This window comes from Falco peregrinus, chromosome 1, assembly GCF_023634155.1.
Source record: "Falco peregrinus isolate bFalPer1 chromosome 1, bFalPer1.pri, whole genome shotgun sequence".
NCBI classification, from domain to species: Eukaryota; Metazoa; Chordata; class Aves; order Falconiformes; family Falconidae; genus Falco; species Falco peregrinus.
The window spans coordinates 127,096,513-127,378,953 of record NC_073721.1 but is presented as its reverse complement, the minus strand read 5'-3'; the positions used below and the strand labels follow the sequence as shown (position 1 = coordinate 127,378,953).

At 52.0% G+C, this 282,441-nt stretch overlaps 5 protein-coding genes across 11 annotated transcripts; 4 read left to right on the top strand and 1 right to left on the bottom strand.

Moving 5' to 3' along the window:
- The first annotated feature begins 56,674 nt into the window (after nucleotides 1-56,674).
- On the top strand, nucleotides 56,675-98,536 carry RASGRF1 (Ras protein specific guanine nucleotide releasing factor 1). 3 transcript variants are annotated; one of them, XM_005239415.3, is made up of 27 exons: nucleotides 56,675-57,290; nucleotides 69,978-70,084; nucleotides 71,067-71,214; nucleotides 74,377-74,469; nucleotides 75,363-75,616; nucleotides 76,859-76,938; nucleotides 77,428-77,621; nucleotides 77,738-77,847; nucleotides 78,980-79,098; nucleotides 79,613-79,773; nucleotides 80,625-80,688; nucleotides 81,727-81,863; nucleotides 83,161-83,243; nucleotides 83,921-84,169; nucleotides 84,589-84,959; nucleotides 86,087-86,212; nucleotides 86,878-87,048; nucleotides 87,361-87,467; nucleotides 88,172-88,284; nucleotides 88,931-88,991; nucleotides 91,553-91,656; nucleotides 92,049-92,133; nucleotides 92,431-92,628; nucleotides 93,389-93,468; nucleotides 94,577-94,694; nucleotides 95,031-95,099; nucleotides 97,486-98,536. In XM_005239415.3, exons 1-27 carry the CDS (start codon nucleotides 57,015-57,017, stop codon nucleotides 97,576-97,578), a joined length of 3,771 nt encoding a protein of 1,256 aa, XP_005239472.1. In that variant the 5' UTR covers nucleotides 56,675-57,014; the 3' UTR covers nucleotides 97,579-98,536. The 3 variants fall into 3 exon arrangements, with proteins under 3 accessions (XP_005239472.1, XP_027645360.1, XP_027645359.1); XM_027789559.2 differs by having other exon boundaries at nucleotides 56,676-57,290; nucleotides 83,960-84,169; nucleotides 87,355-87,467; XM_027789558.2 differs by having other exon boundaries at nucleotides 56,676-57,290; nucleotides 87,355-87,467.
- Nucleotides 98,537-98,633: 97 nt separating this feature from the next.
- CTSH (cathepsin H) lies at nucleotides 98,634-106,534 on the top strand. The gene is made up of 12 exons (XM_055817392.1): nucleotides 98,634-98,772; nucleotides 98,923-98,954; nucleotides 99,075-99,180; nucleotides 99,272-99,342; nucleotides 99,816-99,920; nucleotides 100,244-100,330; nucleotides 101,206-101,261; nucleotides 102,386-102,467; nucleotides 102,545-102,613; nucleotides 103,023-103,129; nucleotides 104,968-105,093; nucleotides 105,733-106,534. Exons 1-12 carry the CDS (start codon nucleotides 98,700-98,702, stop codon nucleotides 105,806-105,808), a joined length of 990 nt encoding a protein of 329 aa, XP_055673367.1. The 5' UTR covers nucleotides 98,634-98,699; the 3' UTR covers nucleotides 105,809-106,534.
- A 138-nt stretch (nucleotides 106,535-106,672) lies between these two features.
- BLM (BLM RecQ like helicase) lies at nucleotides 106,673-127,157 on the top strand. Of its 2 annotated transcripts, none has more exons than XM_055817385.1 (21): nucleotides 106,673-107,041; nucleotides 107,133-107,872; nucleotides 109,002-109,191; nucleotides 109,655-109,776; nucleotides 111,022-111,154; nucleotides 112,166-112,908; nucleotides 113,712-113,888; nucleotides 114,305-114,423; nucleotides 115,866-115,979; nucleotides 116,735-116,833; nucleotides 116,923-117,071; nucleotides 117,914-118,020; nucleotides 118,833-118,993; nucleotides 119,442-119,637; nucleotides 120,076-120,266; nucleotides 121,324-121,471; nucleotides 121,856-122,055; nucleotides 122,852-123,044; nucleotides 123,502-123,624; nucleotides 124,908-125,118; nucleotides 126,835-127,157. In XM_055817385.1, exons 1-21 carry the CDS (start codon nucleotides 106,836-106,838, stop codon nucleotides 127,007-127,009), a joined length of 4,497 nt encoding a protein of 1,498 aa, XP_055673360.1. In that variant the 5' UTR covers nucleotides 106,673-106,835; the 3' UTR covers nucleotides 127,010-127,157. The 2 variants fall into 2 exon arrangements, with proteins under 2 accessions (XP_055673360.1, XP_055673355.1); XM_055817380.1 differs by having other exon boundaries at nucleotides 124,905-125,118.
- Nucleotides 127,158-128,531: 1,374 nt separating this feature from the next.
- WDR76 (WD repeat domain 76) lies at nucleotides 128,532-141,219 on the top strand. Its single transcript, XM_055817370.1, has 13 exons — nucleotides 128,532-128,642; nucleotides 129,164-129,469; nucleotides 130,312-130,404; nucleotides 132,042-132,097; nucleotides 132,784-132,907; nucleotides 133,667-133,765; nucleotides 133,852-133,895; nucleotides 133,987-134,140; nucleotides 135,950-136,102; nucleotides 137,503-137,717; nucleotides 138,204-138,356; nucleotides 139,936-139,989; nucleotides 140,826-141,219. Exons 1-13 carry the CDS (start codon nucleotides 128,574-128,576, stop codon nucleotides 141,079-141,081), a joined length of 1,776 nt encoding a protein of 591 aa, XP_055673345.1. The 5' UTR covers nucleotides 128,532-128,573; the 3' UTR covers nucleotides 141,082-141,219.
- An 823-nt stretch (nucleotides 141,220-142,042) lies between these two features.
- On the bottom strand, nucleotides 142,043-253,921 carry FRMD5 (FERM domain containing 5). Of its 4 annotated transcripts, none has more exons than XM_055817353.1 (15): nucleotides 253,431-253,921; nucleotides 169,728-169,832; nucleotides 165,117-165,159; nucleotides 164,444-164,582; nucleotides 159,120-159,217; nucleotides 157,015-157,138; nucleotides 155,908-155,995; nucleotides 153,357-153,445; nucleotides 152,180-152,243; nucleotides 151,356-151,447; nucleotides 149,327-149,401; nucleotides 148,551-148,619; nucleotides 148,298-148,404; nucleotides 144,530-144,882; nucleotides 142,043-144,350 (listed from the first exon to the last, which is right to left on the bottom strand). In XM_055817353.1, exons 1-15 carry the CDS (start codon nucleotides 253,530-253,532, stop codon nucleotides 144,303-144,305), a joined length of 1,596 nt encoding a protein of 531 aa, XP_055673328.1. In that variant the 5' UTR covers nucleotides 253,533-253,921; the 3' UTR covers nucleotides 142,043-144,302. The 4 variants fall into 4 exon arrangements, with proteins under 4 accessions (XP_055673328.1, XP_055673332.1, XP_055673319.1 ...); XM_055817357.1 differs by having other exon boundaries at nucleotides 164,444-164,522; XM_055817344.1 differs by having other exon boundaries at nucleotides 142,043-144,882.
- Between the last annotated feature and the right edge of the window lie 28,520 nt (nucleotides 253,922-282,441).

Genomic DNA, 282,441 nt, shown 5'->3' with positions numbered 1-282,441 from the left:
TTTCGAACCCACTAACTCCAGAAGTTAATAGGCAGGCGTAGGAGGAGCTGAGTGGCAATTCAATTTGTAGCGATTATTTGCCAATTAAGATGAGCGCAGGCAGTGTCTGGCACGGGAGGATAAAAGCCACCTGGCCTGAGAGCAGGAGTTGAAAAGGCAGAGGTGAAGCTGGGAGCACAAATGTGAGCAGGGGAAGAGACGGGGCTGGTGATGCCTGTACCCCATGTCTGAGACGTGGCACGTCTGCAGCAATGTCCAGAGCTCAGACCCCATGCGCTGCCTCTTGCTGCCTGCCCTGCCTGCGTTAGGCAGGGGTACGAGCCCGCTGGTTGCATCCTGAGAGGGCTGCATGGTGATGGGTGCTCACACGGGGGTGCTGGGACTGCCAAAGCACTTGGGTGCCCAGGGTGTCAGGGCCTCTCTGGGAGGCGAGCTGTCACAATGAGCAATAAACTCCATGGTGTCTCACGGGTTTTTCTGAGGATTTTACCAGTTTCTGCACTGGTGAGTCCCTGCTCCAAGGTCCTGGAATCAAAGCTGAGGCTCTGACCCTTGCCAGGTACGTGCAGTCTATGAGGCTCAGGAGTGGCCAGCATGAAGGTGTTTTCTGGTGTGTGCTTGGCAGTTTGATGGGGACAGAGAGATGCAGGCAGTAGTTCTCACCCAGCGCTCTTTTAAATTGTATTTAATATTATTAAACTAAGTTTTATAAATATTAACGGCAATGAAATCAATGCAAAAATATTCCGTTCTCTCATTTTGCCGGTTTAATTTTAGAAACTTGTTCCCTCTTGAGAAGGCCTTACGACGCTCCTTGGGTTGCATTTCACTTCTAACCCTGTAAGGATCTCCAAACCAAACAGCGTACGGCACAACAGCGGGATGTCAGTGCCGTGTCCCTGGGCCTGGCAGAGGTGTGGGGCTTCAGGCTGAAAGGGGAAATACTGCGATGCCCAGGGAATGCTTTCTAACAAGAAACGAGAAGACCCCACTGCTGTGCTGGGGGACCATGCCTCCCCCCACCTCAGCTCTCACCGAGGAGCACTGGTGGGACCTGAGCCGGTGATGTGGCAAACTGGAGCTGCTGGGTGAATTTTAGCGGCGTGTGTATAAGGCATCGCACGGTCCTGCGAGCAGTGGGGCGGCTGCACCTGAGCCGTGCTGGGCAGAGGGTCTGGCGAGGGGCACTGGCATCGGCTGCTCCTGGTGCTCCTCTGCCTGGTGTCACTAGGGCTCTGTGCTCCTGGCTGAGAAACCTTATTTCACCAGAGCAAAGGGTTAAGAAGCCAAATCACCTTGTTTTAACTTACTTCTACAGCAGCCACAAAATACAGAAGGATTTTCCCCTCCAGACCAATTTCCTATTTCTCGGCACGGCAGCGGGCAGCGTGGCGGGGCTGCCCTGCCCCGCCCCAGGGGACCATGCGGAGCACCTGTGTCCGATTTGCCATGCTCATGCTTTCAGGTCTGCGGGAACCCAGGCATTTCATCAGTGTCCTCTGCTGAATTCCCATTCCAGACATTTTTTGTGCTCCAGGTGGGTTGGGTAAATACTGGCTCTGCCATTCTGGCACTCCTGCCTTATGTGTGTAGCGCTGGGACCCATCACGGCAAATAGGTTTGCATGGAAAAATCATCTTGATTCAAGCTCATTTATGTAGAAAGTAATTTTGTTTTGATCTTGTACCAGTTGTGCCTGGTCAAGCATTGATTGTCACGATTGCCTGGGAAAGGGCAGCTGAAGGCAGTCGGTGGGATGGGGGTTACTGCATTTCTTTATGGGCAGGGCAGTGGTGCAGGAGGGGGAGCAGCCAGCCGTCCCCTGCTCCTGCCCAGCTCTGTCACTTGTCAGCTCGGGGCCTCTCCATTACCCACTGCCACAAAAGAGCAGCTGCATCTGTGCCGGGGCTGGATGGGTCTCACAGAACAGAGTTAAGGATTTCAGAGGGTTTGGGGGTCCTGGTGTGCCCTACACCATACAGGCGTCATTAGTAAAGATTTCTTCTTCCTGTTCCTCTTTCCTCAAGCTCATGTCCTTGTCCCTTGAAAGCAGATAGCCCCAGTGCTGCTTGATGCTGATGTCTGCTGCTGAGGTGGGAACAGACAGCTCCGGGGGGCTCTGAACGTCGTGTGCGGTGGCAGCTCTGCAGCTGGTGGTGCAGCTGCACCCGAGACAGGGCGAGATGCTGGACACGCTGCGCCAGAGCATTGGCCCTCGATGACACAAGGCTTGTCCTGGCTGCCAGGTGCCAGGGGTGCCACGGCCGAAGGGACTGGGCTGACAGCGTGTCTCTCAACCACAGTGTCTGAACTCCACCCGAGTGGCTAGGTGGGCATCTGGCAGCCAGACAAGGTCAACCCACCACGTGTGGTGAGTCCGTCAGTGCAAAGGCGCGTTAGTTTTGGAGACAAAGCCCGGGATTTGGGCAGTTGGCTTTTGACTCTACCAAAGTTTAGGCCATCTGGGATGAAATTTTCTTATGTTGCCTCAAAAATGACTCTCCATGGGGGCAGAAGGCACATGCGGCATCACTCCTGGCCAGGTGGGTGGGGGCTTGGGAGAGCACCCAGCAAGGGGGACAGGACAGATGGACTTGACCTTGGCTTTCCAGGACTCTGACCTTTTCCCCTCATTGCTACGTGTGTGTAATTACAGTGACAATGACTTTGGTCTGTGCTGTGGTGGAACAGGGGCCGAGCCACAGTGGTTAAAGACAGCGCTTGGTTAACTTCCGTGTTTTTCTTAAAATTATGTAAATGACAGTATTGTTGGGGCAGCTGTAAGGAAATGCCTCATGTGCAGGGACACGAGCAGCACTTGAGTGTGGATGCCTGGGGAAGGGATGGCTCTGCTGCAGCACTTTACCTCCGCACTTCACAGGGTGAGCTTCAAATGGAAAGCAGCAGGGGTTCTGCAAGAAGGCAATAAACTAACAATTTAGTCACTTTGCTGGGGCGAGGCAGCAGGGAGAGCCTTGTAAAGTCTGCAAGCTAAATTACCTGCTGAAAATACGTGGTTGGGAGAGGCATGCCTGTCACCTGCCTGAGCATCCCCTGCAAGCTGATCCTGTGGACAAATGTACTCTGGGTCTGGAAAATGACTGTGTGGTTTGTCCACGTCCATGATGTGTCCAACACACATCGTATCCTCTGCCACTGCCGTGACACAATGCATGTTGCATCCTCTGCCACCACCACGGCGCGATGCACATTGTACCCTCTGCCACTGCTGTGACTTGCCACAGCTCCTGGCAGGTGAGGAGAGGTGCTTGGTGGAGGAGGGAGATGATTTGAGTTTGCATTACACAGAATGCTTGTCGGAAGAGAAGCGGTACATATTTAACAACAGAGCAGCGTAATAACCTGCAATTACCTCTGCGCGGTGCCTGTGGGGGCGGCTCTTTCCCTGGCAGAGCGAGGGGGGTGAGTGCTTCTGTGCTGTGCGTGCTGCCAGGACAGGTGCCTGCTCCCCGCACGTGTCCTCCCTCCTCGGCGCGGTGCTCTCGGGGCCTGACACGGCACAGCGCTCAGCCTGCACCAAGCACGGCCAAGCACCAGCACTGCTGGGTGCCAGGACTGGCTGTGAGAGCTGCTGGTTGGCAGGGCTGGGGTTGGTGGCACCGCTGGTGGGGCAGGACAGCTTTGGCACAGGCAGGGAGCGGGTTGCAGGGGAGCAGCCGTGACCCCAGGCAGTTGCAGTGTGACCTCTGTGCTCAGCCCTGTGGCACCTGTCCCTGGTCCCAGGGGTGGCATCCCTCTCCGGCCCTGGGTGGAGCCAGCTGCAGGACCCCAGTCTGTCATGTGCTGAGGGGGCTTGGCTGCTACTGCCCTTGCATTTCATGCCCACAGGGTCCCCCTGAGCCCCTCACCCATGTGTTCCGGCTGTGATGATGGGGCCAGTGCCGGAGTAGCTGTTGCTTGTCTTCCTTCTTTGAGGATGGCCCCAGCTCAGCCCTCCCCAAGCCAGCGGGGTTTTCCAAAGCTTCTTGGTGATCAAAGGGACATTTTGTGTCTTGTGGGTTGAGATGGGCAGAGTGCTGGGGCCCTGGGGTAAACCACTGCAAGGCTCTGCCTCCCCCAGAGCTCCCAGCTCCACATGCTCTGGGCCAGAGTAGAGTGTGGTGCAAACAGCCAAGTGCCCGCAGGCACCGGAGTGCAGCCTCAGCAGTGCCTGCTTTCCGGAGCCGTGGCTCCCCCCGTTCCCATGACTGCCTGTGGACGTGCCACATGAGCAATTACTCCAATTATCACCAAGCTTGTGGTTTGTGAGCATAGAGGGATGATGAGGGCATCAGTGCGTGCCCGGCACCAGCTCCGCTCCAGCCGCACAAGGGAAGACTGTGTTGCCTGTTGCAGCACCAGAGAGGTCCCATGGGGCCAAGAAGACGTGGGGCTCATGTGGGGTGTTGTGGGGTGGCCAGCAGCAGGGCTTTTCCCTCCTGGCTAGGAAGCACGCTGGGTTCTGCTGGCAGTGTGGGGCTCCCCTGCATGCACCCCCAGCTGCACATTCTGCAATACAGGCTGATGCTCACCACCCTGCCGCCCTGTGCCACAGTGGCATGCTGCACTTCTGCTCTCTTCCGGGTGTTGGGAAAAGCCTCTTGGCCACTTTGGTCCTGCCCTTGCAGCCTGTTACCTGTGTTATCAGGGCTCAGATGGGCAGCAATGGTGCAGCTCACACAGCTGATGAAGGCAGCGGCATGCGGGGGGACCCCACTGCCACAGCAGGCTCGGTGCAGGCGGCCCGGCATCACCAGGGCTGTGGCTGCAAAGAAGGGGGCCTCGCATCTGCAGCTGGGAATGCCATGGGTGGGAGACGATGCTTTCCCATGGGAGCTCTCCCAGAACCACTAGACCTGGGGTCACCTATTGCAGAGAAAATAGCAGCTGTGGCAGGGCCAGCGGGGACGACGGATGTGAGGGACAGCGAAATGTTGAGCTGCTGTGGCTGAGGAGCCGTGTGTGCCGGGCCAGGGCTGTGGCACACGCGTGTCCCCGCAGCCAGCCCTCACGCGGTGCTGGGCCCCAGGCACGCGGTGCAAGTGCTTTGCCACGGCTGGCTGAAGGGCTGCTGTAATTTTAATATCTCTGCTGAGTGAAATTTCCTGATTCGGCTTTCATGTCTGCTGGGACACTTATGAAATATCCGGATTTTGTTTTTTTCTGAAGAAGTGGAATTTCCTATTTATGGATTTAATATAAGGGCTACGTGCTCTGGGAGGGAAGTGGCTGCAGTGCCGGTGCTGGCTCAGCCATTGCTCTCCCTCTGCTCCAACACCCCCCAGCTGTGGCTCGACTCCCCATCGCTGGGGCTGGTGCAGGGAATTCGGCTGCCTCAGTAGTTTTCCAGCCCGCGCTAAGCCTGCTTTTCATGGCTAATCACACCACCTGCCATGGGTGAAATCCAAATGCACACTGACAATTTGCTGCCGGCTCTGTTTGGAGAGGGATCAGATGAGGTCCTGTCCCGCCACTGAACCCCTCATACAGAAGTGGCTGTGAAAATGCAGACACTCGTGGCCGGCTGGGTCCTGGCTCCTGGCAGCTCTCAGCTCTCCCCATGTTCCTGCTGTTGCTTCCCCAGGGAAAAGCCCCAGCACCACTGGCAACTGGGTCAAGGCCAAGTGATTCTGGGAGCACGCCAAGTTTGGTCCCCTGGACCAGCTCACGGGGGGATGCTAACAGGGAAGCTCCTCTCCCCCTGCTTGATTTTTGGGGCTCACTGTCACCTCCCCAGCTCCCTGGGTGGTGGGAGCAGCCTTGCCTGAGATACTGGAGGGGCTGTTTGTAGAGCAGCGCTCTGCCCCTCCTGCTCCCCAGCGGGTGGGTGGGTTGGGGGTGACATCCTGTGACCCCTGAGTGCTCCGTGCCTGTTGGTGCCAGCCTGCTTGGGATGTCTGCCTGCTGGAACCTCTGCAAACGTGTCCCCAGCTCTGCAGAGGCATGCTGTGCAAGGGCCCGATCCTGCCACACTTGGCTTGGGCTCTGAGTCAGTGCAGGGGTTGCGCTCCGAGGTTATTGTCTGGCAACTGTGGTTGGCGAGAGCCAAAGGCAAGGGGTGACAGAGCCTGTCCCAAGTGGTGACACTTCCCTCTCTGCTCTGAGAAGATGCTTGAGTTTTGCAGGAAGGGCTGGCTGCGGCAGGAGCACAAGCCAGCAGCGATGCCCCAATGCCTGGCTGCGGCAGGGGCTGCGGCTGTGCTGCCTGCCATGGGCGCAGAGCACCCAGGGTGCAGCCTGGCACTGCCCACACAGCTGCAGCCGGCTGTGCCCTGCACAAGGCAGCATGGCCACCGGCTGTGGGAGGACGAGCCCGGGGGGCCAAGACCCCCATGTTGGTGCTGCACCTCTGAGTCACCGTCCGGGGCTGGGCCTGTCTCAAGGGTCAGGATCAGGCCCAGGCTCTGCGAGCGGGAGCATCTGGGCAGGGTGGTGCCTGAAGGCAGTGCCTGGGTTTGGGGTCAGCCAGTGATTGCGGTGCCTGACAGAGCTGCCACGTCTGCCCCGATGCCTGTGCCTGGACATTGAGAGGACATGGGGCACCCACCTCCAGGCAGCTCCAGGACCCCCCTCCAGCCCCTGTTGGGGCGAGGGGCATGCAGGGAGCTGCGGGCAGGGGCTGCCTGTGCGGCATTGCCCTTGCCCTGGTGTCTTGGTCTCCGTGAGGATGGCAACACTGCTGGGAGCCCCATCAGGCCGCAGTGGTCTGTGTCTGGGGGGCATCGGGTGGGACCGGGGCAGCCCCGGGGCGAGGGCGGTGTGGCTGGTGGGTTGCAGCTGGGCCAGGCTGTATCCCCCATGCCAAGAAACCTCCCCCCGGTGCCAGCTCCTTCCTCCATGGCGGGCCCTGTGGCCGTGAGGCGAGCACCCGGGAGCACTGGCGTGCTGGCATGGGCTCTGCAACCCAGCACAGCCCTTCCTGGCACCCAGATTGTGCAAAATGCTTTAGTGGATTTCAGGAAGATCTGACTGACTGGAATAGCTGGAAAACTGGAAAAAAAAAAAGAGGCTAGAAATGTGAAGCAAATCCCAGGTGCTTTAGAGCAGCGGTGTGTGAGATGGGGGACCCCCAGCATCCCTGGGCTCGGCGGGGACACAGGCTGTGCCCCAGCAGCACACCAAGCCCTGTGCGAGCGCCGGGCTCTGCCTCTCTGCTGAGCAAATACCCCCTTACCTCACGCTTTGGTTTGCTTCCCTAAATCCCGGCTTTGTTCCTCTGACTCACAGGGGTATTTGACTTTCTGGCACTGCATTTCCTTTCATCAGCTGCCGTTGGAGCCATATTGCGAGCGCTCACCTTTAAAATCATGTAAACATTTGGAATAAGTAACTTTTAATGTAAGCGATTCCAGACAGATATAAAACATCGGAGCATTACACTTGCGCAACACTTATTTCTTACTTTTGTAATCACTCTTTATACCGACTCCAAAGAATTTCAGACTAACTCCACTGAAACACAAGCAAATGGTAACGTGCTAAAACAGCATTTCAGGACCCTTCGTACAAACAGTATTTGAAGACCTTTTTAAAAAACTTGCATTTTCCTGCAGGAGACCTGTTGTAGATGCTGAAAGAGAAAAAGGCTGGAATGACAGGACCTGCCAGCTCTCAGTGAAAAAAATATGTTTCTTTAACCCTTGAGTTTGCTTTGCAGTCAGTTTTATGTAGAGCCAATATCTGCAGCAGAGCACGCACGCACGCCTGCCACATCCCAGCCCGCAGCCAGGGACAGCCCGGGGACAGCCAGGGGCTGACATGCTGGGACAGTTGCTGGTGTCACTCGCATACCCTTATCAGTTCTCCGTCCAACAGTTACAGTGAAGAAGCTGGGCTGGAAAAGTGATAAGGAGATGAGAATGGCCTCAGGAGACGTTTCCCCCCTAAAACTTTAGAATATAAAATGCAAAAAGCAAGCTAGACCGGTAATGCATGAAATAAAGGTTAGGACATCACCGGTTGCCTCTTCTCTCCGGTCGGCGTCGTCTGTCGGACGTGGGAAGGCGACGGGGTTTTGTGCTGGCGAGGGCGGGAGGTGCGGTGCTGGGACCTCGGGGTGCAAGTCACTTCTGCCTGCGCCGCAGCCCCAGCCTGCCTGCAGAGTGCCCCGCGCCCCTGGGCTCCCTCTGCTCCAGCCCCCCAGACACTCCCCATTCACAAATTTCATAACCTCAGTCCCCTCCCTGCGGGGTGGGACCGTCCCCCTCGGCCCCGCGCCCGCCGGGGCTGAGCCCGGCACCCCGGCTCGGCCGGGCGCGGGTGGGGACCTGCCCGCCACCGGATTAAGCTGTATAAATCGTGGGGTTTCAGCTGGGCGGATTCGTCTGACGCTGCAGAAAGGCATCGACAGCCACCGCCTTCCCCAGCCTGCCACCACCGCGGTGCTGGGGGACCGAGGCTGGGGGTGCCCCACTTCCAAAAGGCAAGAGAACCCCATTGTGGGCGGTTGGGAAAGGTCCGTTACCCCTGTCCCTGCTTGTGGCACCTGCTGCCCACGGCAGCTGTTGGGGCCCCTGTGCCCGTGGTGCCACCCCATGCCATACCCCAGGGCAGCTCCACCTGTGTCACCGCGTCTCCATGCTGTCCTCCACTTCTTCTCCCATGAGAGATGCCCCCCTCGGCACACTGAAGGGTGATGGCTCGAGGTGAGCAGCCAAGCCTGGTCCATCCCGGTGGCATGGCTCAGCCATGGGCATGAGCCTGCTGGGATGGCTGGGGGGCCACCACCCTGGCCACCAATACCTTCACCCCAGAGCACCCCAACCCCTCCTGTTTTCAGCTCCAGTGCAGCCGAGGCTGGAGCCGAGGAATCCGGATCTCCACTCCCCAGCCTGGGCGTGTGTGAGCTTGTTGCAGCCGTCAAGCTGCTCTGTGCAGGCATCAGTGAGCACCGGGGAATGGTCCTGCACCAGGCGCATTAGGGGATGCTTGGGTTAAACCGGAGATTCTCCTGGCATGAGTCAGCGGCAAACAAAACCCCCGGGACTGCTCCAGAACTGGGTGATGCCAAGTGGGTGCTCCTGGCTTAATTGCCCCACAGACAGGGTCCTCCTGTCCTTTGGTCACAGCTCTGGACATCCCAAAGTGGGAGTGATGCCCCGCAAGGTGGGCGCACCTCTGCATGGCTGTGTCTGGCCCCAGTGATCACCAGTGATGGCAAGCTGGTGAATTCGGTGCAGCAGGTGGCAGCGGCCAGAACTCTCAGCCTCAGCTACCCAGCACTGTGCTGGGTCGTGGGGACTCCCCACCGGTACATTTTGGCTGCAATGAGGGCAGCACAACACACAACACCCAGCGGGTCCTTGCTGGCTCTGCTGGTCCCCACCACTGTCCCCCAGGTGCACAGCTGGAGGTGGGTGGCAGAGCCCTTGCTGGTGCTCTGGGGCTGGCACGTCTCCTGCTCCTGCGGCTGGCCTCGCTGCCTGCACAGCTAACGTAAACTGGGTTTGAAGGCAATGATGAGGAAGGTTTGCAGGGAAGGGTGGAGTCGATGGAACAGCCTTGGGGTCACTGTGCTGTGTCCCCCCACCCCGACCTCTCCCATTCCCCTCACCCACCACCCTCCTGGAAGCTTTGCACCCTTTCCCAGGCCACACACAAGCATGGAGTGAGCGCAGGGAGACCTTTCAGGTGGAAATCACCTTTTTTTCCAAAACTTAAACTTTTGTGTAGTTCCTCAGTTGGGGAACAGCATGCTGTGGGGACTTCAACACACGTGGCACCACAGACACGGCAGCCTATGCTCCCGTGTGACTGAGCACCAAGCAGCTGCATCTTCAATTCATTCTTTTATCTCTTCAGGTTTATTTGCTACCTTAACGACAAGAGACGGTGACAGTGCTGGCAAGGCTGGGAAGCAGCGCAGGGAGGCAGCTGCAGCCCCTCGGTCTCCTTGCGCTTTGCGGGGGGCTCAACCAAGGCTGTCACCTCAGGGTGACATGGACATGGGCAGCCTGGACATGGGCAGTGGTGGTCCCATGGGAAGGGTGCGGGAAGCTCAGTTTGCCCAGGAATGGAGTCTGCTGAAGTGCCCGGGGCTGCGTTCAGCCCTTTTGCATCTGCCGCTTGCCGCGGGCTCCGAGCATCCGGCGCGGGCACGCTCAGGAACCCACGCACGTCCCGCTGACTCAGGAGCCTGCCCCAGCATTCCAGCCTCCCTCCACATGGAAAACACAGCTGGGGAATGTTTTCACTGACTGGAGTTAAGAAAATCCTGCCAGGGACAGGTAAGGCACACAGGCAGACCTTTGCTCCCAGCTGGGAGCATGCAGCCCGCCGGGGCCCCTGCCCCGAGCCGTGCAGAGCTGGGGGTTCGGGGGTTTGGGCTGTTGGACGAGGCCACATTTAGTGTCAGCCTTCTCTGGAAGGTACAAACCGTCCCATTTAAAACATCTGCAAGGAGAGGAGGAGGAGGAGGGAGAGGAGGCCAGATGTTGCTCTGCGTTGTGCTGAGGCCGGCAGCACTGCACGCTGCTGGGGTCACAGCTCGGCACACATCAGGGTGGCTGTTTAGGTGCAGAGCAGAACCGGGGGTGCTTATTAGGCTGGATCAGGTTAAACTACACCAACAAAACCTCCATAGGTGTCCATGTACAGTTGTGAGGGTCTGTGCCTGCAAGCACAAGTGCCTGGGGTGACACCCATCCCCACTGTGTCCCTGGGGTATTTCCTGGACAAGCAGCTGTCCCGATGGCAGCCCTCCCCTGGAACCAGCCTCGGGCTGTGTGCTCCCTGTGCCTCTCCAGGGCTGGGACCCCATCCCTCACCCCTCACTCTGGCTCTGTCTTGGGTTGTGCCCCACTGCAGCCACCCGTGTTTCCCCAGTCAGGGAGAGATGTCGACAGTGACAATCATGTCCCCACTGCTTTGGAACTGGGGAGAGAACTGGGGAGAGAACTGGGGGGTACAACAAACCTGGAGCAACACCAAAGAGCCATAAGAGCATCCCACTAGCGCAAGGGGTCTGTGCCCAGTGAGCACCCCCTGCCCCAGCTGCAGCACAGCCCCCAGCTCTTTTCCTCCTGTCTGTAACAGGTCTCAGGGTGTTTTGGAAGAGCCTCATGTTTCAGGGTTAGCAGGAGGCTCGAGCCCCATGTGAGAGCAGCTTGAGTCCTGCAGCACCTGGCTGCACCGGGGGCTCTCACGGTGCTCCCACCTGCCCTGGTGCTGCTGTGCCTTGACTGGGTGCCACCGCCCCGGCGCGGTGGGAAAGCACGGCAGGCTCAGCCAGACAAAGCCCGCAGGACTGGCTGCGGCCGGCCGGAGCCAAGCCTTTTATCTTTGTGAGCGGCCAGTGGACAAGTACAAAAAGAAAGAGCAGCCCTGGGTCCCGTGTTGGTTTTGATGATTATGTAGCTGAGTAGCTCCAAGGGATGTGAACATTTGTTTCAGAGTAAACAAGGCTCGCTCCCAAAATGAGTTTCTTTGCAGGAGCTGCTCATTCATGATGCTGATGCTGACGTGATGGCCGTGGGGCTGGTGCTCCAAAAGCAGGGGCAGAAACAGGGCTGCGGTGCTGAGCAGCACCAGGAGGGAGGTGGCACCAAGGGGCCTGCTGTCCCCCAGCCACGCCGAGCAGGACGTGCCTGGGGTGAGCACGGCCCCGGGCAGGACAGCAAGGGGGGCCTCTGGCAGTGCTTGCTGAGATGTTGCATGAATTCAGACAGCCCAGTGCTGACACACCAGTTCCTGCAGCTGGTCTGCTTGTGGGGCTGGGGTGTCCCATTGGATCTCACCCTGCAGGGCTGGGGTATCCCATCGAATCCCACTCTGCAGGGCTGGGGTGTCCCATCAGATCCTGCTCTGCAGGGCTGGGGTGTCACGTCCAGGTTGCATTTGGTGCTGGCTGACACCTGCTGCCTGTGGGGCAAATCCCCTTTGGCAGTGGGGCAGGAGAGCTCAGGACATGCTCGCCAGGAGTGGTGCCTGGGCTGCCATGGGGCCAAGGTGTGGGAGCTGCAGGGATCTGGTACAGGGCTCCCAGCAAAGCCCTGGGTGCAAAGTGAGATCCCTTCGCTGGTGCTCCCGTCTTCCGATTTATTTGTGTTTACTGACCTCCCCCAACATATTTCTGTTATTAAAATAGCTCTTGGAGGGAGAATGAAAAGTGAGGTTTCTCCTGCTGCCCTCTGGAGAAGGGAGAGAAAATCCCCCTGGGGTGGGGAGGAAATTGCAAATAACTCCTGATGCCTCCCGTTTGCAGCAGTTCCCTTCTCCGGAGACGCCGGACCCTCTAGCTACCTGAGGTCAAGGAGACCCTGGCACGTCCAGCCTGCTCTGGAGACTGTGGGAGCCTCATGCCCAGCAGGTACCTCGGGGTGATGTGCCAGGCCTGGCAGCAGACTAAACTTCCCGAGGCTCCAGTTTGGGGCTGGCTTCCGATGGGTTTGCTTTGGTCCTGACCTGGCACGGGCACCCCACTTTTCCCTGGATCAGAGGCACTCACTGGTGCATGGGGGTCTAAGCCTCCTGTGCAAACACCAGGTCTGGAGGAGCAGAAGGAGGCATGGCTGGGCACCCAGGGTGTCCCTCTGGGGCTGGGCCCATGCGGGTCCCTTGTCCCTGTGCTCCCCCAGCAGCAGTGTCCCGGCCCTGCTGGGCACTGCCGGGTCCCACGAGCGGTGCCGGGCAGAGGAGGAAGGGCTCTCCCAGCAGCTCCCGCATCCCGGCAAAGCATGGCCCTGCTGGGAGGGGTGCATAGGTGCCAGCCTCTGCACAGCACCTCGGGGGGAGCTTGCCAGGGAGCAGCAGGGCACAGCTGGAGCTGAGCCGGGGCTTGGCATGCTTCACACCCTCTCCCACCCTGCCCTGCCATGCTTGGCACACATGGCGATGCTCAGAGCGTGGGAGCACCACGCCAGCAGCATGGGGCTGAGCATTCCCCGCAGGCGAGTCCTCCAGCTTGGTGACACCCAGGCCACCCTCTGAGCCGTGTAGGGCCCAGCACCGTGCAGGCTTGCTTGGGGCTGCTGAGCCCTGCGAGGCGCTGGGGCTGGCGGATGCATGCCCGGCTGCGGGTACTGGGGTGCCGGGTGCCCACGGTGCCGGTGGGGCTGCATTGCCTCCCCGCAGCCGCTGGATGTCACCTGCAATATGGACTGTGCGCACCAGCGCTGCATGGCTCCCCCCACAGCAACCGCACAGCCCCCCATGGCTCCCCCCACAGCAACCGCACAGGCCCCCACGGCTCCCCCCACAGCAACGGCACAGCCCCCCACGGCTCCCCACACAGCAACCGCACAGCACCCCCCACGGCTCCCCCCACAGCAACCGCACAGCCCCCCACGGCTCCCCACACAGCAACCGCACAGCACCCCCCACGGCTCCCCACACAGCAACCGCACAGCCCCCCACGGCTCCCCACACAGCAACCGCACAGCACCCCCCATGGCTCCCCACACAGCAACCGCACAGCACCCCCCACGGCTCCCCACACAGCAACCGCACAGCACCCCCCACGGCTCCCCACACAGCAACCGCACAGCCCCCCACGGCTCCCCACACAGCAACCGCACAGCCCCCCACGGCTCCCCACACAGCAACCGCACAGCACCCAATGGCTCCCTGCACAGAAAACTGCACCGTTCCCTGCACAACTCTGGGCGCAGCAAACTCCATTGCAAACCGTAGAGCCCCCCCCCCCCCCCCAGCAAACCACAGGGCACCCTACACAAGTCCCTGCACAGCAAAGTGCCCAGACCCTTGCCCTGCCCCCTGCATGGCTCCCACAGCTCCCTGCACGGCTCCTGTCCAGGCCTGGGCTGCAGGAGCAATGGAGGCTGCCAGTAGCAATGCCCCTGGCGTGGGGCACTGGCCCTGACACCACCCCGGGATGGAGAAGCCATGGATGTGCAAGCCAAGGAGCCAAAGCTGGCAAATCTGCCTGCGCTGCATCCACAGCTTCACCTCCAGGGCTGGGACACTCAGAGTCACCATCACCTGGTACCCTGGAGGGTGTCCTAGGGGTCTCGGTTTGACATCCCTGATGTGCCCTGGCACTGGGGCAGTGCTGGGGACAGACACGTGCAAACCTTTGAAAGGTGATTGCAGAGCTGGGATCCTGGAGCCCGTGCCCAGCTTGCTGCCAGCATGGTGTGTGCTGGTTATTCACCAGGAAAACCACTGCAGCATTCAAACATGCTGGCACGGGCCCTATCAACTGCTCATCTGCAGCATGTGGCACACGGTGCAGCTCCCCACGGGGCTGGCTGCGGGGAGGGCGAAGAGCACAGCTGCTTGGGCTGCTCCAGGCAAAGCTGGAGGAGCTGCAGGCTGGCAGGACACAGCTTTCCTTGTGCCACCAAGGTGGGGACAGTGAGCGGTGATAGATGGGACCTTCCTGCCCCATGTCCTGGCACTGGGAAGGTTGAGCCTGGACCAGAGTGGGAGCGTGGCTCCCATGGGATGTGCCAGGCTGGTTTTGCTGTGAGACATCTCTCCATTCAGCTCATTCCCTGGAGCGGCCCCAGTCCCATGGGCTGCCGGGGGTCCGGTGCTCAGCCTGGCTCACCCCAGGCAAGACATCCCTATTAAATATTAATGCATGACCAAAGCCTAATAAGGACGTTTGTGGCAGAAGCAGCTCTTGTTAGCATGATTTATCAATTCAAGTGACGTGTCATAAATGGAGCCTTTTTTCACCTGGCTGCCTGCGCGCTCCCTGTGGGCAGGGCACTTGGCTGTGGGCAGCGAGCCGGGTCCTGGGGCAGCTGCAAGGCACGCCGCAGAGCCGCCCCGGGGCTTTGGGGGCTCCCCAGGCCCATTGCTGCAGGGTCAGTTGCTTCGGCAATAGCTGGTTCACAGCAGCCAAGGCCACTCATGCTGCTGGCTGGGGTGTCCAGGGACCACCAGCATCCCTGTCCCCAGGCAGGGTCCCCTCCACCCACTCAGGTCTGTAGATGGCAGCCGTGTCCTGCTCCAGTCCTGCCCGACACCCCCATCCTAGCTCCTACTTCTGCCTGGCAGCTCCAGGGGTCTGGGGTCTCCCCTCGGGTGTCCCAGCAGGATGCCCGGGCCAGGCAGTGCTGGGCAGCAGCAGCAGGCAGGGACTCGCCACCTGCTCAGACAGGGCAGCACTGGGATGCTCTCCATGGCTGCTTTGCACATCAAGGCCCTGGCTGCAGCACATGGGCACTGGGTGCATGTCCAGCACCTGCACAGGCTGTCCTGAGCATGGCCCACGATGTTCAGGGCACCGCGCAGAGCTGCAGCTTTCCCACACTCCGAGGTCTCCTTCCCGGTTTCCTCGTGTGCACCAGGCAGTACCTCGCCACTCCCCAGCTCCAATGTGCACAAAGCAGCACAAAAGACACCCAGCGTCTTTGCTCACAGCCCCCCTTGGACACCTCAAAAGAGCTGTGGCTGCTTCCCCCGCTCTGGCCCCAGAGGTCTCCTGCTCTGGGTCTCAGTCTTACTGGCACCGGTGCAGCACGTGCAGACCCGTCTGCACCCATCCAAGCTGATGCCTCCCCTGCGATGGGCACAGGCTGGCCTGCGAAGCCAAACCCTTCTCTGGGAATAAGTGTCTTTTGGAAGAGCCGTGCCCTGGCCGTGCTGGTGAGCACATTTGCCCCAGCGCCTGAGGGGCATATGGCTGCACACCTGGAAACCCTGATACCAACCGTCACCCACCTCCGCACAGCCCAAACCCGTCCGGCTGAGCCACCACCCTGCAACCCCACAGTCGAGAGGTGTGGGTCTCTGCCAAGTGCCCAGCACCTCTCCCATGCCCCTGTGCCTGTCCACAGAGGCTGGGTGTGCAGGGGATGTGCCAGGATGGGTCTAGGACTTGTATGCAGCAGCAGGTGGGTGCTGGGGCTTCAAGGGTGGGTGCAAATATTCCAACATTTCTCCTTGAAAAAGAAGACCCCAAGGAGACAGCTCTGTGAGCTCCTGGCCCCACTCAGTCCCGTGTGGGGGTCAGCTCTGCAGGTGCTTATTGTAGAGTGCAAATACTCGCCTTGCTCACCTGCCTGCACAGGACCAGCCTGCAGGGCTTGCAAACAACCCCTGCCCACAGTGCTGCCGGAGCTGCCGACCACCCAGCAGAGACCTGCACCTACGCCCTGCCAGCGCCAGCCCAGCCCAGGGGTCCTGCTGAGCAGCTCTGGGGGCAGGAGCTGAGCCCTCCCCTCTGCCTGTGCTCCCCCAAACGTGCACTGAGTTGCAATAACCATTGTGCAGGCAGAAATAGAAAGACATGGAAAAACCCAGGCAAGCGAAAACTAAGAATTTGCCCAGCTTTTACCCACCCCCAAAGCCTGGCCCTGCCGTGCCATCCCCGGGCTGCTGTTTCCTCTCCGCTGCTGTTGACATCTCCACACTCGGCTTCCTGAGGTTTTGGCTCCCTTTCTGCTGCTCCCAGCTAGTTATTCCCTCTCTCCTCTTGACACGTTTACATTTGATTTACCATTTGGGATTCCCGACACCTCTTTGCCAGTCCCTGGAGCAGGGAGGCTGTGGTCCCGAGGGCTCTGCCCCGGCAATCTTGGGAAACCTTCCCAGGCACTCGTGGGGAGACTGCTCAAGAGTGCTGTTTTCATGAGGGGCTGGTAAGAACCACAGAATTACTACATCTGTAATGACATGACTGCAAGTACAATATACTTCCATTTGGCATTTTTTTCCCCTAGAGAGCAAATTATTCATTATTAAGTTTCATTTTCACATCCACATTGTTCTGCTGTTGTGGGATACATCCTTTTAATATTTGAGATTAGTAATTGAAAGAGCTGCATGCAAAAAACCTGTTTTCAGTGCAGCTTCTGCACTGAGGTGCTTTTGTAAAGCACCCAAAACCAGAGGCTGGGTGGCAGAGCACGCTTTATTGCACTGCTGGTTGTGAAGGGGCCTGATCCTCCAGGTGCTGAGTCTCCCCTCCCACCAGCAGCAGTGGAAGAGGAGGGTGAAAGTTGATCCTAATTTTTGCATTAGTACTTTCTAAGAAGCCATTTCCCCAAGCGCTGTTGACTTGTGGCAGCGGGCTAGCTGCAGCCCCAAAGCAGGGCGCCGCTCCTGCACCAGCGGTCTGAGGCGGTTGCACCCCAGCACCAGCGTGGTGCTGAGCAGAGTAGTGCCATGCTGGGATGGGCCAGCCTGAGTCTGGTCTCACGAGGGGAGAGCTGTAAGGGCTGCCCACCGCGTGGCTCGTCCTGCAGAGCCGGTGTGCCATGGAGGAGGCAGCTGCCTGACGTCGTGCCAGGAGCAGCTGCCTGATACCGAGTTGACACTTTTGGGGGAGGTGGCTGCTGCAGGCAGTGCTGCTACCACTGCCCACAGCCACCTGCCCCAGAGCTCTTCCTTCCTGCACCCCCAGCCAGTCAGCACTTCTTGGTGCTGGGTGCTGGGGTTGCCGGCAGCATGTACCCCACTATCTGGCACCCAGGAAAGCCAGCTCAGATGCATGGCACATCTGTCCCCACGCTGGGCTGCTGCCTGACCCAGGGAGGAGGTGGGCATGTCCTGTCTTACCACCTAGGAGAACTTCCCTCTTCTCCCTACAGTTACCACCAGCCACCTTGGCTGCCTGTCACTCCCTGCACCCCTCTGGGGTACCCGCCAGGTTCCTTGGGGGCTGCAGCCTTGTGAGCCCCATCTGCCAGGACCCGTTCCTGCCAGCATGAACCACAGTTGCTCCTTTCTTGCAAAGTCCTGCTGTCCCTGTGAGCTGCAGCTCCACTGCCAGCAGCGTGCACTGCTGGCTGATCTGTGCAAACCCCAGCACCACCTTGCTCCCGTGGGTTGGTGGCCACAGCTCGGTGTGGCAGCTGCCTGGCCCCGTCGTGGCAGGGCTGGCAGGGCTCTGCTCCCGGCTCTGCTGGCGGGCACAGAGCTAGCACCACTGCAAGGACTCAGCTCAGCTGTGACCAGCAACGCCCTGGCTGCTCCCAAGCAGGTCCGGGGGTGGGAGCAGCAGTGGGGTGAGGGCAGCAGGAGAGGGGGTCCCAAAACCACTGCGGCCCTGCGGGCACAGCCATGTGTGAGATCCTGCTGCACCTGCCCGTACCCGAGTGGCTGTCAGCCCGGGGGTCGCCCCAGCCAGGTACCAAACAGCCTCCCAGCGCAGAGCTACTGCACCCCTGACAGCAGATGCACACACCATTGCTTCCTCTTGCTTTTCATGAGCCACCGAGTTGCTCAGGCCAGTTCTATCTCCCAGCATTAACTCTCTTATTCGTCACCCCTACAGTAGACAGCAACCACATCTTTACCCAGAGTACACATCCAGCCTTTTCCCATAAAGCCCACACTCTGCTGGCACGCACCTGCGTAGGCATCTGTTTGGGAATTAGCCCCCTAAAAGCGATTCAACATAAATAAGCAGGAACAAAGCTGTGCTCCTGAAAGGTTTCCAACATGACCAAGGAAAATGCTGATTAAACACAGCTGGGGATTTTCTGTGGCGCAGCGTGAGCCTGTGGTTTCAGCTAGCTGGGTCCTGGGCCGCCCTGGGCCGGTGGTGCCACGGTGAGGGGGCAGCGGCGGTGGCACAGCCGGTAGCGTGGGGGGGTGCGGGGAGCCCCTCTCCAGGCTGTTTGCAGGGCAGATGCTGCATGATGAAAGGGAGCGATGCGTGAAGCCTGCACCACAGCCACTTTCCCACCTTGGGAACGTGCATGTGTGTGAGAGAAAATCGGTGCTGGGCTGGCCCCAGCTGCTGGGAAGCGCGCTGAGCTGCACGCCGAGACACAGGTGGAGCCAGAGCCAAGTGCTGCAGCGGAAAGTGCAGGGGATTTGGGAAAACATGTTTTTTCCATCACCTCCTACTCAGCTGTTTCAGGAGAAGAGCGCCAAGCTGCAGCTCGCTGCTTCCTCCCCCTGATGCCAGCAAGCAGGGAGCCCAGCCTGCCCTCTGCAGCAGAGGGAGGCAGCCAAGGGGAGATGCTCCGCTCCCTTACCAGCCCGAGCGTGGTGGCTGCAGAGGAGTTGCCTCCTGCAAAGTCCAGAAAAAAGGGAATAATTGGCCCTGTGCTCCTGAGCCCCCTCTCTGCTCATCCCCGTTGTTATTTCTTACAGGCAGGCAGCACTGTCCTCGTTTGCAGCCTCCTCCCTGACGGAGAGCATCAGGGCATCCTTTTTGTCTCTTAGCTTTCCAGAAGAATGAAAATTGAATGAAAGATCAAAGTTCAATGAACAAGAATATTTCTGGAAAGCCCGCAAGCAGCGATTGCTTACAGCCTGGCACACGTGGCAGGCGCTGGCGCTGGCTGGGTGCAGCTCGGCAGGCACGACGTGGGGCTGCCCCATGCAGCGGCAGGTGACCCAACCCGACTGGCAATGGCACCGACGGGAGCAGACCTGGATCACATAGGGATTGGCCCCTCCCTCGGGTGGTCTTTTAGAAAGCAGGATATAACAGGTCTGGGTTGTGGCTGTGCAGTGCAGGGGAATAGCAAGGACCCGGCCCCAAAAATCCTCGCCATGAGAGCCCACCCCGGCCGAGGTGCCCATAGGAGGGACCCTGGGCAGATGGGGACATGTCCTCAGCTCAGCAGCTGCTCCCGGGCTGTTGCAGCACCAGTGGTGGGGTTGCTACTGAAAAGGTGCTCAGGCCCCGTGCAGCTGCCCAAGTGGCTCTGCAGGGACAGCCCTCACCGCAGGGCAGCTTAAAATAGGCTGCTCTTAGATGATGGACTGCTGCTAGACGTCCCCCCGCTGAGCCACTTCCCCAGAGGCCTGACAATTATTACACACTGATTTAAAGCGAGGTCTAATATTTTATGGGGTGAAAGAACATCTTCGCAAGGGACCAAGATTACAAGAACCTGGCACAATCAGATGGTCCCTCTGGTGACTTAGCATTTCAGAGATACACTTTTTCCTTGGCTCACGTGTCATTTTGGCTTAATTTCCTAGTCATGGGGCAACCGTGGGGTCAGCCCCTCCCCGGGTGACCCCCACAACAACCCTCTGTCACCCCTCAGCCCCAGAGGCACCCAGGGGTACCGGCTGCAGGTGGGATCAGCCCACGGACGCTTCTCCTCGGCAGCTACGGTGGGGAACGGGCTCCTCCTCTTTCCTCATTCCCATTTATTTTTGGCTCTCAAGTTGTCATAAATGATTTGAGCTCAACAGTTTTTAAAATTTGAACTCCAAACAGCTATTTAAAGCCTTGACAGGATGCAAGAGTGTATTAAAAGCTTATTTTTAGACCCTTCCTTAGCGCGAGAGGCTCACTCGGCGGCACTTCAGTCCCCCCTATTTCCCGCTGACTGCCTGAGACCTGGGAATCCCACCGGAGCTGTTGGGCATGGGCGCTGCAGGGGTGCGGTGTCACGGGTGGGGGGTGCAGCGGGGTCCCCCCACTTTCTCGGTGCCAGGGGCTCCAGCCTGCAGACCAGGAGGAGCCAAGCGGGCGCAGGATGCACAATTACCAGCTTCCTTGGGGTCAGCTGTTGCAAAGCAAAATGGATTTGTTTCAGAGGGGCTTTGAATCTGCCAGTGTTCAAAGTTCTTGTGATTAACATAGCAATTAATTAGCATGTTGCAGATTTTAAAAATTCTGTTAATTAGAGGTTCATGTTGCTAAGTATCCCAATGCTTCAGGACGGAATAAGCTTTCTGAGCAACATGCTACTTCTCTCCACACTGTTCAATTAAGACCTTGTACGGGTCTATTTACCTCTCGGTGTGTGCGGGTGCTGTTGGCCTCACATCTTTTATTCTCTGTGATGGATGACTATAGTTCTGATCCGGGCTGGTTTTTGGCCTGCACTTAATTAGTCATATTTCAGAGGTTTTCATAAGTCACATACTGCACATGCTTAAGTGATAATGAGGTATTTCCATGCTGAATCACCAACTAATGATTTACAATGATGATTTTGTTATTAAATCTGCAACCCCTGGCTCCAGAGAGCAGCACTTGGGAGCAGCCTGTTTGCTAATACGTGGAGACAGTGGAATGCAAGCAGAAAATATTATGAACTCGTCATCCGAGCGCTGACATATTGATGTGGCACCTGCACCTGCCTGCAGGGTTTTCCAAAAAACGCTCGGGAACGAGCCTGACAGATTGGTTATTTTCAAATTCAGGCTGCTTGTTTAATGCACCACAGCCAAGCTCGTACACAGCCCGTTTAAGCAGCTAACACAAGGAAAACATGCCGGCTGTGAAAGCAGGGAGGGCGCAGCGGGTGCTTGCTGCCTGCCTGGCCTGACTCCCCCGGCCCTGACCCACGAGCCAAAGGGGTTTCGCAGGGGCTGGGCGTGGGGCCAGGGCCAGGCTGGGCTCTGCACACCCCTTGCTTGCTGCAGTAGGATTTCTAAGCACAGTGGTACCTGGGTGCATCCCAGCCAGGGATGGGGACCAGCCTCAGGGCAGCCACAGTGTGAACCACGCGTGCTGGGCTGCCCCGTCCTGGCCAAGGGGATGGGGCAAACCCCCCTGCCAGGTTTTTGTCTGCTCTGGAGTAGCCAGTGCATCATGGCTGTGACGGGATGAGGTGCAGGGGCTCAACTGGGATGGTGGTTCCCACCATCCTGGGGTCTGTGTGGCTGGGGCCGCTTGCCCAGCCCCTGGGCTGGCAAGGTGAGCCATATTTTCCGGTGTTCTATGGATGCCTCCATGTGGGAGCAGCGTCCCAGAAGCCAGGGTTTATTTCCCACTAGCAACAGCACAGAAAATGCCATTTCACTTGGCTTTTCATCTTTTGCCTGTTGTTGCTGCTCCTTTCACGGTGTAAAGGCAGAGATCTGTTCCCAGGACAGAAAGCTGGGAGACAGAACAGTTTTGTAGGCTTCAGCAAAGCTTTTGCCTTGGTGAAACGATCTGAGCTCTCCCTGCTGCCACTCTCCTTGAAAAGGTGAATGAGATGAGATTTTTAAAAAATTCAGCAGGTTATATTCACATGCAGCAGCCCAGCGGTTTCTGTTTGTGGAAACATCTCCACGGGGGATCAGGGAAGTGATGCATTTAGAGAGTTTCTAGCAAGAAATTGCAAAAACGCTTCCCCAGGGTCCAAAGTAAACTGTGCTTTTAGTGGTTGTGTTTATTCATGAGCAAAACTGGCCATGAAATGATTACTCTTTGCAAATGCTCTGGGAGCAGAGCAGCAGGTTGCACATCTATTTGTCTCCCTGCTTTGCCTGTACTGGCCTGCCCCTCTGCACGGGGAGAGCAGGTCCCTTCCCAAGGGGATGGGGAAGATGAAGAGGTTTCCTTGGAGTAAGGTTTAGGGATGTGAGGGCTGGAGCCAGCTGGATATTTTGGTTGTAGCAAGAACCCATGCGTGGCCAGGGAAGTCTGCAAATGGATAGACACAAAAGATATTAAAGACCCTTATTAGGAGACAGCTGTTCTAGGTGGTGCAAGGGTGTTGTTTTCATCAATCAGCAGTGTGCTCTGGTGTGGGCAAAAGAGGAAAGATGCCACAGATCCCTGCCATTGTCCTTGGCTTGCAGCTTCAAAATGTGCTCTGTGGGGAAATAAATGGCTGAGGAATGGCTGTCCAGTGACTTGCCATCCTGCTGCTCCTCCTGGGTGCTGGGTGTGATGCCTGGTGTGCAGGCACCAAGATGCTGCCTGAACCGGGTCTGCACGGGCTGATCACATAACCCAAACCCCAGCGTAGCCTGGGGTGCACTTGGTGAGGGCTGGGGTTCTGGGTGAGTCCCTGGACTCCAGGGAAGGTTTTTCAAGGAGAGTGGCAGCAGGGAGAGCTCAAATCGTTTCACCAAGGCAAAAGCTTTGCTGAAGCCTACAAAATTGTTCTGTCTCCCAGCTCTCTGTCCTGGGAACAGATCTCTGCCTTACACCGTGAAAGGAGCAGCAACAACAGGCAATAGGACCAGCTTCCATGGGCAGAAATATGCATTTAACCGTAGAATCATTTAGAATGGAAAAGACCTTTGAGATAATCAAGTCCAACTGTTAACCCGGCATGGCAAGTCCACCACTAAACCATGTCTCTAAGCACTGCACCTACATGTTTTTTAAACACTTCCAGGGATGGTAACCCCACCGCCTCCCTGGGCAGCCTGTGCCAGTGTTGAGGCGGTTGTACAGCTGCAGTTTCTCAAGCACCCAACAGTCATTGCCATTTCCGCGCACGGTGTGGTTCAGTCTCCCATGCCAAGGGGCCAGCAGCACCTGGGGCTGGCAGGAGGCGGCAGGGCCATTTCTCAACTGACACGTTTTAGTACAGCCTCATTCTGTCTGCTGTACCTCTTCATGAAGTTTGACGCATGTGTGGTATTTTGGGTTGATTCCTAAAGCAAGCGGGGCCACCTCAGTGCCTGTTTGGAGAGCGGGTGGCCAATGTGCCCCGTGCCCTGAGCTGCTCTACTCCTGCACCGTCACCTCCAGCTGCACATTCACCTCGTCCTGCCTCAGCAGAACTCCTTTTCTCCTTTCGCTGCTGCAGAGACCCAAGGGATTCTGACAGCTCCCACGCCTGGTGGCAGGTTCTTCAAGCCACGTGTTGGAACCATGGGTGGCTGTTCCCTCCTTGCCACCAGCACAGGGGCAGCCCGGGGACACCCACTCAGGGCAGCCGGTCCCTGCTGTGCAGTGGGTACCTGTGTGGGTTGGATCCTGTACAGTGGTGTGGTTTAGTCTCCTTTGTGACCCTGAAGGATGGAGAAGACCAGCCTGGGGGGCAGAAGGAGCTGTGGGCACCTCCTGGGATGCCAGTAGAGCATCTTCCTCCTGTAGGTCCTGATTAGACAGAGGCGCGGGAGAGTGGTGGCACTGGACTTTGGGGCTTGTGTTTGGAGAGAAAGGAGGCATAAACTGAGCAGTCTCATATTAAACAGCAGCTCAGGTGTGTTTTGCAAACTGTGCCACCAAAGGGTGGTGGCAGACAGTTTCTGGGAACAGTTTGGAGTTGGGAGCAGCCTCACACAGAGGTGAAAAGGGCAGCGCCCGAGCTTGGGGCAGGGTGCAGGGCTGTGGTAAGCGGAGCTGGCATAGGGTACAAGGAGCGTGGCCTGCGCAGGCTGGGGAGGAGAGGGCAAGTGAAAGCTGGGGGACTTCAGGGATCCATCACAAGCTGAGTTTCCAAATGCAACTCCACAAGCAGTGCTCACAATGAACAGGGCTGCTGTTTCCATCCACTCTTGCAGCGTCTGCTCAGGGCATAAACACCTGAGCAGAAACTCTTGTGCAATGCCTCCCCCATCCAAAAGCTTGTACAGAGATGTCCCTTGGGTGGATAAGCAGCACAGCAGCACTGAGGAATGCATCATGACCTGCTCCTAGTCAGCCTGTTAAAAATGCTGCGTTAGCGTTGGCCTAGCTGGCTTTCTCATTTTCACATCACCTGGTAATAAAGGCTGGTTCATACCTGCTGAGGTGTCTGTTCTGACTTGGAGGTAACGTGGCAACCAGCCAGTTAACACGCTGTACCTGTAACACAGGTAATACCCAAGTATCCAAGCTATATTTTTCCCCTTCTCCTTCCCACGACCAATTTTTTCCCAAAATAATGGTGCTGAGCAATGGGAACTTCAAAGCAGGAGATGTGGCTCCCAACTCCTCATCACTTCCCCATGTGCCTGTGGTGGCTGTCACCGTCTGTGTCTCCCCGTTGGGACAGAGGGATGTTGTACGGCTTCTCCTCTGCCAGCTGCCAGGGACTGGGGTACCAGCTCAAGCATCTCAGGGGGGAAAAGTCCCGGGCATGTTGCAAATGGTGGGGGTTATTGCAGCTGGCTGCAGGCTGAGGCAGTGCTTCAGTGCCACTTGGAGATGCTGCAAGTGACTGGGATGTCTGCAGGTCACTACTGCCTGGAGGTAGCCAGGGATGGGACCCTGAGAAAGCAGTGGTGGATTTCGAGGATGGTGCTCCCCCAGGTTGGGATGCATTAACTCTTTTGCAGTAGCCTTTGCGGCTGGGCTGTGCCGGCACTCTGTGTATGCTGCCAGATAGAGCTGCTGCGGCAGGGCGTGCGGAAAACATACCAGGAATGCGTAATGAGATTAGATTTGACAGCCCATCTTCCTGTGAACATCTATGTAATCTGCAATAAAATGAGATCAGCCAGCTGGAATTGCCACTCAGCTACCACTAAACCAAAGCACATTTCTCATGCTGGATGAGTCCTCCCCAGTTTGCCCCGCAAATGTGTTGTGGGCCGCTGCCTGCCAGCACCCTGTCCTTGAGCGGGATGCTATGCCTGCTTGCAACTGTGGGCAAAAGGCTGATAACCTCCCCTCGTCTGAGATCTCGGTGCAGAGTGTGTCTGTAGTGTGTCGGGCTGCAGGCTGGCTCCGTTCTCATTCCTTTTACCTGCAGAAGCAGGTTGGTTTGTGCTAAGACACGTAGGGTTGAGCCGAGGCTGCACCACCAGGTCTCCAGGGTCTGTGGCTTCCCCACCGCCACTCTGCAGAGACGGGAGCTCCAAGGGTTCCAGGAGAGCCCTGCCTGCTCCCTCACCACAGGGTTTTGTGGCTGGCAGGGCACCTGGCGATGGAGGGGTGCCGGATCAGGGCTCCCCATCTCCAGCCCTGGGCGCATCTCCAGCAGCTCCACCATTGGGTATTGGGGCTGCTGGGGGTATGGGCAGGCAGGGGGGCAGGCAGGGGGCCAAGCAGTGGGGTGGGCAGTGAGTCAGGCAGTGGAGCAAGCAGTGGGGCAGGCAGCAGGGCAGGCAGCAGGGCAGACAGTGGGACAGGCAGAGGGGCAGGCAGCAGGGCTGGTTCTGCCTGCTGGGCTGTGCTGGTGGGAAATGCTCCTGAGCAGCACTGGGCTCCTCCGTGTATGATCTCATCAGATCAGGGACAAACCTGGCCCTGGAGCCTGGGCACCATCCCAGCGGATCTGCTCACGGCTTGGCCGCAGGCACTTGCGATGTGTGGGGTTTTTGAGAGATGGGACCGTTTTGGCTGAGCTGAGTGCCAGAATACTGTGAGAATGTTTTTGTGAGGACAGGCAGTGGGGGATGACCTGGATGTGTTCTCAGTGCTGCTTGCTCGATATCCTGTTTCCCTGTAGAGCATTTTCCTATTTTTGTGTTCTGTGGGGTTTTTCGCCAGGTTTCCTAAGGAAAGGCGGCACACGTAATGGCAGTCCATCTGTCTGCCTCCCCACTGGGGGACCGAAGGCGCTGCGGGCTGGCAGGGTGTGTGGGAGGTGGGGGGGGGGGGATGGGATGCAGGGGGATGGGATGTGGGGGGACGGGGCAGGGTTGCAGGGGTAGAGCCAGCCCCGGCTCCTCCTGAGCCTCATGGAACGATTCCTCATTTTCTCTGGAGGTGCAGACCCTGCTGCCCTGGAGAAACCGCAGAGGTGCAGTCCATAAAGGGTTACTGGGTTTCTTTAAGGATATTCCATTTTCTAACTCTCTATCCCCTACTGTGTTCAATGAGAAATGCAATGCTTTGGCAAATTTGCATTGCTTTCTGTTTTGCTGTATCTTTTAAAAACTTTATCTGACGCCTAAAGGGTACAATTAAATTCCTGTCTGAGCTGCGGCTCCTGCACACGGAGGTACTAGATTTACTGTAGATGCTGTTTTATGTCCCACTTGTTAGTGCTAATTTTGTCAGCAGAAACAATGCCTCCTTGAACGCTCCGAGGCCGTGCATGAATCCGTTAATGAGCCAGGGAAAATACAGCACTGTAGGTACACCTGAAACAGGATGGTCCTGTGCTTCCAGTGCTTTGGAAACATAATAAAATACCCTGGAAAACAGTGAGTGCCTGGAAAAAAATATCTCATGTGCCCCTAAACATGAGTTTTCCAGTTTGTGGATTGTGTTGTGAGGGGTTTGTGTGACCCGTTTGGCTTTTCCACACCAAAACGTGGGTTTTGAAAGCAGAATGAGGGCCCCCGGCATGCAGGGTGCTGGTCTGGCCCTGTCCACCTGGGAGCAGGTGTCAAAGGAAGAGCAAGACCAGGGCAGGTTTAGAAGATGCTGTCCCAGCCCCATCCATCCCCCTTGGGGTGTCATCCTGGCACGGAGCTGTGCTGGGGTGTCTGTGGGGTTGCCGTGGTTTAACCCCAGCCAGCAGCTCAGCCCCACGCAGCCGCTCGCTCGCTCCCCCCCAGTGCAATGGGAGAGGCAACCAGAGGGGTAACTGTGAAACTTGTGGGTTGAGATAAAGGCAGTTTAATAGGTAATTATTAAATCTATTATATCCACGCGTGCAAAACAAGGAATTCATTCAACACTTCCCATCACTGGCATGCGTTTAGCCATCTCGGGGAGAGCAGGGCTCCAGCACGCATCACGGGGACTTCCGAAGACACACGCCATCGCTCCCAACATAGAATCATAGGATCATTTAGGTTGGAAAAGACCTTTAAGATCAAGTCCAACCATTAACTCAGGACATCCCTCCTTCCTTCTTCTTCCTCCAACTTTATACGCTGACTGTGATATTGTATGGCATAGGATATCCTGTGGGCCAGCTGTGGCCAGCTGTCCTGGCTGCGTCCCCTCCCAGCTCCTTGTCCCCACAGCCTGCTCACTGGTGGGGTGACTGAAAGGCAGAGAAGCCCTTGATGCTGTGTAAGCACTGCTCAGCAACAACTAGAACGCCCCTGTGTTGTCAACACTATTATCAGCACAAATCCAAAACACAGCCCCATACTAGCTACTATGGAAAAAATTAACTCTATCCCAGTCAAAACCAGTACAGGAGTCCAGCCGTGTGGTCAGAAGCCCTGGGGCCAGTGTCCCCGTGCCCAGACGGACCGTGCTGCAGCTGTCGGGGGGACAGGCTGTGGTCTGGGTGCTGCTGGTACCGGGGCCCGCTGCTGGCTCTTGGGAGAAAAGGATTCTCAGAGCAGCTGGGAGGCTAACATGAGTTGCCACAGCAACCGCGTATGGAAACATCATCAAAATGTGTCAAACAAGGGGAATTAAAAAAAAAAAAATACAGTACGGTGCCAGTAAACATTTTAGTTTAACATTGCTGCTCTTGACAACATTTCAGTTGCATCCTGGTGTTGCTCGCTGCGTGACTCCTGTGCCAGAGCTCCCTGTGGGGCCTGGGCACAGCCCCACCGGCGAGCAAGGGTGCTGTAAGAAGTCTTGGTTTGCAGAGTTGTCGGTGCTGGTGTGTCCGCCAGTGGGCCAGTCCTGCCCTGTGTCCTGGCTGCATACTCCATGCTGGCCCATGGATGGGGAAGCAGCTCCCAGGGCTCCCTCCCCACTGGTCCCTGTGCTGCTGCTGCTGCGGCCCCGGGATGCAGCTCTGGAGTCTGGTGATGTAGCAGGCCAGGGATGCTGCACTCCCAAATTACCCATCCTCAGCACAAGGCTGGAGCTGCCTGGCACAGCCAGGGGCTGACGTGGCGCCATGACCAGGTGCAAGCTGCGATGTTTGCTTGGGGTGTTTCGTGCCCCCCAGGAGCATCACTGAGCAAAGCCCTGGGCTGCATCTTTGTACCCTCCAGCTCACCTGGACAGTCACCAGCTCCTGCTGCTCCACCTGCACTTAAACGCATTTCTTGTATTTGTAGCTCCAGTAAAAAACAGCCACACACGAACACGTACATCATCTCGGCAGCCCAGGCTGTTGTAACCTTTGTGTGAGATCTTCCCTCTATGACTAATTAATTTTTAATAATATGCAGCATGCTTGTTTTCAAAAAAAAGTAAATTAATTTGTAAACCATTTGCGCTATTTTATCTGTCACTTAAGCTTCTGGGATTTGCAATTTTAATGCATTACATCAGTTAATCAAAATTCTCTTCCAGCAACAGTTTTAATTAAACCCACTTTCACTTTTTTTTTTTTTTGCTAATTCAACGCTGTAGCTGAAGGCTGCTAATTAGATCATGATTTTTTGTTGTTGTTGTTGTTTTACATTCGCCACTTATATTACAAAGCTGCAAAAAGGAGTGGAGATGGTGGCAGGAGTTGCGCTGGGGAGCCGGGGCTGCCCATGCTGGTACTGCAGCCGGGGGAGCAATGGCACTGGGGCGAGTGGCCTCGCCGGAGCGTTCCTCTGTGGTGCTGGGCTCTGCCCTGCCTGCGCTGTGCTGAGCTCTCGCCTCCACTGCCCGGGCTCTTCAGAGAAGGGGCTTGCAGGCTGTGGTGCTGAGGGGAGCTCTGACCTGAGGAAAGATTTTGCCAGGGGCTAAAGAAAACCTGGGAGAAGGGAGAGTTCAAAACATTATTTTTATATGTTTAAAATGTGTTTGGAAACCATTAACTCTGAAGAGAACTTGAATATATTCAGGGCAGGAGTGATGTGTGAAGACATGGATGCTTGTCCTGCACCCAGCTGCGAGGGGTCAGTGTGTGCCTGTGGTCTGCGGGGAGGGTTTGGTACATTGTTTCTGTCCTCTTCCTTGGCGCACATCCCTTGCAGGTAGTGATGTGGTTTTGTCTGTGGAATACATGAAAGGCCAAGCAGCAGCGGCAGGGAGGGAGATTTCTCCTGGTGTAGCCAGCTCGGCATCCTTGGCAGGGACTGGCGAGAAGACCCACCCCATGCACAGAACTTGAGTGCAGTTTCTGCACCAAGGCGGCTCAGCAATCTCATTTAATTTAATTTTCCAGCTTCTAAATGCCTGGGACACAAGTAACAGCCCTCTGCTTTGTTGCACACCTGCAGGCTCCTGTGACCTTGCATGTCAGGGGAGCACATGTAACCCAGCCTGTGCATCACCCTGTCTGCTGCCCCACTTCGCTGCTGCCCTCACTGTGGGGTGTGAACGGGGAAGGCTGTTCCCTGTCCGTCTGTAGCAGAAAGCACATTTTTGCTACATATTTTTCTGTTATAAACGTAACCTACGGAGGTTGCAGAGGGCCTCTATGACCATGTGGAGGGGAGGAAAGGAGAGTCCTGGCCCTGCGGCTGGAGGATGCTCTTCCTCGGGATGCCATGGAGGTGGGAAGAGGCCAGTGGCTTCCCACTAGCCTGGGCAAATGGACCATGCTGGGTTTGGGGTTTTCTCCAGTCTGGAGTCCTTATTCCAAGAAGCAGGAGCAGCCTGTGAGCTGGCTGTGCCAGTGGGGCCATGCCCGCAACACCGATAGCCTGGGCAGTGCTGAGCTGGCCAGCGGTCACAGCCCAGCTGGGGTCAGAGCCCACTGTGAGTGACTGGGATGGGCTCCCGGTCCAGCTGGACCAGGCTTGTGGTTTCTCTTCTATCAGCCCATCTTCACCTCCCTGTCCTCCTCCCCCGGTACAGGCAGCTGCCAGCTCCCTGCCGCCCACGTGCCAATCTCGGCGAGGCCCTGGGAAATGTTACCACACTGAATCATGTCGGGCTGACTTGGAGCCAAGTCCCACAACGGCTCTGCTGCTCCTCAGGAAGAGAGGAGTCGGGGCTGGATCCATCCCAGGGGCTGGATCTGTCCCAGGTGCTGTGTGGGGCTGAGGCGGCGGAGGGGGGGGATTCGGGATTGCAGGGAATGGGGGGGCTCCTGTCACCACGGGTCTTGCCTGCACCTCCACTTGCAGCAGGTGGCTGCAAATCCTTGGAGAGGAGCAGGGATGCTCCCAAGTGTTTGCTTGCCCCGGGACACACTAGTCCCCGTGGTTGTGCAGCCCTCACCTGTCCCAGTGCCTGTGCTGGGTGGTTCATGGAAGAAGCATTTCCCTGCATCAGTTCTGTAGTCCCCTGTCCCCCGCTGCAGACGAGGCGTTGCCCCTCTTGATGTGCCAGGCGCCCCTCTCCCACCGCTGTTGCGCACACTGCCATCACGCCTTGCCTCCATCACCCTCCTGCTGCCCCCTCTCCTTGCTGGGGAGGTTGCTGATGGCTTTTGCCCAGTTCTGGCTCTGCAATGGGACCTCCTGCTGCCACAACCCATCCTGGGAGCTCTGCGCCTGCGACTCACGAAGAAATACCCATCCAATGTGTCAGCACCAAAAGGAGGCGTGCTGCTGAGCTCACTCGGTTCGTGCAGGGGACAGAGACCCCCACGGTCTGTGCCAGCACCGCCATCCCCTGCCAGCGCCGGGGCAGCCCATGAGCCGCGTGGGATCAGCCTGCTCCCCCCCAGCTTTCCTGTTGTTTCTTAACTGAGCAACCAGAAGAGATGCAGGAGCAATCCGCTAGTTCGGCGTGACGTTTCCCTGCATGAAGGTATTCCACATAACTCCTAAAGCAGGAGTAGCTTTGTCAGATTATGTGCTGTAATTGCAAAACCTCACGGAGAGCCAACATCATACAATTCTTATTACAGACAAGGCTCCTTCTCTCTCAGCTGAATTTCTAAATCCATCCCCAAAACAAACAGCTCGGCGGCAATTGACACCTGATCTGTTATTCAGATTCACCAGCGATATCTGCTCTGACAACTTGCTAACAAGCTTCCACGCCAACAGTCAACAGTCAGAGATAAACGGCTCTGACAGGCCTTTGCTAAATTAGCAAATGTAAATGCAATCCAAACCGCCGTTCTGGATCTATGGCAGTCTTTTTGTGGCAGAGACAGAGCTAAATATATTATTGCCTTTGCGAGCGGTGCCATGTATTTGCACCATCTTCGGTGCTCTCTGATCCACCGTGTACCAGGTCCCCGTGGCTGCCGTGTCCCTGCGTGTTCCCGCTGTTCCCTCCCAGGATGGCTGTGACGCTGCTGGGTGTCCTGGACTGTGGCTCTCTGCTCAGAGGGGCCAGTGCCACCTGTCCTGGCGATGCCAGGTCAGTGCCAAGCCTAGGACTGTGACCAGCTCAGCCCCCCAGCCCCCCCCACTCCCAGCATAGAGCAGCTGAGTTGAACCCAGAGCAGATCCACCAGCAGATCAGACCCTGTCCTGGCTGAAGTGTGTGGCAAAGGCTCTGCAGGGCTATCCCGTCCCTCCACCACCCCACTGCAGATGTCAACAGGGGGTCTTGCCCTCTGAGAAGAGCATCCTGGCCCAGCTGCCCTTCCCTGAAGCTGCTGTGGGGTGGGCAGGCAAGGTCTGTCTCCCTAAGGGCAGCTCTGTTGCTCAGGCAGCTCCTCTGAGCCCCACACAGAGCCTGGTGTCTCTCCCACCGGGTTTAGGACCACCAAGGCACTCGCTCACCTGCAATGGCCAGGGATGCTGGGCAGCCCCTCTTTCTGTGCCCCCCCCCCCCACCCCCCCCCACCCCCCCCCCCCACCCCCGTTGCATCTGTGGAAGAGCAGCTGCAGCAGCAGCCCGGGGGGACAAACAGCTCCTGGAAGCATCCTCTTCCCACAGGAGCTGAGGTCTGCCCTATCTGGCATGTAAAAATTCAGGACATTTTAGGGGCCTTTCACCCCATGCTTGCTGGCAATGCAATTGGTGGACAGGTGGCCCTTGTCCTGAACCCCGTGTCCCAGTAGGTGTTTTCGTTGCTTAACTCTTGGCCAATAAGTTTGGAGTTTTTTATCCTTTTTTTGTTTTCTAGAATGCATTTTAATTAGCCAAGGTGCAGAAATGTAGAGGTCATATTTACAGCTCCCCCGGTTCTGCTCCAGTCCTGTTGTTCCTACTAATCATTTGTACACACAGAGATTGGTCCAACGGGTGGCATTTGGCATCCAGAAAAATTTTAACTTAGAAAATGGAAAAAAAAATAAAATTATGACAAGCTTATTTATTTGTGCAGTCAATGCTGCCAATTGCTGTATTTTAGAGGCATTTTTTGCCATTTACTGAAGTCAGTTGGAACAGGGAGACAAAATCCAACGTTTGTGACATCTCAGACAGCTTGGAAGGGCTCCTTCAAATGCAGCAAAACTCAGCAGGCTTGACATTTGAAACTCACTTATTTCACTGCCAGGCAAAACCTTATGCCTTTATACTGTATTTTTCCTGCTGTTCCTCAATGCAGGAATTCCTACTTTTTCTGGTTTCATACCATTATGAACAGACCAGCTTGGAAAAAAAAAAAATTCTCTGCTGCAATAATAAAATTGGCTTTGAAAAAGCAGAAATCTGGCTTGTCCGTGTGGTTCCAGGCTCAGGGGGAGCTCTTGGATACCCACACGCCTGCTCAGTTCCTCACCCATATCCACCAGTGATGGGGGTGTGTGCAGTCATTATATCACTGTTCTGAACACCTAAACCACATGAGATGTGAAATTTTGAAAGATTATTTGATGATTGGCTTTTTAGAATTAATTCACGTACTAAATAATAATCGCTGAAGTGCTGCCATATGCATGCATGGAAAACCTTTCGCCTGGTGTGTCAAAAAGCTGTACTTTAAACACTCATGGACTCGTGCGCTGCTGCTATCCAAAATTCTCTGCTTTAGGGAACTGAGCTTTATTTAACCTCCCCTCACACTTCAAACTGAGCAGCCTGGAGGCAATCACTCGTCCCAGGTCCATTCCTGCTTGTACACAACTTGCCCCTCGTGGGTTCAGCCTGGGGCGGTGGGAAGGATGCAGGAGCAGCGGGAGGGATGCAGGGGCATCGGGAGGGATGCAGGAGCAGCGGGAGGGATGCAGGGGCAGCAGGAGGGATGCAGGAGCAGCAGAAGGGATGCAGGAGCAGCGGGACGGATGCAGGGGCAGCGGGAGGGATGCAGCAGGCACCCTGCACCCCTGCCTCCAGCACGCTGCCCTGCCAGGGCTCCGCTCTTCAGCCACCGCCCAGCTTTCTTCTCCTGAGACTGACACAGACCCCACCAGAGCAGCCCAAGGGCCCGGCCTGATCCCCGCTGCCTGCCTCTGGATTCATTCCCACAGTGGAATGTGGTTCAAGAGCAAGACTGATGCTGGGAGCAGCCTGTAACCCAACCACCAGCCCCTCACACGCCTCCTCCATTCCCCCTCCGCTTCCTCTTTTCCCTTCCTTCACTTTCCACCCACAGCATCACCTTCCCCTGCTCGTCTCCCCTGCTCTTTGCTCTCTAGGTAATAAAGCAAAAGGTGAAATGAGCAGCAACCCATCCCAAAACGCTGCTGCCTGTAAACAGACAGACACCAAAACAGGGGGGCTCCCACAGACCCCCGACACTGCTCCCCTCCGTGCTCCGTATGGTGCCAGTGGGAATAACGCTGCCCTCGCCTTCCCCAGCCAGGGGATCCTCCCCAAGGGCTGGGAGCATCTGGAAAATCCCAGGACACCTCATAGGAGGTGCTGCCCTCACCGGGAATGGTTCCTGAGCTATTTCAGAAGCGGTGCCAGAGTCGCGCCATCTCCTTGCTCATGGTGTTATCCCCGTGCTGCCTGGGGGGATGTGCTGGCTGGTTTTTTTGCTGTCATCAGCATGGAGGTGGCCGAAAAGGACCCCCCCGGCTTCTGACAGCCACTTGTAAGCAGGGATGGGAGCTGAAGGAGCGCATGGCTGGCCAGATCCTGCACCCCCACAGAGCTGCCCGTGGGCTCCTGCCTGCTGGGAGGAACTAAAATGGGCTAACATGGGCCAGCGTGTGAGTGCCCGTTCTTGGCCACGGCTATTGAAAATAATTGCAAAACTGGATAGTTTTGCATGTCTTTAGGAGTTTTTTCAGGTTAATGAGCCTGTGCAGGTGATGAGCCTAGAGCCCAGCACCCAAGCAGCGGGACTAGGGCTGAGCCAGCTTTCTGCTGGAGCTCCAAGTCTTTAAGAAAGGCCCAAATCCCTAAGGATGAGCTTGCTCTGCAGTCACTCCAGCAGGGATGCAGCCGGTCCAGCTCCCTGCCCAGAACAGCCAGGGCCTAGCACACCGCTGGGAAAAGCCCCAGGTTGGTGGGTAGAACAGCTCCTTGGGAAGGCACAGGGTGGGAGCTGGAGGCTAATTAGCTCTCATTAGCAATCAACTACCAGGTCCATTGAGTGACACAAAAGGAAGGCACAGCAGTCTTGGTGTGGGTGTTTCTGGGTAATTTTCAGGAATAAAAGGGGAAAACGTTGCTTAGTTTGTTCTAGTAGGGTTTTTGTGGGTGCTGTATCCAGGATCATCTGGGCCAAGTTCTGCTCATTCCCATGGGACTTTCCCTCTACAGCTGTGTGTGCAAGATGAACAGGAAAAAATAGTGAATTTCTGTCTGAGGCAATTTCTGCTCCCTGTCTCCTGCTGCAGCCTCACCGGAGCTGGGCGACCGCAGCGCTGCGCGTGCCTGCAGAGGATGCTTGTGCTGGGTAAGGCTGATGCATTACGGTACATGAAAGTGTGCTACCTGCTAAAGCCGTGCCAGCCGGGAACAGATGCCCCAGAAGCAGCCTCTGCTGTTCAATCACTTCTATTTATTTTTTTTAATGAGCGATTTAGAAGGAAACAAGTCATTGCTGCTGAAGTTCCCAGGTTATGTAAATGCTGGTGGGTGACCTGGGTTGCACAATAGCCGGGCTTGTTTGAACTTATGTTTTGATTTGAAGGAGTACAGAGGCAGGCACCTGGAAACAAAGCTGCCTCCACAGTGGGCTGTGCCAGAAAGCAGCCCGTAGCAGGGACCCTGGGGCTGTGGGGAATGGCAAACTCGGTATCGCTGTGGGTGCTGCGGCTGATAAGGCTGATACAGCCCGGGGTGTGTGAGGGGCGGCAGTGCGGAAAAGGCTGGAAGGCTCTGACCTTTGGGCTGTTGTTGGAAAGCAGGTGTGATTTGGTGTGCCTCTGCCTTGGCAAGGATGCCTATGGGCAGGAAGGGGTTTGGGACAGATCCATGGAAATCTCCCGAAGTCAGAAGCCCCCCAGCCAGGGTTCAGCCTGGGCAATTTGGCAAAGGGCCAGCAGCAGGGCCATGTCCTTGTCTCTGCATCCTGCTCTGGGGACAGGGGTCGGGGCAGGAGCAGACTGCGGCTCCATGGAGAAGGCAGAAAGCATCTCACCCTGGGACTTGGACCGGGACCCTGGTCCTGGCTTAGGCAAGAAGAGCAGTGTGCCGGAGTGGATCTGGCAGCTCCAGCACAGGGATGCATGGGTGCTGCTGCCTCCCGTGTTCCCCGGCATGGTGGGGGCTGCAGGGGCTGGCTGTGGATCCTGGGGCAGGCAGGCAGGGAGGGAGGGATGCCTCTGGCTCTGTTGGATTTGAGACAGGTTTTGGTCTCCTAGAGCTGCATTTCTCTGCAGGTCTCAATAACTAGGTCATGCAGGATGAGCCGTACCTGTCCCTGCGACAGGGCTCAGCAAGCCATCGGCACGCTGCCAGTGCCAAGGGCAGGGGTGACTTGTGCGAGCTGGAGCATCCATGAGGACAGCAGCTTGGGAGGGTGGGGGGCAGCTGCCTGCACTAGGGGTGATGCTCTGTGTGAGCTGTTCACCTTGCCTATACAGCAAAGTTGGCAGGGAGATTTACCCACCTGGATGCAGCAGACCCCCAGGGACCCCTGGCAAAGGCTTTGGTCATGGGGGGCTGGGACAGTGACACACAGCCCTGAGCCCGTGGCTATATCTGAGATGCTGTGGCAATTAGCGTGGCAGCACTCCTGAGCAGAGGGTTCTGAGCTCTTCACGGGCTAGTGGTATGGTATCGTGACTTGTCAAATGGTAACTGGTGTGATCATGGGCAGGAGAATCACCCAGTGTGGGAGCCATCTCTGGTCCATCCCCTGTTTGAAGCAGGACAGCTCCAGGTTAGATCCAGCTCTGGGCTCAGGTCAGATTTTGTAGAGTCTCCTGCTATTGAGCTTTGGGCACCTCTAGAGTGGAATGGAGGTCCCCAGCATCCCAGCTCCTGACGATTCCACAGCAGCACTTCTCCCTGCTGCCTGGTCAGGATTGCTCTTGCACTGTCCACTGTCCCTCTGCCTCTACCGTGTGCCTCTGCGAAGAGTCTTCGTTGTGCCTGCCTGTGCCGTAGTTAAGCCAGCAAGCAGATCCCTTTCAGCCTTCTCTTCTTAGGGCTAAGCAATATTTTTGCTATAAAGAGGAATTCAAATATTTTAAATAGCAGCTTGCTGTATGATTCAGTGTCTGCTCCGGCAGACACGAGGTAATGAGTCTGTCGCTCTTCAGGCCTTATTCTAGGGAGAAAACTTCTCTCCATGTTGAGTCTGCTCTAGCCAGAGCAATGCAGCGAGCCCACGGGCCATGGGGCTGCCAAGGGGCAGGGAGGGCAGCTCCTCCTGAACTAGGGCCCACCCCAGATCTCTGAGGGACCCAGTGGCTCAGCATGCCGGGGAGGGAGGAGAAGGTGGCTTTGGACCCTGTTAGAACAAGAGTTGATGGACCAGAGACCTCAGCCCTGCAGCAGGAACCCCTCTCCAAACTCCCTTGACCAATGGCACATCTGTCTGCAAAGCCTCTGGTGTCCCTGCAGTTCTGAAAGCTTTCCGTACCTTTGGAGCTGGATCTTTCCTGCTGCATTATCCTCCTGTTGATGCTTGTCCCTGCCCCATGTCTCCTGTGCATGCTCCTCGGGGCCAGGAGGTGAAGGTGCCTGGGAGCCCATGGGTGCACCAGCCCTGGTCCCTGACACCCTCTCTCTGTGTCCTGGGGAAAAACCATTGCTCCAGCTGCTGCCAAAGCTCTTGCATGGATAATGCCACCGGGAGCAGTAGGATTTAGTAGAAAATTCCCTCTTTCAGAGGCAATTGATTTGGGTTCCCCCGCAGTCCTGGTTTCCAGGCACCAGCAGCTGCTGGAAATGCTCTCCTGGCGACAGAAAATCTATGGAAAAGCAGGCAGCCTGATGAAGTATTCATGGGGATTTTTATCATCAGTTTTCACCCACTGCAAAAAAAGTGATCTTTATTTTTAGTGAACTATGGATACAGCAGTAACACAGGAAAAATGCTCTATTTCTCTTGGAGCCTGCACATGTGACAATCCAGGGCTGCAGGGACATTGGAGAGGGCTGGTTTTGTAGGGTTGTGAGTGAAGTGTGTGCTGGCTCCTGTGCATCCTCACCCCACTGACAGCAGAGATGTGCCGCAGCATCCCTGTGGGACCTGGCTGTGCAGGGACAGAACCCCCAGGGACAGTGGAGTGGCACTGGGCTCTGTCAGGCAGCTTCTTACAGAATGCTGGGTTACAGAAGTGCATCGTGTAACTGAGACGTTCCAGTGACTTTGGCCCAAGGTAGTGGAAATTACATCACTAAAAGCACTTTTCAAGCATATAGATTTGAGTTAACTTTTTGGTGATGTTCAGAAGTTGATATGGAGGCACCAGGCACCATCCCCCAGGTGTTTTGGGGTACTCAGTGTGTGGTATGTCCTCCTGGGACTGGTGAGGATGGGGATCAGTGCCACAGGCTTATGGTGGAGAAGTAAAAGTGGCCACTGGGTTTAAAAGAGCTGGGTGAATTAAATGTGTGGATACTTTGAATAATTGATTGGAGAAGAATGTTAAAATAAATTAGACACCTTCTTTGTTAAAGGAAACAAGAATCATGCTAGTGCTGAGTAGTGCCAGGTTGGCATGGGACCCAGCTCAGCTGAAGACGGGGCTTCAGCAAGTGATGGACATCACATTAGCATTGGGCAGTGAGCTTGGAGATTATCAGTCTAGAAAATAAACTCACCTGTCCGAAACCCAAAATGGTCCCTCCTCTCCCAGGGGAGCAGGACGGCATGTGTGTCAGCATCAGTTCCACAACAAGGGGTAAATGCCTCATTAACCTTAAACCACAGAAGCTGGACAAGGCTACTCAGGCTGAGAAAAGTAACGATTGACATTACTTTCAAGTGGTTCATTAATCTGTTTGTCTTTATGGGTGAGGCGAGGTCCTTATTAGGGCTGGCAGGGGCTGGGCAGGTGCAGGGAGTGTACTGGAGCTGGAGGTACAGAGATGCTCGTGGAGGCTGTCACAGGGTGTGCAGAGCACTGGTGACAAATCCACTCTCTGTGACCTGCTCAGCTGTGCCCCGTGGAGGTCAGGGAAGAACAGCACATGACTCCTGGTCCCTGCACAAAAGGTGCTCCGAGTTTTTTAGGATGTAAAAATAGGCGATTTATTTTCTGCAAGGTGCCAATGTGATTTCACTGGTATTTCAACCAAGGAAGCGATGTGGTCCTGCTCGTTCGCTGTGTTGATGGCCGGCTCACGTCATTGCTTCCAACTCTAGCAGGACAGGCTGACCTGCTGAAAAGCAGGTTTTTGTCGGGTTTTGGTTTGCTTGGTGGTGGTGGTGTTGTGTTATCCCTCTGGCAGCCTGTCCCCTTGAGTCACTGCAGTGTGAGCGTAGGAGGGGAGTGGGGCTGGGAGAACTCCCTGCAGCCCCACAGAGAGTGGGGGACTGGTGCTTTGGGGAGCTGCACCCCCAGCTGCAGTGGGGCACGCTTGGCACCAGTGCAGGCAGCATCAAGTCTGGCCAGACTGCCCTCACTGCCATCAGCCCAGCCAGAGGCTCAGCAATGGCTTGTATTAGACCCCATTAATCAAGAGTTCAAAGAGGGTAATTAAGGTCAATGGAGTTGTTTTTTCTGGTAGGGCTGGTGGTGGTGAGGATGAGAGCCTGAGCTGGTATGGAGACAGCGCTGCTGCCTTAGGCACTGGTGTGGCTGTCAGTGGCTTGGGTACCTGGGATGCTGCAGCCACAGGTGTGCACATTAAAGTGCTTAAATTTGGCTGGTGGGTCAGCCCCACAATGTGACTGGAACAGAGGAATGGACTGGAATGGGGCAGTGGGATCTCTGGGGATGAGGCTTTGGATTTTCATTATTGAGCCTTATTTCATTATTGAGAGAAGCTCAAACCCTGTTATTACAAGTGTTTGTAGGTGACGTGGCACACAGGTTGGAGCAAACCATTTACACTGAGGTTGTGCAAGTGTCCGCTCCTGCATCTGCAGAGAAAGGAGCCACTTACCTGGGCTGGGGTCCCCGTCCTGGCATGCAGTGCCTCGGAGGGGAGCTGAGGCTCACAGGGGGTGGCAGCAGGGACAGCAGCCCGAGGTGTTGCCACGTCCCGCAGAGCTGAAGCAGCCTTTGTGAGTGTGACAGGATAACATGCCATCTCATGAAGACTGTGTCACTTGCATCCACTGCTGCAAGCGCTGTTAGAGCAGTGTCTCTTGCTGGGGTCTGCATGTGGAGAAGGACGTTGAAAACTTGGAGAGAGTTTAGAAACGAGGTTTGAGTCGGATTTAAAGAGCTGGAAGCTGTGGCTCGGGTTTATTTACTTTCACAGAGATGAATGCAGGTTGAGCTACTCAGAGAGAAAATATTGAGCTGGCGAGGGGAGGGCCAGTGCCTGGACATGGGAATTAAATGAACAGACTCCTAGATTTTTTTCCTTGTTAATTCTGGATTCATTAGGATAACTGAACAAGCCTGTAATTGATTCTTTGCTGCCAACAATGCTTGAATTGACCCTGAGTGCTGCAGCCCAGCCACTCCTGCCAGACCCAAGGCTCAGATTCACATGATCACCGTGTTCCCATCCAGTTCGCTAATCCCCCAATCTGCCTCTGTCCCACACAGAAAGCACAAGAATGAATCACATCTGATTATTTTGCCTTATCCAGAAGAATCTCCCTGAATTAGCAAATGTTTTGTTTTATTTGTTTCTATAACCAACACAAAAACATCCTACAGAGCCCGGCATCTGCATCCGTGGCAGTGCCAGCTCCTGGGGGCTTGCCATGAGTGCGCTGCAGTGAGCAGGGCTGGGGTGAACCCAGCAAAGTTGGAGCCCTGATGGGACACTCACATCTGACTTAAGATTATCTTAAAACATATTTATGAGCCAGTCAAGCTCGGCCGCTGCCTTCCCTGGTGATTTCCTGCTACACTTCCCCTGTGGGCACTACTCACTGGAAAGTCTGCCTGGACTGTGCAGAGATGTGCTCTGTCAGCAGCAGATGCTTAATCTGTTTAAAAATAAATCTGTCACTCTTCTGTGACTGATGGGAATCTGTTACAGCAAATCCCATTGTACTGTGGAACTGAGCAGTGTGTGCCAAACTTCAGCGCTTTCTCCCTGTTGAGCTCCAGGGAAGGTTTTGAGTCCACTTGCTGCAGGTCCCAGGGCTCACTGTTCTCTTCCTTTTTACTGACACAAAGAACACCCAGCGAGGACAAGGAGACCTGGGGTCTCCCCTCACCCTGTCATTGAATGCCTGTATGACCTTGGGCAAATTGCTTTGCCTTCTGTGCCCTTCTGTGCACTGGCATTGCAAGGTGAGGATAATGATATAAGTGTGCCTAAAGCACACTGGCAAACGGAGGACTAACGAGAAGGTCCCCCACATCCACAAGTGAGCCAGGTCTGTCCAGCAGCCAGAAAAACCCAACAAATTGCTGAGGCACTGTAACAACATGTAAAACTTTACCCCTGCAGGCAGTGCCCAGGAGCTGTGGCTTGGGCACGAGGAGGAGGGTGGTGCAGCCTGGAGCAGGGTGGTGGGGATGTAGGCAGTGATACAAATTCACTGCAGACATGGGTCATGCCTCAGTGGGACAGCCCCAGGGCAGGGATGCTGCTGTGGGCAGGCTCAGAGCCCTCCCCACCCGGGGGGGCTTTGCACAGCCCATGGTGTGTGTGTGGGGGGTGGGATTGCTGGTGTGGGGTGTAGGAGCTGGGAAATGATGAGGTTTTGCCAGGTGCTGTAAGGCTAAAGTCCTGCTAACAACAGGCAGCTAATGAGGCTGGAGGCCTGACGGTGCTTTCTTCCTGGGAAGGTAAACTAGGGTGCAGAGGGGATCTGCCCTCCATCTGGTGGGTACAAGCTACTTAAAACCCTGAATGATGAAGATGCATTTGGGGCTGTTTCCATTTCAGGAAGTGGGAGCAGTGGATGGGCTCTGTTCAGGGGGAAAGCACAGCAAAGCCTCCATCCCTGCTGCAGCACCTTTAGAGATGCAGCATTGGTGGTCCCCTCCTTCCCTCCGGGCTGGGCTGGGGTGAGGTGGGTTGGGCTGGTGTACTCCTGCACTGGGAATCCAGTGGGTTCCCAAAGCCAAACTCCGATTCTTCTTCCCGGCATGGTGGTGAGCCCCTGTGCCCCTGCTAGTGGGAACAGTTCTTGCCCCTGCTGGTGCAGCATCCCCGCAAACTGGCACTGCTGCAGGGGCAGTGAGACCTGCACTGCGGTGGGTGCCAGGGCTGGTGGCCACTCTGTCATCACTGGGCTCTTGAACCGTTCTTGCATGTGCTCCTGGGAGAGGAGGAACAGACACAGCGTGTCGCTGATGCATTGCAGACAGGTATGGCCGGCGGCAGCGCGCGCTCCCTTGGGGGAGTGCCAGCGTGGGTCAGCGGGGCTCATCTCACCCGGCCCCAGGCTGCTCCCTCGCCCGTGGAGACTGGAGGGGGCCATCCTGGCCGGGTGAGGGGAGCTGGCCGGTGGGCTGGGGTGTCTGGGGACGTGGGTGCCTTTCACTGTCCTATCTGCGGCTGCTGCACTGTGTGCTTGGAGAAGAGCAGGTGTTGCAGACCTGGGGTGTATGGGCAGTGCCCTGGGGGCTGCTTCCCCCAGCCCCTGGGACTGAGTGGTACCGGGCTTGGCCCCACCAGCCAAGGGGGATCCTGTCTGGGCAGGGGGAATGGCTCCATATGGGGAAGCCGAATTAGCCTGTCTCCGCAGCATGAGGCAGCAGGACCTCCCGCAGCCTGCTGGGCTCAGCATTTGCTGTGGGTGATGAGGGTGATACTGCCTGACCCTGGGATGCGTCCCTGGCTGCTGTCAACCTCCATCCCTGGAGCTGCAGCTCCCTGTCCCCCAGGATCTCCCTCTGCCACTGGCTGCTGTGTGGAGGGAGCTGCTGCTCTCCCCAGGCTGCACAAAAGCACCTGGCAGGACACCGTCCCCAGCTGCTGGGCCATCCCAGGGCTGTTTGTGCCCCTGCACCAGCATCCTGCTGTTGGGGACAGTCTGTCCTTCCAGCCTCCCTGGGTAGCCAGGGGCTCACCTGGCTCCCTTCCCTGAGGGTGGCTGGGATGCTGTGCTAATTGCACACTGGTGTAATTACCCTTGCCAGCTGCGTGTGCAGGGTGCTGGTGGAAGCAGGGCGCTGCCTGATGACCAGCAGACCCGCGCAGGCAGCCAACTTCATCAGGCTGTTTTTCCTGTCTGTGGGCCCTGGCTGCAGTGCAGCGGTGCAAGGGATGCAGGAGGAGTGCGTCGTGGCCGTGGGCATCCCCACCGTGTCCTCGGTGCGGATAATCCCACCCGCCCACATAAGCGGCTAATGTGGAGCTGATCGCTTGGTAATTGTGGTGTGTTTGCCATGTAGCAAACGGGGAACTAACTGGTTGAGTGAATGACACCCGTGTCCTGCCCACAGCCGCCCGCATCGTCTGGCATATTTATAGCGCTGGCTGCTATCAGGGCTCATTTCACCCTCTCAAACTGAGTTCTGTGGCCCCTGTGTCTCTTTAAACCATCACCTCTTAGCAAATACAGGAGTGCTTTGTCTTCCAAATCTGTTGGTAGAGAGACAGGGAGAAACGATTTCTCCTTGACAATAAGTAATTGCTTCCAGAGATTTAGTTATTAAATTCTTAATGAGCAATGGGCTAAAGTGTGCCTTAACACCAGCCAGAAGGTCCCCCCTGGCAGGGCTGCTCTCGGGAGCACCTGCAGCAGTGCTGGCCTTGCTTTCCTGGGCTAATCCCAGTGGCCCTGGGGATTACACACCCAGGTACGGTGTGTCTGGCTCTGGGACGGATTGTCCAAGGTGATCCAGCCACGCTGCCCAGCGCCTTCTGCACTGGCACGCACACACGCCAAGCTCGGAGTGACCCGGCTCAGAGGCTGCCGTCCTCAAAGTTTCTTGCTGGTACCTGGCTGCCAAAATCTCTTGTAGCATTAATGCAGCTTGTCTGTCCTGGGCTTGCAGGGGGCTGAAAAACTTTGGTCTTAATTTTTAGGCATTTGAATGAGAGCAGCTCCACTACACTGAGCGTGTAGGGCTGTCCTCCAAATCGGTTGCAGCAGAGGTTTTACAGCAGCCTCGAAACAGTGCTTGTCCCAGGTCAGGCTGCAAAAATGGGTTTAGGTGGGAGCCCAGAGCCGAGGTCCAGGCTGCTGCCCCCCATGTGCACCCACAGCTTCAGGCTCGGCTGGCTGTATGCAGGCTCCAAGCCCCGGCTCTCCCCTTGGGCATGTCCCAGGGAAGGATGCTCGGGCTCTGCTTCTGCACCTCATCCCTATCCCCCCTGCCCTGTGGGGAACAGGCAGCACCGTGGATAAGTCCAAGCCCTCTGGGTCAGGACTGCCTGGTGTGCCCACAGAGTGTGGGCAGAGCTCTGCTGTTTTCTGTCCTCCCAGCTTGGAGAGCAGAGCCTGGTTTTCTAAAGTGTCCAGAGGGGTGTCAAAAATAGATTTTTGCCAGATCTGCTTTTAGTGTTGCTGATTAAACGTCTGGTGTGCTCTTGAGAGATGGGTGGAACGACTGAAACCCTCTTCAGCCTTTTGTGAAAGCAGTGAATCGGGGATAAAAGCCCTTTTATATATATATATATATATATATAAATCTCGTTTGGGGGATGTTTGTGAGCCTGTTGGAATCGGAAGGATGCTCTTTCAGAGATGTGCCAGATATCTCCCCACCTGGGGCAGCTCCACCTCTTCTGCGTGCTGGTCAGATCAGCCCCTGGGCTCCCCACAGCCTTGGGGCACACTGGGCTCCGGGGCTACCCCACTGCAGACAGAGCCCAGCTCTTCAGTTCAGCTCCTTCCCGGTTCTTCTAAGTGTCACATTTAACACCTCATCAAGTCTTTAATTGTTTGTTTACTTATTCTTCACTAGTAAGATGCAATATTAGTTTAATTGGAGGAGAGAAAGTAGCGTACTCCTCCTTTGGAAACCCAGGTTCAGGGAAGGGTTTAAAGCTGGGGTTATTCCCTGTGCTCCTGTGGGAGATGCTCAGGACCAGGACCCCTGGGTGGGTGGGGGCCACCCAGCACTGGCCACAGGCAGCAGAGCTGTGTGAGTCAGGGGATGAGGGAGCGTGGCTCTGCTTTAATTTTAGCTTAGGGAAAGTAATTTTGCATCCCTGTGGCAGCAGGTCGGAGCAGCACCAGCCCTTCCCCTCTGCCCCAGTGTGATGTTGGCTCTGAAGCCCGCCGACAAAGGGACAATGTGCAGAGCTGTCCTGTCTGCAGATGTCACTGTGCCACATGCTCAGGGGGGTACAGGGGTGGCTTCAGCCTTCATCTGCGGGGTGGCAAGAGCTGCCATGTGTGCACCCACGAGGGGATGGGTAATCCCAAGCTGCCGAGAGCAGTGGCAGCCAGGTGGGCACAAAGGATGCACGCAGGTGGCTCGAAGGGAGACAAGCTCTGGGTTTTTGCTGGAGCCTGATATCACTTGAGCATTATCTGCTTGTTTGCTAAGAGCTATCTTTTCCTGCAGCAAATGTCCAAGCATCTAGAATACTCCATCATACTGATGACAAAATTAAGATACAGCAGCGTGATTTTAGTCCTCCTGCTCATGAAACGTACCCAGGAGTTATTAAAGCTTCACTGACTGTACTGGCAGTGCCCACGGGTTTCCTGACGATCCCACAGAACCAGAAATGGAGTTTTCTGCTTGTGACCAGCCTGTTGCTGCCAAGGAGCCCAGAGCTGGCAGTGGAAGCTGGGGAAGATGCTGCACCATTCTTTGTGCTGCCACACACATGCCCGGACTCTGTCCTGCCTGCAGAGGACAAGGTGAGGTGGTGAAGCTGCACAATCGGGTTTGCTCCTGAATGCTTATGGGCTTTGTTCTGACTTGAGAGATTCTATATGGCTCATGCTGAGGCAGCCAGTTCGTTACTGCCAGATCGAACATGGGGTTTGGCTTGTCAGCTCTGCTGCAGCAGTATCTCCCTGCCCTCAAGTTTAACAGATAAATATGATATTTCACCCAACTGCTGTCTGTGCTGCGGGGCTGTGTTGTCCTCTCTGTCCCTGCTTACCAGGGATGCTCTGGGAAGGAGCCGTGCCTGCGGAATCAGAATCAACCTTTTGCATCCCAGCTTTACAGTGGGGCCATCGGGCTGTCCCTGAGCCCACCCCAACACACTCAGCAGAACATGGAGGTGTTACGGGGGGGAACCAGGGGTCTGAGCCCATACTCAGGTACCTGAGTGTCTCTACACCCACGAGGCAGGGCAGGGGGCTGCTCTCAGAAACCTTGGCTCCAGCCCAAATATGAAGTCAGGGATATGGCAAATGGGCCAGTTATTAGGATGGAAAAAAATCCTGGCTTAGCAATATGACAGTGTTTTGCTACCAGTGCTGCAAGGAAAGCAGCCCACCAAGAGCCTGATTTTTGCCTGTGCACCCAGGGACCCCTCGCAGGGTCTGGGGCAGCCTGAGGTGCCACTGCTGTATTTGTGCCCACAGGGCTGCTGGGCAGAAACAGCCCTCACTGTCCCCAAATACTGATGGTATCTACATAAGTGAAGGGAAAAATGAACCCTAACCAGGAAATTTGTAGTAAGTATCATTAAGAAGTGGTTCCATTTATTCTGTCCACTCTCCACCCTGGGACAACGCCTGGTTCAGCTCGGGGCTGCCCGTTTTCCCTCCAGCTCCCATCTGCCTCTCCCACTGGTCCTTATGGGCTCTGATATGCAAAGGAGTCCACAGACTCCTGCAAACGATGCAACTCTAGTATCTAATCCCCTGCCTGTGGGAGGTTTAACAGAGGCTCAGCACTGCTGGCAGCACCTGCATGAGCCAGGAGGGAGAACACTGAGGAGGTTGCTGCAAGGTGTCCTTCTCCCTGGCTGTAACTGGGGGGTTGAGGTTTGCTTGCTTTGTGCCCCTCTATGTGCCACCCCCTGCCCCGGGAGGGCTGAGCTGCTGGCACCACAGCCCTCTCCACTGTGCTTCTGTGTACCAGGGCTCAGGGCAGCTTTAGCATGAGGTGGTGAAAGGCCCTTCACCCACCCCGGTATGAGCCAGCCGTGCTCACCCTGGGTAGGCAGCTGCCAGCACAAGCTGTGACCACCACCCACCCCTTGTTCCCTGGAGCAGAAGGACTCAGGTCCCTCCTTCCCAGCCCCAAAGCCACAGCCAGGGCTGCTCTCTGCCCAGCCACCCCGGGCTGGGACATGGGGTGCTCTGCTGGGATGTGGGATGTTCCCATGGGGATGCAGGATGCTTTCCTGGGGGTGCAGGGTGCTCCCCCAGGTATATAGGGTGCTTTCCAGGGGATGCCCAGGGCACTGGTGTGGGGCTGGGGGTGCTGTGCACAGGGCTGGACGCTCTGGCACAGCCCAGCTCCCACCCTGGCTGTTCAGCAGTGGCTGGCAGTGCTGTGAGCTGCTGCGTGGAAACTGCCAGTCAAATGTGGAGTAATAAAGTCAGACACAGTGTGAGTGGGAATGTTTGTACCTGAAAATACTTTGTACTTGTAGGGACAGGAAATGTCTTTAAAAGTCTGCAGCTGTGATTTTCAGGAGAGGTTTCAGTGTTGTTCTGTCTATCATATGGCAAATATTGTATGTAACAGCAGGGACCCCTGGCCTGTGAAGTACAGGATCACATAAAATATATAAAATACATTTTAGCTGTACTGCATTCAGAGAGGCTTGTAAAACACTCTGGTGTCTCAGAAATGCCTAAAAATAATGTTGAGTTACCGAATGACTGCTGTATGTGTACCGAGCGAGCCTTCCTGCGGCAGCTCAGCAAGGCCAGTGTGGAGCCGCTCTTGACACAAATTGCCAGCAGTGGCAGAGCTCCCGGCCCCAAAAAAGCTTTCCGGTGCACTAGGGTGCATTAGGCGATTGCAAATGGCCAAATACAGGGCCAGAACCGGGGAGCAGTAACAGGCGCTGCCCATCGCAGCCAGGGCTGCTGGGAGATGCGCTGCTGGCCTTGGAAGCACCAGGCAGGCAGGGATCATCCCAATGTCACAGTGGCTCCAGAGAGTGTGGTGGGCACTGTGTCAGCTGGGACCACATTGGGTACCTCGTGGTTACCCAAAAGAGACACTGTTGTTTCCTGGAAGCAATAAAATGATTTGCGGAGAAAGCAAATCCACAAGCTCTTGGGCTGGGAGTAGAGGCAATCAGCTGGACGAGCTGGTGACCGGTGCCCTTGCCAGCCCCCATCAGCGCTGAGGGGCTGCACGCCCCCTGGCACAGCCCAGCGGCAGAGTGGCACCCAGGAAGCCTGGGGAGACCCAAAGCCAGGCTTGAGCACCAGGAGATCTCCCCAGCCTCTGCTCTCCCGGTCTGCCCTGCCAGCCGCACACCCATGGCACTGCAATCCCTGCTGCCCAGCGTCATTCCTGGAGCTCCTGCCTGGGCTGTGCAAAAAGCTGGTGTGCCTTTCCCAGGCTGCGTGTGCAGTTATCCTCGCTGGCCGCTTCATCTGCTGCGGGGCTGGCGGCCTCGCAGCCACTCCCTGAGACAGCAGGTCTAATACCCCGAATTCTGCCATGCCTCACGCTGCTCCACATCCCTTCCAGAAGAGGAAGGACCTGAGCGAGCCATGACTTGATGAAACGTGTGAACGCAATTCTTTCCCCCCCATATCTCAGGTGAAGGAGCTGGCACCCAAGCACTGCACGACAAGGAGCCAGGAGCTGTGCCAGCAGCCCTCTCTGCGGGCTCAAGAGTGAGCGAGAGCTGCTGGCATAAATTACCACGTTGTCATCCCCCGGTGCTGAGATTCCCAGAGAATAGCTTAGCGGTTCAAAGGGCTGCTGAAATAATTTTGCACAGCATAATAACAGTCCTTAAGCTTTCCATTTTAAAAATGTCAACAAATACGTGATTTCCGCAGCGTGGCTGACTTGCTGGCACCCGGGAGTCAGGCACAGCCAGCCCCTTCCTGACACCCAGCACAGAGTTTAGTTCTAAGTGACAAATTAGCCTAATGAACTCGCAGCATCTTTTGCTGGTGAGGAGCCCTGATTTACACATCCCTCTTCCGCCCCCCCCCCCCTCCCCAGCACTTTACACAAATGTAGCTCCTCTGTCAGCTCAGCTCCAGCGCTGGTGGCCAGGTGCTGGCGGGGAAGCGGGACTCGAGAGATGAAAAGGGGCATCCATGCTGGTGGTGGGGCTGGTGGCACTCACCCTGCCTGGCACAGCTGTTACCTGGCGAGGATGCAGCCTGCTAACCTCAGCGAGTGCTCCTCACCCTGCCCAGGCTGCACTGACGATTTTTATGTTACTGACGAGATGGGAGAACACTTTGTGGTGGGAGCACAACTCCTCCAGCCTGGTGTGCCACAGCACCTCTTGGAGCATCTCAAATTCCCTCCTCTGACAAGTTATTTCAGACTCCTGGCTGCTGAGAGCCCTTCACCCTCAGAGCTATGTGCACGCAAAGCAGGTTCCAAGATGATGATGCCACCGGAGGCACTGGCTGCAGGCAGGTCCTTGGTGCCAGGAGCCATTGCTTGTGTGGGCAGGAGGAAAGTCTCTGGTTTGCTGTGTGGTGGGAGAAGCAGGTGTGTAGCCAGGGCAGGGCAGTGCCTGCACCGCAGCCTGTGCTTGCTGCCTGTCCCCTGCCCAGGAGGTGGCTGGAGAAGTGTCTAGGTGGGTGGTGGGGCTGGGGCAGAACTCCCACCAGTGCCGCTGGCTCCAGCTGGCATTCCTGCTTCTGGACAACTTCCAGCTCCCACCATTGCTCAGCCACAGAGTGAGTGGGACACCTTATCCCTTCTGGAGCCCAGCACCTTTCCAGGGTGACAGCCTGGTGTCCCCAGGGCACAGAAGCCACCCCGGTGCCAGGACACCATATGCCATGCTTTAATCTGATGCAAGAGGGCTCCAGGATGGCAATCCTTGGCCAGGGAGAGCTGCAGCTTCACTGGCTCAGCTCAGGGAAGGAGACACAAAAGCAGAACCTGGGACCAGGAGGAAGAGGTTACAACTGAAGGCTCTGGGACTGCAGATCTCCCAAGTCCATTTCCCTTATCTCCCCACTCTCCTGGGCAACTGGGACCAGTGGAGCTCAGTCTGGGAGAAAAGTCTCTGCTTCCTGGTGAGCCCCATGCACCACTGACACCAGCACTGTGCCCTTGCCAGGGCTGTCCCCAGGCTGCACGTTTGTGCCACCTCCCTGGCACCCCTCCTGCCCCTTCAACTGCCCCTGCCCCTGCCCCTGCCCCTGTCCTGCCTGGCACGCACAAAGCACTAATACATGCTCCACTGCTGTCCCTGAGCTCATGCTCCAGGAGGGCAACGATTTCCAAATCCCTCACGGGCTCCTTCAGCCAAGGAGTCAATGGGCAGCTCTTACCAGCGCTTAAGTTTTGCAAACCCTCTAAGTGCTCACGAGTAGCGAGGGAAATTACCATGGTTTGTCTGGATTGCCCTCCTGGCACGCTGTTCGTTAGCGTGGCGCAGCACAGCCCTGGCGTAAAGGGCCCTTTACGGCCGCTGAGCACACATTGTGCTGCAAACGCTTGTAAACCAAACTGCTTGTGCCTGTGATTCACACATCCAGGAGCAATGGGTTATTCCTTGCTGGAGCTCTGTTCTGGGCACTTACAGCTCTGCAGCTTCTCATGGACGTTATTTGCATTTTTACATAATATTATGAGTTGTCTTGCAAAAGAGGGAGGAGGTTGCTTAAACTCCATCATGTTTGTGGAGAGCCTGTCTCTGCTGGGCTTGTTTTCTGCTTTCACCAGCCATTGAATCAGTGAAAGTCAAAACAGACGAAGTGCCTGGTTGGTTTCCAGAACCATTTGCTTGTGAAACCAGTTGCTACTGAGGGATTTATAACACAGTTGGAGAAGATGCTTTTCCCACATAAACCGCTCAGCAAATCCATGTTCATCCTATTGTTTATTCCCCGGCATGGTGCATGTTACGGACTGAAGATCAGCGCGGGGCAGTGCTGGGAGTGCCCTGTCCTGGAGCCTGGTCAGCAGCCATGGCCTGCAGAAGCCAAATGTGGCAATGCCACGGGTTCCGCAGCAACGGCGGTGCCAAAGCAGGAGGAAAACACGTGTGCAAGGAGGAGGAGCAACCGCACAGAGCTGCAGCATGCCAAAGCTTCAGCCTGGTGTTTCCACAAGTATTCCCTACCAGCCCCTTTGCGGGGAGGCTGCCGGTCTCTGCAGATCAGTGCTGCTGGGAAGCCATGGCAGCCTGTCTTTATGTCTGAAACCTGCTGGAGCTGCACCAGAGAACCCCACACGGCAGCGTGCCGCCAGCCCAGCAGCACCCAGAGCCCAGAGGCATCTTGTGCCACAGGGACCTGGCTACTGCTCTTCCCTCCGTGGTGGCAGGCGGTGGTGGGAGCCAGCTCTGCAGCCAGCACCTCGCCGGTGATGCTGTGGTGCTGCTGCTCTTCTGCTTCCCAACCACAAAGCAGGTTCTTATGTGGATTTGCAGGAACATCGAGAGCAGAGGACCCACACCAGCCCCAAGCTTCTCAGCACCCACCTGCTCAGGCAGGGCAGGGCAGCCCCGCAGCACCAGAGCTTTGCACTGAACAGCTGGAGGAGAGGGAACTGAACCGACCCACAGCAGCACAGCTGGATCTCGTAGAGGGTGAGCAGCCCTGGGACATGCAATGCAGCTGCACTGGGCAGAAAGCAAAGGCTGGAGAGGCTGAAGTGCGTGGTGAGAGCAGCACTGCTCCAGCTCGCAGCAGAGGGGCTGCTGGCTGCAGATTTGCACTCACAGGTTGTCCCCAGGAGCCAGGTTTTATCTTTCTCCTGGAGACTCCTCAGTCAGGGAAGGTTAAATGTGTGATGGTAGTGATGGGAATCTGGTCTGCCAAAATGAAACACTGGATGGGGCCAATTAGCAGAGAACTGACTGTGCAATGAAGTGCTGAGTCCAACTCTCCTGATGCCAGTGTATCGGAGAGGGCATTGCTTAGCAGGCTGTAGCACTGACATTTTGTGTGAACATAACAGATACCTACTTGTACTTTGAAAATCTCTTCTCTGTCCTGCCATTGCTTTAGCAACAATTCTGAGAACACAAAGGAAAGAGCACTGGAGCACTGCTGGGGAATTGGATAAAGATCAAGGGCACACTTGAGAGCAGCTCTAAACGATGGTGCCTTTTGAATCAGGTTGCTTTGTCCTGTCCACAGATGATCTGGTACACCATCAACTCTGCCAGGGTGCCTTGGAAGGAAATATGAAGTTACTATTCCTGCTTCTTCAAAGTTTGCTGCCGAGCAAATGGAAAAACTTTGCTTTTGCACTACAGCCTGGCGGGTTTTGTCTCCCTGCTGCCAGAGAGCCGTGCCCTCGTGTCCACAGAGCCGCTCTGAGCCCCGCTCGTCCCTGCTCAGCCCCGTGGCTCAGTCATGGCATGCAGGATCAGCCGAGACCTCCCTGAGCGCACACTGGGCACCTGCTGCAGCTCCATCTTAAGCGACAGATTTAACTTGCTCAACCAAGGGTGGGACTTTCAAGCTTGCTCGTTTGATTTACAAGCCCGAGCCCATGGACTTGACTTGGACTACAGCTTGTGCTGATTCCTTTTGGAAAGCCCCGTTTGGGCAGTTTCCAAGGCACTCTGCATCCCTCATAGCAGCTGGAAGTGCAGGGCACGCATACTGCGCAGGGAAAGGAGCTCTTTGGGGGCAGAATGAGTATCCATGCTCAGTACTGAAAGTAAGCCTGTGCCCAGCTGCCAGCAGCCTGGAACAACACCGTGTCCTGGGAAAGCACGTTTTGATGACACAGGCATCAGCACCTGCCCTGTCAGTGCCTCAGCCCTGGGTTGATGTCTGTGAGCCTGACTGGATAGAAATGCCCATTGCACTCCCTGCTTCAAGTGAAGGAAGAGTTTGTCACCAGGAGGACAACCTCCCATTCGTGGTCTCTGTGTTGTCAGGCTGGAAGCTCCTCAAGCAGCGTCTCGGCTGTGCCTTACCAGCTGCCTGCTGGCTCTCCCCGCTGCCAGCAGCTTCCCGTGGGTGGCAGCCAAGCTCGGCCTTTACGGGAGAGGCTGAGTGGGAGCTGGGGGAGCCGCCGATAAATACCAGTGCCCACATAACCCAGCAGCATGTGGGGAGCTGGAAAGGCTGTGGGTTTGTGGGTTTTTTTTGTTGCGCACATGTTTAGTGTCAGCATCCTTAGCCTTCAGCTCAGCCAGCGAGATGTGCTTGGCAGCCCAAGGGGCCAGCGAGCGTCTGAAATCCTGCGGGAAAGGAGGCAGGAGTGCAACAGGCAGCAAGGCTGACCGTCATACGAGCCATAGAACACCCCGGGGGAGCAGGGCTGTGCTGCCAGCGCTGCTGTGTGGAGTCCCCTGCCCTGGACTGCTCCGCTGGGGCTCACGCCAGCAGGGTGAGGGGCAGCAATATGGTGGGTCTCAGCCCTTGAGGCTTGGTTGGGAAGATGCCCTTGGCTCATGGGTGGCTCGTGGTGGCAGTGGAGGAGAGGTCCCTGGCAAGTGGTGCCCTCCACGGCATTTCACCCCCACTGGCTAGGTAAGGTGGCCAAGAGCCAGCCCTGTGGCGAGCATTTGCTCTCAGAGATGGGGAAATGTTCATGCAAGGGTGTCAGCCGTGGAGAGTGAGCCATTGGGCACCTGGCCTGTGTGCTGTGCTGGAGCTGGGTGTACAGAGCTGCAAACTGTTCCTTCCATCCAAGCTGGAAAGAGGGAGGAGACTGGATGAGGACTGAACTGGTGAGGAGGCTGCTGGTGTATAAAAAAGCCTGCCGCCAGCTGAGTCAACATGAGCCCCGCTAATGCAAAGAGGTTGAAGCATGGATTGGGAGAAACAAGGGCCGTGTTTTCCACAGCTGATGATTTTGGCATGGAAATCACAGGATGCATTTCACGAGGAGGCAGTGCACAGCAACAGGCTTTGCACCTGCCCAGATAACAGCAGCGGGACGCAGGGACAAGCACATCTCAGTGCTGTGGTGCTGAACGAGCAGGCAGTCTGCCGGAGACCCATCCTGCACCGAGACCCGTCCTGTGCCAAGATTGGTCCTGTGCTGCTGCATGTGCAGGCACCCACCAAGCCCCTAACAAGCCACCGGTGTCATCACCCCCTGCCCTTCGTCTGCCTTACCGCTGGCTCAGGGGATGCTCTACCCTGGTTCCCCAGACCCTGCCACAGCATGGTCTCTACTGGTGACTGTCCCACTCCTGGAGCTCCCCTACAGCCAGTGTGCCTCCTGCAGCCCGCCACTGCCCTGCCTGCTGCTCCTGAGCAGCATTCCTGCCCCCCCAGCTCTCCCATGTGGGCCCTGCGCCTTTGGGTGTTGCTGCAGTAACTGCTCCTGCTGCATGCAATTCTGCTCGGGCTCAAGCCTCGGCTTTGAGCGGGATGCCCACAGGAACCACTTCAATGTTTATTAAACACTTAAATGAAGAGAGAAGAAACCACTGCAATTAAAATACTTGGAAACCCTGGGAAATCTTTCGTCTGGACAAACTCCCTCTCTCTCACAGCAGCCAGCAGCAGCCAGCAGCTCTTCTGCACAGCAGCGCTCGGGAGAAGTGACAAACGCTTCACCTCTGCTTTCCCAGAGCAGAAGGGTCACACTGCAAACGCCTTAAAATCGACCAAAGCAAGCGTCACATGCAAAAAATAAACCTTGCTTTGTTTTAGAAATCAAAGTTTCCGTATTTGATCAAGCCTTGCAAGCTGTCAGCTATTTTTTTTCCGTTACCATGCATATCATCTAAGGAGAGTCTGAGCTAATCCAACACTATCTGGGGAACAAAGTCCAGCTGCCTCATCTGGTACCAGCTCCAGCACTCCATCACAGCCAAACGCCGCTTGTCCCTGGTGCCGTCAGCACTGCTGTCCTCATGGCAGCCTGCTCGAGCTGGCGAGGCAGCAGGGACCCTCGCCTCCTGGGCAGCCCTGGCACACTGTGTCTCTGGGCACAGCCTCACGGCTGGCCAGAGGGCTCAGCAGCTCCAGGGGCATGAGATGACTTCAGCTTTCACCTAGTATAGGAATTACTGGCAATGCTAGCTTCCCAGTTATTATTTGATCCAAGATTTTGCAGGCTTCCGTGAAGGATTTCTCCTTGTGCGACTGGACCATTCCATATGCAGCAGGTCCTGCCTGCCTGTCCCTGCTGCAAAAGCCGGCGGCACTGCCCGGGGCTCACTCCCCGCCATGAGGAGCTGTGAGAAGGCTTGGCCCCACCACCACAGCCATCACTGCCCATCTCTGCCCAGCAGCCACCTGCTTGGCTCCAGGTAATGCACAGTGATGGAGGGGATGGAGAGTGTCTCACCTTCTCTAGGGGTTATTCTGGACCAGTCTCAGCTGGCAGGATGGGCCAGTCATGGGGAGCACCTTCTGCTGCATGCTTTGACCCATCTTTCACCCCAAGCAGAGGTTGTGGTGCTGTAACAGGACATGGGACCTCACTGATCAGGCTGGGAAAACGACAGAGGGGAGAGCCCTGGCCCAGGAGGAGAGTTAGCTGTGCGGGTGGGGAAAGTCCTAGAACTGAATACTGCTTGCAATGTGGCTAACAGCAGGTGTAGTCAACCGGGAGGACAGCAGCCCATCTGCCAGAGGAGCAGGTGGGCACAGGATGCCCAGGGCAGCACACGGCCCCGCTTCCCGCTCCTGGCTGGGGCTGCTCTGCCCTGATCCGGCACCGATCCAGCACCCGGCAGGCGCTCGCACCATGTCCCTCGGGGCAGCGATGGGCCCGTGTCCCAGCAAGTACCCAGGCCCAGCAGCTTCATCCTGGATATGCCAGCACCCTTCCCAATTCCAGCCTGTTCCCTCCTGTTGCCATGGCAACCTGTGACCTCACTGAATTCCTTGGAGATCTGCCAGCACTTTCAGTGGAAACACAACTAATTAACACGGTTTTCCTGATGCCCTCCCTGTCTGCAGGGGTTTGGTCACCCCTGGGATGGGGCTGGGGCCAGTTCCTCTGCCGATGTGGGCTGGCAGCTGCCCATGGGCAGCAGGGCTCATGCGCCGCCTCGCAGCCACCTCAGGTCTCACATGTGCCCATCACCCTGGCATCTGACCGACCCAGCACTCCTGGCTGCGGGGAGCCCCCTGGAACATGGGGAACACCAGGGCCCCCCCTGCCCTGCGCAGGCTCCAGCTGCACCATTGCCCAGTTTTCCCAGTTTTGCCCTGCTCGGCACAGCGCACAAGGCCAGGATGGAGGAGAGGGATCGAAGAGTGAGATGAACAATAATAAATGGAGAAACTGGGCCCTCTTCTCTCCCATGTGTGACATCCGCGAGCGGCAGCACAGTTACCAGGGTGCCCTAAGGAGAAGCGGAGGGTGGGAAGGGAGAGGATGGTGTCCAGGGGTGCTGATACCGCTGCACGCCGAGGGACCACCAAGGGGCCTGGGGCACTGGGGTTTGCAGCGTGCAGGGACTGGATCAGCCCCACGCTGCTGGGTGGGGAGGTGCAGGCTGTGCGTGGGGCCGGCCAAGGGGAAGGCCACGAGTGGGGACATCCCACGGTCAGCAACATGCACAGGGCTGGACATGGCGAGTGCTTCCCTGGGGCAGCGGGGGGAGCTGGCACCCGAGGCTGGAGTGGGTTCCTGCAGTGAGTGGAGTGGGTGCCCAGCCGAGCCCAACCTCACGCAGAGCCAGTGCAGGCTGGGGGTCCCACCTGGCCTGGGGGTCCTGCTCAGTCTGGGGCTCACGGCAAGCCAGGGCTTGTGCCAGACCTGGGTTGATCTTTGATAGGGGGCCCTAGAGGTCCCCACTTGGCCCGGGGGTCCTGCTTCACCCAGGAATCCCTGTCCATAGGGTCCTGCTCTGCCCTGGGTGCTGTTAGTCCCAAGGTCTTCCCTGACCTGAGAGTCCCTTTTGGCCTGGGACCCCACATCACCAGGCTCCCATCTGTCCCAGCGGTCCCTCTTGGCCCAGAGGTCTGCCTGTGCCCGGGGGTGTCCCGTGTGTCTGGGGGTGCCCCTTGGCCCGAGGCTCCAGCTGTGGGCAGGATTCTGTGCTGGCCCAGGGCTCTGTCTGTGCCCGGGGGTCCCGCGCGGTGCGGAGCGGCGGCCGGTGGGGCGGGAGCCGCCGGCATCCCGCGGCCCGGGGGGGCGGCCCCGGGGAGCGCGGCGCGGCCGCCCCCGCAGCCGGGCGGCAGGGCAGGGCCAGCCCCGCCGCGGAGCGGAGCGGCACGGCTCGGGCCGGCGCTGACGGGCTCCCGGTGCCGCCGGCGGCTCCGGCATCACATGACTCGCCCGTCTGCGGGAGACGCGGCTCCGGGACGCGGCGCTCCCCCGGCAGAGCCGCCGCCGCCGGCGCCGCGGGAGGCGAGCGCTGCGCGGGCAGGGCCCCGGGGCTCGGCCGCGGCATGAGCCGCCGCGGCGGCCGCCGGCTCTCCGGGGGCAGCGGGCGCCGCTGATGCGGGCGCGGGGGCTGCGGCTGCTCGCCAGGGACCCGCCCGCCGGCCGCCCGGCGGGGACCATGTGAGGAGCTGGCGGTGCCCACCAAGATGCAGAAGGGGATGCGGCTCAATGACGGGCACGTCACCTACCTGGGGCTGCTGGCGAAGAAGGACGGCGCCAGGAAGGGCTACCTGAGCAAGCGGAGCTCCGACAACACAAAATGGCACACCAAGTGGTTCGCGCTGCTGCAGAACATGCTCTTCTACTTCGAGACCGACTCCAGCTCCCGGCCCTCGGGGCTCTACCTGCTCGAGGGCTGCGTCTGCGACCGGGCGCCCTCCCCCAAGCCCTCCCTCTCGGCCAAGGACTCCCTGGAAAAGCAGGTGGGCGCGACGGGGGGGCCCGGGGCCGGCGCCCCCCGCCCTGCCCCGGCCGCCCTCGGAGGGGGAGGATGCCCCGGCCCCCGCTGCCGGGGGCTCCCGCCGCCGCGGAGCGGCCCTGCCCGGCGCCCGGGACCTGCCCCACGCGTGACCGGGGCGGGGGATGAGACTGGGCTGTGCCGGGGGAGGGGGGATGCTCCCCGGGGTTGCAGTGCCGGGCCCCCCGCCGCGCTGCCAGCGCACCCCGGGGCAGCGGGTGAGTTCATTATGGGGGTGCCGGGCTGTGCCCGGAGCCGGCCCCGGTCGTCCCCCCCCCGCGGCTAATTAGCCGCCGGTATTGGCGGCGGGGCTGCGGCGCAGGGCGCCCCCCGGCGGCCGCGGGCCGCGCTTTGCGCAGCAGAGCCCCGCGCCCCACGCGTGTCCGCGGTGCGGCCCCCCGTCCCCGCCGAGGCTTCGGGGCAGCGGCCCCGGCGAGGCGTGGAGGGGCCCGCGGCCCCCCGGGGCTCCCATGGGGTTGCTCTGTCCACGCTGTGGCTTGGCCGCTTAGCTTTGCTCTATCCCAAGCCGACGCAGCCCCCCCTCCGTGAGCACCCCGTGGGGTCTGCCAGGGGGTGGGGGGCACACACTCAGCCGCGGCGCTGGATGCTGGGTGCTCAGCGTGGCGGGGGGGCACAGGGTCTTGCTTGCGGGTGGATTTCACCCCGTTCCCACTCCCCACACGTGCAGTGCATGCTCCTGGCGTGGGTGGAAATGCCACGCACCCCCTACACCCTGGGCAGTGGGGAGAAGCGGAACCGGGGCCCCGCATGGCACATGCAGGGCTGGTAGTTGGGTGCAGTGCTCCTCGCCAGATGCTCATGGCTGCGGGTGGCACAGCACTGAAAGAGTAAATTGCGAGGCCCTGGGAGAATCTGGGTGCCCCCCAGGTCCCCAGCAGGGAGATGGGCCTGGGGGTGGGTGTCTCTCCCCCAGCTACGCCTTTCACAGGTGGGCAGCACGGCACCCAGCAGCGTGGCACCCAGCAGCGTGGCACGCAGCAGTGCAGCGTGCGGTGCTGGCAACCTCTGGGTTGTTTGTCTGGTGTTTGCTGGAGCTGGGGGTGCATCTGAGCAGCCAGGTGGGGAGAAGGGGTCGGTGCTGGGTAGGGGGGGAGGAAGGACTGGCTTCAGGCTGGGAGTGCACATCCCTGTCCATCACTGCCGTAGCTTCCAAATCTACCTCCGGTCTCACGGATGCGGACGGGAGCCTGTTGCGGTTGAATTCACCGCACACCTGGTTGGGTGCCCGTGTGGCAGGGGGCACTGGGAAGCCCCTCGCGAGGAGGAGCTGGGGTGGTTTTCCCGGTGCTGGCAGCTCAGGCTGGGTGCTCGCAGGAGGCACCGAGCATCTTGGGTCCAGCTCTGCAGGTCTTGCATAATTTCTGCCTAAGCAGCCTTCCAGAGAGGTGGTGGTGAGCGCTGCCAGCAGACTGCGGGACAGGCCCCGGTGGGCACCCGCCGGGGGCAAGGGGCAGCCTGGAAGGAAGGAAGGAAGCCCCTTAATTGCCTCTGGCTAATCATGGCATGCTTAGCGCTCCAGAAAGCCCTGCCACAAGAGCCAGGCAGTGCAGCACCACCGCTCTGTGGCACGTCTCCTCGCTCCCAGCAGGGATCACGGGAGTATTTCCCTGTTCAGATGAAAATCCCGTTTTTTTGCAACAGCTGTGCCTCCTCGCAATCCTGGGTCTTGCACAGGAGTAGCCTCCTGTGTATGGCACGGTCGGCTGTAGCAGCAAGGAAGGGTCTGTGGCTGCAAGGGGGTCACGCCGCTGTCCTGTTTTGTCAGCTGTGTCCTTTTAGGTAGCAGCGTAATAGATGTTGTTGCACGTTCCTGGTTCGGCTTCAGCCGAGCTTGCCAGCCAGGTTTAAAGCAAGCTGGCTTACCAGGTTCTGACTCCTGGTGTCTGTGCAGGAGGGATTTTCCACCAGGTAAACATCAAGGGGAGGATGGCACAGCCCCTTTCCAGTTCAAAATGCACCTGGAAGATCTGCCCTCACTGTAAGCGAGGGTCCGCTGCCACAGCACAGTGGGATCCTGCCACACCAGATATTTACGGGGCCACTGATTGGCACCGATTTACCAAGGTTTAGCGTCTGGCTTGTAATTTTGTATAATTCATTACGACAAATATAAATGAAAGTGCTCAAGCACTTGAATGCCCACTGCTTTGCAAACTAATTAATGGCATTACCAGATGAGATAAGCAGCAGAATATTTATGGTGCAGATCTGCAGCATGGGCTGTGCAGGAGGGCGAAAGCAAGCAAATGGCATGCAAAGCCAGCAGGTCTCTGGGTGGAAGGTGTCAGAGTTCTGCAAACCAGATAAAACGTTTTCTTCCAGCTCACCTGGTACCGAGCCATGTTCAGTGGCTTTGAAAGGAAGGTGCCGAGGAAATTTCTAGCATTGCCTGTGATCACCATTAATTGTTTTCTGAGGGCATTTATCTATCCGGGCAGTTACAACTGGAGCTATGAGGACAATATTCCCTGCAGCAGAGGAGTTTCTGGTTTAGATTCCGTCTTCACGGGAGTAAAGCCTGAAAGGTTTCAAATTCTCCACAAAGGAGAAATTTTAAAACGTGGGTCTTTCAAAAACCCCTCTTTTTTAAAGTTCACATATGTTTTTGTGGTGGGGGATTTTTTTGCTGGGAATGCAGTGTATTTTTAGCATAGAGTGCATGCGAGGATAAAGGAGCAAAGTTCTTTGAAAAACAAACACCGAAGAGGGGATTTGGATACCTCTGGAAACTTTCTTTTCTCTTTTTGTTATGTTTTTCCGCAAATGAAATTTTCTTCAAACCAGTTTGGTTTGGAAGATATTTTATTGTTGGGTAGGCTTCAGGCTGTGGCCCGGAGGAGGGGTCTGCTGCCTCACTCGGTGCGGGAGGTTGGCGTTTGGGCTGTGCGGGGCCGTGGTGCCAGTGGCGCGATGGACGAGTGCCCAGTGATGCTGGGGCGAGGCGTCGGTGGGGGGGTGAACCCTCTCTTTTATTCTGCTCTGGTGTCTGGGTCATGCCACCTCCTGGGACCTGCTGTTACCCCACGGGTGAGGATGCTGGGATGTGCTTTCAGGTGATCACATCTCCTGCCCCTTGGTGGAAGGGCCTATGAGAGACCCCCAAGTCCATGCTGTGTTGTAGGGGAGGGCGGGCAGGACATGGGGTGCCCCGGCTGGAACTGCACGGTGGGGGGCATAGACAAAGTGAGATCCCGGCTGAGGAGCTGAGCAGGTGTGGAGGTCTGGAGCTGATCCATCCCTGACCTCGAGGCTGTGTGCCCAGGGCTGGGAAGGGCCTGCGCTGAGTGAGGGCTCTCCATCACACGTCAGTCAGGCAGTGGGTTCACTCTGTGGATCCAGCCTTGAGTTGGATTTGCAGACCCGTACTCCGGTGCCGTTCTTAACCAGCAACCCTCTGGGTCTCGGATGAGAGCCAACGTGGTGCTGAGTCAAGTGGTAGCGCTGTGTGAAACCCTTGACTTGAAACTCAGAAGCTCTCTGGAGCTGTGAGTCTTTTTTTTTCCCCAAAGCCTAGGCTGCCTTTGTGAACACAGAGCCTATAGCTGGAGATTTTCTTCCCTAGCTCTGCAGCCTCTGCCAGCGATGGGTGTAACATTTATTGTCTGTGCTGTCAGGGGGCAGAGGAGGCTCAAGGAAGCATTTTGTACCCTGATGCAAGGCTGAGGACGAGCGGTCAGTGGGTGGGCATGTGTGGCTGTGGTTTCCCAGTGGGATGGGAGAAGGCTTGTGGAAACGGTCCCCACCAGCACTTCAGGGAAAGTTTTTCTTCCATCTCCCTGAAATGCGTCTGGCCCCGGTCCTGCTGGTTTCCCTGCACAGCGAAGGAGGGCATGGGAAGGCCACATGTCTTCTCAGCACCAGCAGCACAAAGAGTAGCAGGTGTCGAGCTGAAACAAAGCTCAGTCACTGAGAGCACCCTGTCCCTGGCACCCATCCCTGAGACACTGGAATAGCTGGAGGGTAGCGGAGCTGGAGGTACTTGGGTGCTTCGGGGATGCCTGCCCTCGCAGTGTGTTGGGTGCTGGCAGCTCTGGCTCTCTCGGGTGCCCCGCTGATGAAGCCATCCCTGGCAGCAGGAGAGGTTGGGCAGCTTCCTGGTGCAGCAGCATGGGCCACGGGATCCGTCTGTGCCTGTCCCGGCACAGGGAGCTCACCTGGGCAGAGCTCCCGGTACCCTCAGAAAGGGCTGCTATGGGTGAGCCAGGGACAGACAGCATCTCGCTCTGCCGGGGGGACTGGACAGGTGCCTGCTGCTGGTCCCTCTGCAGAAGAAGGTGGGATGGCCCTGCCAGAGCAGCCAGGCATTTGCCCAGATCTTCTCCTCTGGCATTAGATGCGAGTGCCTTTGCTGGGTGCTGCCATCCCAGCCCCTATGGTGAGCAATATGTGCCCCCTGGGACCCCCTGGCTCTTTCCAGCAAGGGCCAGGGGAGCCGCAGATGATGAGTTCTCCTCCTGGGCACGTCTGTTAGGTGCCCAGCTGGCCGGGGTTATCTGGCCCATGGGCTCTAGGTGAGTGGGAGCAGCAGCAGAGGACCCACAAGTGGCTTTGAACATGGTCCCAAACTGAGGCAGGCAGGGAAGGGCTCAGAGCAGCGTGTGGCTCCAGTCACGGTGGCAGGAGGGGATGGATCCTGCCTGCAGAGCAGCTTCCGGCCAGGGCAAGCAGGGTGTCCATGGACACCCTGAGCAGGGCTGCCCACAGCCTGGGCACCCTGTGCTCCACTCTGGGCATGCAGGGCATTGGGGCAAGGATGCTCCTGCACAGGGTGTGGGGCGGCCGCCCACCCGCTGGAGCCCAGCACAGAGGCAGCAAAGCAAAATCAGCAGGTTGGTATGACAGGGCTGCCTAGAGACAGCGAGTGATCCCCGTGCCGCACGGAAATCCTGCGTTAACCGTGCATCCAGCCGCAGCTGAGCCGGTGCAAAACATGCTTTGCACAGGCGGGTAACGCGCTTCTTGTCTTCTAGAAAAGTCTGTTTTTTCTTCGGGGTATCTGTCTGAGTGTGCTGCTGCCTGATCGCTGTCTTTCTGATTATTCACATGATGCGTATTCAAAGGACAGGATCATGTGGTGTGATCTGTGTGACTGATGGCAACGGAGCGATTACAGCTGAGGCTGAGCGCAGGACACCTTGCCTCTGTGGGAGCGGGCTTTGTCATAGGATGAAAAACTATTCCCCAGATTTGTCATATAAATCCAAACAAGGCAAGTTTGGGAAAACATAGCCTTCTTACAGATGTTCCGTGAACAAAGGAGCTAAAGTCATGTAATGAACTGTTCCCCCAGCATTACGCACGGTGTGAGCGGGCAGGGGTGCTGGGCAGGATGCAGCCGGGAGCCGTGGCTGAAGTTGTGCTCGTCGCTGTTGCCAAGGGCTGGTCCGTGCTGGGCAAACCCATGTTTGCAGGACTCGTGACCCAAGCAGGGTGCATACATTAAACATGCTCATCCACCGCTGGTGGTTGGGGCTGTGGGTTTTATAAACATCTACAAATGTTTTTCCAAAAGGCTGAGATCCCCCATAGCCAAGAGCTGCCTTTTGCACGTCATCACGAGTGCAAAGCACGTGGCCCTGCACAGCCCCGGAGGTTGTGAACAGTGGCAAGGAACATCGGGGTATCACGTGCTCAGCAGTAAATACCTGTCTGTCCCGAGCCCCAGCACAGTGTCAAACACCTTCCTGAGGTTTTCCATATTCGGAGTTCAGTTTAGCATCAATGTGTCAGGAATTTGAGCTCCAGCTTCCACAGTGCACAGCTAGGGGTGTGAGCAGCAGCCCCCTCTGAGGCAGCGGGAATTGTGCCAGAGGAGCTGTTGGTTGTTGGGCTGTTGAGAATAAGTGGGTCTGTGCATCCAAACCCTTGAGTTGTAGTAAAACAGGTATTGGAATATTTTGGTTGCTAAAGATCACGAGTCAGTACTGGTTAGTTTGTGATAAAGCAAAATAGCTGACAGCATTTTTACTTGTAAAACAAAAAATGTGAAAAAAGAAAATGGTATTGAAAAGTTTAAAAGGACATTTTTCAATATAGTTTTGTTTTTTTATGTATGGACCACCTCTGATTAAGAGATCTCTTGGCTTAAGATGTTTGGCTCTTCCCGTCAGCTTAATTAGCCTTGATTTGCTCAATTGGGTCTTTGCCATGACAGCTGGCCTGTTGGATTGTCCTGTTGGATTTTTAAAAACTTCAATATTTTTTCCCTGGACTTGTGTACTTTTAGCCAGGCTTTCCGCAATGAGCTGAACGTGGCAGTAACTCAGCCTTCATACCAGCAGTGCAGAATTTATGTGCAATCTGATTTTTTTGAACTTAAATCACAATTTGTAAACCTAAACCTGAAATACTCAGAAATTTGCAGATTATCCTACTGATTCTTGTCTTTTAAACGTGATGCGTCTGTCACCTTTCACACATTCTCACCCAACAGATTCATGAAGTCTGCTAAAGAAGCAGAAAGGACAGAGACCTTCCCCCAGCCCAGCCCTGCTGGCTCAGCAGCCTCAGATACACTTTCTCAGCTGCGCACACACTTTTTGCAGATTTATTGCAAATAAGAAGGCGCAGTCATTATGGCAATGGTCATACTCATATATAAAGTCTGGCCAAGGTATGAATGTCTGGTACACCCAGGGTTAGGACTTTGGTGTAATGCTTGTTTCTTTATTAATTACTGTATAGAGGGATGCCAAGGCTGTATTTCCAAGCTGTTTGGGGGCGAGGGGGCTGCTGATGGTGCCAGTACCACGCAGGCATTGCTGATACCACGTAGGCATCGCCTGTGCCACGCAGGCTTGCCTGCATGCCTGTCTGCCAGCATCGCTGGATGATGTGCCAGAGAGGGGAAAATTTGATTTGATTTTATGTTTTTTTTTACAAATGTTTCTGCTCAAGACTTAGGGTGGGATTCACATGGGGTGAAGCCCCCCTGCTGCAGGAGGTCCCCTGCCTGCTCATGGGCGTGGGGCTTCAAAGCCCATCCAACATGGCTGATGCTTAGCCCCAGTGCCTGTGCATGAGCAACCTTACAGTCCGTCCTGAAGCAGAGGAGAGAAATTGCAACCTCTGGGATTTTTTCTTATTTTCAGCAAGCAAATGAGCTGCCTGACCACCCATCTCCTCCTCTGCATCCCAGGTCCTGTCTTCCCAGAGCAGATGGTATGTAGGTCAGGGAAGTTAAAAGCTGCCATTGCTGGCTGTGGATTTTTAGACTCATCCATCCAGAGCAGGAAAATTCTCCTCCCTTGCCCTTTATGTCAGCTGCAATAACCATCAGCTTCATGAACAGGCGGCCGCATACCTATCTGCTATGGGTGGATGGAGGGCAGGCGGGTCCCCGGCACGGCGGGGAGCATCCCCATTACAGAGGGATGGCGAGGGGCATCTGCCGTGGGGTGGAAAGGCCCCTGTGACGGCACAACAAAACCACTTTGTACAGGAAAGGGCGACGGTCACCGCTTCTTCACAGGTGGCATTGCTGGGGGTGTTTCTGCCTTCATCCCCCTGCTCTTGCACAGGCCCCTTCAGCAGACCCAGGCACCAGCAGTGAGCACCGTGGCTCTGCAGGACAAGCACCTGGCCACATCGGTCGTGGCATCCAGAGCAGTCTGGCAAGTTGCTCAGGCTAAAAAACGCCCTGCCTCAAATTTTGAAAAATGCTGGAATACGTTGTTTTTTTGTTTTCGAAATAACACATTGTTTTAAAGCCTATTTGAATTTCTTTATCTGCTGACTTAAGAGAAAGTAAGAAGCAAAGTAAAACCTTTCAGGAGCTTAGCTGGACCAGCAGCAGCACATTGGCTTGTGGCAGGCCTGGCTCTGCTTCACCCTTCTCTGCCTTTACTCTGATAAACTGGAAAATTTGCTGTTTCTTCCCTGGAGCCGTGGTGTCGGTGCCACCCAAGGCTCCTGTGGCACCAGCCCTTTGCTCCCTCTGGCCCCTGAGCCAGCAGCTGGGCACTGGTGGGGTCTGCATGGGCAGAGGGGGATGGCACAGGCCATCCGGGCGTTGGGGAACCGAAGCCCTGGCGCATGGGGAGCGGGAGGTCTGGGCAGCGCTCCCCAGGGAGCAGTGGGGACACGGCGGGGATGCCGGTGCTGCTGCTGGCGTGCTGTGCCGGGAGCCCTGTGGGGAGCCCAGCTCCCTGTGGCTGCGGAGCCCCTGGGGAGCTCACCAGCTTCCCTTAAACATCGCTGCAGAAGCAGCACGTGGCATCTTGTTGTGGCTGTGGGACATGGGGATCTGTGTCCCAGCGAGACCCCAGTGTGGGAACCCCCCAAAGCACTACGGCAAACGCGCTCTCTGTAATCATCTTGTTGGCTTTTATTGAGGATGTGGAGGATGGAGGAGCGAGCATCGCAGCCGCGGTGGGTAGGAATGGGCATCAGAGGGACACAGGCAGGGAAGTGGGCAGAGTCCTGCATCTTGGGCTGTGCAGGGTCCTGCATCTTGGGATTGCCGGGGACCCACATCCTGCAGCGCACAGGGACCCATGTCCTGGGTGGCAGGAACCACGTCGGGGGGTGCGCACACAGGAGGTTTTGCTGCTGCGGCACTGGGAGTGGCAGGGGGCAGAGCTGTCACTGCGCTAACGGTGCCAGCCCAGGGACAGCAGACATGCGGGAGGACATTTCTGGGGAGATAGTCCCTGCACATTAATCACTCGGGTAGTCTCCTTCATTAATTCGAAGTCATTTGTTGAGGTTCTGGAAGCAGAAATAGCTCCTGAGCAGCATTCTGCTATTGTACTCTGAGCAAAAATAGCCAAGCTGGCGCTGGGGATCTTTAGCAGGAAAAGTGACAGAGGGAGCGGAGTTTGGGGAGTGGGCTTGGGGGGCTGTGGCTGTGGTGGGTGCTGGGCCAGGTCCCTCCCGGCTGGGCCACCCTTGAGCAGAGCCCTGGGGACACACTGGCTGGGGCACCCCAAGAGCAACCGCTGGCAATGGGCTTTGAGCTGCTGGCTGCTGTGGGGATCCTGGAGACCCCTGCCCATGCTGGCATTGCCTGGCCCTGTCCTGCCTGCACCTCTCAAGCTGCGAGTGCCTGATGCTGTGCACAACAGTACTGGGTGTCCAGGTATGGGACTTTGCTGAACTACCTGCTGGAGCTGAAGTTCTCCATGCCTTGGGCTGCCTCCCATTGAATTACTGTGAAATGTTGGGGTTACGTGCTTCTGAGGCTGAGGCTGAAGCAAAAGACATTGTTTGCCTCCACTGAGGAACATTTGCATAACCCTGCGAGCCTGGGCAGCTCGGGGTCTGCGGGATGAATTCAGCTCCTGGTGCTGCTGGGGGTGCACCACCTTCCCCCTGTGAAAAGCTGGAGCAAATAGATTGCATCTGCTGTTTGCCAGGAGGCAGAGTGAGAGGTGGTTTAAGAGGGGTCAGTGCCTCCGTGGCTGTGAGTTCATGTGGTCTTCAAATGAGCAAAAGATGGGTGTGAGAAGCAGCAAATGGAAGCTGCTGGGTACTTGGTGCCCTGCGCTGGGCAGGGGTGGCCCAGCAGCTGGAACTGCCCCAGAGAAGCTGGGCATGGGTGATGCTGGAGGCAGGGGCCAATCCTGCCGCCCCCTGCTCTGGTCCTGTCTGTGGGTCTGTCCCATGGCTCGGCCATGCCCCCAAGCCACAGCCCCCACCACAGTGAGCAGCGCTGGAAACGCTCCCGGGCTGTCAGGTTGGATGTGTCACTGTGATAACAGAGAAGGATCGTAATTTAGGCGGAGATAAAAGGTGGTGGGAGTTTTATTATTCAAATATAAAACAACTTCCTCCTTTTAAGCACACTGCACTTCCTGGGTATTGTATGGGGATAAATTGGATTGACACGGGGAGCTGCTGTGTGTGTGCTCACAGGAACCAGCTTTTACTTGCGTGTGGAGCAGCGGTTGGGACCAAACTGTCCCGGCCATGGCCCCGCAGCAGCTGCCAGAGCTGCCTCTGGCCACGGTGGGAACATTTCAGCCCCACATCATCCAGCTCCGCTGCTGACACCATTGAAACTGTCATTTGCAAAACCTTGCTGGGTTTAAGTTAGATGAGCCAGGAGCCATCTGGCAGAGCAATTTGGGTGCTGCTGTTGGAGGTGCCTCCGTGGGCAAAGCAGGAGAGGCGGCGTGGGCAGGATGGGTGCCTGTCCCGCGTCCCTGCCCTGCTCCCTGCCACCCTGATTTTAAAATGTGACAAGTCCTGAAGCTGTATGAGGTGCTGCTTTCCTGGAGGGCCCTGGTGAGGGTCAGGCATGATGCCTGTGGGTGCAGGGCTCTGAACAGGTCTGTTCGCCCATGGGAGCACACACGGGTGCTGCATCATCCCCAAGGCACCCGCAACGCCTGGGAAGGGTGGTCCAGGGCTCGCTGTCCCACCCCCAGGGACTGGTTTGGGGGAGCCACGGAGGCATCGCCCCATGTTCCAGGTCCATGGGGACTCAGCTGAGCACTGGCTGGTGGCAGCGGTGGACTGTGGCATGCTGAATGTACAGTTTGTCCCCGCAACACCGGGTGCTCACGGGGGCACTGGGACTGAGAAGGGGCTTTCCCACCCCTCAAGTCCCTGTGGCCAGGACACTGGGGCTGGCGGGGCGAGTGCTTGGCAGTGCCCTGGCACGGCTGGTGATATTCCTGAGTCGGTGTTTTAAGGGGGAGGATTTCCAGACTTGCCAATCTGATGAGCTCTTTTTAATGCTGTTTGCAGGGGAAGGGATGTAAGAGAGATGGGCATAAAGCAGAGGTGCGTAACTACCACAGTTTTAGAGACCAAAAATTTCTGGTGAATTTTCTATCGGAGATATCTTGCTGCCAGTAAAAGCCTTCGGAGGTGGGAGGGAGAAGGGGGGTGAGAAGCAAAGGACTGTGGAGCTGCTGCAGCTCCAGATGTGTTGCACAGACAGAGACAAGCAGCAGCCCAGCTGCCAGGAGCTCTCGCCAGCCTGGCTATGGTGGGTCAGGGAAGTGGGGGAGATGGATGATGGCATGTTTTACCATGGAGATGACTCCACAAGGAGAAAAGTTGTCTGTAGGATCAGCAATAAAAAGATATTCCGGGTAAAGGATCCTGGGCAGAGATAAAAGGGATGCAAGAGACGCATCTTGAACAGGGTCACAGCAACAAGCAGTTGCCCCCCAAAAGGCAATAGAGCTATTTCTAAAGGAGGGCTCTGGCGTGGCCCCAGGGCAGTGTAGGGTCCCCGCCACACCCCAACCCCCCACCCTCCTCCTCTGCAGGACCCCAGTGGGCTGGGTGAGCTCAGAGGGTGTTCCTCAGGCTGTCACCCGATGAGAGACGAGCCTTAGGTGGGCATGGTACTAGGTCAGGGAGCTGGGTCTCCATCCGTCTGTGCTGCCTGCATTGGCATCACCTGGGAACGGTGACTGGCTTCATCTCAGCTCCCTGCATCCCAGTTTCACTGAAAGCATCCTGCATCCATCTCCTTAACACCCCTGGGCTTGATTAGGGATGGGCAGGGGAAGAGATAAAGATGCCTGGGGAGGACGAGGACAGGGGAGAGCTGGGAGGGGTAGGGATGGGAGATGTAGCCCTATTTTGGGGCAGCATGGTGAGCAGTACCCCTGCTGTTCAACACAGAGGCAGTGATGGTGCTGGGCCACCCGGCTGTGCTGGATGAGTGCTAGCCTTGCCCCTGTGCAACACCCCACTGCCCATTCCTGCCTGCAGACCGGCATAGGGGCAGGTTCCCATGGGAGCTCCTGCCTGTGTTGTGGTGCCTGTCTGCATTTTCATGGCATGCCAGGGTCTGTGGTTGCAGCCGGCTCCTGCCTGCCATTCCGGGGAGCAGGGGTGCATGCCAGGGAGCAAGCGGCGGGTTGGGTTTGGTTGTTATTTTTTTTGCCAAGATACCTGTTAATTCAGATCCCTCATTAAACCTAACAGAGGAGCAGATAATGTCAGGATGAGCTTTTTCTAGTGGGTTTCATTTTAGCCCAGTTATTCTGGGCAGTATCCGGCATTGCAGCGTGGTACCTGTTTCCTAGGAGACTGCAGGAAAGCACAGGAGCAGCACAAACTCCAGCCGACGCGGGCTGCCACCGCACACAATTAGCACAAATACTGTAAATGTCAAGGGAGGCTAAATATAGCCCTGCGCTGAGCCCTGGTACACCGTTGCCCATTAGAGCCTCCTGGCTCGAGCGATGCGAGCACGTGGGACCGGGGCTCTGCTCAGCATCAAGCCCCAGGCAGCAGCAGGGCTTCATTTCGCTGCCTGAGGATGCTCACTGCCTGCACAGGCAGGGATGCAGGCAGCATCCAGCTAAACATCCTTGCTCCTTTCCCGGGGTTAGGATTGTCCCCGAGGTGATTGCTGCAGGATCAGGCCGGCAGCCCCCTGGGCTTTGCTGGTTTGAGGTTTAGCTGAAGCCGGGTGTTTGCCCAGCGGGATTTCCCCTCGGAGCATTTCTCTGCCCTGCCCTCGCCCATGGCACAGCTGCGCTGCCTCAATGGCAAGGGGCAGCTCTTCCCTGAGTGCTGAGGGCAGCACATCTCAGCTGTGCTCCTGGTGTTTGAAAATGTGGGGTTTTTTTAAAAAATTAAGCAACTTGTGGTGGATCATAAAGCGCTTTTCTAATGGCCCTGTCAAGTAAGGGGTAACCTTGCCCTGTGTTTGCTCCCACAGCATTATTTTACTGTTAATTTCAACCATGAGAACCAGAAGACCCTGGAGCTGAGGACCGAGGATGCCAAGGACTGTGACGAGTGGGTGGCAGCCATCGCTCACGCCAGGTACCACCCTCCACCAGCACAGCCCGGGGGTGAGGGGTGTCGAAGGGGCAGCTGTGCCCAAGGGCAGCTGCAGGGAGCTGCAGGCAGGGAGCTGTTGAGCTGGGCACGGCCGGCGGGCAGAGCAAAGCGCTTTTAGTCACCAGCTCTGTGTTGGGGACCCTTGTGCTGAGAAGCAGGCTGCATTTGGATGTCCCTGCTTGCCCATCCGCATCCCCATCCCCGTCCCCATCCCTATCCCCATCCCCATCCCACGTGGGGTGGCCACCCCAGCAGGCTGGCACTGCCTGTCCCAGCCTGGTGGCAGAGGGATGCCCGATTCACCGACAGGTTCAAAGACTGTTGGGAAGGGTTTTGTCTGGAATAGCAAAAACAGTCAGAGAGAGATTTTTCCAAGCTTGTGTTTCTGTGGCTTGGGAATGCTGGCACATCCCACCTGCCCAGGGGAGCCAGCATGGCACAGCCACGTGTCTGGTGAAGGAGGGTGCCAGGCTGGCAGCGAGGAGTGGGAGGCGGTGAGTGTTGTATGCAGGAGATCAGAGAAATATCTGCTGCAGCACCTTAACGAGAGCAGGTGCTCATAAGAGCTTGTGTCACAAACGTCCTTGTTGTTAAACTTTTGGGACCTGGTAGGTGAGAGGGGCTTGGCCATGGGTGTTTGGTGGGTGGTTTTTTGTCTTCTACCGTTTCCTTAAAATTTGCATTGTCTTTTCTGTTTGCACCCTCGCGGGGAACCCGATTCCTCTCCAAATCAGTCAGTTCTGAGTAGCAGCATCCCAAACTGCAAGAACTGCCTCCTGGTTCACTCACCCTGTGGGTACCCTAAGCCAGAGGGGCAAGGGCAGCATGTAGGACCCAAGAAGGTGAACAACCCCCCCAGCAAACCACAGCGTGCAGACACTTCATTTTATGTGCACATCCCGGGGGGAACGTATGGCAGTGGGACCACAGGAGGAGGGATAGTCATGGCCTTGTCTGCCTGCAGCTACAGGAACCTGGCGACGGAGCACGAGGCGCTGATGCAGAAGTACCTCCATCTCCTGCAGATTGTGGAAACGGAGAAGACCGTTGCCAAGCAACTCCGCCAGCAGATCGAGGACGGGGAGATCGAGATTGAGCGCCTGAAGGCCGAGGTGAAGAGCCCGGCATCGCCCCGTGGATGCACTGCCACTCACTGGGGTGACCCACGGGCTGCGGGCGGCATCACTGCGCTGGCAGGAACTGGGGGATGTCGCGGCTGCTGTATTTATACTTGTTTTCATGACACCAGGCTGGCCCTTCCCTTGCAGAGAGGGGTGAGGGCATCGCCTCTGTTGGAGGTTTCTCTTGCAGGAGCTGTGCAGCGGGCGGCTGTGGCTATGCCGTCCTGATATCTGGGTAGGGGTGGACACTCCTTATCTCACCAATTTGCTGTCCTTATTTTCAGCCTCGATACTTTGATTAGACGCCCTCAGCGTGCTGCATGCTTGGTGGTAACATCTGCCAGGTGGTGCAAAGTGAAAGGAGCCGCTGAAAAAGGGAAGGAGCCTGTGCCAGGTGCAAGCTGCATAACCTGAGCACAGCAGGGAATTTACATGCACGGTGCTATAAACAAAAGGGACGCTGCAGTAAGAAGTTCAGTGGGAGTGGCCCCTAAAACCTGCTGCCCGTAGCTTGTCCCAGAAGCTCTCACAGCAGTTTGCTGCTCAGTAGTTTGCAGCATTGGGCTGTCGGAAGGGTGACACGACACGGGTTGCGGCAGACAAAGCAACAAAATGCAAAAATGACTCAGCAGGCGGTGCCGAGGGAAGCTGGCATCTCTGAGGCACCCAGGAGGCAGATGCTTGGAGGTGTGGGTATGCCCTGCGCTGCCTGGCCCCCCCGTTGCAGGGCTGCAGCCAGCCCGAGGTACCCTCTCACCGCCTGGGCGGTGGTGCTGCTGGTGCAGGCGAGTGGGGGGCACCCCAGGGCCAGTGCTGGCCCCGTCCTCGTGCCTGGCAGGGAGAGTCAGGCAGCGGCTTCATGGTGGAGGCAGCTGGGAGCATGTCCTACTGCCTGCTGGGCTGAGACGTTGACCCTGAATCAGTCAAAATCTCAACATTGCCACGGAGGAGGCAGCTGGAGAGGCAGTGAGGGTGAGAGCGGTACGGCACATCCTTATGGTGGCCTTTTCCTGAAATGTGGAATTTTCGAGTTAAAAAGCGCAGGTTAGTTGTCCCTGACCATGAGTCAGGGCATGCTGAAGGCTGCTTTTTGTCTTGGAGGAGGAGACAGCTGTTTTGGCACTGCTGGATTTGTGCTCTCCAACAGAACAGGATCAGCCTCAAACAGCCTCAGCTGCAGCCCGCGGCCCCGGCTGGGTGGGGGGTTTCCCCTGGGACCCTGGTCTGGCGCTGGCTGGGAGCTCCCCCGGCCCGGTCCAGCCTCCAGGTCAGGGAAAGCTCTGCTCCCCTGGGAGTGCGGCCAGCGTAAGGGGCAGGGGAGGTGAGCGGTGGCAGCGGGGCCATGAGCACCTGATGAGCCTTCGGTCAGGGGCGGTGGGAGATGTGGTGTGAACCCCAAAATTAGCGGAGGGGTCGGGATCAGAGGTGGTGGACAGAGCTGCAGCCCGTCCCCCGTGACCAGGTACATTTGATTTTACCTTGCAGTGGTTTGTTGGGTTTTTTTTACTCTTCCACAGGCTTTGAAGCAGAGATCAAATGATCAGCTTCTACTTTAATGTGCAGATTTGGCTCACTCAATTTAAAAAAAAACAGAAACCAAAATAAAACCATGGCACCGGCAAACGCACTTCATGGGTCCTGGCTGAGATGTGCCCAGAGCCGGTGCAGGGAATGGCTTCGGTGCTGTCAAACACTTAAATGCAGAGGGTGTGCAGGGGATGTTTGCTGACTTGAGGCTCCATAGGAAAGCACGGGGAGAGGAAAAAATTATTTTCTAAAATCTAACCCCATGCAATGACATGGGGTGAAACCAGTAGAGCTGTGAGTGAGCTGCATTGGTGCCTGTGAGGCTGCGGCCACTTGCTCCAGCGTGTTCCTGCTCCTGCTGAGGCTGGCGGTGCTGGGGGGGCTCTGTAGGAGAGTGGGGGTGCTGGGGGGCTGCCACAGCACCAGGGAGCCTCTCCGGGTTGCACCAGTGGGGTCAGCTGGATCGGGCTCATCCGCAGCCCTACACCAGGTGCCAGCCCCATGTTCTGCCTCCCGGCAGTGAGAAGTTTTGGGGAGATGCCTCCATGCCGAATGCTGGGGGGGTCAGGTCTCTGGGAGAGCTCGGCGCTGGGAGGTGGCTGTCGAGCTTTGTGACCGCACTGACCCACAGCATTTTTAGCTTCTTAGGGCATGAAAACACACAGCTCCTCATCACAGTTTGGATTTTGTGGCAGTCATCCCCCCTTCCCGAGCTGTGACCGTGTGACAGAAGTAGCTTCTGCCCCATCCGCCTCCCCAGCAGCTCTCTGCTCATCCTTTGCTTTCCCTTCTAACAGCCCAGACACCAAAAAACCCAACATGCACTTGCCATGTACCGCAGTTACTGCTGCTGGCACTTCCCAGCATCACGGGGAAGCAGAGTCTCCAACTGAAAAAGATCTCAACCCAAACCTTCCTTTTTTCCTCTCTCTCCAAAATGTGACCTTTTTTCCCCCAAGAAAGTCCTCTTTGAAAGTTTTCTTACTTGGGTTATTTTCTATAAAATCAAGATTCAAATCACATTTTTACCAATTTTCATTTTCTGGATGGTGCATTTTCTGTTTTCCTTTCCTGTAGCTTTTTAAAGGGTTGCGGCCGTGGGGGCAGGGACACGGCAGTGAGGAGAGGAGTGAGAAAAAATACAGGCGAGAAACAGTAAAAATTCAAATGCTTGGAAGCTAACGTGATTCTATCCAATCTGTGTTGGAAAGCTGGGACTGGGTGAGAGTTTGTCCTCGTCTGCAAGTTTTAGGGTGCAAATGACTTGAGATTTTTCTTCCGTTTTCTCTCCAACTTGTTTTTTAATGACTCGCCTGCGAGGCTTTCTTGGGAAAGAGGCATGCAGTTTGCATTGGGTACCCAGTGGGATTTCCAGGTCCCTGTCTCTGTGGTGTGTTCAGTGAGTGCGGGGGATGCCAGGGAGGTGGCAGCGCCCTGACAGCTCTGCAGCATCTCTTTATCTGCTTCATCTACCCATCTCACACTAAGAACCAGCACCTGTGTGTCAGTAGTTAAGCTGGATGGATGTGCCATTCCTCGGCACTGCGCGGCAGCAGGGTGCCCTTGGCTCCCGGGAGATGCCAGGCTGTGCTGGGGTGGCCGCTCACGCCCTGCCTGTGCCCACAGATTGCCTCCCTGCTCAAGGACCATGAGCGCATCCAGGCTGGCCAGACCAGTGCGCCCAGTGACGACGACAGTGACATCAAGAAAATCAAGAAGGTGGGTGGCGGCGGGTGAGCGGTGTAGGGTCTGGTGCTCATGGTGGGGTCCCGGTGCTCATGGCGGCATGACAGACACACTCCGTGTGGGGCTGGTAGAGCAGCTGGCCTGGGTGAGCTAGCTGAGGAGGTGCCTCTGCTAATGGGTTTTTCTTAGGAGGGAAATGTGTTTTGCAAACCTGGAGACCCTTCTGCTCATTGTGTTTGCTCCGTGGGGCACTCCCCGCTCTCTCCGGGGGAGTGGGGCATCCCTGCCCATGCTGGCTTGCGCACAAACAGCGCCTCTTACATCTGGCTCCTCCCACAGCTGTGGTTATGCCTTTTATTTTTGCAAAGAAAAAGCCACTGCCCCAACAGCTTTCCTGCAGGGAGCAGCAGACCCCATGAAGAAATCGGCTCCAAATACAGCGCTCTTGGGGAGAAGAAGCCACGCTTATCAGGAGATGCAGCTTGCTGTGCACCACACTCCCACAGGCGAGCCCAGCACCACATGGTGCCACGGAGGGGACCAGCACTGCCACTGCTCAGGAGCAGGTCCTGCCCTTACCCGATCCCTGGGAAAGCCTCTGCTAGCCCTGGGCACCTGCTGCCCTGTGCAGGGGACACGGGGTTGAACCCTGTGGATCCCTGTTTCTTGTAGGAGTCTTCCATGTGTCTCTCTGTAAAAGGGAAAAGAGGACACTGTCTGCAGTTAGAAAGTGCATTTAGATGAGTTCTCGTTTGTTTCCCAGCCGGGAGGATTCAGAGCAGCATCAGTAGCAGGCACCATCGTGCACATCTCCGCAGAGCCAGGGAAACCTCACCACAGCGCCACGGTCCCTGCACCATGCCAAGCGCAGGGCACCTGCCCGGCTCCTCAGCCTGGCCCCTAACGTGGCCGCTGCTCCCTCGCAGGTGCAGAGCTTCCTGCGGGGCTGGCTGTGCCGGAGGAAGTGGAAGACCATCATCCAGGACTACATCAGGTCCCCCCATGCTGACAGCATGCGCAAGAGGAACCAGGTTGTCTTCAGCATGCTGGAGGCAGAGGCCGAGTACGTCCAGCAGCTCCACATCCTCGTCAACAACTTCCTGCGGCCGCTGCGGATGGCGGCCAGCTCCAAGAAGCCTCCCATCACGCATGACGATGTCAGCAGCATATTCCTCAACAGGTGAGTGCCATCCTGGGCTCCAAGAGCTCTGCGGCACCCCGGCACAGCCAGCAGCCTCTGGACAGCCTGCTGCCCTACCCCAGGAATGGGTGCTGGGAGACTCCCCAGGAGCCTGCAGCCTGGCCCCCAAAGCCATGGATGGAGCTCACCATCCCCACGGGACACCTGCACAAGCAGCCCAGTGAGTGCTTGGCACTGACATGAGGACGTGCCGCAGGGGATGATGCTCCAGGGCTTTGGTAGCAGGTTGGGGCTGCCAGGAGCCCGTCTGTGTGAGGTCCTGGCTCTGGCGGTGGGGAGGGCAGTGTCCTTTGGCAGTCATAGCAGCCCAAAGGTAACGAAGGACGAGTAAAGCGGGGAGGATGCAGCTTTCACGGGAGATGGTGTGGAGGGGCAGCCGCAGCCACTCCTGCAGATGTGACACGAGATGGAAGCCGCTGCAGTGTGCCAAGAGTGGCTGTCCCCAGGGGCTGGCTGGGATGGGGGGTGGCACTCACTGACTCCAGCCAAGCCATGGTGATGCCAAGTGTGTCATCAGTATGTGCCAGGTTTAATGGCAGCTGCAATGGCTCTGTCCCACGGTTGTCCCACAGCAGCAAGTCTTACCTGCCAGCCCTGGAGGTGCTGGCCACCTGTCCCTTGCGGCGGGGAGCATCTCCAGGAGCAGTGCTCTTGGCTCCCGGCATTGGCTCCTGCCCCTCTCCACAGCCCTTGCTGCTGCTGCTGCTGGGAGCTCCCTGGGCTGCATGGGGTGCCAGCCTGCTCTGGCAGCAGGGAGGGACCCAAACTGCAGAACCCAAATTCCAGTTTTCCCCACATCTGGGCTTGTGTGAAGACAATGCCTTGTCTGGGACAGGCACAGACAGAGCCAGCGTCGGACAGCGGGTGCTGGGTGCAGGGGAGGCTATGGTGCTTTCGCCCCCATTACCAGCACCACTCTGCTGGGCTGGGGCAGGGGGTGGCTTGTTCCCCTGCAGGAAGGGGGGGGTCTGGGCTCCCCTGCATTTCTGGGTTGACTTCTGAGGGGAGCTTCAAGCTACTCAGTTCCTCCCTCTCCTCCTCTGTCCTTGTCCATCACTCCCCATGCACCTCCAGGGACCCTTTCTGCACCCCACCTTGTGCAGCCACCTCCCCAGCCAGCCCGAGGGCTCCCCTGCTCCCCTCTAGGCTGGTGATTTTGTTTAATTAGTCATTATTTGCCACTTGTTCATCTGCCTTTTCACTCCTTGTTTTATCTTTCAGTGAAACAATCATGTTTTTGCACCAAATCTTTTACCAAGGCCTGAAGGCAAGGATATCCAGCTGGCCGACGCTGGTGCTGGGTAAGTGTGTGCTGCCTCCTCGCCGTGTTCCCTTCCCACGCGCTGGCAGCGCCGAGCCTGCTCTCCTCCTCCTCCTCCTCCTCATGCAACTCAACAGGCGTTTTGCTAACTGGCAGCAGCGGTGAAATGCATCGCATGGCACATTGTTCCGTGTTTGTATTGGTCGCAGGGGCAAGAACTGGAGCAAAAAACCCCAGAGAAACCAAGTTGCTGTGTTCCTGGTTCTGCTGGGTGGTGGAAGGGGTGGGCTGGACCGTGCACAGGTGATGCTGAAGAGCATTGCTGTGTCAAATTAGACCTTCAGCTAGCACTGCAGGGTTTCTTTAAAACCCAAACTGGGCAGACCTTGGGCTTGCACAAGCAGCAGGAGATCCCAGAGGGTGCCACAGGTGGGATCTGGGAGTGAGGAGTGTTGGGAGCCGGGGGGCTGGATCCCAGGGGGTGGGCTGGACCAGCACACCCACCTTTCCACTGCCTCTCTGCTCACAGCCGACTTGTTTGACATCCTGCTGCCCATGCTGAACATCTACCAGGAGTTTGTGAGGAACCACCAGTACAGCCTGCAGATCCTGGCGCACTGCAAGCAGAACCGGGACTTCGACAAGCTGCTGAAGCATTATGAGGCCAAGCCTGACTGCGAGGAGAGGACCCTGGAGACCTTCTTGACCTACCCCATGTTCCAGGTGACGGCTGGCACCGGGATCGGCCCCAGGAATGCCACCACAACAACCCCTCCATCCTGCCCACCCCCTGGCACTGCACTGTGGCTGATGCCCTGCTCCGGTCTGTTGTGCCACAGATCCCCAGGTACATCCTCACGCTGCACGAGCTGCTGGCTCACACCCCCCATGAGCACGTGGAGAGGAACAGCCTGGATTACGCCAAGTCCAAGCTGGAAGAGCTGTCCAGGTCAGACCCACCACTGCCTGCCCCTGCCCATCCCTGCCCATCCTGGCAGCCAGGGGTGCAGGGCTGGGGCCAGCACCACGGTGGGTCGGGCCAGTGGAGGGGTTTCTTGGGCAGGCTGCCAGCACGGTGGGCTGCCCTTCTGGTGGGCAGGGAGCAGGGCTGGGGCAGGCAGACCCTCACCCGCAGGGTTTGGTGAGGGTGCAGTGCCAATGGGACTGGTCTGGTCTGGGTGTTCGTACGGCATCTGCAGGGTAAAGCTGGTGGAGATGGTCATGGAGGGGTTGTGCTGTCCCACTGGGGTGGGACGCAGGAGAAGCTCAGTCCTCAGTTTGCTCAGAGCCCATCAGCCATCCCTGACCAGGATGAAACCCCTTGCGAGCTGTTGGCAGTTTTGAAAGCTGAGATGTTCTGGTGCCACCTCCTGCCCTCCTGTGCCACCCCACCCCCGGGGCTGGTGGGGTGGGAGCCTGGCTGCTGCTAGCCGGGGGCTGCCTTTTCCAGGGCTCCTTAATGATGAAAGACCAATTTTGGAGCGCCGGGATGGCTCTGAAGGTCCAGCTCTGTCCTCTGTCTGGCATGGCTGTGCCGGTGGCTGCTGGTGGGGTTGCCCTGCGGTAAGGGGCTGAGTGCCTCCAAGGCAGCTGCAGTGACCACTTGGGAATTGGCCACGATTCCCTGTTCCCAACCCCCTCCCTCCACAGGCCACGGACCAAAGCATTCTGTGTGTCCGGTGCCAGCGTGTCTGGTGCCAAACCCACCAGCACTCCTTGGTCCCAGGGTGATCCATCAAGAGGTTCCATCCCTTTTCCCACTCCTCAAGAAGCAGGGATGTCGCAGGGGGCTAGTGATGGGGGGGATCTGTCAGCCCTACATCAGAATTTTGCAATTTCTGATGCAAGAAGCACTCACGTTTCAATATTTAGAAATCTGGAGGTACAGCCCAGGCTGATGTGTGGGTTACCTCCTGAGCTCCGGGGTCTGTCTGGGTAGATACAGGTGACTGCCATAATCCTCTTGATATTCCTTCAGTTTTGGTGTTACCTGGTGCAGCCCCTCCCGTGTGTCCAAAGGGATCTGATGGGAAAAATGCAGATCTCATCTGAGCTCTGATTTTCTCTTTTCCCTCCTTCAGGATAATGCATGATGAAGTGAGTGAGACTGAAAATATTCGAAAAAATCTGGCGATAGAGAGGATGATTATTGAAGGGTGTGAAATTCTGCTGGACACCAGCCAGACTTTCGTAAGACAAGGTACCGCGTTTGTGTTTATGTCCCTCCCCTCCGCAGTTATAGCAAAGCCCTGCAGCCCCCGTCCCCCCCATCCCGCATCCCTCTGTGAGTGGTATAATTTTAAAATACAGCTGGTTTCTGAATTGTCTCTGCCCCAAAGCACCTCACTTCCAGACAGTTTTGGTGCTGCATTTTATTGCGTCACGGAGCAGTGTGCGCGTTTTGGCTGTTACCGATTTCCTAGCACCAGGGAGGTAGGGGGATGCATCCTGACCTCCTGGGCATGCTCCGTCCGGAGGAGCATCCATGCGGTGTGGGTGCAGGGGCGGGTTGGGGGCCATGGCTGGTGCCCACCCTGTCTCTGAGCCCCCATAACCTGCACAGCTGGTGGCTCACAGGGCTGGTCCCAGCCCTGACGCCTGGGGACATGCCCCTGCTCCGCTCTGGGCGCATGGCAATGCCCCACTCCTGGGGACCGTGCCCTGCAAAGGTGCCCCCGATGCCGCTGCCAGGGATGGGTCTCTCCCCTCCGTAGGGTCCCTCATCCAGGTGCCGATGTCAGAGAAAGGGAAGATCACGCGGGGGCGGCTGGGCTCCCTCTCACTGAGGAAGGAGGGCGAGCGGCAATGCTTCCTCTTCTCCAAGCACTTGATCATCTGCACCAGGGGCTCTGGAGGCAAGCTGCATCTGACCAAGGTGCGGAGTGGGGGGGGAACTCAGCAGCCCCCAGTGAGGGCTCCGGCAGCTGCTGGGGAGCTGTCGTGGCTCCCTGGGGTGCCAGGGCCACAGGCTTGTGCATGGGGAGGGGGCAGAGGCCGGCACTGCTGCAGTTCGAGCTGGCCAGGCTGTCTTGGTGGCACAATGGGTCCTGGGACCACCATGCCCTTCCCTGGGTGCAGCATCCCGGGGGTGCCGGGCTGGGACGGGGCAGGCAGGCAGATTTATTTTGTGTGGTTCAGATGCCTTATCAGTGATGTGTGGAGCTGAGTCACGAGCAAAGATGAGAAATCACAAGTTCTCAATAAAAGAAGTTATCCTGATTTGTAGCAGAAACCTCGACAATCTATTCAGTGAGAAACTTAAATTATAGAGTAGGTTTGTACATAACGCTCACAGTCTCCTCTGGTCCGCTCCCAAGACTCACGCTTTTGTTGGTGGAAGTTTTGCAGTTAATTGAGCAAGAATCTTACAGAAATTGCTTATTACTGGTATTAAATTATCAGTTTGAAAAATTACAGTCCCTGGCAAAGAGTTCGTAATTACAACAACAGGCTTTTGGAAAATTTAATTTAAAACTCATATTAAATAATTTATAAACAAATTAGTTGATCGGTTATACAAGGCAAACCGCAACATCCCAGCAGTCAGTAACTGATTTTTTCCCAGTGAAAGCAGATGCTGTGCTGGCCGCAGGCTGTGCGCGCCCTCAGCAGCATCGCCCCGGCCCTGGGGCAGTGGGCTGCGATGCAGCATGGGGGTCTGGGGCAGGGCAGCCCCCAGAGACCCAGGGGGATCCTGCCACTGAGCCCTGACTCCTGTCCCTGCAGAACGGCGTCATCTCCCTCATCGACTGCACGCTGGTAGAGGAGCAGGAGAGCACCGATGAGGATGGTAGGTACCCCCGCCCCACCAGTGGCCCCGAGCTGGCAGGGTCCCCTCATGGCGTGCCCAGGGCCCTGCTGAGCCCCCACCCATAGGTGCAGGGTAGGGGTGTTGGCTTGTGCATCTGCTGGTGGGTGCTGAGCAGACCCACATCTCAAAAAACAGTTGCAGCTACTCCAGGACCCTCTTTGCTGGGGCTGCCAGCACCACCAGCATGGCAAACCATCTCCCACTGCGCACCACAGACTGTGTTGGGTTTTGCAGCGTGGTCACCCCATTGCAGGGGGGGGGGGGAACATGCACCCAGGGGTGTCGGGGAGGTGCTGGGGGTGCAGGTCCCATGCTGGGGACTGCACTTGATGCCAGACCCTTGGCACGACGTTGCAGCCAGCCCTGGGCAGTTGCTGTGTTTCGTGGCTGGGGACCAGCGGCAGCAAGGGCAGCACTGCCGGTGTCCCCTGTACAGGTCTGGTGCCCTCCTGGGCCGGACTGCCATCCATCCATGCAGCATAAAACCAGCCACGGCAGAGCTGCAGCAAATTCAGATGTTGAATAGATTCAAAGAAGTCATGATCTACTGGCTCAATTTAATTAAGTAAATCATTTACTGTGAACCAAACAGATGCACATTTATGCAAATATGACCTTCCTGAGGCAGGCAGCGAGTGTCACAGCTCAGTGCTTGCAAGTGGAAAAACGCAGAGATGCTGGACATCCTCAGCCATGCCCACTTAACTGCAGGCTTGTGAAAAAGAACAGGCTCCTTTCTCTTGTCCTAATTATGAATTCATTAACACGTGCTGGGGAGCCGGGCTCTCCCCTGGCATGCAGCGGTGGGGCCGCAGTGGCGAGGCCATGCTGCGCTCCTGCTGTGCAGACTTTATTTTGCGAATGGTGAGTCTTTGCCCAGCAAACCTGTCCCATCCTCACTGCAGACAACCCACAAAATGCAACAAGCTCCATAAAACCATAACAAAACCTATGGTGGGGGAGAGGGGGTGGGGAAATCTTTTCACAATCACTGTGTGTGCTTTTCCTATTCCAAAGCAAAAACATCAGGGCAGGACATCGACCATCTTGACTTCAAAATCGTGGTGGAGCCAAAAGATTCCTCATCTTTCACGGTTATCCTCGTGGCCTCATCCAGGCAGGAGAAGGCTGCGTGGACCAGTGACATCAGCCAGGTAGGATGAACCTGGCTGGGAGGAGGTGTCGGGGCGCCAAGTCCCTGAGGATGGGCAGCCACCACAGGATTCCTGCTGCAGCCGTGGCTTTGGGCACCCAGAATTAATGCTTGACATTTGCTGCGTGGCTGCAGTTCTGCTGCCTGCCCTTGGGCTGTGGCTGTGCCGGTAGCACCCGGCTGGGTTTGCACCCTGGGTGCGTTCTGGTGCCAGCGGGGTGCTCGGGACCTGCTGCAGGCTGAGGTCTTGCTGCATCAGGCTGCTGTGACCAGCCCGGGTGCACCCCCAAGCCTTGGGCACCCAGGGAGAGCGGTTTCATGCAGAGGGTGACTTGGAGCTGGGGGGCACCAAGAGCCCAGCCATTGCTGAAAGCTTTCTGGTGTCTGGTAGCTCAAAGAGGAGGAGGTGGAGGAGGAAGGTGACGCAGCTGCAGCAGGTGGGAGCAGAGTTACCTATCAGTGCTCTGCCTGCACGTGTTGATACATGGTTTGGATTTCTGCTCTGACTCAGACACGTGGTACAATTTACACCTGCTCTTCATTTGCTTTATGCAAATGACTTTGAAGATATTTTTTCCCAGGTAGGAGGAAGAGAAAAGTTATTGATTAAATAGGGATTGCCTCCTGGCCACCTCTGTTGTACCATGCCCTTGTCTGCATACCCTTGCTGAGCATCGGTCCTTGACGAGGGCTGTGGGGGGAGCTGGGGCCTGGCCCCACGCAGGGAGGTGGTGGCTCAGCCAGCAACACCTGGTCCCACTGTGCGGGGCTGGGGTCAGTTCTGCCTGCATGGGGGTCTCCAGCCCACGCTCCTGCCCAGAATAGCCCTGGGTGGTGAGCTGGCAGGGAAGGGACCAGTGCTGCTCTGGTGCTCGCAAGGTCTCCCTCTGAGAGCATCCAGCAGTGCAGGCAGGGAGGGGAGTTCAATTACAGCAGTAAAGGATGAGAGCAGGTTTCTGGCATCTCTCGCAATACCTTTGTGTCTGCCAGCGCACCCTGAGCCTGGGCCAGGTCTGTAGCAGCAGAGCTGGGGAGCAGCTCTGCGTGATGCTTTCCCCAGAACAGGGATGCAGGACTGTGATGGTGAAGCTCCTGTTTTCAGGCAAAAGTCTTGCCCTTCCCAGCTGTGCCCTCCCAGCTCGGTCCTCCATCAGGCGCGGTAGATGCAGTTAGCCAGGATGTCTGGTCAGGATAAGACCAGGCTTGGGCTCTCTTATGGTACGTCCAAGCCAGGTGGGCAGCAGGGCCGGCATCGCCGCCGCTGCCTTCTCCCACTTCCCACCCGTGTCTCTTCCCAGTGTGTGGACAACATCCGCTGCAACGGCCTCATGATGAATGCCTTCGAGGAGAACTCCAAGGTCACCGTCCCCCAGATGATCAAGTGAGTGCTCTGCCCGGGCTCTGCCCCGCTCCACGGCACAGCTCCTACGGCAGCCAAGCGCTGCCGAGATCCCTGGGAGCCCAGCAGCTTGCCCATGCACTCAGGCACTCGGGTTCGCTGTTGTCGGCGTGGTAGTTAGGAGCGGTAATTAGCTGGGAGAGGAGAGTTGTGTGGGACTGTGCTTGGGGAGGTGGGAAGGTTGAAGGGAAAATAAAAATAGTAAAAGCTGGGGGGGAGCAGGGAGGTGGAAGCACCAGAAGAGAGGGGCACAGGGGGCTGCTGTCCCCATGGGTGCTGGAGTGCAAGAGCTGCCCAAGGAGGCGCATGTGTGGCACAAGGGGGACCAGGCAGAGCCGGTGGGAGGGGGCAGTGTGGAGGGTGTCCCCCCTACATCAACTGCCCACACTGCTGCGGGCCTGCTGTCAGGCACGGGCAAGAGTCTTGGTTTGTGAGTGTGCCCCAGTGACAGGCTTTCCACATTTTTTGCACAAACCTCTGCAGTGTTTGCAGCCATTCTGGGGTGCAGGCTTCCATGCTTCCCCCATATCCCTGCCTGCGGTTTATGTAGGGGCACCCTGTACGAAGGAGGCTCCTTTGCTGCCGAGGACCTATACTGCTTCCCGTGGTCTCTTGGTTTCGTTCCAGGCTGGAACCACAGATATCTTGTTTCTCTGCAGGTCTGATGCCAGCTTGTATTGTGATGATGTTGACATTAGGTTCAGTAAAACGATGAATTCCTGCAAGGTCCTGCAGATCCGCTATGCAAGCGTGGAACGGCTCCTGGAGAGGCTGACAGACCTGCGGTTCCTGAGCATTGACTTTCTGAACACGTTCCTGCATTCGTACCGTGTCTTCACCACTGCCCTGGTCGTCCTCGACAAGCTCATCACGATCTACAAGAAGCCGATCAGTGCCATCCCCGCACGGTGAGGCCACACGTGGCATCGCTGCAGTGCCTGTGCCGGTGGCCTGTCCTGAAGGACTGGCAGGGTTTATGGGGGGGACGGGACTGCGGCACTGCTCCTCCAGCCCCTCTTCTGTCCTGTCAGTCCTCTGCCACCCCAGATGTGCCTGGCCCTGGTGCCAGCCCAGGGCTGTTTCCCCTGCTCCCCATGAGTTGTGAGACCAGCAGATCAGGGGAGCAGATAAACCCGAGCTCGGTGGGTGTCCCCACCGCCGGGAGGGCTGGGCAGTGTGAGCAGGGCAGCAGGGGCTCGCGCTGGCTCTGCTGGGCCTGGGGGGATGCTCTGGACACCCAGCGCTGCCAGAGCTGCTGGTGTGGGGTCTCCACTGTGACTCAGGCAGAGTAGGTGTGAGTTCAACCTTTCCCTGTCTCTCCACCAAGGTCCCTGGAGCTCCTGTTTGCAAACAGCCAGAACAACAAGCTGCTGTACGGCGAGCCCCCCAAGTCCCCCAGAGCCAACCGCAAGTTCTCCTCACCTCCTCCTCTCTCCATCACCAAGTCCTCATCCCCCAGCCGGCGGAGGAAGCTCTCCCTCAACATCCCCATCATCACAGGAGGGAAGGCGCTGGACCTGGCTGCTCTGAGCTGCTCCTCCAACGGCTATGCAAGCATGTACTCCTCCATGGCTCCCTTCAGTAAGACCACCCTGGACATAAACAAACTGTATGTGTCCAGTAACTATCCCAATAAAATCCCTGACGAAGGAGAAGCAGCTTCAGAAAAACAAGAGGAGTCGCTGCCGAGCAAGCAAAGTAAGTTGCTGTGGATTTGCAGATGGGTGGGCTCCAGCCCTGGCAGCCAGCAGGGGGGGGGCTGGGTTTGGTGGGTGCTATGTAGGAGGTACAGGGACATGGGCAGGGGCTCGGGCACACTGTGCCCAGGGGCTTTGTGGCAGCAGGTGGCCCAAGTGGGTGCTGGTGAGGGGGTGTGTGTGCAGGGAGCCCCTGCCCCACGAGCAGGCACGCAGCAGTCCCCTGCGCACTGGGGAGACCAGTGGCAGTGGTGGCAGCGGTGGTGGTGGTGCTCCTGGTGATGCAGTGACTGGTGTGATGTGGCAACCAGGAGCCTCAGCAACAGGGTACTGCGGGGAGGCAGTCAGAACCGGGTGAGTAAAACATCGCAAAGGCCACAGGTCATTGCTCCGTTGAGCATCCCTGTGCTGACGTCTATGGTCACGGCTCTGAGCACAGCACAGCAGTGGAGGACAGCAGTTTCCCTGTCTTTAACAAAAGCAGGAACAGGCTGCAGCATCCCTGTTCGCACCTCAACATCATCCTGTCCCTGGCTGCGGGTTGTGTAAGCACCTTCTGCACCTGGGTGCCCAAGCAGGGGCTCCAAGAGGGGGGAAGCTGCTCTGTGGGGCAGTTGTAGACCAGGGGAGGGGACAGCCCAGCTGGAGGTCAGGGGACAGGCTGCCCCAGCTCCTCCCGCAGCTGGTGGTTTCCCAGTGCCTGCACCCTGCGAGGGAGGTACTGCATCCTGCTCTGTCACTGTGCATGGGATGCATGGGCTGGAGCTCACCCGCGGTCCGGTTTGCCATTGCCAGCCCTGGGCAGAGCCTCTGAGCTGGCACTGCATGCACCATGCATGGCACAGAGAGCTCCTGCCTCCCGTGGGTTGTGTGCTACCTGAAAGCTAAGTTATATATATAATAACAAAACAAAAAATAATCAGCCAAAACCCAAAACCCACCAGCAGAAAGAAAAAAAGCACTCCAAAAACCCCCAAAGTAATTGCAGGACTGTACCTTTCCTGTACTTAGTTGCTGTGTGCCCAGCTGGAACGATTCTGACTTTAGGAAAATCTGGAAGAGCTAAAATGCAGCTGCAACATGCATGTGTCCAGCGGTGATGGTAAATGTGTTCCCTGTTCCTCCCAGGCTCAGAGGTGTCTGTCAGGGAAGAGTCGGACACGGATCCCAACCAGAGTGATGAAGCAGAAGCTGAAGCTTCCCCAACAAAATCTCCGACAACTCCTAAGTCCATCAAGTGCAAAAATTCATCAGGTAACAAGTGAGCCAAGACTTGTCCTGCTCAGGGGTCACCCAGGGCTACCTGCTGCCCTTGAACCTGGCCGTGCAGAGCTGCTAAAGGTGCAGGTGTAAAACTGAAGCAGACATGAGAAGGAGCAGGACTTTACCCTCTATTTTGCTGCAAGGGGGCAGAGAAATGCAGAACCCTCTGCCTGTGCCACAGAACTGGTCTGCACATCTTACGGGGTCCTCTCACCCCTTTCCTCCCCACTCGGGACTGATCTGACAAGTTAGGAGCGAGTTATGCTGCTTGAGATGTGAGCCTGGGCTGCATCAAGCATCAGTTTATCTGCTTGAGTCTCCCCTGTAGCTATTTTAACACCACCTATAGCACTCTGTTGGCTTAATTCCTGCTAGAGCTGTGCTGGATGAATTCTTGTGGCGTCACCAGTGGCATCCAAAGCTGCCCATCTCCTTTGCCCCAGCTGCGGCCAGGCAGAAACCAGCTCTCCATGAGGAGCAGCCCCGTGTTGGCCATCTGCACCCGCCACCTCCACGAGCCCTGTTTCCATCTTGCCCCCACACAGGGGGCTGCCTGTGTGCCGGGGGGGTGGCGTGTGGGGCCAGGGCTGCGGGAGGGGAGCCGGCTGGCACTGCGGTGGCAGCCGGAGTGGTGTTGGCTTTCTTCTCTGCCCCAGATTTCTCCTTGTTTTCTTACAACAACGGCGTGGTCATGACGTCCTGCCGGGAGCTCGACAGCACCCGCAGTGCCCTGTCTGCTGCCTCCGCGTTCGCCATCGCCACGGCAGGGGCCAACGAGGGGACCCCCACCAAGGAGAAGTACCGCAGGATGTCCCTCGCCAGTGCAGGTACCCTGCCCCAGGGCTGCTGAGAAAGCAGGGATGCATTTTTGGGGTACCTGTTTCTACCCTACTCATCTGGGTTTCCCTCCCTGCCTGGGAGGCAGCCCCTACTAGGGGAGCCCAGAGCACCCACAGTCCAGCACCCGTGGCCCCAGGCATCCTGCTGCCTTATAACACGGAGCCTCCCCAGCACTTGCATTTAAGTGACAGCTTAGGGATGCTTGAGAAGTGGGGCTGCTCCTTCTGCAGTCCTGACAGCAGCCCTAAGCTATTCCCGATGGAGCTGGAGCTGTGCTAAGGGGTTGCTGGCAGTTTCAGGCTTTCCAACAGACCAGCGGAATGGGGACAAGGAGTTCGTGATCCGGAGAGCTGCCACCAACCGTGTCCTCAATGTGCTGCGGCACTGGGTCTCCAAACACTCGCAGGTGGGCAGTGGGGGGGCTGAGCAGGGACTTGGCACCGTGGGGACCCTCCCTCCCCGCCGGTGTGAATTTGGTTGTGTGCTGAGTGGCTCAGCCAGGCTCCAGCTGGAATGACAATTTGGCACTTCTTTTTTAATTAAGCAAATGAGTGGACTTGGGGAGGGGATGAAACTGGGAAGCAGGGGAGCTGGGAGCCCTGGGTGCAGAGCCAGGGACCAGGCATTGGGCTGCAGTGTTTGCATATGTGGTGGGCAAAGGAATGGAGCCGGGATCCACAGTCACCCCCAGGCTGGGCTAAGTGGAAGTGGAGTACTTGGGTTTGGTTTCTGTTAGGGGGTTTCAGGCTGGGGTCAGGGTTAGGACACTCTGTGGTTTTCCTTGCTGTCCCTGTCCTTCTCTGCTGTGGGTTGCTGGGGACACTGGGAGCAGTGCTATACTGTTTGTCACTGGAAAGCCCCCATGCCTCTCCCAGGCCAGGTATAGAATGAGCCCGGTGCTTTCCTGGCCAGTTCCCATTTGCCGGGCACTGCAGACTGGGATTTTGTAGGGAAGAGCCATCCTCTGCCCTTGGCCAAGCAGCCGCCCACGCTGGCACCGTGGGGCCGTCGGTCTTGGCCGGGTTTAAACGGGCAGGGAGCGGAGCTGCTGGGTATTGCAGTTCCTCATGTTATAGTGCATTAACACTGTGGCTGTGCCGGCTGTGGCAGGACTTTGAAACCAACGAGGAGCTGAAGTTCAGGGTGATCAGCTTTCTGGAGGAGGTTATTCACGATCCCGAGCTCCTGACCCAGGAGAGGAAAGCAGCTGCCAACATCATAAGGTGAAGGGCGGTGGGCGGGAGGTTGCTTTTCCTGGATGCCGTGCCGGGTGCTGGGTGACTGCATCCCGCTGTCGCTGGGGACAGGAGGGCACAAGGGCTGCAGGAGGGGCTGTGCCTGCAGTCAGGGCCTGGGCTCAGCAGGTGCCGAGGAGGAGGATGGGCAGTGCTGGCCGTATCCGTCTCCCCAGCACATCGGGAGCTGAGTGGGGGCCATGGGCGAGGTGTGACCCCCCAGCCTTGTGCAGGCACGTGTGCAGGCATGGCTGAGGTGCGGTGGTGAACCCAGCGAGCACGTGGCCCTGCCCGCTGTTGGGCAGTGGGACAGCACCGCGGCTGCCCCTCCCAGGGGCTCTGGGCTCCTCGGGGCAGCGGGGAGGCTCTGGCCACCCAGGAGCGTGTCCACCCCATGCTGGGGCTGAGGAAGTCGTGTCTTGCGGCAGGAGTGATGCATGCAGGGCCAGCTGTGGCCTTGGTTAAGGGGTTTTTTTCTCTTTAAAATGGGAAATGGGACTTAGAAACATTCTTGTGCATGCTGAGTGTGAAAAACTGTGAAAAACCATGAAGTCATGAGCTGCAGCCCCGTTGGGGTTGTGCGGCTCTGATGCTATCCCAGCCAGAGTAACACTGTCTTTTAATGCCTTCACAGGACCTTGACGCAGGAAGATCCAGGAGACAATCAGATAACCCTGGAGGAGGTCGTACAGATGGTAAATACCCTTTCCCTTTGTCACTCCGCCTGGTAGCTCGGTGTGGTGGGAGGGGGACAGGTAAGGATCCCTGTGCGCTAGTGCACCCAGCTCTCCAAGCCTGCTGTCTGAGCCCATGGCTACAAAGAAGGGAAAGGTTTTCTGGGGACAGGGACAGCTGTGAGCACAGCTGGATCTGTTACAGGCAAAGGCAGCAATGATCCAGCCCACTGGCCGTGTTAGTGCTCCTGCACCGTTGGCAGGATGGCTGGAGTGCGCAGAGGGATGTGCCTGCCCGCTGCTGCCAGTGCCCGCCCAAGGGACACAGGAGAACCCTGTGGGTTTCCAGTCATCTGTGTCCCCAGACCTGTGCTAGTGCTGCCACATGCTGGTTCCAAGTGACGGGTGCTGGCTCTGCTGGTGTCGGTGCTGCTCCCCCGGGAGCAGAGACCTGGGAACATGCAATGGATTTAAAAACATCAGAGTGGCTGCAATGCATTTGCTGCTTTCCTGCATTTAAAAAAAAAAAACACACCAAAATCTGCTCCCAGAAAAACCCAAGAGCCACTTTAAATTGGCCGGGTGCACCTGAAACAACAGTGGCTCTGTCCCTGGGTCTGCCGGCTGGCTTCTGGAGTGGCTCATCCCTCTTGGGTTGTTTTTTAAGCTTTTGCCTGTAACCATGGGCACTGGAAACTTCCTCTGAAGACAAAATGAAACCAGAGGGTTTCAATCTGCCCCTCAATCTGAGCAGCTGCACAGCAGCGACCTGTGGTTGAAGGCATGGTGGGGACACAAGGGTGCCCTGGTTTTTGGGGTGGCCGTTGGGGTGAGGGGGGCTGTGGGTTCCCCGACCCCCTCTCTGTGAGCTGGGTGTGTGCATCGTGCCATGTGCTGAGCCCTCGCTGGCTGCTCCAGGGTGCCAGAGCCCTCCTGCACTGTGCAGGGTGCTGCTGAGTGCCACCGGTGCCGCTTGCCCACCCAGTGTTTGCTGTCAGCAGCACCCCGCGCTCTGGCAGGGTCTGTCCTGCAGCCTGCACCCCCCGGTGTGCACCCACCTCCCTGCAGCCTCTCCATGGGCCGCTGAGCCCCCGCAGGGGAAGTCCAGTGGGGGTTTGCTCCCTGGGAGCCACTTTCACAACCCCTTTCCTGCAGCCAGGAGGGGATTTTCCAGTGAGCTGTTAACTCGTGCTCGCCGGGCTGGCTCCCATGGGTGTCTGGAGCCACTCTGCTTTTCCCAGACCCCTCCTTGCAGAGGGTGCTGGAGGGAGGCGATGCCTCTCCTCAGGGAGAAGCAGCACCCCGGAGCAGCGTGCTTAGCTGGTCCATGGCATTGCCCCCAGGTCCTGCACCCCAGCCACCCAGCAGCGTGGTCCCTTGGCACCACTGTCCCTGTGCACCACTAGCTCTGGCCAGGGGACACTGCAATGTGGCAGCTGGTGGTTCAGTGCAACAGCCCTGAGCAAAATGGCCCTGCCTGTGCTCTTTGCCTGCAGGCAGTGCTGGGGAGGGCAGCCAGGAGGAGGGTCTGGGCTGCCTGTGAGAGTAACTGGCTGGACTGGAGGCAGCGCAGAGCACGTGCACACACCCTGTGCCTGCTGCCCCGCATACTCTGCGCTTTGCACCTCCGCCCTCACAGCTCCATCCCCAGAGCCACCCACTGGTCCCCGTCTCTGTCCCTGCACGATGCCAGCCCAGCCCCTCTTTCCTCTGCCCCCACTGTGCTGGGAGCTGCTACATGGAGCTGCTACAACCCCTTTCCTGGGACCCAGACAGGAGAGATGCTGCTGCTTGTTTCCAGGAGAAGGGATGCTGTGGCACATTTTTAGATACTTCCCTGCTGGGAGAACCGTGAGTTTGGGCTGTGTTTGTGTCAAAGCACCCCAAAGCCCATGCATGCTCTGTGCAGGTCTGGGGCTGAAGGCACTCACTGTCAGCCCAGGTGGCTCCAAGCACAGAGAACCCCAAGTCCCCCCATGCCTGCAAGTGCCGCTTGGCCAGAGCCAGGCATCAGGGACAGAGGATGCTCCTGTTCTCCTGCTTTTCTGGACATCCCTTGGGACAGCCATCCCAAGCAGCAGCAGGGTCTGAGAGCTGCCAGCCCCATGGGTGCTGGTGGAGCAGTGCTGGTGAGGCTGACCGAGCTGCTGGGCAGAGGCACAAGGCAGCAGCTCTGCAGCACTGCTCTAGCTGGGATCCCCTGGCGCTTTATTAATTAAACAGATGTAGAGCAAAAAGGCAGCGGTTACAGAAGTTGGTGTGCAGGGATCCGTTTTGTAGCTGACACCTAATTACTTAAATAGAGAAGATTAGTTAATTTTGTGTCTGTACATATGCATGGATGATAACGTAATTAAAACCGCTGGGTTTGCAGGGCTGTGTGAAGCCAGCACTTCTCAGCACTGGCAAGATGCGGTGCCTCTGGGCCATCGGACCAGCACAGCACCACACATGCCACCTCTCCTGGGGAAAAGCCTTTGGCATGGGAGCCTGACTTTGGCTTTGATTCTCTGTGCATGAAATGTAGAAGTTCTTACTGTGCTCTTAAGCAACGAGTCCTCATCACTGCCTTTGTCACTCAGGCTGAGGGAGTCAAAGCAGAACCTTTTGAAAACCACTCAGCCCTGGAAATAGCAGAACAGCTGACACTGCTGGATCACCTGGTCTTCAAGAAGATCCCGTATGAGTGAGTGATCCTCATGAGCGAGGAAGGGCTGCTCTGATCGCCCAGGGCTCTGCAGCTACTTGCTGCCCCACAGGCAGCCTGACCTGGGCTAAACCCAGAGGGTGCAAAGTCTTCCCAGCCGACCCCGCTTTCCAAGTAGCTCAGGCTGGGCTCAAGCCCAAATGTGAGGCCTGATCCTGTGGCTTATCTGCTGGCATCCCGGAGGTGCCTGGCTGGGGGAGAGCCTCCCGTGTCCGTCGTGCTTTCAAGTGCATCCATGCAGTCCCTTTCTGGCAGCGTGCGGGGCAAAGGCCCTGGCATCTCCATCCCGTGCGGGTGCAGTGGAGCTTGCAGGGCTTGGGTGTCCCAGAAAAATGGGAAATAAATGTTGACTTGAACGCTGTCATTTGCAGAGAGTTCTTTGGGCAAGGTTGGATGAAGCTTGAGAAGAACGAAAGGACTCCTTACATCATGAAGAACACAAAACACTTTAATGATGTAAGTGCGGCCACAGTGGGGGCTGGGGAGACAGGCAATGATGAGGCAGTGCAGCCAACCTGCTCCCAGCATCAGCCAGGGACTGGGATGTATGAGGTTTATCTGCTCCCACCCATGCTCCATGGGTGTTACATGCCTTTGGGACCCCTTGCAGGTGGAGCATCTGCTGGTGCAATTGCTCCCTCTGGGGCTCCTGCAGTGAAGGGAAATCTTAAAACATGCTGCCAGGCTGGAGGGCACATAGCTGTTGTCCAAAGTTGTCCTAACACTTGGGCTGGGCCTGGTGTCTCCCCAAAGGTCAGTAACTTGATAGCGTCGGAGATCCTCCGGAACGAGGAGATCAACGCGCGGGTGAGTGCCATCGAGAAGTGGGTGGCGGTGGCGGACATCTGCAGGTGCCTGCACAACTACAACGCGGTGCTGGAGATCACCTCCTCCCTCAACCGCAGTGCCATCTTCCGCCTAAAGAAAACCTGGCTCAAGGTCTCCAAGCAGGTATGGGCACGGGGCTGACCCCCTTCGGGGGAGGCAGCAGGGGTCTGATGCACCGGGTGTGACGGTGTTGGCATGACATAAGACACATGCATTGAAAAAACAGTTAGAAAATGGAGTAAGGGGTTTGTAGGTCTTCCCCAGGAGGGAGGTGGTGTGCAAGTTGCTCAGACCCTGCGTTGCTGTCAGGTTCATTCATCCTGCAGGTCAGATGTGCAGTTAAAGCAACTTTTTCTAAAGAGTCATTGTAGCTGTATACGCACGTACAGATGCTTCTTTAAACTGATTTTCTGGGCTTCTCAGACCAATTATGGATGAGCAAAATGAATCCTTGTGTTGAGTTACTTGGTACAGAAATAGCTTTTACCTGCATGGTGCAGAGCCTGATGGAGGCCAGGGGCTGCCAAGCCAGAATTGCTGTGTGGGCTCCTCTGAATCTGGAGCACCATCTTTTTTCCTGCGAAGTGATAAACCCATAAATTAAAACAGGCAGTGATGAAGGCAGAAGTGGGAGGCAGGGGAAGGAAGCAAGTGCATAGCCTGTCTTTATTACGTGTTGGAGGAACTTTGTTTTCAAGTGCTTGCTCAGCTCCTCTGGATGTCACCAGGAGCTGGGTGTAAGGGCCAGGGCAGAATTTGTACCTGCAAGGGGACTGAGCAGCTGGATGGGGGTGATGTGCCCTGGCGGCTTCACACACCCCTGCTGCAGGGATGGGGGTTTCTTCCAGGGCTTTCTTCAAGTGACACTTTGGGTTTCTTGCAGACAAAGGCTCTGATTGATAAGCTGCAAAAGCTGGTGTCATCGGAGGGCAGGTTCAAGAACTTGCGGGAGGCACTGAAAAAGTGAGTGAACAATGATTCTCCTCTGGCAGCTGCTGCTGCGAGGGGGCTGCTGACAGCCAGGCCAGGGCCCCCCCATGCTGGGTGACCCAGAGCCCACCCTGGCTCCCACCCTGCAGGCTAGGGTTCTGCTCACAAGACCATTTCAGAGCCTGCACGAAAGCAGTTCTTGTTTAGCAGGCACAGGAGGGTGCTTGCAAAGTGATCCCAAGTAACAAGCCGCTCTTCCAAGGAGCAGTAAGGAAAGATGTGAATAAAAGGGATTGCAAAGGGGCAAATCATTGCCAGACACCAGAAAACTTTTTTTCCTCCCTTCCTCTTACAGACTCATAGTTTAAACCCCCAAAATGTACCATATTTAGCTACGGTTTCCCACCAGCCAGTGCATGTCATTCCAGCTAGTGTGGACCTTGTTGGCAGCACACCGGGGGGAGTCCCGAGTCGGAGCTTTGCACAGCAGAGAGCTGGCGGTGCTGCAATAGCAGCCAGCCCCGCACCAGACCAGGGACAGCGTTGGGCTTCTCTGCCGGCACTCACGCTCCCCAAATCATCGTTACTTGGTGTTCACTTGGTCCCACAAATTGAGGAGCCCAGTGATGCATGTGGGTGGGGAACGGGGTGCTGAGCTGCCCTGGAGCTGGTGCATCCCCATGGGCTTGTGCATCCCCGTGTGCATGGCAGACACCCGTGGGCTGTGTCCCATCAGCAGCACCCAGCGATCCTCCTTGGGGACTGGGCTGGGGTACAGGGTGAAGGTGGGGGGCAAGCCCAGTGCCTGCACTGCCCTCGGCTTTTGGCTGGGGTTTCACTGACTACAGGGGCAGCTTCGAAAGGTCTTCCCAGCCTTCTGCCCCCACTCACCTCCTGCAGTCCCTGGCTTTGTGCAGGGCATGGCTGCAGCTGGTGCTTGCCCTGCCCACAGGGACAGGGGCTGCAGGATGAGACCCAGGAGACCAGCGGCCTTCCTGGGGAGACGCTTCATCCTAGGGTTTATGTATATTAGAGAGAATCCTTCCAATTCTGCTAATTGTGGAGTCCCACTCACCCCCCTCTCCAAAGCCCCCAAGCAAGGTATTTTTCTTTCTTACTTGTTTCTGGTTTGCTTCCGAAGTTGTGACCCTCCCTGCGTCCCCTACCTGGGAATGTACCTGACCGACCTGGCGTTCATTGAGGAGGGGACCCCAAACTACACCGAGGATGGCCTGGTGAACTTCTCCAAAATGAGGATGGTGAGTCTCCCAGCCCTGCTGCAGTGGGCGTGCAGGGGCTGGGCTGTGGCAATGTGGCTCAGTGCTGTGGTTCTGGCCAGGTCTGTGCTTGTCCTGCACAGTTCTCCATAGCTAGCTGTCATCTGCACAGCACCTGGCAGCCACATGTGTCCCCCTGCACGCGTGCATGCAGCAGGGTTGTCCCTGGTGAGGGATGTGCCTGGAAGAAGCAAAAAGGCCCTTTGCATCATGCTGCGGCTGAAAGAACTGAGTGCGCTCCACCTCCCAGGTGTTGGGACGTGGTGCTGGTGGTGCTGGCTGTGCTGTAAACAGCTGCTGTGTTTTATCTCTGGACAGATCTCACACATCATAAGAGAGATCCGCCAGTTCCAGCAAACCTCCTACAAGATTGAGCACCAGCCTAAGGTACAACCTTGTCCCGAGAGCCACACACTCCCTCTCCTCCTCATCTCCTTCTCGAATCACAGCGTCTAAGCCTTCAGTTTCTCCTTTGGGGAAGATATGATGCTTCTGTAAGAAATTTAAGAGGGAAAATGCTAGCAGAACCAGTGCAGGTGTGGAGGCTTGTGTCAAGCAAGGCATAACGGAGTGGGACAGGCACAGGAGACGTGTAGCAACCTCCCAGCTCCTCTCGGCACGTGTGCGCTGCCACGCAAACCATGAAGAGCTCACCGCCTGCACAGTATTGCTGGCAGAGCGAAAGGACACAGCTTCCTGCTGTCTGAGCCCTGGTCAGAACAAGCCAATGCTGTCCCTGCCTGTCCCTAGCTTTGCTGCCATTTCTTCCCAGCAGACAGGACTGCCCTTTCACTCTGGGTCTTTCTGCAAGCCACTGTGATCATGGGCACAAGGGTCATCAGGCTGGCACAGCCTGGCCGAGTTGGGGCTAGAGCGTGGCTATGGTCAGGCAGTGCGGCAGGGGAGCAGCCTGGAAGGGTTCCTGGGGAGCGGGTGGGCGCTGGGAACAGAGCCGTCCTCTGCTGTGAGCAGCTTTCAGGCTGAGGCAGAGACCTGTGTGCTGCAAGAGCACGGGCATGGGTCTTGCTGCAGAGGTCTCCATCCCTGCGGGAGAGCAGCTCCAGGTCCTGAGTTCAGGCAGAGCTCACGTTTTACCTGGGAGCAAGATGAGTAGCTGTACCTTTTCCCATCCGTGGGGCCCTTCCATGGGAATGAGCAACAAGTGTTGGTGGCTTCTGGGACCACTGCCCTTGCATCCTGCACTCCCTTGCCCTTTGCTGCCCGTTTGCTGCAGCAGGAGTGTGGCTGGTACCTCTGTGCCAGGAGCAGTCCTGTGCCTTGCTCGAGGCTGTCAGCAGCAGTGCAGGGGATGGAGGATGGCTGCAGCAGCTGCAGCAAGCTCCCCCATGTCTCCCCCAGGATGCTGCAGCAGAGGCATTGCTGTAGACAGCAGCTACACCCAGATGTGACAGCTGTCGGGTAGGGCGGGCAGTGTGGCGCATGGCCAGAGTGCTCCTGGGGCTCCTCTGGGTGTTTATGAAATGCATGCACTGCTCCTTGCCTGCACAGCTGGGACATGCCACAGAGGCTGCGCCTCCCTCCGTGGCCCCTCGCCCTGCAGCATGCTTTGCTTGGAGCAGAGCCAGACTTTGCATCCCCCTTGCCCCCCCACTCTATGTGCAGCTGAGTTATCCTGGCACTGGCAGAGCCTGCCCTGGAGATGTTGAGAAATAGCTACTTTGGGGCAACACCCCCATCCCCAGGCTGGGGGTGCAGGCTGGGAGCAGAGCATGTCCCACCACCCCCGCAGCCTGGTGCTGGGTGGCCAGTGCCTCGTGGTGGCCCCCACACATGTGGTGAGATGAAAGGTCTCAGCCACCCTCTCACTTCCTCTGCCACAGCACTGCAGAGCCGCCCAGGAACTGGGCTGGTTGCTGTGAGGGTTTCTACTGTCTCCAGCAACTGCTGTTCTCCAGAAACAGCAACCCTTCCGAAACAGTGCTGCTGCCACACAGGCATCTGCCAAACCTTCCCAGTGCCCGGGATACTGTGTTACTTGTGATAAGGCTGGGCCAAACCACTTTCCGATGGTGCCAGTTTCTGTGTGCAGTGGCAGGAGCAGCCCAAGTCCCTCTGGACCACAACCCCTGGCCGGGCCGGCAGAGGCTGAGGAGCTGCAGGCTCTGATTTTATCCTCTGCAGCACCAGGCAGCCCCAGCCCTGCCCTCTGCACCATCAGTACCTGTCCAGGGCTGGGCTGACATCACAGCCTTTCACAGCCAGGGACCCCAGGTAACCCCTGCCTCCTCCCGGCTCCTCCTGCTCAGAAGATCAGCATCTGTGAAGGCAGCCCACTGCCCCGAGACACCCTGCTGGAAACACTGCACCAAGTCCAGCGGGCAAGGATAGTGCAGGTGGTGCTGTGCGTGGCCGCATATTGCCCTGCCTCCCTGCAGAGCTGGGGTACAGCTGTACACAAGCTCCCAGATGCTCTTGTGGGTGATGGGATGAAGCCCCGTCTGCACTGCTGGTGCTTCCCAGGTGAGGGAAGCGGGCCAGCTCTGAACCCCCAGTGCAGCACCTTGCCCGGGCATGGGCTGTGCCCCGTTTTGGTATCAGCTGTGCATGCCATGCTGCTAACAAGGCCAAAAAGTAATTTGGGAAAAATCTGCCAGGAACTGCAAGCAGATTTTCTGTTAACACTGGAGCAGATGTCCTGCCCCATCAGCAGCATTTCTGCAGCAAGAACATCGTTCTCCATTCACATGGCACCTTATTTATCGGGATTTTCTGTTCTCACAAGCCGGTAACGGTTTGGCTCTCATTTTCCCAGGTGACACAGTACCTGCTGGACCAGTCATTTGTGATGGACGAAGAAACCCTTTATGAAGCTTCTCTGCGAATAGAGCCCAAACTGCCTTCTTGAGCCCGGAGCAGTGGCCAGTGGCTGCTCGTGTACACTCGCTATACCATACTGTATATATCTGTTTGTTTCTGTTGGACGCTCTGGAGTGACTTCCATGTATGTGCTTCTCCAAGCAAACAGCCCCCCTCGTCCTTAGGCCGCAGTAGACCTCGCGTAGGATTTCCCGCATCGTTTAAGGTTTCACGCATCGACACCTTGCTGGAGTCCTGGTTTCTTTTTGATGATGTTATTTTTGTCATTTGTTCTTCTTGAGGGGGCTGGCGGTCGGGCAGGGGAACCCCTGTGTTCCCACGGGGCTCTCGGGCAGCGCAGGGCGGCTCTTGCTCAGGCCGTTTCGGCAGTGACATCCCTGGGCAAACTCTGTAAGGCAGGGGAAGAGAACACATTAAAGTTTATCCCTCCACGTGAAGCTGCCCTCTCTCTCTGTGCCACCCCCCTGTGCTGGCCGGGCACTGGGGGGGCCTCTCGGATGCTGCCCCGGGTCCCTCCTAAGTTGGGAAGATGGAAACATCCCTTCGACTCTCCTTGCTGCATACGGCTCATGACAAGCTTCTGTTGATATGCTATAGATCCGTATACCTTGTGACCACTATGAGTAACATGATGTAGAATTAGAAGAAGATGACCGAGTGTTTTTATTACATATACTGTAATCCTGTCTAACCACCTTCTAGCAGGAATATAGTAATGTAGTGCTTATTCTGTGAATATTACCATGTATTTTTTACATTGTACAGTATATAAACACAGTTTAACTTTACAGTGGCAGGCATGCTCCACTCTGACAACCAGAACACTTTTGCTGTAAGCAATACCTCGTGGTATGAGAATTCTCTTTCAAGCCCTAAAACTATTTCAACTTACAGCTTGTTTGGAAAAAAAAAATTTCCATTTTTTTGTAAAAATATATGTTTCCTGATTACCTCTTGCTAATAAATCTATTCTATCTCAGGGTGAACCGGGACTTGTGATGTTTTTATCGGCGGGTTAACGCCGGAGCCGCAGACACCGCCCCCTTTGCTGGGCGCTGGGATGCCCCGCCCCCTGCCCCGCCCCCTGCCCCGCCCCTCCCGCAGAGGCTCGGCTCGGCTCGGCCCGGCCCGGCCCGGTCCGGTTCGAAGATGGCCTGGGCCGTGCTGCTGGCTGCGGCCGCACTGCTGGCCCCCGCTGCCGCCGGGGAGCCCACGGCCGAAGGTAACGGGGCACCGGGAGGGGAGGGCACGGCTCGGCTCGGCGCCCCGGGCGCTCTCCGGGCCGGGGCCCGCGGGTAGGCCGGCAGGGCGGCGGCGGGGGAGCCGAGCCGAGCCGGGGCAGCCGCTGACGCCTCCCCGCTCTCTCCCGCAGAGGAGCTGCTGTTCAAGGCCTGGATGCTGCAGGTAACGCTCCGGGGCGCCTGCTCTGCGGGCCGGGGCTCGGGGCCCGGGGCTTGGGGTGGGCCGGGCCCGCGCGGGAGCGGCGGCACCTCGGGGCGCGGCTGACGGGCTCTGCCCCCCCAGAACCCCCGGCGGTACGGCCCGGGCGAGTACCCCCGCAGGCTGCGCATCTTCCTGGGCAACAAGAGGCAGATCGACGAGCACAACGCCGGCAACCACAGCTTCCAGAGTAGGAGCCGTTTCCCAGCCCCCGGCCCGCTCTGGCTGGGAACGCCGGGCCTTACTAAGCCAAACGTGTTCCCCTTTCCTCCTCCTTCCAGTGGGCCTCAACCAGTTCTCAGATCTGACCTTCGCAGAATTTAAAAAGTTGTACCTGTGGAGAGAGCCCCAGGTAAATCACGGGAGCGGGTGATGGGTGGGCAGGAGGGGGCCTGGCAGCCCCCAGCCGCGAGGGGCTCTGCCCCTGTGTGTGGGTCGGCACCCCCTCGCTGCGCTGCCTGCCATCAGTGTGGTGTCCTGCTCGGCCGGAGCCTGGGTAAGGGCGAGGTGAACCCCCCATCCCCTGCCCTCTCGGCTGTCAGCTGCCTCCTGACCCCGGCTCCAGCCGAGTTGTCACTTCTGCTTTCAGCTTTCCAGGTTGCTGTGTATTCTTATGGGTAGATCTAAGGCCCAATCCTGGCTCTTTGGGGAGACAGCAGCTCCCTGAGCAGCCTGGGCACCGCTGCCGGGGGTGCGGGTGGCCGTGCCCTTCCAGGGCTGGCCCAGGTCTCTGCAGGTGCAGTGGCTGCATGGGGCGGCCAGGGCTGCACGTGCAGCGTGGCAGTCACCGCTCCCCCCGCCACAGCCCTCCTGCCTCGCTTGCAGAACTGCTCAGCCACAAAGGGGAATTTCCTGCGCAGCTCTGGGCCATATCCTGACTCCATCGACTGGAGGAAGAAGGGAAATTTTGTGACACCTGTGAAAAACCAGGTGAGGAGTGTGTGTCATCGGTCATGCACCAAGAATGGGCTGGGAGAGGGCCTCTCCACAGCGGGCAGGGCTCTGTGCTGGAGGGTGTGTGCCTGCAGGGAAGGGGGCCCCCCTGGGAGCCCCTCTGTGGTCAGGGTGCGCTGGGACAGGGGGAGGCTGTGGGCCCCTGGGCAGGGGCTGAGCAGAAGGTGAAGCCTAGCTGCTGGCAGGGCGTGGAAGCGCTGTGCTCCTGACCTGCCCTTCAGCCCTGGCCCTGGCATTTTGGGGAGGCCGGTGACCCTGCAGCACGTTTTGGAGCAGCTTCTCTCTGGTTCCTAATGCAGGGCCCCTGTGGGAGCTGCTGGACCTTTTCCACCACAGGATGTTTGGAGTCTGCTATTGCTATTGCAACAGGAAAGCTCCTCTATCTGGTAAGTGATTTTCTTTCCTGTGCACTGACAGCAAGTCCTGCCTCCAATTATCTGCCAGGGCTGCCAGCGGAGCCAGCCCACTCCTGTCCGGGACAGCCGCTGGCTGCTTGTTCCCAGTCTGGCTGCACATCGCTGCATGTGGCTGTAGCAGGCACCCCTGGCTCTGCAGACACCTTGCAGCTCTTCACAAGCCGATCAGAACTGCTGGGGAGGCATGGGGCGGCATGGCTGGGAGCTCTCTGTGCCTGAGGATGTGCCTGTCACCATCCCCTCTTGGGATCCAAGTGTCCTGCAGTCCCGGGCTTGGGCAGAGCCCTTTTTGGAGCAAGACAAAACCAGAGGGATGGGAGGCTGATGGGTCCGGCCGTGGTGAGCAGGCCCAGTTAGCTAGAGCTCTCTCTGGTGCTGCCAGACAGCAGGAACTCCTCACTGCAAAACAGCTTGCTGCAAGCAGTTTTGAGACTGTTTATTTTTAAACTCCAAGAGGATTTACATTCTTGAAGTACTAGAAAGACAGTAGCCACTTATATGACATATTGGAATGCCTAATGATGGGGTGTGTTAAAAACAAACTTGACCTTTGAAAGAAATCTCAGCCAGCGCTCCCGTGGGTGGGATGGTGTCCCAGCAGGCATGAGGAGGAAAGTCTCTTGCAGACAGAGCTTGCTGGGCTGCCAGCTCCTAGTCTTCCTTGTCCCCCTCCTTGGGACATGGAGCTGTTCAGCCGGGTGATTCCCACTCACAATGGGTGAGCAGCCAGCTGCATGGATAAAACCAACGCTGTTCAGTTGCTGGCTGCACAGGTTGCATTTTGTCTAACTTTTTCCAAATAAGGTGCTGAATATATACTGACTCAAAACGCTTTTGTTCCGTAGGCAGAACAACAGTTAGTTGATTGTGCCCAGGCTTTTAACAACCACGGCTGCAGTGGGTAAGTAAGATAAAGAATAGAAATGAGAGTATCTTATGTTCCATGACTGACAGCCTTTCTCAAGATCTGGATGTCTGGATCCTTCCAGGTCTAGGAATGGGGTTTGTTTTCCCATGGCTGAGATGTGTCAGGGAAAAGAATTTGGGTTTGGTTTGCTCATTTTAATTTCACCCTCCCTAGATGTTAGAATGTAAACCTCTAGCATTTCTTAACTTCTGTTGTTCCTCTTGTTTATCAGTTTTTCTTCTGATAATTTGCTGTTACAGTGTCTTCTGATATTGCAGTCACGGGTGCTATGTAGCCAGGGTTTAACACGCTCAGGGAAAGCAGGAGGAGTTTTGTCTGTTGCTCTGCTCATGGGTCACATGCATCTCGTGGTGCTTTAAGGAACCCACAGAAACTTCTGCTTCCCCTTTGGTAAATTCCTACTGGTATTGCTAGAGAAGACAGAAAATAAAGCTTTCTGAAATCTTGTTTTCTGTAAGTTAAGCAGTCCCTGAGGAATGCTCAGAGAGCTGAGCAAAACCGGTCTTGGTGCTTTTTATTTTTCTTGTGACTCCTCTTTAGTCCTTTCCTTGTCAGCGCAGGCTGATCACACTCTCCTTTTCTTCTCTCTGTGAGATGTGCTCCCTGAAGGTGGCCAGGGAAAGAAGCAGCTGCTTGCTGGAGATGTGGGTCCCTTGTCCTCCATGTGCTGTGTAGCTGGAGACCCCAGCCAGGCTGGGCAGAGGCTAAGGAAAAATACCTTTCAGTGTGTGAGGCTGCAAAGCTGATCTAGCACAGTTGGTGCTGTGTGGGTGAGGTGGCCTCACACCTTTGGGGCCCCTGTGTTGGCATTTTCCCCCAGGGATCAGGCACCCCTGAGAATGAGGCCCTCCCATGCCTGTGTAGGACCGTGGCAAACAGCATGATGGGCCAGGCCTGAGTGCCAGGCAGGGAGATACTGCAGGGACAGACTGGAGTTCATGCCTTTAGAGGGTCTGGGATACACACTGTCCTTTCCTTTCCCCCTAGATTGTGGGAATGGTCTGCAGGACTGCGGGGGAATATTGATGGCTTTGCTCTGCAGAAGCCGCAGCATTACCATCCTAATTAATCTGCATTCCGGCTGTGTTGTCTTGCAGGGGCCTGCCAAGCCAAGCCTTTGAATACATATTGTATAACAAAGGGCTCATGGGGGAGGACACCTACCCATACCGGGCCAAGGTATTTCCAGCGCAGCTCAGATACACTTCTGCCATGGCAGAGCAGGCTCTAACACCAGTTCCTTTCTGTCTGCACAGAATGGCACCTGCAACTTCCAGCCAGAGAAGGCTATTGCATTTGTCAAGGATGTTATCAATATCACGCAGGTAAGGCCCTGAGGGCTGTCTTTCTGAATTTCCAGGGCTGTGCCAAGCCTGAATATCCCAAGGCGTGCTGGGCTCTGCAGTGCAAGTTGCAGCCTGCTTGCTCCTGGGAGAGGAGCAAGCTGCTGGCATGCACACAGCATACACACTGGTGACTCCTTTTCCTGAGGGTGGCAACAACGAAGTGCCATAGCCAAAATACAGGCACAGGGTCTCTGCCTGCTTTCCACAGTGGGTGCACCTCCAAGCTGTAAGAAGGTCTGGGTTCTTGTCAATGCAAGCAGCACCTGTTTGTTTGTAAGCGGAAAGCCAGGGTTAGCCATCCCCACTGTGCTCTGACTGCTGGTCTGCTGATCCTGACTGGTCCCAGCATAATCAAGAGATCAATGACCCTGGAATCCTCCTCTTGCAGTATGACGAGGATGGCATGGTAGAAGCTGTGGGAAAGCACAATCCAGTGAGCTTTGCGTTTGAGGTGACAAGTAACTTCATGCACTACAGAAAAGGAGTCTACTCAAAGTGAGTATTTCTGAACTTGGGAGGTGAGGGTGAGGAGAAGGTGTAGGACCGGAATTGTTTGAATCCCCATTTCTTCTGCTGTACAGCAATGGATGCAGGGACACTGGACTGTTTTCTTGCATTTTCTTTTAAATAGAAAATAGAAAACATAAGTAAACTGAGCCTTGATAAATCGATTTCCCAGGGAGATGAGAACACAGCACAGGGAAGAGGGAACAGTGTGCTTTCAGACAATTTACTGCTAGGAACCAGTCCAACCTGAAGACCAGACTGTATTTGGAATGAAGGTCAGCAAGTCAAGTGAGCTTGAGAGATCCTTCTGCAGTCCTGCCGCAGAGCTGGGAGAAGCCTGTCCCAGGGCTGATATGCGTGTCTGAGCTGTGGGTGGTGGCAGGGTCAGCCCAGGTCTTGCAGCTGAACACATCTAGTTTACTTAGGGTAAGCCCTAACCAAAGTAAGTTTTCTACAAGGCTCTTCCAGTGCTAGACCTCAGAGGGGTGGTGGCAAGCTGTGTAGCTGCCTTCATGCTGTACCGCGCCTGAGGTGGTACGTTTGCAGGTTGTGTTATTTAAGGCGGGGGTTTCTGCATTGCTGTTCTCTGCAGCGCAGGCAGGTCCCCAAGCACCTTGTGTCAATCCCATCAGGTACTTACCTGCCACTCTGCAGCTGGACATGTAAGAAAAGCAGCAGAGATGGAAAAATTATGGTGAGACCTGAAATGACCTGGCAGAAGGTCTTGAGTGTTGTGTCAGCTCTACAGCCAAGGCAAAAAGCTACTTAAAAGGGTGATGATTATATTTTGGAAAGACTATGGAAGCTAACTGTGGCAGGATAGATTTCTGTTAGGCAAGAAATGGGGAAAATGTGTGTTTGGAGAGAACTAGAAAAATGTTTTAGAGTAATGAATCCTCAGTCACGTAGAACTGCAGGGAAAATTAAACTAAGAGTCTAAGCATGAGTGATGTGCCCCAGGGAGCTGCAAGGGAAAGAGTAGAGAGCACCGTGAATTCAGGTAGCTTTGCTGTTGCAATAAAGACAGAAATCTCAAAATTAATGGCCAGCAATGGGCAGGTTTAAGGTGTTAAAGCAGGCAGATGATCAAGATACTGTAGTAGGATTCCAGTTTCAGGAACACACCAAGTTATCCTGTAGATTTACAGTCTAAGGTAGATTTAAAGTCAGAGTTTATGGAATAATTGATGCTCCAGTGTTTTCAGCCTGTGGTCCCCAGACCAACTATTAACAGATTCAAGAAAAGTAAATCTGTTGTGGTGATTATTGATCTTAACCTGCAACTGGAAAATGTTTAAAAACAGGTGCTCAGGAGACGGGAGCTTGTACCTTGTGTTGCCTTGTTTTATATCACAGGCAGCAACTTTCCTCAAGTGCAATTTAAAAGCTGGAGATTCAGAGGAAATAGAAGGAAATGTGTATTTAGACTGAGGAACTCGCTGTTCCCTGTGTAGAATGCAGAACAGTGCCCCTGAACTTCAGGGCAGAACAAACCATTACTGGGATGCACTAAGAGCTTGTTTTCATTGGAAGAATTCCTTTGCTCATTGTTTTCATTGTGGCTTGTTCTTGTGTGACAATGTTGACATTAATTCTGAACAAAAGGCCAGACCAGGTACTCGGATCAAAGGTCCATGTAGCCTATCGAGAAAACAGAGCAATATCTCCTTTTCTTGGCTTTCCTCCATACTCCCCACAACTGGAAGTTCAGAGTAAGCATTAGTTCTTTTTGCAGTTGGAGTGCAATTGAGAATGCCAGCTAATCCATAATTATAGGCTGTTTTTTCATGCAACAAATCAGCATTATTTTTCCATTTCTTTTGCAGCCCAAAATGTGAGCACACTCCTGACAAGGTGAACCATGCTGTCCTTGCTGTGGGGTATGGAGAAGAAAATGGGACTCCTTACTGGATTGTGAAGAACTCCTGGGGCCCGATGTGGGGCATGGATGGGTAAGGAGTTCCCAGCACTACCGAACCCACCACAGTCTTCCTGTACCTTGTAAAAGGACAGTCATGTGCATGGGATTCTACAGCCCCTGGGTCACCCTTATGCGCTCAAACTGAAATTTCTGTTTTCAGCTGTTTCATACTCTGGGAGGAAGCACGGGAAATCATCCCAGCCTCAGCAGTGAAGGAGACATGGCTCTATGAACTAGTCCTGGGGTGACTGGTTAGAGCAGACTCAGATCAGTAGACCTGCCGTAGTAGCCAGGGTCTCGGCCAATGCATGGAGAGCCACCATACTGCTGTCAGGAGAGCACCGTGCCTCTTCTGTGGTTATGTGGCCAAAGAAGGGGTTGTGCCAGGTTGCGCTGGGAGTGAGTTTTCACTCCAGTTCCACGAATATCTCCAGCTGCAAGTGAAATCTTTGGGAGCTGGGTGCTAACTCTGCTTGTTTGTGATAAAAGGGGACAGGGATAGCATTGCCTGGCTAAGTACTGGCAGTAACAGCTCCATCACAGGTATTTGCTCCTGGTGTGAGGAAGGAGCTAGCATGTAATTAGAGCAGTTGCCTTGTATCACTGTCTGTTGTGTTGACTCTGCCAAAGGAGGGAATACTCACTCATATACATTTCTTTCTCTTCTTAGGTACTTTCTTATTGAACGTGGCAAGAATATGTGTGGTCTCGCTGCTTGTGCATCTTACCCAGTTCCTCAGGTGTAAGAGGAGAATGCAGGCTGGGGAAAGCAGGCATAGGAAAAGGAACAACAGATTGTATGCAAATTTCTGAGTGCTAAAATCGAGAAAGTGAGAACAAGTAATACCTGTCTGCAGAAAGTTATGTTGCTGGTAGATTCCTCTGCTTGCATACAGCTTCTTGCAGCAGGAAGACCTACACCTCCTGCTCCCACACTGAACGCCAGACTCTCGCCTCCTTCTGGCATTATGTGCTTGCTTGCGGTGTGCCTTGCTCCCAGTGCCAGCTGGGGCCCCGCACCTCTGCTGGGGGGTGTCAGCAGTGGCGGAGGGATGGCAGCTGCTTAGGTGGTGGAAATGTCACGCAGCTACCAGATGCTGCCTCAACAAAGTCACCCCTTCCTTCATGTGGTAGTTTCCCAGTTGACAGATGTTCTTGAGATTTATTTTCTTTGAAGGCTATTTTTCATTTCTCTAGAGAAAGATGACTGCTGTGATTTGTATGTTTTATCTATTTTGATTAAATGTTTTTAGTATTTTTTGTATTAAAAAATCAGGGTATTTTAATGCAAACAGAGAAGAAACGGATTAATTTATTTTATGAATCAATGAAGAAAGCAAGATGCTTATTACCAATAGTTTATAAAGAGCTGAGGGTGAGAGAAGGCTGCGTGTCAGGAGGGAGGCCTTTTGTTGTGTGTTATTTCACGCTAAAATCTGCCACTGTTTGAATAAAGATGACTCGTCACCGGTGCGGTGTGCGCTCTCCGTGGCCCAGTGGGTTACCGGCGCGGTGACCGGTGGACGATGTGGCCGTGTCTGTGCGTCCGCAGGGTGCGGCCTGGGGGGCGGCTGACGCGGGCACCGTCCTCCTGACACAGCTTCTGCAAGCGACGAGGGTGTCCAAAGCATTAAAACTTTCCTGGGGTTACGCAGCTGGCTTTTATAACCAGCTTTAAAGCGCCTGCAGCAGGGGCCCGGTGCTCACCCCGCCGCCATTTTGCGGGGAGGGTGAAGCGGAAGCCCCGCCCTCTGCCAGGCAAGCGGAAGCGCTATGCCGTCACTTCCGCCCGCGGCGCGGCCATCCAATGGCGGGGCGGGCTGTGTTTTGGCGCTGAATACGAAGGGGCGCGCGGAGGCGGGCGCGCGGCCCCGCCCCGTCATGGCGGCCGTGCCGCAGAACAACCTGCGGGAGCAGCTGCAGCTCCACTCGGCCCGCGGCTCCTTCGGCAAGCTGCCCCCGCCGCGGGCCCGGCCGGCGTGAGTACGGCGTGCCGCGGGGCCCCAGCGGGCGGGGGTGCGGCCGGGGGCGCGAGCGGGCCGCTAACGAGGGGCTCGTTTCTCTCCTCAGGGGCTTTACCTTCAAGAAAACCTCCCCGGCTGGGGCCCTGCCCGCGGAGCGGGAGCCTCGGGGCCTCGCCGCCGCCTCTGCATTAAGGGACAAAGATGTCAACACCTCCCTGCCTGCCCTCGCCTCGTCCCTCCCAGCCTCCACCGGCAAGAAAACACAAATCGGGGATTACTTTCCACCAGCAGCCGGCCCCCGTGGACAGAGCCTGCAGCCGGCCTGTGCCAGCCCGGCGCTTGCCAGGCCCCTGCTGGCCAGGCTTCGGGAGGCGTCACAAGTCCCCGCCGGCTCTGGGAAGAGGAGCCTGCCCCAGGGGCTGTGTGGCGTTGCCACCCGGGAGGCTGGACCCGGGCCTGCAGCTGGCCCAGTCATTGCCATCGATGATGAGTGGGATGACATTGACGATTTTGATTTGTCGGGAATGGAAAAGAAGTCTTGCAGACCGCCAGTCCCGTCCCCCAAGGGGCAGCAGGCCTCCTGCAAGCCTTCCCAGAGGTCAAAGCCTTGCCTGGATGAGCCACCTGGCTTTCCCAGGACTGTGGGCGATGTGCCTGGCAGCCATGACGCTCTGGGGTGTGGGGAGACCTCACCAGAGGCTGAACAAGAACCCTTGTCACAGCAATCGGTGATCTGTCTTGAGGATTCAGCTCCCTGCAGCCGTACCAAGGCTGCGAGGGAGGGCCTTTGGGAGAATTTACCTGCTGATGTGATTTTGGATGGTGCCAGGGAAGAGGCTTGCCCAGGTAACTATTTTCAAGTACCAGTGAGCTAGAAGTAAATACGTTCGTGCTTGAATACAGGGGGCTTGATTTTTCAGAAATTAGAGGGAGCTGCATGATGCTCGTATCTGACGAGCAGTCATGGGCGCGTGGATTTTGTTTGGGTAACTGCAGCTTATGAAAGTGCAGGATTGTGACTGGTGGAGGATTGTCTTTGTGGCAGAAGTAGCAGCTGGTTGCATGGTAATATTGGAGTTGCAAGACTTCCAGAAACTAAGAGCAACAATCTATAGGGATGATATAGAAAGAGAAGCACTTCTAAAATTTATATGAAAGAGACGTAAAATCATCTTATGCCTAAGTGTAATAACGAGAAAGAGTAAACAACAAAAGGAGATCTCTTCCCATTTAAAACAAAAAACCAAAACCCCTTGATGATGACCAAAAAGTTCATGACTCTTTGTCAGAGTGCTTCCTTGGCAGCTCAGTGTTCCGTGCAGCTTCTTTATTTTATATGCCTGGCCTCTTACGTTTTGAAACTTTTGATCTTTATTTCTGAAATTAATTTGTTTATGCAACAGAACAATATTGAACGGTGTTCAGTGATGCTGCCGTTACACAAAATGGTGAAAGGATTTGTGAACTGAGTTTTTCTTCATAAGAATATTTTGTTACCTTTTCCCCTCTTTCGGTGAAATGAATTTTAATATGTTAAGATGTTGGCCTTTCTTAGCAAGATTTGTCTTATAAGGCACCATACATGTAAATTTACCTTCTAATTCCAGTATAGGGACTGTGTTAGTTGACGAGTCTACACTCTTTTTAAGTTATTATTTAATATAACAATGGTTTTATAGAAAATCTTTTGTAAGAAGGTATACCTTTTAAGTTTTTCTTTTCTGACAGGAAAGGGTAACTATAGGCAAGCTTTTCCACTTAAAAGAAGGTATGTAAGGGTTTTGCCCATTATTTTTTTTAATGGGGGAGAAAAAGGGAGCAGTAATAATTTTTTTTGGTCCTTTTAAAAGTCAGAAACTATATGAAACAAGTGTTTTGAAATGTGGCTATTATTTTTTTCCCTCTGTTCAGTTGTGGTTTTGTTTATACCAAAATAAGTTTACATTGTAACCCAACAATGTTAATAAACTTTCAGCTGCTAATGATAAAAGTAGTGAGAGCCAGAAGCCAAGCAGTGATGAGAAAAACACCCCCCCTGAACAGGATGAGGCAGACATCCAGCCGTTTTCAGGTACTGAGCTTGAAGAGGATGATTACCTAGATATTGTTCCACCCTCCCCTGAAGAAGAGCTGCCTTCCTTCTCGCCTGCTGTAAAAAGCATTAGGTAAAACAAAGTTTCATTGGTAAAACTGTCTGATTCACTGGTAAAAAAGGCTGATTTTAAAAAGAACCATAAAAGACATGAAAGTAGTGCTTGTTAAAGAGTTGCTAATTGGATTGTGTCTGTCTGTTGTTTGGCAGGTTAGCAGTTGACAGCTGTTTCTTATGTTGTATGAAATACTTTTTAATGGCCAATATTTAAGGTGGCTTTTGCTTCAGAAAAAGTGGAGTTATTTTTTCTTTTGTAGGGGAGGGGAAAATAATTTTGAAGCAAGTCTGTAACTGTTGGTGCACAGAATGAGTGACAAACTGCTCAGCTACTTGGATTTTAACTGGATTTTCAGGAATTTATCTTTTGCACACATCTTAAATGCTGTTATTCTAAAAGATAAACTTATTGTGTGGAAACACCTTGATTTACAGACATATATATTTTAATGACTTTTTTTTCTTTCTTTTGATGTTAGTAATGTTTTCAAAGAATCCCCCACTGGTGGAAGACCCACAGCTAGCAGCATTGAGTCCAAGTCTGGGGAGGATGCCACAATCCAGCCTGTTGCGGAAAGTACTTCTAGTGTGGAGGATGCAGGTACACAAAACATTTTGCAATTTTACGCCTCGGATTCTGGGGACTGTTTGCAACTAATTGTTTGTGTCCTATGTAGTCTGAGAGCGTTAACAGTGCACAATGGGGACAGGGAAGCAGGGGACTGAGTCTTGGGCAGGATTTTCAGGTGTTGTGTATACACTGTATAGAGTCAGAGGTGTTGTCTGATCCTGATTCCAGGTTTGTCGGTATCAGTCTGGGATACGGCACAGACCTCCTTTTCGGAACTTAAAAGCACAGATTGACCAAATTGTTCCCAAAGTCAGCTATGGCACAAAGACTCGTCACTGTCAACCGGAGCTGTGTCAGTGCTTCCATTTGATTCCCACAGGTGCTGGCTTTGAGAAATACTGAGCTAAAATGTTTCCATGTTCCACTTGCAGCTGGAAAAGTTACCAGGTGTAGGTGTGCCACAGCCTTGTTTTAAGACTGCAGGTTCAGACTTCCCTCTCAAGATATATAAAAATAGCGTGTGGTACTGTTCTACAGTGTCATTTAAAATTTTGTGTTTATAAATGCCCAGAGCAGTGTTTTTATTTTTATGTTTTAACAATGCTCTTCTGGAAATCAATTCAGTCAAGCTCCATCCTGTTATACTTTAGTGTATATATAGCAAACTTCTGGTCAACGTGGACCGTTGGCTTGCTGCAAGAGGTGCTCTTCTGACCACCCAAGGGTTAGGCAAGTGTAATGGGCCAGAATTTAGTCTGAGGTATCACACCCCTGGTAGCAGCTGTTGGAGCTACAGTGCAGTTTATTGGCAAAATCCAGATGGTTTGCAGTGGTCCCAAATTTGAAAGGGAAGGTCATGAGCTGACAAATGCTGACTTTCACACATAGGAGGTTTTCTTTGATACTTTCTAGATTAGAATTGCAATGTAATATTTTGATAAAATATGTTTTAATGTGTTTGGGGAAAGGTACTTTGAGTTAAGCAAAATGCATAGCATTGAATTTTTTGAAATAAGTTTGAAAGAACTGTGATGGGGTTTGGAAGATAAATAGAGATGGACAATTAAAAGGCAAGGGCAAAAATATGTAGACTAGGTGAGTTTGTGCACACAGAGAAGCTTCTTTATGCAAATAGACTTTTAAAAAATAGATTGAAAGTGAATTATTTAGACTGACTTACTGCAATTCACTGTCTTTTGGGAGAGTGATATGATCTTGTTACATATTCTAATAATAATTAGTATTACTGTCTGCTAAAATGACCCTATCTGACAGATAAAGGCTTGCAGTTGGAACAGCAACTCTATGATGTTATGGATGATATCTGTAAGCTGGTTGATGCCATTCCGCTTCATGAGCTGAAGTTTCTGTCATGTGCAAAAGAACTTCTCCAACAGAGAGATCTCAGGTACGCTTTCATAAGCAGTCTTCCACATCTCCACGCTCTGTGCACAGTGGTGCCATGCCTGCAGGTGTCTCCATTGCACTGAAAAGATGATACAGAAGGGTTTTTTTAAAAAAGCTTAAAATTAGGGGGAAAAAATGAAGGGGAAAAAAAATATCCAAAATCGCTGAAAGTGTTAACAATCCAAATGTGCTGCCAGAAGAAAGGATCCAATTCCACATTCAATCTGAGGCACAGGTAGTCCTGTATCTTTTTTTTGGAAGGTGACCAGCACCCGGTGCTTCCCAAGAAGCAGGGTGCTGTGATGTAAACTGCTAGGTGTTTTCTTGATTTCTTGTAAGAGGAGGCATTACTTTAATATTCTGTCTGTGAGATTTGCTATCACTCACCGAAGTGGTTATGACTTCCCCTAATATCCATGTATTTGTCATCTTTCAATCTGATTATTGCTACTGCAGTCTGCTGCTTTCACTTCTGCATAATCTGATGACACAATACGTACACAGAGTATTGAGATTTGGTTTTGTTTTTTACTGGAGTGGGACTAGGTGCTCTTTCCAAATGTTCTCAGTAAAACTAATTTATTTCCTCTTATTACTGTAGTCAGACGTAGTCTTTAGAGATTACATAAAAACATAATTTGGTTCAAGTGTATTTTTACTTTTGTAACTTCAGATTGGTGCCTCCAAGGATTTATTTTTAATTTTTTATGCTTTACCTTGCCTGGATCAGTTCCTTGCTATTAGGAATTCTTTTATGTTATGTCTGTGGAGAAGATGTAGTAGTTTTGTAATTATTTTGTTCAACAGAGTTCTGGTATTGTTCTCTCTTCCCTAGATTTGTTTGAAATATTTTTCAAATACAATGACAACAGAGTACGATGTAACCACTGTATCTTAATATTTTTAACAGGAGAGAGACAAAACTGTTTACTCTGTGTTGTAGGACTTGATAAATCATTGCTTGTGACTAAATATTTTTTTTCCTTCTTCCTTCTTTTGACATCTCTCTCAGGAGAAAATTGCTAGCTAATTCTGTCACTTCAAACAAAAGTAGCATAAACTACACTTTTCCTAGAAACTGGGAGGCTTGTGTGGAGCGGGGCCCTCTGGCATGTCCTGGTACTGCTCTGTGCTCTACTCCAAACTGGAGCTTCAGTTCTGACAGAAACTCACCAAAATCCACAAACCTCCCATCTATGCTTTCTGGGACTGTTAATTCAAGCAGTTTTTCTACCAAAAGAAATCAACCCTTGGATACCTCTTGTGCTTCAAAGCAAAGTATTGAGATCACCTGCCCAGAAACTACAGCGTTGTCCTCTTCCAAGGTAGATGGCAAAGAGGGAGCTTTCCACGGCCTCCGTTCTGAGGTGTCCTTCAACAGCAGCTGGGGTGAAAAACCAGGGGTGAAAAATAGTGGAAACCATCATCTGCTGGAGAGGGCTTTTACAAGCACAGCTCTGAAAGGTCAGAGCAAAGCTCCTCCTAGCATTCCTGCAGAAGACCCATTAGGTGTAAAGGATACAGACTTTGACCTTGATCACTTTGATATTGATGATTTTGATGAGGACTGGGAGAATTCGGTGAATGTTTCGACACCTGAGACGCCATCTACGCCATTGTATCAGCCTGTCAGGGAAGGGCCACCTGCCAAATCGCTGCTGTCGAAGATCATGTCCAGAGCCAAAGGATCTGCTCTTGGATCAAACCCTGCTGCTCCAAAATCGAGCTTCCTGATGGGAACAAAGAACCGTTCAGGTAAATTATGCTCAGTAGGATTGCTATCTTTCTCTTTTAAAACTTTATTTACTTGTTTTTAAACCTAAGGCCAAGTAACTTGCTGAAGGTTATACCAATTCCTTTTGTTTCTGTGGAAATTTCTTTTGGTTTCTTTTTGCAAAGTCATCTTCTGTTTGGGTTTTTTCCTCCAAGTGATGTCAAACGTCTTGAATATTTATTTGCCATGCAGGTTGCAGTTGGGAAGTTGAAGCTGCTAAAATTGGAAACTAGACTGTTTCTGTGTGTTAATTAAATAATGATTCCACAGTTGTCGATTCAAAGCTGTACAACAGTTTTAGCTGTTTATGCAAAAATAATCAAAACTAGGCAGTTGTTGAAGCAAACCTAACCCCTCTGGGGTGCAGGGGTGGGTCAGTATTATTTGTGGTTACTGTAGGAATGGGTTGTAAAAAGGGGAGGTGAAAATGTTAACCCATTTTATGAGCTTCTGATATGGCTAGCACCTACTGTTGGGTGCCTGCAAACGGACAGCCTATTCATAATGGTTTGTGAGAGACAGAGTTTGTCAGTCTAAGACTTTACACAGTCATGGCTAAGAAGCTTGTTTCGAGAGATTTGCATGTAATCCAAATTCACACCTTAGCTGGTGTTAAATTCTAGATTAATGCAATTTTTTTTAGTAAGTCACGGTTTGAGTTTAAAAGGTTCAATGGGTTGAAGTTGTGGCTAAGCCATCTGTTGCAGTGAAGCAGTTTTATGTGCAAGAGTGGTAGTGTGATGATACTGTAACTTATTGTGTGTACATTTTCTTTGTCTACTAGATCTGCCAGTTAATAACCCTACACTAGAACGTTTCAGGGGTATGAAATTTTCCCATTCTGAAGATATGATGAATGTATTTCACAAAAAGTTTGGTTTGCACTGTTTTCGGACAAATCAGCTGGAAGCCATCAATGCTGCTCTTCTGGGTGAAGATTGTTTTATCTTAATGCCCACAGGTATGTATCTCCAAAAGTCTCACTGCTGCAGGCTTTTGAGGTCTGGCACACACCTGAGAAATAAAGAGCTGAAGCTACTTTTGCAAGACCTGTGACAAACTTTTCCTTTCGTGCCTCTGTGGAGGTAACAACAAATTGTGCTGCTTGAATTCATGGCTGCAGGTTTTCTGGAATATTGTATACACTGTGGTATGTTGATGAGGTGATTGAATTTCTGCCTTCCGTAATATTTCACATAACTCTTCGTTATCCTACAGCTATCACATTAAATTTTACCAGTGACTGCCTCTATTGTTTATGAAAGTGCTGTAAAATGGGAAGTAAGAAATAGGTTTCCCCTCCTCCGTTCCTTCTCCATGCTGTCTACCTTTCCTCTTGATATCTAACATCTGTTGTGTTCTTTTTAATCCTTACAGGTGGTGGTAAAAGCTTGTGCTACCAGTTGCCAGCGTGTGTCTCAGCTGGTGTCACTATTGTTATCTCTCCACTGAGGTCACTGATAATAGATCAAGTTCAGAAACTGAAGACCTTAGATGTAAGTTCAAACAGCTTTAATTAAGCAAATTAAAAATCTGAAATTTTACAGCAAATCTTATGTCTCTCAAATATAAACTGCAAAAATTGATTAGATGGGAACTGTAAAAGGCACACAAAGTTGTCTAGGAAGAACTGAATGAGATGAACTTGAATATCTTGGCAATCTAGCCGCTGGGGGTATTGAAGCTCATGTGTGTTTGTTACTGGAGCTTGGTTTTCAAGTACAGGCGCCTGATTCTTAGATTCTGAGGGTTGTACTTAAGCACATAAATAGGAGCAGCCTGGCTCTATAGCAGAAATAAGCACTAACAATTCCCGAGTCAGGAGAGTTCTGGAGATGCCAAGCATTTTTAGAAAGTAATACACAGAGAAGAGAAATGCAGGTGCAGAAGATGGATGTTCCTAAGGCTGACCGCTTAAGAACTGCTTTTGCCTCAGCGAGGTGCCTTTTTCATCCTTTGTGTATCATTGAGATTTTAGATCTGTGAAACAAAGGTGGATAGCACGTTTTAAGGCAAAAAATACAGAGGTGTTTTGGAGTGTGAGACTGAAGGGACTATGATGCAGGGGTTTTGGAGCTCAGAAAAAATCCTTCTTTCGTCACTTACAGGTTTTAATTAGTCTGACTTGACAGGGCCCCTGAACGGTTGTCTGCCATATAGTGACTGTTGCACAACACTACACTTTGGGCACACTCTTTGCTCGTTACGGTGTCGTGATGTGCCATGGAAGCCAGATAAACTGGCAGTCTGACTCCTGGGGATTTGTAGCTGCAGAAGATATTTCCTCTGCAGAGCTGCAGCTGCCTCTTGCAAGAGGAAGAGGAGACAACCAGGCAGAGCTGGCTCTGTTGGTGTGACCTATTCTGGCATTGTTTTTGTCCTTAGGATCTAATTCCTTTATTATTATTCAGCATGAATAGTAAGTTACACTTTCAAACTCAATATTAAATTGCTGCTCCAAGTTGTATTCAATTTCTTCTGATGCAACGTTGTTCTGTGTTTGGGGGCACTGTTACTGAGGGTGTTATGGTTTTGTGCTTCTTGGAAACTTTGTTTCTTATCTGAAGATCTCTGTTTTCACAATTCAATGTCAAACTTAGAGCGTATTGAGCAGTAAACAAACATCACATCTATTTTCTTTACTGGAAAGTGAGTTCAAAGAAAACAGACAAATCCCTTAAGTCAGCTGTTGGTCTGCTGGTAGAATTGGGAGCAAAATAATAGAATTTGGCTTATAGTCTTTTAGCTTTATCACTAGAAAAATTCTGTGATGTCTACAGTACAGTGGGGGTACAAATGCTATCTATGATTACACAAAGCAGCACTGAAAATGTGATGTTCGTTGAGGATTTTTTTCTCTGGTTTATAACTAGATGTAGGATTCTTTGCAGGTTCTTCTGTTTTCTGCTTATTAAAACTTTATATTTTTTTAATATAGATTGCTGCGACGTATCTGACTGGTGATAGAACAGATACTGATGCTTCAAAAATATATATGCAGTTATCAAAAAAAGATCCTGTAATAAAGCTTCTTTATGTTACCCCTGAGAAGGTTTGTATTTAATTTGAATTTTAAAATCATGGAGGCAAAAAGAGGAGGATTACTATGAAGTATTAAAGGTGAAACACTGAAACTTAGAGTAGGTTTCTGGGGGAAAAAGAAATTGTTAAACATTTTTTAGATAACTCAGTAAGACTGTACAGATGTATCTAATTTCAGTCATTAATTAAGCAAGAATGAGAACTGAGTAGGTCTATACAGCCTAAATCTTAAAAAAAAACCAACCCATGCCCATCCATTTCCACATATCTTATTACATATTAGTGGCTAATTGCTGTCAAGTAGCTATTAGAATCTAGACTACTATGAATAGGATAATATAGGGAGAAAATATTTAACTGTCAAGGTAATACGTGATTGGCAAAAGATTGCCTTATACTTAATTATATACTGCCTGGTAAAAATTGTTATTCCACAAGAGCTTTGTAAGAGGGGACTGTTCAGTGTGCTGATTACGTTTCTTTCTTCAGCATTGTCTTTTGTGACATGAGTCATTTAAACCTACTCAGATTGTAGGATCTCTAAATAGATGATCGGAGAACCTTGCCACAATCCCACACCATCTGCTTCATTGTCAATTAAAATGAAGCCGATTGCCACCTTCTTTATGCCTTCAAGCTTTACCTGTGCAGTCAAGGTTAACTTTGCATTTTGAACAATTGAGTACAATTGTTTCTGTATTCTTAGGTAGGGTGACACTTTGCTGTTAGTTTGCTTTCTAATGCTGCTGGTGGATGTGTACCTAGATTTGTGCGAGCAACCGACTGATGTCAGCCCTGGAAAATCTCTACGACAGGAAACTCCTAGCACGTTTTGTCATTGATGAGGCCCACTGTGTCAGCCAGGTAAAAACCTTGATTAGTTTTTCAAAATGGCAAAACACTTAGTTGGAGCATCTGACTCAGTTATACTTAAATTTTGTTTTTTAAACCAGTGGGGTCATGATTTTCGGCAAGACTACAAACGATTGAATATGCTCCGCAAGAAGTTTCACTCTGTTCCTATGATGGCTCTTACTGCCACTGCTAACCCCAGAGTACAGAAGGATATTCAGAATCAGCTTGAGATGCTAAAACCACAAGTGTAAGTTGCTCAGCAGTTTCCTGAAACAATTTGTTTGTGCCATGGAAATAATGAGTGGACAAGTAGTGAAGTAAGAAAAGCATAATAGGTCCATCTGAAATATGTACATAGTTGTGTCTGATTAAATTCCACGCATACATTCTCATTTAATGTGAGTTATATGCAAAATATTGAAGTAAGAGGAAGAAAACCAATTTGCCCAACTCCTTCTTGCATGATTAAGGAAGCTGTTTGATAGAAAATAACATCAGGAAATTTTCTATATCACTGACAGAATGTGAAAGTTGTGTTTTAGGCTGCTTTTCATGAGACTGCTGGAAAACTGCAAAAGCTAGAAGTGTTTTTTTAATTGGCATTGGCAGTAACATAGACGATGAAGTACCACTGGGCCTGCATCGTGTTGTAGTGTGTTCGTTGTACACAATGGAAAAATATTCTGTTTTGTTTAATTTCTTATTTTAGAAACCTATTTTAGTGTAGAAGGAGGGAGGCGACACTAAATTTTGCAAATTTGATCAGTCAAATGTGGATGCTAGTATTCAAAAGGAGAATGAAGGCGAGGCAAATCACTCTGTGCATCTTTGGTTTATGGGCCTTTCTTCCTTCTACATAGTACCACGTAGCTTTGTTTTTTTCACAGCCACAGGAAAAATGCAGAAATTTTAGACCCTGAGTATGGGCAATGTAAATCTCCATGGGCATATAGTGGAACAATAATTCCTTTGCAGATAACACAGAACAAGTAGCAGTTGAATTTAGGACATTCCAGTCGATACCTAGCTTGTTCAAAGGATTGCTGTGCCCATAGAGCTGACGAGCATCCATGAACCGTCTTGTTTCAGGTTTACAATGAGCTTCAACAGGCATAACTTGAAATACGATGTATTGCCCAAGAAGCCAAAGAAGGTGGCAATGGATTGCTTGGAATGGATTAAAAAATATCATCCGTGTGAGTATTGAGCAGCATGGTGTGCTTGCATACCTTTTTATGAACTACTTTCAAGGCAGGAAAAGTTTTTATAATGCTGTAAAACCCCCAAACTTCTGTCTTTCTGGAAGTGACTATTGTACAAGAAAAACAAGTTGGAGGCAAAATTATGTTATTGATAATGGTAATCAGATTTATAGGCATTCTAAAGTTAAGAATTTGAGTTAAGATGGAAAAGTAAATTATGGTAATGCTCTTGAGTAATCTTTCTGGAGGTTGCCAGACCTTTTACCTTAGTGTCTTCAGAGTATAAAGGCCACTTAACATCCATACTGTTTTAATTGTTTTAATTCTGTGGTCTGCTTATCCGTGGTTCCCTTGAAGATGTCTTCAGAGATTCCTATCTTTCTAGGCTCGCTTTTGGAGTCCTGCAGCTCATGTTGCTGGAACTTGGCCACACCAAGCTCCCTTCATAGCTTCCCTCGTGCTGTAACCCCATCTATCATTGACTAAACTGCTCTAGCTCTTGATTTATGTAGTTCTTTATTCACGTATTTTAAATCCTAACATTGGACAGTACTGAGCAGGAAAACTTTTCTTGATACCACCTCACCAAAAAACCAGGAAATAGGGCGAGGAGAAGCTAACAAAACCATCTTGATATTGATAAAATTACTTTTCTTTATTATTAAGTAGTTATTGCATTACACTTACCAACTTCTCCCTATTACAATAAATGTATTTGCTTGACAGGTTTGACTGTTAAGCAAGTGAAAGGAAATAAGGCTGTATTGTAACACAAAACTTTTTTTTTTTTTTTTATACATTTGCAGATGACTCTGGAATAATTTATTGCCTTTCACGTCATGAATGTGACACAACAGCGGCTGTTCTGCAGAAGGAAGGTCTTGCTGCACTTGCCTATCATGCTGGCCTCACTGACTCCAACAGAGATCTTGTACAGAGGAAGTGGATTAACCAAGAAGGGTGCCAGGTAAAAGCAAAGCAGCTGGAGGTGGGAGGTGGAGGGGAGTGACTGGAAATTAAGAGAACTTTCATCCCTCTTGGCCTAGTAAATGAAAGCAAAGTTGTGTAATGTTATTGCCAAATCGGATGCAGTATTAAATTAACTGATCTGGACAGATCTGCCAAAACACATTCACCATCTCTTGGTCGGGAATTTTACAAATCAAAGACTGCAGCACTGCACCAAGGTATGATACTCTAGTAGGAAGGAACCGAGCTGTGCAAGGCTTCTGGAACAGCTCTAGGCACGCTGCTGAATTGTATATTGAGACTCAGATTTGGAGCTTTCTCTTTGGAATAACTCTCCTGAAAGGAGAGCCATTTTTGCCAGTTTTGTAATCCTGATCGCCTGTCTGTTTTTGGAGCAGAACACTGCATTAATAATTTTCATAACTAAATTGTTATTTCCTTCCTAGGTTATATGTGCAACAATTGCCTTTGGAATGGGAATTGATAAACCTGATGTGCGCTATGTGATCCATGCTTCTCTTCCTAAATCTATAGAGGGTTACTATCAAGAATCTGGCAGAGCTGGACGAGATGGTGAAATGTCTCACTGCGTGCTCTTCTACAGCTACAGTGACGTAACCAGACTTAGAAGGCTAATACTAAGTGAGTTCTCGTATTTGTAACTTAATGGAGGCAATGTTAAAGAAGTCACCTAGTTACTGATCTCCATTTCATTTAGACTGTGCTACTTTCTCATTTAGAAGTGCTGTGTATAGTATGGTATCGCAGAGATGGGAGAACTATGCATCTTCACCTGAATGGCTTTCTGTAATGAAAGATTTTTGTCACTTGTGCTTAATTTTAGTGAAAAACATTTTTCTTCATACGTATCCATCTCTTGATTCTTGTAATTCTAGGCTTATTTCCCTTCTCCATTCTTTAAAACTTTAGTGGTAAAATCTGACTCAGGTTAGTTCAACTAATAACCTACTTGTTATTTTTTTTTTAATTGAAAAAGAACATTGTGTTTTGTCTATCTGATAACATATAAAAATGCAGAGGTGCAATTTAACAAATAAAATGGAATTTATTGCATTTCAGTGGAGAAAGACGGAAACAGTCACACAAGACAGACCCACTTTAACAACCTGTACAGCATGGTTCACTACTGTGAGAACGTAATTGATTGCCGGAGAATTCAGCTTTTGGCCTACTTCGGGGAAACTGATTTCAATCCTACCTTCTGTAAGGATCACCCAGAAGTAATTTGCGATAACTGCAGTAGAAAGAAGGTAAAAATCATAGCTCTTATTTACAGTGTTGTTAAAAATGATTTTGTGTTTAGCTGCGTTTAAAAAGTGGTTACATGACATTTGGGAAGGCAAACGGAGAAAATTAATAAGATGTCTTGTATTTTTGTGATGCTAGATGCTTCGAATTACTTCCAGGGTTTAACCTAGAGTAGACTTACACAGAATACCCATGGACATCCATATGATGCTCCTACTTCTGTCAGCGGAGGACTAGTGAGGTGTAGGGCTGTTTCTTAGTGTTAGTTTTCTTGACTACAGTGCTTATAGGAGGCAGGAGCTGATAAAAGGTCCACTGAAATGGCTATGGGGAAATCTCTTCAACTGCCTATTCTGATGTTTTCAAGGCAGCTTCGTGCTGCCAGAGTAGCACAAGTGCCACATTAGGAGGTGCATGCTGCTTGAGGTGGCCCAGAGATTAGGGTTTATGCACGAAGGATTGAAGCAAACTTGTTAGTGGCATGAACAGGAGTAGGAGAGGGGATAGCTGTTGAAGCAGACAGGGGGAGCAGTTACTGAGCTCTCCAAACCACATCCGTTTTATACCTGATGATATTGCTTCTCAGCCCTGTGTTAAGCATTACTTTTCACAGTTGTGATTGTAACAAAATTTGACTAGAATAATGTGTATTCAGTCCAGTCTTCTCATTTTAATGCATACTAGAAGTGTAAGTTGTAGTGCATGGCAGCAGAATAATTGCAGGAATGTTCTCCAAACAATTCACCTTGATTACCAGTATTTACACAGCAATCTTGCTGCTCACTCTATAGAATTAACACAACAGAGATGATCTACAATCAGTCAGTATGTATTATTGCATTTTCCAGGGTATTATCAAGGTAATATCAAATCTGGAATTCCTGTGAGTATATTGTATCACTGTAGGTGTACTAACTAGAAAATCACTATTTCTCTGTTTGGAACAAAATGAATTCATGATTGGAAAAAGCTCAATAATGAAAAACAACGTTGTCAGTAACAACTTGCATTAGGAGAGAACCACATAAAGTTGTTTCCTGATCAAGTCTATTTTAATAGGATTACAAATCAAGAAATGTAACAGATGAAGTGAAGAGCATTATAAGATTTGTACAAGAGCATTGTGGACGAAGGGGACAAATAAATGGAAAGAGAAATACAGGTTCTGGAAGATACACGTTGAATATGATGGTAGACATTTTCTTAGGTAAGTACTGTTCTTCCCGAAACAACATCTAAATAGACTTGGTGCATAAATTCCTGACTAAGTATCAGGAGATCTGTGCAATACCAGCAGTGGTTTAAAAGAAGATAAATTTTGCAGAATTATTCTTCCCAGGAATCTCTTGATGGTAGATGATCCAAAATAAATGAGACTTAAAGCTTTAATCCATTTTATGTTGCTATAGCGATAATATTAGTTTTCTGGTGGTGCTTGGAGTTTCTGGTGCTTAAATGTGTGTGGGTTTTGTATTGTTTTTTTTATGTGCATAGACTATGGAATACTCTGGGGAATCTTCCACAGGTCTCTAAATACATACATGTGTAGGCTTTCTAATCGCAGGCTAATCCTGTGATTTCTGTTGCACAGGTACAGCGAGTGCAAAGATTCAGTCTGGAATATTTGGGAAGGGAGCTGCCTACTCAAGGCATAATGTTGAAAGACTGTTTAGAAAGCTGGTCTTAGACAAGATTCTGGATGAAGAGTTGTACATCACAGCTAATGACCAAGCGGTTGCATATATAGTTCTAGGAGAGAAAGCTCAGGCTGTGCTAAATGGATCGCTACAGGTATGTAACAATTTTTTTTTTTTTTTTCAATTGAACTTACTGGTTTTAAGTGCTACAGTTCTTAAGCAGCATATACCCTAAGATTAAACACAGTTTGCCTACCAGCTGAAGTACAGAAACTAATCTTTAGCAGATGCAGGGAACAGAATCCAACAAGCATGATTTCTAGTCCAGTATTCTAATAACATTGTGAAGCAAAAGGTGAGTTTCAGAGGATTGGAGAGGATTAAAGCCGCCTTTTCTTGCCCCATCAGTCTGATTCCAGCTTGACAAGAAAGGAAAGTTATGACCAACACAAAAAAAAGCAAGCTAAGAAGAAGCAACAGCACTACCTTCTCCTGCATTTTCTGCAGGTTTTTTCCAGTCATTGTTGAGCTCTGATGGAAAATGCACTTCAAGAAGGTCATGGAACCAGTCCCAGAATTGCTTGAGGCAGTGGCTCCTCTGCATTAGTTCTCTGTTTGGAGAAGAGCCCTCAGCGTTAGACCTAGTGACCTCTGTTTAAAGCTAGCTGTGAATTGGGCTCTCAGGATTTTTTCCCTGTGTTGTGTGTATACTCTCCTAGTTCTCTGTAGAAGAAATTTAGGGGCAGTTAAGTAGCCTGGAAAAAAAACAAAACAACCAACCAACAAACCAAAACATTTTAAAAGTGTATACTGGGTAAATAGTGTTTTTTAGTCCATTAAGGAATACTTTCAGTTTCCTCCACTGTTTTCCTGTGTTATCAATCAGTCTTCTAACAATATCTACGCAAAAACTCCCCTGACAGAAGTTATCGATTGGTTTATTTTAACAGGTGGAGTTTCATGAAACAGAAAGTGCCAGTGCCATCAGAAAGCAAAAGGCTTCCATGGCAAAAATGTCACAGCGGGAAGAGATGGTTAAAAAGTGCCTTGGGGAACTTACAGACACATGCAAAACGCTTGGGAAAATCTTTGATGTGCATTACTTCAATATTTTCAGTACTTCAACTCTAAAGAAAATAGCGGGTAATGTCAGCTTTTCACTACTTGGAACCGCTGTCGGCAGTAGACTGCATGTGCAATTGTAGCCTCTTCTGACAAAAAAATTCTAGAGTTTCTAACATTTAGTGAGAATGGGCTTAAGTGTACGTAACTGTGTGAGTCCTATGGAAGTAGCTGACAGCAGACATTCCTTGGAGCTGCAGTTCATGCTGTAGCCATCCTGCTGCGTAAGTACAAGAGCCACCCAAATAACGATACTGCAGAACAAACTTTGAAGCATTGCCAGAAAAAACTTTTGGACTAGTTTTTTGTACTAACAGACTAGAAACAAATATGCTAGAATAAAGGCTTACTTCCTTAAGGACTTAATGCACAGAGTGGCCCTAAAAGGAATTAATTTCCTCGAGAATACTCTACCATGACCTCTGTCTTTCAAGAAAGTTTGTTTGACATGTCTAATTGGTACTTTGTTACATTACAGAAACCTTGTCATCTGATGTGGAAGTTTTACTGCAGATTGATGGTGTCACAGAAGACAAACTGGAAAAATATGGTGCAGAAATAATTAAAGTGATGGATAAGTACTCTGAATGGACCATACCAGGTTTAGTATGCTTTGTACCTGAACATGAACTTTCCTGTTTAGTACCCTTTTCTCCTCTTCTATCAGAAGTTTTGCTCAAAAGTTCCCTTGTTTAAATACAAGTAACTAATTCATACAGTATAATAATTACAAACAGGGAAAAATTGCACACTTTCAGAATACACAGAGGTCTGCTATCTTCTCACTAGTTAAATTCAGCTATCTCTGAAAGACTAAAAAAGGAAAATGAGAACTAAGCAGCAGACTGCTCTGCTCCTGACCATTAGTTATTGGGATTTATGTAATATGTTTAGTTATAATGATAATTCTGACTGTAAAGGTAAAGGTCTTGCTCCTCCTGCATATTTTTACACCTGCGTCTACTATGTATAGGGTAACACTGTAGTCTGGCAGGTAATCAATAACTACTACCTTTTATTTTTCATAGTAATTGAGGTCAGCAAGTTCAGGTCTTCACTGACTAGTTCTTGCTCAAATGTGAAGAATTTTCAAATCTAGGTGAAAAATAAAGGCTGTTGGATCAGAATGGTAGTATTTCATAATGCCTTTGCACAACTCTAACCTTATTTAAAAAGTACAGCTCTGTGGAGAATTGAGCCCTGAGACTAGTAAACCTGGTAACTTCACATGAGTGCAGCACATAGCCTATGTTGTGATTAGACTATTTAATACAGCTTGGCTGTTAGATTGGACGTTGGGGCCTGCAGTTTTAAAATTACTCATGTTAAAGTCTAAGGAGGCTGTGCTTTCATACACTGCAATCTGAGTAAATGTATGTCTACAAAGTTGATTTTTAAGTATTTTATTCTACTGCCTGTGCAAAGAATCATGTCCCTCTTGATCATCACTGATTGAGAAGGAGCTCTCAGCTGAGCCTTTATGCATCTCCTGATGCTGTTTTTAAAAACAAGTGCCATATTTGACTCTAGTATTTATGGCATATTCCATAAATCTTTCCAGTTGACATAGGGATGTGTGTAAAGGCAGAAAGCAGAGTGTTACCAAAACAGTTTAGACAAGAAGCTAAGCTAGAGAAAATAGGGCTAGCCAGTAATACTTCTATGTCATGAGATAAACCAAAACTGCTTTCTGTCCTTTACATCAGCCTATTAAACATGTATAGCTGAGTCTGGAGCATCACCAGGATGAAGGCAGTGCAAAGGAGGTTTTGAACTGCAAGGACAGAAGTTTTGATACAATCAGTGTGTGCTGGGTGACTGTTCTGGCTGGCCCAGGCAATATCTTAATTTTGTTAGTTTTAACTCTCTGCTTGTCCACAGAAGATGCTGCCTGCCAAAGTGTGGACACAGCTACAGGAAGTACTGCCACACCTGAAAGCGATGAAGCAGCGGAAGATGCAGTTACAACCTCAAGCTATTTTTGCAATAATGCAAACCAAAGAAGGAAAAGGAAAAGGCAAAGGCCGCCAAACTTCAGAGAATCAAAGAGGAAAAAAACAAGTAATGGTGGTGTCCAGCAGTTTCTTCCCAAAGGGTACGTTGCTTGCAGTCATTTATAACTTTTCTTCGTCTTGAATAGCACGGTGATGACCCCAGGATTGCACTGTTAATCAAGAAAACCAGTAGGATAAATATGGGCTTTTAAGAATGGCATTAAAATTATCCCATTACCTGGTAACAACAGCTCTGCTTTGGTTTTCTAGTGTTTTTTGTTTAAAAAGCTCCTGGTGAGGAAGGATATTGAACAATTGCCCTTTGTTTCTCACTCTTGATTGCCACAAGCTAAGTAGTGTCACTGAATTTCAGTGTGTTGCCATAGCCATTATTAGTAGGCTGACTGGATTCTGTGCTTGGAAACATAAAGAGGGCTTAAAACTTCGATTTGATGGAATATTTGAACTTCAGTGCCCAGTCCCTCATTAATTCATGTTCTCCCTCTGTATGGTACAAGGCAATGTCTGCATCAAGAGCATACCATTTGGATCCCAGAGTCAGGTTGGTCTTGAGCTTCTAGGGCAGATCCACCACCAAACTGTCACAGGGTGATGAAGAAGCCAGGCTGGGCCTCATCCTATGAGTCGATGACCTTATTTTAGCAGTTCACGTAGTGATTAGTCTGGTAATTCAAGTAGCCAGCAGTTTGTGCTTGAAGGTCCATGCTTCAAAAACATGATGATTAATCAGTCCTGAAAGGGAACCAATGAAAAAGGAGATATGGTTGGAGAAATTCTGCCCTCCCAAAACCCTCTTTAAAAACAGGGTAGGGGTGACTTTAGAAAACTTGAGCAGTAGGTTCTTATTTGGGTTTTATAGTCATGCCTTTTACAGGTTTGCTGTGCTCATAGCTTGCCTTGCACAAAAAGGAATTAAAGTTCCCTCTGCTGTGGTATGGTCAGGGTATCTAATCCCTCAGCCTAGAAATTTTACCTCATTTGGTATATAAGACACATAAGGTACAAAAGAGCGGTTATGCAGATAACCTACATCTTGCATTTCTGAAATAATTCTTTGCATGGGGTTTTATTCAGTCTGTATGTGTCACAGAAATTATTGCATTATCTATATATTGCAGCTGGGAGTTCAGGCCATTCGGAAGAGTAGCTCTAAATAGTACCGATGTGCTCTCCAAAACATTCTGTGCAATCCCCACCTGAAGAGCCATGCCTAAATTTTAAAGACTGTTAGGTTTTATTGGTATATTAACTACCTAGATTTTGTTGCTTTAATATTGCATTCATCATCAACGATAAAATATGGTCTGCCTTATCAAAACACATTGCTTTCTGTCGTCGTCTGTTCTTTCCAAGGTTGTCTCCTTCTTTGCCCTGTTTTTCTTTATTATGGTCTTTGCTTTTTGTAGCAAATAGCTACAAAACTCCCAGCTCAGTAGGTTTTACTCTCACATTTTTCACCTTTCCATCTACTAAAATACTAGTCGTCAAATGCTGTTGACCCTGAAGTGTCACTTAACGTTGATAGTCTAATTGGATTAATTGGAGTCAGGCTGGTTCAGCATTCTCTGTCCCTGTTTCAGGCTGCTTCTTGCCCTTAGGCAAATACCACACCAACAGTTACACTCGATTTACATTTCAAAGGTGTTTTTGCAGCCATCTGTATTAAAAAAAAATTAAAAATGAAAGCATAGTCTTCTAGAAAAACCTGATGGTGGTGATATATGTACAGCATGGGTGTAGGGAATGTGGCAAGTAAAGCAGGTGTCTGACACATACCTTGTCTCTCAATTTTGCAGTGGTTACAGAAGGACCAGAAAGCCGCCTAGCTCGAAGGCTCCAGCTTCATCTGGCTACAGTTCGGCATTACCCGGTGTTCGTGCCACGCAAGGAGCTGCTGGAAAGCTGGGGATTATGGCAGCACCAAAACCCAAAACCAGACCATTCCTTCAGCCTTCGTATTCAGTATTCTAACCAAGAAAATGTAAATACTGTATAAAAGCAAGCCCTGAAGATGCAATCATTGTTTATTAAATTTTTGTTTCATTTGCTAAACCTTCCAAGACTTGTATATTTGTCAAGTACGAAACCTCACATTAAATAAATGTTTTTAAACTCCTAAGTTTATTTTACCTTTCTACTACAAACTGACTGGTTCTAGAAACCCTGCTATTTCAGTGAAAATACTCCCTGTAAGCCTGCTTTACAGCTACCTTGGGGACACGCTTGAGACCACAAATCAAAAGCGGTTACTGGAACTGCACATCCTCAAGCTGTGCTTGCCTCTGTTCTTCTCCCTTGCTACTTGCACGAGCACTTGAGAGCTCGAGACCTGAGCTGCTCTTCTGAAAATGCAATCTTGGTATGTTCACCCAAGGTAGAAAATATGATTAAGGTTTATAAGTTTCAAATGTTTTTCTCCAGGTAGCAGGGCTGCCTGGGAGTGCTGTGCCCTGCCCCAGGTGTGCTTTTTTTAGTTACTATTATTTTATTATTTTTTTAAAACGGTATCTTCCCCCAGACACAGCGAACAGCATTTGAGTTACCCTTGGCTTCCACTTGCCTGCCTTGCACGAGGCCGCCCTGGTGCGTTCAGAAGGGCTGGAGGGACACACCTGCTTGTACATGTTCACTGGAACGCAGGGCAGTGCGCGGCTGGGACGAGCCATTTGCTTGCTTGGCTGGAGCAGGGGGGTTCGTCGGTTATTTCTGGGCAACGACTCTGCCAGGGCTGGCCCCTGTGTATTGTATGATCCATCTCACCAGCTTTCTCTGAGTGCAAGGGGCCTCTGGAGGCCATCTCGCCCAAGCCCTGCCCCAGCAGGCTCTCCTGGGGCAGGCTGCAGCTGTGCCCAGGTGGGTTTTGGGTGTCTCCAGAGGAGTCTCTACAACCTCTCTGGGCAGCCTGTCCCAGTGCTTGGTCTCCTTCAAGGTGTAGGGAGGTTTTTCCTTGTATTCAGATGGAATCTGTGAGGCAGTTTTTGCCTGCTGCAGGGCCCCACTGAAAAGAGCCTGGCCCCATCCTCTTGACACTCACCCTCACCCACCCGTAAGGTATTTGCAGACATTGCTCAGGCCTCCTCTCCAGGCCCAGCTCTCAGTCCTTCCGCATCAGGGCAATGCCCCATCCCCTCATCATCTGCACAGCCTCCCCCAGACCCTCTCCAGCAGCTCCTGTCTCTCTCCACCTGGGGACCTCCCCCGTTTCAGCCCGTTTCAACTAACCTCCCTGTTAAATTTGCTTTTTCCCTCCTGAGCCTGTCTGCGGCAAGTACTCGCAAGGTGCAATTACAGCCCCCTCGCCGCCACCCCGCTCCTGGCACCGCAGCCTTGGATCCCTCACGCAGCGCCCCGGGCCAGGGCGGGCTGTGGGGCCGGACTCAGCCCTCGGGCCCCGCGCCAGCCCGGCGGCACCCTGCGGCGGGACCGGCGGCCGCCAGGGGGAAGGCGCCGTGGCCGGAAGCCCGCCCGGGCCGCCCCTCAGCCGGAGCGGGAAGCGGCCGCTCCGCCCCCGCGCCCGCCCGCCACTCGGCCCGCCATGGCGCTCTCGCAGACCGGGACGCTGGAGCCCGAGGGGCTGTCGCCGCGCACCCAGCAGCGGATGCAGGTCTGCGGCGGGTGGGGGCCGCCGTGGGAGCTGCCTTCCCGGGGCGGCGGGAACCGGCGCGCTGGGGAGAGGGGACGGCGGGCTGAAGGGGCCGCAGCGGCCGTGGGGAGGGGGGCGGCCGAGGGCAGCCGTGGCCGTGGGGAGGGGATCCCGGGGCCGTGAGGAGGGGGGTGGCCGAAGGGCCCGGGTCCCTGAGGAGAGCGGCGGCCGAGGGGAGCCGGGGCCGTGAGGAGGGGGCGCCGGGGCCATGAGGAGTGGGAGCCGGGGGGGCGCCGGGGCCGTGAGGGGGGGGCGCCGGGGGGGCGCCGGGGCCGTGAGGGGGGGGGCGCCGGGGGGGCGCCGGGGCCGTGAGGGGGGGGGAGCCGGGGGGGCGCCGGGGCCGTGAGGGGGGGGGAGCCGGGGGGGCGCCGGGGCCGTGAGGGGGGGGGCGCCGGGGCCGTGAGGAGCGGGACGCGGCGGGCGGCGGGCGCGGGGACGGGCCGAGCTGCGGCTCCCCGCCCAGCCCCGCTTTGCCCCCGCAGGAGTCCACCCCGACGGGGCCCGGCCAGCCGCGGCTGAGCCCGCAGCGGGGCGAGCGGCGAGCCGGTGTGGCGCAGCAGCTGCGGGTGCTGCTCACGCCGATGGCCGTCGCGGGCCGCCGCATGCCCCAGAAGCGGCTGCTGGGCGCCTACGGCGGGGCGGCGGAGGGCAGGGCGCCGGGCGGCAAGCGGCTCTGCCTGGAGCCCAGCCCGGAGCCCAGCCCGCCCCCCGGCAGCCCGGCCGCCAGCGGCTCGGACGGCGTTTTGGACGCGGACAGCGACGGGAGCGATGGAGGCGACGCTGCGCTGGTGAGTGCCCGCCCGTGGGGACCCTCCCCACTCGTGACCGCGCAGGGCGGCTGCCCGGCCCCGGGGGGCTTTGCCGAAGCAGCAGCAGCAGCGTCAGGTGGGAGTTGTTTGCACCTGGGGCTGCAGCAAAGGGGGTGGGTTTGCAGTTCTCAAGGTGCGCGTTCATTGTGTTCATAAAAGTAAAGTTAGAAAGTGTTTTTCCTCTTCATGTATTTTTTTTTTAATATCTCTGGCTGGTAGTACAAAACTCTATTTTACCCTTTCAGAATGTCTTAAGGGATGAAAAAAATGCTCTTGCTGTCAGTCAGGGTGTATAAAACGCAGTGGCAAAAGCACCAGTATGTTCTAGTGCTGTCAATAACCATCTTCCAGGCATTGTTACGGGTGGATACAGTCATAAGACGCAATAGTCTTGTCAATGTTCACTTACGTTTAAATCATCATTTCACCTTGTCAAGTCCACCTTCCCCTCTATGACAGATAAAAATGATCTAAGAGTGTATTTCATTCATCTGTAATGTTTGCTGTGTCACTGAAGTTCTGTTTATTCAGTCACCTTAGTTTTGTTTCCGTTCTAGCAAGATTTTGGTGAACTGCTCTTTTTGTGGAATTAATACTAGGAATAAGTTTTATAATGTGAGCTAGGGTCTATATGGACAAGTTTTGGTATTGATATGGGCTCACCCTGGTTTGCATAGGGGTTTTTGTTTGTTTACAAATATATTGAACCACTTCTAAATAATTTAGACAGTCGATTTGGAGACTCACTTCCAGAAGCCTGGGACATCTCTTGCAGGCCGTGTAACTGTATGATGAAGAATATTTGACTTTTCTTTTTGTAGGATGGATACTCACAGTTATCAGCTTATGAAAGGAAAAGACTAAAGAACATTACAGAAAATGCTAAATTCTTCGCTGCTTTAAAGTTGCATGAGGTTCGTATAGATTCTAAGTAGCATCAAAATTAGTTTATTACAAGTGTGGTAATTGTACTGTCACCCTTCTTGTTGTGAAACCCTTCTCTAACAGTGGCAGGTGTGTGAGGAAAGCCATGAAAATTTCCTGAGACATCAGGACTGCCCTGACTGGATAAAAAAAATGGGGGGTTGTGCCGCTAGTTACCTTTTTCCTAAGAGGGCGAGGCATTGGTTAAACTTGACAAGAGTGAGGAAAGCAAAATCCCACTTGTACGGTATTCCATGGCAGCAGCGCCCAGCCACGCTGGTGCCTGTGGTCCCAAGAGCTGCAGAGCCAGCCGCACCAGGCCAGGTGACACTTGGGTAAAACACTGACGTGAAGGTGGTTGTGTGTGTGTCCTGGGCAGCATGAGCGTGGTATGTGCCTCGCTCCTATCACGTGTGCTCCCATCCCTTCCTTGTGCGCTGTGTTACCTGTGGAGGCTGCTGAGCTCTTGCACGTGAGGCACAGTGCACGTGGGTTGGCTGGTTGTCAGCCGCCTGCCTGGCACGGGAGGGTTCAGCTCGCTGCCCTGGCTTTGGGAGGCTCTGGGGAAGAGCCTGCAGGGCATGTGCACACCCTTCAAATGCCCCCAGGGATGGTGACTCCACCCCTTCCCAGGGCAGCCTCGTCCAGGGCTTGACAACCCTTTCGGTGAAGAAGTTTTTCCTAACATCTAGTGTAAACCTCCCCTGGTGCAACTTCAGGCCGTTTCCTCTTGTCCCGTCGCTTGTTACTTGGAAGAAGAGACCGACCCCCACCTCGCTACAAGCTCCTGCCAGGCAGCTGTAGAGAGCAGTAAGGTCCCCGCGTCAGCCTCCTTATCTCCAGGCTGAACAACCCCAGCGCCCTGAGCCACTCCCATCAGACTGGTTCCCCAGCTCCGTTGCCCATCTCTGGACACGCTCCAGCACCTCAGTGTCTGTCTTGTAGCGAGGGGCTCAGAACTGGACCCAGGATTTGAGATGCAGCCTCAACCAGTGCCCAGTACAGGGGGACAGTCACTGCCCTGGTCCTGCTGGCCACACCATTTCTGATACAAGCCAGGATGCTGTTGGCCGCCTTGGCTACCTGGATGCGCTGCCGGCTCATGTTCAGCTGGTTCCTGACCAGCACCCCCAGGTCCTTTCCCACCAGGCAGCTTCCCAGCTGCTCTTCCCCCAGCCCGTAGCATTGCGTGGGGTTGCTGTAGCCCACCTGGCACTTGGCCTTGGTGAAACTTGTACAGTTGGCCTTGGCCCGTCAATGCCCGTCTTCAAAATGTAATGAAGAAGATGCCGTGAATGGAGGCCTCTGTGGTTACAGGTTCTACTTTAAATGTCTTTCTGTGTCTGGTGTGTAGTATTTAGAATATTTTCTTTGTTCTGTATAAAGAAGGGCCACAGAACGTCAAGACTGTACTGTGCTCCTGCGCACTGTTCGCAGAAATTGGGGAATTCTTGCTGGTACATGGAAGCGAAGCGGTCACAACACAGCTTGATGCTTAAAAATCCCTTTTCATTATTGTTATAATTACAGTATAGTTTACTGCAGTCTTTAGGTAATTGTATTTTATACAGGCTAATCTTTTATGCTTGTTATATATATTTTTAATTTTTTTTTTTTTCTTTTCAAGTCAGCTGCAAGACTTTACCAAATTACAACTAAAAGACAATCTCGTGTCACCAAAAGGTAAAATAACTTTGTATGAAATTTGTGTCACTGTTCCTTTATTGCCTTTTAGCTTGTTTAGCACTTCCATCTGCCCATACCCGATACTGTGAAAAGGGAGAGCTAGTGAGGAAGTCTCCCTATAAAGCTAAATCTGAATAACTGATTATTTTAAGCAGTATGAATTCATCAACAGGTAGTGCCTCTCCTCTGCTGTTGTTTGGAAAGAAAAATGACAGTATTCATGTCTTTTTGTCAAATTACAGAATTTGTTCTTTTTGTGATATTTGTATTAAGGTATTTCAAGCACACTACTTTTTGCTGACAATACTTTTGCACGACGGCTTAAGAAAGAAGTGTTAAATGATGGAAACCAATGATGGGAAAAAGTGTGGGAAGGAAAGAGAGGGGGAGAACTAGATGCAGGGGATAGGGTAACCGATTAGTGTAGAAGCAAAGACATTTAAAGGTGCCAAAATGGTGCCCGACAAAGCAGAAAAACGGGCTTAAGTCCAAATAAAGAATAAGATGCATGATGAAAGAAAGTGGAAAAAACTTGAAGTGAATCAAAACTAGTTAGGCTGTAAGTCTGGGCCAAGGTGTTAGAGCTATACTTCTGAACCTACCCTAGAGTCTTGTACGTATATGCAGAGGACTTAATGTTATTTAAATGTGTCTGTAATTTTGAAATGTTTTAATTGTTCTAGAGATAAGCCTAAAAAGGTAGAAGATGAAACAGTACGGCGAAGATCTATGCGTTTACAAAGAGTAGAGCCGTCAGGAATTCCAATGCCAGAGATGATGCCTGCCCAGCCAGGAGCAGAGGAATATGTAAGGTTGGGAGAGGTTAGAGGAGATACGTGTGTGTATACACAGCAGCTTTATAAAAACGGTGCTGGTGAATTTGACTTGATAATACTTGTCATTGCTGAGCTTGTTGTAAAAACTCTTAGACATTTGGAAAGGCGTGTTATACAGTGGCAATAATAAAACGTAAATTCTTTCACCCTGAAGCGTATTGAATAGCAGGCTTCCCATGTCCTCTCTGAAAGTTAGTCAATATTTTGTGACTCAGGTTGATGAAATAGTGCTGTTTTGGATGATCAGAAGGGTCCTGAGGAAAAATGCTTTGCATTTTTCAACAGCCCATAGATTTGAGCAGTTTTAAATTCAAAGTTTTATTATGCTGTTTTAATGTTATTTCACTGTAACTTTATCTGCTTTATTTTCCTTTGAAATATTTACTACCTTTTTGAAGTAGTTATATAGCAACAAGTAAAAATTTTATTGCTCTGAGAGATGGGAGTTTAAATCTTCCATGGTGCTGTAGAATAAAGCTAAATCTCTGTAATATAGTTCTTGAAGATCAACCTTACTGGAGTGTGAGAACGGAGAGGAAAAAACAATTGCTGTGCTGGTTTGTCTTTGCTGTTGGGTTCAGTGAAGTTCTGTTTATCTATTTAAAATATGTTGGTGCAAACTTTTTTGTAATGTTTATGTGTTGTCAGAATATCTGGTGTGTGGAAAGTAACAGTTCACCCGATTTGTCATTTTAGTTTTGAGTTAGGAAAATTTCTAATGTCGTTCCAGCCTCAAGTTCCAGCCGGACCTTTGCCAATGGTTCAAGATCAGATGGAGAACAGTAAATTAATGGAGGAGTTACTGACTACATGGATGAGGATAAGTGAGGTATTACTAGTTACAATTCGTTGTTTTTGGATAATGTAATTTAGCTTGGGTTCTAATTCTGATAAATATTTCCTTTCCATCTGTAGATGAAAGCTAATGATACTGAAAAGCGCATGCCTGGCCTGCAAAGGTAATCTGGAGACAGCAGCTAAAAACTGGGTATTGTCTTGTTCTCCTCCTTTCTTCTCTTGAATAGCTAACGTGTTGGTGATGTTGTCTAGATACCAAGACAGCCTGAACAGCATGGTCCTCAGTGAAGATAACATTAAAAAGGTTGTGAAATACCGAGTATGCTCTATGGCTATCCATCCTTCTGAAAGCCTTATCTTTGTGGCAGCTGGAGACAAGTCTGGGCAGATTGGTCTCTGGAATGTGGTGAGTTGTTCGTGTGCTCTTCACCTGGCAGAGCTGTTTGTGGCAGGATGAAGGCAGATATGGCACAGCCTGGAGTGTCATTTTTGTCAGGCTCACGATGGTATTTTAAGACTTTGGCCATTCTTACGGAGAACACGAGGGTGTCTGTTAAATTGAGGCTCACCAGAATTGCTTGAAAGGTCTGTCTGGTCCTTGGCAAACGCAGGTTTAATGGGAGGAAAGGTTGCACTGCTAATTTGGCAGGGCAGAGCAGAAGAAAATGGATCGCTAGCTGAAAAAATATTATCGGTAAGGGTTACAATCGCAATTCACTGTTGAGAAATTCAGGAACTTGCAGCAATACCACAGCTAGGTTTTGGAGAGTGAGGGGAAATGGGTGCTCAAGTATTTGGTTTTTTGAGTTTGTACAAATTTTGGGTAGCTGCAGTGAGTCACGGTTTTTCCAGACAGCAGAGATAAAATTGCTATGCCAGTATATCTGCTGGCACATATTTACCTACATTGTCTCTGGAAAATAGCTTAGCATTTGGTGCTTTGAAAACTTTTGAGGGCTTTGCAGATAGTCTCACTGTTGTTTCTGAATTGCCTTAATTACTCCTGCAGCAAGAATTTTTATTCATGCCCTTGACTTACACCTATGTAACCTCTCTCCACTTTGGTCCCACATCATGCAAGCCAGCTGCTTGAAGTTCACACACATGCAGATTTTCTTTTCATTTTTTGCAATGCCATTAACCTCTCGAGTTTAGAGTCATTTCTGCTTTGACAGCTTCAGGAAACTGATAAACTAAATTCAGCTCCGAGGCTCTTACTCAATTATAAGTAAGTTTAAACTGCTCCATGCAATTTAGAAGGCTCTGCAGCTGCGGTTGCTGCCTGTTGAGGAGCGTGATCTGGTGATGGGGAGGACAAAGTCTCCGAGTGCTGCAGGTCCTCTTTGTGGCCTTGCAAAGATGTTTCAGCGGAAGCCTAGAATTGTTGAAGATCCTCTTTTCCCTGGTTTTGCTCTCCCTTTTTTTATTTTTCTGAAGTGAGTTGGACTTGACCAGGTTTGGGGGCAGACTGATCTTTGTGGAATGAACTGGTTTTACTTGCTCCAAAATGGTCCCTTTGGTTTCTTTTAAAATAACGGAGCTTGAATGATGCTAAAATCAGAAGAGATGTAGGAGATTCTGCTTTACATTCAGTTTGGGTCACTATAATTTAGCTTGAGTTCTAAGTAACCTAATACTTACGTATTTTGATGTAAAAGGCATATGTATAGTCCTCAGTAAGATGTTCAGCACTGGTAATTGAGAAACCAATTCTGTCAGTGAAAGAGAGCCAGATCTCGATGTCTAGATACAGCATTGTTGCCTGCAGTGACAAGTGCACTTAAATTACAGCAGAAAGTTGCAGCTTTTCCTAATTGAGAAACGGAATTCTGAAACGGAGAGTAAATTCTTAGTGCTCTTTTGAGCACAAGCACAATTACTTGTGTAGCAGAGAAAATGGTAGAGGGAGGGAGGCCGGAGCCTAGCAGTGCTGTGCTGAGTGGTCTGGGCGAGGGCAGTTCTCTCTCCCACGCAGAGGTGTTTGGAGGCTGTTTGGGTGAGACATCAGCCTGGGCAGGCTGTGCCCCGAAGCAGGCTTGCTGCTGTTACCCTGTGCTGGTGTCTCCACGCACCGAGCCCCCTGCTGCCTCCTCCATATCCAGAGCAGACTGAGAACATGTGAAAAACAGAGACTGTACTTCAAAAGTTGCTGTCATTAATAGAAGTACCTACAGTGATTAGCATCTGTGTCCGCTAAATCTCAATTGTTTTTCAGGACTGTAAATCTGAAGCAGCAGCCTATGTCTTTATTCCACATAGCTATTCGGTCAGCTGCATGCATTTTTCTCCGTTCAATCCTGCTCACTTGCTGTCTCTAAGCAGCGAAAGTCTGCGATGTGGCGACGTCACTAAAGCTGTCTTTGATGAGGTGAGTGCTCCGTCAGTTGTGCTGCGTACTCCTTGGAAATCTCGGAGTGCACTGCTCTGAAGTTTTAGTCTCGTTGTACCCAAGATGTTATTTGTTGGTTGTTTTGTTAACAAGAAAGTTGAAGATTCCATTTCTGCAGGGACCCGTGAAGTAACCTTTAATTAACATCATAAAAATACGCAGATGCTTCCTACTCAATAAAACATAGTAACAGCTTGGGTACTCCCGATTTCCTTCCTGCAGAGACAGTTGCAAGTATTGAATTTAATTTCCTATCTCCTATGTGCCTCTCTTCAAAAGCATTACCTTTTAACAATGACAAACGAGAGCGATTTAAAGAACGACATCTTACAGCCCACCCCTGCCCAAATACACACTGTAAAACAACATAAAGCATGAGCTGACTTTGCTTTTCTCAGGCTTCAAGTGAGCAAAATGCTGTGACTGTCTCCGCGGTGAGCCAGACAGCTGAACTGAGGAGCTTGGTGATGCTTGCTTTGTTTACTTGCTTTTGGCAGATACATCTGCATTGATCAGCTCTCAAGGGTTGAAAAATGTAACAAGCTGCAAGTGTTTAAAGCTTTTTTTCCCCCGGCTCTTCCAGGCACTGTCATTTTGGTGGGGTTGTAGGCAGGCCAGCTGCTTGGGAAGTATCTGCAATTGGTTGGTCAGGAGGCCGGGAAGGTCCCGGGGGGGGGGGCTCGCCCTTTGGGACAAGAACGTGTCTGGAGGTCAAGGGAAGAGAAATGCCGTTCTCCTGCTGGGTTTGCCTTGTGCCAGCTTGCACAGCCTTGTGATACCTCTGGGAGTATTAACTGCTCTTGGAAAGGCTGCAGCTGCTAGCGGGGAGAGTCTGCATGCCTAGAGAGCTGAAACATGGAAGCTTTCCTGCAGCGTTCTCGCACTTGTGGCTGATCGCTGCTTTGAGAGGAAACTGCCATGGGATAAGGTGGTTTGACATCCTGACTCCGATCTCCCAAATTACAGGAAACCAAATTCACGTTTCTGCACCTGACTCAAGGTTTCTGTAGCATCGGAGACTGCACGGCGTCATTAATCCTCAGTCAGCATGTGCCTGAGGGTAACAGCCGTTTGACTGCTGGAACATAGAGGTGATAGTGTCTTGTAAGAATTCTAGCAGCGAATGCAGAGTGTGTTGATTCCAGTTTGTTTTGGATGGCTAATCATCTCCGTAGAAAGCTTACCAGTTCTACAGGAGGGCTCCTACATGGAGAGCTGCGGCAGGAGCTAACGAATGGGGCAGTCTCTGTTAGTATTTTTAGTATATCAAAAAGGGAGAGCATGAAATCTACAGCCCATAGAATGTTCTGGGTATTGTTAATAACTCTGTGTACCTCATCGAATAGTTCAGGTTACATTTGACCTTTTTCTGTGCTCAGATATGGAGAAGTGAGGAAAACTTATCTTCCTTTGACTTTTTGGAAGATAATGCCGCCACTGCAATAGTAGGGCACTGGGATGGCGATGTCGCTGTTGTGGACAGACGGACCCCAGGAACATCTTCGGAGCTTTCTGCAGACATTGGCTTCAAAAGAACAAGGACAGTCCACGTTCATCCGGTGAATAAACAGTATTTCGTTGCTGCTGGCTCAGTGTACGTATCTCAAAATGAACGGCAGTTGTTCTGTATTTTCAGCGTTCTGTCTGCACTGGTGCCTGAAGTCAGCTGTAAATGGCACGTTGGGAGGGCAGGAGCAGGAGCAGCTGCTGGTGAGGCAGACAATTTGTCAGCCTCAGTGCATAGTCAAAGCTTTCTTGATCATTTTAGAAAACATGTTTTTAGTTCTTAGCAGGATTTAAAACAGGATACGCTTTGACTTCCCTTCAGCTTTTAGTAACAGGTACAAAATGGTCTTTTCTGTCACTGGATTTTGGCAGATCATGGTGCAGAGAGATTTTAATGAGCTCCTGGTCTGAGCTGGTTCTGGTGCTCTCAAAGTCCTTTGGAACCACTGGCCATTTGAGTGAATATGCACGGCTGGAGTGAAGTTCTAAACAGCTCACAGCGTTGTTTGGTAAATGGAGAACCATTATTTAACTGTTGCCTTGTCAGCTGCGTTCTGTGTGGTGTGTGTTGCAGGGATGTTTGTATTTATGATGTTCGATACCTGAAGCCCAAGGGGAACAAGCCTGTGAGCTCTCTCAAAGGACACACGAAAAGTGTCGCTTCAGCGTATTTCTCGCCTGTCACTGGGAACAGAGTTGTGACAGTGTGTGCTGACGATAAGCTGAGGTAAGGCAGTGTGGGAGGGAGCGATCTATATGGAAAATGTCAGCGGGTGGGTTTGTATTACTGTTATTTCCTGTCTGCATGACCCATCACTGAGAGCTTTCTGTCTTTATCGCTTTTTTGAAAAGTGATAAAGATTTACTTGCATTGGCATTTTTAATGTTGTTTTTCATCATTTTGGGGTGGGTTGTTTTTCTAATTCTCATTTTCCTGAAGGACATTTAACAGTGAACAGTAAAATACACAGGTACTGTTTGTCTTTTAAAAACAAACAAACAAAACCCAACAAAACCCCCAAACCCACACAAACAAAAACCAGCCAAAATCCTGGCTTATAAATATAAATTCAGAATGCTTAGAAACTGAATTTATTTTTAGCTGCTGGTACTTAAAATTATGATGATATCAGCTCTTTTGTAACTGGTCTACCATTTGATAATTTAAACTGCTGTGAGTTGTGTTGTATTAGAAATCTACGGGGTTTTTTTCTACTTTGTAGTTTTGTGACCATAATTTAGGTGATCTGTTCATGTAAAGACCTGGTTGCGTCTGCGTGTTCGCCAGGTACATGTTTCTAAGTCCTGGATTGTATCAAAGACTAGCAGGTACAAATGGGGGGGGGACACACGACAGTTAAGGCCAGGTTGGAAGTCACACCTCTGCTCTGGAGACTGCCCGTTGTTTTAAAAGGTGGGGTAAGTGTGTGCATTCTGGAAGGAATCTGAATGTGGTGCAGTTGTTGCAGTATTTAGGTGTTTTGTCTGGAAATTGGATTTTCTTTCTTTCCCCTTGCACATACACAGGAGAGAGCTCTTTTGTGCGAGTTCTGTGTTGCTGTAATGCTTTCTTTCCTGTGATGTGCTTACTATATATAATGAAGGTCTGCTCTCCATCGTGAGCTTGGTTACGGACATTGTAAATCCTTGGTGCTAAGAGAGTGAGCCTCGGAGTACAAAATGGTTATGAGTAAACCAGGATGTTTGTGCTTGACAGACTGGAGAAAACAGATACGGGTTCATTTATTCGCTGCCTCCTCCGCGGAAGCAAGCAAGCGGCTCTTAACTCAGCAGCTCGTGGAACTTTGTGCCCTTGCGGGGTGGGATCCTAGAAGTTTATCCAGGTGAAGGAGAGCCTAGAACAGGGGATCTGTTGGTTTGTCTGTCAGTGGAGCGCACACCTGCCTGAGGAATTCCCGGCACCGCAAGCTGTTAGTGGTGGGGGGTCACTCAGGCACGTGTTTTGCCTTCTCTTGTGTCCTTCCCGGGGCAGCCTGTTTGTGCAGCGACTGAGCGGACTCGAGCCTGTCACCTGTCCTAGAACTGTTCTGGTGCTCTTCCTGCAACACCTTTCAGAACTGATGACCTTCAATTCTAGCTAAAAGCAAATCCAATTAAAAAAGAAAATTTAATAATTTCGTTTGGAATGTTGGCACTTGTATTTGGGCTGGATGTCTGTGTGCGGTTTGTCACTGTGGTCCAGAATCTCCTGTCGTCTGGCCCCTGTGCCGAGACGTCCTTTACGAGGAGAGGGTGGCCTTTTTTAACATGTGCGTGTTTTATTAACACGCTGTTTTGTGTTCCAGGATCTACGACACCACCTCTTTGTCGTCAGCGGTCACAGTTCTCAGTACTGTCAGGTAAGCGGAGCGCGCTGGGGCTGAGGACAGTGTGCTGGGGCTGTCCTGCTGGGGGCTGCGCGGTGCCCGTTGTCCGAACAGCCGGGGGGTCGCTGGCGGCTGTGGGGGTGACAGCAGCCAGCTGCCCTCCTTGCCCGGGAATGTGCTCTAGTCCTCACGAGTGCCAGCAGTGGCTTCTGTGCCGAAAGCACGGCTCTGAGCGGTACGGCCTGCAGGGAAGCTTCGCTGCCTTCCTGTGGACTGGGAACAGGCCGGTTTGTGACTTCGGGAATGTGTTTTGTGTCAGAATGCTCTTGCTGTGTGCGCTGTTGAAATACCAGAGGTTACTTCTTACCAGTAAATGCGTGGGTTTGGGTAGTCAACACTTGTAACACCTTTGTGTTCCAGAAGGGCCAGTTGTTGTCAGTGTTGGTTTGCTAAGGAGCTGGAATCAGATGAGTCTGGCTTGAAAATTCTTAGTTTATTGAAAGGCCAGATCTGTACTTGTGCTATTTTTACTGAAATCTGTGACTGATTTCTGAATGAAATTTCTGAATGAATGAAAATTCATTACTGAAATGAAGTGTAACCACTTGGACTAACAATCACTTATGTCAGAGTACTCTCTGCTTTACCTCCTTGCTCCGTTACGTTTCCTTGTCCATCCCACCCGTGGTAGGATAGCGATGAACGGCTCCGAGCAGCTCGGGCTGTCCGGTGTGGGACAGTGCTGAGCGATGGTTTAGGAGGGCGGAAGATGGACTTAGGCAAATAGGACATAAATGAGGACACTTAAAAATACTGGGTTCAGTAAGAGGAATGTTTCTGTCTTTCTCTCCCTGTTTGTTTCTCTGAAGTCATAACAATAACACAGGCCGCTGGTTAACCAGGTTCAGAGCAATCTGGGACCCTAAGCAGGAAGACTGCTTCGTGGTGGGCAGTATGGCGCGTCCAAGGCACATAGAAGTCTTCCAAGATACCGGAAAACTGTTGCACACTTTTTATAACCTTAACTGCCTTGCTTCCGTGTGTTCCATTAATGTTGTTCATCCCAGTAAGAACGTCTTAGTGGGCGGCAACTCCAGTGGCCGCCTTCATGTGTTCAAAGAATAAGAAAAGTGCCTCAGATATTTTTTTTTTTCCTTCGTGCATTAAATTTGTTTAATCCTTATTAAGCTGTTCCTAAGCTAACTGTATTTTCTCAGGGCAAAAGTGTATTTTAAAAGCTTTAGAATAAATCTTCTAAACTACCTTTGGCATTCTTGTCTTTAATTAGAAAAAGATACCCATCGTGGTATGACAGTTAGTTCGTACCTAGATAGATACCCTTCCCTGATACTGAAGTAACTTCTCCAAAAAAAAAAAAAAAGACAGGCCGCTGTCTCGGTAGGATGCTGCTGTGTATGAGGCACTTAATGATTCTCATTAGCGAATCCGGAGCACTTCCGCTCTGCTGGCCTGTGTGCTGTTAAGGCTGGTAGGAAGTGTCGAGTATCTGTGTCTTGGGCAAAATGCGTCCCGTAAGTGAGGTGCCTTGTTAAACCTTCCTGGAGGCAGAAGGAAGGCGGCCGCGGTGCCGCCACCCGGGGCTGTGCGTGTCTCTGCCTGACCAGGGACGGCGGGGCCGTGCCACACGAGGCAGGCGGGTTTCGGGCCGCAGAGCCAGAGCGGAGCGTCCTGCCCCGCTGTGCTGGTGGCCCCAGCGCTCCTAATACCGGAGAGTGGGTTCACCAAAGGCCACGTTCCTCACGGGGTTTGAGCCGAGCCTTTACTCAAGTGAAAAATAGGTACCGACACCGTAAATGCTGAACAAATCTTATACCGACTCTGGTTTTCATGATATTTAAATATTTATTTAAATTTAAAAATACTTTTCATGGCACCAATGATTTTATGCTAACTAAGATATTGAATATGTAGAAAAAGGTACATTTTGAAGGAAAAATGTAACTTACAGTATTTGGCACATGAAAGGTTAATTCCTAGATTTTGTTTTTTATGAAAACTAAGAAATTCACATTTTCAGGTATTTTACCATCTACTGCTTAAAGATGCAGTATGCTATGATGAGATATTTATTTTTTTTTCTGATATAAGAATCTATGGAAACAACGTTTTAATATAAAGACAGGTAAAACTAACAGGTAGTGAAACACAAGACATAATATGGAACATACAGGAAAAACATACGATGAAAAAAATCACCAGTTCTCATGGTTTTGCAGTAAAACGCTGGGTGGAAACTGCAGAGGTAAAACTAGGGCCGGGTCTGCTGCTGCTCTAGAGGGAGCCCATGTAGGGGGTGCCAGGGTCAGGGCGTAGAGGCTGCGCTTTGGAGGGAAAATGTCTCATGTACAGGGCACGCGGGGCCGGGCGCCTCGCGGGCGGATGGGCTGTGCTGTTACACCACGCAGGACATCAGCAGTGAGGAGGAGGAGGGAATGCTGCATCTTTAACCCGGGGCGAAAAACGTCAGGTTCGGGACTACCACGCACTGCATAGAAACACCATAACTACGGACTGAGGTAGGAACACTACACTAAGAGTTAATTTTGCTATGTTGCATAAAACAGGATTATCGTGTAAAAATCAATCCTTCTCCTGGCAGCGCTCGTGAGGGCTCGGGCCTGCTCAGGATTAGGGGCTGTACGTAAAAACCCTCCTCGGCCCTTGTGCTGTAAGCGGGCAGCCGCGGCTGCATCCTCGGTGGTGAGACCTGACGGCTCAGGTCTTTGTTCCCCCCTCCCCCAGACAGTAGTTCAACAGGACCTCTCGTTATTGCCGTGACAAACGATCCAAGTCTGGCCGACTTGTGCTGTTGGATCAACCAACATCATCCTCGTGCTCCTTTGCCAGGCACCGGCCGAGCCGGGGCCGGACCCGCACGTGTGGTGATGGATGGTGGGATGCTCAGAGACAAGAACGCGGAAATCAGGCTTTTTAAAACTGCAGTTATGGCCCCAGCTTACGTAAAATCTCTCCCTGAGATGAAATAAAACTTGCTCACCTGTTTTTCACCTTTTTTTTGTTAAGTATGTCCAACTTCTCAACCGAAACAGAACTGGCTTTTATTGCTCCCTGTGTAAATAGTCTGCTGCTTCCCAGGTAACTGAAGGTCCTGGTGGTTACGTCACAAGTACGATGAGTTGGTTTTATTGATTTTTGCTTAAGAACAGACAGGTGTAATGGTTGTCCATTGGCTTGTTCAGTGTCACCTCCACTCCTGCGGTTCTGGCCTTTTTATCTTCAGAAAAGTCACAAAATTATAGCTCCTTTCTCTATTCCAAAACTAGTGACGGGTTAATCTGGTGTTAGGCTTCCGAGCTACAAAAGCGTTTACTCTTACACCATTTGCTCAGCGTGAACCGCTTGGTACAGCGCACCACGGTCACCCAATCCGTAAAGTAAAAAAAGACTTGATTAGATTCAATAACAAAATAGCATTTTGTTGTTAAAATAGACCTTGAAACAGTCTTTTTTTTTTTCTTTTTTTGTCTTTTTTTTTTTTCCTTTTTTTGTACAAAACAGGTACAATTTCGGAGGCTAAAGGTCTTCCTAATAAATCCAACACGGTCACTACCGGCTGCAGGCCCAGGCTGGGCCAGGAGCGCCTGGTGTGTGCTCGCCTGCCCATGCTCTCCCTGCCCTCCGGAGCGCTGATGCTTCAAGGCTTAGGAAAAGCGATGGAAGGCTGAGTGCAGTGCAGGACGAGGGCTCCCGTGCGCCGGGCGACGTGGGGAGCCAGCTTGCACGCACGCCTGGAAGTGGGGGGAACCGGGGTGTCCCCCGATAGCGTCACACTGCGCGTCGCTGTGTAGGAGACTCCGGTTAGCAAGGAGGGATTGCTGCAAAGCGGTACTTGGAAGGTGGTGGCGGTGGTGGTGTGCACAGTGGTGGATTTAATAATGTAACAGTACACGAGTGTTTAAATTAATACTCAGTAGCACCATTGCTAAAGCTCCTGCATAATAGAGCATCGCGAGCCTCCCGGCTGATGCTCGTACCACGGTGGGTGGCAACACAGAAATAAATTCCTCTCTGCTCGGTGCTTCCGAAGTCATACGCGCGTCTGTGAGAATCGAAACGGTAAAGTGTTGTGCGGGCTCCAGGGGTGGGAGCAGTACGGCTGAGCACGGGGAGGAGGCGGCCCCGGGGGCTGCGTCCACCCCGTCTTCCTCCCGGAAAGCCGCCTCCTTGGCCGCACCGTGCTGTGGGTCGGGAAGGGAGGGTTAGTGTGTGCCGAAGGCGCCCCGGCGGGTCCCGCGCACGGGGGACGGCGGCTGGTCTCTCCCCAGGCCCCCAGCTAGTTACGTGGCGACTCCTGCCTTCAGGTGTCAATGAGCAGGCTTACCACGGCGCGGACTTTGCAGGCAAACCATCGCCTGAGGGGACAAAAGTATTGGTAATGGAACTGCTCGAACTCGGGGGTCTGGCGGATATCGCGGAAAAAGGCAGTGTCAAGGTCGGACTCGGTAAGGATGATCAGGAGGAGGAGCAAAACAAAGAGGAGTCCAACTGTCACAAGGAGCAAACGCAGGACACTTAAAACAAACTTATTCACCTGTTCCGCCTGTGCCGCCCCCAGGCCGCCGGCACCCGGGCACAGGGCCCGCAGCTCGCTGCCCAGCTCCTCCGCCTCGGCCGCCGCTGGCGTGCCGGCCTCCGACTCCTTCTCCTCCTCGATGCTGCACGGGGCCCCGTTCGCCTGCCGCGAGAGCAGCATCAGCTCCAGGCTGTGCTCGGCCACTGGCGTGGGCAGCACGCTGTCCGCCGGGCTGTAGTTCTCATCGGCGATGACGGCCACCCGCTCGCTGCTCTCTGTGCGGCCGCTCCGGCCAGCGGCTGTGAAGGCATCGCCGTGGGAGGCCGAGCGCACCGGGGTCGAGTGGGCACTGTCGCGCAGAGACTCCAGGCCTGGGGGAGAAAAGGGGGGATGCTCAGCGGTTCCACCGCCAGGAACCCCTCCCTTCAGCCCGGCGGCCCTGGCAGGGATGGAGCACAGCTGCCCTGGCTGGCGCTGCTTGGTTTTGGTCCCTCCAGGCCGGCGGCCACAGCTCGTGACTGCCACAGTGACGCTCAAACACCCGTGTGACTTGTCACTGTCACCGACAGCCCTGGCTGTCAGTCTGGACCAGGGGCAGGGGCCTGGCCTTGTCCTCAGTCGATCACAAACACCTTGTGTGCTCCAACTGCTACGAGGTCGCTGCCCCCGGCTGCTTGAGCCCCCCCCCCGCCGTCAGCAGTGCCAGCCCCTCCGCGGCACAGGCAGGGGTGAGCCAGGGGTGGGGGCTGGGACAGGGACAAGCTCTCCCCGCAGCACCACTGGAGACAGCTGAGCCTGCTACAGCCCCCAGGGTGATCCTTAGGGATTTATCCTTCTGGATTTGCCTCCTGTCTGGCACAGTCCTCACCTGTGGGAGCCCTGGGCCAGCCTCTGCTGCACACCTTGAGGCAGAGAATTAAAAGACGAGCTCAGGATGCCACAGGTGTGAAGCAAGGGCTGTGCCGGCCGTGTGCAGGATGGCCCGGAGCCACAGCCCTGTCATGCACAGGAGACTTCGGGGGCTGCACGTTGGGCCAGCCTCACCGACAGCTCTGATTTCTGCTGCGTCACTAAAAAATGAGATGTTTTACAGCCGCTCAGAAATCTGGTTTAGACCTGGCCAGGAGCCACGTGAAGAGCTGCCCCGCGAGCTGGGCTGCCCTTTGCACTGAGGCTGAGCGTGCCGGGCAGGAGAAAGGCAACTCCTCCTCCTCCCCCACGCCCTCCCAAAAACCCCGAATTCCAAGCAACCCCCCCCAAGCGCAGGCCTTGTTCCTTGCAGTACTCACAGTGAGAGGGCAAGCAATGCGGGGTGGGAGGTGGCCAGGAGCAGCGAGTCCCCAGTGCCACCCTGCAGCCGGCTGCGAGGGGGACAGTGCTGGACACATGCCCAGGTGGGGAGAGCACAGCGCGCCAAAGCACCGTGGCACACGGTGTCACTGGGTGCCCTGGCCCCACGCCCCGCCGAAGGGTGAAGCGGAGAGCCCCGAGCCCATCCTGCCGGCGTTCCCCGGGGATTTGCAGCCTCTGCCTTGTAAATGCTCCCCAGATGCCTAGGGATCAGCTTGGCTTAACGCGAGTGCCACTGCGGGCACGGCTCCGGCGATAAGCGCAGGGGAGGAATAAACATGTTCTCACCCCAGCAGCTATGTTTTCTCGTGTGTCACAAAGCTCATGTGACCCTCACGGCACCCGCTGGGTCCCTGACGGGGTTGGCACCCGCTGGGGTGGCAGCAGCTCAGGGCTCACTGTCAGCAGAGCAGTGCTGGTCCCCCAAACCCCAACCATCCCCCTTCCCTCCTTTCTCCACGGGACTGCCATAAAAAGCTAAAAAATCTGGGAAAGCTGGATCCAGCCTGAAAACCGGAGCTGCTTTGTGGTAATAACAACCCAGGGTCCAGCCAGCACAGGAGACCCCAGCCACTCCCCACAGCACCCACCCTGCACCCCACATTCCTACATCCAGTCACGTGGAGCCCGTGGGGACCCCCGGGGACGCCCCTGCTGAAGAAGAGCCCAGAGCCCGCGCAGCCCGGCAGCGCAGCGTTACCTGGTGCAGGTGCATCCCCGGGGCCGTGCGGAGCATCGTAGCCAGGGCTGGGGAGAGCCGGGAGGAGCGGCAAAGCCCCCAGAGCCCGGGCCAGCAGCTGCGGCCCCAGCGCCAGCACCCGGACCCTCACCTCCCGGCAGCAGTGGTTGATGAGCCGCAGGTGGACGCTGACTTTGGTTTTAATCTTTATCAGGCACTTCACCATGGCGGCACGGGCAGCGGTGGGCCTGGCCCGGGGCACAGGGCACCCGCAGGGACTGCGACGGGGCGCGGGGCCCGCTGCTCCCCACTGGCGCGGCTGGCGCAAGCGGCGCTGGGGCCCCGGGGTCAGGGCTATTTTGGGCTCCTGCATTTCCACGGGACCGAGCTGAAGGGAGAGCGAAGACAGGCAGCTGCTGGCGCAGGGGTGGTGCCGGGAGGCTGTGCCCGCTCAGCGCCGTTCCTCAGGGGAGGCTACTCGCTGCTCTTGCCCCCTCCCAACAGCACGTGCGGGACGTGGGGGAGAGGGTGCTCATTTAACTGGGTGGCAGAGGTGACCCTGTACGCAGGGCTGCGCGGCTGCCAAGCACGCTTCTGCCCCAAAATCAGCACGGCTGTCAGCCCTGGGCTCCCTCAATGGAAATAAACACCCTTCCTCCTCCGAGGGACCTCAGGTGGCCGTGCTGGGGCTGGCCGTGCACCCCTGCCTCGCCCCCTGCCATCCCATTCCCTCATCCGCTTCCCAGTTTTCCAAACTTCTACGCATCTTCCTGTGGCCCCGACACACACCAGCAGCACCCACCACACACACTGCTTTCCACCACCGCTGTCACTGGGAGTCAGACGCTGCCATCACCAGTGGGTACAACAGCCACAGCCACCAGTGTTGTCCCCAGACCTGCGGGGCAGTGCCAGGGCTGGTCCCAGCATTTTGCCCTCTGCCAATCCTCCCTCCCAGGTGCAGCCCAGCCCTGGGACAGCGGCCAGGGGCTGGCACAAGTGCTCCAGCTCGGCAGACTGGAAGAAAATCGGCATTTCCGAAGGCAAGCCATGGGTGGTGGCCAGTGGCCGGCAAGGAGCAGCTCCCAGGCAGGCAACAAAAAGTTCTTTCGCAAACCAGCCTGCGTGTGGTCAGACCCTGGCCCTGTGGCTCGCAGTACCAGCCTGCCCTGCTGGGCCCCCGCGGGTGCTGCCGTGCCTCGCCAGGCAGGCCTGCTTTGCTTTCAAGCCAGCGTGGTGTCTGGAAGAGCAGAGCGAGGCACGCTGGCGTGCGCAGGACCAGGCTGCCAGTGCAGCTTCAAAGGAGGGCTCGCTCCCCGCTCCCCTGGGTCAGAGCTATCAGGGCAACCTGCAGCCTTCTGCTGTTATTTCCAAATTAATCTAAACTAACATGACTGAGAAATTCTCCTCTGCTTTGCGTCTGCACTGGAAACTTCTGTCCCACAACCAGCCCTCCGCTTTGCCTGGGCTCAGCGATTGATGCCAAAGTGGCCGCAAGAACAACACCTGGCGCTGCCCAGCCTCCTGTAAGACCCGGGGGACACACCAGGGACCTCCCCTGCCTCAGCGTTCCCTTCCCCCACCAGGGGCTACAAAAACCAGCTGGAGGTGCGAGTCCGCTTTCTGTGCGTGCCGTATGTCTGCATATGTGGATGCAGACGCATATATGTATGCCCACACGTACGCATGTCCGCGGTGCCGGGGCTGCCCCCGTCCCGAGCCCCGGCAGTGGCGGGAAGAGCCGCCCCGTGCCCTACCTTCCATGATGGAGATGTGCACGGCTCTCCTCCGGGTGCGAGGCACGCTGCTCAGGCGGGGGCCGTGGGTGATGGAGGGGCAGCTCCGGCTTGGCACTAGCCCTGCCCTGGGGACAACAACAGGGACAGTGTCAGTGCAGCGCTCCTGCTTCGGTCCTGTGGCTCCCTCGGCCGTCCCGGGGAGCCGGGCACCAAACCCCCGGGAGGCCCCGGCCCCACGGGCTGCACCCTGCCGCTGCTGCCGGGCTCTTACCGGTGAATCTCGGGCGGCTCCCTCTTGATCTTGGCGCTGGACTCCATCACCTCCTTCGCAACACGGCCACTGCGGGTGGTTTAAGAACAGCAGCGGTGAGGACACGAGCACCGCACCAGCGAGCTGTGAACTCCCCACACACAGGCTGGTTATGGGAGCTCTCCACATGGCTCCAAGGGAAAACAGAAATATTTGCTGGAAAGAAGGGTGATGGGAAGAGCAGGGAAAGGCTGGGCTGGCACCTCCGCTGCCACATTTTGCTGCTTCACCTGGCAAGAGACGCTGGACACTGTGGGGTCACCTCCCCTCTTGGGGACACACACACCAGGGGCACCCAGGCCCTCCTGTGCCACCATCGTGCACCTTGCAGCTGGGGATCTGGGGATGCGCTGGGGTCTCTCGTCCACAGAGATACGAGGTCCCAGGTCCAGGCTCTCACGCCAGGGCCATGGAGGAGTAACACCCCCCAGGAATTTAGGAACCGTGCTCATTCATCTCACTCCTTGTTCTCAAAACCCAAACCCCAAAGCTCCCCATCCACTCCACCCCTCCACTCCTGTCCCTCCAGAACTCTGCAGTTCTGGGGCTGGGGAGAGGGATGTCAGCTGTGAAACAGAGGAAGAAGTGGGGATGGCCTCACTGAGGCAGCAGCACTGCAAGAGGAGGACCCTCAGCAAGTCTTCAGCCCACTGCAGCCCTGAACCGCTCCCCAAAGCACGTCCAGAGGAGCACCCGAAAAATATATCCAGTAACTGCTACTTACTGTCATTATTTACCTGTATCGGAACCGGCTTCCCTTGAAGAACAAGTTGCTGCTGGACACCGTCCGGACCTGACTCGACTTCTCCAACCTGCAATGGCACCAAGAGCTGCGTGAGCACCCTGCGCCACCGGCCAGGTGCTGAGCACCTGGGCAGGGTCCGGCCCCCGGCACTGCTTCATGGCAAAGCCTTTGCCTGACACTGTTTCCAGTGCACCTCATGGGTGGTGGGGACAGATTGCTCTGCCGATGCTGGTACAGCATCCCCCCCACCAGACTGACCCCCAGCATCAGAGGGTGGGAGCTGCGTGCCGCCAGCGAGGCCAAATTACAGGAGCAAAGCCACGGAGATGTGAAATACCATCAGGAATGAAACAAGCCACAGCCAGCGGTGGGGTGGCACCAGCTGGTGGGACACAAGCGTCTGGTCCATCAGGGCATCACCCCACAGCCCTCTCCACTGACACAGCATGTCCCTGCTGGCAGCAGAAGCGTTACCGTACCTGGGCTCTGGGATGAACCTGCTGCCAATGGCTTCTCCAGTGGCTGGAGGGGTCTGGGGCCCACGTCCCTGGGGCCACCAGTGAGTGCCCACACGCAGGAGCGGCACAGGGCTGAAGCTCTCCAGAAGCTAAAACCCTCAACAAAACCTCTGCGTCGCAGGGGTGTGGGAACAGGCCCGTCCCAGGCGGGCTGGCACTCACTGGGGTCACTCTGGCCAGTGGCAAGTAAAGCCACCAGGAAGGACAGTCCTATCTCCCCATCATCACACAGGAGCCGGCCCCTTGCCCCAGGAGGAGCCCAGCAGCACCTCGGCTGAGCCTACAGTCCACTCCACTGGGTGTGTAATCCAGCAGTAATCTACTGACATGATTAATCATAAAAAGATTTGTAAAGCAATATTGCAATTTCATTTCATGTTAATATAATGAGAAATGAAACCTGCTGATTGCAGCTGCTGATTGCAGTATTCCCAAAGAGAATACATCACACGCTTTATCTCGCATCTTGCTGATTAAAATAAAACTCGTTACAAAGCACAAAGCAGGCTATTTTTAAGTACAACATGAGCAGGATGGTAAAACCAAATTGTTCCACCTGGCACCTCCCTGGTTTTTTGGCAGACAATCCAGCCCGTGACCTCTCCCTTTCTGTCTGACAGCCCGATTAACCAAACCAGGGGCAGAAAAGTTGCCTTGGTGGCCAAGAACCAGGGAGCCAGAGCTCCTGGGGAACGACACCACCTTCCCCATCCAGGCCAGAAGTCCTGCAAAAGCCTGGCAGCTGGCGGGGATGGTCCCTCAAGCCACTGTCCCCAACTGCCCAGGCTCACAGGTGCAGCCCAGACTGCACATCACCTCCCCAGTCCCTTGAATATTTCCCATGAATAATTACCTTGTTCCCCAAGAGCTTAGAAGCAGATTATTTCTGAAAGTTTTTAAGCCTTCCCCATTAAAAGGCAGGCTTTTCTAAAGCGCCCCGGGGCACTGGCTTGACTTCAGTGGGGATTTTTGTGCAGGATTCAGCACAAACAGACCCTGCAAAGCCATTTTGAAAATCCATCGCAGAATATTAGGTCAAAAAACCTTCCTTCAGTTCCGCCAGTGTCCATCCCTGCTGCATCCTGCACTGGCCACAAGCTGCACTCACAAAACCTGAGCATCTGCAAGTGCGGCCAGCTCCGAACAAGCTGCTATTAACCAGGAAAACGCTGAACTACATCTGCTCTTGTGGACAGGACTCATGCTGGTTGCTCAGCATTAAAAGCTTAATCGCCAAACAGTTAGTTTTAATCTCCTGGTTAAAGGTTTGCTGTGGAGGAATGAGTGCAGCAGGGGTGGGAGCAGAGCCCCCAGTCTGGGGGCACTGGTACTTTTGGTGGCTGGGGACTCTGCCGGGGCCACTGGGACAGGGGTGCCATGTGGCTGGTGACAGCCAGTGCCGGAGCCCCAGTACCTGGATGGAGCCCTCGGGTGGGTGCTGTGCTGACCCACGGGGAGATGCAGAACACACCACCACGCACGCCCGGGTGGCCAAGCACTTACTTGTAGAAAGCCTGGTTTTCTATCCCACACTTCCAGAGGTGTTTGCAGGCTTCTGGTGTTGGGGCAAAATATGTGAGAACAATTTTCTTTTCCTAAAGGAGAAAGACAAGGAGTCAGCAGGGGAAACAAGTGAGTGATGCCCGCCAGGCAGAACGCTGGGAATGTGGAGGGAGGCCTGAGCAGCTGGAGCTGGGGAGCAGCACTGATGCAGGGCAGATCCTCCTCCAGAGCCGCTCAGGACACAGGGAAATGTTGGAGCATCAGCAGACACCCTGGCATGGCACCTTGCACAAAGGACGGGCAGACATCTGTGCCAGTGACCTACCACCCACCTCCTCTGGCTTCCCTGCCTTCTTAAATACCCGGAAATAAATTGTTATAAACATCATGCTGATGGCTTGCGTGGGAGCCAATTTCAGCCAGAGGTTTTTTCAGGCTGATTTCATTAACCAGGGCTGACCGAGCAGAGCAGGATGGTGGTAACAAATAACGCCAACAATCCCAAAGGTAGCACACGGCTGTGGCAGGCAGGCACGGCAAGAAGCTGTGGGAGGTCCCAGGCTGCTGCTCAGGGCAGAGCCCCTCTCCTGGGCACAGCCCGGGGCTCACCTGGGGTCTGCAGGCTCTAACGCCCCGAGCAAGCTGCCAGCAGCAGCAGGGAGGTGACCCCAGTGCTGCCACCGAGGTGCAGCCCCTGCCACCCTGCCCACGTCCCTGCACCACCAGGCACAGGGTGACGCTGCTGCAGGCTGCTCATGGAAAACCTGCTGAAGTAAGGACCGCGGCTGCGCTCGGGAAGTCCCATGGGAAGGGAAAGCACTCACCTCTTTCTGACTTACGTATAAATAGAAAGTCTTCCCTTCGAATTTCATTTTGGTCACCTCGTTCCTGAAAGGACAAGGACAGGCAGGTGAGAGGCACCGCCGGCCGGCCGGCTCACAGGCACGGCACCGGCCAAAGCGCTTACTGGGAGCTGCGGGCTGAGCACTGGTGCTTGGGGGTGGCAGTGGGGCAGCTTCAAGACCCTGTTTTCCATCCCTGGGAGGCGCCACAGGGCAGTGAGAGGAGCCCTGGCTCAGAAACCAGCAGCTGGAAGGGGGGAAGCTGACAGTCAGTGGGGTGTCCCAGAGTCACTGGGACCTCATCACATGGGCACTGGCTGGGTGGCAATGCCAGCTGCAAGGGACACACCGGCCAAAATCAGAGATGCAGCAAAACCCAAGGAACAACACAACCAGTTTCAGAGGGGCTGGGGGGCTTCTGGGGGACTCAGCCAACACGCAGATGATGCAGTTTAATGTAGACAAATGTTGAAAACAGTCCGGGGCCACAAAGCAAACGGAGAGAGAGGGCAGCTCACACAGGGGAGCCCTGCTGCATGCTGACCAGGAGCAGGCTTAGGGGCCAGGGTAGAAAAGCCCCTGGAGCCGGCAGCCCAGCATACAGCTGCCACACAGGAGGCAGCCAGGCTCCTGGGCTCCTCCAAGGGTGGGACAAAGCAAGAAGTGACACCCTGAGCGTGCAGCATGGCTCTGCTCAGCGCTGCTCTCCCGGTCTCAGGAGAATCCCGCTGCCCCACAGCGCAGCAACCACACAGCACTGTGAAGATGACCTGTTTTCTCCCCTGCTTGAGATGCAGGTGTGCCGGTGCAGGCATGTGCGGGGCACAGGATGGGTTTTCCAGCTGCGGCAGCATCGCTCCCCTGTGTCCCCTGCTCAGATGGGGGCACTGGGGGCACTTACCACCGTCATGCACATACAGACACCACGCCCCTAACTCGGTGCAGTGTGAGCACCCGGGGAAGGCACCCGGCACTGGCATCACCCACATGCCCTGTCTGTGGGGGCTCACCCAAGCATCCCTCGAACACCCCAGGGTGATGTGGGGCACTCACGGCCCCTGCCCTGCAGCACCATGCACATCTCGTGAGCAGAAGCGAGCCAGCCGGCGCGGCTCCAAGCAAGCAGGGCACCATGGGCGAAGCTGGGGCAGGAACTCACCATTTGATGAAATGAACTCTCTTGTTTCCCTGCAGAACAACAAAACCAAAAGGAGTGAAGGCCAAAAACGCCGCGTTCCCCGACACATCCTGGAAGACAGCAACAATTTCTCATCAAAATATTGCCAAGCCAGCAAAGCTTATACATCAAAAGCAATCCTCCGCCCCAAAGGCAGCAGCGCTGCAGAATCCTCCACACCATCTCTGCCAGCAGGATGCTCCCGGCAGGCTCACCAGGACCGTGACACCCTCCACACACAGCAAAACCCGCAGCCGAATAACACGGAACACGGCAGCCGGCCCAGCAGCACTAATGAGGAGAAACCACAATGCAGCTGCCCTGTCCGCATATAGGAATAAACAGTGAAGGCAGTGCCCCACCAAACCTTTCACTAGTAATTAAACCAGGAAACAGTAAAAACCCGTTACACTTGACTCCCTCAGAGCCCTTCACAGCCAGTGCAGCTGGGCGGCATTGAGACAGTTTAAAACCAATAATTAGTGTCATGTACAGAGCAAGGCAGCAGTTTAACTTAATCATAATGTCTAGACTCCAGGGAAGCTATTGTTAACTGCATTGGTGTGCATGGAAAAAACAGATACATGCTGAATTTTAAAAAATATTATCAAACAGTTGCGGCCAGTAAGTAATTGTTAAGACTCGCCCTGACTTTTTTTTGGCCAGCAGACAGTTAGATGGCTTTTGAAGGATGCTGAGCCAAAGGGAAGGTGTGGTGCATGCCAGGCTCAGGATTTCTGTTGCACTGGGCAGGAAAAGCAGGCAGAGAATTTTACAGGGGCAGCTGCAGAAGAGTGATGTTTGGTGTCTGCGATGTTTTCTCAGGGGAAAGCATAGCATGGGGCAGCTCTGCTCGCCACTGAGATGCCCCATGCACAGGCTCTCTGTATATTGGAGGTACAACTCTCCCTCTCTGCTCCAAGTTGTACCCTTCCCTGGCTTAATTAAGAGGCGAAACCTCTTCTCTGCTGTTTGCTTTCCACCCAGGGACACTGGATCCCAGTTACTCTGCTGGCATGGTGCAGAGGTGGCAGGGAGCCAATGTTGCGATAAGATCTTCTGAGTCTGAGTAGAGAACAAATTGGTTTAAAATTCAGATTAGATCAGAAATCTGTCTTAAATCTGTCAAGGGTGGATGACCAAAAGCAGAGAGCCCTGAACCTCAACCCAATGCTCTGCACAAGGCAAGATGTAAATCCCCAGACTCGGGTCTCAGACGCAGCAGCCCTGTCTTGCAGAAGAAGGAAGATTTCTGCACATCTTTGCAAGTACCAGCCCACAGGTAATGCCCTGGGCTGCCCAAAGCGCTTTGGCTCTTTCCCAAACCTGGGAAAACCTTCAGGAAAGGGAGAAGCAGGGTCTTGGCAGGGGGGTGTACCCTCACAGTGGGCACAGACCCTGCTTGCCCCTGTGCACCACTGACACAGCGACCCATCAGTCCTGTCCTGACTATGGCTAACACTGCAGCCGCTGCGGCCTGAAGATTAACGAGGTGTCAGGCTTGAAGCTGTGCTGTTTGGGGGGTTCCTGCTTTGGGACGGGATGAGTGGGGCTGAGCTTCCCATGGTCACGGGAAAGGTGGGAGCTGGGTGCCCCCAGAAGGATAGGGGATGCTGGGGGAGAGGATGGGGAGCTGGGGGCACAGAGGTTTGACAGGGGCTGGGGATGCTACATGTGGCACAGGACCCTACAGGGAAATAAGAGCAAAGCACAGACCCCACCAGCACTGGTGCTAAGCCAGATGCACCAAGCACCACTCCCAGGGCAGCATGGCCCAATCCAGCCGATAACGTAGGAAAGCTGAACCGGCACAGTGATTCAGCTCCTCCAGCCTGGCAACCCCTTCAACAATACCAGACTGCCAGTAAATGGGACACCCTGCACCCCAGGCCAGGTATATTTACTGCAATTGTGTATTTATGTGGCATAATTAAATTAAAAGCCCCAGGGGACCACAGAGGAGGCACTGCCCTTAAAGTAAAATTCTCCATCTGCTCTGCATCCCGCATCCATCTCCAGGGTGATAAGGGACCAGAGAGAGCCACATGCAATGACATCTACAGTCAATAAAAAGCATTTCAAACAGAAAACTGGATTACTGGCCAGGGAAGAGCAAAGTGATAGACTGTCTCTGGCAGATTAATGCTTGTTGGTTGCTCAGACACATTACTGACCTTGTTACTGCCTCCAAATTACATGCTTTAGCAGAAGATGATTGGCCACTGTCTTTCATAGCTGTCTGCATGTGAAAATGCTTTCTTAGAGCCTCCCTAAGTACACTCTGGAAGGATTTCGGAGCGCTTGCCCATCGCGCTCCCCTCTGTGCGCACATGCCTGGTTGGGGCTGTTTTTTAAGGCTGGAAAGAGCTGCCAGCTCCAGCATATCCCATGCACCATGGCTCTGCCAGCACCAAAGCCCACTGCCAGGTGACAAATGGCTGCATTTGGGACCAGTCACTGGTACTTCTGCAGGCTGTTACTGGCTGGAGCAAGAAATCCAACACAAGCAATAACATTAGGAAAACTGTTTTACCTTGCAAGGGTGTGGGTCAACCCCATAGGTCTCCAGAGTCTGGGCTTTCCTGAGAAAATTCAGCTCTGAAGTAGCTGGTGTCTGCCCACTACAGGAAGGAAAGAAATAGGAAAGAAAAAGAAAGAATATTCCATGAAAGACATGAATGTGAAAGTCAAGTCCTTGGCTACAGGGTTTCTGTTAACAACGAGAGGCATCAGCCATGGCATGTTCTCGTTACATTCATTAGCACAATCAATCTGCAGCAGGAGACCAGCACTGGAACCCAGCCTTTCTTCTCCTGCCAGCTTGATCCAGCAGGAAACACACTGAACCAGCAGCACTAGAAAGGACCAAAATTCAGGAGCACCGGCAAAATTGAGGGCTGAATTCCGTATATGCAGCACAGGCATTTCTTCAGGGGAGAGGAAAGAGAAGCTTGCCCAGCAGCAGCCCACAGCACGTAAGGGCACAGCTCTGCTGGGTTTCCAGGAGGTTAAAACCTCACCGTCCTCCCCAGGGACCGCTGTCGGGTCAGGAGGCAGCCCTAGAGGCACCACCAGTGCCACAAACAATGGGGCTTTGCTGAAGGCTGGAGGGTACTTATGGGGGGGTTGGTCACTGTCCCCATCCTGCTGGGGAAGACCAGGGACCCCCTGGGCCGTGCCAGCTGAGCCAACAGCCAGGAGCAGGCAAAACCCCTCAGGCCTCCCTGGGACAGGAGGGATCAGGGTTGATTTTGCACCAGGACTGGACTGCTGCATTGCCAGCATATTTTTTTTATTTGTCTGCACTTTTCTGTGGCTTGTCCTTGGCTGCTCCATCATGCTTTCCCTTCAGCAAGCAGAGGTTTGGTGGGACACGACAGCTCCTCTCACAAGGCGATCTGTCGTGATGCCTCTATGCCATCAAATGACCTGCTTTCCCAAAGCCTACTCTGTTCTGTATTTTTGTTTCTACCAACACTGCCAAGAGCACCACTGGCTCTCAGCTGGATCTGACACGCAAGAGTGGTAAGCACACATCCTGTGGCACAAGTGAAAATCCTGAACGGGGTTAAAAATCAGCTGAGCATCAGTAATCCCTACAACAGCTGAAACTCCCGCTCAGCGAAGCCCCCAGTTGTACCTCAGCTCCGACTTGTGGATCTCTGCAATCTTCCTCTCCAGCTTCTCCGAGTGTTTGGGAAAGAACTGGAATTTGGAGCTGTAGCCTTCTGGGTGCTTCCCTGGGTCATAGTCCCCAATTTCGGCTGGTGGGAGACAGAATCATTCAGGAACAGCAGCACAACCCAGACCGCAGTGTGCATCCCCCTCCCAGCAGCACCTGCCTCAGCAGTGGAGCTGGTGGCAACCAGGCACAGGGCTCAGAGCATCCCAGAAATTCTGCTCCAACCCAGCCATGCTTCCCATCAGGAGGGATCATTTGTAAGACATTAACTGTGTCCAATTAATCTCATCGTTTGCTCGGGAATCACCCGGCAGCAGATGGTCACTGTCCCAAATTTATTAATTCCTCAAGCTATTTGCCAAGAACCTCCCAGGAGCTGCACTGGGTCCGTGCGATGGCAACCTTGGGGTGGTCAGCCCGGAGCATCGTGGGGGCACCCCCGATCCCCATCCCGGCCCCAGCCAGCTGCAAACGGGGCAGTGAGGGAATTCTGCTCACCCTATGGATACAACTGCACCTTGAAAAAATGTAATTAGTTGGAAGTCTGTAAAGTGACACGAAGAAGAAAAGCTCCTTCCCCTCTTTACCTAGCCCAGGGAAGTGCTGCTGGGTGACCACGGGGACAGCTGACACAGCAGCTCTGCCCTGCAGCAGGGTCCGGGGCTGCCTGCTATGGCTGCAGGCAGGGACTGACCCCCATCTGGAAAACGTGCTTCAAGCCTGGGCAAGCTGCAAATGCAGCTACAGATCTGTCCTCAGGACAATCCCAGTGGCCCCAAGCACTGAGACCAGGGTGCAGAAATGCCAAAACAGCCGGATTTCTGAGCTCAGCCCTGCTCTCTCCTCGGCATGGGCTGAGGCAGCTCAGCTCGCTCCCCCAGCACCCCGCCGGGGCCAGCAGTGATCCCTGCTGACATTTCACTGCAGCATGGCTGTGTAGCTGGTCCCTCCTGCTGGGATTTACAGTAATCCGGCAGCCAACCATCGCTGGGGGATGAAAGGACCTTGCTCTCATTTAATTCCCTCCAGCCTCAGGTCCTAAGTGAAATGGAGACGTTACATTAATTTTTATGTTTCCTGCTTAAAACACCAAAAGGGAAGAAATACACCAGGCACTGTGAAATAACTCCAAGACGCTTTGGAGCTCAGACTTGTCTTTTTTGATTGCTGAGGTGCATCCCTCCAGCTCATCCCAGGGATGTGAGCACAGGCACTGGGGGGACTGCAGAGAGCCACACTGGCATCGTGGCGAGCCAAGAACCCTTGGGTAGGGAAGCCCACTTGCACCCCCAGCATCGCAGTGCTGACGGCACTTCAAGATGCTTTTCCATCACACCAGCACCACCCAGCTCTTCCAAACAGCCTGACGACCCCTCGCTGAACACCCAGGTGTTGCACCACATCGAGCAGACTGGCCACCTCCACGCGTTGGGAGGGAAGAGCAGGCAGAGCCATGTCGGCAGGAAAACAGGCAGGAGGGCGGATCAGGCAGAAAGTTTTCAGAGGTTTTTCCACCTCCTGCTCCTAACTCCACCAGTGCCTCTGCAACTTGCTGACAAAAGCACTTTCTTTGCCGAGGTGCTTGGCAGCAAGCAACGAGCTTACCCAAGGCCATCTTCATCCATCCTAGCAATCAGCAAGACTGCATTTCACTCTGGAGCCCTCTTTGCAACTGCAAACTGCAGGTGCTTGCCAGAGTTACTGCAGGCTGTGCACAGCCACGGAGAGAAGTGCTTTGTCACAGGGCTGCTTCTGTGCCTGGACAAGCACAGAACCAGGAGCCACAGGCTGAAGATGCTCACAGGGATGCCGCTGCCCTGAAATGCAGGTGGGACAGCTCAGGGAGCAGATGGCAGTGCAGCGTGGCTGCTGTGGCTGAGACCCCAACACCAGTCCTCACCCTCCTCTAGGCCAGCACTGCACGGCACAAACACAGCCTTGAAGCATGAGCCCCGCACTGGCAGGATGACATTTGTATTCTAGGTGCAGTGATCTGTTGTAAGTGAAATAATGTAATCAGTACTTAGCATGAAAAGCAAATTTATCTTGTCAAAAAGCATTACCTTGAAGGATATAGGCGGCCAACAAAGCAGCATCGGAAGTCTTGCAGAGGAGACGGCCGTGGTAGAGATCCCTTTTGATCTGCAGGAAGACTAAATACCTGAGGACAGAAGAGACAGTCCATTTGTTAAGCAAAGCTTAAATGACCTAAACAGGCAATATAGATGTGGAATATCTGTCATGAGACACTTGCACTAACATTTTCCTGTGAGTTCCAAGCAGCCCATTTACAAGACAATACTCTTCCTAGAAGCAAACAAGTGCTAATCACCGGGCAGTTCCCCAGTCAGGATGGGTGCTGGAGCCCAGATCTACATGTCCCAGTCCTACTCCAGCATACAGGGACACTGCACCTGCCCCGGGGCTGGCACCTGACCCAAGGGCTGATGGAGGTCTCCACTGAGGGCAGAGCTCCAGCAGAGCTCCCTTGGGCACAGAGATATGCAGATTCACATTTGCAGAAAGGAGGAATCTCATAGACAAGGGTGTCAGTCCCTTCTGCCCATCAGCCCCCGAGTCCCCCGCGACGATGCTTCACCCTGTTTTGGACAGCAGTGTCTGAACACAACTGCAACCACCCCAGCCCATCACAAAGTTGCCAGGGGCTGACGTTCCCAGGGACGATGCTCTGAAGGGGGTCTTGTGGTCCTAAGCCCACCAGTCTGCTGCACTTCCCGGTCCTGCATCCTCGCCTGGCTGCTCAGCTTCCCTGTAACATGATTTTCTCCTTCCCAGACTTACTGTATCCTTCCAGGTCTCTGCATATGCACCCACTTCCCTCCTCCATGCTCGCCAGTGATCAACACCACATCATTTAGAGCGAGCTAGCCCATGTGCTCACCCATCTCTATCTCCATGCACCAAAGCCCAGCGAAAAGATAAACTCTATATTGGAAAATTACATATTTGAATAAATTTAAACCTAAGTAACAGTTTTGGCTGAGTCATGTGGCAATGCATTTGGGAAAACCTTTTCATGGTAAAACCTAAGCCATAGAGTGAAGGAGCAAAATGGAAATTGGAGTGCTCAGAAACGTGTTTAAATAATCACACTTGCACTTTGCAATATCTCAGTCATGCTTCATTTCTCAAATCCGTATTTATGATGAGATAAACCACTAATTTCCACAGATAAAATATATTAAAGAGAAATCCAGTTATTAAAGTGTATGAGTCCAGGGGAAAATGAATTTTAAGCCCAGGTTTTGGCTGCAGTTGCAGGCACACCTCGAACGGCAGCAAGCAGGGGCAGGTCACCCGTACAGGGGGCTCACCCTGAAGCTGTGGGGGGCTGTCAGCCCCTGACCCCAGCCCCTGGGCAGACAGCCTGAGCCCGGCTGGGCTGCAGAGCTCCACATGCACATCAGCTGCAGGGCACAGAAGAGGCAGGAGGTGACTGCAGTCCCAAAGCTAGGCTCATGTTTTATTCGTGGGAAGGAGAACAGTCTTCTCCCCATTCCCACCACCCTCTCCCAAGCACCAGCAGCCTCAGCGGTCGGTGGTCAGGGCATCCAGTGCTCCGGGTGACAAACCCTGCTGCTGCCTGGGCACACCTGCATGGGGCCAGCCTGGATGGGGACCCCCAGGCTCAGCTGGCAAGCACCCCCACCACTCTCTCCCAGCACAAGACTTTCTCTGCACCAGCCCCTCCCCAGCACAGGCCTCGAAACAAATGCATAATTGAACAGGCTTCACCCTGCCAATCTCCCAGCCTTGCTCTCATGCCCCCTGCCCCAGAAACCCTGTTCCCTTTAAGCAGGGAAAGTCTTCAGACTCGAGCTGGTTTTACAAACAGAAACATTCAGCAGGTGCCAAACAAGTTTTCCAAAGCCTTGCCTACGCCTTGGAAATATCCCCTGGAAAGGGGAGTTTCCCAGGTAGCACTGGCCTGTGAGATGAGGCCGCCTAAGAAAAGGACATTAAAGACAGGAAATATTTTTGAGCTTGAACCAGCAAGCTCCTGGGCTGGCTCCGTCCCCGGGAGCCACTGCTTTGCCTGCAAGCAGGTTGAAGGATTTCCAGAGACCCAGGAGGTGAGATGCTCACCCTGCCCCCAACACTTCCCCCAGCACCACCCCGAGGCTTTTGGGTCCATCTCCCACCCTCTGGAAATGCTAAATCCCTGACCTGCATTTCAGTTCTCCTTACTGTGCTTGACAACTGCAGATGTTTGCTAAGCGCTGATTAAAGGAAAGAAATACAATTAACATATTGTATGTGCAGCTTAATGCCCACATAATAGCTGTCCTTATTCGGAGACAGTCTGTGGCCATTTCACATTTAAATTAAGGTCTGATGGCTATACAGGGTTGCAGTTGATGGGAATAAATGCAAAAACTGCAAACTAAATAAATGCCTCTTAAGCAAAACAAGGAGACGTATCAGTGTGAAACTATTCCTGGGCACTTCTGTTGATCCCCTAAAATGTCCCTGTACAAAAAACCCGAGCAATCCTAGCCAGGAAAGCTGATCACAGCACAACTCCTGGCAGCAGCAGAAAGACTGGCATCCTGGACATGAAGACACTTTTAAACAGGCCCAGCAAAGGCACACAGGGCTCTTTACAAATGCTCAAATGCTTTCCTCCTCATCTGCATCTCCCCTCTAAGGTCAGACCCAAAGAACCGAAACTTTCTCAGGCTTCCTAACAACATCTTAAGAGGTTTTTTAGTTTTGGTTTTTGTGCCCTTCTGCAAAACATAAGCAAAGCTGTCATTAGTTTTCTTCATTACCATAGGGAAACCAGATTCCAGAAAAGTTTTTGAAACACCTCACCATCCTCTACTACTTCTAACTGATCTGCCCCACAAAAATACAGAGAGCTTATTCACACAAAACTGAAGTAAAAGCTGAGCCCAGGTATATTCCAAACACGCTGCATAACAGGCTGCAAAAGCCCAGACGTCCTCTCTCATTTGCTGCCTGCTGAAATAGACTGAAAATCCCAAGAATTAAATCCTGGAATATATTTAGCTCTATCAGTAAGCCTACTTGACACGCTTAGCATGGACCCCAGCTATTCACTGAGAATATGTAGTGGCAGCCAGAGCAAATGGAGAAATGGCAGCCCAGCGTGGGGCCTGGATGCAGAGGGATTTGGGGCTGCACGGGTTCAGGCTGCTGAGCCTGAGCCCCCCAAGGGAGTGACAAGGGCTATCTGCCACCGTTTGAGGATTTTGGGGACCAAGATGTTGGGGGTCCTGCAATCTGCAGCAGCTGACTGTCCACAGTGCAACATGGCATTTCCAGCCTGCTTTGAAGACAGCAAGAGAAGTCTGTGCTACTTTTGTCCCTGTTTTTTACAGATAAGCGGGGGGGGGCTTCCTTCTCCAGGATCGACCATCTCCTGCCTCAGACTAAGGTGCATCACAGGTAAGAGCCGAGGTGGGAAAAGGGGAGCACTGCAGCTGCGCACACAAATAATCGTGGTTCTTCCCCACACCCAGACCCTTTGTTCACAGGTGCAGCTCACTGGCTTTGTCTGGAGCCCTCACCTGCATTTTGGCAGATGGCACCCTGCAAGATCTGCACCCTTTCACACCCCAAACCTAGATCCAGGGCATAGCCAGGAAAAGCAGTTCTGCAGTCATTTCTTCACACCTCACCTCTCCAGATCATCTCCCTGACGCGGACTTCACATAAGGACACCTGCAAACGACTGAAAGCAGAAGGAAAGCCAAGCATTTCCCTCCTAGAGCTTGTTGTGATAATCAGCGGGTCAGCAGCTGGCACTTTTTGCCCCAGCACACTTTTGGATCCTCTGAACTGATTTGATACTTTTTTTTTAGCGGCCTGCAGGTGCCCACGTGCCGTGAGTGAGCTGACCAACTTCCTAAAGGTACAAGCAGGCCCTTGATTTGAAACTAGGGAAAACCAGTCAAATAGTCTGAAAATCAGGACGGCAAAGCACAGCCTGGCAGAGGGGAGCAGCAGAGACCACCAACGCCATCCCAGCGCCTGCTCTGCCCTCCCGCCCCCTGTCCCTCCCTGGGCAGGGCTGTCGGACACCACCACGGCTGCTGTCACCCCGCCAGCTCTCAGGTCAGGCTGAAGAGCTTCTTGCACCTCTGCACAGTGGGCAAATGATGCAGCCTGCACCCCGCACTGGGTGTAGCAGCAGCAGAGGCACTGCAGCAGCAAGCAGGTCCTGCCCCTGGGGTAGGTGACAGCCTTGGTCCCGGGCTGGTGGGGACAGTGGGGTGCCTATGCCGTGGCAGTGCTCTGGGCCCTAGGCACGCTCCCTCCAGCATGCCTGCACCCAGTCCACACCATTTTTATTACCTTTTCCCTAGCAAACCGCAGGCTTGTAAAGACAAGTAAGATTTGCAGCAATAACGGCAAAGAGTTCCAGGGGAAATACGCAGAAATCTTTAGCAAAGGTGCCAGCCCAGCTGCCTCAAGCACAGACCCGACCCTCCACACCATGGCAGGCAGTGGGGCCTGGGCTGCTCTGCCCCGGAGAGCCACAGTTGCTGGTTGTTTTCCAAAGCTGCTGCAATTTCTCTGGGAGTGCTCTTCATGTCCTTCCTTCTGGCAGGAAGAGCGACATGAAGAGCCCCTAAAGATAGAAACTCAAGAGAAGCGCTGTCAAGTTCCTGTATCGCAGTTTATCACCCATTTCTCCCAGAGCATTCATGCCCCTTACGTAAAAGGGATGTGGCTAATTACTTCCAGAGGAAGTCAAGGGAACTGGAGACACTCAAACCCTTCCCAACAGACCAAGCACACATAATGACACCCTGAGCTAAGGATGTGCTCAGGCAGTGGCACTAACAGCTGATTCAGAAGTGGCAAAAGTATCAGCAGAAGCAGAAAACGGACCCTCACAGGAGAATTGCTCCTGCTTGAACCCACCTTCCTGCACTGACCAGGACTGGGGGCTTCCAGCCAGCAGGAGATATTTTGGAGAGCCGCAGGGAAGGGCACGCACCTGGTGCAGCCCAGGAGCCATTCTGCATTGGCAGCATGGTCCTGAAGACATGCTGGACGTTCCGGTGAGCAGTGCTGCAACTCTGAGCACTTTGCCCTGGAAACGTGGGTTTTGTAACTGCCTGCAGCTGAAGAACAAGTCAGTGGGTTTAGCCCCACAGCCAGCGCTCCCCGCCAGGCACAGTGGTTCCACTCGCTAACAAAGTACAGGTGGGCATTTCCATGCCTTTCTTCCACAGTTGGGACAACCCAGAAACATTCAGGTTTGTTCGGAAATCTAAATGGCTGTTGCTCTCCCTTGACTATAAACCGAAGCTCAGCAGAGTGTTCCTGCCTTGGCCAAGCCTTTGCTGCCCAGTGCCGGCCAGTCCCACCACGCCAGGTGCCCCGTCCTTACCTGGTGATCTCCTCCTTCAGAGCAGCAGGGTCCGTGGGATAAAACTTGACACGGAAGCACATGGTGAAAGGAGGCTGGGCTGCAGCAAGAACAGCAATACCGCAGTCACCAAACGGCAGCGTTTGTCTCCTTCGTCCTCCTGAATAACCCCGTTCGAGGACACAGTCAGATATTGCTGGGGGTCTCACCTGCCCTCCCTCTTACTCCCAAACACACCCAGCTGCCCTTGGTAAGGAGGGAGCAGATGGGCACAGGGCCATTCCCCACTGCAGCGGCCATGGTGGGAGCAGATGTCCTCGCTAAAGCCGTGGGGACGTGCCCATGGCACTGGCTGCCAGCCACACAGCCCGGTCCCCGCTCGCCAGGCAGGCTCCGGCACTGGCAAACCTCATTTACTCATCCCTGTTGTTTCTGTCCTGGTCTCCAGCAGGGCCAGTGCCCTGTGCCTGTGTGCTGAGGGGCAGGGCTGGCTGCTTGTGTGGTGGGACCAGTGGAGGATGATCCCACTTTCAGCCCAGCAGAACAGCTTTATGGATAATCAAAAAGGCCCTTTTTCTGGGAGATGTGTTGGGAATTGACCTCTGAGGGGAAAGACCGGAGAAAATGGAAATACATCTAAAAGGAAAAGAGCACACACTGTTTATCTAGGACATCAGCTCGCAGCAATACTCACCCCTCATCTGCTTCACAACTGACTTGGTAAATTCCAGCCAATGCTGAAACGAAAAAGAAGGTAATTAAAGCAACTCAGTAACAAATACTTTCAATTAATAACATTGACTCTTTGAGGCAAAATTAAAGAAACAAAAAAACCCCCAAACCTCTGCTTGAAATAAAAGCCTATGCTGTGGCAGATCTGTAAGCTGCATGGCAGAGGGGGTGGGAGGGGGGCTGCAGCCCCTGCTTGTCTGTCTGGCAGCCAAGGGAGGGCCCGATCAGGACCCGAGCCCCAGCATCCTCCATCTGATGTGGCTGGGCATCGCTCAGCGGGTGGTGAGCAATTGTACTGTGCATCACTTAGTTTCTCTTCTCACTTCTCTTTGGATTTTATTACTCTCCTCTTCTCCCTCCTTTTCATTGTAATTGTTATTATAGTTATTATTTTTATTGGTTTTATTTTATTTCAATTATTACATCGTTCTTATCTCAACCCTCGAGTTTTACATTCCTCCCTGATTCTCCTCCCCATTCCCCTGGGTACTGGGCCGTGAGCAAGTGGCTGTGTGCTACTTAATTGCTTGCTGGGGTTAAACCATGACACCACGTTACATGCCAAAGGCACCCTTCTTCACCCTGAGCAACCTCCTGCTCTGGGTGCTCTGCTCACCAACTAGCTGAGTAAGCAATCACAGCAAAGAGGTGACCACTTTTGACCAGGAGCACCTGGTCCCCAGTTGTTAAAACTGTCCCTCCCTGGTGCCACACAGTTGCACTGGATGGTGCCAAGGAAGCGTATGGACCGGCCACTTGGAGATGCGATTTTTAAAGCCTAAACCAAGGTCCAGTGTGCAGAAAGCATAAACTCACCTCCCTGCAGGCTGGCAGCTCCAGGGAAAGTGGGGCTTTGCCCAGTGGGCTGCTCACCTCGCTACGGCCACAGGGACATGCAGCTCCTGGTGTTGGTGGCTGCCCGTGCCGGCAGGCGGGAGCGCACAGCAGCGCGGTTCTGCTGCGAGGGTGACTGCTCTGCAGCACTGGCTGCAACGACTGCCTGAAATCGCCCAGCCCAGCCCCAGCAGGGACTGGGATCTGTAACTGCAGCACGACACCGGGAAGGTTAAGCTCAAGCCTGTATTTCTGAAATTATACTTCTGTGCCATCAAAAAGAAACCATCAAGCTCTTGCCTGCAGCAAAGCCTCTGCAATAGCTGCTGCTTTGATTTGACATTGTTTGGCCAGGCATATTTAGGGAACAAAACGTTGTCAGTCAAGAAGTAGCTTCAGATGCCTGTGTGTTGGGAAGAGGGAACCCTCAAACACCAAAACACGAAAGCAAAATGACTACAATTAAGACAAACACTAGTTAGCACCAGGGATTACAGGCCTTCAAAGATGCATCACTGAAAACTGGATTGCCATAGAAAACTCTTAAATATTAATGTCTACCACTGAGGCAAAACCAGCAAGCAGTGGCTCCACGCAGCTGCACAAACTGCACTGGGTTTTACTCGGGCTTTTCTGGGGTGCATTTGGCACCTGCTGCAGATATGCTGCTGGTAGCACTGCAAAAACCAGTGACGGGTCAAGGCGGCCATGACATGCCCTGTTATCTGGGGGTCTGGTCCCTTGCACTGGTAACTCCTGTGACTGTGCAGGCACAGCCCCCTGCTTAGGAGGCTTTGGGAAGCCTTGGGGCAAGGGGGAGTCCCATGGGAATGCACCCCAACACTGGCAGTGAGCAGTCCTGGGACTCCGACAGCGGTGTCAGGACAGGGAACATCAGGGAGGGTTCCTGCAGGAGATGCCTGCCCAGGTCCCAGGAAGCCACCACAGGACCAAGGGAACCTCCGGGTCACCATTGGTCCCCACCATGCTGAGAAGAAGCACTGTTGTCTTTTGGACTGGGCTGAAATGATTTCAGATCCTCTGACCCAGATGCAACAGAGAGCTGGGAAATGATGGGTAAGGAAACAGGATTTTTTTCCCCCCTCTCTTTTTCTCCTCTATCGCTGCTGTCCATAGACCTGCGCTCTCAATAGACACATCTCACTTGGAGCAGCCCCAGGGCAGTGCACAGGCTCCTCTCGGCCACGCTTAAAAATTAAGAGGTTTTCAATGACTGCCACGTGCCCTCCCGGCAGGAGCTGTAGCTGTGCCTGGAGCATGCTGCGGGCTGCAGCAGCCGCCTCTCCCACATCACAGGAGCACTGAGGCTCCCAGACCAGCCCCGGGCAGAAGCAGAGTCCAGACCCACTCACTGTGCTCCCCCCTGCCAGGCTGCCAGCCAGGCATATGGCAGAGCACACCTTCAATAAGAAAGACTGACTTGCGCATCAGAAATAATGGACTGAAGTGACAGCTTAGTTCATCACCAGCTTCAACGCAGCACTTTCAGCTGAGGAAATGCTAAACCAGGGCAACTCTTCGATAGGCACAGTGTCCCTGAGCTGCAGGGCTGGGGCTGGCTCCCACGCAGAGGGGTCTCCCCGCTCCCAAGCAGTCCCCCACCGGGATGCTGCTCAAAGCTGACCTCTTACACAACCCTCGTGGCCTGAACTGAAACAGATTATTCCCAGAACCAAAGCACCAGCAGAAGGAGTGTTCTTGGCATCATTGTGCCAGCTCTGCCTCTGTGCCCCTCTCCCTGAGTGGCTCCCACACTGCTGCAGGCAGCCGCTGCCCACCAGCTTTGGGCTTTGCACCCAGTGTGCAGGAGACCCTGGGCACTGACCCACCACAGGTAACAGCAGAGAAACAGCCTCTCCTTGCACCAGCTCGGACAAGAAACAGACCCTGTGTTCTCCATCTGCCCACCATTTGCTTCAAGTGAAGATGCTCCAAGAAAATCGCCGATACACCTCCTCCACACAGTGACTGCACCGAGGGGGTTTCCAGAGCACTGTGCCGAGCTCTTGGTGAGCACAGACTTCAGTAGCTCTCCACCGACTGTGCCCACAGGGATGATGCATAATAATCCATTATGCACAGGGTTTTATTTCTGCATGTGTTTAAAGAGGCAATTCACAAAAAAGCAGGGGAACAAAGAGCCAACACAAGTGGAGTGTCAGTTAATGATCCCTCAACATCATTCAAGAAAAATGCTGCTCTCCAGCACTGAAGAGCCACCACTCCACAGCCCACTGCAAATCCAGCCCTCAGAGGTCGTGCATCAGCGTGACAATGACACCAGGAGGCAAATCTGGGAGAAAGCTGGAGAAGCAGGGAGGGATCAAGACCAGAAAACATGAGTTGGTGGGCACAGGTGACGCAGCAGGGGGTGACGGTCCAGAGACCCTGTGAGAGGCAGCAGCATCATGTGCCCTGTGATGGCTGTGCTTTAGCAAGGTAGGAAGGACAAGGAAGAGGAGGCTACCTCCGGGTGAGAAAGCCACATGAGTGTCAGTGGGTGCCCTGGAAGGGAGAAGCGGGGAGCAAAGGGCTCACATCAGCCCCATCCTACCACAGGCAGCAGCAAGGGAGCAGCTCTGCACCCAGCTCCTTGCTCAACAGCGTCTGCTCCCCATAACAGACGTGGTAAAAGGTGCCTTGGGGAGCTGGAATTGTTCGTTACGGTGGCTTGTATTGATCAGCAGGAAGTGCAACACAAGATTGTTATTAATAGCTACACCCGCGAGCATGTTCACAGCGCTTCTCATTCACAAGCCTCAAGCGCTCTAATGGCAAGCAGCGATTTGACATACGTTTGTGCAGAGCTTGCGTTCCGCACAGGCTTTAGAAGGCATACGGACAGTTAACCCTGAAGAAGTGGCAAGACTCACTCACAAAACTTCTGCAGGGAAATCCAGCTCGCTGGGACTGTGGCACATGGGACCCACCTGCGGGGCTCTGCCCCTGTGGGAGGCTGTGCCACCCTCCACCCGCACCGGCCGCAGCTGCCTGGGGTCTTGGCAGGACTCCGTGCAGATCCGTGCTGGGAGCTGCACTGGCGGGTCAGACCAGGTCCTGCCGCAGGGGCTGTCAGCTCTGTGCACTCCCACATCATGTTTCACCACACAACCATTTGGACTCTCAGCACAAAGCTGTCGCACGGCCTAATCTCAGTGTTAAAATGTGATTCTCTGCTAGAATCAGTCCTGCAAACCCAGTGTCAGGAGACCTCCCTCTTTGCCTTTGCAATAGCATCACATCCTCTCACTTTGCAAACACGAGATGCTTTCACCACTCACATGGGGATCTGAGAGCCATGTGAGCTCCTCCAGCTTGCACATCCCAACCAACGCCAAGGACACGTCAGCAGAGCAGGGACACTGAGGTTGCCGCTGCCAGAGCTTGTGTGCCCCACCCCGTTCCCCCTCCCCAGGGCTGCAGCTCGAGACTCAGCCCTGGCTCACCTGAAAGAGGTGTGAAGGGGCAGGGGGTTCCCCAGGGTGCTCAGGGGACCACGATGCCCTTCCCGTGGGCAACGCAATAACCATGTCAGGGCACCCAGCAGCAGGGCGGGGGGAGAACTGCTGGGAAAGAGCCCCTCATCACTGCCTGAACTGAATTTTATTGCAGCCATTTGCTTCATACTCTGGTTTTCAGCCACAGCAGCAAGGACAAGTCTGATACCACCAAGCTGCAAGACACCCCATCACCCAGCCTGAGCAGGCAGGGCTCTCACCCTTTGCTTGTCGGGGTCCACAAACCGAATGCCGAAGTAGTCTTTCTCCAGCAGGTTCAGGTGGTGGCAGAGAAGGTCGAACAGGTACTGGCCCTTGGCATCTCTCTGCAAGACAAAGAAACTAATTTACAGAGTGGCAGGAGGAGGGTGGTGAGGCAGAGGAGCTGGGATATGCTGGGTGAGTGAAGGGTCTGAAACTTGTAAAGTGGCAATGAGGACGGTGCAAAGCCCACCAATTTCTTGGTGCTTCACCAGCAGTATTTTCAGCTCAGAAACCATCTCCCATCCCACCTGAGGGGCAGCCCAAGAGCAGCAGGACCCCCACAGCGCACCAATCCCCATTTCCATCCAGAGACCTGTGGCTCATGCCCAGGTGGGATGCTGAGGCTGCCCAGGGCTCAGCAGGAGACCGCGGCATCAGCCAAAAACCATGGCCACTCGGACAACAAATGTGCATCCAGGCGGCTCTAAGGCAGTGCTGCGGAGGCAAAGCTGCCTGGATGGAGCATACAGTGAGAATGCAAGCGGGGCAGAATGGCAACCACCCCAAACATGTCCTGAATGTCACAAAACACCCAGGGTGTTTTAAAAGCATAAAGAAAGCCGTGACCAAGGTCAGAGCCTGTCTGGGAATCGCCTTGCAGTTCAAGCTGTAGTGAAGCGTTAGGCAGGGAAGCTGTGAATTCTGGGGTCTGTTTGCCTGGCCTGTGTTTTCAAGCAGACAGATCAGCAAGGTTGCAGCTTTGCTGCTGTTGTGATCCCTCTTGGACTCCCTCCCCATAAGCATGACACAGGCCACCATCAGCTCATTACTTTTCCTCTCTTAAACAGTCTCTCCCTGGTCCGCCACTACAGCATGAGTCCAGTGCTGACCTGCCTATTTTCAGCATATTTCTTCTGTGCCCTTTTCTGCTATTGAGCTTCTAGGAAAAAACCTTCCCCCTTCCTTGTTCCTGGGGCTCTTCATCGCTGTGGCAGAGGGACTCTACAGTTTTACACTTTCTCCAGGCCCAGCCTGTGCTGCCAGACCCCCACAGCTTTACAAGGTCCTATGTGCCAGTACAACTGACAGACAGCACTAGACTGAATGTTAATGGGGAATTTAGAAGTATCATCGTTATAAAATTTGATAAATCTCAAAATTTTTAAAACTTTCCTTTCCAGCGCTGCAAAGACTGAAGCACACACTTAATTCTGGTGCTTGAGCTGTTCCACAGTGGTGCTGGCCCCAGATGCCGTGGTCCTTCCTGCATTCAGTGTAAAAATGCAACACCCGAGAGAGCTGGAGGTGTCAGGACTCTGGTGACACCCACTCACAGCCCGTGGGGGTCACTGCTGAGGAAGGGCTGTGCATCCCTTATGTCAAAAAGATCACCACTGCTTTAACCAGAAATAGTTTTCTTACCCACTAAAAGTTTGGCATGGCATCAATAAGCCAAGAAGAATATGGAGTTACACCAAGGCTCTTCTGGTTTAATGTTTCCTTTGCTCCCCAGAATTGTACCCCAATGGCCACAGAGCCCCCGTCACAACAGACAATTTATCACAGCAATGGTATTTGCCCAGTCCAAGTGTACAGCTGTGCAATGCTGCATACTGAACTCCTTATAAGACAGCCATTTAACTACTCCAAATCTGATCACTGTAAGTAACATTTCGCTCACGGATAAGAACCCAAAACCACCCAGACAATTCATGAACCTCCCATAGCACCCATCCAGGGCAGTGGCTCTGCACCAAGCAGAGCTGTACCTCTGCGGTGGTCTGACACCGAGGCTCAGTGCTTGCTGAGAGTGGGGTCCTCAGTCTGTGTGAGGTCTGGGATCAAACCCAGTAATTTATGTATTTCCGAAAAGCTTAAGCCAGGTGACATAGCCCTGGGAAACCCCCTCACCTGGGGCCAGAGAGGGAGAAGAGATAAAATTCTTCAGACCCTGTCTCTACCCCTTTATGGCAGAGCAAACAGCACGCAAGTACCCAGGCTGACAGGGAGGCACCGGAGGATCCGGCCCCTCAGCCTACCAGCCATCCCTGCTGCCTGCCCTCTGCCAGGTGCTGGCATTTGCAGGACCCTGGAACGACTGTGCTGCAGGTGATGGACACCTCCTTTACCTTGCAGTTGATGGGGGACCTGCTATACAGCACCGTGTCTCAGCAGATCAAAGGCTGCTCCTGACAGCTGTAGATGCCTCCTTCAGATAACACAGGTTTCTGTTTCCCGACAAAATACATCTAACTCAAGAATTATCCGATCAAATATTCAGTCAGCAAACACAGGCCCTGCAATCAGGGATGGACACACACACACACACCCCCGGTCTGGCATTAACCCCTTCCTGGGGCTTAGTACTGCATAGTAAGTGTGTCTGCATTTTAAATAAACAGTGCTTCATTCAGAGTTACGAAGTTCAGGCTGCAATTATTCAGCTGCTGAAGTGACTTGCGCTCGGTGCCAGACTTGGCAAACACCAGGGCAGCAACAAGGCAACGCGACGCTGTGACACCCAGACAGTGCTGCCACCAGAGCAGCAGAGCAGGGGCCATCCTGGTCCCAAGCTGCAAGCTGTGCCTTCGCAGGCAGCCGTGCAGGGAGAGCCTGTCCTGCTCGCTCTGCTGCTGCAGCACTGGCGCTCAGCCAGTGGCGATGGGCTGATGGAGCGTCTTGGGCATACCCACGTAGAAGTCAGCAGGAGAACTGGCTGTGCGGCACAGAGGGAAGGGCTGGGGGGGATGTGGGGTGGGCAGTGCCCGCTCCAGCTCCAGATGAAACAGGAGGAAGGGGAAGGACAGACAGCCCCTGTGCCAGGGGGAGCAGCAGAGGGGAGACCCCAGTGCTGCCCAGTGAAGCTTGGCCAAGGGGCAAGGGATGCTCACTGGGCCCTGCTGCTCCCAGAAGATGATAGCCTCAACGCAATCACTGACATGAAACCTCCTCTGAAAATGCTGCTGGTGACTGCACCCCAACCTTCTCCCCAGGGCTACCGAAGTCATACCCCAGCCCTGCCCTTGCTCTATCTGCATCTCCCAGAGCTCTGCTCTTCGCTCATGGCATTGGCAGGGCAAACTCACCAAAATACCCAGAGGCAACAGAGAGGATGTGTCTGCTGCCTCTGAGGTTCATCCCTGCAGCCTTGGGCATCCCACCCCTCCAGGGCTGTTCCAAACTACCCCCAAGGCATGTGCTGATGTGCAAAGCCTGACAGCCCTGGGAGCAAGTCCGCGCTCTGCCTTCCTTCACTTCTCACTCACAGAATGGGGTGTGACTCACTCGGACACCAGCAATGCTTAAGTCAAGTCTTAAAAAGCCTCCTGTGGAAAATGTTTGATGGGATCTCCTTGGGATGTAGCCAAGGGCAGCTTTTTTATGCAACAAACAACTGACGCAATGTAAAACACACGAGAGCGGCAATCTGAGTGCTCGGGTGTGTTCAGATGTCTCTCCCCCTGCCCAGGGGCATGGACATGTTCATCATTCTCAGAAGCATCACACCTCTGCAGATTAAAAGAAATAAACCAAAAACCAGAACTCTGTTAGCCCTGTAGCCATGTCCCTGCAGGCTGCGCACACATGCAAAGGAAAACTGACTCCAGAAGAGCTTTGTTTGAGCAGATGAGATGACTGAGATGAAGCTGCAGCAGTTGGGTGCTCCCCATGAGAGCACCCTGATGCGGCTGAACAGGCTCTGCTCAGCATCAGCCACAGCAGCGGCTGCAGGACATGAAGCTCCCCAGTTCCATGGTTCCTAAAACCTCTCTGGGCCAATGAACAGCTCTGCAGCTTTGCTCTCAGATGCTGGGGGTAACAGCGAGGTTCCACTTTCCTGCAAGTGAACTCCCTGAAGAGATCACAGAGGATCCTCCAAGGAGCATCACAGAGACAGCTGCGTATGACAGCACATCTCATAGCTGCTGCAGCAGCAGCAGGTGCCATCGAAAGCCAGCGCTTGAGGGCAGCCACAGCCACATCTGTCAGCTCATTGCTTTGTCCTGAAGGCACCTGTGATGCCTGTGGGGCTGCAGCCCAGGACCAGCCCCAGCCCAGCCCCATCATGGACCAGCATCCTGCTCCAGCACCACAGCTCCTCAGGGGGACGCCAGGCACCAACCACCCCGAAGGAATGCAGCTGTGGACTCCAGGTGTTGTTCACAGGGCCACAAGGTTGTAAGGCACCCAAGACGATCAGCATCCTCCTGCTGGCCTGAGTGCCGGCATGGCACAGCGAGCCACCCTTGTGCTCACCTGGAGGAGCCCAGCCTTGCAGCCTAGCAGCAAAAGGCTCGCCGAATCTCATCTGGCTCATGTTGAAGTAAAACAGCACTAGGTTTTTGGACTCTGCTGTTAAAATACAGCAGAGCAGCCAAAATCCTGCTTATAGAGCTGGGGACGGCTGCTGGCTGGGCACCGCAGTGAATCCCAGCCTGGCTCAGCTCAGCTGACTCACGTTCTTCCCCAATTTATTACCAAGTTTCTAAGCAATTCTTCTTGTTGCAGAAATGGAGACTTAAGGCAGCTGTTCTGGGCAGAAATGAGGTGAAATAGCAGGAGAGCATTGAGAATGGTGCCATGAGAGTTTGCACAGAGGCAGCTGAAAGTGTTTTGCAGCCGCAGCACGGCTGGGGAGATGGGCTGGAGCTGTGAGGCAGCCGTCCTGCCAAACCCATTCCAGTCCTTGGGAGATGCTGAGACAGTAAACAAACAACTCCCTGCAGGCAGCAAGCCCTGCCAGCCGACGGGAACAACGCTCTGACAGAGTGGAGCTAAAGTTTCAGGAATTGTCTCTGCCTGTTCTCCTCTCCTGCATCCCCTTGCTCCTCCTCCCCAGGCCAGACAACAAAGCCCATCACTCACCCTTCCTATGTTGTCCAAATGCACTCAGCATTTGGAAAAAAAAAATGAAAGATTCCCATTCCCATACTCAAGATATCAAAACTGTATTTCAGCTGCAACCAGATGCAGCCTGCCCTGCATGCTGGACCCTCACCAAGCCACGTCGATGGTGCTGGTCAGCCGCCCCAGCTGCACAGGACAGCTGCCTTTGTTGCAGCCCTGCAGGCTCTGCACCAGCCCTGCAGGCTCTGCGCCAGCCCTGCATTGTGGCCATGCAGGATGGGCACCCATGCAGCAGCTCCTGTGCAGCCCAGGGGCACGGCCACCCCTAGGGCTGCCCCATGCTTGGGAAGCATCCTCAGATGGTATCCAGCAGGGACCACCCCGCACAGGAACAAGATGCCAGTCCACGATGGGGAGAGCAGACACATCGGGAGCAGGAAGGGTGGTAGGGACGCCAGGGCCACCTGTACCAGCCATGTCCCCTTTTGCACAGCTCAAGGACCAGAAACTTGGCGTTTAAGTGCAGCTGCTCAGCTCCAGCCTGAGCCAAAGGCGACTCCTTGGGCTGGCAGAGCAAGCATCCCCCAGGACCCCAACCCTGGCAGGGTTGAACACTCACCCCACCCCACCCCCCTCCCTAGCTCCCTTATGCAGAGACATTAATTTAATGAAGCCGGGAATGGGCAGGTCCCCGTCAGCTGGGAACGTGGCCATGGATGGTCCTGGGCTGGGTCCCCACAGCTGTAGTGCCCACCTGTTCCCACCCCAAGCCAGGTTCCTTCAGGCACCCCTCACCCACCACCCTGCTGCAGCTGCACCCGGGGGTGCGGAGCAAAGCACCAGCCAAGCTGGCCAGCATGCAATGGTCACCAGCACTGCTGGCCGCTGCTTGGGAAACGAGGTCGCTCATTTATGAGCCTGAATACAGATTTAGGTGCTGAACTTGGAAAACCGTGGCCTAGATTGTGCTTTATTAATAGGCTAATTGAGCCTCTGCGTGTATCATCCATCACTGTCAAATACAATCACTGCCCGGTACAGGCTGTGCGCCCAGCTCAGGTACAAGGGCACAGAATGGAAAGGAATACTGAAACCTGCCAGAATCCAAATCCCTTTTGGATTGTTCTTTCACTAAATAATAGCAATTTTTTCAATGTTATGGAAACAAGTTATTGTTCTTTCATTAAATAATAGTAATTTTTTTCAACGAGAACTGAAGCAGCAGCATGGAGCTTGAGAAGAGAGAAAGTGCAGCAGCATCTTGAGAGCAGCAGAACGAACACCCGAGCCTGGCTTGCCTATTAGGCACGAAATAACCTTCCCAGATCAGCTGTAACACGCATTAGGAAGGCTGGACTTCCTCCTGCATTATATAGAAAATAGTTACAACAACCAATTTTCTTTCCTTCCCATAGAAAAGATTACTTTGCAGGCTGAACTAAAGGGACATCTGACACAGCCACAGAGTTTAAAACAACTCACCACATAACAGGAACTGGAGTTGCATAAAGACATACTTGTAAATTATTCCCAATTAGACCTGAAGGCTTGGAACAGACACAGCTGCGGAGACACGTGCGCTCTCCCTTTCCCCTCTGCTGCCAGCAGTGGGTCGCACATCTGTCTGCTCCGCCCAGGACCCAGCCGGGCACGCTGCCCATGGCGCTGCAGCAACGTGGGCTGCTAATTGAACTTTTACGCTTAGGAAAGTCTATTACGGACAACCATTATGGAAAACACCGGAAGAAGCTGCAAAAGCATGAACCTTTCTAGCCAGATGAGAACAGCAGAGGGGATGATTTTGCAACCCCCAGCATCACACCCCTCCTCACCTCCCAGAGCCAGTTTTGCTGGGATTTGCTCCCGGCTCTTCTCCCTTTCCCTACCCATGCCCTGAATTAGCACTAACATCTTCACAATGCTTTCCTCTGCAGTTTTAACACAGAGCAATCTCCACAAAGGACAGATCAGACATCCCCCCCAAGTCCAAGAGAATATGATGGAAGTATAAAAAAAACCCGCAAATGGCATTACAGGGGGAAATGCCTTCTCTTTGATCTAACTTGAATTAAACATATTCTAAATTAATCATTATAAGTATGTCTTTCAGGAAATTATCTGCACTGTCTTTACAAATCACAACTTAAAAAAAGCTCTCTATTGCATAATATCAGCTTAAATATTCTATGTTTTGATCTTTATAGGTTCTTATAAAGTAAGACTTTATCTGTATTAAGGTTTGCAAATTTTTGAGGTCAGCCTTTCAGGGTACAGCAGTCTAATGGAGAGACTATTGCCGGCTGCACCGTTAGCAATCCCTGCTTGCACACACCAGGAACGCCACATGCCAAGCTCACTTGCACCATACAAAGGTAACTGCCTCCGAATACTAACACCTGCTAATGACTTTTCTCTGTCTTAAACTTCTGCGACATATAAAAACTTAAGGAATCATTGTTAAGCATAGTATATTCAGACATGTGGATGCCGTAGGGTGGCATATTTCTGTAATTAATTTCAATTGTGTGATTGAGCAGGACAGTAAGGAGCATTCCCAGTGGAGGCTGGTTTGCAGAGGCAGCGCAGTGGCTGTGCCAGGAGCCAGCACGGCCATGCTGATGCTGTGCTGCTGGCTGCTGCTTCCAGTGCAGAGCTGCAGAGGATAACATGGATTGCCAGTCACTTGTGACGCACCACACTGAATTGTTCCGATTCATAATAGTCCCTAATTTTGCCTAGTCTTGTGTTAAATGAGATGAAGATGTGCCATTGCTCGCAGAAGGCTGCATTACGGCACAGGCAGGCAGAAAATCTGCAAACCTTAATTTTTCTGTGATGGTCCCTGCAGCCGCATCATACATTGCCCCGAAACACAAAAGAAACCAGAATGGGTTTGGGTCTGCAGGGCAGCGTGGGGTAATGTCCTCGAGGGTCTGACCCCACTCAGCTCGGCTCCCACATCCTCCCTCACACCCGATCTTGTCCAAGGGTACTGGGATGTCACTCGGACCAGACCTCATGGCACTCCCCATTTCTATGGGATCTCCGGAGCCCCAAGCACACCCCAGTACCCCCACTCACAGCCTTGCTGGACCAACCGAGCTCATTAGGGCAGCAGGTGAACTTTGAGGACAGGCTCTGGGACAAGACCCTTGTGGGGCTGAAAGGGCTCAGAGGTGTACATTGCCTTGAGATACAGCTACATGCACTCTTGACAGGGACCACAGCAGCCGCGCTCAGCTGCCCTGCATCCATCCAACCCCCTTGCGCAGCATGCACAAAGCCCCCCTGGGGACACCCCACGGCCATCCAGCCCCACGCACATGTTGCTGTTCATGAGCTCATCTGTGTCCGTGGGTGCAGGCTCAGCCCTGCTGTGCCAGCCTTGCCTGCTGCTGGCCAGGGAACGGCAGTGCCTGGCTGTGCTCCCCTCCTGCTGCCCGGGCCAAACTGGGGTGCGCTGTCCTGCACAGCAGAGGAGCTGGCTGAGGAACAAACCCTGGGAGGGGGATGCTGCCATGGGAGAGAGGAGCAATGCTGGCTCCGGGAATCCATCGCTACCCCATGCCACTCCTCACAAAACACTTCAGAGCTGTCCAGCTCTGCAGCATCTTTATGAGGTACCCGAGAAGCATTAACATGTCAGCAACAGCTTAATACAGAGATTTACTGCTCTCTGCTTGGGAAGGAGATAGGTGCATCAGTGGCCTGAGGAACAAGATCTTCCAGGGAGTTTTATGATCCCTTTTTATGGGGGAGACAGAAAGACAGCACTGTGCTGATGGCAGGGAGATCCTGCCAAGATTTTCCAGTGGCAAACACACCCATCCCACAGCTCAGTGATGGGAACCTCACTGTGCAGACTGCAGGGTCTGCTTCTCAGAGCTCAATGAACTTCAGTTGGGATCCATCTGGCCCTAGACCTGCGGCATGGCAGCAAGGATGCTGCCAGCCCAGAATCGTGGTCCCCCTTCCTGGCACAGTGCAGAGGAGCCCCAGAGTGCTTTGCCATGCCGAGCGTCAGCATCTGTAAAGTTTTCTAATATGAAAAGTGCAGAATGCTGGAATTTGGCACCCATTACTGCAAAAAAAGTTTTGCGTGATGTACTGCAAAACCGAAACAAGGTTTCTGCAGGGAGATAAGCACCTCCAGCACTATCAAACAGAAGAATCCCAGATATTTTTAAACTTAAAGATTAAAAGTAACCTTGCATTCTTAGCTTTTTAAGCTTCTCAGCCAAAATTAGGGTCATCCATAACCCCCCAAAAAAGAGATATTTAAAAATAGCAGCTCATCTACAAATGAAAGGTGTGCCTCACGTTAAGCAGGAGCATTCCCGGTCCCACGAGCACAGCAGCTCATGCCCCAGCCATGCTCCAGAGCTGTGAACCTGCTGCAGCAAGGGATGGCTTTGCATTTCAGGATGAGGCCCAGGTCTCTCCTAAAGGCTTACTTGTAGAGAGACTGGTAGCACAGCTGCTCTTTTTAAACCATTTCCCATGTGCAATGACAATTTTTTTTTCACTCCTGCTTCTTAATCAGGTATCACGTGGCATCAAGCCCAAAGCCATATAAAAGTGTAATAAGCTAAGCTCCCCCATTAGCCCAATAAGCTCCCAGCACTGCCACGCAAACCTGCCATCCCCACAACCAATGCCAGACCAGTAAAACCAGTTTCCATGATGAGGTGGAGCACAACCAGCTCCTTCACCAGCCTGGCACCTTCCCACAGCCAGCCAGCCCTGCCAATGACCCCATGCACGGGGACGTCACGACACATCTGCTGGAAAACCCTCATCAGCAAACCTTAAAAGCACTTCTTACAAGGGGAAGGCGAGGGTTGGGTACCATGTACTCACTCCACTGTCACCTCACCCAGCGGTCTTGTGGCATAGGACATCTCAGAAACCCCCCAGAGGGCAGGGTCTACCTGTCTCCTTCAGTGAGCAAACCTCTGCTCTGAGATACGAAACAGGCTGGCTCATGCTTCGCTGGGCTCCTCACAAAGGTCCTGCCCCAGCCAGGAGCCCAGAGCCAGCAGAGCAGCCAGTCCCAGGGAGGGGACGATGGCAGGGGCAAGCCCAGTGAAGCAGCTGATCCCCCCAGCCACTGCGTTCACATCACAGCCAAGGCTCTGCAAAGCAGACGAGCATGAGCTGCAGTCATAGGGAGATGCTGGAAGTATACTCGCTCCAGACTGAAAGAAAAAGCAGGAGATTATTTGCATTATTCAAGTAGGCTCGATGCATGCCTTGCATGGCAGAGAAGCTCCTGGGAAGCATTTCTCACAGTCATGGGCTGCAGGGCTGCTGGGAGCAAAACGGAGGGGCTGGAGGCCTTCTGTCTCCTGCCCGGGGAAAAAGGAAAATATGTCAGCAGAAGCTGTGGGGCATCCCACATCGCCCTGTGAGCAGGGGGAGAGAGACAGGTCGGATGGCCAGAGGCACAGACAAGTTCAAAGCTGCTCGGCGTGGGCTGGGAAAAGCTGGGGAGCGGTAGTGACAACTCTGCTGGACCTCAGCCTGATCAACCACCCCAGAGAGTCACCAGAGATCGCTCCAAACTACATAATAGCAGATTCCCTCTTGTGTAATAATTTTGCCTTTCCTTCCATCATGCAAACTGGTGGGCACCTCTCCTCTGCTGCTCCAGCAGCTCAAGGCAGAAAGGGGGTTCAGAGCCCCAGGCAGCCTGTCTGACTGGGCTTGCACCCCCAGTGCCTGGGCAGGGCTGGATCGGCTCCATGGATGTGGCCAAAAAGGACTGGTGAGGGGCAGGACCAGGGCTGAAGAGGGGCACCAGGGCTTTGCAACCTGCCAGGCTGAGCTCCCCATCAGCCAGCTCCAGTTCAGCCATTTACAGAGCATCACCCTCTCCTGCCAGCACATGGCTGGGACCCCAGTGAGCAGCAGCACCCCAAGCCTGTGGGACAAGGGAGCCCAATCGGCCCCAGGGCTGCGGGAAAATGCCTGTTCACCCAGAGCAGCACCAGCCACCGCCAGCCCCAACCCAACCTTGCCAGATTCCCAGCCCCGTCACAACGTTTGTGCTTCTGGAGCTGCAACAACAAATTCCCCACAGCCGCTCCACGGATTAAGCACAGGATTTACAGAAAAAATAGCAGCAGCTGAAAGTTGCTCCTTTCTGCACTATTTGGTTTAGAAATCGCATTGTGGGGCTGGCCATTCCTCCCTGCTTCCTGAGCTTAAAGGAAGATTATTTTTTAAAGGAAACTGTCAAAAAAGTCTATTTTACAAAGTGAAGTTTAAGCTTAAGTCTCTGGCAGCAACATCTGAGCTGGGAGAGATCAAAGACCCACCAGCTCCACTGCCAACATGAAGAGATTTTCACTAGCAATTTGACTGCAATAGTGTCGCTTAAATGCTTCATTTTCAAAATTCGGCATTGTATTGTACAAGCCTGGGATTTATTATCCCTCGGACAAAGTTAATGTTCACTTTGCAGACAGGGCAAAGTTCTCCTAACTGACAGCTCTCTCAGCCCTCAAAGTAAGCCAGTGTCTCATCTGAACTAAGGTACAAGGAGGAAACGAGCGAAAATATGCCTGAGTATTCATTTCTAGACAGGGAACAAGCAGCTCAGAAAGCTGTGACTGTGCCTGGAGCAGAGTGCTCATGCCTGCAAGCCTCTAACAGGGTGCATTATCTGCAGCAACCCTTCCCTCCCTACAGCCCCCCAAGGAGGCACAGTGGGGGGGCAGCCTCAGCACCAGCCTGGAAGGTCCCCCCCCACCAATGTGAGCCAGGTGTCCCCCAGGGGAACGGCACACTTCCCAAGAGGGCAGGGCACCATGCAGGTGTTGCACCATCTCCTGCAGGTCCTGAGCCCACCCTCCTGCAGTCCTGCCCTGTCCCCCACTCCCTGACCCTGCTCCATCACCACAGAAAGAAGCATTTTTAATATTATCACCCACTATTCTGATTTATTATTACTGGCTATTTTGCTACTATTACATCAGCTGATGCACTTGCTCCACATAAGCAGGGCACTGGGATGTGCACGGCACCGGACCTTGCTGCTGCGAGGAGGGGAGTGGGGTCACCCACCCTGCCCACAACACCTTCAACCCAAACACACGGAGAAGCTGGCCAGCAGCGAGAGCTCAGTAAAAGGCTGCCACGCTTGAGTGTGCTGCAGGCTTAAACCCCTCCTTCCAGAAATGATTTCACAGCACCAAGGAGCCCCAGTGCCATACAAAGCCCCGGGAAGGTGCTCTCCGAGCCACTGGTGAAGCCAGGACTTCAGGAGGGCATCAAGGGATTGTTCCCAGGAATAGTCCCTTGGTTTCTGAGAAGACCCAGTGGGCCATGAGCCCTGAACATGAGCAGCCCAGTGCAGAAGGGAGGAGAGGGGTCAGCACGGGCACATTTCCAGCCAAATCTCCAAGCCCCAGGCTGGTACCCAGCTATTGCAGTGATGCCAACCCCACTGCAGCAACTGGGAAATGATGGAGGGAAAAGGGCAAGAGGGGAACAATTTTTCTTGGGGGGACACAGTAGACTGCTTCTAAAGGCAGCCGTAGCATGGGTGGAAAGGAGGATAAAAGGCTACGGAGAACCAGGACACGCAGACCCCAAGGAGCATCAGCCCTCAAGGGCAACAAGGTGCTGGGGATGCACTGCCACCCAGACCTGAGCCATCACACCCTGCCCCAGGCCACCTGGTGTTTCCATACTTGCCAAACAAACAGGTCTCCATGAAACGCATCCCAAAAGCCCTTTCAGCAAAGGCAGCAACAGAAGCAGAGTTACCTGATGAGCAAATGGCAGCTGCGAGCAAGAAGCAAAGTGGGAAGTGCAGAACAGTGTCTCAACAGCCCCAGCTCCCACCTGGCCCCACCGCACACTGCAGCCCACCAGAGATTTGCTGCCACAGCCCACGTCACCTTGCCCACCAGAGGAGACTCAGAGTAAGGAAAAGGGGGTTTACATAACACTCAAATGTAATCCTGTTATATTTATAGCATATGCATTTTGGTATTAATTCCCTGTTATCTGTAATCCTTCTTCCTAGCTGACACAGTAATTTCTGTCTTCAAGACTTATCTGGGGAGTTTGCTCCAGAAGTTTATAAAGCTTTTGAGAAGTAAAGTTCCTAATGAAGTGACTCTTTGAGACTTAAACTCCAGATTATCGATTCCTTGGTTTAATCCACAAGCAGGTTTTTAAAACTTTCAACATGTTGGCATATGCAAAAGGTCCTTCACGGCTCTCCGTCACGGAATTTCATCTAGTGATGTTTCTCCTTACATCCCCATTTAGGGAAGAGTCCACTGCAGGACAGCAATTTAGCATATTTTAAAATCCTTTAATAATCCCTGGGATTTACCCCCCCAGAATGCAACAGCTGCCCAGCAAGTAAACGAACGTGGCTGTAACCCCATCCATTCCTTACTGCTGCATCTGGTGGGGCTTTATCCCCTCACTTGATGAGGAAGTTTTCCTGACAGCTCTGCACTCCCAGGGCCTTCAGAAACACTTGTTCGGTACTTTCCCCTGACCTTACAAAGCCCGGTACTGATGCCTGCACCGCAGCTCTCCAGGCACAATCCCAACAGCCCCGCCATTCTCTCAGCAAGGAGCAGGATCTTGCTAGAAATGCTAGAAACAGAGCAGAGAACAGCAAAGCAACGCTGTCCTCCACATCCCACATCCCTGCACCCTCTGCACCACAGAGGCAGTGGCAGACCCCAGCGGGACAGATGCTGCACAGCTGGCCCCTGTTTTCCCCAGCACTGATCCAGGGAGCTGGATCCTGGGGGAAAAGCACCTCACTGCTGAGCTTCGTATCTCCAGGATGGCAGCTCCTTTGCGCCTGCATGCTCTAGCTCCTTGGAAAGGCACGGACAGAGGCACTGGAGCTGCTCTCAGTGCTGCTGGGAAGAAGTCCTGCCCTGGGAGCACCAGGATGTCAGTACCAGCACACACAAGACCCTGAGCAGCAGGGACAGGGCTGCTAGTGACCACCAGCTACTGCCTTTCATACAAACCAAAATAAAACCCAAGCAGTTCCATCAGAAACGACTCCTGTTCAGGCTCCAATCCTGCCACCTCGGTACCAGCAACAAGCCATCTGTTTGCTATTCTTGCAGCAAAATATTCTTCAGTGAGTCACAGTTAAGAACACATACAGCACAAGTTTTTGCCAGAATAGCAGATTTAACACCATTCAAATATTGATAATGGAATAAATACAAGAGAGTTAAAAAAATTAAAGGAAAAAAATCATTAAAAAAATATAACCCTAACAAGTACTGCGGTCACTTGTAGATTCCAGGCGAGTGGCGCAGTGTCAGCAAGGCTGCACATCGTTTAGGGAGGTGTGTGTGAGGAAAGGACCAGCTACAGCAGAGGAGTGGATGTGAACCCCCTGCAGCGGGATCCCCGCATCACTTCCCCCAAGGACCCCACAATGAGGGGCCATATTTCTGCCTGTGCCTATTTCACAGCCAGCTTTAAAGACTTATGTTAAGCAGTGAATTTTTCAGAAGTCAGAGCTGCACTTCAGAGCTTGAGCAGTCTCATTTCTGACAAGGAAACCACAAGCAGGGAAGCATTCCCTTTGCCAAAGCCCCGAGCTGGTGGTATAAGCAAGGGAAGCAGGAAGTTAATACGAAATAATATCACAGGGGACACAGGTTGTTATCTGACTCCTGGAGCTGTATTTAATTTTTAAATGAAAACTCCATTGTTAGTTTTACTTTTTTAGCACAAGCTGGACAAGATCCATTAAAAGGATGGAAGATTCATCTGGTTCACCCCAAGGCCTCCATCAGGGTGCTGCTCCCAGGACTCAGGACTGCGGGAGCCGGGCACTCCGCTCCAGCACATGTTCAGCCAGAGCCACCGTGCCCCATGTCTGCATGGTGCTTCTGCTAGAAACGCTAAGCGCCCCTCACGATACAGTGGATCCAACCCGGCTCTGCTGGGTTTAACAGCCAAAGGCAGCACAGGCAGCAAAGTGCAGCGGTGCCTGTCAAAAGCACGGACTCCTCCACAGCATCCCTGGGGAGCCACACAGGACTCAAGTGGGTCTGTGTGTGAAGCCATTACTGGGATCTCACCTTGCTGGGAAGACCAACACACTAACACAGCTCTTCAAGAAGTGCTGGATCAGAACCAAACTGAGCCTCAGCCCCTTAGGTCCTGGTGAGGCAAAGCAGGAGCAATGCCAGACTTTGCTTGCCTAGTCAATCACCAGCTCATTTGAAGAGCAGGGAACAATTCCCTGGGAAATCCTTGGGTTTTATTTGTGCATCTTCCTAAAACCACGTTTAAGTGCATCCCTTCCTCCAGCTGGGCCACAGGCTAGGAGGACACTATTTTATACAGAAACTTCAAGTATGAGGACAGGTTACACAGCTGGACCATGGAGGAGGCAGGACCCTGGGCCGGTGGCAAGGTTCAGCCTTTGTCAAGGATGACGCAGCCACCACGGGTCAGGGAGACCCGCACTATACTCCCCAGCCCCAGGTTGCAGAGGAGCTGGAGGGCTGGAGGAAGCCTTGGTCAGGGCAGCACCCACAGGAACAATCCTTTGTGTCCCCTTCCAGCAGGACAGCAGGCTTGAGGAGGGTAAAAGCTGGATGCTAACATGCCAGTTGGGCTATCTGGCTCATTGTTGGCACTGTTTTGGATCAAAATATTGCAAAAATAGCAGTGGAGGAGTTCAGACCATCACACAAAACGATCAGCCCATGGGATGTTCTCACAAAGCTGTTTTGGCTTTCTGCTGGTCCATGGGCTCATCAAAGATTTATTCCAGGGACCCTGGAGCCACAGCCTTGTCCCATGCAAAGCCACCACCTAAATCAGGTGGCACTGGGGCTCTTCCATCCTGTGGCATCACAGAGCCTGGTGACACTGCAGCCACCTTCATCTACGAGGGCTTCATAGCATCGCAGTGTGCAACATGGCAATGGAAAACCTGAACATGAGCTTTTGGGATAAAAGAAATAAATTAAAAAATTCTGCTCTGCAAAGCCTGAGGTACTGATTTTGTGAAAATCTACTACCTTGACTCATTTAAAGGCAAGAAATAGTTTTTTCCATGTTTTCCCTGAACACCCACGGGGTTACCCAGAGCCCCTGCATCACTTTGAATTAGTGATTTCTGTCATCACCAAAAATACCATTTCCTCCATCCATCAGTCAGCACAAGACAGGATGTTCCCACCTGCTAACCACAACGTGGAGCAACAAGATCCTTGCTGGCACCAACACAGGTCCTGCTGCAGAGCCTTTGAGAGGATGCACAAAGCACCCTTCAGCCCTAAACACAGCTCTTGAGCAATCCATACATTAAGTTCCAGTGACTGATTACGTATCACCTTACATTTTGCTACTTATTGCTGCCGTGTAACTTTTATGAATTGAATTTAGAATTTATAAGTCTATAATTTAGAGGCACTGGAAACCTCTCTCCATAAAACCAAATTGGTTTTTCCAGTAACTCAAAACCACTTTTTTTCATTCATGCGAGCTTGGAGTGGCTCCATGTGTGCTCTTGTTTAAATTGGCACTCTTCTTCCATTAGCATGCAAAAGTTTCATGGTGCAGCTAATCATGGTATATATTATTTAGAGACTAATAAACATGTTCATAGTAATCATCTGGTGATGAATATTGCCTTGTCAGAAAGTCTGCCTTGCTGTGTACAAGAGATACTTTTAATGCAAGTCATGCATTTTTAGTTCCTATGTGCTACACACAGCTTTAGCAACAGCTTCACTCGCAATGGCTGCATGACCCCGCAAACGGCAGAGATGCCCAGTTTTGCTTCTGCAAATGGGACGGCTACACTTCCAAGCTCAAACAAGGAGCAACTGAAGTCTCCATGACCTCCAATCTGCAAAGCAGTATTAGATGCCACATGATTGGTGTCAAGTAATGCTGTACCTAAACTTTTGCATTTGTACCTGGGAGTCACATTGGCTGTAGGGTACCTCTGGTACCTGTGCGAACTGGCAATTGCTCCTTGGACCCCAGTCCCATATTCCCATGGGACCCCAAACAGTCAGCTCTGGCTCAGCATCTTCCACCTTCCACCAAGCTGGGTCGGACCTTGCAAAATCAAGAAACTCCTTGCAGAAGGACAGCCATCATGTAATCAGGATGGCCTGAGCACCCTCTTGTTTACACCCCTATAGCCCTGAAAGAGGCACAGAGGTGGTGTGAAAACCCCTCGGGATGCCAGGCATAAGGCAGGCGGCAGTCAGGGCCCTGCCCTGGAGGGATGGGGATTTGCAAAGCCTGGTGGGGAATTTCCCTTTCAAAGCAGCATCCTCTTTCAGACCCTGCAAGAATGAGCTCTGCACTCTGGTCAATGCTATTGCACAGAGCTGATGGAAAATAAAACAAAAACAAACAAGAAAAAAAAAATCTGTGTGCGCTACTCACAACCAGAAAACCAGGCACCTTTGGTTTTCTTGGCAATGTTCCTGCTGAGAAGCTCACTTCTCTTCCAGCAACTGAATGCAGCAAAAAGCTCATGGGAGAAAAGAAAGAAAAGTATAAATGGTTCATAAAAAATTTACTTTTCATGAAAGCGAAATGAGGCGCTGGAAGAAACACAGGGATGAGAGTTGCAATAATGCCTAGCGAAGTCACAGTCCAGCTGAGCTCTTCCTTCACCCTCCCTGGTCCTGGCAGCGGCAGGGCACAGCAGCAGCTCCTTGAGCCTGCAGCAGCCCCCGAACTGGGCACCCCGAGGGGTCCCTGCAGACCTGCATCTATGCCACACCAACTGCTCCAGTGTCATGTCCCAGGGACAGAGCTGCAGGTGAGCCTGAGCATCCCAGTGTGCCCAGGAAGATGGAACACGCTGTTTAATTTGTTCGTGTTCTACAAATGTCAAGTGTCCCCAGACCCTTGCTATTGTGTTGCGTAAACTGCTGGAATAATGTGGTGTGAGGTGTTAGATTAAAGCCCTGGGCCAGCAGCTTCTATAAGACCTCCAAGTAAGCAGGTAAAACCCATGCGACATGAGCTCTCCTGTACCCCACTCTTCCACCGAGACTTATGTCAAGGTTTAGTGCTTCCCCAAAAATTATTTCCCAGAAAAGATGTTCATGTGCACAGTCTCCTGGATGGATGGGAGGGGGTACAGATCACACTCCTATAGACTTAAAAGAAGAACCAATATAAAACAGGAAAAAATGAGGGGAAAATCCTGAATCCAAACACAAGGCAGAAGTTCAAAACCCTGACTCAGAATTGAAACTGAGCAGGTTCAAACGCAATTAATATCTAAATCTCCCTGAACTGCACCTCAAGAATAAAGATTATCAGGCAAGGAAGCAAAGAGCAGCAAGCTTTGTGTTTAAGGCAAAACAGATCTTATTTGTGCTACAGAAATGACCATATGTGAAATCCTTTTGGGAGACTGTAATCAGTCAGATTAACATGATAATGAACTCTGATTTACCCAGCGACAGGGAAGATCTTTGTCCTCAGAGACATCACATTGCTTGCTGAATATTAACAAAGATGACTTTTTTTTTTATAACCACAGATATCACTTGACTGCAAGATTGTTAATCCTCCCAAAAGGTGATTTCCTAGGGAGAGAAAGGAGAGCCATTCCGAGGCGTAAACGACCCACACTATTAAGAGGGACAGACAGCAGAAACTTCCCAATAAATCTGATACTGCCTTAAGCAGAAAATGAGCTACAGACACAAGCACTGCTGATGTAAATCTCCACAATGACAATGTTATTTTACCAATAACACTGTGGAATAAACCTTAGATAACATGCTGGGCACTGTGCAAAGAGTACCTGTGATCCCTGGCAAGAGCAGCCTCCCATAGGGCTGGGAAAGCATAAATGGGAAGTAAACGCTGCTGTGAACAATCTTTCCAAAGAGGGGGCCTAGGGAAGGCTGTGCCAGCTTTGGCCTGCTCTGGAACAGCCCATCACCAAGCCGGGATGCTGTGGGCACTGGGTGATCGCCAGACACCGCACTCATGACTAGTCACCATATCCACATTCCTTGAGCAGACATATACAATCACAATCGATGTCCATTGTCCCCATTTCACACTATTTCTCCATATCAGGGGAAGCAGCATCAGAAGTCACTCTCCCACAGTGAGCCATGCTACTGTCTGCTCCCCACTCTGCATCCCCAAGCAGGGGAGGCTTTGCTCAGTAAACTCAACCTGGGGGGATGCGGATGGGCAGAAGCAAACGTGCTCAGCCCGTGCCCTGCTGTCAGCATCCCCATCGCCACCAACAAGGATGCCTTGGCCAAAGGCAGCTGGAGAAGCTCACGCAGGCACTGCTGGACAGCACTGAGGTATAAAAAAGACAAAGCAGAGTGACGTTCGAAAGGGGAACGTACCCCCAGCATCACCTCTGAGGGACCAAGGACCACATCCCCACAGAGAAGCAGTGCTGCAGCCTGCCCCACGGCACACAGACCAGCTGGCCCCTCCATGGCAGCTGCTAAGGGTGGGCAGTGTTGCACAGTACCACGCACGAACTAAGGCCTCTCCAAGAGAATGGGCACCAGCCCCAGCCCCTTTCCTCTGAAGCCATGGCCAAGAGAAGCAGGCAGGGGCTCCAGCACAGGCAGGCAGTGGCACAGGCAGCGCAGCATCACCTCTGCCAGGCAGGGAGCCAAGTCTTGCCAGCTGTCAGCCCTGGGTCGGGGAGCGTGCAAGCAGAGATGGCAGGCACGTTTGATCACAGCTCTGCTCTTTGACTAAATGCTTTACAAGCTTGTTGAGCAGCTGGGTGTCGACTTCAGAGTGCAGCAAAGAGCCTTTGTTTTATTCATCAGAAGTCTGAGATAAAAACACATTCAGATGAGAACCTGTAACAGTGGCAGAGCCCCATTACTGTTTTTTTAATGGTGCCCATCCCCCCAAGGACCCGCTCTGGTTTGCACAGGACCACTGCCCATCGTTTCCCTTTGCAGAGCCTGGTAAGCCCTCTGCCGTGCTGCCTCAGCAGATGTGGCCAGGCAAACACTGCAGCTCCTGCAGGGAGCAACACCGCAGCGGTGGCAGGTCAGCTCTCATCTCCCCAGATGCTCACAGTACTGCCTGACACCAGCCCAGCGCCGATGGGGAATCGTAAGTGCTGACTCGGCACAGAAGATGCTGTACAGGACTCCTACTGCCGGCAGCTCACAGCATCAGAGACAGAGGGCTGATGATGCTACTTGCTGCAGTCCAAGTCTCGATGAGTATCGTCCCAGCTGTACCCCATATGTGCTGGTGCTGCTTGCTCCACCATGGGTCTAGGGACTGGAGCTCCAGGCTCAGCACTCAGCCTGCCCATGGACAGGGCTTCGGGCTGCACCAAGGACTTGAAACAGAAAACGAACAAGAAAACCCCACTTTGCTTCCCAGGTCACCCACCGCTGTCTTGTTTCTTTCCTGCCCCTTTCCCCGCCCCCCCCCCCCCCCCCTGCCCCCCCAACAGATTTTTCTCTTTATCAGGATTTTAGGACAAAAAAGAAACTGACCTGGAATAGCAGAATGAATGCTCCAAGATCATTCACTTGCACATCACACACAAACCCTGCAAATCCACCAATTCCTTTGTCATTTAAAGTTTCAGTAGCTCAGGACCATATCAAGTATTTACACTAGGCTGCAGTTTTCAGAAAAGAAAAGGAAGAAAAACTCCTTTAGCAGACATGGTTTTATTTCGAAAGGCTGGCTGGCATATCATCAGGAACAAGTATGAGAAGTGATGTATTTGTCATCTCAGCAAGGCCTTTATTTTGCCTGTGGGTTTAATGTCTCAAAATACATATTCATTTAAATGTAAATTTCTGGTTTCACCTGGGACCTAACAAAAGCTTTTGCCGAAATGAATGTTGACCTTTCACACTGACTCTCCATCTCTCCTTGCTTTCTTCTGTAAATCAAAGCCTTTGAACATGACCTGGACTTTTGACCTTGCCAGGAAAAAAGCAATACTCCTCCTTGGTGAGCTGCAGCCATTAATTGCCAGCCCCCCTCCACCTGCCCCCAGCCCAGAGCAAGGCAGCATCCTGGTGATGTGTGCCGGGAGAAAGGTGCTCTGAGATAACAGACTTCTGCAGGCAAAAGGCTCCCTGGAAAACACACCTCCACTCCGTGGGAGAGGCTGGTCAAGGCTGGCCCGTGGCTGGTGTCACAGCACCATGGTGCTGCCCTGAACTGCTGCGGGGTCTTACTAGCCCCAGGGCCCAAACCCACAGAGTTGCTGAGCATCAGCAACCTGGCACTATGCAGCGGCTCTTTATTGGGCAGAGAACCCCATGGTCCTCTTCCCAGGGGTGCATGGGGACCCCCAGGCAGCATTGGCTGGGCCACCCTTTAGCTACAGAGAATCCCCAGGGGGTCTGCAGGGACTGCACAGCCCTGTCCCCCTCTGTCAGCTCCCTGTCCCCATGCCGGGAAGGGCTGGTAGCTCTGCTCTGAGGTCAAGTTATAGGCACGGGGTCTGCAAGACGCCATCCTGCTGAATAGGCCTGTTCCCCACAGACCCCCTGGAGTGGGGAACACCCTGGCCAGCCCTGCCAGCACCCCGCCATAGAGGAACAAGCCCACAGACAGGCTCGGCACAAAGCTCTCACAGTGCCAGTGGGACATTTCCAGCTGCAAGGGAATGGGGCTTCACCCAGCTGTTGCTATTTTCAAGGAAAAGTCCCCAAAAGGCCTCCACCCTTCCAGTCACATGCCAGTGCCATACATGACCTTTTCAGATGAACCCAAGAGGGTAAAAAGCATTCTCTTGGTAACATGATTTGGGAAATGGTTATATGGGTTGACATCTTCCCTTGAAAACACCCACAGGACACAGCACATTGGTATTTTGCAGAAAACATGCTGAGGAACTTCAGGCCCTTTTGAACTCAGAGCAGGTGCCCAGCAGCCACCCGAAGCCAGCCCGCACACCCTGGGATCTCCCCCCACCTCCCCTCCACAGCACCTCACCACAGCCGGGATTGCACGGAGGAGCTGGAGGGCACACAGGCATCAAGAGGCCATTGCTGCAGGGAGCTAAACACAGCCTAGCTTGAACCCCAGCTGGGGAAAAATTAATCAGTTCCTATGCAGACTGCAAACACAGATAAGGAGTTTGTTTGATATTTAAAGCTATGGATTTAGGCAGGATCTGCAGTTAGCATCTGCAGGAAGGATGTGCCATCCTTCATGGGAAACTCTTGGGGAAGCAGAAAAAAACCTGTCATTCCATCCATTCCCCAAGTTCTCTGGCAAGATCCAGTTAACCACAGCAGACCATAAGCAGAATTACTTTTCTTTTTTAAACCAGAAACAAGTGACCTTATTTCTCTGTTCTGTCCTGAGCATTGGTGTATTTTACCATTTTACCTCCCTTCCGCCCCACCGCACCCTCTGGCAGGGGACAGTTGCAGACAGCTGGAGGCTGCTCCCACCGCTGCCAGGCAGGAGGATTACTCGTGTGCCTGTACAAAAACATTGTTTTGAGCCTGGGTGGCTATGCAAGCTCTACCGCGTTCAAGATCAGGGGGTGAGAACTGCACAGCCTAATGGCTTGTTCCCCCCGCCCACCAAGCCGTGCACCAGCCTGTAGGGCCGAGTCCATCTCCTGTCTGCTCAGTGCTTCCAAACGCCTGTCCCAGGCTCTTTGCCCACACAGCAATACACCCCTGTAACTGCATGGGGAAAAGTATGGAAATGCCTGGTAAGAAAGCAAGAGCTTCTTTGCAAATCCCCCAACAGCTTGCTAGTGGAGCAGGGGGAAGCAGGGACCCGAGGTTGTGCAAGAGAAAGCACACAAACCCAGTGTAGATTTCTAAAAGCAAAAGCATCTCCCACATCATATTCTGTAAAATAAATGATCTAATCCATGCAAACAACATCGCAGACAGTGCACTGCTTTCACTCTCTATAGCAGTCTAATTCCCCGTGTACAGCAGCTCCACACAGAGCACCTTCTGCGCTGAACACCCATGCGGCTTCAGAGGATGGCAGAGAAGAAACCCAGGCCCAGCCTTGCTGCATACGAAATCCCAAATGCCGATGGGAAGTTGCCTTCATGTTAACTTGTTTACTTTCCATATCAAAAAAAGACAGAATAAAGAACTCTTAGCTCCACTCAAAAAAAAATATATGTTAGACAAAGCATCACATCTAGAGATGAGAAGTCGTCAGACAGGCGGGCTGAGGCTTTACAAGTGTTACTGCTGCATTTGCACAACAGAGAAGAAACAGGAGCATCCCCAAGGGAGGGGGAACGAACCAAGCACCCCATAACTGATCACCGCGGGCCAAACCCACCCACTGCTGCAGCCACCACCCTGGGCTGTGCAGCCAAGGAGGGAACAAAGGCACTGCCACACCTTTCATGGATAAACTGCCAGACAGAAAACAAGCCCACAACCTGAGAAGGATAAAGCCACAGGTACCAGGTGCTCGGAGCCCTGTGAAGCCCATTTTAAACCCCCCTGGCTGAGCCCCTCTATGCGTGGTGCAGGAGGTGGGCGAGCAGCTCCCGGGGCAGCAGGACAGTCTAGACTCCATATGGGTTCAGCTTCCCAATATCTGGGGAAGCATCAGCTTTCTGTAAAAGCAGGAAACGCGGTAAGGTCTCCAAACCCTGCGGCTGCCCACATTCAGAGACAGCTGGCTAAGTCACCCTGCAGGGCTGCGTCCCCCCACAAAGCCTCCGCAGGGCTGAGAGCCTGGGGGAAGTTGGCTCCAGCATCTCCCACCACATCCCAAAACCAAAGCACTCAAACCCAGCAGGTGCCTTGGAGCAGCAGCATGAAATGACTTTGCCAAGGCTGCAAACAGGCACAGCCTCAGAAATGCCAGGTCCCAGGCTCCTGCCCGCCACAGGCGACGAGAGGCACAGGGGAACCTGGGACCTGCCAGCTGTGGCTCTGACATTTCTGCATAACCTTTAGTTACTAAAATTACAAAAACTCTTGTGATTTAATTCCCTCATGTTATGTTGTACCTATGACCTGCCTCCAAAGCTATGCCAGAGCCCTGTCCCACCACACATGCACCCCAAAGGCTGAGCCTCCCGGGGTGCAACACTCTTCCCGTGGGTCTAAGGGGACCGTGGCAGCACGCTGCTCCCATGCCCGCTGCAGGGCAGGAGGCTCTGGCAATGACTGTTCCCTGCACAGCGCAGTCTGGTCGGCTGCCTATCAATTTATATGCAAATTTTAAAAGCCATCTTTGCAACACCGAGCAGGCAGGCTGGGCTCATCCCACTGGTGCATATCCATACCCATCCATTTGGGTATGGATACTTATATGAGCACATCCAAATCAACCTGCTGTGCCACTCACCCTCCAAAATCCCTAGGAGCACTCCAGGGAGGTGAGCGGAGCCTGGGAAAAAACAAGCAGAGATCTTGGCCATAGCACGGGGCAGGATGCACCAGTGCTGCTGGGCAGGTGCTCTGCAAATGGGATGGGCAGGAAATTTTGGGTGCTGCAGCACAGACACAGCTGGAGCTGCAGGCAGCACATGCAGACACGTACAGGCAGCAGGACCGGTATTTGGGTGATAAATGGGGGTGATTCTCCTGACACAAACTGCAGGGCTCCACTGTGGAGCCTGTGCGAGCCAGCTCTGGGGGAAGTAAGTGGGAAATCAGTTCCTGCCAGCATGAGGTGGGGCAGCATGAATTCGGCACATCACCTCTGCCTTGCACCCAGGGCAGCTGCCAATCTCACAATCCTACACATCCATCTTTGCTATTTTAAATAATGAAGTGGATTTTTAAAACCGCCAATTAGATGTAGCACCAAGATGAGCACCAAGGGGTCCCATGGCCAGGTGCGTGCATTCCTGCTCCCCAGGTACAACCCACCATCCTCTCAGAGAGACTCCAGCTCTGCAAGTCACCTGCTGAAGATTTACTGCATGCGAATATTTGGGGATGGGCTTAACACAGTCCCACAATCACGCTACAGTCTCATGAGGATTTTTCCTTCAGTACTGAAACAGCCACGGCCAGGAGGTGCAGAGCAGGGCACACACTGCAGAGCTGCTCCAGAGCAGTCAGGGTATTTTTTGCTCGCTGAAAGAGCATGGGAATTGCAGACAGGCAGAGTGTAATCATCCCCTTCGAGCATGGCCAGTTCATTAAACAGACTCTAACAAGTTCCAACAAATTACTGCATTGCTTTTAAAAAAATCAACTCCTGGTAATATTAAAAAACATAGGCATTAGAAAAAAACATCTGAGTTTGCTTGCCAGAAGCCCTGTTTTCCATGTTCACATCCGTGTCCTGGAATACCACTACAGCCAGGGCAATGACATTGGTTTGAAATGCTGCTTTGAGAGAATTTCACATTTAGAGGTAAAAATAATCTACAGAAACATGGCCTAGGGCTCTCCCACAGGCTCAGAAGCGGCTGAGTTTGTACACAACCTGAATTTTCTGATAGATCTCCACTGACAGCATCATTTTATTACAAGAGGAGCTGACCCTGATGCACCCTTCTTGGGTGCAGGGGCCCCAGGGACAGCTGCCCTGAGCACTTCCATCACACAGGGACCTCAGCGCCTCACTGCAAGCATGGCCCTGGCTTCCCAGGCACATGACACAGGCTCTCACCATCGACACTCTGCACCACACATTTACCCTTCGCAGCAGAAGCAGCTTTTGGAGCACAAACTCCACCCCCAGCCCGGTGTATTTGCTATGTATTCAGACATAATACTGATTAAATGATTTCAGGCAGCAGGATTACTCATGTTGATGCAGAAAGTTATTGTTTTAAGCCCAGATGGCTGCATAAGCTTTACAGCAGTCCAGATCAGCAAATGAGAATTGCATGACTTAATGGAAGGAGACTTCCGATCAGTGCTTGATTGAAGCTAATGTGAGTTGAATATCCAAACACGAAACACTAGATTATTCTGTTAGCAGCAGCTCAAGAGTAAATACATTATTTTTTTTTCTCCTGTTCTATTTCCCACAGAGCCACTTTCCCTTCTGTATACCACAGGGCACGCATTTCACAGAAGCCAGTTCAGTTGTCCATGAATGAGCATCTCCTTCAGAAAGCCTTGGGCATGAGATGGAGCCCAGCAAGGGCAGGCAAGCCTCAACGGTGGGTGAGCACGTGGAGAACAGGGATGCACACGAGAGGCGAGTGCAGCTGTAGAAGGCTGTGCAATGGAGTGGAAGGGGGCAGGAGCTTGCCAGCAGGCTTTGCCAAGTGAAACCAGAATTAGATCACAAGTCTAAGGAGCCCTACCTATGAGTACTGTCCATCTTCCCAACATCATGATGGTGTCCCAGCTTCTGCAGGAACACCTCCCATCCCTCAGACCAAAGCCTAAGTTTAAAACCCTTAGTATAGCCTTGCGCAGCAGTATCTGAGCCCATCCTAATAATCTGGAGAGTGGTGAAAAAGTAAATCTGGCACTGAGGAACAACTGAACATTTGTTTCAGGACAAAAGGAAATGTCCTCAAGTTATGCCAGGGAAGGTTTAGACTGGATATCAGGAAAAATTTCTTCACTAAAGGGTGGTCAAACATTGGCACAGGCTCCTCAAGGAGGTGGCGGAATCACCATCCCTGGAGGTGTTTAAAAATCTTTGTAGGTGTGGTGAGTAGGGACATGGTTTAGTGATGGAATTGGCAGTGTTGGGTTAATGGTTAGACTTTATGATCTCCAAGGTCATTTCCAGCCTAAATGATTCTATGATTCAGTCCTTTAAGTAAAATGAAGTAAAGGAGATGAAGATGTGACTCAATGCATTGGCTCAGTTTATTTTAAAACACAGGCCTGGAGAAAAAATAAAAATAATTACAGAAATGAAGTCATTGTGCCTGCACTATCACATCCAATTATCTCAAGGTTGACAAAGATTAGGCCCCAAGGAAGAGTCTCCCTTTATAGAGCCGAGTCAGGAGTGCTGCCAGGACAGGGTGAGCATCACTGGGGTCAGCACAGCTCCCCGCCACCACAGAGGTTTTATTTGAAACACAATTTTCCTTCCTTTGCTGCGAGTTGGTGATGAATCACATCCCTGCCCATTGCCGCAGGCAGGGGCTCTGCTCGGCAGTGGATGCCAGACCACTCTGCTCCCCCACACCACACAAAGGGCACCAGCCTTCTCTCAGCACAGGTCTCCTGCCCCACATGCTGCGGAAATGTGCTTTGTCCAGCCTCCCTGCTACTGCTGCTGACTGATACTTTATCTCAGCTGTCACCAAGTTCAAAGAGCCTCCAGTGTTATCTCTGAAAGGCACTTTGTAGGTGCAGCAGGATTCATTCAGCCCTAGGTCTCCTGTGACAGCATGGGTACAGCACCTCTGCCCTGCCAGCTCCCCCAGCCAAACACATTTCCCCGTTCATCTGCTTTGCTGGTAATAAGGGAAAGCATAACCATGCACCCAACACCTCAGCAAGGCTGTGCCTCAGTTATTAAAGAAAATATTAAAGTTTAATATTAAAGTTATTAATGTGTTCCGTAAGACTGAACAACTCATGGGAGAGTTCAGTGGTGTTGCTGAGTTTCTTAAGAGCAATGGTAGATGTGAAGAAGAGTAACTACTAAATGGTGACTCAACTCAAAGTAGCTCTCCACAGCTACTAGTTAAGAGATGTAAGAAAAAGTGAGAACACAGGAGTCCTGGCAAAGAAAAAACACAAGACAAAATCCTCTTCTTTAGGCACAGGCAAGCACAAGTATCTCAGAAGCTTCCCAGCACAGTTGTATTCTAGGTGCATCCACAAATGAGACATCCGTTCCATCCTTAAAGAGTGTTTTCCTGAATTAAAGCCTCTCCTGGCTGGGAGCAGAGCAGAGGGCAACAGATGTGCCACAGTTGATAATGAATTTCTACCACTCCAGAGCAGTTAATCTGGGGGCAGCAGGCAGCTGGAGCCTCTGCCAGCTTTCAAAGCACCATCCCCAACAGTTCCTTCCAACAGGTACAAGGACCTGTGCCCCTGAACGCTGCTCCCCACCAGCCCTGCAGCATCTTCAGCCACACAGCAGGGACGCTCCAGGCCCACAGCCACGTGCTTGTCTCCTTCCCCCATTTGACATTTATACAATGCCAGACACCACACACCTGAGAAACATCCTCAAAGTAACAACCACAGTTCAGTGACCTGATTCTGAGCATCCCAGGGCATCCTCATTTCCCAGATCTCAGGTACTGCAGAAACGGAACTGGTGTCAAACACGTCACCTTCCTGCATCCCAGCTATGTGCAGAGGGGAAGACAGGCTCCAAGACACTCCATGACTTCAGGGTCCGCACCACTGCCAAATGCCACACTTGCCTCGGAACATGGGGGGCACGATCCCCTGCGAAAGGGCTGAATTTTATTTCAACTCTCCAATGATTAACGCTTCAGCTCTAAAAAGCCTCTGCAATGGGCAAATAGGAGAGACGCACACCCCAGAAACTGCATCCTAGGTTTCTCATCAGCACAGACTGAAGACATTGCAGTGATCAGATACCGCAATGCATAGAGAACAGCGGTGAGCTCACTGTCCCTTGGGGGCTGGAGGCAAGAACCACAAATTCCCAGGACACCGGAGCAGGGTCAGACCTGCACAAGGCCAGGCGCCTGCAGCACTAGTCCTCTGCCCAAAGGCAAGCCCAGCAAAGCCCTGCATGGCAATGCCCATCAGGGCACACTCACCCCAGCTGCACAAGGAAATCCCCCTGCCCAATTAGCCAGCTGGGTGTGCAATTAGCCCACATCAGGTCCCACACATGGCTGTCTGCACAGCTCTGCAGGGCTGGCTGGCTCTTTAGCAGCGGAGTCCCAGATACACTCAGCTTAGAGGGTACAGCTTTCTCAGCCACCAGGTAGGGCATGCCACCACTGGGCACAGACCGTGGTTTTTTTTTTAAAAAAAAACAAACAACAAAAAAAACCCCAGAAAGAGTAATTTTTCCAAAAGGGAACAGCGAAAGGATTTGTAATTGCAAGGTTTGCTTTCACAGATAAGTCTTAAGTGGTCTTGCACTAAAGTTTCAGCTGACCAGAGTCACCCACCTCTTGTTCTTGTATATACAGCTGTGTGTTTAGAGAAATAGAAACGATCTTTAAAGAAATAATAGCTGGTGGAAGCAGACATACATTATCTTTCAGCAGCCTTCAGTCTTGCAAATTTTTAGTATGCTGTTATTTCCTGGGAACCCAGCTTTTGCAACTGGTTTATTAGGGCAAAAACCATCCCCCATGAAAGCCTGCCAAACCAGTGAGATTACACTGGAATTAAGTTTGCTCTGCCTTTTCTGAAATTCCCTATGAATACACTGGGATCCTCATTACCCTGGTGATGAGCCCAAGACCTGGGATCTTAAGGCAAGCTTTGCAGTATTTGAGGCTTCCCTATAGGTTCCACCTTTATACCATTGTATAAAAATGTGTACTTGAAGTATTACTGGAATACAAATTAATCTTATTTTCTCGACATCAAAACTGCATGAATAATGAACACCAAAATATATTCCAGAAGCCATGCAATTATGAGCAAACCTGCAATTACATACTGCTGCCTGCATGCAAAGCATGAAGTTAAACCCATTCATTTGAACAGAGGTCTCCATGAAGCGGGCTGTGGAGAGGTCTATAATGCAGTGCAACGTATCTGGATTCAGAGATGAATTGCCATTTCAGATACGAAAAGGAAAAAGAAAATGGTGATGAAACCATTTTTCACAGCAGATATTGGAACTACCTCAGGTAGAGCTGATCTTATTTAAGCCTAGTCCTTGTAACTGCTGAACAATATCAGTTTTTATTTCCTTTGCAGTGCAGTGCTCCTCACCTGCAACCATTTGCAAAGGACAGCTTCAGGCAGCAAAAAGCTCCATCAATGACAAAAAAGAACAACCAAAGCTGGCAGAGAGGGAGAAACAGCAACAAGGAGAAATAATGCTGCCACCAATGTGGCGAACCCGCACCTGCCATCCGGGACCCCATTGTCCCTGCTCCAGGTGCTGCATCATTTGCCATCTTTGCAGAAAGAAAAAGACAAATTTTCAGAGATACATCATGAAAAATGACATAGCAACACACCCCACTGGATTTAGGTCTGCTTTTCTCTTTTCCTCCCAGTATGGGTGTGAGCACAGAACACAAAACTACATGGAATAAAACTCCAGAAATTAGAACAACAACATTCAGTAAATTCAGATTTTTTTACTGAATTCCTCAGATTCCAACTAAACCACTGGGACACCTCCTATGTTCCTCAGCTGGACAAAACAGCAGCAAGCAGGCCTGGGGACACAGTCTCACACTAGCAGCACAGCTCTTAGACCCATTTGCCAGAGCAGGGTTTGGAGGCCAAGAGCAAAGCGCAGCTCATGCTGCAAAACCTTCGCAGCCCCATGGCTCTGCGCCTCCCACCAAGCTGGCTCCGGCCGCAGCCATGGCAAACTCATCCAGGCTGCTGCCTCCATCCCAGTAATGCATCCCTGAGAAACAGCTCCCAGACTCAGCTCCTCCAGCTCCAATGCCCGATAAGAAAAATGCATTTTCAGCAGAACCTCATCATTAATTTTAAAATATCACCGGTTCCTGGGTGTATAGACCCATTCCCCTGCCAAGGTGCCCTGTTCCAGTGTGGGAAGAGGCAGATGTAACACCTGAGAGCTACTCTCCCCCTCCTGCTGCACTGTGTATTACCAAGCGCATTTCAAATTATTCATGTTAAAAAGGCCGCTCAACCCACATCAGCAATATTTACCTCCCTTAATTAAAGATGACAGTCATAAACATGAAATACAGACAAAAAATGATTTTAATAAATACTGCCTCAGGGAGCTTGGAGTTGAGCTGGAATCACTTAATATCAGATGTTGCATTGTTATGAGAGTAAAAAAATATACTGGCACATAAAAGTGATATTAAAAATAATTATCATAAATTAGGCTCGGGTAGGCTGGAACCCCCCTAGGCAGGAGGGAAAGTGCCTTCCTGCAGTTTTCCCAGGGAGAGACACATGCCTGCCTGACTCTGCTCCTGCAACAACACTATCCAATGGGAGAACCAAATATCACTGCCTCTTTCCAGGAGCTGTGGCCATAACCTCTCCCCCCACCCCCCCATTCCCATTTGCAGCCACAGATTTCAAGGTGACCAAACCTGAAATAATTAGTCAATGCCTAATTAGCTTTCCCCTGCCTTGCAGAGCCTATGGGGAAAGGATCCAGCTCACAGTTTGCATTCCATGGCAGAAATCAAATATTTGCATTCAGAATGAGAAAACTCTTTGCCGACTTCAGGTTTACACATTTAAATTGCAACTTCTTTGGGATAGGGACCGTTGGTCACTTCAGGGCTGTGCAGTTCCCCTTACAATCAGAACCTCACCTAATTTTATGACTCTGCACAAGAAAATTCCAAAAGCCTGATGGAAAACAGGATTCCACCAACAAACAAAAAGGATGGGTGTCAGCATGGGCAAACACCATCCCTCCAGACCAACTCTGATCAAGGGAAAAATAAAGAAACTGCCAACACAAGCTGCTGATACTGGAGAGCAGACACTGAACACAGCTTGTGAAAAATGAACCCTGTCAAATCTGTTTGATTTTTTTGATGAGTTTAAAAATTGGTTAGTAAAGGCAACAGTGTTGATTTAATATATTTAGACTTCCGTCAGACACTTAACCTGCTATTGCATGACATTTTGATTAAAAATTAGAATGAAACAACATCAACATGACATGCACGAAATGGATTAAAAGCTGTCTGCAATGCAATTAGGACACTGAAACTGCCGAGTGGGTGTTTAACAGGGATCCTTGAGAAAACAGGTTCGATTTCCAAGATTTTAACCAAAAATTCACAAGATAAAGCATTGCTCTGAAGGTGGCAGACAACACAGAGCAGCAAATAAGAAAATGCCAGGCCACTGGAACTGCTCTGTAAACTGAATACAAGTTAAAAATCAACATTTTCTCTCTGAAAAGCAAGGTGCACACACCTGGGAATGGGAAGTGCGTGCATCTCCTTCATTAAGGTAACAAAGTGCCCCTGTCTTATGGCAGAGAAGGAACTGAAGACATGGGGTGGTGAGACAATGGACAGGAGGGACTGGGGAGCCATGAGTGCCTACAGGACCTGGGCACCAAGGCAGGGATGACACTTCACACTCAGCACTTGTGGAAGCACCACCAGCCCCAGCACCTCTAGAGAAGAGGCACAGGAACATTAAAAAACCAGAACATAAAAATACGCACCATGGGCCAGAGCAGAGCTTCAGCCCACCTGTCCCAATGCCAACCTCTTAGCTGAAGAACAGAAGAGCAAGTAAAGTAAAACTTCCTCTAATAACTGTGCCCTGCTCACAGCAGCCCATGTTTTGGGGATACCTTTGCAATTCACACACAGCCTCAGCACCCAAGCTCTCCCCAAGCACTGAGCTATACAACCTCAGGGGAAAAAAAAAAATAGCAGGTTTTGAACTTGCTCCTTGACAGAAGAGCAGAGCTTTCTGCTCCACTCCCCCACAGCTCATCACCCTGTGCTCATTTCAGGTGCAACACAACAACGTTCCCGGTTTCCCCCTTCTCCTTTCCTCACTGTTTCTTAAATTATTTCTCTTTTGGTTGTCACTGAGGACCCACCCCACACCTCTCAGCACAGTCCCTCCCTCTAAAAAATAGCCATTTCAAAAAAATCCTCCAGTTTCCTGGAAAGCCAAAGGGCCCCCATCCCACCAAGCTCAGCACAACCAGAACAGCAAAAGCACTTTGTACTTACTGCACAAGTGTCCTGGGCCAGCACACAGCTATCTAATCCCAACAGCCCCAACGAGCTCCTTATTCCACAGCTGCTGCCCACAAGTGAAGCCTGCTCCCACCTCAGCGGGGTGGCGTAGAAGCTGTCCAGGTGGATGCACTTGGGGCTCGTTAACACCAGGGAGGAGCACCCACCCACCCACCCATTCACTCACTCACCCACCCACTCACCCCCCTCCCCCTAGCCAGGAGTCCCAGGGGAGGAACAGGGCTGAGTGCCTGCAGCCCACACCCTGCACCTCCTGTGGGGTCAGGCTGCTCATCCTGGTCATGGGTGCCCCTTTTTCAGGGTGCTTAGCACTGTGCCCAAGGTGCTAAAGGCTCAACTCTTCCTCCTTGATTTCAGGCACAGCATCAGTTTCCTACAACTCACATAAGATACAGAACCATCTCACCACATACAAGACCCCAGGATATTTTCCCATATTCCCAGGTAGCCATGGATTAAATAATTAATACCACTGTCAAAGGGACCTCCTAGCAGACGGCAGCTCTCATCTCCAGATTTCCTTCTGTTGCTTTTGTATTTCACCTCCAGCTCTGAATTGCTGCAAGAGCTGCCTTCCCAGGTTTCAGTGGTGAGCAGCCTGAAACTGTGAACATCGAGCAAAGGTTCATCTCTTGTTTCCATGGGAGTCCTGGGACAGTCACCAAGTCACAATGCCAATTCGCAATTCATATCAATATATTGTGACAACGAAAAGCTTGTGCATAGGAGTGGCAATCTTTTTTGGGGGGGAACTAGAATTTTCCAGCACCATTAATGCTAGGAGAACAAAGAAGCAGAGTTCTCAGTTGTGCATCTCCATCTCCTGTGTCCTCACGGTGGCATCAAAATCCCCATCCTTGACCACTGCAGCTTGGATTTTGAGTGATGTCTTTTCAAGTTTGAACTTAAGTGTAAACCTTTGTCCCATAGATGAATGTGATGCTTTCATTGACACTCAACTGCATAAAACCTCGCACCTTAATAACATCGATGGAAATTAAGATAACCCCATGGGACACAAAGAATGGATGGTGTTTCCCATCCAGAAACCAAGTGCAGATTATGGCTGCACAGTCAACAAGGAGGCAGTGCATGCCACTCCAAAACCTTCCACAACAGCTTAACCACTAAACTGGCAAAAGCACTTCACTAATCACCCAGCTTAAACCAGGCATGAAACGAGCCTCAGAGGCCACAGGCTCCAGCCAGCTGTAAATGTGGACAAAAGCACAGGGGAGAGCCAGGCCATGAGTCTCAAGGTGGGGATGACGACCGCGGACCTGCTCCCCAGGGCTGCGAGGGGCCCATGACCACCCCAGAGAGGTGGGAGCAGGCTTTGAAGGGCTCCCTGCTGTCAGCGTCTGCGCTTAATGGATCTCCACTGTCCATGCCTTTGCCAAGACTGAGCTACGATGCCAGTGGTGCCAAATTGCTGCACTCTAGCAGCTGAGGCGACAGTATCTGCTGATTATTTATACACAGAACAACATATGGCCACTAGCAATAATTGCGTATTAAGCAGAACATTAAAACAGTCCGACACCATCCTTAGCAAAACTTCAACATCCAGCAGCGGCACAATTATTATTAATCACCTTTTCTGCCCTACCACAGAATTCAGTCAAATGGGAATGCTGCATAATATTGTTTTATGATGAACCTATTTTATAGTTCCTGGTGATAGCCATCATTATTTTAGTATTACTGATAATTAATATTTCTGCCTAATACAGAAGCTGTGCATGTTGTCTCTCAAGCATGTATAGACAAAAAACTAGGCCCTGAAGGGTCTTAGCTGTTGCAGCCTGGTTCAAAGCAAGAAGGCAATGAGGGTTTGCCCTGGCAAAGGATCCAGTCTGAGCACCAGGTCACACTGTGAAAGCATGTTTGCAAGAACAGTCATGTACATACTCTGCTACTCATCTTCGTTCGTCTGCCAATATGAAGTAATGCTAAGGCAGGACTTGCCCCCCTTCTGTAGATGAAAATAAAGTGCAAAATAGGGTTTTCATATGGAAATACTACCATTTGCATGGACTAATGATTGCACCTTTAAAGCCGCAGATGCTCAGGGGGAGCAGGAGGGGAAGCACAGGCAATACCTGCAGGGGATGGGGCGGTAGCCCCACTGCCAGCAGCAGCACTAACCCCTCACAGATTTCCACGTGTGTTTTTAATAATGAGAAAAGATCCATCTCCCTGAGGGTATTATTCTCCCTGACATCATGGGTGACATCATCTGTCCCTCTGCAGTTCTAGGGAAAGGAAGACAAATGCCTCCTTTCTGCTTAATTCTGCCGCTGGTGATGAGGAGGGGCAGCAGCAGCCCACGGCACAGCCCTGCCAGCCTGCCTCCCTGAGCATCCCCCAGCGCCTGGGCATGTGCAGGTTAAACCCAGGCACTGCTGCTGAGATCGGCACCAAACTCCCGAAAGACAGAAACAGTCACAGCTCCATGCCATATAAAAAACATTAAATTGACTGCAGTAAACTGGATTAATTCCACCTTGGCTTTCTGAAAAAAATCACAGACTACTCACATTCCGCTCAGACTCACCTAATTTGAAGTCACCAGATAACTCCGAACTTCTAGTTTTATCTTTTGACTAAAATAAGCCAAAAAAACCCACAACAAAATGGCATGTGCGCATTAACAACACTGTCTGATAAAACCAGGTTTTTTAGTTTATTAGATAACTTCAAATAGTCAGAGAGACAAAATCTCCATCATTTCCCTAAGTTAATTCTTTCCACACTTAAGCACATTTAAAGTAATACTCAATCCTGATATCACACTAATGTCAGCCCCCAGTGACTAGATCTTGTAGTATTTGGGGGACCAGCTGGGATTAAAAACACATTTAACATCTGGTTTCTTCCCCAAATCCCTCTACATCCCTCCACCTTGACTGAACTTTTAAAATTACAGTTTCTATAATGTTTTTATTCTTACATTTTACTATTTTGTGTAGTAATCACTTCTGATCCTGACTGAACAGCCTGGCTCTGACAGGTCTCACAGCATCCCACCAGGCGCCTTAAAACGCAAATGCAACTTTTTGGTAGAAAAAAAGGCCGGTTTTGCCCTCTGGAGCAAATGTTTTAGCATTTGAGTCCAATACCCTCGTTACCTGCTGCCATTATTGCCACCTTTAAAACCTGCAGAGGTGTCCTTCCTGAGCCGTGCAATATGACTTGCAGCTGCCAAACAGGAATCCCAGGGCAGCTTTGCCTAACACTCATCACATCAATACTTTTTGACTAATTACTGCTATAAAAAGAAAAAAGCTGTCAAACAGCATTATTCGAAGTTTGCAATACTGAAACAGAGACATTTATGACAGGAAATGGTGCCCCTTCAGACTCCAGTTGTGCCTGCAATAATTAAATCTATTAAATCACAGAACATACTGATGACACTTTACCACACCCATCTTAATATGCTCAACATGCACGGAAAACTTGGTGGCCGGCAGCTTGGGGCAGCAGGAGGAGCTGGGGGAGCAGGAAACCCAGCTGAAGGCATTTGACTCCAAGGCTTCTGCTCTTGCAACTGTAATCCAAATATTACCCATTACATCAGCAGAACCCGAGGGGCTCAAGCCATGGCTCTGTGTGACAATAAATCCCATTTTCCCTGCTGGGATGTGCCCCAGCTATGGGATAGAGCTTGGCATAGGCATGACCCAGTTCCTGACACAGGTCTGCCCAGAAAAAAGCTGGTGGTGATGGACCTGGGGGCATATGACTTCTGCCACCCTTCACCCCTCTGACTTTGGAACAAAGAGATTCGGATTTGCCAAGTAACAAACAGCTTTTAAAGTTTTAAACTCAGCATTTCATAACTGTACGGAGCAAATGAAGCTTGCCTCCTCCACAGACACCCTGCAACAAAGTCATTTGTGAAGGGTAGGATTTAACCCCCAAACCTCTGGCACCAAAAAGGTCATTTTCTGTCATAATCTCAGAAACAGATTACATAGCAAAATTCCTCGGCTGATGCCCTTAATACCTCCAAGAGCAGCCCCCATGCAGGCACTGAAGCAGGAGAGAAAATGAACATCTCAGCTAAGCCCCAGCATGGAGGACAGCCCCACTAAGGCATTCGTGGGTATTCAAAAATTCCAAGTTCCAAACCAGAGGGTCTCCTGCAAAATACATGTGGGGAGGATGCCTGAAACTTGCTTTCTACAATGTGAAATGCCTGCACTTTTTCCTGTTTAAACCACAATTTTCTTGCAGTTACCTTGTAATTTGAAAAGAATGAGCATTTTCAGATTTCAGACTGATTCCAAGCAGTAATTATACAAGTGACTAACAGGTTTATTGGCATCACAGTCAGCCATCACAGGACATCTGTGATGTCTCCAGTTCCTCTGGTGTGATCCTGTCCATGGAAGTTCTTGGGTGTCTTAGCCAGGACAGTCCCTAGCACCCTGAAACCTCAAGCCAAGCTTGCTGCCACCCACCCCTGGGGGCCTCACTCTCTTTAGCCCCAAGAACAGGGCTCCTGCAGGCACTAAAGATGCAGGGCAGGGTGATGTGGTCTATAACAGACACCAGCAAAGTGCTGGGGAACAACACGTCTGGGAGATGTCGAAGAGGCTTGCTCTCCTGCTGCCCCTTGCCAGGTGATGGCTGGACCCCCGTGGAAATGCTCCAACCCCTGGACAGCCTCCGCCTCAGCAAGAGCCATGGCAAACGCTCAGCTGGACGGGGCAAGGTTGCTCTGAGGGCTTCCGAAGCACACACCAGCCAGTGATGGGACAGCACCATTTCCCCTCCAGCTCCTCCAGCCTGCAGACCGTGGGAAAATGGGGATTTTCCATTAGCTTTGGCGGTTCCTAAGAAGGAAGAAGATCTAAACCTGCTGGAAAACTGAAATTTTAGAGGATTTGCTATTGGGATTTTGTCATGAGTCCCAGGCAACGTGTCAAACCCAGCAATGTGCAGGTCCATTTATTGTAGTGTCTCTTCCCTGCAGTGGTGGAAGCTGCTGCTTTTCCTGCTGCTCCCACGGCTACAGAAACCCAGAGATAAACCCAGACCCTCGGCCACTGTTTGAGCTTGGGGACAGGAGCCAAAGGAGATGATGCAGGGCTAATGCCCTGCGAGCTGCCTGCTGGGATCGTGGGGTGGCTCATGAAGATGGAGCCTGGGTCAGCAGGCAGACAGATCTCCACAGAGACCATCAGAGACAGCCAGAGATGAGCAGGAGGTAACAGAGCAACAAATTAACGAGATGGATGGGAAGACCAGGGAGCTGGGGTGATGGGGAAAGCTGGGACTCTGTTGGGAGGCTCCTCTGCGGTCATGGGGTGAACCCACATGAGCAGCAGCTCTGCGTGCTGCTCCCCTTGCTCCATCCTGGGGGGAGCGGCAGGGTGTGGGCTGGAGGCTGCCCCACCATCAGTCTCCAAGCAGCGCCCTGTTTAAAGCAAGCAGTTTGTTTTCTGAGGGTTTATTTTTCTTGCTGTGCAAACACGGTGACTCAGAGGCTCCCCTGGGGGGAAGCTGGCTGCCATCCTCAGCCCGACCTTCAATGTACAGAGCAGCTCTAAGTGAGAGTACCTCCAAACACCTAACCACCACTGTCATGCTACAATTCTTTTGGTTTGGCTTGTGGGAGCAGTGCCTAAGATGAATAAAACAATAAAGAGAAACTAAGACATTCAGGAACGGGCCCATGTTATCCCATCTCAGCCGAACAAAGTCATGCTTTAGTGTCCTGCCCTATGCAGATGCTGCAGTGCCCTGAACACACAACTCCTTTGCCCCGTGGGATGAAGGGAGGGAGGGGAGGGCAGAGCAACATTTCTGACCGCTGCCTTGAGGTACTGCCCTAAAATTTCATTACCAGTCAAATCATCTGGAAACAACAGCAGCAGCTTCATTCCCCACACCCTGTAAGCCAGAAAAGCCTATCCTTCAGCAGCAAACTTATTCAAAAGATTTCCCTGTAACTCTAAATATTGCCATCTGCTCTTTCTGCCAGTCCTGCTCCCCTTGCACAATTAATCCCTGTCTCTCCATCCTTTCTGCCAAGCATGAACTATAATCTCCCCGTCCCCTTCCTCCATGTCCCAGCAGTGCTGAGCCTCGCTCCACCATCCACCACCCTGCCTGAGCGCAGATGCCAGCCCCACATCCCTCCCAAGCCCCTTCTCACTGCGCTGCCTCCTCCTCCTCCTCCTCCCTTACACCAGGACAGCATAGTCCCTGCCTCATGAATCAGCAACACAGCTTAGCACATGTCCCCACACGGTGACACTTATGGAGTGACCCTTGTAATAGCCTGGTGTCGGGAGGAGCCTTCAAGATCATTTCAGTGTGTTACGCTGAAGTGCTGATGTCCTTTGTCACATAAGGTGACCTTGCAAAGGATTCATAAAGACTGTATATATAGTCTTTTATGTGTATATATATGTTATTTATATTTATGTACATACACACCCCCAGGCAGCCACCCGCAGCACAGTCCCACCTGGGGTGTGCAGCAGGAAGGGCAGAGGATGCCAGGGTGCCAAGGGGAAGCTCTCAGACAAGTTTTTAGAGGAAGACCAGGATTTGGAAGAGTCATTTCTGCTAAGAGAGACCACGGCTGTCCTGCAACACGCAGCCACATTCCAGGCTCTGCTTCCCCACAGTGAAGAGGTGCACCTACTGTCCCGAGGATGCTGCAAATAGCATTGCATTCCCTCTCCCTCCTTCTCTGGTGCTGCAGAGCATGAGGCCATGTCTCCCCAGGACACACACACAGCTCTGCTCAGCTGATGGGCCAGCCTTGAAGGGTTTGTTTGCAAACATAAATAATGTGGAGAGAAGAAAAGGGACAAAAAGGGCATTTGCAGCTCACCCACCTTGACAGCCTTCTGCTAGTGCATAACCATCATTGGTACCCTGACCCCAGCGCACAATACAAACAAGTGACAATCATTTTGTCCTCCAAACTATCAGACATCTGCCCATTGCAACCAAGCCAGTGGCTGCTCCTGCCTGCTACCTCCCTGCTAACGACTGACAAAAATCCGATCTTGCAGTGTTAGAACCTCTTTTGTTTACCTCACACTCCTGGGGGAGACGGGCTCAGGATGAATAAAATTATTAACTGCACACAACAATATGGAAATTCACTGCTGTGGGCGCCATGGCCGCAGATGCCCCAGATTCAGCTGTTGCTGGCTGCAGCTGTACAAAGATCTCGGTGGACAGCCACGAGTATTTTTGTATGAGTGTGACATCATGCGCAAAAGTGTCACATTGTTTTATGTCACACAGGCGTCCACGAACAAGCCCGCACGCCTGCCAAGGGGAAGCAGCAATCTGCTTCTGTAGCCTGACCAGAAGGTAATACCATAAACAAGCCCATGCAGCTGCAAATAGCCCCGTGGGGCCGATGGGATCAGGGGACTAAGTGGGCAGTTGTTTTTCAAAAAAACCTCTGTGACCCTCTCTTTTCTGGGTCTGGGGACCAGCTGCAAAAACCCTCTGGGTGAGGCCGACATCAGCCGGTGCTGCTCCCCGAGAGCTTCGCACCAGGTCTGCACCCACTCTGTTCCCTCCATCCTTCTCCTCACCTGGCGTGAGACCAGCCCAGATCTGCCAAGGCAGCCCCTCATCAAAATCAGAACCTCAAAACCAGAATCAGAGGGAGAAACATGGGCAGAGCAACCCACAAAGCCCTTCAAAAATACAGAACTAACCACCTGTTAATTGTCTTGGGGGAAAGAAATGCAACTAGTTCATTTTTGGCTAAGCTTTATTTCTAACCATGCAATTTCTTGTATGTCATGGGCCTTTTCTCCTTGTTCCACTGAATTTCTTTTGCAATTTGTTTGCTCTAAAGTCCATCTTGCTGTTTTCATTTAAATTTTCACCTTCACTGCTTTCCTGAGCAAAAAAAGTTTGGATGAGAAAGTAGCTGAGAAATCCTACACAGGCATGTGGGGATGCAACCACCGTGCCCACAGCTGGATTAAGCAGCTACCGTCAAAGTGCTGCTCTCATCTCTGAAATCAGATTCCCAACTGGAGGAGTATCCATCCCAGCATCCAGGGCACCTCCTTCCCTGTGGCCAGGTCTGGATGCAATGAAGGGCAGCACTCTGCCCCAAAGCTCACTCCCTGGCGAAGGCAGGATGTGGCCTCGGCAGCAGGACATGCTGACTGTGGCCGTGCAGGAGCCAGAGGTCATTCCTGGTGCAGGAGATGCCCAGAGCCCCTGCCCACCACCACCTGAGCCATTGCGCAGGCAGGCGCAGCATGAACACCAGAAATGATTGGGTTTCCAATGTGCTTGTTCATGTGTGCCAGGCACACTCTGGATTCTGAAAAATAATGTGATTTTTGCAAACAGGCCTGGTGAGCTTTGCTGAGAAACTGTGGTCCTTTCCACGTGCTTTTCCCAGGGCCGTGCTCTGTACAATCCCCAGGGACAGTGACCTCTGGGATACCGAGACCTGACTGACAGCAGAGCACAGCTCCCCACCAGTATGCCGGCATTCCCCAGCAGGTAGAGCTCAGCCCTGCACCCTACTGTGTGCTCAGCAGCCACACTTCTGCAGGGCAGTGTGTCATCAGCTCCTGGTTCATGGCCATGAGCATGAGCCATCCCTGCCTCCGTCCCCTCAGCCGTGAAAACACCCACAGTAATAACGATGTTTCTAAACTGCAGTGTTTTTGCTTTTCATCTATTCAATTTATCCCATCTATATTTTTTTTCTTCATGGTTTGAGAGTAAATTATAGGTATACTTTGCTGAAGGAACCAGTTATATGAGCTTCTGTCTGTTCTCCAGTACAGAAAAAATATTGCCACAAGATTTATTTTTACTCTGAACTCTTCCATTCGGGCAAATAAAGCATGTTGCTTTCAAGGCTCAAGGCAGGCTCACAGCTGGCTCCCCCAGGTTGCAGAGGACATTGGCACAAAACAACAGGATTCAGACAGTCAGGAATTCGTATAAATGGGCATTAATGCAAAATGGCAACAGGTCCATAGGAAGATGCTGTCAAAATTGTTAATTGAAAACACACACCCCCAGAAGAAACTGTATTAAACCCCTGCACGTAAGATATACAGAAATATATCCTTCTGACTACAGTCTTCCTTTTGAGAGACATCTTTTTTCACCAAACTACAGCAGATGTTTATTATTTACCCGTTATCAGGGCAACATTGTCTGCCTCAGACCTACAAGACCCTCTGAGGCCGGTATGTGCACTGCTGCTGGCAGGGCACAGCTTTACCCAGGGAAAACAGCTGGGGCAGCTGTCCTGCATGGCAGAGCCAACGCTGCACCCCACAGCAGGAAAAGACGCACAGGAGCACCTCATCCTTCACGTGAAAAATAAGAAAAGGAGGTGGAGAAAAATCCAAAATATGAAGTGCAAAAGACCATGGAGCTCACCCTCATCAGTCACCGTGGGTTTGGCATGTGCAGCGGCATGAGGCAGGTGCAGGGAGCCAGGGTGCGAGAGGCTTCAGAGGGGCTGCGAAGGGAAGGTGGGAGCCAGGGCAGTGCCAGGACCAGTGGAGGCTCACACCACTGTGTCCCTGTCTCCTTTCAGCAGCACCATACACTGTATTTTCCCCTGCACAGAGGCTGCCTGCTGCGTGCCATAGCCCCTGGCCGGGGCAGAGCCAGGGCACTGCTGAATTTGGATGGGATCTGCTGGTGGTCAGTCCCATGCCACCTCCATGCTGGCACTGGCTTTGGATACCAGGTTCCCACAGGGATCTATCCCGGAAAGCAGCTTTGCAAAATCAAGACACACACAGATGACAGGATGAACACGTGCTGTCTGTCAAACACTGTAACTTCACTTCTCTGTAGTCCCGCGCACACTACCTGCCTGCAAAGAAGTCATCGTCATTACAGGCTGCCTGCGAAATATAAGTGATGCTTTTTACAAGTTTGCTCTTGAGGAAAGGGCTAGAAGGTCCCGTATGTGCCACACAGCGAGGCCACCAGCACACAGCTCTGACCACAGGTCCCCAGTCCCTCCCTGTGGCAGGGGCCAGCAGAGGCTGCTGGGGACGCACACAGAAGCAGACAAGACCTGCTGTGCTGCTTGCCTGCCTAACCAGAAAAGGTAATTACATAAACGATGCAACAAGCTGGCAACCCCAGTGCTACCTGGCTACATTTGTAGAGCTGGGAGAGGAGCAGGGGCACGGCATGGAGAGCAGCCCTGGCAGTGGTGGTAGCCCCAGCATGGGCACTGAACAGCCACGGGGTAGCTGGAGGTGTGAGCAGAGGGCTCCAAGTCAGCTCTGGGGAGAGGTTTTTGCCTGTGCACAGCGTGCCTGGATGGGATGCTGGAAGGCTCGGCCTGGCCTCGGTACCTGCATCGCAAGGAGGGAGATGAAAATACTGGGGAGGTAGCAAAAAGAGACAGACATTGTTTGGAAGCCAGAGAAGCTACCTTGTAGTGGGAGTGCTGGAGAGCTCATCCTCTCTAATATATCAAAAATATGAGTGAGAGGTGACATGATTATCATTGGTAAGTGCCTTCACAGAGAGAAAATACCAGCTACTAAAGGGCTCTTCAATCAAGTGAAGAAAAGCAGCCCAAGAACCAGCCTCTGGGAGCTGAAAGCAGATGAATTTGAATTAGAAACAAGATGCAGTTTTTAAAAATAGGGGTGATTAAGTAGGGGAATAAACTGCCCTGGGAGTGGTGGATCCCACAGCTCATGGTGGACCCAAATCAAGACTAGTGCTGCTCTGCACGCAGGCTCCAGACAATGTCCCCAGCTGCCTGCTGCCTCCACGCTGCCACTTGCACCCACAGCAGGCAAGGCAGCATGAGTCTGGGTGCCCAGCCACTGGCGGGCAAGGTGGAGGGGACACATGCCATGGGGATGCTCCATCAGCACAGTGTATGTGCACATACTGAATACCTCCTTGCAGGTCATCCATGGTTTTAAATATTCTGATTTACACCGTGCCTCTGAATGAACTTCCAGTGTGACCACCGCTGGCATGGGGCATGCACGTCTTCTGTGTAGGGGGCCAGGGAAGGGGTGGCCTTCTGGTACCCAACCTGCTCCCCACCACCGATTTCCATGCACACAGAACTTTAAACAAAGGCAAAGGACTCAATTTACTGTAAATTTTCCCTTTGGAGACAGCCCTCCTTGCCCAGCGGGGTGGTGGCATGCAAAGACAGCACGAGCTTTGCCTTGTGGATGGGTATTCCACTCACATTAACCACAGTATTTGGGAAAAGAGGCAGGAATAAATGGGAATACTTTGTAAAATGGATGCAAATATGGCAGTTTGTGTGAAGGCATTCCTGATGGTTTAAAATGCAAATACCCCAGCCTGAGAAGACACAGATCTGAGAAAGCGTTGTGAGCAGGCTTGGAGGCAGCAGCTGGGAGCATTGCTGGAGGATGTTGTAGCCATGGCAACAGGAGGGAACACGCTACCACACAAATCAAGGACACAATTTTATTGTCCAAGTGTCGACTTTTTTAGACCAGTTTCTAGGGACCGTGTGTTAATAACAGTTGCATCCTATTTATCATGAGACTTTATTGTCTCTGTAATGAGCTCTCCAGGAAAACCTGGAGAGTGTTTCCTCAGAGGCTGAACGCCAGAAATGCAACTCCAAGTTAAGTGGTTTGCTTTGCTGGCAATTCCCTCCCATGCCCACATGCTTTGAAATACAGAGCAGACTGATTAACTATTAATAACAGGACAGTTACAAACAACATATTATGCCCTGCACTGTGCCGCTGTGTTCCAAACACACCCAGAGCTTTTGCTTTCGCAGAAGCCACTGGCAGCACGGGGGGTGAGCAGTGGCAGCGAGGCTCCTCAGCCCACTGCAGGTCAGAAGCACAATGTTTTCCCCATATTCAGCTGCGCCCCGTTGTGTGCTCTTGCTTGATCATGACACATGAAAAGGTTTGCAAACTCTGCAGCAGTTGCACCTCCCAGCAGACCTTCGGCTGGTTCCCAGAGCCTCCTCCAATGCTGCCAACTGAACTGTGTTGGAGAAGTCTAAGAGTGGCATGGCTTGATGCCTAGGAGCTGCACACTCCAGCAATCTGGGCAAGGATCGGCTCAGGTGGATGATTATGATGATGATGATCCATGGCTGTGCACACAAAGCTACCCAGTGCACCTCAAGGATAAAGCCATAACCATGTGAGTAAAGCCCGGAATTACTCTCCTACTTAGAAATACGGCAATAACTATTACTGTGTTGTTAAATTATTTCCTGTATAGAAGGAAATCTGAGCTGGCTCCAGTAAGGTTTGTCTCCAACAAATACAATCCCCTATCCCTTCTGCATCACAGCAGTGATTACCAGCCACCCGCACTGAAATCTGCCTTGAAACCAGTGACCTCCAATGCGACCATCTCCTGAGAGCCCAGTCACAACCCCACACAGGGCAAAGACGTATATTCACCAGCACTTACAAGCACTCGGCACCTCTACATAAAAGAAATGCTCAGGCTACCACTGAGTGTGATTGTGTGATTTACTTTAGTTAGCACACTGGTTCTAGGACTACTTTTGTTGGATGAATATTATCAGACCATTGGCTTTTTAGTCTTCGAGCAGGAGTATAAATGTCACCCTGAAGCACTGAATGTTGCACAGATGTGGCTGGAGAAGCGAAGCTGTTGCTGGGCTGGGGTTACCGGTTTTCCTCCTGGACCCACTGCTCCTAGCACCTTCCCAGCCTGGGGACTTGGGTGCGAGGGAGGGTGAAACAGAGTGAAAGCACCTCCAGCTCAGCAGCAGCATGGTCATGAGCTAAGCTGGAGATGCTTTCACCCCATGTTTTTAGTTTAAATCCCAGTGGTTGTTGCAGCACTGAGGAAGAGGGATCAGCTCAGCAGACCTCAGGCACTGCCAAGCCCAGCTCTGCAGCAGCTTTACCCCTGTGCAGCCTGGCTGCTCCCAGAGACCTGAGATTTACCATCTCTGCCCAATCATACCACATCATACTGCATCCCCATCACACCACAACAGAGACCCAGGCTCCAGCCATGGGCAGGTGCCAACAGCTTGTCTTGCAGCCTCAGACAACTCGGGCATCCCACGAGTGCCCTGTGCTGGCCCGTGCCTGGTGCTCCCCAGCCAGCAGCCAGCTCAGAGCGGAGCTCGGCAGAGCCCCAGCACCACGTGCCATCGCTGAGAGCAGCCATCAGCTGCTCTTCGGGCCAAGCAGACTGCGGGCTGACCAAGGCACAGCTCAGAGGGCAGGCCCAGCTTCAATTTGCACACCTCACCCTGCTCTGGCAAGAGGTGGCTGGTGTAGAGCCTGAAACCATCAGCCTCGGGAAAGCTCCAAGTAATAGCACCTAAAAATGTCTTTAGGCTGGATTTCATCCCATAGATATACTCATAGTCTGAGCAGCTCTTCATCCCAGCGACCACCACATTTCGGTATGACTCTCGCCAAGTTGCAGAAATTGGGCAGGAGATTTGGTTTTGCATTCAGCATTTGCCATGAACTGTTATCCCTCCGTGGCATTGCCAGCTTTCCACTCCATGACTAGCCCAAGCCAACTATGGTAAACCACGCAGCTGTTCAAATGTACAGAAAAGTTTCCTTTCCTTTTTTAACCAACACAGTCACTAAACCCCCCTTTCTGCTTAACTCAGTTTTGCATCAAAACACCTACAAGGCAATTCATTTATAGCAGGCAAACTTCTAAGGCTTGAATTTTCCCTGATGGCACCACTGGAAGGCTACAATAACCCAGCGGGTCAACAAGTTGAAAGCAGTATTTCATCTGGCAATTTATTCGAATAAATCTTTCAAAAACATGAAATAAGCTATAAAGACAGAGTCTGTCAAATCAACGGCAATAGCTGAGCTCCTGAGCAAAATGACCAAGCATGAAAAGCAGCAGCATCAGTCTGTAAGGCATCAAACACCACAGCTCAGCTACCTGCGCTTCTCTGGTAAGCTCCGCGGGGGCAGGAGGATTAACCAGCCAATGTGCGTGAGCATTCTGTGAGATAAAAGCAGTAGGTTTAAAGATGAAAAAGTGTTTTCATTAATTACTATCATTATTGTTATCAGAGCACTAATACCGTTCCCGTTACTACCATCTGAAGCCATAGTCAGAAAAATGGGAAGCTGAAGTGAAGTTTGCACTGTACATTGACCTAAAATGACATTCTTGCCGTATTGTTGACATGGGTGAGATTAGACAGACATGTGGGGTCTGCAGCAGGGTGTGTCAGGGACCTTCTGCGGGGTTTTTGGGGACAGGATGGAACCCCACTCCCAGCTCCAGGCACAGGAGGTGCTGCCTCAGCACACATAAAAGGGCAAAACCATGGGTTTTCTTTCTCTCAGTACAGGACAGAAAGGGGCACAAGCTAACCATGCTACCACCTGCAACATGTTTCAGGGCTGAGCCCCTGGGGTCTCTGGGGACTCGGCTGCAAGGCAATGGGCAGGATGAGGATTCGCTCTGCCCCGGCTCATGCCACAGGGAATGGTGTGACCTGGGCACCCAAGAGACAAACTGACTCATGTGGCAAGTCACCAGCTGCCACCAGCTGTTCCTTTGCATGTTTTGCTTTCTTTTAAGAAGGCTATGGAACCCCCCAAGGTCTGAGCTCAGCCATGACCGCGCAGCCCCTATCCTGGGAGACGATGAGAGCAACTGAGGGGAACTCCAGCGCAAATAAACGTTTTCCTGCCATTGTTTGTGAGGGGAAAAAGGAGCTGGAGCAAGTGGCCACACATGCTTTGGGTAAAGAAAAGCCCCTTTGTGCTGTGCACATCATGGGCATTGTTCACTGGCCACTCGCCCTTGCACCAGGGCTGCCCTGCTCAGCTGCCAAGGCCAGTGGGAGCCCGAGTCATCAGTCACTAAGAGCTGCCTCCATTTGTGCCATTTACTTCTCTTTTCTAACATTTTATAGTTAGGCTCAGCTCCCTCACTAATTCCTCTTTCCTCTTCACTATGTTACATTGAGGAGGAGAAGAAATGATGGAGACTTACTAATAACACATCAAATCATTACTATTTATGTTGGATCCATCATGTACTACAAACATTTCAGCCTCATCCAAACCTGGCAGAGGGAAATGATTTTGCTAAAACCAGCAAAGGCTGACCTGGATTGGGCTCCTGCTTAATCAGAAATTTGGAGGAAAAGAGAGCAGGCAGTTGTATTTTTGTGCTAGCGATGTATCTCTACTGGAGCACAAGTAACTCTACCAAAAGGCAAACACCGGGGCCTTCCCCAGTCACCCTGATGGAAACAGCATGGAGCATGGCTGGCTCACCAGCCGGAGCAGGAGCTCTGCAGCCCACGGCGCTGCGAAGCAAATGGGCTGCTTGGGGAAAACCAGACAACAAAGGTTAATCCAGCAGCTGATGAGTTGATTGTTGTGAAGATTAAAGACCTGGCAGAATCTGTGGTCTTTGCTCTTCTTTCATGGATCCCCCCAAAAATGAAAAGCTGCTTAGAAAACCCTACAATTATTGTGCCTCAACCATGGATCTCACTGTGTGCATTTGATGGCCCTGACCCATTACTGCAGTATCTGGTTCAGCCCCACTCTCTGGTCTGAAAAGAAGCTTTTGGACCGGCATCCCCGCAGCATGGAGACACAGTCTCTTCTTCATCCCCTCCTTGCTGGGGGGATCAGCCTATGTCTGCCCACAGCAGGTCCCTGCCGTGCTGCCCCTGCTTCTGCTTGCCCCACTGCTCCCCTGGCGCGGCACGGCATGGTACAGCACGGCTTCTCTGCGCTGGGCAAGTCACTCTGGTGATGCCCATTAGCTCTAATGGGAAGCTACACTGCCATTACTTCCCATTAGGGCTAAATGGGCGCCACACAGATAACGCGGTTACCTCTGCAGAGACACAGCAACTTCCCTGTCAGCTAAACAGACCATCAAGGTCACGAGCCACAACTTAATTCTCTTCGATACAGAAACTAAATTAGTCCGTGCTGTGGACTGGCGCAGAAGTTCATTAAAGCAGGATGATGCAAGATGAGCGCTGGGCATCGTCCTCCATCCTTCAGCCCCCACTCTGCTCTGAAGCACAGAGAGATGTCCCAGGCCAAAGCAGGGAGAGACCTGGGGCAGCCCAGCAAAACCCTCATCCCCCATCACGCCAGCATGGTGGGACCCTGCAGGGTTCGATATTTCAAAAATTGTAAAAGTGTGTGGGCTTGGAAGAATCCTCTGGTCATCTGAAGGGAGGGATGCGGGGCAGTGGGTAGATGCACAGGGAGCACTCTTCCTGCTTCAGCATCCTGCTCCAGCACGCCTCTCTGCCAGACCAGTTACTTCCCATTGTCCAGGCAGCAGATACGGGGACTCCTTGTTCATTTATTTCACACACTATTCACATTCACTTCAAGTTAATTCAGCATGTCTACTGGGTCATGAAAGGATTTCCGCATTTATCTCCCCTTACAAACTCAGGATAAACCACAACTTTTTGTCATGCCGCAAAGGGAGAGAGCTGCTTTTCATCCTCCCCAGATCCAGCCCAACCTGCTCTCTGGAGCAGTTTGCAAGGCCGAACTCTTGACCCTCCCCAAATATCTTGGATTCTGAACAGAAACTTGATTGTTTCTGGGTCTACTTTGATGTTATGTTTTCATAATGAAGCCATTTGCAGCATAAGAATCAGGACTGTTTAAGTTTATACTGGAGATAACGGCTTTGCAGGAGCTGCTAGCTGAGTGCATTGGCACTGAACGGAACTTGCAACGGAGGATCCCAGCCTTGGGAATTACTTTTTTTTAAAGTGTATTTACTAAAAAAGATTTTGATTTCTAATTCCAGAAAAATAAAGCAGCTGAACAGATTTGCTGGTCTGATTTGGGCTTGCAACAGCATGCCATGGCCTCAAGGTTGGCACTGCTGCTTGGCAGCCCGCTTCAGTAGTCTGCTCACATCCAGCATCCCGTGGGTGATGGGAAATGATCCAGAATGCAAACCCAGGGAATGTTTAATTTCTTCCCCCCACAAACTTATTACCTTCATCCCCAGGAATGGAATACACAGAAATAGCCCCACACAGAAGATAAGGTTCCTGACTGTCTGGAGACATGTCAGGCACTTACTGCCTGTCTTCAGCACTGACACCTGTATTGTGATAGCGCTGGAACCCCCAGCCCGATGCTGCTGAGGACAGGGCAGGAGAGGAAGAAAGTCCAGATGAGACCTGCCTCAGCACGGCATGGCACAGTCACTCTGCTCCAGCTCCTCTGCAATTGCTAAGAAAGTATTTTCACAACATGAAGATGGTGAAAATGATGCATCTACCTGTCCCGGCTGCTGCCTGCCTGCCACTCCTCGGGTCTCACCATGTGCTCAGCTGCTCAGAGCAGCCAGCCCAGACACCGCAGCAGCTGCTGCCTGGAAGCCAACAGCACACACTGGGAAGCCATGCCTGTGCTCTCGCTGATCTGCACGAGCCCTGCACAGCCCAGCTGTGGCCCACGGGCTCTGTGGGAGCTGGGTCAGGGCACCACTCCGAACTCCCACCTCCTCCTTCAAGCAAAGACAGAGGGGAACCGAACCCCCAAAGCCACCGCACTGGTCACCCAGCAAGATGGAGCCAAGGGCACGGTTGTGACAGCATGGCTGCAGCAGCCTCCACTCTCCACCTTCACACCCAACCTGGGGAGCCCCGACATGGAAGCCAGTGCTGCTCCTCCATGGGGATATTTCAGTACCTAGAGAGGAGGAGTGTCTTCTGTCAATAGGGGTTAGGCTGATGGTTGCCACAACGAACTAACCAGCTCTGCCTGTTCCAGGGGAGATGGCTGTGTCGACACGTGATGCAAGTGAAAAACAAAGAGCAAAGACGCATTGTCTCCAGCAGACATTGCAGCCCCAAAATGCAGCTGTCCAACACAGGGAGTTCACAGCTTTTAACAGAAAACTTGATACTAAAAAGCTTGGACACCTATGCAAGAGCTGTACCTCAAAATCACTATGCTTGTGGCAGATGCAAGAACATGCTGTTGTTCTGCAACAGCTAATTAATCTCAGGGCAGCTTCAAGGGCAGCTCGTACATTGAGGACTGCTTTAGTCTTCCTGCAGAGCACCCAACAGCCGCCACTCCCAGCAGCAATATTTAGCTAAAACCCACATGGTACAGACCATGGAGGGACCTCATGAGGAATCTCCGCCTGATCCCTGCAAAGGCAGCAGCCCCCATGGTGCCAGCAGCAGAGGCGGACTTGGGGGGACACGGCTGAGACAGGGCAGAGCTGCATGTGCACGAGCATGTGTGCATGCACCAGTGCTCCTGCGATCCTCCCAGAGCGCAAGAGGGCCAAACAAACCTGCCTCGGAAACCCACATTGAAACTCTTACTGGATCAAACTAATAATTATTAATAAAAATAGGACTGGGGTTTCTGGGTTGCATAATAAGGAACTGTGAAAGAACATGCCTGGGGGACCAAGCCTGGGGGGTGCTCAGGCTCGTTCAAACTGCTCTTACAGTGCCAGCATGGTTAGTGCTTTGTTTTGCTGCAGGAGCTGTGACCGCAGCTGGGCTGGCACTTGAACCCAAAAAGAAAACAAAAAAGCTACCACAGTTCAGAAAGTTGCAGATGGCCTGGAGCAGAGAGATGCTGGAGTGATGAGCTTATCTCCGTTCAAGTTCAGCTGCAGAATGTGCACAGCTGATTAGCCCCACTCTGAGCCAGGAGCTTATCCCACTGCAGGGGCCAGGGCATGGGCAGGAGCCCCCCGGGAGGGGGGCACCGACCTGTATTTAAGGCACAGAGGAAAGGGGTGCTTGTGTAGAAGTGAGCAAAGAGAATAAAAAGGGGTTTTGCAAACAAGGGCAGCTCAGTGAAATAATATGGGGAAGGGAAACTGGGGGTCCACATTTGCTTCCGAAATGGAAAAGGTGGAAGAAAGGGCTGGGTGTGCAGGCAGTGGCACTGGCTCTGCTGTGCTGGAGGTCTAGCTCAGCTTTTATCTGGGGAGGAACTGGTTTGAATCGTGGCTGTCAGCTAGAAGCATGAGGAATCCTCATTCCTGCAGCACATTCCCAACACAGCCACCCCCAAGGGGCTCCAAGGCAGAGGGAGCTCGACAAACAGAACTTGACCTCAGGAAATGGCCTTGTGTCCATGTTCTTGTGGAGGAGCAGCCTGGCTCCCAAGGGCAAGCTCTGCCCAGGACTCACAGCTGGGAGAGCACCAGGACATGTGCCCCCCAAACACCCGCCTGCCGGCAGCCCGCTGTCCTCTTTTTTGCTGGAGCAGAATAAACTCTGCATTCGTGTAACATCGTACCAGCAGTGTGATGCCTCTGTGGTATGCACGCTCACAGCATGCTATGTGCAATTAAATATTTAAGCATCTTGTTAAACGTTCAAATTGAGAGTGACCCAATGGCATCATCGTCAGCACAAGAAAACAACGAATGTCAGCAACAAAACTTCAGCTGTAACACCTGCATGCAAAATCTTCCTCACTTTTAGTGCCAGGTGTTCAGAGGTTCCAAAAGGCCCACACAGGCTGGAGGACGGAGCACCACAGCTGGAGCCCTCCGGCTCCTGCCTGGAGCCCAGGGCACACTAACTCAGGACCATCCTGTGCCAGCACTGCTGTCCTCGTTCAAGCTGACCGGTGCCTGATTCCCTGCAAGAGGTGGATGCAGTGCATGGGTGCTGGGGCTCACAGTGACAAACAGCACCAGTTTACCTCCATGTGTTCATCCATCGTTCTCCACATCCCCTTACTCCTCCATGGTGGGCAGCCCTAGCCCATAGCCCAGGGCTCACCGCAGTCTCAGGGGCAGCAGCCGCGCTGGCAGGTCAGGCAGGCGAGCACAGGTGTGGTGCATTTCCTCGAAAGCTGCTCGCCAGACACCCACGAGAGGGACCAAGGCCAAAGGCAGGGCTGGGGCCAGCACCGGCACGCTGAGCAGCCCAGAACCGTATGCCTAGCTACTCTGCCAGCCGGCTCCAGACCGCTCTCCCTGCCAGCCTGCCCTTGCTGAGCTCTCCCTTCACCTCCTTTTCTCCACAATACCCCCTCTTCATCCCGCTCCCTGCAATCGCTCTTCACTCTCCCAGCAACACAGCTCACCAGCCTGCACAGGGTCCAGACCACCTGAGGTTTTAACTTTCCTGGGGCTTCAGCCATACCCCTCCCTGTGTTTGTATTATGTCACTATACGAATACCACCTGGCTGTGACAAGGAGGAGGACCACTGCGCAAATACCAAGTGCTGTTTCTACACCAGAGTCCTCCTCAAATACAGTTAAATCTCTGATGCTCTCAGGGACTTTTCTGTGTACAATTTAAAACATCCCCTGGTTGGCTCCTGCGCTGGGAAGGAAACCATTTACAGCCCTATCGGGACAATGACCAGAAGAATCCCCCATCCCATTTTAATGCTGCTAACAAGCTGCAGCATCCTCCCAGGTACCCAGCTCAGAGCTGTGCCAGTAGCAACAGCTTTCACCCTGAGGTTTCCCATCAGGTGCTCCATGAACTGCTGTTTAGCACAAGAAATATCATCCTGACATTCCCAAATCAATTCATTTGTAACTGTATTTCAGGAAATACCCTGAAGCTGTGCCGGGTCCCACACTCTGGCAGAGCCACTGCTGCCCAGCATCACTGAATCAGCGCTAATGTTTTGTGCTTGGTTTATACCCTGTCGATTCACAAGACGACAGGAAAAATAAGATAGGGGCTCTCAATGTAATTTCAGCTTTTAATTCCCCTCACTGCTTATCAGCAGGGATGCAGACACCTGAACAAGAGCTGACTGCCATTCAAACCACAGCATTTGTCACAGGCACTTCAGAAAAGTGGTAAATCCCCTCCCAGGCCAGCGACCCAGCTGTCGCCTGCTGCCCAGGCATGCAGGTGCCTGGACACCGGTGCCACGAGGGCAGCTAGCACACACACACCAGTATTTGCAACTGCAGTCTCGCCGTTTAACTGGAAGCACAAAATGGGAGGTTTATTGTGATGATCAGACCCAAGGAGACACCAAATCCCAAACTGAAGCCTATGTGCAGCTGCATAGCAGGGAGGGCTTTCTGGGCACCTGGCTCTCCTTAGCCAGGGGACACAGAGGCAAGAGCTGCAACACATCCAGCTGCAAACACTCTTAGGCCAGTCTATTTAAATGGAATTTTTAATGTTTACTTTTTACCCCACCTTTCTGTGTAGTCAATGCACGGAAACACCTCTGCTTGATTAATGCCTAATTCATTAAGTCCACACACTCTAAAGACACATTAACTGAAAAAGCCTTGTCTGTGTGGGTGAGGGTTACTGATCTGCCATTCACTTGCAAGACAAATGCCTCATTATTAATTGGGACACACAAAACGATTAATTGAAATTTTATCTTTTCAGCATATACCTAAACCATCCCGGCAAAGCTGCAGGTATGTCTCCCCACCAATACACATCTTTGTCCCGTGTGAACAGGGTGTCAAGAGACTGCCTCTGCAATAAACTAGGTAATTCATTCCAAGAACTTAAATCAACAACTCAGAGCTTTTCAAGTGGTGCTTATCCACTCCAAAGGGAACAAAATATTTCTCTCTCAATCTTTATACCCAGCTTGGTACTGAAAGTAGATCCAGTAAGTTATGACCTAAAGGCACTCCAAAGCTAAGCAGGGATTCTCTCCTCTCCTGTGCTCAGATGGCTGGCGTGATATTGGAGAAACTAGTCCAGCTCCACAATGGCACAAAAAAATCTCTTGTGAATTCTGAATCCAATTAAAATTATTTCAGGCTTAATGATTTGAGGTGCTGCTGGTGATGGAGAACTCCAAAGCTTACTGCAATGCATAACTCCTAATTTTATGCAGTCCCTCAGAAGCAAACCAGAAAAGGAGTGTTCCCTGCAGCAACGGCTCTCATGGACCCTGGGCAAAAGCTTCAAATGCGTCTGCAGCAGCAAGAGACCCCATCCCAGGGGCATGGGAAGATGCTCAGCCAGCCCCACACCTTTCAGTGGGGTGCACGTTACCAATTCCCCACCTATAGCACAGATTACTAAAATGGGGAAAACGTGATTCTTTCTTCAATAAAATACAAGAAAAGCAAATTCTTACTCTTAGCACCTGGTTATGGGCACTCATTTTCGGTACATGCCACCGAATGAGTAAGAAAAGCTGCCCCACAGGGCAGAAAGCAGCAGAGACATGCAGAGTCCTGCCATTTGTGAGCCTTCCTGCATCCCCTGAGCAGCCCAGCATCTCCCCACTGGCAGCCAGTTGTGCCAGTGACCCTGCAGAGATGGGAAGTGGGAGGCAGAGCCACCACCAGCCTGCTAGCTCCAACATTTCACCATGCTCAGACATCCGGAGAGATGGGGAGGACTTTTTGTTCGAGGTCTGTCAGATCTGAACACACAGCTCTGAGGCACCATCCCAAGGGCTCCACAAACTGTAGCAATCTCCTTCTCTCTCTTGGTCTTCCTTCTCACTCCCATTTCTCCTTCCCTTCTTTGCTGTTATAATATATATCCTGGCTGACAGCCTTTTATTCTCTAGAAGCTCCTGCAAATGCTTTGCTCAGAGCTCTTAAAGGTACTACCAAGCCCACAGGAACAAGCGTTACAAGGACCTGCAGCCATCCCTTCCCAGCATCAACAGCCAGGACCTGGAACAGTAGTTACAGACAAAACATCAGAGGCGGAGACAACTTCACTGAGTTTAATGCTGCTGTTTGCACCAGTCAAGGCTTTGTTCCCATGAAGCTGCCACTAAAGGTTTGTCAGCAAAGCCAGGACTGTGCATCCTTGCTGGTGCCCACAGCTCTGCTGCCTCACCTGCTGCAAAGGGGGCCAAAGGACACCGAGCTAGAAGCCCTGATGGCCGGGGCAGATGTCTACCACCTGAACTGAGCTGAGTTAGCCTCTGCAGGTGAAAAAAACACCACATGAAATTCCAAATCAACTGTCATTTTATTCCCCTTTTGTTTACCTACTGGAAGAAGAGAAGAGTGAAACCACCTTCTCCTGCACAGATTCACAGGAATAGCTCTCCAGGTGGGCATTGAGCTGGGAAGGATCACTGCTCCCATTTCCCTTGGGCTTTCCCCTGGGGCTCAGCAGTGCTGGAGACCCTGCACTGTGGGTCCTGCCGCTTGACCATCCTCCCACCCCACACCTGCCTGCAGGAGGAATGGGGCAGACCCAGCCGTGGGGACATGGAGCTGAGCAAGGCAGCACACTGTCCTGCCAGGCTGGCAGTGATGCTGGGAGAGGTCTCTGCCACCCCCTGAGCCCTGCTAAAGCCTACCAGTCCTGGGCTGACCCTGGCACCTACCTGCCCAGCTCCAGCTTCCCCACATCTCTAACCTATGCCCCCCTCCTTGTTGCATCTCTAGCCTGCAGTGTCTTACCCTGCTCACTGGCACACACAGAGTGTGGCCCATCTCCTCTTCCTTGGCAGCAATCCTGCTGCAAGAGACTGATGGCAGAAACTCCCTTTGCTTTGCTCCTGCTCGTCTCCTTTTCCCCGATGCTTGCAAGGAGCAACACCTCCCATCACAGGGGTTTGTTTTCTGCTCTTCCTCACCCTGTCTCTCCATCAGGGCTTTACATCCTGTCTTAACCAAGAGGAGTTTGTTGTGACCTTTATTCTTACCCCATGCTAAAAGGCAGACCCCCAGTGCTGGTGGGTCATTTCAGGCCTGGGAGAGCCCGGACTGCTGCAGGCAGTGCGAGACAGGCGGGCGATTTCAGGAGGGAGAGCATGTGCAGCCCTTCCTCCATCATCTGTTGAACAGAAAGTGATGGCTCAGCTGGCTCGCCCAGCACTCCTCACTCAGCAAAGTCTGGCTGTAGCCCCATGGGGACCCCTTGAGATGTATCAGCACTATGACAGGTGAACTCCTGGACTTAAGGGCCTTGGACGTGCCCTTAAAAAAACCTACCTAAATGAGTTGCTCTTACAACAGTGATCAGATTGGAACAGAAACCCAAACTGGACAAAGAGATGCAATTTTAAAAGCAAAATGAGGGAATCTCTCCCAATAGTTCAACCTCATAATTTTCAGAAAGCGACTGAGCCGTGCTGTTTCACAAGTGCAGCCGTGTATCCTAAGAACATGTAAAGCCAAAGTATCATGTCTGCAGCTAACACTCATCCAGCACAGTGTGAGCACAAAGACTCTGCAACTCAAGTTTAATGTAAAAAAGGTTCTGCCTGTCTGTTCCACTTACTCACATCAGACCAGGTTTCACATATGATTAGAGTGTCTTCGCTAAAGCAAAGTAATGTTTTATGAAACCTGCAGGGGAAAAAAAAATTACACCTAAGGAGTGCTCACATGGCTTAGAAAAATCGATGCAAGTTGCACTAATTTAAGCAATAATAAACATTCTGATTACATTTTACATCTCTGATTTGTGCCACAAGAACCACCTAAGGGTCTCAGACCAATGTGCATTTACATGCACACACACGGGACAGAGAAATAAAGGTAAGAAGGTTCCTCATCTCTGACTTCACAGAGGGGCTGGCCAATGCAGCCTCACACTGTGGGCCATCCCAGTCCCATGGCAGTGCTTGGAAAAACATCCTTTGGTCCCACCAGCTTCCAGCTACTCCTTGGTGTCCACCCCTTTCTGAGGCCACTGCTGTCATAGAGCAGCTCATCCTGCACACACTGCCCAGTCTGCCTGAAGATGCTGCTGGAGGTGGCACCTTCCCTTCTTCAGCCCCTGACCTGAACCCAAGCCCCATGCGAAGTTTTGGGAAACTGCAATATTACAAAATTTCCGAGAGTTGCAGTTCTTCAAAATGAGATACTATTCCTGACAACAGCAGCAAAAAAACGCAACCAAGTGCTGCTACATGTGGTCCCTATGAAGAAGGAGATGAATTGCAGCATGGATGCACTTCCCACCCACTGAAACTCTACAAAAGAATTTGGGCTTAAATAGCCGGGAAAGGGGGAGTCAAGAGAGCCCTTTCACTGCCGCCAGTGGAGACAAAGGCAGCGTGCCCAAGTTCACCCACTGCAGACGTGGGGACACTGCTCAGGGAAATAATTGGTGGAGCAATTCCACCAACTCAAACCAAGTTACCCTGGAGTAACGTGAGAAGAATTAAATCCACAAGGACACAGGGGTCCCAAATTTGTTAGTGGGAGGAAAGACATCATGCAGAGGGCACCCTGACTCCGCTGCCAGCAATGAGCCATGCTTTCTCACAACACAACCATAACACCAGCAGCATGTCCCTGCACAAATACACACAAAACACATGTTGGTAGTAGATGAAGAGGCAGAAGTGACTTTTGTATTATGTATGCATTGGAGAGAGTGCAGCCCATAAAAGTGATGTATGTGCACCTTGCCCTTTACTGGGTAGAGCCAGCTCAGTTCCTGTGCATGCCTTCTCCTGTGAGAGTCACAAATGCTGCTTTTCTACAGAGTACTTTGTAAATCCTGGTCTTGCAGGCAGCTGCTGCCTTCACACACACAGCATTAATGAATCCTACTCACCTAGTTCACCAAACCTGCCCCTCTTACCTCCTCAGCATCTCCAGGTGTGGGACCCTTGCTCGTGGATCCCACACAGAGCTCCCAGATTCCACCAAGATCCCCAGCAGAGCTCGGCAGGTGAGGATGGCTGGCAGCTGCCCTGTGTCTCTCTGTCTGTGCTGCACAGACCCTGGGTTATGAGAAAGGCACCACACATCCTGCAACTGGGGCTGCTGGTGCCGCTGCTGCCACCAAACCCTGTGGGCACGACCTCACCATTGCCATTTTCCTCAATATTTTTCTCTAAATCACAAAGACACATGAAGCAGCTACCCCAAGACATGACAGTCTGCTTTAAAGCTGATCTACTGTGGTATTAAAAACAACGGTGGAAACGGAACAGGAAAGGACCTGTCAGCAGCTCCAGGCAGGGCTGTGGCCACAACATCCCTCATCCCCAACACTGTTTAAAACTGGAGAACATGTTTAGGAAGGCTGAGCCAAGCCTATGCAGGCAAGGGCTGCTCAAGCTGCTTTATTTCATAGAATGTATCTAGATCTGGGCAGTTTTTACCCTGCAGTGATGATCCCTCATGCTGATGCTGCTCCAGAGGAGGAGGCAGATGGGCACCATCCAGCACCATCCTTGCCCATGTGCAGGAGCCGGGCAGTGCCATGCCTGCAGCCCTTCCTCCGGCAACGCACCCAGTGGCTTCAGAGGAGTTTTACTGTAGTAAGGGGAAACGAGTGCAAGACCTTCCCAGCTTGTGTGTGTGCAAAATACAGCTGCTGCTGAGGCACATCATCTACAGCCCAGCGTGCACGTGGGAAATGCCTTCCTCTCCATCACCTGTCAGCTGCTCATTTAAGTGGCCCAGAATCACTGTGCAGTGCACAGCCTGTGTTTTCAGCATGCCTGTACTCAGTCCTCTGCGGGTCTCATTACAAGTCCCGTCTGCCCAGGTTTTCCTCATAACCTCATGGAGCAGAGACCACCTCAGTTACGCCTTGAAGATATGGATCCATTCTCAGCTGTTGCTTTTTATGGAGAAGCAGGAACGGCAAAGCAGAAACCAAACACACTTCAGCAAAGGCCGGCTTAGCACGCATGACTCACACTGGGCTGGTTACGTATTGCACATTACTGACCTTTAAAAACCCTCAAGGACTTTTCAAATTGTGTCAGTCACTTGCCTGATTAGACAACGCTATCCTATTTCACTTAGCTACACAGGGGGGTTCCTGGTTAGAGATTTCACTTTTCCAGTTGCAAGAGCTGATGTTTGTGTAGCAAAAATTATAGCCAGTTACAAGAGGAACGGCTCCTCTGGGCTCAGCACTTGGTGAATGCAGGTTTCCAATGGTTTGCTGAAAACTGGGCTTTGCTCATGTCTGGAAGCAGGTGCTGACTTTGCTCAGCTTCTCCCTGGGAGCTGAGAGGCCACATGAGCTCTTGGGTACCAGTGCCGAGCTGAGATCCCACCAAGGAACTGTTCTGACCCAGCAAGCTCCCAGGTCTGATCTCCCTTTTCTAAGAGGGACAGGGATGTTTGTACCAGGCTTACTTCCTGGGCTTGGTCTGAACACACCAGGGAGTGATGCCGCAATCCCTGGAGGGAAAGCAGACTCTCTCCAGGATCCTGTCCCCATGGTACAAACCAGTGTGCAGTACCCCACACACACACTGGGCACTGGAGACCCCAAGGGACCAGGTCCCTGGCAGGATGCATGACCCATGCTTGGCCTGAACAAGGACAGGGGCCATCCATCAGTGACTGAGCACCCTGCACGGGCACACTGCAAATGGATCAGAAGAAAAAGCTTTCCCCAAAATATAAAGTGCTGTGCAATGGCTTTCCAGAGCCGTCAGCTCGTACATTATTCGCTCAATTAGGTCCTTACTCTGCAGAAATAGATGGGTAAATAAAGGAGTACAATCCTGTCATTCTGAGCTGCTAAAAAATTAAGGCAGCTGCATGGTCAGTGCTGATCGCGTGTCAGAAATAGGTGGGGGGGGGCGGGGAGAGAGAGAAAGGCAAGCTTTGCCTGACAGTTATAAGAATTGTGATCTCCCCTCATAATCAAGGCAGTGACTTTCCCTGCAAGCAAGTCTTCGTATAAGGCCTGATGCAGAAATACATTTTCAAACCGCTTGCTATCTCTGAGATCCACTGCTCCCTATCTATCATTCAAAGTTCCTGTAGTTTAGCAAAGGAAATAGAGGCTCTGAACTGTCAGAGATTTAATTCAAAGCCTCTGTGAAGACGCACGTATCTAAACAACCTTCAGAAACACTCCCAGATTTTAGCAGGGTGCCAAGGCAGACTCCTTCAGCATGCCCACAGGCACCTTTGCTTAGCCAGTCATGGACAAAACCACGTCCTTTGCAGCATCCCTCAGAGCACACAGAGGTTGTAAATGCAAACAAAAGGCAGTGGAGGACAGAGGGAACCCACTAAGGAAAGAAGCAGTTGCCTGTCCCTCCCAGTGCTCCCAGCTTCGTGCAGGGCAGAGGGCAGACTGGAAGCAACCAGAAGGTGCCCAGCGGGGACGCAGGCATCGCCTATGCAACCTGGGGACATTTGAGGAGGGAAGCACCAGAGAGGGGGAGCTGCCTGGAAACAAGTAGGGCTTCAGCAGAAAGCTGATCATGGGACATGGAGAAAGAGCAAATGTCTTTGTAACAAACATAAATATTCCCATCACCTTCTCCCAACCTAGTCTGAATCAAAACCTTATTGGCCAGTAATTGCCAAAGGACATCTTTCTGTCACCATGGTATCCAGCCAGCATCAAGAGCCCTTAAACTGGCCCTCAAAGCTTGGATGACAACATGCACCGCCATCTGCCCAGAGAAGCTGTGGCTGCCCCATCCCTGGAAGAGTTCAAGGCCAGGTTGGACAGGGCTTGGAGCAAGCTGGGCTGGTGGGAGGTGTCCCTGCCCACGGCAGGGGGGTTGGAACTGGATGATCTTTAAGGTCCCTGCCAACCCAGACCATTCTGTGATTCTACAATTCTCAGCTGCTTTGCAACAATCAGCTTGGTTTTGCAACATCATATAAATCACATCTGAATCACCACCGCTGTGGAACTGGAATCGCCTGACCACCTTTGGTAGCTCTGTTGCTCCACTTCACAAACCTCATGCTACCAGAAACATTTTGCACTCAAGCAGCCTAATAATGTTACAGTGTCTGTCCCAGCAGCACAGACACTGTGTCCGGCACGGAAACACAACACATCTGAGAAGAGCAGCTTCCCTGCATGGAGCATCTCCTGGAGGTGGAGAGGCTGGGGGCACAGGGGAGTTTGAGGGCCGGTGTTCCTGTGGAGCACAGCAGAGTCCAGGCACCAGCCCAGCTTCAGGGCACAGCACCCACAGCCCCTGGGGACCTCTCTGGTCCCAGCAGCGCTCAGCGTACCAAATACTCAAAGCTAAACACCTAGGGCTTGGTGGTGTCAAGCAAGCCAGCAGAAAGCTGCTTTAGATAAGGTGGGAGGGGAAAAAGCAATCACCTTTGCAGAGCAGTCCCTGATTGTAATTTCCTAATCTGGGCAGCGGGTCCTGCCCTCCCCAGGATGTGCAGGGGCTCTTGGCCACCGCTGACAGCCTGAGCAAGCTCCTGTTCTGGGTGAGGGATGACTGGGTGCCGGAGAGCTCCGCTCTGCCCCGCTGATGGCAGAGCTGCTCCCACCAGGGAGGCAGGCAGCAATTTCCCAGCAGCTGCCCCAACCCCAGCCCCACACAGAGACACTGTACCCTGGAATGTCACCAACACCCCTGGCCCAGTGCTTTCCCACAACACAGAAATGGGCAGGTTGCGCTTTTTGGGGTCTGGTCTAAATCAAAATGGTAAAAAAAGGAAGATGACTGCACAGTACAAAGAGCTTCCCACGGCATCCTCCAACAGACATGTTCATTAGTATTAATTATGGCAAATGTCCTGCACCAGCCAAGGTGATGAAACACAGCATTAACAAATTAAAAGATAAAGATTTCATGCCTTGGCCTGTAACCCCACACTCTGAGAAACATATATGCTCCTGCCACTCCTAAAAGCGATGACTACAATTATTGTTAACTTAATACTTTACTTATGTTGATATCATGCTATAATTGTTATCTGCAAGCAACAGATCACTCTGTGATGATATTTTTATTGCAAAAAAGTGATGATATTTTTATTGCAAAGGAGTTGCTCTAATCGCATGAAGGCACAGCAGCCACTTGTCTCACAACCACAGCAATTTATACCCTGAGCTGCAGCAGCTTCAGGACAGCACTTTGTCCTCCCGCTGTGGGTTTGGGCCTCATACCCGCCAACCCCGTGCCTGCCGGGTGCCAGCAGACTGCCGAGCTGGGGGGGCAGGCTGGGGGGCATCCGCAGATTGAGCCAGGCAAAGGCATCCAGCCACGTCCCAGCCTCCCACCCAGAGGATCTCATTAAATACCGCCTGTCACCACTGCTCTGCTTGTCAGCGCCGGCTGTCAGTCTGTCCTACAGCAGCCGTCACTCTGCCGACTGCATCGTGAGCTGCTTCAGAGCATGGCAAGGGAAGGAAGGGCTGGGGTCCTTCCCTCCGCAGGGATTGCATAAGCAGCCGGCTTTTGTCCTTGGAGTCACACAGCCGGCAAAGGCATGTCAAGCAAACCACACTCGATCCTCTCTGACAGCTTCTTCCTAAAGAACAACGGTTGCGACGAGGCTATTAAGCCTGATTTCTAATACAGGCTTTTATTTTAAAGACGGTTGTGCAAAATAATATGCAACGCTGACAGCCCAAGACTTCAAAATCTCACCACTCATGTTAGCCCAAGGCGGAAACAGGAGTGGCGCATGAGGTGCCATGTGGGAGAAGCAAAATCACCCTCCTGTCCAGATTCTTTGATGTCTGATAGAAAGCTTTAACCCACAGCCACTGACCTCACCGATGCCAGCAGGGGTAGGGTGGGTTCTATGAGCATTTTACTGGCTATAGCCACACTTGGAAAAAACAGAAATATGAGGAAGTCCTGTCTCCATAAAACTTGAGTTATGGCTTTACAAGCTTTCCCCTTGTGGCAAGGTGCTTGCATACCTGGGGTGGCTGTAGAAACCTGAACCTGGAGAGGTTATATCCCAGCATTGCTGTGCAGGAACAAAAGTGCAGATACATAAATCTGGCTGTAATTGTGGAAATACATTGGAGACTGAGATAAAGAAAAGCCACAGGATTACACAGGATTGGGAAACACATTGTACTGTAAGTTCAGCACCTGTGCCTTACAAAAGGAAAATTGATTCAGACAAAGACGTTCTAAATGGTTTATATTCTTAATATGTTATCAAATTAGTTACAAAGATGTAACAGCGGTAGATGTAATTTACCTATTTCATGCAAGCACTAGATACTCTACAATACGGTAAATTGATTTACAAGGCTGGGAGGCAAAGCAGTACTACAAGAGATTATTTACTGACCCAGGGATAGCAAACCATCAGCAGGGGAAAGGTGGGCCCATTTCCTCCCTGCCCCCTCCAGCAGCACCCTGGGCATTGAGAACTGACTGGGGAGAGAGGCTTTGGAGGGTGCACAAGTGAAGTGGTGGCTTTCAGGGAAACTTCTTGTAGGGCAAAGCTTGATAGTGGGTGGCATGTTGTACTTTCTCAATCTATACCGTAATTCCTGTCAGAAAACCCCTAGCTATGGAAAAGCATCTTTAAATATGGCTTTGCAGAAATTAAATGCATTAAAACATTATTTTATAGATGGGATAGCTGATTCCTGCCACCTCCCCAACCACCTCCCGAGATGACATTTACCTCTCATGTACCCTCAATAACAAGTACTGCAGTGATGCTGCTGCTTATTCCAGCGTTTTCCTTACAAGCGGTGCAGGCTTGGTTGATGTGCCACAGAGGCCATCATTCCCACAATACTGCTGAAGAAACAGGGAAGTGATGATGTACCACCCTCGTCTTACCTCCCTGCAGCTGCTTCACCCCTGCTGTGGGACAGCTGTCCTTTAATGTGAACACAGGCTCCTTAGGCTTCTTGGAAACCCTCTCCTTGTCAGCCAAACACACCCTATCTTCAGCTCTTTCCCACCAAAAGGTAATTACCTTAAGAGCTCATTACGACTACAGGATGTGCAATTACTGCCTGGAATAATGCACTATTTTTAGCACATCAGAGTAAAAAGTGGCAGATTGACAAGAATTATCCCTCAAGCAGTAAGGCAACTGGCTTGTTAAAACTGACTTTTTTTTTAAATTAGAAAATAAATTCCTGTCCCTTCAAAGCACGCTGGGCACCACCAGCAGACAGGGTGCAGGGTCCACTGCTGCTGATGGTCCACTCGTGCATCCTGCCCCAGTTCCTCAGCTTGTGGACACATCTGGGCTGGGGACCTACTGCTCTGTCTCTGGCTCTTTTGCCCTGTCTTCACGCATGGATTGGTTACAGCAACCCCTTTGTGGTCTGGAGCCACACTGGTTGGGTGTCACACCCCCCTTCCAGGGCTGCTGTGGAGCCAGATGTCCCCTGCCTGCGATGACAGTGCCCTGGACTCACCTATCCCATCAGAGCAACTCTGCCTCCTGCAGGGATCCATGCAGAGATCATGGGTGTCCTCAGGACCTGAGGATGGAAACGGTCCAGTCTTGCCTTCCTGGCAGCCACCAAAACACAAACGGCCACTTGTCCAAGGAGGTAAGGATAGAGGATGACCCGAGGAACAGTGCTGTGCCCAAGAAAAGGGAGATGCTTGGACTGAACACTCAAAATTATGAATATCCCAAAGATGTCACTCAGGTCTCTGGGATTGCCCCCTGTCTGATGAGAGCCTTTTGAATATCCTCCTGCTCCTACTGTTATGGACATCATCTCAATGACAAACACCAGGTATCATCCTGCACCAGTCTGGAGACATGCACACAAGCTGAACATGCTGGCAGCTATGGTGGCTGGCCCACTGCAGACCCCGCTGGGGCAGACAAGCCTGCCCGGGGCTCACCACTGCCCAGGAAGGGGCCATGGGAATGGTCTTCCTGAAAAAGCCCTACTGCCCCATTCCCATGGAGACTGTCATGAGCACAAAAACCTCTCACTGTGCTCCTCAGCCCCGGCACGCAACAGCCCATGGTCACCACAGACAACTGCAGGCAGGCAGAAATATTTCTGGGTCAGGAGAAAGCCCAGGAGATGAAACACTTGGAGATTTCAGCCTCCATGGGAGAAAAAGGTAAAAGAACGGGCCAATGCACACACAAATAATGGCATCTCCAGCTGGAAGCAGCCAACTGCCCCAGCCCCTGCCAAGAATTCCCCATTCTCCTCCCTAGACCATGGGAACAGGTAATGGTCTCACCCCACCTTCCCTCACACAGCTCCAGGCAGAGGTTTATTTATTCACCCACCCACAGCACATGCACACCCCTGCAGCCTGGCAGAGCACTGAGGCTTTCGCTGCACTGATACAGCTCAGAACAGTGGCACTCCTGCTCCTGAGCTTCTGTTTTCAGTGGGCAGATGATGCCACAGAACATGCTCCACGGAGATAAACCTATGCTACGGACACAATAAAATGGCCTCCCAGTACATCATCTCAAGATGCGAGATAAATTCCAGCAGCCACCCAGCCACCCCCGGGCACCGCTGCCTCCATCTCTGGCACTACCCAGCCCACGTCCTCCTGTCCTTCGGCAGGTCCTCTGCTCCACCTCAGAGCTTTGCAGGAGCTTCCTAAAAACACTGAGCACCTGGTGGGAGGCCACTGTGCCCGCAGCTGCCAACTCAATAGGGACCGAGCTGCAGCTCTGCCACATGCACGGATTACCCCGTCCCTCCTGTCGTTGCTCTCACCAACTGAAGCAGCTTCAGAAGAGGTTTCATCCCATGCAGCCATCCACCTTTGCCCTTTTCCTCCACCCCACATCATCTCAGCAGACAAATCCCAAGGCCAAAGCTATTCAGCAGACAGCGGCTTCTGTGCATTACATGACGCTTGGGGTGGCACAGCAATGTCCCCACAAGGCTGGCAAAACCAATGAAGCACAAGATAGCATGAGAAATGGGCTTTTGCTTTTTCCAGTCCATCGCCCAGATTTTTGGCGGGTTTGTGTATCTATCCCAAAGTGCCATGGGAAAAAATCACCACATGCATGGAGCCACGCAGCAAGGCATCATCTCAATGAGCATTTGCTTACAGTAGTTCAGGCATGACAGAAGGGGCAGAAGAGAGTGATGGAGGACACACAGTGCAGAGGAAAAAGGAAGATGCTGGAGTATGTCTGATTAAATCTGACATAAGATGGTTTTCTCTGGGCTATCCTTTAAAAAAAGTTGCTTCACCATAAGAGAAAAAAATCCACAAAGTTTTTAAATGACGAAAGGCTTCCCTGTGCCAGGGTGAAGAGAGAGGAGGCATTAACATTTCCAGTTCTGATGAATTTAGATCTCCTGCATAATAATCTTAGCCAAACTTCCAAAGAACCAGCACCTAGTGGGGCCTCACAGACCACGTGCAGGTGCTGGTGCCATCCTCCTTCATGCACTGCGCAGCCCAACGCCTGCAGGACCCCCAACCCGCCCCACCAAACCAGCAGCACATGTCCCCGCCCTTGGCAGTTTCCCCACCACAGAAAGCAGGAGGCTGCTCTCTCAGCCATGCAGGACATGACAAAAAACAGCAAGGGAGGAAGGATGGAGGGAGGGAAGAGAACTGCCTTGCAGCTATGCAGACAAATCACCCAGCCGAAGAGACAATCCATCCCAGTTAGCTGGGTTTTGATAGCTTCAAAGGAACCCAAATTCCTCCCAGCTGTGCTGACTGCTGCACAGCTTCCCCAAACCCGGCTGCTGCGATGTGACAGCCTGCGAGGCCCTGCCGTGCTGGCGTTGGCAGCCGCGGTGACAGGTCCTCCAGCACCCCTGGGCAGAGGAAGGTGCTTTGGGAACACAGCAAACGACAGAGTGACTTTGAGTCACTGATGAAACGTCTGAGACACCTTCTCCTCAGGTCACTCCACTTCCCCACAGGCAACAGTGGGCCAGGGCAGCTGAGGGGGGCAGCTGGGCATGCAAGCAGGGGACGAGCCCCGCGGCCAAAACCCTCCCTGCCCAGCCAATGCTGGCACGTAACCTGCATCCCAATCCCATCCGCTGCATGAGCGGTTAGAAACCTCCACAAGTGCTGTGCAAAGCCCCTCCTCACACTATAAAGAGCTCTCCAGGAACAGACTTTATGACTCCTTTCTAAATCTCAGCTATAAAAATATAGATGCAATGCATGGCTACCTGCAGCTACCTCCTACCAGCCGTACAGTGATGCTCTCTGGACTCTCTCTGTGAGCAATGACAGATACAAGAGCAGTGCAGGATGATGTCAAATATGCTTAAAATGTGTATGGATTACAACGCCATAAATATTTTAAGGGCTTGAGTGAATCTGTTGCTAACCTTGTACCAAGCTTCACTGGCCCTCTCAGCCCTTCCCTCGGCTGTGGAGGCCATCCAGGCAAAAGCATCATATTTCTACCCTGGTGCTATCACCGTGTCTGACACCCTAAATAAAGGCCAGGATAACTGTAGCACTTACAGAAGAATCAAGTGCATTCATAACAGTCTCTTTTGGCTTCTGTAGTTCATCAGATGATTTTATTTTCCCAAACACACCTAAAAGACAGCATGCCATAAGCACTCACCCTCGTCATGCTTGCTCTGTTATTTCATGCCAGCTTGCTCACTTGGAAGAATGCAACAGCAAAATGGCACTGTATTTCCTTTGCCCAGCCACTGAGAAAATCCCAGCAAAGGAAACTGAACAGGTCCTTCAGCAACATCAACGTGCCAGTGCCACTGGCACACAGCACAGGGTACGCAAGCACAAGTTTGCCCAGGAAGCTGCCACAGGTCTTAAATAAGCCTACCATTTGCAGACAAGCTGTTACAGTCATCAGGAACAATTTGGGTCAATTCTGGCCAACGCCAACGAGAAACTCATCCCTCTTGAACAGGCACACTGGAGCATCCAACAAGCACAGGATCTGTAAATCCCATACTCCAACAAGCCCAGAGCATCGGTCCCTGTGCCCTGCCTTGCTCAGGTCCCACAGAGGTGGGGAGTCTGGTCCCAGCCTGCTGCCGGGTCAAGGAGTGCATGTCCCCCCACCCCTGCCCTACAGCTTTTACCCAGGTACAAGCAGAGGGACATCTGGTTTTGCCAAAACAACCCTTGCCATGTGGTACATCATACCACAGCCCATCCTGCGAAGGTCTGTGTGCATGACAGGCTGGCCAAAGAGAACCGGACCCTCTACAGTCATCATGGGATACTAAAAGAAATAAAGATTGTAGCCACTGGTACATACCAGCCCCAAGAATGCCAGCAGAGCCAACACTTGGGAAATGTGAACAGAAATAAGACAGCCTCTTAAATCATCAGCCCTTATACAACATGTGTGCAACTACCTCACCACAACACACGGCAGCGTCATTAGTATCTACGTACCCAGAAAAAAGCCTCTGGGTGCCTTCCTCCAAGCAAAGAGTAACCTTGCCTTGGCTGGCAGCAAGGTACCTGCTAACGCGTGCAGGGAAGCGGCGGGGAGGTGGCAAGGAAGACGTAATTGTTATGTGCAACACTGCAAAAAAAGGGAACATCACAAACACCCCTGGGTCCCCTTCAGCCTTTGGATGCACCAGTGTAATTATGAACTTTATTTCTCCCCTCCCTAATTTAAAAGATTCAAGAGAATCCTTCAAATATGCATTTTATTTATTATTATTGTAACACAAAAAAAATTAATATCCAACTGTGGATACTGTTATAAAAGCATAAATAAAAGGAAGCAGCAGCACTGGCAGCTGCTTGCACTGCCTGCAGAACCCCACCACGCAGTATGGAGTAGACCGTTTCAGTAAGGCAGGCACGAAAAAATTTATAAAACCAACTAATAGTAACTGACAGGTGGCTGTAATTCAAAACAGCCTCCTCAGGCCCTACAGAAAAATCACACGCTGCAGTACGCAGACAATACCTGATGTGCTCTCCTGCCTACCGCCTCTGCACCTACCGCCAGCAAGTTCAAACTCAGCAAGACTGCAGCACAAAGCGTGCACCGCATCACGATGCTCTCCCAGCACCAAGGCAGTTATCAGTTTAGAGCTGCATGTTTAGTTATTCCGAAAGTAAGTGCAAAAGGGCTTATTTATTTACTTACTTCCACGTTTACTTTTGCCTGCTTCATTTGTTATTGTAACACAAGTTGGATCCTTCCCCACTGGCCTTAAGGATGTTGTTCATCAGGTGCGTTTCTGAAGGCAGCCCTCGCTGAGATGCTGTGCTGGGACACTGACCCTGTGCATTGCCACCACAAGCGACCTCACTACACTGAGACATGCCCTGCAAGGGACTAACATCAAGGACATCCAGACATGCCTCCAGGCTGATTTTTACCTCTAGCACTGAGCTGCTGTCCACCCATGAGTCTCTGCCTTTTAGTGACCAGATCTGCGTCCTCTGGCATGGCACCCGGACAGGCAGCGCAGCCTTCAGCACTGCACGGATTTGCAGTCCCAAAGCAGGATGGCTTCTGCTGGTCTGCTGGAAGTGTTTTAAAAATTCAACCATGTCAGGACAAGGAAGTTGCAAGTAACAACTAATTTAAGGAGAGGTTTATGTGCAGTACTGGTTAATTAATTAAAGAAATGCTATTTTAGCACAACTTACTTGCCTAAATGGTGCTTTAAACTCAGATCATCTTTTTCAGAAGCTCACAGGGCAGGGTTCATCAAAGTCTGTGTCTACCTTCAGGGCTTCCTGACACCAGCCAGCACCGCAGCTATCAGCATGCAGGAGCAGAGCTCTTAACCCACCCTGGGAGCCCCCTTCCACAGGCAGTGACACTTCCCATGTGTAGGTGGCAGCTCCACGCTTCAGTTTGCATGAACTAAGTGTCCCATTCAGATGAAACTGTGGGTTTTACAGATGAAATAAATAAGTAACAAAGAGGAGGGATGAGATCCCATTCATCAGTGGTCCTAATCTATGGTCATAATCTAACACACCAGATGTGGGCATCCAAGGGCGTCCATCCAGGTTGAGGTCCACAGACAGTTCACCGCCAATGGTGGGGGTCACAGTGGCACGGGTCCAGGGAGCTCCATGGAGGAGTCCCCACAGCCCAGAGGCTGGGACAAGGCTGGATCTGAACTAACACCAGTAGGTAAGGGTTCCTCGTTATCACTTCCAGGGGCGGTACGTGAAGCTCCAGCACGATGTCCCCGATGCAGCAGCGGGCAGTGGGGATGAGGGCATCTCCCTGGTGACAGCAGTGTCCCCTGCTCAGCATCAGCACTTTTCCTCTGTTCCCATGGCAATCCTCAGCCCCACCAGCTGCACCACAAAGTTGACTTTTCCCTCTCTTTCCATAGAGATCCGTGGAACAAAGCAAAATAAAACAATTAGGCAGTGTCTGCAGGGGTCAATGTGCAGTCACTCCTTTCACACTGATTTACGGTTTCCCAAGTTCCATGCAGAAGCCAACACTGAAGCCATTCTGGGCTGCTTTTTACTCTTATTCCCGTCTTGTGGAAACTGCACAGGGTGTAAAACTGCAGCCCACCTCAACTCAACGTCCTAATCCTTGCATTTATCCCACAGGCACCATGGCCACCAAGCCACTGCCAACACCTTTGCCAAGCCCCCAGGGTTGGCCCCAGGGCTGTGGCTGCTGAAGATGGCCCTTCTCTGCAGGGGTGAGGAATAAGCAGACAAATAGAAGTTATGGGAAATCTTGTGTTAGGAGGACTGGTTAAAAGAAAAGCCCATCATTTCAGTTAAGATCCAGCACTGGTGCTGACTCAGTGAGTGAAACATCAGCACCCTTGCACTTGGGAAGCATTTTGGCTGCTGCACCTGAACGCTGGGAAGAGCACCCTCTTTTTCTAGACCTGGGGTACAACACTGACATCCATCCTGGGGAATCCGAATTTTCACTCAGAATTTAAGTCAGGGTAAGCACGGGGTCTGTTGGGTTGCAGAAGCCCCCCGCTGCTGCAGGCAGCTAGCCCTAGACACCTGACCCTGCTCGAGGCACAATGCCTTCCCACACCCAAGGGCTACAAAGGCTCGTTAGGAAATAATAACACAGCAGATTAGTCTCAGAGAATACATCTTCTTCCTGTTCACTTCCAGGGGGTGAATAGAGAGCTAGAGGGATTTGGACATTGCTGTCTTGAGTGTGAGGTTTAATTGCTTACGCTCTCTGTTAGTAATGCACTCCCCAGGCAAAACCCATGTCCACTCCCTCTTCCCAGTGAGGCAGGAACCGTAATTGAGTTGCGGCATGGGCATGACAAGCCTTCCTGTGGTGAGGCTCCCGGGCGGACAAGCCCTGCCCCAGCTTGGAGCTGTCTCCTGCTCATCTCTGGGCTGTCACCAATGCTAGTGGTACTCTGACACTGCTGCCACCCTCACAGCTAGCCCTTACAGGGGACCTGCTTGCTGCTGCTGGGTTCAGTACTTCTTTGTACCCAAGAATGGATCACCTCCACCTCAAATACACTACAGTTATGTTTCAGGCTCAGAACTGTATTTCTGGGGGTTGCAGGTCTCAGGTTGGTTATGCAGGAGGAGCTGTGACCACAGCACTGGTGCCTGCTGCTCCCCCATGGGTCCTGTAACCTGCAAAGGGGCCGTGGGGTAGCAGGTGGGCACAAAGGGAGCCAAAGGCACAAGACATGAAGGGTCAGGACATGCCCTGCACTGGGACAGGCAAAAAGCTCCACTGCAGGCTGCTCTGCTTTTCCTTCACTTGTAACCCTGAAATGCAAAGCAACATCAACCCCATACAGTGAAATAATTCTCACTGCAAAAGCAACATCAATCCTATACAGCGAAATCATCCTCACTGCCCATGGCCATGGCCCTGGCAAGGCCAGGAGCTCAAGCACTGTGCCATGTCCCTCTTCACGTCCTCCCCGCATCCAGCCTCTCACCAACGTGTGTCCTCAGAGAAACTCTGATGGAAGAAGGATGAGCTGTTAGCCCAGTTTTGCAGCTGAGGGAGGCTGCGGTGCAGGGAGGAGCCGTGGAGGACCCAGAGCAGCACCTGGCCAAACCTGGGGCACAGGGGGCTGTACTGTTGCTCCCTAGGGGCATCTCCCCCTGGCAGCCTCAGGACACCAGCAGGATGTGACAGGGCTCATCAGCATCAGCTCATGGATACAGAGATTAACCATGCCCGAAAAACACATCTCTTTGGAAAAGCCCAGCAGAGCTGACTGAGAATTACAAACCGCCCACAGAAGTTTAAAACCAAATCAGCCTAAAATGCCTCAGACATCTTTCCCCATTATGCTCAATGGCATCCTCATAACAAAATGCCACGTGTTAATTAAAAAGGCCTACAGAAACAAGAACGCTCTCCACTCAGTGGTACTGCGGGTTACTAAGGAAAGCCTCAATTTTATTTCATTCCTCCAAGCCCTGTTAGCTGTGTTTTATTTAATTCTGGGGGACTTTGCCAAGGGCCCAATGTGTTTACGCTGACAGTGGGAAGCATCCCATAAGGGCAGAGAGAAATCACTGTCATCATTATTTAAGGCATGCTATGTTGGGATTAATTTTGTATTAGCACCTTATTTATGTCTAGAACAAAACCCAGATGTTAAGCTGGGGGACACGGTACCCAAAGCACTGCTAGGGAGACATGCAAGCTCCCACGTGCGCCTGGGGAAGCAAGGCAATGCAGAACGCAGGCTGCCAGCCACCACTAATCCCCTCAAACAGCAGCTGCCCCGAGGACCCTCTGCTTTATTCCAAAACCCCAGATAAAGAAATCTGTCATCAGAAAGCATAAGTCACAGCCAGTTAAAGCCCCATCAATGGGCTTAAGGAGTTGCTTCTAAGAAGTGGTGACAGGCTGGAGAATCATTCCCTACAGATTTTGGGGTTTTGTATCAACATGCAAACAAGAATGATGCAAAACTGTAAATGCACAGGTAATAAATGCAAGTGGGAGAAAGGAAGGACAACAGTAGCAGGGATCTGGACCAGAAGACAGAAAAGTCCATTCTGGATCAGAAGAACCTTAATATCGAAGAACAGTGCAGGAACACCAAGGTTTAGGCAGGAGCTCAGCCAAAGAGAGTTACTTTTGGAGGGAGGTCTGACAGTACCACTGCAAGGGCAGGCATTGAGACTTGGTTCAGACAGTGGTTCCCATGGCACAGGGGTCCCAAGGGTCCCTGTATGGGTGGAGGAGGATGGCCTGGCCTGACAAGAGATGCTCCCAGCACCTATCACTCCCCTATTGCCCTGATCCTGGCTCACCATTGCCTCCAGCCCCAGCTCTTTCTCCTGCTGCTGCATTTTCTATTGCACTCACATTTTCTCTTCTCCACTTTCAATGGCCCCAGGAGCTCCAGGTTTTCAGATCCCAATGACATTCTGTTCTCATCACACATTTCCTTTGGAAAGCCATTGTTGTTTGCAAGCCAGAAATATTAGTCAGCATGCTATACAGTGCAACGCTAATGAGAATTAAATCGATTCATGAAAAGTACCTGCTCAGCATGTTTATTATCTATTTTTCAAACACAACTATATTAGATTTCATCTTTTTTTCCCAGTCCCAATATACTGTCCATTCTATGAGTTAAGTATATAGATAACGTATAGTTACAATCACTATCAACTACCTAATCTATATATTCCTAAAGTCTCTCTCTAGATCCAGAATGGCTTAATCAATTTTTGTAATTTTTTTATTAAAGAAAAATTTTGTATAGGCAGTCAGTGGACATATCCTTTGGGATCCCAGCTTATGTGCCAAGCTAAAAGCCAATACAATCTGAAACAGCCCTGCTATAAACCTTCTGAAAAACAGAAAAACCTCATCGATATGACAGATATGCCACTATAATTAAAGTCTTTGGTAACAGACATTATGCAGCCAAAACATTCTATTTCTAGCTGCAGCATTGATCAAATTTTGACATCCAGCATTAACTAGCTGAGGTCTGTCTGGCCTCACAAAGCGCAATGCCACAAAGCTTTTGTTAACTATCATTTATTAAAATGCCTTGTCTATCTGGTGAGACACTGGCACCTGGCGAGTACATCTTATTTCACTCCTTCCCACAGCATCTGAACCAGCCTAAGATTTTTCTCCATGCTCAGGAGTCCAGTGCTTATATTCTTTACTGCCAGATACGGAAGATTAAAATATGTGCGAACCTTGAATTTCCAATGAGATGCTCAATGCAGAAAACTGGCTCTCCCAGGGAGAGAAAATGGGCCTCAGCATACGCTCAGCTGCAGTGGGACCACAACCCAGTCGGTAGCAGGGGGAGGCTCCCAGCTCAAAAATCTCAAGAAAACATGTTTAAATTATGTGAAAATTATAAGGGCGCAGCTGGCCCACGGCTCTGAGCCCTGCAATTCTTGCACCTCTTCGGGAGGGATTTCCTGAACTTTGCATTTTCACAATGCAAAGTACATCCCACAAAACCAGCCACATTTTTCAGTCTGTTCCCTTGTCCACAGAAGAGCAATTTTCATGTACATCCACCTTCCCAGTAAGGACCAAAGACTGAACAAGTTGGGAGAAGAGATCCACTGGGTTCCATAAGGAGAACTGGGATCATCCACTATTGGAAGCACAAAGTTGATCCTCAGAGTAGCTAAAGATCCCATGCCTTAAAATACAGCTCTACAAACTGATTATGTAAAAACAGCACCATCTTGCTCAGTAGCACAGCTTCTGATGTGTATCTGGAGAGACAGCTGCTGACTTTATTGAGTAAAATAAGATTTTACTGTATTTTACTCCTGCTGTCCTCTACAGATAACAAGCCAGAGGAAGCACAATGGCATCTTGCATTTTGTGTGTGCATAGAATAAACTGCATTCCTCAACAAATTGCAGCTGCCAAGTCACTTTTGCAAACGAAGACGTTACCAGTGAAGGTAATCTACATGGATGGTAATTGCCAAAGTGTAATTAAGGGCAAAGTACAGTCTGTGTGTTTAAAATGACAATGCAGGAGGAACAAAATGCCCAGCTGCTCCCCAGGACCAGGCCAGATCAGTCCACTGGCCGTTACAGAAATCCTATTTTTGCTTAGAAAAAAGAGCTGTTCTCCACCAGCAGCCTGAAGCACAGCTCACACAACTTCCCTCTGCACCGGCCCTTTTCAGAAAAAAATCAGACTCCAAGCACCAGGCAGTTTTTGCAGATATTCAGTTCAGTCTTGGCCATAATTCCACAACAGACACAACCTCTGCACCATGCACAGGAAAACTGCCCAGCCAGCCCCAAATCCCACAGGTCATTTTAGAAACAACCGTATCCTAGTACATCTCACCCAGTAAATTCCTGGAAAATCACATATCACATCATCATAAAATCTGTGCCACTGAGCAACAGGAGAGAAAGATTGCACGCAACTGTTGTGTATCCACCCACCAACCACATTCCCAGGGGACAAGGTTGCAGCAACTTCAGATCTCACCACTCTTCCTCTCATTTCCAAACGCTACCAAACGCATAAGGCAGCAGTTACCCTCCTGTCTAGAAATGAAAACACCATCATAGATATTTAATAGCTACCTTCGATTGCAAGAACTCCTTGTGTCTATGTCCCACAATATACAAAACAAAAAACAGGCCTGTTTGAGTCGGAGGCGGATGGTGGCAGGGGGGGGAAACATGCAGAATTTGAGTGTGAAGCTTAAAAATATGTTTTAATTTGAGATAGGTAAGCACATGTGCACCAGCCCATGGATGGTTTATGGACAGTGTTTTCACGCATGCACAAACCCCTGAACAACAACACTCCATGGGGACGACAGAGGAGAACCACCATCTCCCAACCCACTGATGTGGCCAATGCCTCGACCCTGCTGCCAGCACAGACCGGTGCAGAAATCTGGAAAGAAACACGTTTCCAAACGCTTCCTTTTCTGGAGAGGAAGGAGCTGATCTTTGGGATTCATGCAGAAGAGACGGTACATTCCTGCCACTCCACCACACTTCTACCCTGAACACAAACCACACAGGCCAATACACCTCTAGGGTGACACATTTAATGACATTTCATTTCAATTTCAGTATTTTATTTTTTTTTTTACAAGCAAAATATTTGTAACATAGATAAAACTGTCTAACACCCACATTTTTATTTTCTAGTTGTGCCAGTATTTTACATGCCAATGGAGCATGGCTCAGCAAACCAGTGGTAACACGTGAAGCCGGGGATCTTCACTCTGCTATTTCAATCCACTCATTGCAGCATAACAACAAAAGGTTTCCGTGCCCATGAGTCCCAGCAAATGTGTTTCCACATGGGGCCAGCTCACATGCCTCTACCCTAGACCCTACCCTTCACACTCCTCTTCCTCACCATGCAAAACCGCCCTGGCAGCCACAGGGCTCACGCACGGAGTTGCTTGCACCTTGGATCATGCCATTCCATCCTCTGGAAGGCTGCCCTTGACCCATGCATGTGCCCTGCAGACCTTGAGAAGGCAGGGCTGTGACTGCAGGAAGTTCAGCTCAGGGCATCACCCAGCCTCCAGGAACGCCACCACATCGGCCCACGGACTTTGGAGCTCATTTGGCAGACCTTCACCTCCTAAAGGAAAACCTGGCTTGTGTTTCATGCTCAGAAGATAGCCCTCAGTTTCTGTATGAATGCAGATGACCATATAAACCCTAATTCTGACATCCATACTTGCGCACATGGAGTCTTCTCACTTCTTCAGACCCTTCTGAAAACTAACCCCATTTCTTTCACATCTCCTCCTTTGTCCTGGTGCTCAGAGCAAAGGAACATTCACTTTAGCCTGGCCTCCACCAACAGCTTGCTCTGTAGCCCTGGGTAGGTTTGTAGCTGGTTATCCAGTTCTGTAAGAAATGTAATAAAACCACACTGCACCAGCTGACAGCACCTTGTGCAGAATTAGGGTTGGTTAAGATGTTGCTGTGCTTAGGTGAAAGCTCCAAGGAACATTCAGAATATTAATTCCTTTCTGTCATGACCAAAGACAGTGGGTTTACCTTTCTCCTGGGCTCTGGCAGCAGCTGACATGCTGAGGGAGCACAAGTGAAAACATCTCCTGGGGTGATCAAGGTGCCACACCAATTTGAGTAGATTTACCAATATCACCAAAAGCCACAGCAGCTGTAATTTCGTTGGGAATACAAGAAGGGAATCCACAAGAGGTGGCTGATGAAGAAACAAATTAGGATATATTTTCCCGAGTTCTGAAGCTTCTAAGAGGCTTATAGGAACAACAACCAACAATAAATAACTACAATTCCTGCCACAAGAGGGGATGCAGACCCATCCTTTCAAATCACACCCCCAGCCCTGGCAGAACAAGCTCAGGCCCTCAGTATATGCACACGTTAACTGTAGTGTAGCTGCACCCATCAGAATCTGCTCCCCATCTCTGTTTTGCCGTGCAGGAGCCACAGTCTCTGCAGACAGCCACTGTGGATTCATCAGCCTCGCAGGCAATTCCAGATCATCAATATGAAATTGCTCTCATACTGCTGTGATAATTTACTCTGGAAAATTTTCAAAGAAAAGAATTTGACCTGAAACCTTATTTGCAGAAGCAACTTCAAGGCTTTCTGTAACCAAATAATAATTGGGTTTTTCTGACCACAAACAAGTGGCTGATGAAAGAAGCACTGTTCAGTTCTCTCTGCAATAGCACCAACGTCTGACCCCTACGCTAACAAGGTATTGTCTATTCTTGACAAAATTGATAGCAAATAAAATACAACACTTCTCACATGGCAAATCTCTGCTTGTTCCCCAGCCTTCTCCAGTAATGCACTGTCATTTCTAACAAGTGACAGTAGTGCCATGCTTCCTCTGCCATTTGGAAACCAGGTCATTTCGGAGGGTTTGCTCTACCGAGGGTTTGCACGAGGCAGAGGGACTGCTGCTGTTTCAGTGGGACACACAGAGCAGAGCACATGTGTGCTCCCATCAGTCCTGCATGAACTGTGCTCACCATGGGGTACGTGACATTCCTACAAGTCCCCTGGAAGGCTGAAGCGTTGAGGGTACCATAGGGTTTGGGTTTTCCCACTGGTAAATTCCCACCTCACATAGTGCGAGACAAAGATAACCACATGCCATCCTCAAACACGTAGGACCAAGTGCCTACCGGTTATCGAGTAGCTACCCCTCAAACCAACAGGGACTCCACTTTTCAGTGATGCCCAAATTGACGCCAGGCTGCGCAGGCAGAGGCCATTCCCAGTGCCCCTACCCACGCTTAGGAACCCACCTTCATGCATGATGCTACACACCCTGGAGAGAACACGACCCCTATGCGAGCTCCAGAGGAGCTTTCACAGACTGGTAGCACCTCCATCAGGACCTTGCCCGCTACCACTGACAGCATTTCAGTGAGGGCCTTGCTTGCTGCACAGTCTTTGCCCATGTTCATATACAGCTTCCAGGAGAAGGCAACCTGCAAGGTTTCAGCTAGAAAACAGATCTGCCAGGTGTACTGACAGAGAGGGATCACAGACACTTGCGCTGCCATTAGTCTTGTACAGGGCAAACCAAAGCATCGTGCGAGTCTCATCCTTGCTGGAATGTGGCCACAGACGTCATCCCTATGTACATGATCCCTTTGAGCTCCTGAAGAGTGAGTCAAAAATTAAAAATAAGTGGGCTGCTTAAGGCACTTTTAGTATTCCCCAGACACCTTAAAAAAAGCCTCCTACTGTGCATTACCTAATTTTTACATGACAGAAGCAGAAAATTTTTTCTTTCATGATACTACTGAACATATCTTTCTACAATGGTATTACTGTGTGTGTGTGTGCGTGCGTGTGCATATAAATATATATATATACACCTATATTTGTCTTCAACATCTCATATAGGAAAGTGATAAGCGAAGAGTTCTTTCAGGAAACTGACTCCTAAGAGGGGGACATCCTGGAGCTTCACAGCAGGTAACATCATAAAACAGGTGTGAAAATTTAGCAGAAAATAGACATTTCAGCTGGTGAAGAAATAACAGCACTAGAAATATTTTCAACGGGTCTCCATAACAACTTGTATTTCTGCCTCCCATTAAAAGAAGAGTAAATATGTCACTAGTTTTTCAGTGCACATTTAGTGGATGTTTTCCTCAGCTGCCTTTTGTATCCTTTGTATTTAAAATGATATACTTGGAAATAAATTTAAAAGGAAAAAGGAGATGAAACCCAAGAAACTCTCAGCTTTGACTGTTACTTTGTCTTCAAACTTATTGTGCATTTCAGGTGGTTTTCTTCCGAGCCCACAAACCATATGTATGGAAATGTTGGAGAAGAGAATGAAGAACACTGCCCTGACAGCCTGCAGCTCTGCTGAGATACTGCTGAGCAAGAACGATAGGTTTCTGTGGCAAATACATTTTCAATGCTATAAATAAAAATATTACTTTGAATAGAGTCAACAGCAAACCTGCCAGTATTGCTTTCACCATCCCTGGGACCCACAGGCTGGGAGGGGTGCGATCCTGCACCCATTGCAGCCCAGTGACTTTGCTGATGGACTTCGCTACCACAACGCACTGGCAGTGCTGTGCTGGCTTTGCCAGAGCCTCACCAGCGCTGGACTGTGAAACCCTCACCCACCACACAGACCAGCAACCTTGGACCCAAAGTCTGCCTTACTCCAGTTTTTGTGAACAGGTCTGGCATCAGTCCCTGTTCCTGCACCCCGGGTTCAGGCCGTGGGAGAGGAGGGAAGGCTCTGGGAGCAGACAAACTTTTCAGCATGAAGCCTCATGGTTTCTGGTATTCTTGGCAGCAGGGAGTAACCTCCGATGAAGAACACACCACCTGTGCTCAGGACTGTAGACAAGAGACCCCACTGCGTAAGCAGCGGTCTGCTAACCTATTTCCCGGCAAAAGCAATTGGAAACTCTCAGAAGACAAAAAGATAATGAACAAATAACCTTCACGGTAGCCAGCACTGCAAAAAACCAAGGTTCCCCTTTGTGTTGACTGCCTATTATTAATGATCCTGTCAGGTCTCCTAATGAACTTTGTGCTTCATGTGGAAAACGTGGGGTTTGTCCAAGAGAATAGTCCAGAGCTCATTTTCATTTATTTCCAATCTTACGCAAGAAAGTTGTTACATTCTGAATCTAAGAAACCGCATTTTTCTATTTATTTTCTCACGTCTCCACTTTCTTGTAGTACTACTGAGGTTTGAAACAAAACGCCACTGTCTTTTCAGGAAAATGCTTGATGCATCGAGCAATGGCAAATCATTAATTATTTCAAGCCTTTTATACCACCACTGACACCACAGTGAAGAATTTAAAACATTTCCTCAGACAAGCAGCTCAGTCACAGCAAAACCGCAGCGCAAGAGCATTGCTTAGTTTTTTCAAAGCTTGCTTTATTCTAACAACGCTTGCAAGGCTGCCTCGCTGGCAAACTGCTTTGCATTTGTGCTTGGAGACACAGAGCACAAGGTGGTAAATATAAATTAAATATACTGCTAGATCACACCCTTGCCATGGAGATGAACAAAAAACCATCAGGAATGGCTGCCCCTCTCCACCAGCCAAGCTGGTCCCCGGGGACGTGTCTCAGGGCAGTGACACCCACAGGAGTGGGGACCCCAGCACCCATGGCCAGCAGTCTGCACAATGCCAAGAAACGGAGCATTAATGGGCACTGCTGCCTTCTCCCAGCTGACAGTCCCCATGCTGCAAATTACTGTGTTTATTGCTTTAGAAAGTGCCTCCATGGCATGTAATATTATTAAAATATCAGCCTTTCTGAGGCAAGAAAGCCCCATGTCTTTGTGTTCAGGCAGCTTCTGGGATCCCCTGCGTCCCAGCAAGCGGCTGAGACCTGCAGTCCTGTTCACTGGCTGACACACTGTCCCCCAGAACCCAGCAGAGACAGACTCTGGGACAGTGTCCTCCCCAAAACAGAAAAGTACTGGAATATGCAAAAAAACCCCAACTCAACAACAAAACCACTTAACGGAGGAGCCAACTCAGCTGCCTCGACTCACTGTGCACAGTCCGGCTGCCTGCAGGAGCTCTGCCCCCCTAACACCATCCCGGAGCCTGCCCAGGCCAGGGACTGGGGCATGAGATCTCCAGGCTCCTCCACCTGCTCGGATGGGCTGTTTAGGCGTGAAAATTAGGGAAAAAAGAGAATGCGGCTTCATCTAAGCTCAGACAATGAACCATTCATACAACACGAGAATACTACCAAAGTAAACTTCAGATAATCAAATAAAAAAGGCTTTCTTTTGAAACAGAATATTCAGGTATTATCTAGCAGCACTGAGCCCCCACTCACAAGCCTTTATCAAGTACAACCAGAGGTTAATTTTGTTGACAGGTTTAACCAGTGCCATTATCTGAAATGTAAATAAACCCTCTTAAAATCAGCTCTGTCTCTGAGTGCTTCCTTCTTTTCCCCAGAATGGAGAAGCCAGATGACATGTCAGACAGGCCACACTTCAGGGAGGGCATAAAGCCCATCCACATCCCCACACGCCGCCAGGATGAGCGGCACAAACACACAGGTACAGCAGCAAAAATACACGTTACAAACTTCCAGCGAGCAGCCTCATTGCCCAGATGTGCACCGTGATTAACAGCACTGCGTATGAAATGATGACTTATGCTTTGGACGGTTTCTCTCTATTTAAGTAAAAATAGAAATACATAAATTAGAAACAACAGGCGTAGAAACAGCCTGGGTGAGGAAACACTATAGATCTCAGCAAGACGTGAAATATCTGCACTCATGAGGGAATGACCTTCAAAACTCATTCACTGCTCACAGCCTGTATGGTGACGGGTTTTCTCACTTGCGAGACATTATACGTTCCTACTATGTACGCTATAATTCTGCACGGACTATAAATACTTGGCATATAAGGCAACATGAAAGCAATAGAAAACAAATATTTAAGTGGGGTAACCTTGACTGTGAGGGTAATACAAGCTAATTCTTTATACCTTAGGTCATGCATGCTAAATACCAGGATTCACTATTTACTATGCTAAACATAAAATAAGCCATGGAAATATGTGAACAAGTAGTATTTTCTCTTAAAAATAAAGAAAAAAGAAAAGGCATGCAAAATGACGACACCTTGTTAAATTATCTTAAGGACAAAAAATCCAGATTTTTCTCAACTGCATTGCCTACACTTTGTCTTCCAAACTACAGCTTTCCTTTTAACTTGTATCAAAAACAACCTCCGAGAGATGAATTAGTTTTGCTTATGCAAAATAAACTAGGTTGCCGTTATAGTTGTTTACTGGGTCACACTTTACAACCCAGGTGGGGGAGGTGAGGGAGGAATGAGCAGCATTAGCATTCTTCAGCCGTTATTTGCACAGAACACCGTATTATCTATTTTAGACGATTTAAGCAAAAATGCCGGTGCCTGCAGCACTCCTCGGTAACCGATCTTCAGCATTTATCATTTAAAACATGTTTCCGCCTGTAAAGGAAAAGATGCTCCCTCCTCCTCGGAGTTGCAGGACAGGGGGATCAGGGGAGACCCAGCAGAGGTTGGGAGGTGGCAGTTGTTGCTATTTACGTTTTGAGTCGTCTTTACTCAAAACTGCCCTGAATTTGCCATTGCCTGCGGACCGGGCTGAAGCCAGCCGGCACCAGCAGGAGTAGTTACGAGTGCTAGAGCGTACAGGTTTTCGGCCAGCTCCCCTGCAGAAATGATAACTGTAGGAACAAAGAAGTAAAGGCAGCCGGAGCCAGGGCTGCTCCCCTCTGCCCTCCAGTCACAAGGTCCCGTTACCTAACTAGTTGCAGAGGAAACGGCGAGCGTGTTTCGCTAGTTTTTAGAAATACGACATCCCTCCGTCCCTGCGCGCTGAGCGATGGCCCCGCGCTGCCCCAGGCAGCGACGCAGCCCCCGGGCGGTGGGCGATGGTCCCGGGTCCTGCAGCCGGTCCTGGTCCTGCCCGCCCGGCACATGGGGCGCGGGGAGCAGTAGATGCGCACCCCGTCGCCGCCGCTCCGGACTATGGCAATACACAAGCACTCATTAGGGCAGAGCTGGGCGCTAATGAGGGAGCCAGACCCGGGCACCCCGGGATGCGGCGGAGGCCGGGAAGAGTCCACCCCTGCCCCGCAGCATTCCCCCTGCATTCCTGCCCCGCAGCATCTCCCGTACTTTACTTCGCAGCGGAGTCCTCCCCGCGATGCGCGGAGCCTCCGCAGCCAGCAGAGCAAGGGCGAGCACCGCCCGGCTCCGCGAGGTACGGCTGAGGCTCTCCCGAGCACCGGGGCGACCGTGCCGGGCTGCCGCTACTCCGCTCCGACTCCGGGGGCTGCGGGCACCCCCGTAACACCTCTCCGCGTCATCCCCGCACACCTCCGCGGCGGGAGGCGGCTAGCCGGCGGGGGGGGGCTCCGCTCCGGGGCTCCTCGCCGCCGGCAGCCGCTGCCCGTCACCTGCCGAGAGCCGAGGGGTGCTGGGGGGTCCGCGGGCGGCGGGAGCGGGGGGTCCGCCTTTGTTCACGGCGGCGGGGCAGGACCGGGCCGCCCCCGCCGCTCCGCTCCTTTTGTCTGCCGGCTGCGGGCGGCAGCGCGACCCCGGCGCGGGGCTGTCCCGCCCCCGCCGCCCCCCTCCCCGCGACCCCCGCAGGACGCTGACCTGGATGGTGCAGGTGTACTCGCTGTCGTCCAGCAGCCGCACGGTGCAGTTGTACTCGCGGTCCAGGTTCCTGCTGCTGCCACTCATCCACCTGCTCAGCATCTTCCCGAGCCGGGCGGCGGGGCGCGGCGGAGCGCGGAGCGGGCGCGAAGCGGCGGGTGCTGCCGGCGGAGCCTCCGCTCACATCCCCGCTGCCGGTGCGGTGCGGTGCGGCGCGGCGGCCGCTCCCCCCCACGCCGCCCGGCTCGGCCCGGCCCTGCCCCCGCTGCGGGCCGAGCGGCGCGGAGCGGGCGCGGAGCGGAGCGCAGTGCCCGTGCCCGGGCCGCGGCGCACGGCGGGCGGGGTGGAGGCAGGCCTGGGGGGGTGCCCGGCGCCGGCTGCGGGGGCCAATCTCGGCGCCGCGGCGGTGATGGGCTCCGCCGCAAACCAATGCGGCAGGGGCGGCGCGGCTCCGCCGCCTCCCCGGGCAGCCCCGCGCAGGAGGGGGCTCCGCGGGCGCGGAGGGGCGGAGGACTGGGGGCGGGGGGGGAGTTGCGTGCGTGGCCCTGCCCCGGCCGGCGGGAGGGGTATGCGGGGCTCCCCGGGGCCAGCGGGGCAGCTTGCGACCGGCGGGGGTCCCGCTGCAGGTGACCCCTCCTCGCAGCCTGCCCCCCGCAGAGAGGCTGTCCCGCAGCCGGGGCGGGGGAGGGGGGGAGGCAGCCCCCACTTTGTGGGAGCAGCCGGCGCTGGGGGGGGCTGCTCTGCGGCGAGCCTCGCCGAGCAGGCTGGGTGCGTGTGGCCTCTCCTGGCCCCGGGCCACCTGGGCCGGGGAGCTGCACCTGCCGTCCTGCGCAGGGGAGGCTGCGTCCCTGGGGACGGCGGGTGAATAAGCGGGACCCGGCAGGCCTGCAAGGCACTGCCAGGCACCGGTCTGTGCCGGGCTCTCTCGCCCGAGACAGATTCGGGTTAATGGGTTGGTATTCCCATAGGGGGGTCGGCTATCATGGCCCTTTGAGCACAGCAGTATGTCAGCCCTGATGCTGAAGTGGTCCCCAGGGCGTGAGCTTCTCTCTTAATTGTTCGTTTGCTATGGAAGGAAACTTTTAAAGCTCTGGTTATTAGACAAAATGGACTCTAAAAGTGATCAGCGTTGTTCGGATGCTGTTGGTGCTACTCTGGAGAAGTGAAATACCTGGTGGCAGTATCAGCAGCGACCAGGGATAGGAGCCCAGCCGGCAGTGCTGCAGATCCCTGCCTCACTGTCATGCTCCATCCACAGCCATCCCCACACAAAGCAAGGCCCCCATCAAGGGGTTCAGCATTGCTCCCACCACCACCCTGGCTCCACACACACGGACAAATGCCCAAACCAAACAAGCCACAATGAGGGTCTGTGTTAAGCTGCCTCCAGTCCATCCCCCAGCATTGCAGGCCCTGTCCCCACTGCACCTTCCTGACTCAGCTCATCTTTGCCTAGTGACTTGCCTTCATCCCCTCCAGCTGCATTCACAGGCTGCAGTGCAGCTCCTGTCCTCCCTGTGTGAGCCCCAGCCTTAGACTTCCACCGTGCAGCTGTCTAACAGGTCCTCATAGTATTTCTGCTCCAGCTTTGCTCATTCCCTGCCTTCCCAGCCAGAAAACCCGTTTACAAAACGACATTCCTCGCCTCTCCCTGGGCAGCACAGGCTCCCTTTCCCACCAGCCCTTCCAGACCTCTCCCAGCTGCAGGGCAGTATCCCTTCCTGAACTGGCCGCCCAGTGTGCTTCTTCCCAGCTCCACAAGAAAGAACTGCTCCCAGGAGCCAGTGGCTCTCAGGGCTCTTGTGTCCCTGACAGTGTGTATGTCAGTATTGTATAGTCCCCAAAGGGACAGTTCAGGGGTTGTCCCTGTGACAGGTAAGAACAAGAGATGAGTCTTTCCCAGGCTACCTCCCCATCCCCAGCCAGGCTGGCTGCACTAGCTCTGCTCATCAGCCTGGATGTATGGTTGGTCTCATGGAGGGACCAGAGAGGAGGACCAGGCTTGGTTATCTTAGTATCCAATAGGCAATTAATGTAAATGTCCAATTAATATAAAAGAGAGGGAACGCGATGTTGCAGGCAGTGGTGCTGCAGCAGTGAGACAGGGACAGTGGGCAATGTCTTGGGGAGGGCATTATTCTGATGGAAAAAATAATGGCAAACCCAGAGACTTCACCTCTGCGGAACGTCTGTCAGGAGACTGAATTTTGCAGCTCCCCAGGAAGGTGGGTTGTGCCCAGCACGTTGTTAGGAGGCGTGAGGCAGAGCCCAGAAAAACAACGGCACTTTTCACAAAGAACAGGACTCGCTCCTGAACCATCTGGGCACTTTTACAAAGATGCTTGTATTCACTAAAGTAGCTGCTACTTTGTCATGTATCCCACTCTGCATAAATTGTTCATCTGCCTTAGAGCTCCCCTTCTGAACCAGCTGAACTGTTAATGAAGAATGGGATCCTCAGCATTAGCAGGTGCTGCTTTCATCATGAACAGAAGCTTCTGAGCCAGCTGAGCAGCTTAATGAAGAGAGCATTCATGCCACAGCAGCCATGGCTTTGTCAGGGAGCCTCTCACCCATGCCATGGCTTGGCTATTAACTTTGTTCCTTGACCAAGTGAACAGTTTTGCTGAGGTTCCAGTTTTTGACAGAGAAACCACATTTTTTTACAAAGACCCTCACTGAGGCAATGTGGGAGCCCCTTGATGGAGTTCATCCCCCTCTGCTGCCTCAGAGTCATCCCCAGAACAAGGAATGTTGCTGGAGCCAGACATCTGAGGGCAGCTCCACGCTTCTCTCTCAAACTATCTGAAAAGGTTTCCACTGAGCACATCAAAGGCTGGCAGGTGCCTTTATAAAAATACTCTGTTCCCCAGCTTTGATTGACAAGAATGTAGTTTTGATGAGTAACATCTCTTTTTTCTTTTTAATAATTAACACAGTAAATCCTACAAATCCTCCATATTTGGATTCTCCGTTATTTGCAGCTTTGAATTAAAAAATCCAAAGTGCAGTTTTCCAAATGTATATTTAAAGTGAATTCTTAGATGTATTTGTTTTCCAGTAGGTTAAATTTCACTAAGAGATTGTGTCTTAAAACCCTAGGAGGACAGAACAAGGTTGTCTCTGCTGTTGAGAGGAGCAGAGCTGAACTCCAGCAGTTTCATTCTAAGAACCAAGGCTGCACCAGCAGCCCCATCCCATCACACCCAGCTCATCAGCCCTGTTGTGGCTTCTAGGTTTGCTAGGCTCTGGGCCAAACATGCCTGTTTAATCAGCACAGTCAGGCCTAAGTATCTCTGATATATTTCAAAGTATAAACAGCCAATTACCTGTCTTACTTTGCATTTATTTGGTGCAATAATAGATGGTGCATTGACAAAGTTAATGCCAATCCAGCCTGATGTGTGCAGGTGATGTCTGGGAAGTACTCAGCTGTCTGAATATTTAATGTCAACAGAAGCAAAGATGCAGTAACTGCCTTAAATTCAAAAGTAATGCATTGTTCTTTACCTAAGTTATTACAATTGAAAATGTCATGCATTATCTATTTATCATCCATAATCCATATATTTATCATCCATTATAATTTATCACTCACAAGTATCTGTAGCTTTGAGAACAGATGCAGCTGTATGTGAGGCATGGAGAGCAATCCCAGGGTGTTTCCAAAGGTAAGGCTGGCAGCAGAGACCTGCCTGCTGGGGGATGCCCGAGTGCCCGGCTCTGGGGGTTCGGCTCAAGACCTCTACCAGCAACTACACTATGACATGGCATGGCGTTAAAGGATGACTGCTCGTCTTTAAACTACACTAATGTTTGTAAGTAATAGCTACTTATTGTGCTCAAGATGACCAAAATAGGGACCGCTGCTTTAAATGGCATTTCTTGTTCAACTGCAGCCTGTTCTGTTTAGATACTTTCTGCATTTTCCTCATCCAGATGTGGGAAATGAGGCTGTCAGCTTTGTTTTGCTTTTCAGCAGGTACCTGAATTTGAAATTATATAAAAGCAATGGTTCTTATCCTCTAAGCTCCAACACGAGCCCAGCACCATCCAGACGAGATGTCAAAATGTGGCCCAGCTTGCAGGGTTTGCCCATAATTTAAATGGTCAACAGTACTGGCAGTGTCTCATTATACTTCCAAATCAGCTGAATTCACAGTCCCTGGTCTGTTTGCCCAGGCTATCTGCAGCGTGAAGCGGGCATTGAACTGGTGAGTTCACGCTTGCTCTCAGTTTTCTATACGCTAAGAAGAGATAGAAACCAAAGACCAAATTCTCTGTTATCCCTTATTTCTTTCTTGTTGATGAAAGTTTTGGAAAAGAAGACTTAACCTCTTCTTGGAAAGAGGCCCACATAGCTATTGCAACCAGCCCACTGCATATCTGAGTTCCTTCACATTTACCCGGTCTGAATCTGGAATAAATGCTTGTATAGTCTTTGTGCAGTATTTTTCTACAATAATGAATAATTATAAACACTATGGCAACCAACAAGGGACCCATCACTGGCTTTAGGCCAGTATTTTAGAATTGCATGCTGGTTACAGACGGGAGATTTTTTCCAGAGGATGCAGACAAGGGAGTGTTCCGCCATCAGTTAATGTTTGTGGAGTGTGGAAGCCCTTTAGCTAGTGTTTGTACATCCTTCACCCTCAGCTGAACACTAATGGCCATGGGAAACATTTGGACCAGCGACTGAGTTACCTCCTCCAGCAAAATTAGGTCAATAAATTCTAGTTATTTCAGCTTAGATGATGTCTCTCAGACACATCTCATGCAGCAGTGGTGGTGGGACTGGCTGCGGAAGAGACATGCTGCACCAACAAGAAACCCCCCAAATCTTCTCTCTCCCATGATTTCTTCCAGCACAAGAGGAAGGAGGATGGCATGCCCCATAAGTATTTGTATATGTGTCTTTGGTCCCTTCATTATTTCTGTATATCCTGATATTATTTCTAGAAGCACCACCTAATGGGAAAGTGCTGCTGCACTCAGAAGTGGCTTCACGTGCCACAAAGGACGATCATCTCCCACCACACTCCTGGAGGGTGTTTTATGCTGAGCTGAAGAGAAAAGGAGGAGGCAAAGAAAGGTGAGGAAAGGAGGAGACTCAAAATGAGAAAGAGAAGAAAAGAGGACGAGGGAGGAGAAAGGGGTGGTAAGCATGGAAGTCAACTGTAGGAGGGTCAGGAGTGAAAGAAGGGGCTGAAATTGTCCCAGCAACTGCTCTGCATGTACCCACAGGGGGACAGGCTGTAGCATCCAGCTTCCTGACCCCCAGGCATTTAAAATTTTAACCATAATTTGCAATTATAACCAGAGGATAAAATTTCAGCCTGTTAGGAGGAGGTGGGAACTTGCAGGGTGATGCACATTAATTACTGCTGACATACAGGGCCAGGCTCATTAGACAGAGGTCTCCTTCAGTTCTAGCACACAATTTTTGGCTCAAGGCACGTATTTCAGGGAGTAATTATAGAGCCTGTGCTGCTAGGCAGGTCACAGTAGCCAGCCACATAGACCTTTTCACTCCTCCTTGAGCTGCAGGGATGCAGAGCAGCTCTCAGTGCGGGGAAGGTGCTGGAAAGAGCCTGGCAAAGAGCAGCAGCAAAGCTCAGGCCTCTGCTCTGCAGCCCCACATACAGTGGGGTACAGTGCAGGTCATCACTGCAGGTCACCTGTCGCAATGATGATGAAGAAAGAAGGGGAGGGGGGTGGTCCTGTGCTCAGAGACCACTGTCCCAGGTACAGTCTGGGGAAAACCTTGCTCAACCTCCGTTCTAAGCAGTGTGATTTGTTACCAAAGAGCCTCTGCTCAGCAAGACCAGCAATGAGCCTCCACAAACTTGATTTACAGCAATGTAATTCCCATGCTTGCAACACTTGCAAGCCTCCATCTGATGTCACACCCTGTAACATGCTGCTTTTACAGGACAATCTGTCACCTGGAGAAGGAGCATCTCCCCAGAGGGTGTTTGCTGCCACACTCCCCAGCAAACAGGACAAGGCAGGATTTTTTCTGGGGCGTTCCTCCCAGTTGGAGGATGTCTGCCAGGGATGGAGTCCTCTTGCAGCAGATGCGGTCTGTACCGCTCGGTCACTCCAGAGTGTCTTGTTCATTCTCTTCCATTGGCACAGCTGTGGGCCTGCACCTCACCGGAGGACCCGCCACCAAGCTCTCCAGGTGGTTCTGGACATCCTGCAATGCCTTGAGCCATGGGTTGTGTCAGCCATGTCTCCCCACCTTCACTTCTAGTTACATCCAGTGGGGCTTGGGTCTTGTGGGAAAATGGTCCCTACCCTTCATGAGGTAGAGCCTATACCTTTTATGAGGTTCCTCGTGGGCTCAAGGTCACCCAAAGGCTTTTTTTGGTCCTAAAGATCCTTTTTAGGCTCTTCATCCCTGGGTTTCTTCACTTCCCTTAGGGAGCTCTTCATGGCCTAGCCCCTGTGGTGGGGAGTTCACTTCCCGCCCTCGGCACTGTGCCCATGGCACCAACACGTCTCCCCGCATAGAGGAAGGCGCTTGTGAAGGAGAGAGACAGCACAAAGTGTGACTACTCAAGTCAGCAATTCACAGCAAACAATTGCTTTGACTTGTTTCCCTGCTTGCAGAGCTAACCATAAGTATGTCAGAAAAAGCTTTGCATGCTCGTGGCAGAGATTCCAGATTGGAGACACTGTTCTTGTGACTGGCTAGTTGGGGCACGCAGGATTTTCTCCTCTTTCTGAATCACTGGTTTGGCAGACGTTTACATCACCAGTCTCTAAAAGTGCAAATACAACTTTCAGTCTCCTTGGGTACTCACAGAGGTAACACTGAAAAATGCTCTTGGTAGTTTTTTGCTAGCAGGATATGCTCTGGTTTATATTTAGAGGATACAAATAGGGAATAGTTCTGAATCCAGCCCAGAAATCCATTTAAAATATTCCTACAATTCTATTTACAGATGGTTTCTGTAAATGTTATAACAGGCAGAGAGAAGGGTGTCTCTGTGTCTGTGTCCACCGATTCTGTGAACTGGAGGGTCCGTACAAACTTGTTTCTGGGGTCATGTGTTCCCACCAACACACCCAGTGAAATTTTGTCATGACCCACCACTGTGCATCATGGCCAGCACTTGTGATTTCTTTTATGATTCTCATGATATTTAGTGTTATTTTTCTGAAAGTCCTGCTTCTTGCTCTCCATGACTAAGAAGTAATCACAGTCCCTGTCAAAAAAAAAAAAAAAAGAAAAGAAAAGAAAAAAGAATTGATCCCTGCTGATTGCAAAAGAAGGCTTGAAAATGTAAGGCATATGGACCAGAGGGTGCTCAGCAGGGGTCAGATATAAGACAGCAGGAAAAGCAGCCCTGCAGTTTCTTGCTCTCCATCTCAGGCTTTGCACCCCTGGCTCGTGATTTTCAGGCATGAGGTCTTGGATTTGCTAATGCTGTCCCTGATGTGCACGCAAGAATGTAACTGTGAGTAAATACATACTTTTCAAGGATGCTTGAGGGATTTGGGCACATAATCCAACATGATTTGGGCACCCTAACTCTGTTCAGCTCTGCTGAAGCCCCGTCCTTAAAGTGCCCATGGGAACCCTTGTCTCTGCAGGGCTCCTGTCATGCCGCCTCCCCAGGACCAGGCTCCCCAGGCATTAGAAAAAGCAGAAAAGCCCTCACAACACTAGAACCAGTGTTCAGACAGAGCAAAATGAGTGGGATGGTACCAAGTATGGGAGGACCCAGGCACTGCAGGAATCTGGGTGGCATTTCATTGCAGGGGAAGATGGTAATAACTTAGGGCAGCTGCCAAGGCCTGGCACATGGGGACCATCCAGTGCTGGTTTTAGGAGCTGTAGGTCTGGGTCTGGAGCCAAGATGAGCAGGAGAAGCTAAGCACATTGTTTTGGGTCCTGCTGCACATGATGTGACGGGGGGGGATGACAGCAAGAGAGGATGGCACTGGGAGATGGGTGCAGGGTTTGGGGGGGCCAGGTATCAGGTACAACTTCTCACCTTAACCAGACAGGCCACCCCACAGTGAGACACTTGATGAGTCCTTGCAAAAAAATCCCCCATGGTTACCCGAACTCTGTGTTTTTCCAAATCGCAGAAGAGCAGCCGCTGCTGCCACTGCTGCCATGGCTGGGCCCATCTGCCTGCGGGCTGCCAGCCACATTTTGAGCTGACCCAGGCTCCGAGCTGTGCACTGAGTGCAGCCAAGCTGGCCTATTTCCCACAGAAAAAAACACGGCTCACCCACCAGTGTTAATTCAAGCTTGCTCCCCAGCTTCTGTTAGGGGATGGCAAGATACAAGCCTTTGGGAACCCTCCTAAAATATCGCTTTTCTTGAGGAAGGCAGGGAGGTGTGCTGCCTCGAGGTAGAGTGCATCTGCTCAGCAGCAGCCTGACCCTATTAATAGCAAATCGCCAAGCTCTTTGCTCCAGCCGCTCCTTGTAATAGCATAACATTTGACAAGCATTGGATTTAATTTGGATTTAATATAAACTACTTGTGGCATTTCTGCTTTGAACTCTGCCTGATTCCTCCAATGGCAGGTGGAGGGGCTGTCACTTCAGGTCTTGTACAGCCTCCCCGTATGGAAACACCCCCCAATTTTCTTGGCACACGGAGCTACCCCCTAGGCAGGGCAGGGCAGCCACAGAGCCTGTGGTAGACAGAGCAAGGGACAGTTGAGAGAACTGGGCTGTCCAGCTGACATTGCCATACCACCTTGGCTGCAGCAGTATTTCTGTCGCTCTTGTGTGAAACAGGGCTGGAGACTCTTCCTTTCCATTTGTAAAACATCTTCATAGCCTTGGTGGGAAAAGGACGTCTGCTCCTGCAGCTCCTGCACGTGGCTGGAGGCAACAGCTCCGCAGATAAATGGGGAATGACAACTGCCTGCCCCGGCACGCTCCCAGCCTGCGGGTCTCATCCTGCCATCCTCGGTCAGGCTGAGGCACCACGATGCCGCTGCGTGATGCCAAGGGGCTGTCTGCACAGGACAGTACTATCCTGCCGACATGGGGGAGAATCAAATGCTCAGTTAGTATTTTTCCAAAGGAAGGAGGAAAGGATGAAGCTCTGTAATTGAAACACATTTTGCTCAGATCTGAGAAACTTTAAAACTTTGCCAAGGGAAGAAGGGAGGAAGCCAGTCAGCCTCAGCCATCTTCCTAAAACAACCAGTGCTTGGGCATTGTGTAAAGAAAATGCATTTGCATGATAAGTGTTTCAGGCAATGGGCATTGCTTTTTCTAACTTGCTTTTATTTTTCTCTTTAACATGTTTAAAATTACTTTCTCAAAATATTTCTAGTAGAACCCTGTTGTCTGAAGAAAATAGACTCCTGGCGTGCTTCTACATCTAAAAATTCAACAGCCTGGGTTGAGTATTTACTGCTTATTATCCTCACTTTATATACATATATTTTGGCAATTGTGGCTGCAAGAGAACTGCAAAGATAATTTGTGCATTTCCAGACATGTCATTAGGCTGTCAGCAGGGAGCAGATAATCCCTTGCATTTCTGAGGGTGATGCATTTACTGCACATTTCAGGTGGAAAGAGATAAAGAGATTTGTGATAGCTGTTCAGGGCCCACCTGGAAAGGCAGCAAATGCCCTGAAATGCTGCTGTCCCTATGGATGATCTCCAGACATTCTGGCATTTTGATAACACAAATGTATTTGACCATTTCAGAGTGCGCAGCAAGCTGGCCGGGATAATGAACCTCGGGCTGGGCAAGCCGGGTGAGCAGGCTGAGGCTATGGGTGATGCATCCAGCCAGCTCTGGCAGCATTCTGATTTTCTCCATTCTGCCCTTTTGAAAACACACTGTCTGTGGAGCTGGCTTTCATTAGAGCCTAACGAGGTACATCCAGTGTGTTAGTCCACAGCCTCCAGTCTGTCCAAGTTACTTAATACGGTTTCTATTGATAAGGTCCTGGAAAATCAATGTAGCAATGATGTCCACTTGTTACTCAGTAAAGGGCTTTTTCTCCACAAAACGAATCCTTTTTGCAGGTTAATGAATTATAAGGAAAAAGATGCATTTTAAAGGATTTTACTCACAGGAGAGGACAGGGGGAGGATGAAAGCTCATGCAGCCTCGTGGTGCTGCAGCAGGGCTGTTCTCTGGGTACTACAGCAGCAGTACCGGGTAACAAATTAAACCTTCCTTTTCACTTTAGGAAACCCTGGGGTTTTTGCTTCTGCTTTGTTTGGATTCCACCCCCCCTCTTTGTGTAAAGTTACCCTTTTATTTAGAGTCAATATGAAATTCTCTCATCCCTGTGGATTTCTGAATACTGTCTGGGAGTCAGAGATTGTGCCAAGCTCCAGAAAAGAAATTAAAAAGTATGTAGTGTGCATAGGAACCGTAAGTAGTTCCCGTAAGGAAAGAAACAACCTAGTGGAAGCATATTTAGAAAGACAATTGGCATCTATATTAACTGGCTTCTAAAATACAAGAAGCCCATTTATCTGGGCTATTATCACAGCACTGCCCTCCCTTCTTAGGTTCACAATACAGAGAGCTTTCCAATTCCCCTTTAGTCTGCTTCGTTATTGACTTGTCCTAACTCAACCAGGAGGGGCCCCATCCTGGCTCCAGCAGTTTGGTGCTGGGTGATGTGAGTTCTTCAGGCCTGAGAAAAACTACAAAGGCTTGTAGCTCTTTTCTGGACTTTACTAGGGGGAATAAAGAGGAACTGAGCAGCACGCAGAGGGTGTGTAGCTACCCAGGGATCAGCAGTCACCACCCAACTGTGTTTAGCAAGAGCAGAAGAGGATGGTCCAGCATATATGAATGTATTGACAGATATACCTAATGCTCTGAAGAAGTTACTTTATGTACAATTCTAATAAACATGTCATTCTGTACTAAGCCAAACTTTAAAACAATGGGAATGCATTAAATTTACACAGTTGTATTTAATATGACACTAAATACACCTACTAAACACATTTATTAAATGACCATATTCCTTAATTGCAGTAACATTTTTATATATTTGATGCTTCTAATGAGCTGAATTAGGAACAAAGAGATTGAGAAGAAAAGACAGAGAGGAAAATACAACTGAAAGCTAACACTCTGAGAGGAGCTCACTAGGCAGTTGATAACTGCCACTCTGCAATCAAGAGCAAAGTATTTCTGAGTAAAAATGTATTCTTGTTGTGAGTCCGTGCTTAGCAATCAAAAACCAATACCTGGCAAATGAGAAATGGGGAAGCAGGCATGAGCTGGTCAATTAAAAATCATAAAATGTAGAAAATCAATAAAGATAAAAAAGCCATGGGATGGGAAGAATCCAAAACAACCAGAAGACCTGTGTGTTTATTGGGAGCAATTGGGTAACAACGTATCAGACCACAGCTCCCCCGAAACAGCAGGACAGTTGGGTTTTGTGCACAGAAAGCAGACAGGGCAGTGAGTGTTGTCTCCTGCACCTGGCAAGGACCAGAGGGCAGTGCCTGAATCACAGGAGAATGACAAACAATTTTCGAATCTATTGGTAACTAGGGAAGATGTAAAATAGCCACAAGAAGGATCACCTGTATCTGAAAAGAATTGGTTCACCCAGTATTGTTGATTTTGAATATCAGGAAAAATCTGAAAGAAAGCAAAGTGCTGATGTTACACTGATGTTCAAGCAGACGGGCAGGTTTCTAGACAGGAAAGCTAATGGAAAAATTGAGACAGAATTAAGGGACAAAAATGTAATTATTGCCAACGTAGCTTTATAGACAGTAGATTCTGTCAAATAAACATGCTTTCATTCCTTGATAAGATTACAATTAAGTGAAATGGTGCAGACATGCCATAATATGGGATTTGCAAAGATGAGCCTCATCTCAAGGTCCTGGCTGAGCCGGCACTGGCCAGCTGGCAGGTCTGTGCCATGACCGTGGTGCAGCACCATCTCTGCACAGCACTGCTTCCGAAGGGGTTCGCCAGGGACTGGTAGTAATTTTTTTTAATCAGCAAATTGTTAGCAAATGCAAGATCACTGCTGATAAAACATATGGATGATTAACAGCCTGTGAGGACAGTCACTAACAAGGAAGAGCAGCTGAGGCACACAGTGCTCTGAAATGCTCCACTCATCCAAAGAGAGAATTTTAATATGGCTGAGAATAAAGCTGGAAATGTGACTGGAAGATCCACTGGCCATGTCCAGGCAGTGGGGCATAGTGAGGACGCCAGAGATTGCTCCTTGAAAGCCTTGGGAGAGCACAGGGGCCAAAGCGATGCGCTTGGACTGTCCAGGGAGCTCCCTGGCAAGCAAAGCCAACAGCAAGAAGAACAGGGCAGTGAATTTGCCCATAGAAAATTCAATTATCCAGTGTTTAAACCAACATGGGAAATCTGAATTCAGATATGGTGTTTGAATTCTGAACAGAGATGTGCTGAGAGCGCAGAAGAGAATGAGTAAAATCACTGAGAAGTTGGCAAAAATACCCTACGAGCTCCATCTGTTTATCGTATAAAGAATACTTAGAGTTGACTTTAATAAAGTATATAAATATCTTCATGGTAAGAAAAACACCTAACAGTTAAAGATTCTTTTATTTAACACAGAAAGGCAGAGATGGTGCCAATGGGTGGGAGTCAAAGTGGGGAAGCTGAGATGAGAGATGAAACACACAGGGTTCACAGTGGGGCCAGGCCACCCTTGGGAGCTGGGCTTGATGGCTCCCTGCACCCTTAAGATCTGTTTCTACAAAATGTGTCTTAACTGAAACGCAGGTTCCTGTGCACAGGACCATGACAGCCCTGAGATGGGTCTCCTCTGTTTATTCTCACTGGTCCTGAACCTGTGAATGGTTTAGATCCTGGAAAACAGACTTCTAAATGCTGTTCTTCAAAAAGCAGACAGGGAAGAAGAAAGAGAGAGGAGTTTATAAATGAGATAAAGGCTTTGAAAGCAAATAGCAATTAACCTCCCTGTTCTGAAAATCTGGCTTCCCAGAGCTCAGCCACGTCACACCAGGGAGGGGGAGCACCATGTGCCTCCACTGCGGCACAGCCCTGCCGGGGATATGGTGCTGGCTGAGCACCATGGCTGGCACAGCTTGGCTTTGCACTGGCTCTGTTGTGACTGTGGATGCTGCAATGTGCACACGGGGAACATGGAGGGATGTCACCGCCATACCCATGGCGGCACTGAGAACAGGGCACAGTGGTCCATGTCGCAGCTCCATGAAGCCAGGGTGATGGAGGGGGGAAGGCTTTTTGCCTGTGCCAGCTTGGCGCTGGCCCAGCTGCTGCCACAACCATGGTCAGCCAGTGGAGATAGGAGCACAACCCAGCATAACCTGGCTGGAGCTCCTGGCAGCCTGAGATAATGGCGCTGTGGGAAACTGTGTCAGGGGGACAGCAGGCACCTGAGTGCTGGGCTATGCCCAGGTCTGGGCTGTCAGGAAGGAGAGGACAGCACAGGTACCAACTGAGTGGTCTGTCAGGAGAGGGCAGGACCCTACCGCAGGCAGCGCTGGTTTCTCCTGCCTGAAAGTGCCTGTGAGACCTCCCACTCCCCCACGCCGTAGCATCTCTTCAGCAGGGTGAGCCAGCCTTCCTGGGGATTTAGTGCCCGTATGCATCTCCCAGCAGAACAGGAAGATTGCATTATGCAGTGCTGCATTTTATTAGTCAGCTGGAGTGACTGTATTAGACTCTTGCATAATAAATCCATTCCCGAGCCACTGACGGAACCATACACAACACAAAGCATCAGACGCACTTCAGCAGGGGACAGTGTGGCAAAGCAGAAATTACCAGTGTCTACAGCCACGACTACTGGTAGGATCCAGGAGTGAAGACCTGTGGGCATAGGGCCAGAAGGAGCCAGGGGCATGGGATGGTGACGGCGGGGGCTCAGCACAGACAGCCTGGCAAGGGGCAGGCATGGTCACAAGGACCAGGGCACGCAGCCTCACTGAGCTCTTCCCTTCAGCACCAGGGGCAATAACCGAGGTGGTCTCTTGTTCTCATCTCCAACACGTGGGCAGCTCTGACAAGCTGTAATTGAATTTTTGCATCTGCCAAGCAGTTAGCAAAAACATGCCCTGCTAGAGAGTAATGATACAGGGCCCAGTGCAGCCGATGGCACCTTTCCAGTGCACAGCACCTCTGAACTGGGGCGAGGTGGCACAGCCTGACCATTAGAAAGATCTTGTGCAAAACAAAGGGAGCTGAGGTACCCCATCAGACAAACAGCAAAAGGTAAAGATTCTCCAGTATGTGTTGTGAGCAAGGGCAGCTTGCAGGGAAGGGGCCCCGGAGGCAGGCAGGTGCCAAGCTGGGACATAAAGTCAGCTGGAAACAGTGGGATGCAAGTACTATCTCAGTGCATCAGTGGTGGGACCTTGCTCTGTGTCACTTCTCAGGCTTGCACCTCAGCATGGCACATGTCCCCAGCTCCTGCTGTCCACAACCTGCATGCTGGGCGCAGACAGATCTGCCGCCAGATTCCCTCTGCCCAGCAGAAACAGGGGTACAGGCTGCACACCTCCATCCTGAGACATTAGCAATATCTGGAGGAGCTGTCAGCATCCTTCAGGAGTGGGAATACTCATAAATATGGAGTGAAAAATAGTTCAGTCAATAGGAGAAGCAGCTCCAAAGAGCAGCACAGCTTCTGGCAAAGCCCATTGCCATGGTACCTGTCAGCAGTTCGCAGCATTGTTTCACACGTCCTACTGTTCAGAAAGGATCTTTTTTAAGAAGCAGCATTTTAAAACTGAGCAGTGAAGATAACTCTTTTGCCACCCCACCTTGGCACCCCTAAACCCAGTGAACTCAGTGTGCGGTGAATTATATTAACTCAACATATTCCAGAATACAAATCCCTAGAAGTACTGACTGCTGAACCTCTCAAAGTCTGTTGCTGATTTTTTATCACATTACAGATGACTTCAGTAGCAAATGGATCTTCCTAACTCGGACATTTGTAACAACAGCAAAGTTAGGTTTTTACTCGAAGAATGTGAGTTTCATTGTCAGAAAGGCATTTCACTGCAGTGCTTATGTGCCCACCACGCTTCCCTCTGTACTGGAGAGATCTGGTACTTTGCCATGAGGTCACCAGGAACTTTGAAGAGAGCTTACAATCTGGCCTGTAACAGTTTTCAAACAGCTTCTGACCCCTTCTCCCAGTTACACCCTTTGCTGAAGCTGCCCTGCAAGCCCAGGGCTGCTGGGCTCAGCCTCGCTTGGGGCAATCAGAGGAGCAGGACGCCTTGGCAAGGACCACAGCTGCCACACGCAGCCCTCTCTGCTGAGCTGGGAGCCAGGAACAGTCAGCACATGCTTCCAGAAAGACCACAGCCCCCCTAGTCCCAGCATCTTTAAATGCAACGGAATGCCAATGGAAAAGACAGGGTTCCCATGGGAACGGAAAGTGCTGACATTTCCAAACTAAAAAAGGAAAGAAACAGCCAAGTATGTGCTCAGCAGGACTACGTGGACATGGACATGTGCATATATTGCCTTTTTCCCCTCTTCTGTGCTTGACGGTAAGATAATTTTAAATTAATTCATGCTAGAACACTGGCATAATGCAAGCAAAGTTTCTGTTTATCTGGTTTGGGCATTTTAATTCAGGCCAACTGCCTGCAAGGTTAATTTTTATGCAGGGATGTATTGTGCAGCCTTTGCCTGTAACCACATTAAAGGAGATGAAGCGTCCACATGAAATCATGATAAGACATTTATCTCTCTCATGCAAAATGATTGAGATACATAAGGCAAATTAAACTTCCATATTGTTGTAGCTAAATTATTTGTAATGGCAACATAAAATGTACCTGCTGCACGGTAATTAAGTGTCCTAGAGTTTCAGATGGGAAGATCTTCAGCTCACAGAGATGTTTCTCTTTCTGTTAGATCAAAGTGACATTAGAAGTGGATGGTGACTCAACAGAGATGCTGATGTTGGACACCCATTCCTCCAGGAAATGGGCACAGTGCTGGCCCAGATGCAGCTGGTCCTTAATGGACTGGAAGAGGTACTGCAATCCCAGCTCTTCTCTACAGCACAAACAGCTTCGCTACTTAAAAATCAGTTAACATTTTTTGCAAAGTAAAGAGAAGTCAGTGAAGAAGTTCGTTGTTAGCTTCTGCTCACTCTAATCCATAACCATGGAAAGGAGTTTCAGAAGGCAGAGAGAGGATGCAACTAGCCAAGGAGAAGAGGGGGTTGAGACTTCCTGGAAAGCAGCCTGAAGAAGGGAAGAGAGACAAAAAGGAATTACTAAATGTTTCTGACAGGGTGAATAAAAATAGCAAACAATTAATGTAATCATTTAGGAATATCCATAAGTGCCAGTTCTTGTGATCAGGGACAGGTTTTACAGGGAAGGTTGTGCTGCTGCCAGCTGGAAGGGTTACCTGCAGGACCCAAAAGCTCCCATAATGAACAGCCACTTTCCCCATTTGAAAACCTGAACACTGAAAAAAGCTGCACCTAATTCCCCAGTGACCAGAGGGGGATCTCCCAGTGAAAGGCAAAGAAAGAATGACTAATTAATCTTTTTTTCTTTACGGCTCACAGCACAGTTAGAGCAAAGACACTGCCTCTTTTCTGCAGACAGAAAGCCAAGAGCATCCTCAAGCTCATATGGATAAAAGAATGGATAAAATCACAGGTTTTCTGGAAAAGAAACCCTCAAACCCTACAAGCAAGCTGTCACTACTGCCCTCAGAGCACAGGGCTGTCAGTGCATCAAAACGGATGTAGTCCAGTACAGCCTCCTGTGCACAACCCAGCAAGCTCAGGGCCATCTCCTGAAGGGTGGTACCCAGGCCAGATTCAGTCCTGTGGACACCCAGGGGCTCTCCACCTCCTCCTGACCCCAAGGTCCACATGCTGTGGGTCAGGGGGAGCACTCCTCCATCCCTACCCCTGCAGCCCCTCCAGGATGGGATCCAGCCGCAGGGGTCTGGGGAGGAGAGTGGCTGGTGTCTCCGCAAAGCTTCATGGGAGCATACAGATGGCCAGCCTCCCACCCGCCACCCCAAACGCTGAAGCCCTTTACAACAAGCTCCTTTTGAATGTTTCTGTCTCTCCTGTCACAGCAAGAAGAAATGCATCATTCTGGGAGCAGCTACTAAGGGAAGCCCAGATGAATCACACACAGACCATTTCAGCGATTTTGTTGAGAAGTGTTTCTAAATTTTTGTTTCTAAATTTTTATTACAAGGAGATCATGATTTTTTAAGGAAATGCTTGAATTCCTCTCCTGGTAGAGCAGCTTTCTCTAACCACAAGTAGAGTCCACCAGGCTGCCCAGCTCTGCTACAGCAGGACAGTGCTCTTTTGGGAAGCTTCATTGGGAAATGCAAGTCCAACAACCTGCTGCTGCAGGAGATGCTCCAGCAAGCTGCACACATGTTCCTCACCCAGCACTGCAGAAGAGGGCAGCTCTCCTCACTCCCACTCCACTGCACACAGCACAGAGCCAGGGAGTTTTCTGTGTCCCCAGCCTTTTTGCATCCCCCCAGCACATGGCACTGACTTCTCCTCACCTTACCCAGAGACCCTGAAGGCATCTGTCCTCACAAATACATCAGCTAAAATCTCCCAGGTATAAATGTGCCTAATATGGAAGCAGAGGGAAGGTGAGGAGCAGAGCCCAGCTAAGCCGTTCCAGTGCTCCTCCTGGTGCCCAGGCAAAACTCTGGCCCTGAGAGGTCAGTGGAAGTTCATAATTTATTTCTGTGGGGCCAAAATTTCATCTCAAGAGCCCAGCAGACTACAGCCTGGAGCACACATCCATACAATTACAAGTCTGTTTCTCTGAAGCTGTACATGAAAACACAAATATTTTTAGGTACTTTTTGTCACAAAATGTTCAGGAACATTTCCATCCCTCTCCTCTACTTTCTCTTGCACCTGTGCTTGGATTTAAGATGCCCCATCACGATACTGCCTTTTTGGAAGGCAGAACCACTGTACTGAAGAAGCAGATGTGGAGGGAGTGGTTTTGCCAAGCAACAGTAACCAGGTGAGAGCAGGGCCCTTCCTCCTTCTCCTCCTCTTCCTTGGTGGTGGGGCTCCGGAAACAAGCTGGGCAGCCAGGACCCTCTCCAGCCGCCAGTGCCGTCACTGAAGAAGGAGAGACGGTGGCGGTACAAATTACTCATCCCGCTTACTAGCCTGTGGGTGGCATTTGACAACTTGCTGCTGTCACGCAGGTCAGTACACCTCTAATTATAACAGGGCCACTTACAATAACTGTGCGTTATTCAGCTCAAAGAAGAGACAGGCAGCTTTGTGCGTGCACGCTCCTAAATGCTGCAGAGCCTATTTTCTAAATCAGCTCATGCCTTGCTCCCACCCTCCTCCCATAGCCTGCTTTCCCAAGTCTGTCTCACTTCGTGACTGCTAAATGACAGCAGCAGGTTTACTGATGCTGTGCAAAGCTGCTCCTTAAATAAGCATCAGAGATGGGAGTGGGCATCCCCTGCCTCCTGTGTCCAAGCTCCCCACGAGGCAGGGGTCCCCTCAGTGGGTGCAGAGGCATCCCTGCTCCCGATGGCAGAAATGAACCCTGTGACCAGCCTGGGGGGCTCTGCAGACCCGTGCAGGCCAAGATCCTTACAACCACCCTAAAAAGCACCTTCAGCATGTCAACCTCTTCCCCAGGAGGGACCAAACAGGGAAGACTTCCCAGCTGAGGAGCACCCAGCCAGACGCTGGTTTCTCTGCAGCATTTGTATTGATGCAGTATCAACTGAGGCGTGGTGAGTCATGGACTGGGCAGCATCCCTCAGTTGGAGAGACTGACTCATCACAGAATACCATTCATTCCTGTACATTCACAAGAGACAGCTGACCTGTCTCTCCCTAATGGAGGGAGCAAGCAGGACAGGAAATGTTGCACTTTCAGTATTTCAGAATTTTCAGTGTAATCAAGAAAAGTAAGGGTAAAGCTCCTCCCACCTGCTGCAAGTCCATTGCTGGTAGCGCTCTTAATGAAACCCAGAGCAAGAAGCTACAGAACTGCCTTGTACATTTTGAGATAATACTCAGCCAGCTAGCCATGACTAAGAGGCTCCATGCAGAACCAACAGGCATTTGTACAGGCAGAGGCACTGAGCAGCATCCCTGCCTCCTCAGATCCTCACAGCAACCACTGACCACCCCACCCACAGGAAAGCAATTTCTTACTGCCTTCAGGAAGAATTAGTGACAGTCCTGACATCGGGATACTATCAGGTGAGGTAGTTTCCATCCCATTCCTACATGTTTCAGAGACAGCAGGACATCTTGCAGCTCCTGCAGGGCCTCCCTTATTGGCTGCACTGCTACTCAGTTTGCTTTGGGTACAGCCAGGGCCGGCGGCTGCCTGGAGCATCATGTCTCCAGGGTAGCCAAAGGAAATTGTTGTCATGGACTTGCTGTCTGTTTTGCTTGTGGTGGAGGAGACTAGAGGAGTTCTTTTGTCTTCAGTCTTTGGATGCCAACATCGATCTTGGTCCACGAGGAGCAGGGGTTCCTGCCAGCACCTGGCAGTGAGCGATGGATGCCCTGCAGATAGCGTTCCTGGAGGGAGAGTCCCTTGGCTGCTTCATTGGGTCACTCTTGTTAAACTACAGAGTGGTCTTATTTGTTTGATTGGCTTAGGCTATAATCTTCTATTTCCAGAAGAATAAGCGGAGCTGTTTTCTGCCATTGCTTTCATGGATCAGGGGCAGAGTTAGAGAAGCAAATCTTCTCCTCCTTCAGCACATGGACATGTTGAAGGAAGACAATCTGTTCTTACCAGAGACAGCTTTCCAACGACAGGACTATGAAGATGTGCTAACAGACTCTGCTTGTCGCTGATGGCGCTTGCTCCACACTTGCTTGTTCAGGGACTGAAGATGCAGGAACAAGCTGTAGTAGGGAACAGTAGTGTTGTAGCAGCTTTTTGTTTTGAGCCAAATTCTGATCTGGGTTGTCCTGGGACAACCCTGGTGGAGCCTGAGAGTAGTCTGTGAGGATAAGTTTGGGGTTACTCCATCCTAATTCAGGTGTGAACTCAGCTCGACATCTTGATTCTCCCCATTTCAGATCACTTTTGCAGACAGTGAGAGAGCACCCTACAGTGTCACCCCACCAGGAATCAGGGGAAGGAAGGAGGCAGCTCGTCTGTATTCATGAAGCTACATCAGTGGCTGCATTAAGTTTAAAATGGTAGTGCCAGCCCTTAGGAAAACAATATGGTCTCACATAGGGTCTCACACCCCATAATATGCTGCTGCAGTAAAATGAACACAGTGAAAATGAGAGGAGTCCTTTCAGCTGAGTGGCCAGTTTGCTGCAGCAGATACCAATAGGGCTGAGAAGATGAAGATCCAGGAATTAAGTACAGGGCAAAGCAACACCGACTGTGGCACACTGGAGCATACTATGCAGAGACCAATTTTACCTTAGTGGAGGTCTATTTCACCTCTCCTTTCTTTGCAAACTCAAGACATCATTAAACTGATTCCTTATTCCTTTCCTTGGGAACCACCTTGTGTCTCAGGGTACCTGCCTCAGCCTGTTTCCACCTCAGTAGCTGCTAAAAATATTTAAAGACTTTGCATTACCTCCACACAGGGTAGGAAGTGACAGAAACCTGTTAAAAGGGAATAAGCAAAAATAAAGGGGGGGGGTGGGGGGTTGCGCTGTTTACAAAAATCTCAGTACAACCTGTCCTTGAACTATCGCCTGCAATACTCAGCTAAAGTTTTTGACCACAAAGATGAGGCTACTTGGGCAGCCTCTCACCCCTCATTTCTGCCCTTCATCCAAGCAGCAGCCACTCTTCCTACAGGAGATCAGGCTGATGGCAACTGAAGCACTGAGTGGTATCTGAAAACAAAATGAAACTTCTCATTTGTAACATGAGGTTTTTGCTCTTGGCCAAACTTTTTTGAACACAAAAGGAAGCTCTTAGAGTAGGTCGTATCTGTAATGGCTCATCATCCCACTCGTACCAAACAGTAACAACAAGCAATGAAGTGACAAATGGCACCTGCCTGAGCAGTGCCATTCTGCTGGAGACTTAGATGTTCAAGCTATTGCTTCTGCTTAATGAACAGAGCCATGCATTTACATTAAGGATACTAGATAACCACGGCTGTTAGCATATATATCAGAAGCACTTTCCTGCTGTCCAAAGGGTGGTTGGCACTCTACAGTCAATGATTATCAGCATGGTTGGGATTGGTACACCACGCTTTTCACTCATTCTGATGCACATCTCCTCATGGGGCTCTCCACAGACCCATGAAAACACGCAGGAGGCTGAAAGCAACCCTAATAAAATACTTAAAAAAAAGATCCCAGGAGAATGGGTTTGTCATCCCAAGATAATATTTTTTGGAACTTGTAGAATTCAAAATGACTGAAAAAAGGAAAGAGTTTAGGTTCCAGTGCAATCTGACTGCTTTTGGTAGATAAAAAAGTTCATTAAGGTATGTTTTGTGATGATTTCTATGATGTACCTATTTGTCCACTTGTGTAGTTCAGTGGTAGACCATGAAAGCATTTTCAGCATCAATATGGTCTCCTAGGGAAGGAAGTGTGACTCTTTTTTAAACTGTATAATGCCATCTGTGAGCTGGTTGCCAGAGAGCGGCGAGGTTGAGCACGCACATCAGTGGCAGATGCTCAGAGACCCAACAGTGGTGTAAGGTTATCCTGCTTGTTGGTGGCAAAACTTGAGTGGGATGGTCATGTAGGAATCACAAATGGGGTATGGCTCTTAACTTATATACTGGGAAAAAAAGGAATAGAGACAGTGCATACATCACATCAGTCACAGAAGCAGACTCAGAAGTCCTCACTTCAGTTCCCTTGAACTACAGTATGAATATTTTATAACAAGGCAAATAAAAGGTATGCAAAACTATCTGCACTTCAAATTCCTCTACACAAAATGGGCCCTGAAGCTCAAAGGGGGTTATAAAAGCAATCCCACCCTTAACTCCAAACATTCTGCTCCTCATAGTTTAAATCTAATGAATTGTGCTATTTTAATACACTTTTAACGTAATCTGTATTCTAACCACTGACCTTTTCCTAATGCCCTTCAGGCATCCAACAAATAGGTTACATCTGTTACTTCAAAAGCAAGACAAGATATGGAGGCCAACATCTCCTGGGGTTTTGAGCGAAGCAGCCTTATCTGTGTTCTTTAACGTAATAACCTGAAAGGCATGAATGTGAGCACCCAGGCTCGAGTCTGTAAGGACTCACAAAGGGGTCCACACAGAGTGCCAGCCTGGCCTCACACTTTTGTATGTTTTCAAGATCATCTTACATTGAGCAACCCATCACAAAGCACAGAGTTCAAATTTTGCCTACTTTATTATTTTTAGTCTTCAGAGCTCAACTGTTTTTCATTCTCTAGCACCATCTTACATTCACAAAGTGAAATATTAGAGAAAATGACAGTTGCAGTGAATAACCACCCAAGTGACCTGCTAGATGTGAAGATGTCTGTAGCGTACAACAGAGACGGAAGCTTTTTGTTCAAATGATATCTATGCAAGTACACTCTGCGGAGAGCCAGCAGCCCACAAATCCAACTCACGCCTCTGGCAGCTTTTTCTTTTTACACTGCTGTGTACTAGCACTGCCCCGCCACTGAAGAGGTCCATATCTGCTCTGGAGTAGACTCAGTCCATGCACTCACTAAAATGCTGGACAAGATCTTTTTTGCCCAGTGCAGAAAAGGGCTGTGCTGCAATAGCTCACAGGTACAGAGGCAGACTGGCTCTCACTCTCACAGCCTGCCATGCTGACTGTGTCACTCCATGACCTCAGTTAATCCATCTCTAGCCACCACACTAATTTCTCTTTGAGCCAAGAAAAACTTCTGACATCAAGTAAGATGTTCTGCTCCTGCCATGCCCAACAAAAGGCAACCCTCTGTTGGTAGCATAGCTCTAGAGGTGGTCATAACGTATCGTCACCTCTAGCTTTGGTCTTTACCTCACACTGTGCATGCTGAGGATGAGATCTGATGAAGTAGAAACCAATCTGATGACCCACAAGAGGACTTTAGGGATCCCCACTTGAAACAGCTTCCCAAGACTCTGCAAGCTGTTTTATTTAACTTCTACCAGGAGAAAAACCTTTCTTAATCTAGTTTTATGATTAAAAATCTCTTAAAGGCTGCCTTCTATGACACGAGATGTAACTAAACTCTGACATGTCACTGTTCATCACTCACCATATGCTTTGATGGCTGTAACCGCGCATGACCAGGAAAAAAACTGAGATGCCCTCTTTCTTTTGTGTGGCATTTTTTTAAATGAGAAAGCTCCTCGGAAAGGGTTATGATTATTTTTCCCCACTTTTAAGAGGGTTACCAGGCTTGTCATGCAGCATAGCAATAAATAACTCTTGATGTCTTCTCCTGCCCTAACTCCTGCTGTTGAAGAAGATGGCTCGCACCATCTTCACACCGTAAGTGTCAACCTGCTCAAAGTGGCTGACACCAGAGAAGGATGCATGTGACACAGCAGTATCTTCCCCCATGGCTCCAGACAACACCATAGCCTTAGAGTGTGTCCAAAGACAACTTCCGCATTAAACCAGTAACAATAATCTAACAGGAACAGTCATTTGAGAGATGTTTGGTGCCTGTCATCTGAAAGAATGAAAGCATTTAACAGACCTGGTTTAATTCATGCTTGGTTTTTTCTAACACCATTTACCAGCATTAAAAGGCCATGAAAAAATGTCAAATAGTTCCAAAGTGGGAAGCATTTTTGTTCTCATTTTTCACTGGAGACTGGGAAACCCAGCTGTCTTCCCACTAGAGAAGCTAATGGTAGAGCAGGCTAACTTTTGCAATAGTTCTGTGTGTGGACAAGTAACTTCACAGTCAATGTTCAGATCCCTGCCAGAGGCCCCAGATCATACTGGAGTGGGTCTCTGGAATGACATAAGTCTGGCTGACTTCCCTGGGCGTAGGGATGGTGAAACACATGGGAACTCCTATGGCCCACCTAGAGCTGGAGGTGATTCTGCTCCCCCAGCAGCAGTTCTCTGCTGGACTTGGCTGAAGCCCAGCAGGAGTTCTGTATTTCTGTGGACTTTCAAGTGACTGTCTGAGGAGATGCTGGCTACTGAAGACCCTTGTTCATGTCTTTGGGAGGCTTTCAAATGCCTTGACTCTTGTTTCCATGGCTGTTTATGCCATCAGAAGAAAGCTCAGGCCCAGTGTTTAAGCCCTGGCTTTGTCTTGTCACCACCCAGAGTTGTTTATTGTCGTCCTGAAATAGGAAAGTACACAAAGACCAAGAGGGTGGGACAAACCACATCTGCAGGTCAGAGATGAGATTGGTGCATAGATTTACCATCACACACAAACCCCCACACACATCATGCAATACTGCCAAATTTCATAAATGTACCGTGACACAATGGTTACATCTGGAAGCTATTTCTGTAAAAAGCACATAGATGATGTGACCCTGTCTAGTCAAGAAACACACTGATTTGATGCATACAGTGTTCCACAGTCCACCTTGAAATAATGATCTTTAAAAAGCAACCAAGATTCAAATTGAATGTCATCATAGCTGTAGTTTTCCTATTTAGGCACCAGAAGGCCTTCTGGCTCTCATTATAGATGGGGTAGGTCAGGCAGTATTATGTTCTGGTTTAGCCTGAGCAGGATGTGGAGTAAGGTTTGGCCCAACCCCTGTATATTACTTCCATTGCCACTCTCCAGAAGGCTATGTGTTTGCTCCCCAACTTGTGCATCACTAAAACAAGTCAAGGGGTAGACAATTGTTAGCAGGCTGTGGAATATATTCATTTGACAAAGAAGTCAGTGGGAATGAAGTGAGCTCAGCTCCTCACAGGATGAGGCTCTTTAAAAAGAACAACATTATGCTATTTCCAGGAAATAACAGTGTTTGGACAGTAAAGGTGTTCAGATGTGGAAAGCAACATGGATTTTCCCGCAAAGTTCATGCACTGAGAAGTTCAGTTCATCAATACTGGTGATGGCCAGGTAAGCGAGGCAGACCCAGAACCCAGGGTGTGGGAAAATGAGAATCTACATATGCACATAGAGAAGCCAGTACATCAATTGCATAGGAGCTAAACCAGGTGGGAGCCATTTCTAGTTACCCTGTTAGATTTTATTTACCCTTGTGTGTTTTGTGCAGCGTATGCTTGTTCCTGCGAGGCATGGTGAATTCTGATCCAGTTGAGCCAACTACTAAACAACGTGCTTAATTCTGAGCACAGTTAAGCACTCCTCTAGACCCCAGCTGAAAAGCTCAGCACCTGAGGGACAGGTCTATAAGAAACCAACCCTAATAAATACAACACAGTAAGATGCTGGAGGCACAGACTGGGTGTCAAGAGGCCAGATGGCAGGCAGCATCCCACAGGAGAACTGCAATCCCCCAGGCACACTCCCCAGGCTGAATGCCATATTCAGAGCTGCCTCGTCTCTCTCCTCCCAGAAAACCTTCGTATCCTCAATGGGATGCAGTAATTAAGCTGACATGGAAGAATACAACCACTCTTCAAACGGCTGGCAGATTGTTTGGGGATTTCTCCTGTAGTTGCACAGAGGCACTTGGGGGGAATATGAATACTGGAAAAGAGAAAAAAGGAAAAGGAAGCAAGTAGGAACAGGGGAACCACAGAAAGTGAGGAAGAACAGATGAGTGTGATGGAAAGAGCATGCAGGAAAGATAAAACCAAGACAGAAGAAAAATCTGTTCTCTGCACGAAGTAACACAGAGGAAGTCAGGAATAACAGAGCATATCTGACACTGCCACTACGCTAACACGGATGTTCAGAGAGAAATGCAGTTGGCATGAGATTGAACTGTGCCGGACTGTAAGTTTAAAGTCTCCACAGATACTGTGTGAAGGGCTGGAATGTGCAGATCACAAGGTGTCCTCCTTAGCATCTTGCTTGCAAAAGAAACTAGTGACACCTGCCACTATCATCTCTTGCTCTGACTTTTGTGATGGGGACACCTCTGTCTGAGCAGCCAGGTCCTGCTTAATGCCTCAGATAAATGATACAGCCACCAAGGTAAGAATTACACAAGTGATGGCACTATTTAAAACCAGAGTTGCAAATGAATTAAAGGCTAAGATACACCATTAAAAGCAGTTTAGTTTCATGGGGTGAGCAGAGGGCCTTGCCCTGTGCACAGGGCTGGGCTCAGGCACAGTCAAGGAGAGCCCCAGTTCGATTTGGCGGTAGTCCCCGACCACTTAAACTCTGCCCAGAAATCACAAGCATCTCCAGATGTGGTATGATGCCTCATGTATATAACACAATATATAAGCAGTATAAATATTATTGTCAGAATATATAAATTGCAAGTTTAGGAGGAAGCCATGGAAAGACAGGCAGGAAGTGGCACTGCCTGGGAGGAGATGGGAACAGACCAAAAGCCAGGGAGGCCGCAGGACAAGGGTTTGCAGTATCTCACCGTGTGAGTCTGGGACAGTGCTTCAGTGGCTTGCATGAGGTGAAGCACTGTGGCAGATAAAGCACAAGCATCTGCTCACGGGTACAGCACTGCCTGTGTCTCAGGTACCTAACGGTAAAAGGCAAGGCCAGTACACAACAGGAAAACTCCCCTGAATTCACAGGGAAATGGAGGGGTTGGGGCACTTACTCTGAAACCTGAAGGCTAGCCATAATATATCCTTCAGCCTTCCTGACTCGTATTTACTAACTGCTTCACAGGTGGCTGGTATTTGGGGTTGGAGATAGCAGGGCAGTAGGAGGAGACCTGGTGATCACAGGCAGGTGAGCACACTCGTGTTCAGAAGCAGCTTATGTCCTTATTTATAAAGAACTACTGGTCTTGGGGGTGATTGCATGGTCTGCTCTGCTTCCAGTGCACCATTCTAACTGCACTGTTACTAGAAGTTGCAGCTCACTGTTAAGCAGGGAGAGGAAAACAGATCCATCCCCATACAGCTCTGCCGGGGGACCAAAGTTAGTGTGTGTGCTGGACTCATTTAATTAAAAATATTTACCAAACATGTTTATGACCATGGTTTGGCTTCAGTTTCATCCATAACAAATACATTTCCAGAAAAACACAAAGAAGAAAAAATCCTCCGAGGTAAGAAGCGAGAGAGATAAGTCTGATTAGGAAGACAACTATTAATAGCAATTATGCTTTAATTGGTGTGCCTAATGTTTTTGAACTAGCAGTTTCTAGCATGTCCTCTACCAAAAAACTTAACTCTTGTGATTTCTGTGTTCATTAAGATCTAGAAGGAAAACAAGTGAATCTACTTCAAGTAGATTCACTAGCAGCTAGATATAAAACCGCTTTCAGAATATTTACATAAACTATGTAGGCAACAAGATGGCCTCGAAGAAAGGCAGTTGTTCTTTATGGGTATAACACTGCATGTGAACAAGTAAACAGTCTTAACACTTCTCTCCATCTTGACGTCTGTTTCTCCAGGGCAATGATATTATGCTCCCAGGCTGCTGCCACAAAATTCTGGGCATAAAAAAGGCACTGAAAAGGACATGAAATAGTCTAGACAGAGGGAAGCATTTCAATACCGCTGGAAGGAAACGCAGACTGTGGCTCAGAGCCATGGCTTAGACAGCATTTGATGTTCTTACTGCCCGGCAATCCAGGCTTGCAGCTCAGTTGCGAGCCAAGGAACACATTCAACTTCTCTGCATATTGACCGTCTTCAGTGGCACTGTGGTAGACAGACACAGTGGTCCCCAAATGCCTCCCTTCACCTTAGCCTGAACCAGGACAAAACAGCCAAGAAGTCATAAAACCCCCAATTCCACTGATCCCTGCAGCTCATGGTCAGGTATCCTCACTAATCTTTGCATTTAGTAATTATAAAGCTTAGCTATCCCATGGGTAGAAACTGAAGGTGACGATTAGCTTGTTAGACGAATACAACTACATTGTGACCATAACAAAACATCCTTAAAAGTCCCCACTGAGAAATCATAAGTCTGCAGCATGATCTCATATGCTTGATACTGCTTTGTGGGTATCTCAGGAGCCTATTCCTATTCTGTCCCTATACACCCACTGTCTTTGGGGTAAATATTTTTAAAAGTAAACTTCAATAGTGTTAACTTTTGAAAAATACTGAAGTATATCAAAAGCAAGTAGACTTGCAAAAAAAATAGTAATACATTTCAAAGCATTTTCCAATCTTATAGATGCTGGACCTTGAGTCAATACAACAGGATAGAACTGGGGGAGGGAGAATTTGTCATCTCCACAGAAAACCGATGAACGAGAAGTTGATTGTCTAATGCTAGAAATGAATCTTTTTTTACATCTGAAAAAACAGTCCTACCAAGCACTGTGGAGCAACAGACCTTTGCTTTCAAATCACACATAAATCTAAAGTATACAGAAAGATTAGTCAATGCATCTCAGAACTTCTACCAATAATTTGAATGTCTGGCCCAAATTAAAGAGAGGCTGCAAGATCAAACTTGTCACAAAGACACTGAAAGTTAATACAGTGGAATGGTGAGAATAAAAACCTTGCAGGGGTGACGAAAGTAAAACTGTCAGCAGTGTTTCACCCAGCAGATAAACAGGTTCCTCTGCAAGCACAGGGTGCTGTGACACCCTGGAAGCTCATTTTCAGCATACATGGCAAGATTAGAGCCACTGGAATCTGTACTCAAGAGCTCCCTGCAATTTAATCCAGCCTTAAAAAGAAATTAATTAAAGAACCTGCTTGCAAAGAGAAAGGGATTCATGCTGTTCTTCACGTAGCAGGGTAAAGTACAACTGTTCAGGCAGACACAGGGGCTGCCCCATGGCAGAGTCAAGCAGCATGACAGTGGGCATGCAGGACACAGCCAGGCGGCAGCTGTGGTTCCCCAGCATGGAAAGTGCCCGTTGCCTTATCCTGGCTCAGAGCACAGCAGGTCCCAACCAGATGGGTTGTGGAGAAAGTGAGAGGAAGGAGGAAGGATTCAGGCTCAGAAACAACTGAAGGAGAGGTACATTAAGGTACAGCCCTAC

Coding starts and splice junctions, on each gene's coding strand:
- RASGRF1 (XM_027789558.2), top strand. CDS start 57,015: ATGCAGAAGGGGATGCGGCTCAATGACGGGCACGTCACCTACCTGGGG. Junction 87,468..88,171: donor GGGTCTCCAAACACTCGCAG/GTGGGCAGTGGG, acceptor CGGCTGTGGCAG/GACTTTGAAACCAACGAGGA. Junction 88,992..91,552: donor TGGAGGAGGTCGTACAGATG/GTAAATACCCTT, acceptor TTTGTCACTCAG/GCTGAGGGAGTCAAAGCAGA.
- CTSH (XM_055817392.1), top strand. CDS start 98,700: ATGGCCTGGGCCGTGCTGCTGGCTGCGGCCGCACTGCTGGCCCCCGCT. Junction 101,262..102,385: donor AACAACCACGGCTGCAGTGG/GTAAGTAAGATA, acceptor GTTGTCTTGCAG/GGGCCTGCCAAGCCAAGCCT. Junction 103,130..104,967: donor AGAAAAGGAGTCTACTCAAA/GTGAGTATTTCT, acceptor TTTCTTTTGCAG/CCCAAAATGTGAGCACACTC.
- BLM (XM_055817380.1), top strand. CDS start 106,836: ATGCCGTCACTTCCGCCCGCGGCGCGGCCATCCAATGGCGGGGCGGGC. Junction 107,873..109,001: donor CAGGGAAGAGGCTTGCCCAG/GTAACTATTTTC, acceptor ATAAACTTTCAG/CTGCTAATGATAAAAGTAGT. Junction 111,155..112,165: donor CTCCAACAGAGAGATCTCAG/GTACGCTTTCAT, acceptor CATCTCTCTCAG/GAGAAAATTGCTAGCTAATT.
- WDR76 (XM_055817370.1), top strand. CDS start 128,574: ATGGCGCTCTCGCAGACCGGGACGCTGGAGCCCGAGGGGCTGTCGCCG. Junction 129,470..130,311: donor ATGGAGGCGACGCTGCGCTG/GTGAGTGCCCGC, acceptor TTCTTTTTGTAG/GATGGATACTCACAGTTATC. Junction 130,405..132,041: donor CTGCTTTAAAGTTGCATGAG/GTTCGTATAGAT, acceptor TTTCTTTTCAAG/TCAGCTGCAAGACTTTACCA.
- FRMD5 (XM_055817344.1), bottom strand. CDS start 253,532: ATGCTGAGCAGGTGGATGAGTGGCAGCAGCAGGAACCTGGACCGCGAG. Junction 155,996..157,014: donor ATCCACAAGTCGGAGCTGAG/GTACAACTGGGG, acceptor TCCTTCCTGTAG/TGGGCAGACACCAGCTACTT. Junction 151,448..152,179: donor TATACGTAAGTCAGAAAGAG/GTGAGTGCTTTC, acceptor TTTCTCCTTTAG/GAAAAGAAAATTGTTCTCAC.